Source organism: Neomonachus schauinslandi, chromosome 9 (assembly GCF_002201575.2).
Source record: "Neomonachus schauinslandi chromosome 9, ASM220157v2, whole genome shotgun sequence".
Classification (NCBI taxonomy): Eukaryota; Metazoa; Chordata; class Mammalia; order Carnivora; family Phocidae; genus Neomonachus; species Neomonachus schauinslandi.
In genome coordinates this window covers 102187709-102476066 of record NC_058411.1, presented here as the reverse complement: position 1 = coordinate 102476066, position 288358 = coordinate 102187709, and the positions used below count along the sequence as shown (strand labels likewise).

Here is a 288358-nt window from a genome sequence, read left to right as displayed (position 1 = left end):
GTAGAAAATGTTTTACAATCTGTAGAGCAATATGAACCAATTAGCTCTGTTAAAGAGGTTAGGATGTAGTATTTACATTTCTGTTAGAACAACCATCAAAATTGGAACCCCCGCCTAGAACTTCCTACAGCTGTTTTCTCATCTGTACAATATCAGGAAGATGTACATATGAAAAAGAAATAGCACCCAATGGGGCGCCTGAGTGGCTCAGTCGTTAAGCGTCTGCCTTGGGCTCAAGTCATGATTCCAGGGTCCTGGCATCGAGCCCCGCATTGCGCTCCCTGCTCCGCAGGAAGCCTGCTTCTCCCTCTCCCGCTCCCCTTGCTTGTGTTCTCTCTCTAGCTGTCTCTCTCTCTGTCAAATAAATAAATGAAATCTTAAAAAAAAAAAAATAGCACCCAACCAAAAGAGTTGAAAATGGGGCTTCCTCTGGGAAGTAAAAAACAGCAGTCCCTCCCACTCCTAACACACTTTGAAGAGCAATTGGACTCTTTTTAAAAATTATTTTTAATTGTTTTTTTTAGAATTTTAAAAATTTTTATTTATTTATTTGAGAGAGAGAGTGAGAATGAGAGAGAAAGCACTCAGGGAGAGGGAGAAGCAGACTCCCCGCTGACCAGGGAGCCCGATGTGGGGCTCGATCCCAGGACCCTGAGATCATGACCTGAGCCAAAGGCAGACACTAAACCGACTGAGCCACACGGGTGCCCCCAATTGGACTTTTTAAATGGTGCAGGTAAAGGGGTGCCTGGCTGGCTCAGTTGGTAGAGAGTGCAACTCTGGATCTTGGGGTTATGAGTTCGAGCCTCATGTTGGGTGTAGAGATTACTTAAAAAAATAAAATAAAATCTTAAAAAACTAATGACATAAAAAACCAAACTGTGCAGATATAGGTGTTTCACAAAAACAAGCATAACTTTGGTCTTATTGGAGGCCAAATTAGGAAAAGAAAAAATCTCAAATGTTTCTAATGCGTTACTTTGTTTATGCTTCTCTTTTACTATCTGATCTATGGCACTGACTTTCATTCCATGATAAAATGAACCCGGCCAATGAAACCGGGGTGTGGTTATCAGAAGGAGGTAGTGCACGAACATGGAGCATCCTGTGTTCTTCCTCTCTGCTTGCTAGGTACCCAGCGAGGGGAGTGCCCTGCCCCAAGACGCTCCGTACATGCCCATTGGTAAGTGAATCAACTGGCTTTCCTGTTTTTTAATCAGTCTCCCAAGAATCTGGAGCCAAGGTCCGGATTCTCCAGCCAAGGTCTAGTATCCTCATGTGAGCTTTGCAGGTGGGGTTCAACAAACTCTAAAACCAGGACCAAACTCAGGATCTGAGGGACTTGTGAAGGTGTTCTTTGAAGTTCTTCCTCCTTGGAGGTCTTAGCCCCTTTAATTCCAACACTTAGAGTAAAAATCCAAAGATAAATTCTGTGCATAAAGGGTAGTGTATACCAATAAACAAAAATTAACTTTGGCGGTAGGTTGGCACAATTTCTAAATAGCGCTTCAGGCACTAACTCAATCTGCCCATTAATGTTTTTTAACATCTTTATGGAGATGTAATCCACATGCCATACAATACACCCATTTAAAGCACACACCTTAATGTTTTTTGGTATAGTACATTATTAATCTTTTTAAATTGTAGTAAAAATATATAAAACAAAATTTATCACTTTAACCATACAATTCAGAGGCATTCATTACATTCACTATGTTGTGTCATTGAATATCTGCAAAGACACCTATAGATGGGAAACTGAGTCTGAGTAAGGCTAACAAATTTATCCATAGCTACTCAGTGAGGAAGTGGCCAAGTAGAGTTGCAAACCTAACTCTAATTCTGCCAACCTTGAAAGCTGAGCTCTTCCCAGCGTGTCGTGTCGCCTTCTACTGAGGCAGAGAGAGAGGTTCCGCGGAGGTCAGCGGTGCAGAGTGGCTGGAAGGTGGGCTCGCTGGCGCCCACAGGGGCCGGCAGGGGAACTACAGAGTAGTTCCGCCCCTTGTGGCTCCTTGGCGGCCCTTCCCACTCGACCTTGAACCAGTTACTTGCGCTCTCCTTTGTGCCTGTCACTGGTTCTCCTTTGAGGACATGAATAAGCCACCCTCCTGACCAAAGTTTGTGAAAGAAGGACCCACCACTGTCTCTGCTTCCTCATTCCTTGTTATTCCTCAACGGACCGAGATCCAGGCCCACGGCTCCCCTGACGCGCCCCCAGCGACCAAATGCAATGGCTGCCTCTCGGCGGCTGCGCGGGCTTTTCCCAGGGCTCCCACGGCCTCCTCCTCACCATCCTCCCAGCTCCAACCCTTCCTCTACCTCCTTCCCTCTGCCCTCCCCTTAGAGGCTGGGGTTCCTCAGAATTAGGTCCCAAGCGCTCTGCCCACTGTTCCTGTTGCCCTAGACAGCCTTGTGTGCGACCTACACCACCTGCCAGGCCAGACCTCCCATCTGAGCTCTGGCCTCAACTCCTGCGTGTCGCCCTTGCTGGTCATCCCCCAGGGGCCTCACATGAACCATGTCTAACATGGAACGCAGCATCCTCTCCAGCTCCAAGTCAGCTGCTCTGCCGTTGCCCCCAACTCAGTAACAAGCCCCGTCATTCACCCAGCACCAGGGCCAGAAACCTGGAGTCATTCATTCCCTCAAATGTGAACTCTTCCAGGACAGAGACCTTGTTCCCTTGACTTTTTTTTTTTTAACCCTGTATTTAAGCACCTGGAACTGTTTCTGGCTATAGGAGGTGCCTAATTATTTGCTGAATAAATGCTTGCCCTTTCCCTACATAGGCAAACCATCTCCAAGACCTGGCTATTCTTGCCTCCTAACACATCTTCCCATATACCTCTGCTCCTCCAGCGAGCAGCTCTCCTTCTACCCTAGTCTAATCTCTCCTCATCACTGGCCTGGACAAGCACAACTTCTTCACTGTTACTTGTGCTCTCTACTTCTGATCTCCCCATTTCAAGACCATTCTCCAGGTCACTAGCCAGTGGATTCTTACAAAAACCCAAATGTAAGCAAAACAAAACAAAACAAAACACAAAAACTAATTGTGATTTTGCCCTTACCTGTTAGAAATCCTTCAGCGTTCCTGTTGTGATCAGGATAAATTTCCTGGCTTTAAGGGGGTCAGGAATGGTTTTGAATAAGCCTGTTTCTGCTCTCTGTAGCAGACTGAGGGCCAGGGCCATTGGCCCACCTAGCTCAAAACTATTCCTGGGAGGTGGTGTTACAGAGCTTTCTAACATCAGAGGCCTCTGGCAGCTCCCTGCAAACATGCTGGCCTGTGTTAGGGCCATCTGGGACTCCTGTTCTACATCCTCTCCCCTGTTTCTCCCACCCACTCTGGAGTCCATTCAGGAAGCATGACTTGGAAGTTGTGCCCAGCAATTCTGCAGAGCTGGGGGAAAGAAGAGAGAGGGACAGAAGCAGAGCTGCCAGGGTGACTCATACTTCTCCTTGCCTAGGATCCTTCTTTCCTGCCATCCTGAGTCTGTATCCTGATCTGCCTGTGGCCACCCCTGAGGATCTCCTAGTGGGGACCCTAGACTGCCAGCAAAGGCCAGAGGCCTTTGTCAAGGTAACCAGCAGGGAGAGAGACCCAGCTTCCTCCCTTTACTGAAGAAAAAGACTCCTGGTTTCAGCTGCCCTAAAGGGCTTGGGTTTTGGTAACTTAGAGCCTGGCGTAATGGAGATCAGGGGTACAATGAACTCTGGAAATCAGGCCATGGAGTGGGGGGTTTCCTAGGCATAGGGCATAGAGAGATTCTGGCTGTAAGGAACTTTTTCTGGAATGCTTTAGACTCAGGCTGCAGGAACCCTTGAGAAATTCTTAGTACCCAGGCTCTGAGGACATCCTGGTGAAGGGACTGCACTGAGGCTGTGGGACCTTTTCGGGAAATGCACGCCATTCGGGCTGCAAAGGTCCTCAGGGAACTCACGGCTTCAGGCAGGGGGCTGCTTGGGAGATGTGCTGACTCTGTCAGGATGTCCAGGGGAGGCTACTGGGCTCAGGGCCCACAGGATGTTCTTGGGGACGACACTGAACTCAAGTTATGGGGGCTTCTTGGAGGAATCAATGAACTGAGTTTATGAACGCTTCTTGGGAAGCCTATTGAACTGCTGCTGCAAGCCTGGAGCTTGGCCTACAGATTCAAAGTCCAGGTGGCTTCCCTTTGCCACACAAACCCAGAGTTACCCGACCTAGAGACAGGCAGGACACAGATGACAGTCACCCACAGGGTCGTTCAGTCTCTCTTTCTCTCTGTCTCTGTCTCTCTCACACACACACACACCACTTTCCCGGGCCCCTCTCCTGCTGCTTCTATATTTTTCTGACCTCTAAACAGGGGTGCTCAGCCCTCAGTCCTCAGACCTTTGCTCATCTTGTTGGCACTCACTCCCCAGGTAATCCCACCCAATCTGAAGACATTAAGCACCATCTGTTCTCTGACGACTCTCCATTTTCCATCTCCAACCTAGACCTCTCCCAGCAATTCCAGACTCACTCATACCCAACTGCTTGCTTGATATGTCTACCTGCTTGGCTGACAGACATCTCAAACTCAACATGTCCAAAACCAGACAGACTTACTTCTTTTTTTTTTTTTTTTAAGATTTTTATTTATTTATTTATGAGAGAGAGAGAAAGAGCATGAGTGGGAGGAAGGAGCAGAAGCAGAGGGAGAAGCAGACTCCTGGCTGAACAGGGAGCCCGATGCGAGGCTCAATCCCAGGACCCCAAGATCATGATCTGAGCCGAAGGCAGACATTTAACCGACTGAGCCACCCAGGTGCCCCTGGATAGACAGACTTACTTCTGACCTTCCCTCCCATACTCCTTCCTCCCACAGTCTTCTCCATCTTAATAAATGGCAACTGCATTCTCTCAGTTTCCCACGTCTAGAAGCAGAGTTGTCTATGATCCCTTCTTGTGTATTCTATATCAGCAAATCCTGCTGACACTACCTGTAAAATATATCAGAACCCAATCTCATGTGGCCATCTCCACCATGTCCACCCTGGTTCAAGCCATCATCAGCTCTCTCTGGGTCAAGGCTCTAGCCTCCTGGGTTTCTATATAGGTCTCCTTGCCTCCATCCTTGCCTTCCTCTCATCTATTTGTAATGCTGCAGTCCTTCAAAAACGTAAGCCAGAGCACGTCCCTCAGTTGTTCACAACCCGCCAGTGGTCCCCACCTCATAGCAGAAGCCAGCATTCTTACTTGGACCTCCGTTGCTTCACGGGATTCTTCCTCCCCACTCCTCTCTCTCTTCCCTCATCCCTATCACCCTTTATCCTGTTCACTCCACTCCAGTCCTCCTAGGCACTCCCCACCCCTTTGCTCAGCTTTTTATTTTCTCTGTAGCTCTTATCACCACCTGATATACTATTGATTTATTTGCTTATTTTTTCATTGTCTCCCTTCACTAGAATATAGACTCCGCAAAGGCAAAGATTTGTCTTGTTCACTGCTGTATCCCCAGGTGCCTGGAAAATAATGGGTACTCAATAAATATTTGCTGAATGAATGAATGCTGGGAACCAGGTAAATATTTGTTGGAATGAATGAAACTAGATCCCACCCTTGCCCTTTTGGGTCTCACAGAGTTGTATCTTCCTTTTCAGAGATTTTAGGAAACAAAAAGGAATTTTCTAAAGCAGTTACCAAGGCTGTGATGTGTAAACCAATACTTAGACTAAGGGGGGGGGGGGGGGGCATAGGACTTGTAGAACAGTATGGGATGCGTGAAACATGACAGCTAACAGAGTAACAAAACAGATATTGGTAATGTCTCTTCTGGAAACAAAAACCACTTTGAGTATTTACTTTAAAACAGAGACATTCATAAAGAGAACTGGCTATAAAGTGATAGAAGAACCAGAAACCTCCGGGGAACATAGTGCAACTCAGAAGTTAGCAGCAGCAAGAAGCCACTTTGACCCCTAGGTTGGAAGGTCCCTGGGAGGAGGTTACTAGGGCACAGGAGCCGGGGACACCAACAGAATTAGAACCACAGAACAAAAGCAGAGATGCAGTCAGAGGCGTGTGATGGGGAGAAATAGCCTGGCCTTTCCCCAGTCCCCCGCTCCAGGACGTCCCATTGGCCAAAGCTGATCCAGGAGCCTGGGAAATGCAGCCTGCAGGGGGCGCCTCCTGTAACACAGACCAGAGCAGGGGAAAATGGAGGAAGGGCATGGAGGGCAAATGGCAGAGTCCCTGGAGAGACCCAGAGGTGCTTCAACAGGTAGAAGAGGAGAGAGAGAGACATGGGGGAGAGGCGGAGGCCGCAGCAGAGCCCATGAGTGTGAGCAGGAAGGAAACATCAGGCCTCAAGTAGACTTTCATTTGGACTCAGTCGGTAGGAGGTGCTGTCCCGCGCCACCAGATATAATTTTGATCACTGGCTTCTAGTCCCTCATTTCTGGCAGCTGCTTTAAAGAGAAGAATCCGGGGCTCCTGGCTGGGCTTCCAAACCTGCTTCTGCCCTTCTCTATCAAGGTTGAACCTTGTCTGACACCAGTCCAGAGCACTGCCTTTGAGAGCCCTTTACTATGTGGCAGGCACCAGACTGGTATTGTCCATGGGCACAAGGGACGCTGATGGCCCCCAGAGTATCCACTGTTACTGTGGCAGGGGAGGATAGCAGAACAAACCCCAGGTGCAACTGGTGCCTTTGATTTAGCAGAAGCACCCTTCAAATTCTTCACTGCTCTGGAAGGCCTCACCTCCAGAAGGAGGAGACAATTTGTTCGGCCTCAGTAGAGCCAGGACCGGTGGGCACATTTCTGAGGAGGAAGGCTTCAGTTAAGGAATAAGTTTTAACAAGTGGAGCGGTTAGCAATGGAACTGGCTGTCTTGTGAAGGACTGAGGTTCCTGTTCCAGGAGGTATTCTAGCAAGGGTCTGTCTAAAACGTGTAGGGGAAGCCTGCTGTGGTAAACTGGATGGAATGCATTCTCCGTTGCCTCTAACGCTGCCCAACTCTGAATTCCCTGGGTGCCCAGCCCTCTCCTTTCATTCTGACCCTGTTCCTGACACATCCTTCTTCAGACCAAGGCCAAGTTCAAATTCCATGAACCCTGGCGAGGGAACATCTGAGGGGAGGGGCAGGTGTGTGCTGCTCACTCAATGGGCCTTTCTCTTCCTGCCTGGCTTTGGGTTGTGGAAACTGGCCCTCGGTGGGTGTGGTAGAGAGAATAATGGTGCCTTAAAGATGTTCACGTTGGGGTGCCTGAGTGGCTCAGTCGTTAAGCGCCTGCCTTCGGCTCAGGTCATGATCCCAGGGTCCTGGGATCGAGCCCCGCATCGGGCTCCCTGCTCGGCGGGGAGCCTGCTTCTCCCTCTCCCACTCCCTCTGCTTGTGTTCCCTCTTTCGCTGTGTCTCTCTCTGTCAAATAAATAAAATCTTAAAAAAAAAAAAAAAGATGTTCACGTCCTAATCCCTGAGCCGTGACGTTACCTCACGTGGCAAAAGATGTGCTTAAGTTAAGGATCTGGAAATGGGAAAATATGCCTGGATCATTTAGGTGGGCCCAAAGTAACCAAGGGTCAGAAAAAGATGTGACGAAAAAGGCAGTGCTTGGAGTGGTGTGCTTTGAAGATGGAAGAAGGGACCATGAGCCAAAGAATTCAGGTGCCTCTGGAAGCTGGAAAAGCAAGGAAATGGACTCTCCCCAGAGCCCCTAGGAAGAATGCAGCACAGCTGACTCCCTTGATTTCCGCTCCATAAGACCCACTTTAGGCTTCTGACCTCCGACACTGTAAGATAATAAATTCTCGTTTTAAGTCACTGAATTTGTGGTAATTTATCAAAATAGAAAATGAACACAGAGGGCTTGTGACCAAGGCCCAAGACAACCAGCACATGGCCTCATAGTCAGTAGGAAACTCATCTCTCATCCAAAGGGAGTAACAGGGCAATTAAGAGCATGGGCCTTAGAGGCAGAGAGACGGGGTTCGAATCCCAGCTCTGCTACATTGCACAGTCTCTCAGAGCCCCAGCTCCTCGTCCATAAAATGGGAGTATTAATACCCACCTTGCCCAGGGAGGTCACGAAGATGAAATATAATCATGCAGGTAAAGTGCTCAGCACAGTGCCTGGGACATAGGAAGGCCTGGATACCTAATAGCAGAAGTTACTCTCATTCCTACCACCATCCCCGCCGCCAACCACCACTGTGGTTACTACCACCACTCCCGTGACTACTACTGTCCCTTCTACTCCTACCACTGGCAGCAACGGCAAGCGACGGGTCTGTGGCTGAGGGGCAGAGCACGTGCCACAAGAAGGAAGAATAGACATAGCAGCAGGGAGGAGGGAGGCTGGGAGTCAGGAGGGTCAGAGGGTGGAAGTCGCCACTTCAAACTGCTGTTTGAGATTGACTTTGGCCGGAGAGCTCTTGAGGCTAGATGTCTATTTCTGGGGGTGCAGCCTTCTGGCTCTGAGACCTTGACTCAGAATCACGGGCCAAGACCTTCCGTCTGTGTTTCTGTCTGGCCCAGTACCCTCGGTCCAGGCCTGGGGCTAGGGGAACACCAGAGAAATGCAGAAACGTGAAAGAGCCCAGAATTCCAGGCCTGGCCCTCTCCTCTGGAAGACAAGCCAGGATCCTGAACCCAAGTACACATTCATCTCTTCATGGTATTTTCCAATTGAGAAAACAGGTCAGCTAGCAAGAGAATGTGCAGGCAAGTACAAACACCTCCTCATTATCTCTGTAATTCTTTCCCAATGCCCTGTTTAGGGGCCCTCCCTGCTTCTTTTCTCTGAATGTATAGAAAAGCACCAGGTGGCTTTTCCCTAAGACACTGGGTTTGATGAACAACACACCGAGACAGTATGTTGTAGCTATTTTTAGCATGCCCTACCACCCAATGTGGTGGTTAAGCGTCTTCCTTTGGAATGAGATAAACCTAGCCTCACACTCTGGCTTTGTCACTTTTGCCTCAATTTCCTTGCCTTAAAAACCACTGTAATAGTAGATACCTTCTAGAGCTCTTGTAAGGAGAAAGGAGATGATCTGTGTATGGTACTCAGCACACTGCCTGGACTTCAGCAATTACTGAGGAGATAGTGATGATTGTTGTTGTTAGTATCGTTGGCATGTTATTGTCATTTTCAGAAAAAGCTTTAACTCCAGACCAGAGGCAACCACAAATCTAGGTACCAACTTGGCTTTACTTCTCCTTGTTGTCACAGTAGCCTGAGACCACATGCTTGGTAAGGACTGGGAGGTCAGGCAGCCTGAGGATCTCCCTGGTGTGTTCAGCTAGGCACAGCTGTAAGAGACAAGGAAGAGATGTTGACGGGTTCCAGATACGCTCCACAGCTGTTGTAGTGGGGATTGGTGCTGTCTCTCCCATGAATCCATAAACTCAAACCACCCCCCCGCAAAAGAAACAAAACCAAAAGCTTCATCTCTCCTATGAAACCATAAAAAAAAAAAAAAAGACATTGCTGGGAAACTGGTTTCTAACTTTATGTGTCTTTAAAAATTGTTGAATTAGTGAACAGGCTAATTCAGTCATGACTGATGAAAACACACCTGAGAAATCATGATGCCTCAGGTTTATCTCAAACGTGGTGACTGGGAGCAAATTTTTCCAGGGTACATACAGGACATAGAAAATGAGTCAAATGACATTTGGCAAATGGCTTTGAACTCAGGGCTCTGGAACGACAATAGTGAGACAAGCAATCTCCTTCATCACTGGTGCCAGTGAAATCACTATAACCTTTGAGAAGGTCATTTGGCTCTTGGCGTCAAAGGGCTTTTTTCCCCCTTGGGCTTGGTAGATCTATTTCTGAGAATCTATTCTAAACAAATAATCCACAAACTTAGGAAGGGCTGTGTATGTGGGGTTGTGCATTGCCTCTTTGTGTACAAGAGTCAAAAGATGGAAACATCCTAAATATCAACCTGATGGTCTAACAGTAGAGGGTTGGTTAAATGAACCACAGCGTATTTATTCGGTGGAACACTATACGGCCATTGCTAATGAGAATTGCAAAGACCATACAGCAGCACAGGAAAAGGCTTCTGGTCTATATCAAATGAAATAGACACAAAATGGTATAAGCATAACTGTGTGAAAGACTAGAAAGGAAAATAGATTGGGGAGAGTTACAGAAATATTATTGGTGATGATGTTAGGATGATGGAGGAATTTTAGGCGAATTTTTTGGTACCTGCTCCAAGTTTTAAATTCTATAGTTATATAACTTATCACGGTAGGCAGAATGACCACCCCTCAAAGGCTCCCCAGAGCCTCCAGAAGGAACACAGTGCTGCCAACACCTGGCTTTTAGCCCAGTGAGACCTATTTTGGACTTCTGGCCCCCAGAATTATGAGATAAGAAGTGTGTTGTTTTAGGCCACTACATTTGTGGTGATAGGAAATAAATATAAAATATATAATAAAATTGAAATGACTAATGCATATAACAAAAATTAATTTCCTAAACTGCCAGTTATTAAACAGTGTGTCATCAAATAGAGTGGAATTGTTATATATTTTCTTCACACTGATGACATTCTTTTGTATGAGGAAGAGGATTAATTAGTGGCATTGGCTTTGGAGCACGCAGACCGGAATTTGCATCTCAGCTCCTCAGCTGTGTGACCTTGAGTCATAAGTTCCTAGAAGACTTCTCTGATCTTTTAACCTACCTACTTGTGGACCCGGAGATATAATCATTTTCAACTGCAATGGGCCCTGAGCGGAGAGACTGCTTTTTTTTTTTCTTAAATCATTTTTTTGAAATTATAAAAATAATATAATATTACAAACAGAATTGAAAATATAGAGGAAAACTCCCATAATTCCTTTACCTTAACACAATAATTCTTCTGTGTCTTTTCTTCTGATCTTTTTTCATGTTCACATTATGTTAGTCAAGACTCAGTTTCAAGTAACCAAAACCCAACTCAAAGTAGCTCCAGTTAAAAAAGGAAATGTGTTGGTTCAATAACTGGAAAGTGCACTGGCTTTTGGAACAGCGAGATTCATGGGCTCAGATGATGTGAAAGTCCTGTGTCTCTCCAGGGTCTCTCCAGGTGCTGGCTCTGCTTTCTTCTGTGTGGCTTCAGTAACCAGGGGGCTCTCTTTTTGTGGGGGGTGAAGAATGGTTAATAGCATGAGGAGGCTTCTGTGGTCCTTACAGCTCTTCACAGAGGAAAAGAAAGTAACCACATACCAAATACCGTGCCGAGATTTTGATTAGCCTGCCATCAGTCTTATGCACTTGGACACTTGGACAAACCAGTGTGGGTAGGGGAAAGGGGTGTTCTGATTTTCTGGGCCTGCCTCACATGCCCACTCCTGTAGGCAGGGATTAGAAGGAACAGGGTGATTGCCATATAACCCCGGGGGAAGGGCAGTTAATGGACAGGACGTGTCGGGGCATGCAAAGACAGGAGCGGTCCTCTATCCATATTTCATAACATGAGTAATTTGTATTTCATTCCAAAGTTTTTTTTTTTAAGATTTTATTTTTAAGTAATCTACACCCAACGTGGGGTTCAAACTCACAACCCTGAGATCAACAGCTGCTCCACCGACTGAGCCAGCCAGACACCCCTATTCCAAAGTCTTTATAACCTATCATTTTAATAGATTTTGGTTTGCAGTGTACCATATTTTGCCTAACCCTCGTTAAATAGTGTTGGCTACTTGGATTGTTATAAAAATTCTCTCATTATAAATAATGCTGTGATGAACATTTTTGTGCAAATGTTTAACTCTCAAGTTTAGATTATTTCTGTAAAACAGATTCCCAAAAGAGGGTTTGCCGGGTTCAAGGTGGCAAATGGATTTCCAGGAGGGCTGCCCAAATGTACAGGAAATGGTGCAGGTGCTGTAACTTAGAGGTAGAGCAGGGCTCCCTCCCAGGCCTTGCAAACCGAGGGGGTTGGAAGGATACCACAGACTGCTGTGCCCTGAGGCCGTGACCAAAGCAACAAACAGGAAGTACACTTGCCCTGCTTAAAACTGAGAAAAAAATGCAAACTCACTTGTAGTTAGGGAAATGCATATTAGAGCCATCTTTCATCCATCAGGTTGGTAAAACTTGAAAACACTGGTAACATACAGTGCTTGTGAGATTGGGGGAAGGGGCACCGTCACCATCAGCTGATAGAGATGGCGGTTAGGACAGCCTTTTGGAAAGTAATCTGGCCACATGGATAAAACTGATCTGAGGGCGCCTGGGTGGCCCAGTTGGTTAAGCGACTGCCTTCAGCTCAGGTCATGATCCCGGAGTCTGAGGATCGAGTCCCACATCAGGCTCCCTGCTCAGTGGGGAGTCTGCTCCTCCCTCTGACCCTCTCTCCTCTCATGCTCTCTCTCTCTCAAATAGATAAATAAATAAAATCTTTAAAAAAAAAAAACTGATCTGAGAACACCTCCATTGCATCACATAATTACCATTTATTTCGTGGTGAGAACATTTAAGATCTACTCTCATAGCAACTTTCAAGAATATAGTACAGTATTATTAGGGGCGTCTGGGTGGCTCAGTTAGTTAAGCATCGGACTCTTGATTTCGCCTCAGGTTATGATCTCATGGGTCCTGAGATTGGTGAGCCCCGCATCCGACTCTGGCTAAACGGGGAATCTGCTTGAGATTCTCCCTGCCTCTCCCTCTGCCCCTCCCCCTTACTGCTCTCTCCCTCCCTCCCTCTCTCTCTCTCAAAATAAATAAGTAAATCTTTAAAAAAAAAAAGAGTAGAGTACAGTATAATTAACTACCTTCACTATGCTGTCCATTAGGTTTCTGGAATTTACTCATCTTGTAACTGGAAGTTTGTACTCTTTGACCAACATCTCTCCATATTCCCTGGTAACCACTTTCACTTTCTGTTTCTAAGAGGCTTTTTTAGAATCCACATATAAGTGGTATCATATTTGTCTTTCTTCCTTCCTTCCTTTTTCTTTTTTTTTAAGTAAGCTCTACCCCCAACATGGGGCTTGAACTCACCATCCCAAGATCAAGAGTCACATGCTCTACTGACTGAGCCAGCCAGGCACCTCCCAGTATTTGTCCTTCTATGACCAATTTATTTCATTTAGCACAATGCCCTCAAGGTCCATCTATATCGTCACAAGTGGCAGCATTTCCTTCTTTCTCATGAGTGAATAATATTGTAATATTTAAGAATACCAAATCAATACATTGTACACCTTAAGCTTACACAACATTATATGTCAATTTTATTTCAATAAAACTACAAAAAATTGATCTGAGAGTCTCATGTTTGTGAATCTATTCAACAAAAGCAAGGTACTGGGTCTGTTTCCTGGTTGTGTCAGTTTCTTTCTTCACAGGTTATAGCTCCCGGCATGAGCTAGATCTATCGGGCGTCTTTGGCCTTTGGGGGTGCCATACCCATCTTTGTCTTAAACAGCTAAGCATTTGATGTGGACTGTGGCAGAGGCAGCTAGTTCCAGTGGCTATCTCCCCTTCTTGCTTTTAGTAATAGATCCCACAGAGCCTATAACCACCCAGTGAGAGACCACATAACCCCGCCTCCCTTACAGCTAGGTGTGGCCATATGAATAAGTTTTGGCCAAGACGAGATGTGTGGAAGGGAAGTCTGCAAACACCAAAGGTGGAACACTCGGATTTGTTCTTCTGGAAACTTAGGCCTCTGAGAGATACCAATGAATATCTGCTGGTCTCTTGAACTGAGAAGAAAGAATTGGGAGCCACAGGACGGCTGCTTCCTGCCATGAGAACAGAGAAACAAGGAGAGGTGGTTTGCAAAGAAAGAACGGAGTAAACGCAAACCAAGAGGCAGGATGGGGATACTGTGAGGTCTGGGGGGATTCAGAGAAGCTGTCCCAGTCTGGGCTCTCATTCCTCATGAGTGAGGCCACACCACTCCTGTGCTTGGGTCCTTTTAATAGATTCCCCATTTTCCTTCAGGTAATTTGAATAATTTTCCCGTTGTTTGCAAAAAAGCGGGACTTCATAAAGATAGAGCCCTCCAGAATAACCCTTTCTTTGGCATAGGATTGCCAATAAGGTGTGGCAGGAAAATTTACTGAGATAATGTATTTTGCTTTTGCAGTCGTGGAAGAATCAGAAAGAATAACAGCCGTTTGTTTATTTATTCTTGGGATTTTCCCTCCGTGTTCTGAAAAGATAGACAGGCTTCGGGTTTCCTGCCTCAGAGGAACTTTGAGCTACAGGGCTGTGAGAAGTTACCTAAGACAGTCTGCTGTTCTAGGTTTGGTTTCCCAAAAGTTCGAGTTCCCCGGGAAGATTATTCAGGAGGAAGGGAGAGAGGTTCTAGGTGGGGTAGGTATGTAGAAGCAGAGACAGTGAAGGGAGAGTCCTTGAGACAGGAGAGGGATACAAGTCTGTAGATTCTGTGACTTTTGAGAACTTGTAACCTAATTGGGCTAGTCTCAGGAAGATTCCAGAATGCCAGAGGGGACCAGAAGCCTGGTGCATCCAGAGAGTTTGGATCCTGGTTTTCTGTGCCTGACTGTCATTTCCTGACCATAAAACTTTATTTATAAAAAGAGGAGAAGTTCGGACAGATTTAGCCCATATAACAAGGGTTTGCTAACCCTTGAATCAGAGTATCTTCACTTAACAGCCCTCACTGCATTAATAGATATGGGCCTTACAAATCAGTGGATTTTAACATCATAAAATGTGAGACAACCAGGCATTGTGTGTCTCCTATGGTCTTGCCAAACACTCCTTATAGTCTTGCCAAAGGACCCAACCTGAGTCTAATTCAGTCTCCGGATGCAGCTACATACTTGCAGGAAATATAGGGCACAGAGAAACATGTTGAAAATCAGCAAAATCCGGACTGTGGGAAGCTGTACGAGTCAAAAGGATTCTTCAACAGATGGGTAAAGCAAAAGGATAGAGGGAGGAGATATAAGTTGAAAGAGATTTAGGGTTGTATTGTTTTGGAGAAAAATGGGCCGGATTAAACTCCAGTTTAGGGATGTACGTATTATTGGGTGAGTATTATAAAAATCGAGGTCTGGAGAGGGTTGCAACTGGGAAGGGCTCCCATGGATGGCAAGATTCTATTTCCGGATCTGGTGGTGGTGACAAGAATGTTCACCTTAAATTGAACTACGCTTTTGTTTTGTGTTTGGTTTGTTGTGTCTATGTTTTATTTTGCATTAAAAAAAAAAGGAGTTCTAAGGACAACAGAAGCCTGGAGCTGCCATGACTCCCGTGTGCAGAGCTGCTTTGGGAATGAAGTCATGCCCAGAGGAAACAGGGCATAGGGACAGAATGTGAGACATTAAGTTGCTAAAAAAAACCCCAAATTCTCTGAATAAATTTGAAGATCTAATTGGCTTTATTAAGATATTCATGAACTGGGCAACATCCCATCTAGTAAGTAGAGAGATGCTCCATGAATTTGTATAAAATGGGAGGTGTTCATAGGCAGGGGGTAGGGCAAGAAGTTATTAGCAAAAGAAAGGATTGTTTCAGGTCCAAACATTTGGGAGGGGTGGCAGGGTTTTTTGTTTGTTTGTTTGCTTTTGTTTTTGTTTTTTTATCATGCAGGTCACCTTACCAGTGCTGATCTGGAAATTTCAGACTGACCTTTAAAAGATCACATTCCTGGGGCACCTGGGTGGCTCAAGTCAGTTAAGCGTCTGCCATCGGCTCGGGTCATGATCCCAGGGTCTTGAGACTGAGTCCCACATCAGGGTCCCTGCTCAGGGAGCCTGCTTCTCCCTCTGCCTCTGCCTTTCCCTCTGTCTCTCTTGAATAAATAAATAAAATCTTTTATTTTTTTTAAAGATTTTATTTATTTGACAGAGAGAGATAGCGAGAGCAGGAACACAAGCAAGGGGGAGTGGGAGAGGGAGAAGCAGGCTTCCTGCCGAGCAGGGAGCCCGATGTGGGACTCGATCCCGGAACCCCGGGATCATGACCTGAACCGAAGGCAGACGCTTAACGACTGAGCCACCCAGGCGCCCAATAAATAAAATCTTTTTAAAAATCACATTCCTGGGACAGTAATTAAATCTTTTTTTGCTGTCATGGTGGGAGCAAATGACTCCATTTGGGACTTTTTTTTTAAACAAAGTCCATAAGAATCTTGTTTGATTACCTCCATTCAGGCATTTCTGAAGCTTGATATATCCATGGAATTTTCATTTATATGAACCAAGAAAGTCCCTTTTTATTTATACTCCTTTGGTTTGTAACCAAGAGTTCATCTGAATATCTGTAGGTCTTCGAAAAGCTGGTAAATGTTTCTCAAGAAACTGCTGGTTTTGTTGGATTTTTGGTGATTGCTTCAACTATCTGCGGTAACTCGCATTCACTGCTACATGCAGGCAAATCTGTTCTTCATTCTCCAGATGGTCTTGAAAGATTTATTCCATATTTTATAATGGTGGAGTCCATTGTCATTCACTAAGGCATGGTTCATGGTTCATTCTGACCTTGTTTGAAAGTTGGCAGAGCTCACTGAAGGAGGGGATGGGAAGGAGTGTTCTATCAAAAGGGAATAAAAATCCCACCACTTGAACAGTTGGCACATTTGTTGGGGGTAATCTGAGCCCAGGGGAAGTAGTAGGCAGTCCTGTGTTTCAGGGATCATTCATTCATCTATTCATAGTATATTTATTGATTTTCAGGCACTGAACATGACAGTCCCAGGCTCAGCGCTCGGGAAACTCATAGCTAGGGTTGGCGAGGTGTGGTGAAGAGCTAAGTGGTAAAACCTGGGGAGCTCTTGGAGGCTTATTTATCTTTGATTTGATTCATTCCCCATTCCAGCTTCTGAAATTTCCATCCTATGAGTTATTCTTAATATTATTGCAATACTCCCAGGAAATCCCATTTAGAATGCAAAAATGTATTTAAAATGTGTTAACCAGGGGCTCCTGGGTGGCTCGGTTGGTTAAGTGTCTGCCTTTGGCTCAGGTCATGATCCCAGGGTCCTGTTCAGTGGGGAGCCAGCTTCTTCCTCTCCCTCTCCCTCTGCCCTCCCCTAACCTCCCGTTCCTGCTCTCTCTGTCAAATAAATAAATAAAATCTTTAAAAATAATAATAATAAAACGTGTTCACTAGAGGGATGAGCCCACTTTAGGACACAATATCACTATGGTGAAGAGTAGGAGAGGACAGGTACTTTCTTTTTTTTCAAAGTAAGCTCTACACCCAATGTGGGGCTTGAACTCACCATCCCAAGATCAAGAGTCAGATGCTCTACGGACTGAGCTAGCCAGGTGCCCCAGGACAGATGCATTTTGATAAGAAGACCTTCTTTGGAAAGAATCTGCAGCCCTGGGCAGCCAGGAGCTGTTGTCTATGGTAAGGGAAGGGGATGACCACACGAAAAAGGGTAGGTAAAAGAGGAGTTGAGAAATTCCTATTTCACCGGTATTCTCAGGTTCTGGTAGTACCCATGCCTTGAATATCTGTCCCTGGGACTTATTTTGTATTCTAGTCTTTGAAGTCAGACAGATCTGTGTTTGAATCCCAGCCTTGCTACTTACTAGAAAGTACCAAATTACTTCTAAACTCAGCCTCAGTGTCCTTATCTGTATAACACAGAGAAAGTATTCACAGATGGTGGAGGGGAAGTAAAAGATACTAATGTATTTAAAGAGCTCAGCCCAGAGCCCAAGCACATTGGTTTTTCTCAGTGAATGTTAGTTCCTGTCCTTGGTTGAATAATCCCAGTTGTTTGACAGCTATTTAGGTCAAAAAGACAAGAAATTTCAAATGGTTCTTTAGATCAGCTTTACAGATGGACTTTTTTTTGTGGGGGGGGGAGGGAGAAAGAGATAGAGAAAGAAAGACTGACCTAGCCCAATCTCCTTCAGTTGACATTCCATAGTCACATTTCTCAATATCCAATATTTATTTTGTAGTATTACTCATCCTGCCCTATTTTAGCCCCTAAGTCAGACCCCAACTAACCCCCTCTCTATCAGAGACAAGGGGTCATAGAATTCCTCCCTTCCATTGTCTTTGTTTTCTCAAAGTATCAGCTTTGGGTGCCTGAGACAATCAGGAAATAAGAGGAATTTCCTTTTCTGGGCAACAAATAATTAAAAATAATGATATATTGAATGCTGGCTATGCACCAGGCAAATGGGCTCTGCGTCTTACATGGTCTTTAATGTTTACAACAACCAGGTGAAAAAAAAAAAAAAAACAAGTGGGGATTATTATCTCAGGTTTATAGAGCCCCATAGGGTTGTTTTGAAGTTTAAATGAAATAATGTTTGAAAAGTGCGGGGCACCTGGGTGGCTCAGTCGTTAAGCGTCTGCCTTCGGCTCAGGTCATGATCCCAGGGTCCTGGGATCGAGCCCTGCATGGGGCTCCTGGAAGCCTGCTTCTCCCTCTCCCACTCCCCCTGCTTGTGTTCCCTCTCCTGCTGTGTATCCCTCTCTGTCAAATAAATAAAATCTTAAAAAAAAATAAAGTGCTTAGAACATCTAGATTCAACAGAAGTTAGCTGTCACGATTACTATTACTCTTCAGTGAGGAAATTGAGGTTCCCATTAGTTAAGATACCCACCTAAAATCAACAAGCTAGAAGGCCGAAGAAGGATCTCACTGTCGTTAAAGTCAGTGTGAGAGATCCACTATGTTTCACAACATCTGGACCGAAATGACAAAACATTAATCAATTTGGACAATAACAAAATTTTCAACCCCATTTTAACCTCATAGTCCAGCAAATGTTCATCATAATTTTGAGCCAACACAGCCCCACCACTCCCCCACAACCCCCTGGTTAAAAAGTTCCCTTTATAGATGCCAAATTCACTTCTTACCAACTCCCAGAGCACAGTCTTACAATTCCAGCTTTCCAGACCCATCTCCCACTTTTTCTCAGTTGGTTAGTGAGTACTATGGTGTACATCTACCGTGCGCCCTGCCCTTTCTCTTGGCCCCTGGGATTGTTGTAGGGTTGAATACTGATCCAATCCTGGCCAATCAACACTTTTTTCCCCCAGGAATTTCTCAAACTTGAATTAAGAATGTTAGTCCCTTTCTAGCAGTAGAAATAGTCAGATGCAAAACTTAGGAGTGCCGTATTTCCAGATATATGAAGAAAGCCAGTCTTGGGGCACATGGCTGGCTCAGTTGGAAAAGCATGAGCCTCTTGACCTCAGGGTTGTGAGTTCAAGTCCCATAATGGGTGTAGAGGTTATTAAAATAAATACATAAAATAAACTTAAAAAAAAAAGCTAGTTTTGTTAGAAACTGGAGACAATGCAGCAGGGGAAGCAAGGAAGGAGCAAGAGAATTCTGGTGAGGCTGAAGTTCCTGCTTCCAAAATTTCCTAAAGCCTCAGTTCATCGCTCCCCCCGACCTCCCACCTTTTAGTTTCACTGTTCAGCGCTTTTTTTGGATTCCTTCAGCTAATTCTTCTCCTTCACTTTCGCCCAAGCAAGTTCAGGTTGGGTTTCTGTCCATTGCAACCAACAAATCTGGATAACATACATATCCATAGCCACAACGAGACTGGACTGCCTGCTGATCTTGAGCACACTTTTGCTTATGCTGTTCTTTGTGCCTAGAATGTTCTTGGTTCCCACATGTCCCAAACTAACCACTCAGTCTTCAAGGCCTCATTTCTCATGCACTATCTCTGATCCAACCTGCAGGAATTAACCTATCTCTTCTCCAAGCTCCCCGATCCTTTAAAAGGAGAGAAAATTTACCTTATTGTACTCAGAACTTTCTAACTTGTATTATTGTTACTTATACATACACCCTCTCTACTATTTTCTTTCCAGAACCAAGATTTGCCTTGTTCATCTTGTTCTCACTGTGCTACCACAATGTCTGGCATGGATAGTATATAAATGTTAGTTCTCTTCTCTTTCTCCTTCTCCTCATTGTAGTCACGCTTTCTTCCTGTAGCTTCACTTGCTTTCCCCAGCACCAATATTCCATTTCCTGCTGCCGAGTGAGAAAATGTTCATCTGTGTCTGCCCCAGGCAGTTGTGTTTTGATGAAGTAACACCAACAAACTGTTGTAAAAAGAATTTAATTCGCCTAAAAATGGTTATTGCTTTGTCAGCTTAAGGAACTAGTGAGGGAAGTTGTTAGTGCTGCTTAGTTGGTGCTTTGTCCTGGTATATGTGATATTTCATTTAGAATATGGATTTTAGGGGCGCCTGGGTGGCTCAGTTGGTTGAGCGACTGCCTTCGGCTCGGGTCATGATCCTGGAGTCCCGGGATCGAGTCCCGCATCGGGCTCCCTGCTCAGCAGGGAGTCTGCTTCTCCCTCTGACCCTCCCCCCTCTCATGTGCTCTCTCTCTCTCATTCTTTCTCTCAAATAAATAAAAAAAAAAGGGGGGCGCCTGGGTGGCTCAGTTGGTTAAGCGACTGCCTTCGGCTCAGGTCATGATCCTGGAGTCCCAGGATCGAGTCCCGCATTGGGCTCTCTGCTCGGTAGGGAGTCTGCTTCTCCCTCTGACCCTCCCCCTCTCGTGCTCTCTCTCTCTCTCTCTCTCATTCTCTCTCTCAAATAAATAAATAAAATCTAAAAAAAAAAAAAAAGAATATGGATTTTAAGTGGGAACCCTGGGAACCCTGTAAGGCTTGCATTCAGCAAGAAGGGACTCCCATTTCCAAAAGAACCATCTTGTGGTCCTATTTTTAGTATCCCAGCTTCCCTTCAAACCTCTTTGGTAGATCAATTATTCATTAGCGTTAGGGAGAAAAGAGGTAATGAGTGTGTTCTCAAATGTAGATACATTTAAAAATTCTAGGCAACTTCTGTGGCTTGGAGGTTGGTGTTTTGAGAATACGTTATTATCAGAATATGTAACTTTTCATATTTAGCTGTCAGCTTCCCTCTCAAATTCCACCACCTGGATGAAGTTCTCTCTGTCCCGAAATCTATAGTCTCTTTTCTGAGTTCTGAGAATATCTTTTTGCACTCTCTTTCAGTTTGCATCATACTGCTTTTTACTGATGGCTGTTCTTTGGTACAGGTCTTTGTCTTCCAGAATAAATTTAATTGGTTTTTGGGTTTGGCCAATTTTATTTTATTTATTTATTTTTTTTTTAATTTTTTATTTATTTATTTGACAGAGAGATAGCTAGAGCAGGAACACAAGCAGGGGGGAGAGGGAGAGGGAGAAGCAGGCCTCCCGCTGAGCGAGGAGCCCGACGCGGGGCTCGATCCCAGGACCCTGGGATCATGACCTGAGCCAAAGGCAGACGCCCAACGACTGAGCCACCCAGGCGCCCTGGGTTTGGCCAATTTTAAATCTTACCTGTACCCAGAGAAAACTATAATGGTTACACTCTGTTTAAAGGATGATGTATTCCAGAGGACCTACTAAAATACCTATCATGCATCTATAAATATCAAGTTATAATAAACATCTTGCCCTTCCTTTGCATCCGACTTCTTTGGAGGAACTATAGGGTAACCAAATCTCAGAAGCTAGGCACCCAACTTTACAATTTTGCTCATTCAACCAATGAAACATATAGAGGAATAGAATCCACGTTGTTGGTTATTTAGCTACCTTTATGTAGATATTTATCTCCATCTTTCATTTTCAGAACCCCAGAGGGCATGGACCTACTTTGTACAGCCTGTAGTTTAGCATGGTGTCTCATACACAGTAGGCTCTGATAAATGTGAGAAGTGAGTGAATGATCTATATACTCTTTTAGAGTTTCTTTGCAGGGTAACATGATTGAGAATAAAGTACTAATAGTCACCTTAAAGTCTTTTTGTAAAGAAGTGGATAATAATAAAGATATTATTACCACAGTTTGGAAACGCCTCTTGGCCTCCGATCTGCAATATTACCCAGATCAGAAAGACTGTCTGAAAGGAACAACTGGGGACCAAGTATGTAAGGTATGTTTCCAATTAAGATACCACTGATTTTTCCCTCCATTAATTCCATTTTTCTTCCAAACTAATGGGTGTATATAATGACTCCACATCAAAGACTCTTTTCTAATGGTTTAAGAGATGTGAGTTTTATTAGAACAAAGCAGAATTCACAAGCCACAACAGAGCAACTTGTCGAAGTTGTTTTAGAGTTGATTTACACACCATTCTTCATAAACTGTGCTGGTTCCTCATTGTATGTGCTGTCTTTCCAAAACTCCTTCTCCAAGAATGTTTCAGCTCTTTCCCCGTCCTCCTGCTCAATCCTTCCCCTCATACTCTTGTCACTTACACTCTCCTCACATGGTATTATAATGATCCATTTTCTTCCTATCACCTCCTATTAGACCAGAAGCTCCTTGGGGGCAGGTATTAAATCTCCTTCAACTTAGTATTATTTGGTGCCTTGCAAAAGGGCCTGATCTGTTAAAGGAATGAATGATAACAATGTCTCATTTATATGGCACCTTAGACTTATAAAGCACTTTCCTATGTTAACTCAACTCCCATGATATTCTGAGGCAGGCAGGAAACCCATTATCATCCTTATTTACAGATCTGAGAAGAGGTTCAGAAAGGCTGTGTAACCTAAGGGCAAATAGACTGCCATTTCGGGAGACCAGGACTCATGACTGTGGATTCCTGCTCTAGGAATCTGAACATCGGAGCTGTTTGTTTTCTGAGCCATGTGGCAAAGGCAAAACAAACTTATTCCTTGAATCCTTTTAACTTTCTGCCTCCACACTTTACTCCTCTCTTGGGTCTTTTCACTTCTGACTTAGCCCTGCTGAGATAGGGGAACTGAAGGACTCCATAAAAATCTGCTTTTTGCTCCTTTTCCTTCTTCTACTCATATATACATATATATATACATATATATGTATATATATATACACACACATTTTTTAATTTAAAAAATTTTTTTTATTTTTAAGTAGGCTCCACACCTGACCTGGTGCTTGAACTCACAACCCCAAGATCAAAATTCTCATGCTCCACTGATTGAGCCACTTGGGTGCCCCTCCTGCTTCTATTCTTGCTAGGACCTGCACCCCCACTTTACACAACCTCATAATGCAAATAGTGCATGTCCTCCTTGTAAGGGACAAGAAGTTAATGATTTCTTTAGAATAGATTACATCTAAGGAAGGGCCAGGTGAGAATGACCAGAGGAAGCTATCATCTGTGTATTCCAGACCACTGGTGCTAGACATCTCAACGCCAAGACCCCCTGGCTCCAAGGAGTAACACATGGGCCCTTGCCTTTGTTCTAATGGGTTCTTGGATGCCTGAGAGGACATGTACACCAGACTACAATCCTCTATAAAAACCCCAGATCCTGAACAGATATCTGGAGAGACTCTCTCTCCTTTCCTTTCTGAGTCTCCCAGACACTCTATCTGTACCTGCCCTCTATACCTTCAATAAACATTACTTTCACCTCCTGCTGATTCACATTTGATTTCTATCCTGCACACACAGGCAGGGACTCTCTTGGCTGGTCCTGTGGGACACCCTGTGGGTCCTTGATCCATCACTACTTTTTATTTAGGAGGCACATATTTCCTATATGCAGTTGAAAGGAAAAATAAATGCTCTTCTGTTGATTCTCCAGTTCCTCTCTGCCTGGGACCTCCTGGCTGAGGTGTGGGATTGTGGAATATGTGGGATGAGGTGGGGATGATGTGCATGTGTGGGGAAAGATGTAGCTGACTGGCATGACCACAGTGCACTGCTCAGAGGACTTTCAGGGCAAGGGCCAGCAATTGGGGACTCAGTCATGGCCTTGAGTTCCCTCTGTCACCCCCTCCCAACTCCAACATTTTTCTCTAGGGAAAGTCTGGATAAAATGAACTAGTAGAGTTGGGAGAATGATACCGACAAGATTCTAGCAGATGTTGATTTAAATACGAAAGAGTGTTGGGGTGCCTGGGTGGCTCAGTTGGTTAAACCTCCCACTCTAGGTTTCGGCTCAGGTTGTGATCTCCAGTCATGATCTCAGGGTTGTAAGATGGAACCCCTTGTCCAGCTCCACACTCAGCATGGAGTCTGCTTGACATTCTCTACCTCTCCCTCTGTCTCTCTTTGGGCTTGCACACATGTACTCTCTTTCTCTCTCTCTAAAATAAGTAAATAAATAAAATCTTAAAATTTTTTTTTTTTTATTCATGAGAGACAGAGCGAGAGAAAAAGGCAGAGGGAGAAACAGGCTCCCAAGGAGCAGGGAGCCCGATGCGGGACTCGATCCCTGAGATCATGACCTGAGCCGAAGGCAGATGCTTAACCATCTGAGCCACTCAGGCGCCCCAAATCTTAAAAAATTATTAAAGAGTGTTTAGAAAATGGGTGGAATGGTCAAGGTGAGGGTGGAAAGTCAGGGCTTATTTGCTGACATTATACTGCATTTGATAATTGTGGGCAATTGAACTCAATCATCCACTTGTTCAATTCTCCTTTGCACACGGCTCTGAGGAAGTTAAGGAAAGGGAAAGGAGGAACTTTCTAAAATGGCCTTTAAAATAAGTAAAGTCTTTTTTCTTGAAAAAGAATGGGTAAAAGCTGTAGTTTTACAAATCCAAGATAAATGGAATGTCATGGGATGCTTGAGTGGCACAGATGCCCACATCATCAGCAAGTTAAAATGAGAAGGACAAGGGAACTTGTTGGCTTTGTCTCAGCCTCACATGCAATACCCAGATCATAAAGCACAAGCACCAGTGACATAACTCCACATATACCCACTCCCTCACATCTAGTTACCAGAAATATATAACACATTTCATATGTAGAAACTTAAAAGACACATAATGAGGCCTACCACTTAATGAGTAATTAGTATGTGCCAGGAGCTTTATGGATGTTTTACTCCTCACGGGAACCCTGTGATTAATAAGAACTAACTTTGTAAGTTGACAGATAAGAACAGAGGTTTAGGGAGGTCAAGCAACTTGCCCAAGGCCATACACCAGGTAAGTGGAACTCCAGAATTCTCACGTATGTCTGATAGTGATCTTAGGCTAAACTGCCTCATATATATCCAATTTAACCACTGGCAAGCACTTCCTCTTCTGCCTGTATCATAATTTTTTACGTGAATGACACATACATGGCTTGTACATTGTGCACTCCTCTTATGTCCCCAATTAGATTGTGACTTGTGGAGGGCAGAGACTGGCTCTAGATCCTCACTCAGTTACCCAGTAACTCAGTAGAATATATTGTAACGATGGACATCAGGAAGATGGCTAGAAATGTGGGAGTCTAGAACTAAGAAAAGATACAGAAGGGAGAAGACAGGAATATTCTTTCAATCATTTAATGAGCACCTGGACTAGTGTTAGTGCTGGGTGTACAGTGATGATGACCAAGCCTGTTAGCGTTCCCACCCTTCATGGGACTTCTTCGCAAAGGTCCGGGTCATGATCAAGGATGTAAGTCACCTAAAGGACAATTTACTTTGGTGTTCCTCAGAGGGGTGGCAGGCCCCAGCATCTGCGGGGTTCTAGCAGTCCTGCAGCGCAAAGACATGAATAAGATAGAAGTGTGTCAAGTGAAACGCTTTTATATGATTGTACTTCACCGGCCAGGGGTCTAGCGCCGGGTGTGAAAGGAGATAAAGAGCGCAGAGCCGCCGGCGAGAGTCCGATATAAAGGGGTGTGGCCGCCCCGCCTCTGCTGCCAGCTTTTCCACGCGTCGCTTCCTTTGGCAGCATCAGGACTGCGGGCGGTGGGGTCTTCCTCGCCCACTACGGGGAAAACGGGGAGCCCTGGATGGCCCCTAACTCCTCGCCGGCCTTTGTGAAACGTCTCCAATTGTGCCTCATAAGCGGAGTCCGGCCCCTGTGGACGGACGGGGCTGTCTGGACTCCGCAAAGGCTGAAAGGAGAGGACAGCGCGGTGGCGGGTCGTCCCCAGAACCTGTCAACACTACCCCCCCCCCTGCGCCCACCGCCCCTGCCATTAAATCTCCTTCCCTTTTCCCCTCCTCCCGCAACCCGGCTCTGGCGCTCCTCCCCCCAGCCCGTCTGGCCTCCCGCGCAGGGCCTGGGGGGGCGGGACGAGCGGTCAAGACTGCGCGAGAGTTCCGCCAAAATCCCGCGAGACTTGCCTGCCGCCGCTGCCACCGCCTCTTACGTCTTCCCCTTTGACAAGTCGCCGCTGCTGCAGCAAAAATAAAGGACGCGGCCGCCGCAGCCGCTGCCGAGCCGGGCTCGGGTCGACGGAGCCGCGCCCCACCCTCGCCAGCTCCGGGGCCGCGTACGGTAACGCCTCTTCTCTGCCTTCCTGGCCGCCTGTGCGTGCGCCCCGCGAGCTGGGCAAGGCCGGCCGGGACTGTTCTCGGGCCGCGGCCGAGCCGGGGGCCGCCGGGGTCCCGGGTGGGCGGCAGGCAGAGGCCTGAGGGAAGCTTCCCGGCGCGGTGCAGGGTCCCGGCCTCAGAGGCCTCTCGCAGCCCGAGCACTTACAGAGCTAGCCCGAAGGGGTAGAGGGACCCGCCCCTCCGGCGGCTTGCTGTACTTGCTCCTCGGGAGTCGGGTCTTGACCTTCTCCCCCACCCCTTTATCCGCTAACTAGGGCCCCTCCCCCCGGCCGGGGCTAGGATCGGGGGACAGCGGCCCGACTCTCTTTCGGGAGAGCCGCGACCCCAGTGCCTCCCCCCGCCTCCCGTCGCCGGCCGCCTTTTGAGGGGTGGAGGTTGGGACGACGTGTCTTTCTCCTTTCCTTTGCTTTTGGATGGGGGCAGCTCATCATCATCAGGCAAACCTTTCTCCAAATCTCCCGCCTCGGTAATATAACAATTTATAAAGCCTGTGCTACCAGGAGGGGAGATGGGATGCATTGTTCAATCTGTGGGTGAGATGAGGATGATGATGACAAGAGCTGTCCCAGGGAACATGGTGAAACCTTTTCTGTGATGGGTGGTAGGTTCTTGGGAGACCCGAGCACCGGAACTGCTACCACCTTTCCCAGGAGGTTATATAAAAGACACGCTGTCCAACCCAGAGAGCTGTGAGCAGGGACACAATTTGCCTTAATTTTAAAATAATGTCTATAGTTCTGTAGAAAATATGGATAATCAGAATTATAGGAATACCAAATCTGAACTAACTCGTTCTTGTAATTCCATTTTCAGAGATAGCATTTCATGGTTACCATTTTGGTGTGTTTCCTAACAGACACTTAGTTTTTTCAGATTGTCCTTGGCTCATCATTGATTGGGACTTCCCCTATTCTATATATATTTCAAAATGATTTGTTTTGAGTCATTTTGGCCCACTTGATTAAAACTGGTTACTTGTTCATTATCACTGGCTGTACTCTGTCATCTCTAGCTCTTCCATTGGACTCTCCTCCAAAATGATTGTTAGATAAATGGTTTTAAAAATCAAAAGTTAAAAAATTATTATCTGCTTGGATGTAGTACATGAGTGTTTTTACAGTTTTTCCTGTGGTGGGCGCTGAAAAGGAGCAGTGTTTGTGGAAGGCAAACTATGATTACTCACAGTGGGAAGAAACCTGTTTACCTCAAGGTTTTATAACATTGATTTCTATTGGTTATTTTTAGACCAAAATCGTTATGTGACACTGTTTGTTATAGTGCCTTTGTGATTGGGATGGGATGGATACATGCCTTTGATTATGTAGGTTTCTATGGTGTGAGTTTTTACAAGCAAAATTGAGTGGCCTAGGTGTCTGTATGTACACACACATATAATGCACCTATACATGGGTTTTATCTTGGAAGTGAGTTAAAATGTATTATTTGAGAAAAGAAAGCATTAGGTAGGGCAAAGAATAGTCTTGTAATATTTCTCCCAAATTATATGACAGGATTATATGGCAGAATGAAACATCTAGGGAGGTTGGAAATCTGGCAGCTTTAAAAAATTAGGATAGTGTCATTTGTCTGGGGTTGTCATTGGAATGGATTAAATGACCTATTAAGGCCTTTTGTAATTCTGAACTTTTATGAATTTTGCTTTTCCTAAGATTCTGTTATCACTTTGCTTCTTAAATTTCTAGTCATGCTGTTTACATGTGACATTTACCCATTCATTTGCTGGTCATGTATTCCACTCCCAGTGCAGGAATCCTGGTGGTGCATGAGAAGAAAGCAAATGTAAATGGGTCACTTAGTCTATTAATATAAACATTTTCTGCAAATCCTATTTGATTAAAGGAATTTCAAAGACTGTGTTCTTGATTGGGCTGGATTGGTTATTAGAGGATGTAAATAATAAATAGCAATCGAATTCTGATGTCTTGAGCATTTCTTTTTTTTAAAATTTATTTATTTGACAGAGACACAGCAAGAGAGGGAACACAAGCAGGGGGAGTGGGAGAGGGAGAAGCAGGCTTCTCATGGAGCAGGGAGCTGGATGTGGGGCTCGATCCCAGGACTCTGGGATCATGACCTGAGCTGGAGGCAGACGCTTAACTGACTGAGCCACCCAGGCGCCCTCAAGCATTTTTTTCCCAAAAAAGACAAAATTCCTCCTTCTTAGTATTAAAAAAAAAAAGAGAGAGACTTGATACATTGAACAGTTGATCTTTTAAAATTCATATTTTCAGTAAAATAACAATAATGAAGACCTTGTGGTTTGGTGTGTGGAGAGAAGTTCATGTTAGGATAAAAGCAAAGTGACTTGTGAAAACAAATTTTGAATTTTATAGTTGGACAACTATGTAATGATAAGTAAACAACTTACTCTAACCTGTTAAAGATAATTTTTTTAATTGTAAATAAAACTTTGGCTTAACAGACAAATGAAATGTGTTGTTATGGGCACATACTGCAGATTATCATGATGTTGAAAACAACAAATTGGTCACATCACTTAAAAAAGAAGTTTGCAAAGCCAGTAAAATCACAACAGCTAGCAAATTTTTTTTTTTTTTTTTTTTATTTGACAGAGAGAGACAGCGAGAAAGGGAACACAAGCAGGGGGAGTGGGAGAGGGAGAAGCAGGCTTCCCACTGAGCAGGGAGCCCGATGCGGGGCTCGATCCCAGGACCCTGGGATCATGACCTGAGCTGAAGGCAGCCGCTTAACCGACTGAGCCACCCAGGCGCCCCGCAAATTTTTTTGACTAAAAAAAAGTATAAGGGAACATAAAGTAGCTAATTTACTTTTTAGATGCCAAATATGATTTTTATGATTTTAGTTTTTTCTGCTGTCACTTACTGGGTCCTCTAAATTAATCAGAATATTAAATTACAGATGAGATCCCTGAGCAAGGAAATATGACAGTTGGGTAAGATGATCAATTGATGGATTTTATTTACTTTTAACTGTTTATTTTGAAATAATGTTAGACTTAGAGAAATGTTGCAAAGATAGTACAGAGAGTTCCTATATAATATTCTTCCTACACCATCTCCTGATGTTGACAATTTACATAACCATAGTACAATGATCAAAAACAGGAACTTAGCTTTGGTATAATGCTATTAACTAAACTACAGACTTTATTGCAGTTTCACTAGTTTTACCCCTAATGTCCTTTTTTCTGTTCCACAACCTAATTCATTGCATTTAGTTGTGGTATTTTCCTCGTCTCTGCCAATCTCCGATAGTTCCTCAGTTTTTCCTTGTCTTTCATGATCTTGACATTTTTTTTTTTTTTAAAGATTTTATTTATTTATTCATGACAGAGAGAGAGAGAGAGAGGCATAGGGAGAAGCAGGCTCCCAAGGAGCAGGGAGCCCGATGCGGGACTTGATCCCGGGACCCTGGGATCATGACCTGAGCCGAAGGCAGACGCTTAACCATCTGAGCCACCCAGGCGCCCCATGATCTTGACATTTTTGATGAGTACTGTCAATTTGTAGAATTTTTCTCATTTTGGGTTTGTCTGATGTTTTTCTCATGATTAGATTTAAGTTATGTATGTTTGCAGGAAAACCACAAATGATGTGTCCTTTGTGCATCATTTTAGAGGGTACGTGGTGTTTATATGTCTTATTGCTAGTGGTGTTTTAACCTTGATTACTTTGTTAAGGTGGCCTCTGCTTTGTTTTCTACTGTAAAGTTACTATTCTTCCTTTTGATACATATCTTGGGGGAGATAACTTTGAGACTATGTAGATATACTGTTTCTCCTCAAACTTTCTCCTGCTGATTTTAGCATGTGTTGATAGATCTTGCCTGCAACAGTTATTGAGGTGTTTACCTAATGGTGATTTTATATTTTCCTCTTTTTTTTTTTTTTTCCCCCAACATATTATTGGAATTTTTCTGTTAGGAAGAGATATCTCTTTCTCATTTGTTTATTCAGTTATTTATGTAATTATAATCTCATGGGTATTTGTTTTATTCTACATCTTTTAACCCAATAGTATTTTTTTATTGCTCAAATTGTTCCAGCTTTGGCCATTAAGAGCCTTTTCAAGTTGGCCTTCAGTCTTTTTTGAGCACTTATATTCTGGTATCATAGGCTATTTCTCACTCATGTTGTATCTTTTTTTTTTTTTTTTAAAGATTTTATTTATTTATTTGAGAGCGAGAGAGAGAACATGAGAGGGGAGGGTCAGAGGGAGAAGCAGACTCCCTGCCAAGCAGGGAGCCCGATGCGGGACTCAGTCCCGGGACTCCAGGATCATGACCTGAGCCGAAGGCAGTCGCTTAACCAACTGAGCCACTCAGGCGCCCCACTCATGTTGTATCTTTCCTTGTACCAGTCCTGGAATCAAGAGCTTGTCTAAGGAACTCTGATTCTTTTTATTGGAGAATAGAATATAAATCAAGATCTGGATGTTAGGTGCACTCATTGGAGTGTCATTGCCTCTAAGCCCTCAGAGGACAGTGCTAGGAAATATAGGTATATATACTAACTCTCCCACACATATAAGTGAGTGTGCGTGTGCACACACACACACACACACACACAATTTATTTCTATATTTATCTTTCTATATATATTAAAAACCATGAGTTCATATTGATAGCTTCTAGTCTAGTCCTCAACACCACAAGGTTCATTCTAACCTTTACTCATTTCTTATTTGTAACTTTTTTCTAATAGTGAAAACCTGGCTCTCATTATCTGTAAATAGATCATAGAGATAATAGATCATATCCCACTTGTTCACTTTTATAATGCCCATCAAGTAATTACTGATTGCTAACCCTTTATCCTTATGAGAAACGTATTTGGTAATTAGTGTACAGTCTTTTTTTTTTTTTTGTCTTTAACCTCACGGTATCTAGTCAAAATATTATTTTCCAAAGTTATTTAGGTTAGTTCTTTTTTCCCCCCACACTTTTAGTGTTAGGTTATTCATCTGTAATGCAGTTTGGTTCTTTTCTTACTCTTTGTATTCCATTTTGGGTTATCCCTCAATCCTGGTTGATTTAGATTATTTATTTGGGTATATGAAACATTACTATTACTAAACATTACTACATAAAAAGATACAGTCAGAAATGTCACTCCTTATTCCTCCTACCTGATTCCCACCTCTGTCCCTTTTTCCCCATCTGTTTTCCTTGCCTTTTAGGTAACTAGTCTCTTTAGTTTTTTGGTTTAACCTTCTGTTACTTCTTTTGCACAAATGAACAGATTGTGTGTGTTTTGTTATATTCCTTTCTTTTTTTCCTCATGCAATTTTAATTGAGATACAATTAACATACCACAAAACTTACCCTTTTAAAGTGTACAATTCATTGGTTTTTTTGTGTATTCACAAGGTTGTGCAGCGTTGGTGGTATAGTGGTGAGCATAGCTGCCTTCCACAAGGTTGTGCAGCCCTTACCACTAATTCATTCAAGAATATTTTCACCACTCCAGAAAGAAACCCTGTATCCATTAGCAGTCATTTCCCATTCCACCTTCCTTAGCCCCAGTTAACCACTAATCTACTTTGTTTGTTTTTTTTTTTTTAAAGATTTTATTTATTTATTTGACAGAGAGAATGAGAGAGAGAGCACATGAGAGAGGGGAGGGGTCAGAGGGAGAAGCAGACTCCCCCCCCGAGCAGGGAGCCCGATCTACTTTCTGTTTGTATGAATTTGTCTATTCTGAGTATTTCATATAAATGAAATTATATAATCTGTTGACTTTTGTGCCTGGCTTCTTTCACTTAGCATAATTTTTTCAGTGTTCATCCATGTAGCATCTGTCCGTACTCCATTCCTTTTTATGGCTGAGTGATACTCCAGTATATGCATATATCACATTTTATTCATGCATGCGTCATTTGGTGGACATTTGGTTTTCCATTTTTTGGCTATAGTGAATAATACTGCTATGAACATTCATGAACAAGTTTTCATGTGGACATATATTTTCAGTTCCTTGGGTATATAACCTAGGCATGGAATTGCTGGGTCGTATGATAACTCTGTTTAACTTTCTGAGGAACTGCTCAACTGTTTGCTTTTTCCTTTCTTTCTTATATGAAGAGTAGCATCTTATAGATACTCTTTTGCACTTTATTTTTTTTACTTCTGGAAATCACTGGATATCTTGGAAATCACTCCAAATTAGTTCATTCTTCTTCTTTTTTTTTTTTTAAAGATTTATTTATTTATTTGAGAGAGCAAGAATGAGAGAGAGTACATGAGAGGGGGGAGGGTCAGAGGGAGAAGCAGACTCCCCGCTGAGCAGGGAGCCCGACGCGGGACTCGATCCCGGGACTCCAGGATCATGACCTGAGCTGAAGGCAGTTGCTTTAACCAACTGAGCCACCCAGGCGCCCTAGTTCATTCTTCTTAATAGATATTCTTCATTCTTTTTTACAGCTGTACAGCATTCCACTCTGGGGATTTATCCTAATTTATTCAACCATTCTTCTATGTATGTACATTTAGGTAATTTCCTATATTTTGCAATTATAAACAGTATTGTGGTAACGGACCTGTGCATATGTATTTTTGTATTGTTAGAGGTGTATCTTCAAGGTAGATTTCTATAAGTGGGATTGCTGGGTCAAAAGTTGAGCATGCAGGAGTCCCCTCTATGTCTGCAGTTTCTCTTTCTGTGGTTTCACTTACTGGTGGTCAGCAGTGGTCCAGAAGCAGATGATCCTTCTCCTGAAATATAGTCAGAAAGAAGGTCAGTACTAGCCTAATGCTATATCACAGTGCCTAAGTCATTCACCTCACTTGATCTCATCATGTGAGAGGCATTTTATCATCTCACATCATCATAAGATTGAGTAAAGTACAATAAAATATTTTGAGAGACCATATTCACATAACTTTTTTTTTTAAAAGTAGGCTCCACATCCAAAGTGGGGCTTGAACTCACGACCTTGAGATCAGGAGTTTCATGCTTTATCGACTGAGCCAGCCAGGCACCCCTCAGATAACTTTTATTACAGTATGTAGTTGACCTTTGAACAACATGGGTTTGAACTGCCTAGGTCCACTAGGCAGTACTGTAAATGTATTTTCTCTTCCTTATGATTTTCTTTTCTCTAGCTTACTTTATTGTAAGAATACAATATATAGGGGCGCCTGGGTGGCTCAGTCATTAAGCATCTGCCTTCGGCTCACTCCCCCTGCTTGTGTTCCCTCTCTCACTGTGTCTCTCTCTGTCAAATAAATAAATAAAATCTTAAAAAAAAAGATTACAATATATAATGCATATAATGTCCAAAATATATGTTAATTGGCTGCTTATGTTATCAGTGAGGCTTCTGGTCAACAGTAGGCTTTTAGTAGTTAAGTTTTTGGAGAGTCAAAAGTTATATGCAGATTTTCAACTGCATGGGGTATTGGTGCCCCCAACCACTGCATTGTTCAAGGGTCAGTTATAGTGTTATAATTATCCTATTTTGTTATTATTGTTGTTAATCTCTTACTCTGCTTAATTTATAAACTAAACCTTATTATGGGTGGGCATGTGTAGGAAACAACATACTATAATATATGATTTGGTACTATTTGCGATTTCAGACATCCACTGGGGGTCTGGGAACATAATCCCTTTGGATAAGGGGGGACTACTGTATGTAGTTGTGTTAGATATTACAGAAGTGTACTCATTTGCATTCCCACTGGTAATGTATGAGAACATCTGTTTTCCCTATAACCTCACCAACAGAGAATGTGTTGTGTTATATATATATATATATATATTTTTTTTTTTGCAAGAGGGGACTGATTTTTAAAAATGCTCTGTAGTCATTTCAGTACCCCGAACCTGTTGTATAGGGGCACTTAATGCCTGTTGGTAGGTTCTTATAGCTTGAAAATGAAATAAATAGTCCATTAATATTACACTGATAGTTGTAGGTAATTATGTGCGGTGAAAATCAATTGGAATGCATTTCTGATCTAGCCAGGATTGCTCATTGAAACATTTAATAGGAGTTGCTGCATTGATTCATAATACCCATGCTCTGAAATACTTCTGGAGTTTAACAAAGGGTAACTGAAATTGTAAGGAGAATATTCTTTTCTCCAGAGTATGTATGATCAAGTTTTGGTTCACAGTATATGCCAGTTATTTTGAATAGGACACACAGTACATACTGAAATCATGGTATGGTAGTTATTTGACCAGTAATGGCTGTATCTGGAACCTTTTATATTTCCATAAGAAAGAAGGTTAATCTGAAGGAAGATGAAATGAGAGTTTACAGTTCTGGATTAGGATAATCTTAACCAGATTTTAGTGGGACCAAGATACTAAGGCAACATGAAAAACATCCCCATCTTACAAGGTAACAAGTTCTGCCCAGCTGAGATTGAGGTTTTTTCCCCAGAAAGAATATTCTTCCAAGTGCTGGGGACACATTAATGAAAACACAAAGATTCTTTTTTTTTTTTTAAATTAAGTATAGTTGGCACACGATGTTACATTAGTTTCAGGTGTAGAACATAGTGATTTGACAGGTCTATACAAAAAAAACAAAAAAATCTTGCACCAGAGGAGCTTACATTCTAGTAGTTTTCTGATGAACTGGTGTTCTTAAGAAAAGATGCTGAGTGCTGATTGTGAATGGAACCAGCAGAGGTCTGTGTAGTCTTAAAATAAAATTACTTTTGTTGCTATAAAAACCCCAAATGACACTTGATTTTACTGGTTACAAAGAGAAGGCCATGAAAAGTCATAGAGTGGTAACTTAACATTGTTCACCGGTGAATCTCTTTCTCATTTTAAAGGATTCCTAGTAGTAGTAGTAGTAGTACTATTCCCAGTAGTAGTAGTAGTAGAGAATAATAGTAGAGTTTTTTTTCTCAGCTGGGGTTCCATGAGAGAACTAAATGCTCTAGGACATTTGGACAGTCACTGTATGTAAAGAATTAAGTTCTCTCCAGCGCATCTAGAATGGCATTAGGTATGTACCATCCTTGGGAGAATTGAGAAGATACTCCAATATTCAAGTTCTCTGGTTTATTTATTTTTATTTTTTAAAAATATTTTATTTATTTATTTGACAGAGAGAGGCAGAGCGAGAGAGGGAACACAGGCAGGGGGAGTGGGAGAGGGAGAAGCAGGCTTCCCACTGAGCAGGGAGCCCGATGAGAGGCTCGATCCCAGGACCCTGGGATCATGACCTGAGCCGAAGGCAGACACTTAACGACTGAGCCACCCAGGCGCCCCAAAGTTCTCTGGTTTAGATGATGAACTTCAGTTGAGAAAGGTCATTGTCATCGTCATTGTAGTCAGATCTGGTTTTTTTTTTTTTTTTTCTAATTCGGCCACTTGCTAGCAGAGTGATGTTGGACAAGTCTTAGTCTCTTACCTTTCTGATCTGTAAAGGTAAGAATAATAATAGTTGCTGCATCATGGGGCTGATGTGAGGATTAAACAAATCTTTCCAGTCTACGTTTATCTATTTTTGTGACTTTAAAAACTCGCTATGCTGATTGACTTCCACATTTATGTCTTCAGCCCAGACACCTTCCCTGAGGTCAGTGTTAAGAGTTCATCTGCTTATTTCATATTTCATTGACCTTCTGATGGGCATCTCAAACTAAATTTGTACAATAAAGATGGTGTGATTTCTGTCCTCATCATTTCCTCTGAATCAGCTCTTAGTAAATGGCTGGACCATTCAACTAGTCACTCGGGCCAAAAGCCTAGGTGTCCGTTGTGATTTTTCTCTTTTCTTCATACCCTATAACAAGCCCAATAGCAAAACCTCTTGACTTTATCTTTTGAATATCTTTCTAATCTGATCATATATCATCTCCTCCTTGTAACTTTGGTCTAAACTACCATCATCTCCTGCTTAGATAATTACAGTAGTCTCTTAACTGGTTTCCCTGCTTTCTCACTTGATCTCTTAACAGTCTGTTCTCCACTTGTAGATAGAATGATCTTTTTAACTGTCAGTCAGATAGGCCACTCCTCTATTTAATACTTTACAGTGACTTCCTTCTACAATTAAAATAACAACCAAATTCCTGGTATTGGCTTAAAGGCACTACATGATGTAGTTAATCCCTGCCTACCTCTCTCTGTTCATTCCACTTGTGCTACACTGAACTCCTTATATTCTTTGATCATGACAGGTACAGTCTCAGGGCTTAGTATTTGTTCTTGCTTGGCTTGGAGTTCTCTTCCCTCAGGTCTTTGCACTGTTTCCTCCCTCACATCATTCAAGTGTTTGCTTAAAGAAGAGTTCTCAGAGTTTACCTCTTTAGAGAAATCATCAGTCATCACATTATAAAAAATAATGATCATCTCCCTTCCACTCTCCTTGTCTCTTTTGCCTTTTTTTTTTTTTGCACTTGTGCTTCCTGAAATTTAATGATTGACTTGTCTACTTGTTTATTATTTGTCTTCCTCACTAGAATGTAAACTCCATGAGAGCATGAACCTATATGTCTTATTCATTCCAGTGCTTCTAAAAGTCCATGGTACATAGTAATCCAGGAATGCAGCTCTAGAAACTTGACCGTGGAGTAAAATTGTCTCTAAATTAGATTAAATAATTCTACCTTTTTAACGTTTCGTGCTGATGGAGAACTATTTTTTTTCTTTTAAGATTGATTTATTTATTTTAGAGAGAGAGGATCCCAAGCAGGTTCCATGCCCAGCACAGAGCTGGATGTGGGGCTTGATCTCACGACCCTGAGATCATGACCTGAGCTGAAATCAAGAGTCTGATATGCTCAATCGACTGAGCCACCCAGGCACCCCTGAAAGAGAACTATTAAATCAGTTAAACAGTGTGATTTTTTTTTGCGTTGGGTTCTCACATGTGAAATGTTAAGATTTAGTATTTATAACATTATCAAGAGCATATAATTGTGCATAGGATGTGCTAAGTAATATGTAAAAAATTAACTTGGAGTTCAGGTCTTGTGGTTGTTCTCTAATTATAATGGTAGTGATGTTAATAGAATAGTAATATTTCTTCTTAACTCTGGCAAGCTATTTGTCCTCACTTTAAGCTCTTGATTTAAAGTCTGTTGATTTTGATTTTGCGGGGGGGGTATACATTGTTGTCCAAGTGTTTTGGTTTCTTTTAAGCTTAATATAGCCACGTTTATAGAATCTCTTTTAAATTTTGCCATGTTTTTTTTTTTTTTAAAGATTTTATTTATTTATTTGACAGAGACAGAGACAGCGAGAGCAGGAACACAAGCAGGGGGGAGTGGGAGAGGGAGAAGCAGGCCTCCCGCTGAGCCGGGAGCCCGATGTGGGACTCGATCCCAGGACCCTGGGATCATGACCTGAGCCGAAGGCAGTCGCTTAACCAACTGAGCCACCCAGGCGCCCAAGTTTTGCCATGTTTTAAGACCTTTCCTGGTGTTAGTCACTCTACTGTAAAACTGTTGGGTCATGGGCAATGGGCAGTTTTATGTGATACAATTCAAGTAAGCAGCTTTGCTAACTGATAGTATTAGAAATATAGGATAACCTAATACAGAACTAGAAAGATTATATTGTCTATGTGTTAATATAATTGAAAAGCAAAAGTGTCTTTTATAGAAGGTATCATTGAACTTTCTTATATAAACAAGTATCCAGTCATATATAATGAAATTTTGTCAGTAATATGGTCATAGTTTCTGTTTTCTCAAAATTGTTCATTCTTTTAAAAAGAGGGAATGATGGAGAATGATGGAGAGATTTATGGAATTTGTGAAGGTGGTGTGATGGAGTAGACAGATGCACATATAAGGAATAATACTGGGTAACACTTATTGAATGTTTACTGTGCACCTGGTATTATTCTAAGTACTTTTATTATTTATTTTTATCTTTTTTATTTAAATTAAATAAATTAACATGTGTTATTGGTTTCAGACGTAGAGGTCAGTGATTCATCAGTCTTATATAACACCCAGTGCTCATTACATCATGTGGCCTCCTTAATGTCCATCACCCTGTTACCCCACCCCCTTCCCTCCAGCAACCCTGTTTGTTTTCTATGACTAAGAGCTTCTTATGGTTTGTATCCCTCTCTGATTTCGTCTTATTTTATTTTTTCCTCTCTTCCCCTATGATCCTCTGTTTTGTTTCTTAAATTCCACATATGAGTGAGATCATATGATAATTGTCTTTCTCTGAAAGTACTTTTATCTGTTATTTAAACCATGGTTAAATCTGGTTGAATTGTTAATTATTTAAACCACATTTAACCTGTTTATGCTGCGGAGAAGGAAATGGAAGTACAGAGAGGTTAAGTAACTTGCCCAAGATCACACAGCTAGTAGGTGGTGGGAGTGTGGATTAGAATTCTGTAACAAAGGGAGGTGTTGGCAAAAACTGTTGGGGGCAGAGTATGGAAGTGGCGAGCCTCAATGTGATGGTTTTGGTTGATCTAAAATCCTATCCCACTGGGGCGCTTGGGTGGCTCAGTCCATTGAGCATCAGACTCCTTGATTTCGTATCAGGTCATGATCTCAGGGTCATGAGATGGAACCCCACATCGGGGCTCTGCACTCAGCAGGAAGTCTGCTTAAGATCCCCCCCCCCCATGTGCACACATGCACACGCTTGCTCTCTCTTTCTCTCTCAAATAAATAAATCTTTAAGAAAAATAAAATAAAATCCTACCCAACTAATATTTGGGCAAGACCATTCTACATAGGTGTTGAGGAACTCATTGTGACAGACAGAATTTAGGTGCCACATGTTGCTTTGAATTCTTAAAGAATGTTTCTAGTTCTGTTCTGCCAAAGAGGGCGAATAGATGTTAGACAAAAACAGTAATTGGTATAAGGATTGAACATTGCTATAGAAAGGTGAATATTAGTGAATCTTTATGCCCTGGAATATGAAGTTTTTCTTGGTAGACCTTGAAACCTAATGATATTAAGGAGCAAGTTTAGTCTGCAGACTGTCTAGAGTGCAATCAGGTAGTGAAATAGTAATGACTTATATTTGTGTGGGTGCGCACCTATGTATATACACACATACATATTTGTGTAGTGTACATGGCTTCTAGTTTGCAAAGTACTTTGGTAACCATTTTCTCAGTTGATCTTCATAATACCTCTGTGAGATAGACAGGGAAGGTATTCTGACATTTGACAAGCTTCCACAGAGGAGAGAGGTAGCTTTGAGGAATGAGCCCTTGAATAACCTCTAATTGCTAGACCTTCTTTTATTAGGTTCTCTATTCATAAAGGGGGTTGCTATTTCTTTGCTCAACTGCCAGAGTGTGAGTGGTGGACTTCTGCATTGTTGTTGTTGTTGTTTTTAATGTTTTATTTATTTGAAAGAGAGCACAAGTGAGCAGAGCTGAGCAGGGAGCCCTATGTGGGATTGTGACCCGAGCTGAAGGAAGACGCTTAACCGACTGAGCCATCCAGGCGCCCCTGGACTTTTGCATTGTATGGTGTTAATGGGCTTGATCTCTTAAATAGATGGTTATAAATTGCTTAACCTGGAAGCAGAAGATAACTTGGCATGATGATTGGGCAAAGGTGGCCTGTTGTAATTGGCATGTTCTTAATGTTATACTGAAAGCCTAGCTGTTTTTAAGAAATATAAGTTAGATTAAAACTGTAATTCTAATTGCAACACTATTGTAATGTTTTTAAACTAATATTTTAATGAAAACCTTCTACCAGTTAGGATGCAGTAATGTTGATGCTTTTTTTGATTGTATTGTAGATTAGGATAGAGGTAGAGTGCTTTACCTTTTTGAAGTAAAAAAAACCCAGTTTTGTAGCTTCTGAAAAGGCTAATGTGAATGTACAGCAGTAGTGAAATGCTGATAAAAGTTCAGTATGTCCCCTCTTTTTCTTGTTTATTTTGGAAATATTTTGAGTTGCTTTGGTTAACTTAAATTGGTCTTAGATATTAAGAGGGACTTTTCAAAACTCTTTATTAAAGTCAGATGCAAATTCACAGAATCACTTCACTTTAAAGTAGTTGATGATTGACAAAATGTGACTTTGTTTTGCAAAAATCTAAGGAATTGCTGAATATTTTGTATTCTTAAATTCTTATATCTTTCAGCTCTCAGTGTTACTTTCTTTTTCTCTGGTGCTCTCTTATAACTGCCTCCTTATCACCACCCCCTCCCTCTTGGTCTGCCATCTGTTGGTTTGGCTCTTTATTTCAGAGTAGGAAGGCAGGGAAGAGTTTTCGTACACAAGATAAAACTTGTTCTTTTGGAGCTCAGTGAACTGGTGCACTTATGCAATTAAGTCTGCTGATGATAAATTCTAGAAGTACCATAGGCCACTAGGACTAGAAAGATAGTGATGACTCTGCAATATTGTCTGCAAGTTTTTTGACTGTTGCTTTATTTAATAAATAAAAACTAAAAAAGTATACTGAAACACTATATTTTTTTCGTAAAAAGCTATAAATTGGTTAGATAGAAACAGGCTTGCAAATAACAGTAATTATATAAGAGAGTTTAGCATGTTGAATATTAATGAAATTCATGTCAAATGATTTTTTTTTTTAAAGATTTTATTTATTTATTTGAGAGAGAGAATGAGAGAGAGCACATGAGAGAGGGGAGGGTTGGGAGGGTCAGAGGGAGAAGCAGACTCCCTGCCAAGCAGGAAGCCCAATGCGGGACTCGATCCAGGGACTCCAGGATCATGACCTGAGCCGAAGGCAGTCACTCAACCAACTGAGCCACCCAGGCGCCCAAATGATTTCTTATAGTACTTTATAAATATAATTTGATCATGGACAGTTTATATTCACTTATGCCCGACTGTGCATTAATCTATTGTGGGAATATGTAGAGACTATTTGCAGTCCTAGGCAGGTAATTCAATTCCCAGATAGCATTAAAAAAAACCCATTTTATTACAAAGTATTTTGAACATGTTAATATAAAACAGAAAGAATAGTATAAAGAGCTCCCATGTACTCATAATTGAGCTTCAGGAGTTATTGGGTAAATTGGGAGTTATAGGCAGTCTTGTTTCCTCTGTATTTCTGTTCACTACCACCCCACCCCCAATCCCTGGACTCTTTTGAACCAAATCCTAAGCATAGACATTTTTAATTTGTAAATTTCAGATATTTCAGTTTGGATTTCTTTCTTTCTTTTTTTTTAAAGATTTTATTTATTTGAGAGAGAGAGTGAGAGAGAGCATGAGAGGAGAGAGGGTCAGAGGAGAAGCAGACTCCACGCTGAGCAGAGAGCCTGATGTGGGACTCGATCCTGGGACTCCAGGATCGTGACTTGAGCCAAAGGCAGTCGCTTAACCAACTGAGCCACCCAGGCGCCCTTCAGTTTGGATTTCTAAGAGTCTCTCTCTTTTCATAAAATAAGCAAAATACCATTATCATACCAAAACAAATTTATAGCAAGTTCTTTATATCACCAAATATGTAATCAGTTTCATATTTTTCTGATTATTTTACATACATACTTGTATGTGTGTGTATATATATGTATGTGTATATATCTTTCTTTTTCTTCCTTATAGTTTTTTGTTAAAAGAGACTCTGTTGTTTGCTCTGAGAAGTTTCCCATAGTCTCATTTTGCTGATTGCATTTCTGTAATGTCATTTAATATGTTATTCTGTCCACTGATTTCCTGTAAATTGATAGATTTGTCAGAGTTTTGTTCTTATTGTAGGAGTACTTCATTAGAATGGTTTGTGTACATAAGGAGGTACATAAGGTCTTATTATCTCTTTGGATGGTAGCAGCTATTGATGATCATTGTTTAAATTTATCAATTCATCGGGGATTGCAAAATAGTGAAATTCTTTTTTCTTTTTCATGTATTAAGTGGTGTTCTTTTGGATAGTTTTTCAGCAATGTAGATTGTATATTTATAGGGCATTGTATTTATGCCTAAGCTGGTTCTGGGATGATTGACAAGGTTCTGTGGTGGGATTCCTTTAAGGGAAGAGTACAAGTCTTTATTATTGAAAATTCAGAGACTACTTAGGAATATTGAATAGTTAGACTTCGTTTAAAGGATGTTTGGCCAATAAATAAGTTAACATGCCATCATGAGATAATATCTTGTGACTTAGCGTGTGTAGCTAGCTGGCCATTGGTGTCTGTTCTTTTTAGAAGTCAGTGTTCATATTCAGAAATTTCAAAAGTGATTAGTGCAGGGCAGCAATTACTGGTTTCTTGAGCCAGATTTCTCAGCAGGAGTTTGAGAACAGGCCTTGTGTTTGAATTAGGTTTTAAACATGTTGAGTTTATATAACATAAAATATTTTGTATTAAAGGTTGTAAAGATCTGGAGCAGCAATGTGGCCCCTTGACAAAAGGGTTTTGGGGTCAAATAAACTTGGTGAACATTGTGCATTTTATGCTCTCTTGGAATGTAATAGTGCATATTAATATGTAAAAGAAACCTGTTTAACATTAACACAGCCTTTTCCCAATTTACTTGATCACTGAACCTTTTTTTCCCCACCTCATAACATTTTGAAGAACTAGTGAAACAAATTTTCTGAAGGAAACAAATTTTGGGAAATGTTGGCTTAGAGGATTTGAACAAAGAATAATGAAAAATGGCTGATGATGACTTCACTACAGTTAGTGGAGACATTTTGATAGGTAAATAAATTTTTCAGTGAGAAAAAAGCGAGAGACATATGTTGGTTGCTTGTTTTAGCTTAGCCTATAAGCATTATACTTTTAGAGAAGTAGTATTAGAAAAGGACTAAAGTCATATAGAACATTTACTGTATGTCACGCACTGTTTTTACAACTGTTTTACAACTTTATGCACTGATGTACTGTTGTTACCTCAGTTTTACAGATGAGCAAATTGAGGCACAGAGGGATTAAATAAATTGTTCAAGGTTACATTGCAGAGTTGGTGACACAGCAGAGCCTGGTTCTGAACCTAGGCAGTCTGGCTCCAGGGTCCATGTGCCTAGCCACTACTCTACATTGTAGCATATGGCAGATCATAAAATATAAATCAGATTTTAACATCTTTTGGAAGGAACAGACATATTTTCTTTCACTTTCAGGCAATCAGAGCCATAAGAGAAGAATGTGGAGAGCTGGCTCTGTCCTAGTGAAGATAGGAAACATGGAGACCCGGGAACAATTATCCATAAAAAAGGTATACCTCCCAAAGAGATAGATGAGATGTAGGTGGAAGGCTGAGCTGAGAGGACACTGTTAATACCAGAAGGGAATTGGAACTCACGTAATAAGACCCCCTTACTTTATATATGAAATACGAGTTTACATAGTTTGTTCATGTGCTTGTAGTAATAATAGTTCACATTAGTGTGTTGCATTAAAGTACTTTCACATGGATTCTTGTTTGCTCCTCTAAACAACTCTGAAAGGGAGGTAGGTACTACATTTTTCCACAGCAAGACTGGCTCTTGAAGTTAGATTTTCTGCATTTTAAAAGCTAAAGTGTTCCACACTATATATGTGTGTGCGTGTGCATATATATGTGCATATATATACACATAAATGTATGTACATATATGTATATACATATATATATCACATTGCCTCAGTTCTTGATGAATAAAATATATTTATGAGTAGAGTGTGCTTTTGAAATGAGGATTTGGATCAGAAAGAAAGCTACATTTTAACGAGTGGGAATAATTCTCTCCTAGATGTGAAAGGTAATATATGCAATTGTAAAAAAAAAAACTATTTTTAGACAGCATAGGGAAATACAAAGCAAAAGGTAAAAACTGTTCAACTGTGCAGATTAACCACTGTTAAATTCTTTTTTTTTTTTTTTAAAGATTTTATTTATTTATTTGACAGAGAGAGACACAGCCAGAGAGCGAACACAAGCAGGGGGAGTGGGAGAGGGAGAAGCAGGCTTCCCGCGGAGCGGGGAGCCCAATGCGGGGCTCGATCCCAGGACCCTGGGACCATGACCTGAGCGAGCCGAAGGCAGACGCTTAACAACTGAGCCACCCAGGCGCCCCAATTAACCACTGTTAAATTCTAATGTGTAGTTCTCCAGATTTTTTTTCTAGCTCTTTTTATACGTATAGGGAGTTTTTTTCAAAATTCTATACATACTGTTTTATAACTTGAAATACCGTATTTTTTTTTTTTTAAGATTTTATTTATTTATTTGACAGAGAGAGCACAAGCAGGCAGAGCGGCAGGCAGAGGGAGAGGGAGAAGGAGGCTCTCCGCCGAGCAGGGAGCCCAACGTGGGGCTCGATCCCAGGACCCTGGGATCTTGACCCAAGCCAAAGGCAGCCGCTTAACCTACTGAGCCACCCAGGCGCCCCAAAATACTGTATTCTTAAAAGAGACTACTTGGTACTTGGTCTTGGTCTTTTGCCTCTACCATAGTAAAAGGGTGTGTGCAGGACGACTGGCATAAAATGGTAATATCTTGGGCAGATTGGGATGTATAGTTATACCACACACATACTTTAATAGCTGACCTGTTAGTAAAGGCTAGGCGAATCCTGTTTGGGATTAGGTTAGCTGAAGGAGGCAATGAATATTATAAAGCTTCATTTTATGGTAGAATTTGGGGGAAAAATACTTATTTTTACATTATACTGGATCAAAAGATAAGTAACTCAGACCTTAATGTTCAGGTAAGCATTAAGAAGAATAAAGCACGGCTCTTCTGGAGCATTGTATTATATGTGCTCTTTTAGTGTGTTTGAGTGGGTGTGTATATAACCATCTCTGATTATCTGTACTTTTGGAGTGGTAGGGAGAGGAAAGGAGTCTGTTGTGTTGTGGAATAGATTTTTGTACCTGAAGTCAATTCTTCAGCAAATCTTGCTTTCTGTATTATTGACAGCACCTAGTAATTTGCTTTGTTAATCACTCTCTTTGCCCAAGCAAATATTGGGGTTGGTCTTATTTTAAAAATACTTTTCTTTTTGAGGATTGGGTTATATTTTATTTACATGTCTCAGTATTTTCTTGTTGGTTCTAAGTTGATGGTAAGGCTTACAGTTTAGCTATGCTAGAAACTTTTCCTTTCTATATAAATTTTAAAATAAGCTTGTCTAGGGGTGGCTGGCTGGTTCAGTCCATAGAGCATGCAACTCTTCATCTCGGATCTTGAGTTTGAGCCCCAAGTTGGGGGTAGAGATTACATAAAAACAATTTAAAAATAAAATCTTAAAAAAAATAAGCTTGTCTGTAGATCAATTTGGAGGAGAACTGATATTTGTATATTTAGTCTTCCAATCTAGGAACAAGGTATGTCTCTCCATTTATTTAGATCTCCTTTGGTTTCTTTCATCTGTGTGTCTTGTAATTTCAGCATTTAGGTCCTTTACATGTTTTGTTAGACTTGAGCCTAGGTATTTCATTAAAATTTTTTTTTTTATTTTTTAACAGTGGGGGTGCCTGGGTGGCTCAGTTGGTTAAGCTACTGCCTTCGGCTCAGGTCATGATCCTGGAGTCCCGGGATCGAGTCCCGCATCGGGCTCCCTGCTCAGCAGGGAGTCTCCTCCCTCTGACCCTCCTCCCTCTCATGCTCTCTGTGTTTCATTCTCTCTCTCTCAAATAAATAAAATCTTTAAAAAAAATCAATAAATTTTTTAACAGTGTTTTATTAGAGAGCATCAGTTGGGGGAAGGGCAGAGAGAAGGAGAAGCAGACTCCCCGCTGAGCAGGGAACCTGATGTGAGGCTTGATCCCAGGACCTTGGGATCATGACCTGAGCTGAAGGCCACCCAGGCGCCCCTCATTAAAAAATTTTTTTCCATTAAGAAATGTTTTAAAAACTTTTTATCAAAATATATAAATTCATAGAAGTGTATGTATAATAAGCTTACAGCTGGATTAGTTCCACAGGGATGGACTTATTTTCAAATTCTGCTATTTTCTGTCAACCTGAGAGATTTTTAGGAGGGAGGGAGGATTGAAGATGAGGTAACAAGACAAAGCTTCCTTTCCATTTCCTTCTGAGTCAGGTCTTCATAGTGTGACTTCCTTGTTTTGTTGATAAGTGAATTCTCAAGACAGAACACATATTCTGATAGCTAAGCTTATTTCTAAATCAGTTTTCTAGTTTACTTCCAGTCATGTTGTAATAGAGATTTGCGTAGGTGTTTTCTGATATAGGAATTCATACTGTTTTAAAACAATGAAGATGTGGGTTGAAGATTTAAGAGATGGAAAGTTATGCCTTCTCTTTTTTTTTTTGAGCCCAAGCTATCCCCTGCCTTTTAGCTTCCTTCTGTGCAGTTTGTATAAAGCACACACCAAGGTAAACTTGTCATCTTGCTGTCTGGCTTTTATTTTCCTTCTAGGAAGAATAGACTACTTAGTGTTGATATTTATGGGAGTTTTTTGTCTGCTTCTTTTTGAGTAAGACTACAAATCTAACTCCTGAATTTTTAGAGATGATATCACTGTAATTGCTTAAAGGAAAATGATTTATGTAGCAAGGAAATTAAAAATGAGATTTGCTTACTACAGATACTCCTGGGAATACATGAGTTTATTACATATGCTCCATCAGGAAGGACATAGTTAATTACGGAAAAATCATAATTTAACTCTTATGTTAAATTTTCTTTCTTTACATCACTGGGGCTCAGTTTCTTTACATCACTGGGGCTCAGTCGTTCCTGATCAGTTCTTCCTCAAACTTTTATTTTGAAAATTTCTTAAATCTATTGAAAAGTTGAATAGTACAAATAAACACCCAATATATTTTTCACCTTGTTTCAAAAATTGTAACATTTTGCTGCAATTGCTTTTTTCTTTTCTCTAAACACACACACACACACACTTTATTTTAAGTGAGAGTAAGTTATAGTCACCAAGATACTTCCCCTGCATACTTCAAGTGTATGTCTCCTAAAAATAAGGACATTCTTCAACACAGCTTCATACCTTTGTCACGCCTAAGGAAAATAGTAAGAATTCATTATTACCTGATACGAAGTTTTCTGTTTGTTTCCCGTCTATCTTTTATAACTTTTTTTTTTTCCTGATCTCAGATGCAATCACATTGATAGATTGCTTTTGGGTTTTATTTCTCTTTAGTCTCTTTTAATCTAGAACAATCCTGTCTTTTTTTTTTTGACATTAACTTTATTGAAGAATGTAGGCCATTTGTCTTACATAATGTCCTACAATATGAATTTGCTGATTGTTTCTTTAAGACTGTATATTCAGGTTAAACACTAATTGCATGAGACTGTATAGATGCTGCATACTTCTAACATCACCTCAGGAGGCACTTAATGCCTTTTTTTTTTTTTTTTAACATTTTAGGTGATGCTAACTTTGATCACTTAAGGTGGTGACTACTACTAGATCAGTTCATTGTAAACGCACATTTTTTTCCCCTTTGTAACTAGTATGTAATCTAGGGGTGGTATTTTGAGATTGTGTGAAAATCATTTCTCCCACAGCCTTTTCCAGTGGTCTTGGCATCCATGGGAAGATTATCCTTATATGGTAATTCTTTTTTTTTAATAAAAAATTATTAAACAATATGTGTACATAGTAAGAAGTTCACATGGTACAAAGGAGGTCACAGCAAAATGCATGTGTCCCATTCATGTTCTATTTCCCTTTCCAATTTTTTCCAGAATTAACTGTTGCCAGTTTCTTTTTGAATCTTTTCAGAAGTTCTAAACCCTTCCAGTCATGCATTCATATATATTCTCTCATTTTTATTTCTTTTTACACAAATTGTAGATACTACAGAGTATTCTAAATCTTTTTTTTATTATAGTAAAATAACATTTATAATTTTAACCATTTGTGAAGTGTACAATTCACTGGCATTAAATGTGTTTACAGTGTTGTATAACCATCACTGCTGTCTATATCCAAAACTTTTTCATCATCCCCAAGAAAAACTCTGTACCCATTAAATAATAATTCCTTCTTCCTCTCCCCCAAAGCCCCTGTAACCTCTTTGGTACTTTATCTATGAATTTCCCTATCCTTGGTGCCTCATAAAGGGGGAATCATAAATTTGTTCTTCTGTGTCTGGCTTATTTCACTAAATACAATACTTTCAAGGTCCGTCCATGTAACATATATCAAAATTTCATTTCTTTTCATGGCTGGGTAAAATTCCATTGTGTGTGTGTGTGTGTGTGTGTAACATGTTTTGTTTATCCATTCATCTGTTGATGGACACTTGGGTTGTTTCTGCCTTTGGGCTACTGTGAATAATGCTGCTGTGGACATGGGAATATAAATATCTGTTTGAGTCCCTGCTTTTAGTTTCTTTGGGTACATACCTAGGAGTGGAATTGCTTGGTCTACATCTTAATGTATTTTTAACTTTATATCATTGTTATCATTCCAATTTAATACGTTCCAGATAATTGTAGATCTTCCTCATTCATTTTGATGATTACCTTGATTCCCAGTGTATGTATATAATTCATTTAACCAGTTTTTATTGGTCGATTTTAGGTTGTTTCCCCTTTTTGTTTTTTACCTTTTTTTTTTCTTTTTGCTATTCTCAACAAGGGTGCAGTGAATAGGATATTCTTAGTTTAAGCAATGCCTTGTTTTTTAATTAAAATTGTAATGTGAAAATGTTGATTGAGCCTAGTCTCATTAAGTATATCTTTTCAGTATCCTTAAAATTTATCTTCTCACAAACCAGATACCTTATTGCTCTTCTATTTTAGGCTCTCATGTCTCAACTCAACTTTTAGGGTGTCTGTTGTGTCCTGGCTACTCCGTCCTTCCCTTCATTCCCTTAGTATTATCCATAGCTCCTGCTGGGTAACTTTGTTATGCAGCGTTGTCATGTTGTATTGTAATTCTTTACATACCCTTATCCTCTTCTGGGTCCTGAGTCCTTTAGGAGCCCTGCGCTTTGTATGTAGCAGACCTTCCTACTATGGAGAAATTTGCACATTCTTGTCAAGTTCCTAGTAGTAATAAACTGAAATGGCTTTGTTAAAATTAACATATAGTTACAGAGATTTTTTAAAAATATGCAAACAGGACTGACCTTAGTTCATTAGTGAAGGTTGTAGGAGTACATCCCTTTCTTTGTTTTCTTTTTGGATGAAGAGATAAAAAAGTTACTTTGAAGCTAGTTAACATTTGGTACTATTAAGCCCTCCCCTCCATATCTTTTGATACCATTAGAGCTTTCATACAGTCTTTTAAGTTTTTTTTCTCCTCAAAATCATATTCACATATTCTGAGATTGTGTGAGGAGCTAGCCATAGTACCCTTTTCTTGCATTTTAGTTATGTCTCCATTTTTTATTTTAGGGAGCCTCATAAGAATGAGTTCTTGAAGTGTAAATTGGATATGTCATTGGGAATTCAGTGAGGATAAATTTACCAAAAGATGTTATGATTAACATGACTTAGGCTTTAGATGCCAGCAAATTGATGGTTCTGAAGAAGGGGGAGATTTTTTTCTACAAACAGTATATGATGAAGACCACTGGCCTTTTCATGCCTCTTGAAAATCTTTTATTGTTGAAGTGTATTGTCTGGTTCATGGCCTCTAGTCAGCTACAACTTAAAGGTATCCTGCATGTGCTGATTTCTCTTTGTATTTCTGGACTAAATAGACTAATCTATTTGCATAACAACTTGTTGAACTTGGCAAGTGCATAACTTGCTTTACTCTTTCGTTCCCAAAGATTCTTTCATTAAAAAGTGCGTTGATCTTCCAAAAACTGCCTAGGGGTGCCTGGGTGGCTCAGTAGTTAAGCGTCTGCCTTTGGCTCAGGTCATGGGATTGAGCCCCGCATCGGGCTCCCTGCTTCACGGGAGGCCTGCTTCTCCCTTTCCCACTGCCCCCTGCTTGTGTTCCCTCTCTCTCTGTGTCTCTGTCAAATAAATAAAATCTTAAAAAATAAAAAAAAATAAAAACTGCCTAAGGTCGCTAGCAGACATAGTTTGAAATCATTACATTGAAAGCAGAATCATTAAATACATGGTTAATTTGCTTATAGCTAGTTACCACAAACTTTTTATAGTAGAACATTGTGGTGATGTATTTTTGTTTATTGCATTTTGCCAACCAGAGTTACTGTATTTCTAATGTTATACTAACTTCCATGATGGTATACGAAAGAAGGAACTTAAAATAGTTCAAATTATTTCCCTTTGGGGGATGTGTGGTGAACAATTAGAGTCTATATAATGTAATACTAGCATTTATTTTTACAGTTTTCACAGTACTTCTATGTAAGAGACATGGAAATTCCAACATGGAAAAGATAATTTGGATTAAGTTTATTAGAACAGGTTTAAGTGTGTGTGTGTGGGGGGGTGGGTAGGATCTGAATTAGTAGCTGAAGGAAGTATAGGATTTGTTAGGTAGAGAGGAAGGGTGAGCTTTCGAGGGGCCAGCAACATACATGACTAAGGGTGCAGAGGTAGGGATGAATACATTCCAACTTAGTGATCGTAAGGATTGGGAGGGATGCCTGCCTAACTAGAGCAGAGGGCTGCTGAGGGGCATGGGATGGTTAAGATTTGATAGGTTGGAGGAACAGTGGATTATAAGCCTTGGGAAGCAGAGTGAGGAATTTTAAGCCTAGGGAGCTATATATATCACTCAGGGCCCTGGCAGGAAATAGAGTAGTTATAGAGTTTTGGGTAGGATTAAAGAAAGCAACAAGGTATTGTGAAGTTCCCAAGGTCCAGCAATATCTGGAAGCCATTGATACTTTTAAGACAATGGGGCCAAGAAGAGGAAGACTGATGAGAGCTGAAACAATGAAGGCCAAGCCAGTGGATAGCACCTGTGGCCATAGAGGAAAGTCAGAACCCACCAAGAGGTGGGGAGGGAGCCAGGGAAATAAGGACCACTCTTTCCTTTTCTTCTCATTCTCTGATTTCCTTCTACTGCCTCTCATTGGCCTAACCCACCTGGAAACCAGGGGATTTTGGACAGTGCAATCCTAGAGGTCAACCTCAAAAGGTACAAAGCAGAAGGAAGATAGAAGGAAGGGTAGAGATTAAGTTTGTGTGGGGAGACTGGGGTCAAACAGAGAATGCCTAGCCCAGAACCCATTTTAAATTACTGTACATGCGTAAGCAGAGGAATGTTATACTGAAAATGCTCTTGTAGGAAGATTTGGTTTAGTGGATTTTGAGGGTCTTCTTAAAAAAAACCTCTCTCCAGGCAGAGTTTCAACTTATAACAAAAAAGGCAGAAAGTAATCTCTTATTTGATTTATCCTTATAGCCCCCCCCCACGGGCTATATACTTAAAAAAATTTCTTTGTAGACTCATTAGATCAGAATTCATCTACTACAGAGGGTTCCTGAGTCTCTGCAACAAGAAGGGTAGGATGACAGTGGCTTAAAGGGACAAAAGAGGGACAATACAGAGTACCAGTTTTGAAAAACTAAAGTCTGGTGAGTGGGTTAGTGGTAATGAAGACAAGTGCACAAATAATAAATCAGGCAGAGGGTACAGGTGTTATAATATGTGTAAGCAAAGTGTTATGGGAGTTATGAGTGTTATGAGGAAGAAGTGATGAATTCTGTATTGGTGAATAAGGTGATTAAAACACAAAAGTCTTCATGGAGGAAGTGATCTTTGAGATAGGCCTTTGAAGAAGTATGGATTGTGTCAGGTAAAGATTAGATAGGTGAGGACAGTTACAAGGAATAACATGAACAAAAGCACAGAGGTGGGAAGTGTTCGGCTTTTTCAAGAGTGGGATATATTTAGGGGAGTTGTGGAAGGTGAAATTGCAAGGCAAACTTTGCTCCCCCTGGATGGACTTAAGCCCACAACAATGGCTTGTATTCACTTTTTTTTTTTTTAAAGATTTTATTTATTTATTTGACAGAGAGAGACACAGCCAGAGAGGGAACACTAGCAGGGGGAGTGGGAGAGGGAGAAGCAGGCTTCCCGTGGAGCGGGGAGCCCGATGCGGGGCTCGATCCCAGGACCCTGGGATCATGACCTGAGCCGAAGGCAGATGCTTAACAACTGAGCCACCCAGGCGCCCCTTGTATTCACTTTCATAGGAGATGGTAGAGCCATTGACTTCTTTATGGGCAATGATGAATTGGTTAGAACTGAGCTTTAAGATTAATCTAGCAGGAGGTAGATGCGATGGAATGGGAGACTCCTTGAGAGCGCATTACAGTTTCCCAGGGCAGGTTATAAAGGCAAGGTGGGGCCAGTGGGAATATTAAAAGAGGCTGGAGAGTAAAGGAAAGGCCTGAGTCAAAGTTTAAAGGACAGTTTTGACTCTGGGTGCTTGAGTGATATATCAGAAGGAACTGGTTTTATAAGGTTTTATAGGAAAGGGGGAGGGGAGCATGAGGAGATAGAGAAGCTGGAAGAGATGGTGAAGTTAATTTTGGATATAGTGAATTGAGGGTGGGAAGCATTGACATTGTAAAGAGCATCAGACATTTGAAAACATAGACTGCAGAGGTGCTGGCCAGAGGCATGGATTTGGGAGTATCTCTGTATAGTGATGATGAGTAAAGCTTTAGCAATGAACAGAAATGGTTGATGTTAAAAAACAAACAAACAAACAAAAAAACAAATATTGCAAAGAAAACGAGGTTTCAGAACTTTAGGGCATTAAGTGGACAAGAGAAGGCAAGAATATGTAAATTACTATTATTTGTCTATTCATTGGTTGATGGATATTTGAATTTCTAATTTTTGGCTTTTATGAATAAAGCTGCTTTGGACTTTGAGGTATAAGTTTTTATATGGTCATGTGTTTTCATTTTTCTGGGAAAATCCCTAAGGAGTGGAATTGCTGCATATATATAGTAAGTACGGTATGTTTAGTTTTATAATAAACTGCCAAAAAGTTTTCCATTTTACATTACCACCAGCACTTTATGGGAGTTCTAGTTGCTCCACATCCTCATCCATACTTGGTATTGTCTGTTTCTTTAAATTTAGCCACTTCAGTGCATTTGTAATAGTATCACTATAGTTTTATTTTCCATTTCTCTAATGACGAATGTTGAGCATACTTTTTTATGCTTATTTAGCCACTTAAATATCTTTGGTGAAATGTCTGTTCAAATTTTTTGTCTATTTAAAAAATTATGTTTTATTGAGTTGTAAGGGTTCTTTTTATGTATTCACAAGTCCTTTATTAGATACATGTTTTGCAAATAGTTTCTTTCAGTTTGGAGTTTGCCTTTTCATTTTTCTTAACAGTGCTCTTTGAAGAGCAAAACTTTTTAATTTTGAGAGAGTCTAATGTATTGATTTTTTTGAGTCCTGTTTAAGAAATATTTGCCTAATCCGGGGTTACTAAGATTTTTTCCTGCATTTTCTTCTCAAGAGTCCCCCCCACTCTCTCTGCCCCCCTCCCCACCCAGAGAGAGACTGCACACTTGTGCGTGAGAGTGGGGGTGGGGTGGGGGGCAGAGAGAGAGGGAGAGAGAGAATCTTAAGCAGGCTCCACACCCAGCATGGAGCCTGATGCAGGGCTCAATCTCAGGACCCTGGGATCATGACCTGAGCTGAAATCAAGAGTCGGTCGCTTAACCCACTGAGCCACCCAGGAGCCCCTCTTCTAGAGATTTTTATGGTTTCAGCTCTTACATTTAGGTCTGTGTTGATTTTTTTTTTTTAAGATTTTATTTATTTATTTATTTGACAGAGAGACACAACGAGAGAGGGAACACAAGCAGGGGGAGCGGGAGAGGGAGAAGCAGGCTTCCCGCTGAGCAGGGAGCCCAATGCGGGGCTCGATCCCGGGACCCTGGGATCATGACCTGAGTCGAAGGCAGACGCTTAACAACTGAGCCACCCAGGCACGCCATGGGTCTGTGTTGATTTTTGTATGTGGTGTGAAATTAGGGTTGAGGTTCATTTTTTCCCCGTATGTATATCCAGTTGTTCCAGCACCTTTTGTGGAAGGTTATCCTTTCCCCATTAAACTGCCTTGGCACTTTAGTTAAAAATTCATGGGCCATATATGTGTGGGTCTGTTTCTGGACTTTCAGTTCTGTTCTGTTGATCTGTCTTGATGCCAGTACACATGTCTTGATTACTGTAGCCTTAAAATAAGTCTTAAAGTCACATAATGGAAATTCCTCAATTTTGTTCTCTATCAAAATTGTTCTATTCTCAGTCCTTTGCATTTCTATCCTGCAAATTTCTGATAAGGACTGTGAAAGTTATTTTGTTGTTGTTACCCAGTTGGGATTTAATGACTTAGTGATCTTGAGAGAGTGGCTGGGAGGAATGGATTTTATCATAGCAACAGGACTGAGAATGAACTGAATTGGCAGTTGATTGATTCAAATCTTCTGAGGTTTTTAATTTTCTAAAATTTAGAGTGATCTAGAACATGCGAAACCACCATGTCAGTGATAAGAAGCAGCATGATTTAGTGGTTAAGTAAGGTTGGGTATCCGACTGCTCTGGTTTGAATCCTTACTCTATCAATTACTGGCAGGGTGACCTTGGGCAAACTATATTTAGCCTCTCTCTGCCTCCATTTCCTTTCCTGGAAAATCAGAATAATAAGAATACTTATTTCAGAGTTGTTCTGAGATTAAATAAGATAATAACATGTAAAGGTTTTAGCACAGTGTTCAGTGCGCTCAATGAATGTTAGCTACTGTTATTGCTCTGTTCACCTAGAGAGTGTTAGAAAGCTTCACAATTTGATAAATTCACTTGTAGGTTCTATTAGTCTACCCCTGTCTCAGATCCTTCAGCCGGCTTCATTTATTTCAGTTTTAGAAAGATAGTGCTATTTGGTTTCTTTTCTAGTCCTTTGGTCGTTTTTCCAGCCCCACTTTTCACTGGTGAATTTGGTAATTTATGTATGTAATTAAATTTGGATTTGCGCATTGGACCATGAATGGAAAAAAGAACAGTTGGCTTTTAGTGGTATAAATCATTGCTGTAAATGAAACAAAACAAAACAAGACAACAGCAGTTTTTTTTTTTCTTTGCCTGGCATTTAGCTGGTTCATCAGGATTGTGAATCGGTGGTTCTTGAATACAAGCGAAAATCCATCAGTTTGATTTGATTTTGTCTGTAGTTCTTTACTTGCTGAATAAGCAGGTCTGCTTCCTGGTTTATTTGACTAGTTCTCATTATTGATGTAGCAAAACAATTTGCCAGCAAACTCAGTAAGTCTCTTCTTTTTCTAAGTGTACTCACTTTGTAAATAGGGATAATAACAAAAAAAAGCTTTTTCCTTCTTATCAGCTGTTTAATTTTGTGCAGCTAAACATTGAAAATTTGTATGGTTTAATGAGAGCCAAAATCAGTCGGCCTAATGAAGCCCTCTAGAAGGGAAGCACTTGGGGTACGGGTGGGGAAAGCTGGATCACAGTGTGCACTTAGTTTTCAGTTGCAGAACTTTCCAGATGGGCTGTGTCCCTCCTGCACTTCCTTGATCAATGCTCTTGATAAATATCCTTACTGATGTCTTTCTTTTATGAAGGTCTAAATTCACAAATTTAGAGCTTCATAAATTTGTGGGTACTGATGTGGCAGAGGAGTGGTGCTGAATGACAAGTTCTGTTTCAGCATGTTGAATTTAAGATTCCTTTGGAACATCTTAGTGGGTATATCATGTGAGCAGTGGATATTCAGGTTTGGAGCTCAGGAGAGAGAATTTGGACTATACTCATTAGCATCTGAGAGGTAGATGAAAGCCTTGGAAATAGCTAGAATTACTCCAAAAATTATAGACAGTGATAAGAGTATACAGAAATGGACTGAAGATGGAATTCACGTGGTCTGTCTGTGGTACTTCCACACTTGGAATCAGTTCTTTTAAAGTGCTTCCATTATGTATCAGCTCAGCATAAGATAATATTACTGGGTTTAAGTTGGATTCTATGTAAATAATGAACTACATAGATGCAGATTGCTCAGCACAATTCAGCAAATATTTATTGAGGTCCCTCTATGTGCTTTACCTTTGCTAAGCACTGAGGATATAAGCATCTTTGCCCTCATGACTTTATAGACTAGTATGAGAGGATGCTAAACACATAAGTACACAAATAGTACATAATCGCGGGCGCCTGGGTGGCTCAGTTGGTTAAGCGACTGCCTTCGGCTCAGGTCGTGATCCTGGAGTCCCGGGATCGAGTCCCGCATCGGGCTCCCTGCTCGGCAGGGAGTCTGATTCTCCCTCTGACCCTCCTCCCTCTCATGCTCTCGGTCTCTCATTCTCTCTCTCTCAAATAAATAAATAAAATCTTTAAAAAAAAACAAAAAAACCCCAAAAACAAATAGTATATAATCGCAAACTGAAAAATGCTGAGAAGGTAAATACTGCGTACTGTGTGAGCATTTTAAAAGGGACCTGATCTCATATGGGTGCAGTCAGGGGTAGCTTCCCTGAGGAAGTGACATTTAATTCAACTAGCAATTATTGAGTACCCAGTATATCCCTGCACTGCTGTTTAAATTGAGGTCTTGTGACTAGACATTAACTGGGTGAAAGAGGGTGGGATGGAGAAGGCAGGCTCTAAGTAGAGGGAACTTTCTTGTGCAAAGGTCCTGCAATAGAAAGCGAGGAGCATGAGTCCTTCCAGGAATTAAACATCTCAGTTATAGCTTATAAAAGGGAGAGCAGGGGAGAGAGGTCAGTTCTTTTTTTTTTTTTTAAGATTTTATTTATTTATTTTGACAGCAAGAGAGACAGTGAGAGAGGGAACACAAGCAGGGGGAGTGGGAGAGGGAGAAGCAGGCTTCCTGTGGAGCAGGGAGCCTGATGCGGGACTCGATCCCAGGACGCTGGAATCATGACCCAAGCTGAAGGCAGACGCTTAACGACTGAGCCACCCAGGTGCCCCGAGAGGTCAGTTCTTGACCTTTTTTTTTCTTTTTTTAAAGTTTTTATTTATTTGACAGAGAGCACAAGTAGGCAGAGCAGCAGGCAGAGGGAGAGGGAGAGGGAGAAGCAGAAGCAGACTCCCTGCTGGGAGTCCGCCGCTGCCGTGCGGCTCAATCCCAGGACGCTGGGATCATGACCTGAGCCCAAGGCAGCCACCTAACAGGCTAAGCACCCAGGCGCCCTAGTTCTTGATCTTTTCAACCATGGAGAGATTTTGTTCTTTAGAGTAAAACTATTGAAAAGCTTACTGACTTTATTAACTTTTTGTTTTTTAAAAATTAAACATACACATTAGTGGAAAGAATATTTCCCGACATCCATTTTTTTCAGCGATGTTTTGTAGTTTTCATTGTACAAGTTTTTTACCTCGGTTAAGTTAATTCCGCAGTATATTATTCTTTTTGATGCTATTATAATTGGAATTGTTTTCATAATTTTGTTTTCAGATTGTTCGTTGTTATAGAAATGCAGCTGATTTGTGTGTGTGTTTGACTTTGTGTCCTGCTACTTTGCTAAATTCATTTATGAGTTCTAACAGGGTTGGTTTTTTGTGTGTGTGTGTGTACTTAATAGGGTTTTCTACATGTAAGTTCTCTGTGAACAGAGACAACTTTACTTCTTTTCTTCTACTTTAGATGCCTTTTGTTTATTTTTCATGCCTAATTACTCTGATTAGAAATTCCAGTACTGTGTTGAATGAAGTGGTGAAAGTAGACATCCTTGCCTTGTTTCCATTCTTAGAGGAAAAACTTTCACCATTGAGTATGATGTTTGCTGTGGGTTTTCATATATGGCTTTTATTATGTTGAGGTAGTTTCCTTCTGTTCCTAGTTTGTTGTTTTTCCCATGGAAAGGTGTTGAATTTCATCAGATGCTTTTTCTGAATCAATTGAGATGAACTTGTGGTTTGTTTTCCCTTCATTTGGTTTCACAGAATCTTGAGCGAGACTTAGGAACAGCTCCTGAAACTTGCCCTCAGAAATTCTCTGACCTCTTCTTGCTTCTCTGCATTTTTAGTCTTGTTTGCGGCTATCCTTGTGAATATAAGTACTTACTGTCATTTTGTAGTATTTTATTGTTTCATTACTTTCTATCTCCTGTCTTCTCTCAAATTCTATATTCTTTGCTTTCAAAGTCCCTAGTTTCTCCTAAGTCTGACCTCCACTGCTACCCATGGAGATTGTAATAACTTTCAAGGGCTTTCTGGATCATTGCCTCCTTTGGATACTTGTGGCAAGGAACAATATTATACTTATAATTCAGACACACTTAAGTTCTTCTACATTTTTTAGAAGTTCTTCTACACTTCTAGACTTTAGTTCTACACTTTATTCTTGAGGTTACGGGCTAGATATAGATATTATATGAATAGTAACTATATCTGTGGTTGGAGATAATAATGGTAATGATAATAGCCACCATTTCCCAAAGATTTATATATCAGAACTGAAGAAAAAGGTATGTAGAAGAGGTTGTTTCCTTTGAATTACAGTTTATAATTTAGTTGTACAACTCCTAAATTGAGTTTTAGTCAATCATTGACTGATTTGAAGTTAACTTGTCTGAAAGTTACTCTTTTGGTAGCTAATATTATTTAAATGTAGACATTAGGGGCGCCTGGGTGGCTCAGTCTTTAAGTGTCTGCCTTCGGCTCAGGTCATGATCCCAGGGTTCTGGGATCGAGCCCCACGTCGGGCTCCCTGCTCCGCGGGAAGCCTGCTTCTCCCTCTCCCACTCCCCCTGCTTACGTTCCCTCTCTCTCTGTGTCTCTCTCTGTCAAATAAATAAATAAAAATCTTAAAAAAAAATAAATGTAGACATTAGTTGTAATTAATTAGTTAATTTAACAAACACTGTAATATTTTAGGCTGCATGCTAGGGAATTAAAATTGAAGCATTATCTATTAGGGTTAGAGTAAAAAAACTCTGATTAATTATAGTTCAGAGTGAGAGGTATTCTGTTAGAGAATTAGAAAGTCTAGTTTTCAAGTTCCAAAAGGTCTTGCATAGGAGAGGGTGGAAGAAGATCAACTGGAAAGAACTTAAATTCCTGATTATAAGGAGGTGGTTGCTGGTGTAAGGCAGTTGGCCTTTACATGGTAAACCAGTAGCCTTTTGAGGATTGAAACAAGAGCATAACAGATTTGTAGAAAGATGGAGGATGAACAGGAGTTGGGGAGAATCTGGTATCAGGGAGTTGAATAAGGAAGTTACTGTAATGGGTCAGCTTAGAGAGAATTTCCAATTAGATGTACAATTCTAACTCCAATTCCACTTTTGATGTGTGGGTTTTATACAAAACCAGGCAATTCTTGGACACCATCTGATTGTCCTACAGTTCAACTCAATATGACACTGTTTACCTGGAGATAGGGTCAGGTCCCACAGGTTAAGGGTTCAGTCCTTAAAGACTGCCACCACTCCCTTATGTTATATTGTCACCTATACTTCTGACTAACTAGCTGTAGATTGAAGGTTCCAATAACCCGTCTTTGGGTTTGATTAATTTGCTAGAAGGGCTCACAGAACTCAGAGCAATATTTTACTTCTAGATTACCAGTTTATTATGAAAGGATATAACTCAGGAACAGCCAGATGGAAGAGATGCATGGGACAAGGTATGGGGAAAGGGAGTATAGAGCTTCCAAGCCCTTTTGGAGCATGACACGCTCCCTGAGTCTCCATGTGTTCACCAACCTGGAAGTTTTCCATACCCCGTTTTTTTTAAGATTCTCTCTCTCTCTCTCTTTTTAAAGATTTTATTTAGTTTGAGAGAGACAGAGATAGCATAAACAGGGAGGAGAGGGAGAAGCAGGCTCCCCGCTAAGCAGGGAGCCCGATGTGGAGCTCGATCCCAGGACCCTGGGATCATGACCTGAGCCGAAGGCAGACCCTCAACCAGCTGAGCCACCCAGGCTCCCCAAGATTCTCTTTTAAAGTAATTTCTGTGCCCAACCTGGGGCTTAAACTCACAACCTGGAGATCAAGAGTTGCACACTTCACTGACTGAGCCAGCTAGTCCCCCCCCCTTTTTTATGGAGGTTTCATAACAAAGACACGATTGATTAAATCATGGGCTATTGGTGGTTGAAGTCAATCTTCAGTTCCTCTCCCCTCCCCAGAGGTCAGAGGACCTTCCTACCCTCTAGTCACAATGGTTGGCTCCCCTGGCAGCTAGCCCCTATCCTCAGATATTTTCCAAAAGTCAATTAATATAACAAAAGACACTTTTATTACTCTCATCACAGCAAATTCCAAGGGTTTTTAGGAGCTTTTTGCTAGGAATGGGGACAGTGACCAAGTAAATATATATTTCTTATTATAAATCACTGTGTTACAGCTATCATCCTTAGGCACTGATTACAAAGGTGAAGATGGGGGCTGGCAATATCACACTTCTCCAAAAGAAATTCTTTGGTGGGGTAGGTTGGGGTTGGGGAGCTGGGCGTGTGTATTTGGACAAGCTCTCACCCTTCATTCTTACATCCACCCCGCATTTAGAATTAATTTTTCGGGGGAGTGATACTATGGAGCTGTGGAAATAGTGCTGGACTTCAGACTCTGGAGACTTGTGTTTAAATCCTGATTCTAACATTCACCTTTTATGTGATCTTGTCAAATGATGTAATCCTGCCCCCACCCCAGTCTTTCAAGATCTAATTGTGGATCTAGTATGTGGATAAGGGCACTGAAAGAGGACTAAATCCAGTAGTTTCTAATGTAAATTTTTTTAGTTTTAAAAATTAAACTAAAATGGAAAATTCAAAAGCCTTTACTGAGCACCTATTAGATTTGAGATACTTTAATTAGCATAAAAAACCATGGGACAGTAACAACATGAAACACATATTTAATTTTTTTTTTTAAAGATTTTATTTATTTGACACACACAGAGAGACAGCTAGAGAGGGAACACAAGCAGGGGGAGTGGGAGAGGGAGAAGCAGGCTTCCCGTGGAGCAGGGAGCCTGATGCGGGGCTCGATCCCGGGACGCTGGGATCATGACCTGAGCTGAAGGCAGACACTTAACGACTGAGCCACCCAGGCGCCCGAATTGTTTTTTATTCTTTTATTTGCCTGCAACATAATGTATTTAAAAAGGAAATAAATAGGATTTATCTAGTAACTCAAAAGTTTCATTGAAAATGTTTAGTCTGACGCAGTATTTTGTTGTTTGAACCTTTCTCCATTGATCAGAATTATTCATAAAACATCATCCCCTTATCTCTGGCAACCCTTGCTCTTATGATTCATCTTTCTCTTTTACAGAACACATCATCAGAATATGCCCAGAGGTTATGTTTGTGATATTTATGTGCAATATATCTCAGGTGTTTGAGGTAGCAGGCTGATGAATATATCAGCTCTAGGATATTTGTCCTGCAACTGCAGATTTCTCTGTGCCTGAGAAAGGATAAAATACTGTTAAGCCTGTGTTATTTGATTTTTGTTTTCTAAACTTGTGTTATAGTTAGAAACAAGAGAGACAAAATCAGTCCTTTAAAAAGAGACATTTGTAGGGTTTTTTTTTTGTTGTTGTTAAAATGCTTTTTGTAAAAACAAGCATATTATAAATTAAAACAATAATGGGATAGTTGATGACAGATTTTGACTATATTGTAATTGAAAACAATATGATCATACCAGCTTTTTTGTTTTAGCTTTTTTTGAGAAAAATTTAAGACTGAAGAGAAGTACAAGAATAAAAAAGGACTGTCCTATATCTACTGTCATTTAACAGTGTTAAAATTTTGTCAAGTTTATGTAATCATCTTAAAAATAAAAGAATGGAAACATACAAAGTTGATGTCCTGTTTGGCACCTGCCATCCCCCCCATGCAATCACTATCATGAGTTTGGGGGTCTATCCTTCTAATCTTTTTTAAAGATTTTATGTATTTATTTATTTGAAGGGGGGAGGGGCAGAGGGAAAGGGAAAGGATCTCCAGCTGACTCTGCACCGAGTGTGGAGCCTGACCCAGGGCTCAGTCCCACGACCCTGAGATCATGACCTGAGCTGAAATCAAGAGTCAGACGCTTCACCGACTTAGCCACCCAGGTGTCCCTGTCCTTCTAATCTTTTTTAAAAAAATACTTTTATATACATCTCCACATACATCTATAATCTATATGTATATAAATATATTTTTTAAGATTTTATTTTTAAGTAATCTCTACACCCATCGTGGAACTTGAACTTAGAACCCTGAGATTGAGAGTTGCATGCTCCACTGACTGAGCCAGCCAGGCACCCCTACAACCAATATTTGGTAGAGATAGCAATAAGGAACAAAATAATAATGATCATAATAGCAGTTTACATTTATTGAATGTGTACTATGTTCCAGGCAATGATTCTGAGAACTCTGTATGTGTTATCTCATTTAACCCTCATGATAACCATAGTGGGTTCTCTTTATTGTCCTCTAATTTATAGATAAGCACTTTGAGCCATGGAGAAATTGAAGAACTTGTAGACCGTGATACAGCCTAGATTCAAACCTAGCCAATCTGTCAGACTTTGGTGCTTTTACTTTTTTATTTTATTTATTTTATTTATCTTTAAGTAATCTCTACACCACTGTGAGGCTTGACCTTATAACCTCGAGATCAAGAGTTGTATACTCTACCTACTGAGCAGCCAGGCCCCCCTGGTGCTTTTACTTTTAACTTATGCAGTACAGCTCCTCTAGTATTGTTTTTTGGTGTTCCTTAAACACTAAATCTTATTTTGAAAATTAGAAAATTTTATTAGTTTTGTTGAATTGCATGTATTAACTTTTTTATGGTATAAAGTTTACAATTTGGCATCATCTGAATATACCACGTTTTAGTTATCTCTTCCCTATTGATGAATGTTTAGGTTTTTCCCTCTTATAATGAGAGCGTAATGAAAATCCTTAAACATGTGTCCTTGTACACAGTGGGATGTAGTGTATATGCATTCCTTAGGATTAACACCTTTATCATATGCTAACATTCATCATATACTAACTTTTTATGTGTACTTGGATCTTCTGGACGCTCAGTTCTTCTCTTAATATTTTCTGATGTAATATGTTCATGTGTCAGAACCACATTTGGTTATTCTAGCGTTATAATTTTTTTTTTTAAGATTTTATTTATTTATTTGACAGAGAGAGAGAGAGAGATCACAAGTAGGCAGGCAGACAGGCAGGCAGAGGGAGAGGGAGAAGCAGGCTCCCTGCTGAGCACAGAGCCCGATGTGGGGCTCCATCCCAGGACCCTGGGATCATGACCTGAGCCGAAGGCAGATGCTTAACCATCTGAGCCACCCAGGCATCCCTCTAGCGTTATAATTTTTAATATCTGGTAAGCTGGGACCTTTCTCAGTTTCCAGTTTTTTTTCAGAGGTCTTTTTTTCTGTCCCTCTTTCTTTTTTTTTTCTTAAAATTCCTATGTATTTACTTTTACAGATAATTTTAAACACTTGTATCAAGTTTTAGAAAACTCCAGGGTGATTTTGGTTGATACTGAATTAATTTTATACATCAACTGAAGGAGAATTGACCACCTAAAATGTGGAGTCTTCCTAATAAGAGCATTCTTAAGCTCTCCATTTATTAAAAGAATCTCTTGTTCTGCAGTAGAATTTTACGTATTTATTAATAAAATTTTTGCACTTTTCTTGTTCAGTTTATTACTAGGTATTTATATTGTTTATTACAACTCTGCAATTTTTTTCTTGTTACATATTATATAATCCCTGGTTATTGTAGTTATTTAAAGATACTTTTGACTTTTTTGGTCTTGTAACTGTTTTTAATAGAATGTAGTCACATTTATAGTGGTGTATGTTTATAAAAGATGTGTAAGACGGGCGCCTGGGTGGCTCAGATGGTTAAGCGTCTGCCTTCGGCTCAGGTCATGATCCCGGGGTCCTGGGATCGAGTCCCGCATCGGGCTCCCTGCTCCTTGGGAGCCTGCTTCTCCCTCTGCCTCTCTCTCTCTCTGTCTCTTATAAAAAAAAAAAAAAAATTTTTAAAAAAAAAAAAAAAAAAAAGATGTGTAAGACAATTGGTAATTTAGGCTTATCTTGGGTTTTCTTTTAAAATTAAGACTAGGGAACTAGTCATGAGTTAACAGAGAATATTTTCTGGATGGGGGTGCCTAGGTGGCTCAGTTTGTTAAGCATCTGACTCTTGATTTTGGCTCAGGTCATGATCTTGGGATTGTGGGGTTGAGCCCTACCTCAGGCTCTGTGCTGAGCCTGGAGCCTGCTTAAGATTCTCTCTCTCCTTTTGCCCCCCTCACTCCTCTTCGCACGTGCTCTCTCGCTCTCTCTCTCTCAAAAAAAAAAAACCAAAACATTTCTGGGTATGTTGACTGTAAGATCAGAAGATACACTGACATCAATTCCATAAATAGCAAATATGAATGCAGTTTATTTAAGCCTATTGGTTTATATTTTTAAAGAATACTCTTGTTTCTTTAAAGTTAAGTACTTTTTTTTTTTAAGATTTTTTATTATTTATTTGCGAGAGAGACAATGAGAGACAGAGAGCATGAGAGGGAGGAGGGTCAGAAGGAGAAGCAGACTCCCTGCTGAGCAGGGAGCCCGATGTGGGACTTGATCCCTGGACTCCAGGATCATGACCTGAGCCGAAGGCAGCCGCCCAACCAACTGAGCCACCCAGGCGCCCAGATCAAAGTCATTCTTGATGTACATTTGTTTTGGGTCAACTTTGGCTACATTTTGTTGATATATAATGATTTATATACTTTTCTAGAAATTGTGAAATCCTTTTCTCTTCCCCTTTTTGTTTAAAAAACTGTAGAAGAGCATTTCTAAAAATTTGGCTTTTTCTTTATTTTGGTTTTCTTTCTTTTTTTAAATTATTTTTGAAAGATTTTTATTTATTTGACAGAGATACAGTGAGAGAGGGAACACAAGCAGCGGGAGTGGGAGTGGGAGAGGGAGAAGCAGGCTTCCCACTGAGCAGGGAGCCGGATGCGGGGCTCGATCTCAGAACCCTGAGATCATGACCTGAGCCAAAGGCAGACACTTAATGACTGAGCCACCCAGGCTTCCCTGGTTTTCTTTATTTAAAAATGGATTTTTTTTTTATTTGCTTTGGTAACAAATGCACATATATGAAATTCAGAAGGTTATGCAGTGAAAAGTAAATATCTTTCCTACTCCTATCTTCCAGTAACCCAGGTCCCCTCCCCTCAAAGGCAACTAATATTTTTAGGTTTTTGTGTGTATTCCAGAGTTTTCTGCATTTACGAACATACATGCATATTTAAATCCTTTTTAATGTAAATATTAATATATATGAATTATACTACACATGAGTACGTATTTTTTTCACTTAATGTATCTTGGAGATAGTTCCATATTAGTTGTCCTGTAAATACTTTTTGGTTTTACTGCTTTACGGTTAGAAATATGGTCTAAGTTATATCTAAATTTTGGAATTATTTGTTGAAATACAGTCGGTTTTTAAAGATTTTCTACTGGTACTAATAAGATGTTTTAGAATATCCATAAAATTTTATCAGTTTGGAGTACATAGATGATTTTAGGACATCTGTGAAACCTTTGGAATTTTGCTCATATTTTTATGAGTATGTGCATAAGAATTTTATTCTTGGGGAGTCAGAATCCACAGCTTTCATTAGATTCTCATAGGGATCCATGGTCTGACAATAGATTCAGAACTGGTTTGGTTTTGTGGAGAATTTAGTTTTTCTGGGGCACCTGGTTGGCTCAGTTGGTTTAGCATCTGCCTTCGGCTCAGGTCATGATCCCAGGGTCCTGGGATGGAGCCCCGCATCAGGCTCCCTACTCAGCGGGAAGCCTGCTTCTCCCTCTCCCTCTGTCTGCTGCTCTCCCTGCTTGTGCTCTCTCTTGCTCTCTCTCGCTCTCTGTCAAAAAATAAATAAAATCTTAAAAAAAAATAATAATTCAATTTTTCCTTCTCACTGTTAGGGAAGAAATTTGGGGAGATAGTTATTCAGCTGCCATTGTCCTCAGCTGTCTTGGAAGTCCTGGATTACTTAATAAATGGTGATTGCATAAATAGCCATACACCTGGAAACATAAACTTGAAACCAGTTTTACATGTAGAACTTATTACAATTCCAAATGAATATAGAATTTATTTAAATTCCACGTGGATTAAAGACTCGTGTTAAAAAAAACAAAACAAAAATACCTCAAGAAAGTCCCAAGTGAATACCTGTATAATCTAGAATTCATATGTAATCTGGGTATGAGTATGTGGGGGTGCTCCTTTAACCAAGAATGGAAAGCAGAAGCTATCAAAGAGGTGTGTGTGTGTATGCAAAAGATAGATTTAGAAGAAATATTTGCCGTGTTGAGGACAATGACAAAATACAGAAAGCTTTTAAAAGTTGACAAGAAAGCTAACCCGATAGAAAAATACATGACTAGAAGGTTATGAACAAGCATTTCCCAGAAGAGTATATCCGAATGATCAATAAATATAAAATGTTCAGATTTATTAGTAATTGGGGAAGTTGAAATTAGAACAACGACATATGCCTTTACAGCTATCAAACTAGCAAAATTAAAAAGAACAAAATTACCTATGGGTTGCAGGGATGGAGGTAAATAAGGTACTTTAATATCCTCTGCATAATATGTTTTTTTTAATTTTCTTTTTTCTTTTTATTTATTTATTTTTAAGATTTTATTTATTTATTTGACAGAGAGAGACAGCGAGAGAGGGAACACAAGCAGGTGGAGTGGCAGAGGGAGAAGCAGGCTTCCCGCTAAGCAAGGAGCCCGATGTGGGGCTCGATCCCAGCACCCTGGGACCGTGACCTGAGCCGAAGGCAGACGCTTAACGACTGAGCCACCCAGGCGCCCCTTTATTTATTTTTTAAAAGATTTTATTTATTTATTTGACAGAGAGAGACACAGCGAGAGAGGGAACACAAGCAGGGGGAGTGGGAAAGGGAGAAGCAGGCTTCCCGCTGAGCAGGGAGCCCGATGCAGGGCTCCATCCCAGGACCTTGGGATCATGACCTGAGCCAAAGGCAGACGCTTAAGCACTGAGCCACCCAGGTGCCCTGTTTTTTCTTTTTTTTTAAACAGTGTGGGGCTTGAGCTCAGAACCCTGAGATTAAGACTTGAGCTGATATCAAGAGTTGGACACTTAACTGAGCCACCCAGGTGCCCCTCCTCTGCACAATGTTTAATAAATAATTACTAAATGAAGTGGGAGGAGGCTTATGTTTTATTTCCCCCTTTCCAAGTACATACTTTCTGAGTATCTAATGAAGATAATTAAGCATAATTAATAATCATAATCTTGAGAAGGGAAGTGTCATCAGATTTTACATGTAGAATTTAATAGGGCATACTGAGAAATAGGAAACTCCTTTTAATTAGTCTAGGATCGCTATCACTGGAGCTCTTTCTTGAAGATTACCTGTATTATGACAATAAAATGCCCTTCGGTATTTGAGGATGTTTTTCTAGTACCAAGTGTTATGACTTCCATTCTACGGACTTAGTCCCCACCTCCCCTGCAGTAATTTATGATGAACATTTCAAATATATGGCCAAATTGAAAGATTTTTAAGTGAACACCACTCTCACCACTGAGATTCTACCATTAATCTTTTAATATTTTTGTTTTATCACATATCTACTCACATATATATGGGTATGTATAAAGATATATAAAGATGTATTACACATCAGTACATCTTATTTTTTGATGCATTTCAAAATAAGTTATAGTTGGGGCGCCTGGGTGGCTCAGTCGGTTAAGTGTCTGCCTTCGGCTCAGGTCATGGTCCCAGGGTCCTGGGATTGATCCCCACATCAGGCTCCCTGCTCAGCGGGAAGCCTTCTTCTCCCTCTACCACTCCCCCTGTTTGTGTTCCTTTTGTCCCTGTCTGTCTCTGTCAAATAAATAAAATCTTTTAAATAATTAATTATCAGTATACTTCCCCCCCAATATACTTCAGTATGCATATCAACTAGAGTTCAGTATTTATTGAGGTAAAATTCACATTCAGTGAAATGTAAAAATCTTAAATGTGTGTTTATTGAGTCTTGATAAATGCGTATGCCTAGGTAATTCAATATTATCACCTCCTCAGGAAGTTCCTTCCTGCTCCTTCCCAGTTTATTTATGCTCTCACCTTCTAGGGGCAACCATATTTTTATTTAAGTCTTTTTATGGACCTGTGTTTTCTTTTGGGTAAACCCCTAGGAAAAAATTATTGGCTCATTGAGTAGAGATTAGTTTTAGTTTTATAAGAAAACTATCAGTTTAGTTTTATAAGAAACTATGAGTGCGGGGCGCCTGGGTGGCTCAGTTGTTAAGCGTCTGCCTTCGGCTCAGGTCATGGTCCCAGGGTCCTGGGATCGAGTCCCGCATCGGGCTCTCTGCTCAGAGGGAAGCCTGCTTCTCCCTCTCCCACTCCCCTTGCTTGTGTTCCCTCTCTTACTGTGTCTCTCTCTGTCAAATAAATAAAATCTTAAAAAAAAAAAAAAAAGAAACTATCAGTGCTTCTTCCCTTTTACACTCCTGCAAACAATTTGTGAGAGTTTTGGTTGCTATACATCCTTGCTAACATTTGGTATTGTCAGTCTTAAGCGAATTTTAGCCATGCTCCTGGATGGGTAATAGTATCTCTTTGTGTTTTTAATGTGCATTTTCTGATGAATAATGATGTTGAGCACTTTTCTTTTGCTTATTGGCCATTTATATATGGTGAAGTTTTGTTCAGTCTTTTGACCATTTTAAAACTTAAATTGTTACTGAGTTGTAGGAGCTCTTTTTACTTATTTATTTATTTAATTTTTATTTATTTGACAGAGAGAGCAAGAGCGAGAGTAGGAACACAAGCATGGGGAGTGGGAGAGGGAGAAGAAGCTTCCTGCCGAGCAGGGAGCCCGATGTGGGGCTTGATCCCAGAACCCTGGGACTATGACCTGAGCTGAAGGCAGACGCTTAACGACTGAGCCACCCAGGTGCCCCAGGAGTTCTTTTTTTTTTTTTAAATCTTTTATTTATTTATTTATTTATTTATTTATTTATTTATTTATTTATTTATTTATTTATTTATTTATTTGAGAGAGAGAGAGAAACAGCATGAGAGGGGATAGGGTCAGAGGGAGAAGCAGGCTGCTGAGCCGGGAGCCCGATGCTGGACTCGATCCCAGGACTCCGGGACCATAACCTGAGCCGAAGGCAGTCGCCCAACCAACTGAAGCCACCCAGGCGCCCACCCCAGGAGTTCTTTATGTACCTTGGATGCCAGTCCTTTGTGGGATATATGTTTTGTGAATATTTTATCCCATAGGACTTAGTTTTTAAGTACTTAAAAAAAAACAACAACAAATAGAGTACTTACTATGTGTTGGAATACAGCAGTTAACAAAATACACAAAAACATTTCTGCCCTTTTGGAGTCACTGGTTCCTCCGTACAGCAAGGAATACTGGTAGGAAGGTTCCTTCAGTGATCCAAGAGATGATGGCTTGGGGTGGGGTTTTAGCAATGAAGGGGGTGAGAACTGTTTGGGTTCTGGATATATTTGAAAGTAGTGCTGACTAATTTGGAGTGTGAGAGGGAGGAGTGACTCCCAAGCGTTTTGGCCAAAGGAGGTAGAAGGATAGAGTTGCCATTTATTGAGATGAGGAAGTCTACTGCAGGAACAGGTTTGGGTGGGCATGGTGGTAGTGGTGGATTAGGAATTCAGTTTTGAGTGTGTTGAGATGCCTATTAGATACCTATATGGCGAGATCAAGTGGGCAATTGTATATATGAATTTGGAGTTCAGGGAAGAGGTGTGGGTTGGAGATACGAATTTGGGGTGAGGATGATCAGCATGTAAAACCCACTGTTATTTATACTGACAGTGGGACCAGAAACTGAAGAGAAAAGGTACGGAAATCACTAATTTTTAAAATAAATTTTATGGGGCGCCTGGGTGGCTCAGTCATTAAGCATCTGCCTTCGGCTCAGGTCATGATCCCAGGGTCCTGGGATTGAGCCCTGCATCGGGCTCCCTGCTCCGCAGGAAGGCTGCTGCTTCCTCTTCTACTCCCCCTGCTTGTGTTCCCTCTCACTGTGTCTCTGTCAAATAAATAAATAAAATCCTTAAAAAATAAATAAAAATATTAGCATCTTTTAACTATAGTAGATTTATGAAAGCTAAAATACTAATATTGGCACATTCCTGTTAACTACAGTTCAGACTTTGTTTCACCAGTTTGAAATTGCTAATTGTAACTGTAAGATGGAAATTCAGAAACATTTTATGAATCATTTGTGTAAGTTTTTGACTGCTTTTTCATCTCCCTTCGTAGAACTAATGGCTGAAGAGTAAACCAACATGGCAACTATGGTTCCACCAGTGAAACTGAAATGGCTTGAACACCTCAACAGCTCCTGGATTACAGAGGATAGTGAATCTATTGCTACAAGAGAGGGAGTTGCTGTTCTGTATTCTAAACTGGTCAGCAATAAAGAAGTAGTACCTTTGCCCCAACAAGTTTTGTGCCTCAAAGGACCACAGTTGCCAGACTTTGAGCGTGAGTCTCTTTCAAGTGATGAGCAGGACCACTATTTGGATGCCCTTCTTAGCAGCCAGCTAGCACTAGCGAAGATGGTATGTTCAGATTCCCCATTTGCTGGGGCACTTCGGAAACGACTGCTTGTACTCCAGCGTGTCTTTTATGCACTTTCTAATAAATACCACGACAAAGGCAAAGTGAAACAGCAGCAGCATTCTCCGGAGAGCAGCTCTGGTTCAGCAGATGTCCATTCTGTTAGTGAACGTCCCCGGTCAAGCACTGATGCACTTATAGAAATGGGTGTTCGAACTGGTCTAAGTTTATTATTTGCACTTCTAAGACAAAGTTGGATGATGCCTGTGTCAGGACCTGGTCTTAGTCTTTGCAACGACGTTATTCATACTGCAATTGAAGTTGTCAGCTCTTTGCCACCATTATCTTTAGCAAATGAAAGCAAGATTCCTCCGATGGGTTTGGACTGCTTATCACAAGTGACAACATTTCTTAAGGGAGTAACTATTCCCAATTCTGGCGCAGACACTTTAGGTCGTAGATTAGCTTCTGAGTTGCTACTTGGTTTAGCAGCTCAGCGAGGCTCTTTGCGGTATCTTCTTGAATGGATAGAAATGGCTTTGGGGGCTTCAGCAGTTGTAAATTCCATGGAGAAAAGCAAACTACTATCAAGCCAGGAAGGAATGATCAGCTTTGACTGCTTTATGACTATATTAATGCAGATGAGGCGTTCTTTGGTATGTACTATAAATCTGTCTTTAATCTGTAATAAACACCTCATTCCTCTTTGGACTTCTTTTATATACTGCTCCCCAATACCAGGAGTTAGGGAGGAAAAGAGTTAACCTTTGTTGAGTGCCTGCTACCAACCATGTGCTTTATATGCACTGTCTGATTCAATTATCATGTTAATATGTGAGGTAGATATTATTTATCCTTATCTTAAGGATGAAGAAACTGGTAGTCATCCTAAATTTACACATGTATTTGGCAAAAGAATTGGAAGTAAAACATACACTAATTACATACTTATGGGGCAGATGCTGTGTTAACTAATTCTTACAACCCCTAGTCTGTCTGCAAAGCCCATGTTTTTTCTGACTACTGTATGTGGCTTTTACTGTATTTGTGTAAATTGATTTATTTTTTCCCATGAAGGCCTACCTTAAAGTAGATAAAATATAATAAAGTAGTAAAATGTAAGTTTATATTATTGTTGGATTTGTAGTTTTCTTTCCATTTGCCTCTTTCATTCTGGGACAAATATACCTAGTCAGGAGGGGTCTCCCTCCATAGCCTCCATGGTTATACCCTATAATATAGCTCTTTATTGTGATGAGGGTACCCCAGAAAACTAGATTGCTCTCCACAGAATTCTGGATCTATTCTGGGGAAGAATCTTGTATATTTGATTTAGTTTGGCTCTCCTAAAGTCACCACAGGCCTATATTAGATTAAATTTAATTAAATCTCAGATTGGCTTTAGGGGAAAGGAATGATTATTAATTGAAATTTACGTTTATTATTCCTTCTTGCACAGTAAGTGTTGAGTCTAATGCTCTTGGTCTCCAGAACCCACATTTCTTTCTTTCTTTTTTTTTTTTTAAAGATTTTATTTATTTATTTGACAGAGAAAGAGACAGTGAGAGAAGGGGAGTGGGAGAGGGAGAAGCAGGCTTCCCGCTGAGCAGGGAGCCGGATGCAGGACTCGATCCCAGGGCCCTGGGATCATGAACTGAGCCGAAGGCAGACGCTTAACAACTGACTGAGCCACCCAGGCGCCCCCAGAACCCACATTTCTTATACTTTACAGTGTTGTCTGAGAATTCAGAAAATAGGTATATCCTCTCCTGGTACTCTGGACTCCAACCTGACCTGATCTTCCCTGCCTTAAGTTTCTCTACCCCTAAACAATTGGGACAAAACTTACTCCCAAGCTAGAAGTTAAAGGGAGAGACATATAACCATCAACTGAGTACCTGATGTAAGGCCTAACAAAAATGAATTCAATCCTTTATTTTTATTTACTTGTGTGATTCTTAACTTTCACTAATGATACATATGTAGTAATTGTGTTTGAATGGGAGTCCACAAAATACTCGTTAACTTCTATTTAAATAAAGAGCAGGGAAATAATGTCAATGTATGTCTCTGAATTCTGAAAATAAACAGCAATAAAAACACCATTGGCCTTTGCCAGTAGGTGTTTATTTAACACTGTGTGCCAGATACTGTTAGGCACTGAGTTTAAAAGGTAAATGAGGGGCTCCTGGGTGGCTCAGTCGGTTAAGCGTCTGCGTTCAGCTCAGGTCATGATCCCAGGGTTCTGAGATTGAGCCCCACATCACATCAGGCTCTCTGCTCAGTGGGGAGTCTGCTTCTCCCTCTCCCTCTGCCTGCCGCTCCCCCTGCTTGTGCAGTCTTTCTCTCTGTGAAGTAAATAAATAAAATCTTAAAAAAAAAAGGTAAATGAGCTTTGTAGCATCTATGCCCTTAGCCAGCTCACAGTTTAAGGAAAGACAGATGCACAAACATTTCAAATAAATGATAATGGGCTGTAGTAGAGGTCTGCAGTGGGAGGAGATGGGACACAGGAGGAGAACTGGAGGGAAGGGGCAGAAAATGCCTTGTGGAGGAAGGATCCCTGAGCTAATTGAAAAGTAGGAAGAGTTTGCTACAAACATGAAGTCTGTGAGTGTGGGGAGCTGGAGAGGTTTTCAAATGAGAGGACCAGAGTTCACAAAGTGACCAAGGTGTAGGAGAGCAAGCCCCTGGATGGATGGGGTAGAATGGGATGAGGTGAAGCGGCCAAGTAGGCAGGGCCTTGTATCTTGTGCTATGGGGTGTTGAGACTTGTTCCCGTAGGCAGTGAGGAGTCATTGAAGCAATTTTAAGTAGAGTAAAACCAGATAGCAAGAATATATGGAAATGTACTCCATCCAGTCTTATGTCCTTGTCAGAATATCTTACAAAGACAAATGTGAAAAAAAAATAAAAGGTATAACATTATTTTTGATGGTAGGTGCTGAAGAGAGGGAGGTAATTAAATGAAGACCTATGAAACCATGAATTTATGTTATCTTAATTTCCACTTATCTTTAGACCATCGAAATTCCTATGTTAAATATATATATGTACTATAAAGTTTATAAAGCTTATAAACTTTATAAAGTTATATATTTAATGTACTATATTTTCCAAAATTTAGTTTCTTTAAAAATACCTACATGTAGTATTGTTTATTTACATTAAGAATTCTGTACAGAATGGGTTTTAGAGAGATTTTTAATCCTTACTGGCTGCGGCTGGAGTAGTCTTACCCTTAACTACATTATCCCCCCCTTTATCCTTGGGGACTATGTTCCAAGACCCCTAGTAGAAGCCTGAAACTGCAGTTAGTACCAAACCTTATATGTACTATGGTTTTTCCTATACGTACATACGGATGATAAAGTTTAATTTATAAATTAGGCACAGTAAGAGATTAAACACAACAATAATAAAATAGAGCAATTATAACAATATACTGCAATAAAAGTTATGTAAATGTGGTTTCTCTTTCAAAATATCTTATTGTACTGCACTCACCCCTCTTACGATGTGAGATGATAAAATGCCGATGAGATGAAGATAAAGTGAGGTGAATGAATAAACATTGTTAACCTAGCGTTAGCTACTATTGACCTTCTGACTATATGTCAGAAAGAGGAGCACCTGCTTCTGGATTGCTATTGACCTCAGGTAGCTAAACCACTCAAAGTGAAACTGTGGATTTGGGGGGGTGGGGAGTACTGTATTGACTGTATTGGGAAGAACAGAAATAAGTGACAGTGTTTGAAGGATGTTTTATTGGTTTGGTATTTTTAAATTTAGCGAGAATTTATTAAAGATTTCTTGTATTTTCTTTCTCTGTACACGTGATGCAAATTAATAATTACTGCTACCAGTTTTGAGTTCTTAACTGTACATTAGAAACTGTGCTAAGCATGTTTTACACATAACTTTAATCTTCCCAACAGCCCTAAGTAATATGGGCATTATTCCTGTCTAAGAATAAGGAGACCTAGCCTTCATTCACACATTCAGTGAGTGATGGAGCCTGGATTTAAACCCAAATCTGTCTGTCACTGAAAACTTCATGCAGTTTTCAACATTTTCCTCCATACTGTGGAAAAGCATGAGAAGAGGGATTCTGATGGCTCTGGTACCAGCTCCTAGGAAGGCATAGCAGGCTGTTGTTACACATCTACTTTTGATTTGGTGATCACTAGAGGTGGCCTTTAAATAATGGAGCCACAGATTACAATTGTGTTTTTCTCAGAAGTAGTGCACAGCTAATTATGGATTTGTAGAGTCTGTGCCCCTGAGTATTTGCTGGTATGGCAACACTTTGTATGTCTAGTACTAGTTAATTTTGAACACTCAGCTTCTGGTATGACTCCAGACCTTACAAGTGGCTCTCTATGGCCCTACTACTCAAAAAGTGAGCCTCAGATGGCAGCATTGACATATCCTGGGAGCTTGTTAGAAATGCAGAACCTTAGGCCCCATCTATATTTACTGAATTTGAATCTGTATTTTAATACAGTCTCTAGATAATTTATGTCCACATTAAAATTTGAGAAGCACCACCTTAAACAAATAAAAAGAAAAATTGATTTGGCAGCAGCAGGTTAGTACCTGATACACTAGCCATAAATTAAATAGCCAGCATATTCATTTGTTTCATTTCTTGGGAATCATGTTAATTAAAATAGTTTGAATTGATAAAATCATATAATCTTAAGAGTTAGATGGGATCTTACAGGCATCTAGGCCAACCTCCCTTCCATAGTAGAAGATACACTTTTCTATGATATATCTGCCAGTTTATCATTTAGAATATAAATATTTTTACAGTATAGTATGCATTGAAAAAGCCACTGATGAAAATTTCACAATTATAGGGTTGCTAAATCAGAGAAGGAACTTGACATTTGTGATCTAAAGATTTAAGGATTTGGGAATTTGAAGGAGCAGTGAGATCAAGTTCACTTTCTGGTTTGTCATTTGTCAATGACAGAATGATTTCTGGTCACAGCCATTGGGCCCTACTCTGGAGAGTCCCAGAGAGGTGCTATGATTCCTCAACTATGATGGGAAGAAGATGCTTTGTTGCTAGTGTAGTCAGGTAGCTACATGAACTGATTTGTGGGACTTCAGTTTTACTGAAACTAAGAAGGAAGGAACGGACTTTCTGCTGCTCTAGTCAAGGTCGTCACTCAAGCTGGCTATGTTCTACTTGCCTGTATCCTCAGGGACAGGTGGGCAAGGCAGCCCCAGGAGAGGAGAATATTTCCGAGGGCCTCCTTTACTGGATATTGGCCACCCAAATAATATGTAATTTGCAAAATTCTGCCTCCTTGTCTGTTTCCAGGTCAAGCCCAAGACTGTTGAATAAAGTCATTGAGGGATTGACACTTAATTTACTGTTTCACTCTATAGCTCCATCTTTTGTAACACTTCTGTGTAAAAGTTGGTTTCATAACCATGTTAGGATTTGATCTTAGTGCTCATACTCATATATACAGTTCCTCAGATATTTCCGTGGAATATTTAAGTGATTTTAATACATGTGTCTCTCTCCTGAAACTGTAGGGTTCATCTGCTGATCGGAGTCAGTGGAGGGAACCAACCAGAACATCTGATGGCTTATGCTCACTCTATGAGGCAGCTTTATGTCTCTTTGAAGAGGTATGTAATAATCATGGCTTTTACATTAAAAATTACTTTGTCATAAAATGCTATAGCATATATTTATCCCTTAAAAATAATTACTCAGTGTTTGGAAAGGATGCAGAAGAAAGTAGCATCAGGGTTTGCCCCTAAAAGTGGAGCTAGGGCGTCTGACATCAGGAATGGGAAAGAGACATACTTTTCAGTGTATACACTTTTATTTATTTTGAGCTTTGTATCATGTGCAGGTAACTTTAAAAATTTTTAAATAAAAACAGATACAGAAAGACATACAAACAAACGTCAGGCTTAACGAATTATTATAAAATAAATAGCCTTCTAATCTGTACCCAGGTAAAGAAATAAAACTACCAACTATTCTGAATGGCTCTTTCATGTCCTGGTCTTAACCCCTGTCCTTCTCCCCTAAGCAACCACTATCTTGACTTTTAATCACTTCCTTGCATTTCTTTATCATTGTGTCACCCAGGTGTGTATTCCTAGGCACTGTAGTGCAGTCTTGCCTCTTAAAAAAAAGGGCGGGGGGCGCCCAGGTGGCTCAGTCGTTAAGCATCTGCCTTCGACTCAGGTCATGATCCCAGGGTCCTGGAATTGCCCCGCATCTGGCTTCCCACTCAGCGGGAAGCCTGCTTCTCCCTCTCCTACTCCCCCTGCTTGTGTTCCCTCTCTCAATGTGTCTCTCTCTGTCAAATAAATAAAATCTTTAAAAAAAAAAAAAAAGGTGTCTTTTAAATCTGTTAATCTATAGGTTCCCCCCCATTTTTTTCTTTTCCTTCATTGTTTTTGTTCAGAACCTGGGCTTTTTGCTGATTGATTACTCATAATCAGTTCACTGTGTCCTACTTATTTCCTGCAAATTGGCAGGTGGATCCAGAGGCTTAACCTGAGGATTGATGGATCCTAGGTTTGATCCCTTTGGCAAGACTATACATGGTGTTGGTGATGACCATGTTCATCAGTTTCCTTCTGGTTGTCTCTCTTGTTGTGGTATTAGCAACTCTTGATGCTTAATGACTACATTTATTAATTCATTGGTTGCAAAATGGTGATATTTTAATTGTATCATTCCTCTTTTATTTATTCATTGGAATGTTTTTATAAAGATGATTCCCTTATCAACTATTTGGTTACTCTGCTTCAGTTCATATAAGAAAGACTGAATTAAATGCTTGATTATGTCTGTCTAATTTTTAAAAATTTTAACACTGATTTTATATACTAGTGTCCAGTTTAATGAATTGGTCTGTTATCTTCCAAAGTAAACCAGTTGATTTCATTTGAAAAATATCATTATGAACCCATAGACTTAAACCTGTTTGAATTTTAACCCATTAAATTATTATCTATAGTGGAGCTCATATTGTTTCATCTTTGGCCAGTAGTCTTTAGGGTAGTCTCTTTAGGGTGGTTCCTGAGTTCTTTTTTTTTTAAAGATGTATTTATTTGAGAAAGAGAGAGTGCAAGCGGGAAGAGGGGCATAGGGAGAGGAGAGAGAATCTCAAGCAGAATCCCTGCTGAGTGCGGAGCCCCACATGGGGCTTGATCCCACGACCCCGAGATCATGACTTGAGCCAAAACCAAGAGTCGGATGCTCAATCAGCTGGGTGCCACCCAGGCACCCCGTAAGTTTTTTTTTTTGAAGATTTTATTTATTTATTTGAGAGAGAGAGACACAGTGAGAGAGGGAACACAAGCAGGGGGAGTAGAAGAGGGAGAAGCAGGCCTGCCACAGAGCAGGGAGCCCGATGCGGGGCCCGATCCCAGGACATGACCTGAGCCGAAGGCAGATGCCCAACGACTGAGCCACCCAGGCGCCCCCACTAAGTTCTTTTGATATAGGCCTAATAAACTTTCATAGCTTTCTTGCTCTCTGACACATCAAATTATTCCAGACTGTCTGCATCTGCTTATATTTCAGAGTTATTGGAGGTACCTTTGTCACCTAGTTTTGTTGTGAATGTTAGGTGTGGATTTGAAGTTTGGCCTGGTAGTTGTTCTGTGTAGTGAATCAGGGTGTTTAGAAAATGACATTGATGCTACAGGATTTCTACCCTGTCCCTGCTCCAGTTTTTAAACATACATTTCTAGGCCCTATAAGTAATTTTTTTTTCTCTTGCTCTTTTTTGGGGCATGTGGGTTGGAGGAGGAGAGCTGTGATTTATCATATAAAACTTGTAATAGATCTTTAGATTAAAAAATTCTAACACTCTTGGCCCCATTACCCTCCTTTTGTCTCCAGCAAAATTTCAGATCTTTTATTAGGGACTGGCAGCCTTCACTTACACATATTTTGTATGTTCTCACAACTGTCCTCATGTTCATTGGAAAATGTTTAACACACGTCATCCTGTTGTATTGGTTACTATTTAATGATTCTGACTAAAATTATTCTATCCCCTTCCATTTAATGGGCTTTTGAAGATTGACTTTTGAAGGTTTTCCTTCTGTTTTGTTTGAGCAAAAAAACACTACAGCACAGACAAAAGAATTAACAGCTGTAGTCAAGAGTTAATTTTTTTTTTTTAACGTAATCTCTACACCCATCATGGGGCTCTAACTCACGACCCCAAGATCCAGAATCACATGCTCTACTGACTGAGCCAGCAAGGTGCCCCCAGAGTTAATATTTTTACTGTATAGAGTTCATATAAGCCAATTAAAAATCCATTAAGCCCTAATAAATAAATGGCCAGAAGTTAGTGGTAAACAAATAAATAGAAAAACTTTAGTTCTGTTATAATAACGAAATGTCAAGTTAAAATAAGGCATCCTCTTTTATCCCACTTAAGTTTGCAAAAAATTAAAAGCATAATACTTATTATTGGTATGGATGCAGTGAGACTGGTACTCTCATATAGACGTATTCCTTGGTTAGGGCAACTGGGATGGCCACCCTGGGTCCTGTCCTTTTGGCAGGGTTGTGGGGGACGGCAGGTGGAGAAGTGTGGTTTTTAAAAAGCATTATGAATAGCAACAGACTTTACCATTATATTCAACACAGATGGTAAATAAGTGATGATTTTTATTTTATGTATACATAAAATATACTGCTGGTGATATATAGTAGAACCATTGTGGAAAGCAGTTTGTTATAGTATGTTTCAAGAATCATAAGGTTGTTGTCCTTTTGGGATATAGTAGCCCCGTTTCTGAGCTTCTCTACTTAAGGAGTAATGAAAAATGTAGTCAAAACTATGTTCTTAAAAATGGCTTGTATAGGCTGGCTCAGTCATTAAGCATCTGCCTTCGGCTCAGGTCATGATCCCAGGGTCCTGGGATTGAGGCCTGCCTCAGGCTGTCTGCTAGGCAGGGAGCCTGCTTCTCCCTCTCCCACTCCCCCTGCTTGTGTTCCCTCTCTTGCTGTCTCTCTCTGTCAAATAAATAAATAAAATCTTTTTTAAAAAATTAAAAAATGGCTTATATAACAAAAAGAATAAATGTCCTATTTAAAAGAAAAGGGTTAGGCGGGTGGAAGGGATGGGGTGGCTGGGTGATGGACATTGGGGAGGGTGTGTGCTATGGGGAGCGCTGTGAATTGTGTAAGACTGATGAACCACAGACGGGTACCCCTGAAACAAATAATACATCATATGTTAATAAAAAGAAAAATAAATAAAAGGGTTAAGTAAACTGGGGTTTTTACATTAGGTGGAAAATTAACAGTTCATTCATGAAGATTAGGTGACTTTTATTTCATCACTTTTATATATCCACTGTGATAACTATGTTAAAGAATGTGTATATGCAAAATTCTGGAAGAACACAAGTAAAAAAGATAACATTCGTTGTATTAAGGTGATAGGATTATCAATTTTTTTTTTTTAAAGTAAACTTTAAAAAGTTCAAGCCCCACAACCCTGAGATCAAGAGTTGCATGCTTTACTGACTGAGCCAGCCAGGCGCCCCTTCTACTTTGTTAAGTTTTTTTTCTGTAATGCTGTGTGTGCAATAATTATTAGTTAAAAAAAAGTCTTGATTATGTGTCTCCTCCTCCTCATTTTTGCCACTTTTATTAGTATCTTTTGCAGGAGTAAGTAGTCTAGCCAACTGTATTTAAAATTAGATGTATTGTTTTTAGGTTATTTGAGCAGTTGAGAGTTTTAGAAGTAAGGAAAATAAACAGTAATTTCAGACAACATTTATAAAGCTGTCTCCATTAAGAATGTCTTGCCTATGTTTTGCATGTTTTTAATTTTAATAGGTTTGCAGAATGGCGTCTGATTACTCAAGGACGTGTGCTAGCCCAGACAGTATTCAGACTGGTGATGCCCCCATTGTCTCGGAAACCTGTGAGGTTTATGTCTGGGGGAGCAACAGCAGCCATCAGCTGGTGGAAGGCACACAGGAGAAAATACTGCAGCCCAAACTGGCTCCCAGTTTCTCCGATGCTCAGACTGTGAGTTCTCTGCATATCTTACGCATTGGTAAATGACACGGTTTACTGTAAGTAGTGTTAACAGGTGTTTGTTTGGTTTTTTAAGTGAGTGAAGATTCTTGTTTGTTATCTATATTGTTTCTTTTTTTTTTTAAAGATTTTATTTATTTATTTGACAGAGAGAGAGACACAGTGAGAGAGGGAACACAAGCAGGGGGAGTGGGAGAGGGAGAAGCAGGCTTCCCGCGGAGCAGGGAGCCCGATGCGGGGCTCGATCCCAGGACCTGAAATCATGACCTGAGCCGAAGGCAGACGCCCAACGACTGAGCCACCCAGGCGCCCCTATCTATATTGTTTCTATATACCATGCTGTATCACTTTTTTCATCTTAACAGAAAAAAAAATTTTTATTCCATTTCCCTAATAACATGGTTTCCAAGTTTCAAAAAATTAAATTAGGAGCTGGATTTTTTAAAAGAATTATGAATGACAACAGACTTAACCATTGTATTCAATGCAAATGGTAAATAAGACTAAGCAAAAGCCGGAATTTTCCTTTTGCCAGATTGGCATTTTATTTTCTTATTATGATTACTTTTTACATTTGTAGCTACCTTTTAGCCAAGCTACAACTTTCTATTTTATTACTAGTTTCATTTAAAGTTAGGTTTTTTCCAAATGAGTGTAAAATACATTTTGTATGGTCCTTGCCATAATGGACTCTAAGGAATTTATAAGATAATTTTATTCCTTGCCCTTCACCCACCAATTATAAGATGAGGCTAAAACATTTTACTTTGTTGTTTTATTGAATCATGACAGGGTAGATACCCTGAAGAGAGAAAATATGCATTAATTTGAGCTCAACAATAAAGTCACCATGAAAAGATATATTGTTTCTATATACCATGCTGTATCACTTTTTTCATCTTAACAGAAAAAAAAATTTTATATCTCTGGAGATTCATGCCATATTCTGCTTTTAAAGACTTCTTTGAACCTCTTTGATAAAACTAGCATTAAATATTTTACTTTGATTCTCACAGAAGCATTTTATTTTACTGTTCTGTTTTTTTGCTTATAGATTGAAGCTGGACAATACTGCACTTTTGTTATTTCTACGGATGGCTCTGTCAGAGCTTGCGGTAAAGGCAGCTATGGGAGACTGGGCCTTGGAGATTCTAATAATCAGTCCACTTTAAAAAAGTTAACATTTGAACCTCACAGGTCCATTAAAAAGGTTTCATCTTCTAAAGGATCTGATGGTCACACCTTAGCTTTTACAACAGAAGGAGAAGTCTTCAGTTGGGGAGATGGTGATTATGGGAAACTGGGACATGGAAATAGTTCAACACAGAAATATCCCAAGCTTATTCAGGGCCCTCTGCAGGGAAAGGTATGTGCTTTCTTTTTGTATTTAAAAGTAATTAGATGTGCTGTGGTATAAGTGATTATATGTTTCAGATTTTGATGTGTTCTTTCTGAAGTTTCCCCCCCACCCCCAGATCCTTTTTGTATTTTGTATATTTGCCTTATGGTTTACCAAACACTTTCACATACATTACTTAATTTTAATTCTTATAACAACTTTGTTAAGGTAGTTATTGTTCTCATTTCACATGAGGAAACTGAGAATCATCCATTTCACAAATACTTGTTCAGTATCTTCCAAGTGCCAGGCAGTGTTTTAGGCCTTAGACATACAGTAGTGAACAGAACAGACAAGAACCGTGGTCTCATGGAGCTTTTAATCTGTGGATATAGATAATAAGTAAGCACATAAAATAATTTCAAATAATAATAAAGAAAAAATTGAGTAATGTATAAGATACTAACTTGGGTGGGGTGTGATATTAGGTAATGAGATCATAAGGTTGGAGGAGGTGGCATCTTAATAGAAATGAGACATTTAGAGTGGTTAACTCACTTGCCTAAGATCACATACAAATAATTAGCACCATTAGAAACTGAACCTAGATCTCCTCTTCTAATTTCTATTTTACCTTTCTTTAAAAAAGTGAAGGTATTTCCCTGAACTTATGTGCAATTATACAGGTTCCTCTATTTTAAAATTACATTCTTGCTACAAAAGTTTTTTTATATAAGACCCTTTTAAAGTTTAAATTTTTATATTATACCAGAATTGCAAGTTGGGACACTTTTCCTTCATGGGAGGTTGTCTGACAAGATTGGCTATCAAATGAATTTTACTTTATTATAACTTATAGTATTTTAACTTAGACATCAGCCCCAAAGCAGTGAGCTTTGGAATATTCCACTTGATAGCATCATGGGATACTTGATAAGAGTATGAATGTGGGGCTCTAAGGAAATTTTCAGATAAATACTATTTGAAGTTGTATTTTTCTAGTCTTTCTAGCACCTTCTTTCTTCCTTAATTCCAATTCTTTAAACATTTTTTTACTTGTATTCCTTTTAATGTCCTATTTTTTAATTTTAATTTTATTTTATTATGTTATGTTCTATTTTTAATGGAAACATTGCCAATTAAATATAACTTAGTATGAATGTCATAAAGGAAAAGTATTCTAAAAAGTAAATTAATAACTTATAGATAAAAATTTCAGAAGTTTTTAGCATATTATCCAGAATGTATTAGGTGCCCAGTATTTGTTTGTTTTTAAATTTTATTTATTTTAGAGAGAGAGAGAAAGATTGTGCATGAGTTGAGGGGGAGGGGCAGAGGGAGAAGCAGACTGCCAGCTGAGCAGGGAGCCTGATGCAGGGCTCGATCCCAGGACCCTGAGATCATAACCTGAGCTGAAGGCAGACGCTTAACTGACTGAGCCACCCAGGCATTGCATGGTTCTCAGTATTTTTAATTGAATCTAAATTCTGAATTTTCTAAAGTGAGTTTTAATTTTTGGAGATTGAAAAGATACAGAGTAATTAGTATAGATATTTTTTTTCTGTTAAATCACTATTTTGATCAGTGGTAAAAGCTATGAGTCATCTCCCAATTATGTTGCTCTATACTCTTATTCCCCTGATTCTACTCATCAACTGTACAGCTAATTGAGGGTAAAGAGATACTGCTAAGAGTTTAATTAATATAAGCTTATATACTGCTTAGATCTTTCTGCATTGGTAACAGTCACTATGTTTTTGAGAATTATCCCTATTATGTAATGAGTTTTTCTTGATTAGCCAGGACTGTAGGTTTTATGTTAACATTATATTTTTTTATTGTTCCATGCGTGTTTAGCCCCTGCCAACTCTTTGAGTAAAGACTTGATTCGTGATACAGTATTCTTGCAAGTGATTAGATTGATGTGTTCAGGGCTCCTGCTAACCTTCACAGTGCCTTTGCGTGAATTAAGGAAAGTTATCATCTTCTTCGGGTGGAAGCCAGGTTTCATGGCTTGGCACACAGAGCAGAGGCTGTATTTCAGCACTTTCATGACCTCAGGCACCCTTGTCCTGGGCACAGCCTCTACAACTGTACATGGCAACTTCTGGATAAGTTGTGAATATCAGTATCTCTGAAGTCTCTGTGCATAAGATCAAATCTGAACTATATGTTTTAGCATATTCATGTTCTTCATCTTGGTGTGCTTTGTGTTCCATGCAGGTAGTTGTTTGTGTATCTGCTGGGTACAGACATAGTGCTGCTGTCACAGAGGATGGTGAATTATACACATGGGGTGAAGGAGACTTTGGAAGACTAGGTAAGCTTTTTTAAAATTGAAGTTACTCTCACAGAAAAATAGAAATGATGGTTACAGAGAAGCAGTGAGACTAGATTTAATAGGCCAAAAAACTGTTAATTATTTTGTTAGTTTTAGCCCAGAGGAAGACAGTTTTATACTGTGAATACCTGGATTCTAATGCTGAAATTTAAGCTGTAATTAAATCTAGCAAGTATTTACTGAGTACCTATTATGAGCAGACACTGAAGGATTTCAGGGACAAGAAAGATACCGTCATGATCCTGAAGTGTGTGTGAAAACAAGTTGATATGAGCATGATACTAGATAGCATTAGACAAGTGCTGAGAGAGGAGCATATATAGAATATTCTAATGATTCACTGAAGGGACTGTGTGTCTCATTTGAGAGCAGCCTAGAAGATTGGATGAGAAGATAGATACTGGAAATGATTCTGTCTTTCATATTTAATTGCACTTTAAAAATACCTCATTTCTATCATTAACTTAAAATGTTTATTCTGCCTGTGAAGTAGTGTCCTAAAGAAAGAGTTAACAACATTATTCTTTGTTGTGTGTGTTTTATCCAAGGTCACGGAGACAGTAATAGCCGTAACATTCCAACATTAGTAAAAGACATTAGCAATGTAGGAGAGGTTTCTTGTGGCAGTTCACATACTATTGCTTTGTCTAAAGATGGGAGAACTGTATGGTCTTTTGGAGGAGGAGACAATGGTATGTAAAAAATTATTTATTGATAGCTTTGGGCTTGTTTTCTTGAGATTTAAAAAAAAATGTACTTTTCTGTTGTACATGCCTATTGTAGGAAAACTCTAAAGATGAGTAGAAATTTTAGAAATTTAAATGAACTGTTTCAATGAATGTTGCTATAGCCATTGTTAAAACTTATATAGGTAGACCTCTAAGTATATATGTATTTATATAAACATGTACATGTATTTCCACATAGATGTCTTTTTTGAAAACCAAAGCAGACATGTATATATCTTAGATATTTTATAACCTGGTTTTTATCTGACAGTATTTTTTGAATATCTTTCTCTGGCTATACATTTTTCTAAGTAGCTCAATGTATTCCCTTATGTAATTGTAATACAACTTAAAAAAATCAGTTTATTATTGAGTACCTAGATGGTTTCCAAATATTTTTCTGTATCAAAAACTATACAACGAATGACTAAATCCTTGTCCATTTATTCACACCTACAGTGTGAATTTGCTTATTCAAATTCACAAAGCAGTGTGAGATTGCTTATTTTCCCATGTCTTTCAACAACAATTGGTATTAAAAAATAATTTCAGTAGTGAAATGGTATTTAATTAATATTTCCTTGATTCTTAGTGAGGTTGAATTTATATGTTGTTGGCCATTTGCTTTTCTTCTTTAGTGATTTGCCAAGTTTTCTATTTCAGGAACTATTGGCTCTGTTCAAAAATTAAAAATAATTAGATACATACGAACTGCTTGTTACAACCTATTTATTACATCAGCAGATTTGAAGTTAGAAATATGACCACTAAAAGTAGAGAAAGAAAAACAATTTTCCATATCTCTCTTAAAGTGGTTTTAATTGCTTGAAATTAAGATTCAGAAGCCTGTTGGTTGGTTGTTTCTTTCTTGTAACAAAAACATTCATTTGTTCACCTCCTCTGCTGTCAGAAACAGAGTTTTGCACATCTGTCAGGTTAGTGATAGAAAGATGAGTGATATTTATCAACATGAATACTTAGGTAAAAGAACAGAGTTTCTTTAAAACAAATAAATTGTTTAACTTGAATTTTTTTTTTTTTTTTTTTTTTTTTTGGTAGGCAAACTTGGCCATGGAGATACTAACAGAGTGTATAAACCTAAAGTTGTTGAAGCTTTACAAGGAATGTTCATTCGCAAAGTTTGTGCTGGAAGCCAGTCTTCACTTGCTTTAACATCAACAGGGCAGGTAGGAATAAGGAATGATCATAAAAGGATTAAATTATTTCAGAGGAGTAGGTGACTAAAAAGTAATAATCATAATTAAACTTTAAAGTTAAAAAAATACATTTTACTTTTTAAGATTTATTTATTTGAGAGAGAGAGTGTGGGTGGGGTAGAAAGAGAGACAGACAGTCTTAAGCAGACTCATGCTGAATGTGGGGTCCCACATGGGGCTCGATCTCAGGACCCTGAGATGAGGACCTGAGCTGAAACCAAGAGTCAGACGCGTAACCGACTGAACCACCCAGGCGCCCCTTAAAAAAATAACTTTTTTTTTCTTTTTAAATAAAAGATTTTATTTATTTATTTTACAGAGAGAGAGAGAGAGACAGTGAGAGAGGGAACACAGCGGGGGAGTGGGAGAGGGAGAAGCAGGCCTCCCGCCGAGCAGGGAGCCCAATGCGGGGCTCGATCCCAGGACCCTGGGATCATGACCTGAGCCGAAGGCAGACGCTTAACGGCTGAGCCACCCAGGTGCCCCCAAAAAATAACATTTTAAAGGCATCTATTGAAATGAAGTATTTTCTCCTGTTTGAAGAGGTAGAGTATTTGCAAAGGAACCAGATTTTCTCACCTGGCCTGTGTGACCCAGATAAACCCGTCCTCAGCCCCATTTTTTGTATTAACAGGTTTTATAAAACCTTTTTAACACTCAGCACCCTTTAAATTTTTTCCTAAAAATTACGGATAGTGGGAGAAAGTGTGAATAGATCTTGTTGAAACCAGTGATAGGAACTAAGAAGGCAAGAAGATGATCAAAAGAGGGTAAGGAGAAATTTCCATATGGAAGATGATCTGAGAGGGATAGGTGTTTCTAAGAAAGGGCTAGTCAGGCTTAGGGTAGTCAGAACTTTACGATCCCTTTATTAACTTTTGAACCTCTATGTGCATATTTTGACTTCTCTCTGTTTTTTGTTGGTGATGGAGAGGGTCTAGGTATGGTGATAGACTTAGTAATAATTTTCTTCTTATATCCATTAGTAACCACAGTGAGAAAGTGAGCTGACCACTCTTTTTCTCACATGTAGGAATCCATTACGTACCAGGTAGTGGTATAAAAATGTTTTCTGACTAATTCACAAGGCAGATGATGAACAGCAAAGCTGAAATTAGCGTATAGTGTAATTATTTCGGAGAGACTAGAATGCCTTGTGTCTTAAAAAATCAAACTCAAACTATTCATTACCCTTTATTTCATTACATTAGTCATTTGGTACAATGCTGGATGCTGCCTTAAAACCTGGAACTTCTCTTTTACATCTTCCTCACTATGGGTTTTGTGGTAAGAATCTATGAATTGAGGCCAGAAGATGCTCACTTGCTTAATGTATAGCCATAGGCAAATCACAGACTTCCCTTGATCATCATGTGGTTCTTTGGTATGAGAGGGGTAATGATATCTGCTTTGCTTACAAATGCTCATATAAGGTAATTACATGAATTGAAAATTTCTATAAATTACCAAGTTCAACTATTAGTTGCTAATAATGATAATATATTTATTACATTGAATTTCAAAGGAACTTGTGAGTTAGTTGCTATATAGAAGAGTTGTATCATGAGTATGCTAAGTTACGTGAAATCAAATATATATACTTAGGAAAAAATAAAGTGAGAGAGAAATACGTTTAAATGACAAGGGTAGTTCTGTTTACTATTATACTTGCTGAGCATGAGATGAGCAACATCTGTTTTTCCCTCAGTCCTCTCAGGCCACTTCACTGCTGACTTCCCATCATATTAAGTGTGATTCTTATGTTGAAAAATACAGTATGTATATTTTATACAGCAAGGTCCCTAAATACAAGCCAGATATTTCTTCATCTAGTGTTCAGCCAGAGGAACACGGCAAGAGCAGACTCTAGCTATATGGATCTTATTGAATGACAGAACTGTATTGTACTTGATGAGTGATTTAGGAAATTTTGAATGACTTTGACTATGTATTTTTTCACCTTACTTGTCTTTAGTTCTTAACCCCTTCTAACATACACCTTTAGTGTACTGGAATTTTGTTCTATTTTTGTCTTAAGTAGTTCTCTAGCAACTGGTACAAGTATTTGCTGCTCTTTTTTTTGCTTAAGAGGTTTAACCTCTCAGTAATCTTTACTGAAAGAATTTCAAGACAAAAAAATTCCCGAATCCAGTGGCATAAGGGTAAGAGTCTATATGATATTACCAGAACTCACCGAAGGAAAAAAAAGTCACTCAGTTTGCTAATTGTTTTGATTTTGGGCTGCCCATCTGATAGGCATTCACCCTTTTATCTTCCTCTTCAACTCACCTTTCCCCTAAGCTTCTTAAATCAGTCAGTGGTGGTTGTTGTTTTAATTAGTCAAAAATGAAGATGATTGGAGAGCTGTGTTGACTACTGCTTCACATGGCCCTCTTTGTAAGTGATCATTAAAATTATTGTAACAATGAGGTGATGTGATTTTTAACTGAATCATAAACATCAGTTTTGTGACTTATATAATTCATTTTATATGTTCACACCTTGGTCTAATTAACCAAGAAATATTTCTTGAGACCTGCAGACAGAGTAGGAAACATATGAAAGAGAGGTTGTAAGATAGCAACAGTATTTCTAAGCTGCTAAGATCCTTCTAAGATCCTTCCATTTTTTCTATGACCAGTTATTTTTCTTTTCAGCTCAGCTGCTTGTCTGCCTGTATAGTGAACATTTAAAAACAGCAAAATAAATAACTATAAAATCTTTAACAATCAAAACAGTAAATATTATTTTTAACAGCAGAAGGTTATTATTTATTTTTTTCAAGATTTTATTTGAGAGAGAGAGAGCAAGTGAGAACACAAGCAGGGGGAGGGAAAGAGGGAGAAGCAGATTCCCTGCTGAGCAGGGAGTCCAGTGCGGGGTTTGATCCCAGGACCCTGGGATCCTGACCTGAGCCAAAGGTGGACGTTTAACTGATGGAGCCACCCAGGCACCCCAAAAGTTATTTAGTATCAAGCCACACTCTTATTTTTTAATTTATTTTTTAAAAGATTTTATTTATTTATTGAGAGAGAGAGAGCGTGTGCACGTGCACGTGAGTTGGTCGGGGGTTGGGGGGCAGCGCAGAGGGAGAGGGAAAGAGAGAATGCCAAGCAGGCTCCAGACTCAGTGTGGAGCCAGATGCAGGGCTCCATCTCATGATCCTGAGATCATGACCTAAGCTGAAACCAAGAGTTGGACACTTAACCAGTTACCCTACCCAGGTTCCCCTAGATGATATTTATTTTTAAACAACGTAAGTCTTCAACCTAATACCTCAGGATATTATATGTAGTGCTTTTCTGTTTGTTTCAGGTCTATGCTTGGGGCTGTGGAGCTTGTCTAGGTTGTGGTTCTTCAGAAGCTACTGCTTTGAGACCCAAGCTTATTGAAGAACTGGCTGCCACAAGAATAGTTGATATTTCTATTGGAGACAGTCATTGTTTGGCTCTTTCTCATGGTAATGTCATTTGTTTTTAAAAGAAATAGTATTAACTATTATCTTCTATAAATGTATTACATTTAAATTTGGTTTTTCTTTATTTTATTTTTAGATAATGAAGTTTATGCCTGGGGCAATAACTCAATGGGGCAATGTGGCCAAGGAAATTCCACAGGTCCTATTACTAAGCCAAAAAAAGTGAGTGGCTTAGATGGCATAGCTATTCAGCAGATCTCTGCTGGAACATCACATAGTCTGGCATGGACTGCTCTTCCTAGGGATAGGTAAGCATGCCACGTTTAAAAATTCTTGTGTTCTAATAACAACAGAAACACCAGTGAAAACAAAAATAATTGTACTTTGTTCATAAAATGCCCTTCTGAACATTTCTAGTATTGATTTTTTTACTGTCACAAAAATGACATCTAGAGTTCTTGCGATTTGAGTGTTGAGGCTATATTATATAAGCAAGAAGTTATAAGTTATACCCTCTATTTAAGATAGTTTCTTGATTTAAGTGTCTTTTGAACATTTTGAATTCCTTCTCTGTCTCTAGATCTGATTTTAAAAATTAAATGTCTGCATATTAAGAGGAAGTTACGTTAAAATACAGTCAGAACTAGGTTTTATTTTTTATTTTTTTAAAGATTTTATTTATTTGAGAGAGAGAGAGCATGAGTGAGGAGGGAGGGAGAGGGAGAAGCAGACTTCCCTGCTGAGCAGGGAGCCTGATGCAGGTCATGATCCCAGCCCTGACCTTGGAATCATGACCTGAGCCGAAGGCAGATGCTTAACTGACTGAGCCACCTTGGTGCCCCAGAGCTAGGTTTTATTAAATAGTTGATTAGCCTCAGTGGCCTTTGTCTGGTTGGCTTTTTTAAAACAAGCAGTGGCTATACTTTTAAACAAAGGAAGTTGCTTTTGCAGAAATTTAGCTTTTTCCTAAAGAGATAACCATATCTTTTTGGAAAATCAGGTAGATGATTTTTACTAGGAGTGTGAATTTTAAGGAATTTTAGGGTTGTTTCAGATATTTTCAGATGCATGTGGGCTAATTTAAACTTGGCATAGATTATATTTGCATTCCAGACCCTTGATTCAGATGGATTTATTATGACATTCTTTTTTTTTTTTTGATTTATTATGACATTCTTACCAGTAAAAACATTTATAGATAATTACCCTCCAAAACAAAAGCTAAAAATATAATGAATTGATTATAAATAATTTGCTGTTCATATTAAATTTGCAACTTCCCAATTCATATGTAGATAGTTGGTTCCCAATATCTTGACAGTCTTCAGAAGAGTCTTTAGGAGTTGTTCTTTTTTTTTTGTTTTTTTTTTTAAGATTTATTTATTTGAGAGCAAGAGTGTGAGTGTATGTGAGTCGGGGAAGGGGCAGAGGAAGAGAATCCCAAGCAAACTTCCCACTGAGTGTGGAGCCTGATGGCGGGGCTTGATCTCATGGCCCGTGAGATCATGACTTGAGCCAAAACCAAGAGTCGGATGCTTAACCGACTGAGCCACCCAGGTGCCCCAGGAGTTGTTCTTTTAATAGCTTTCAGTTTATTGTTCTATAGAGTCAGGCTGTTTTTCTTAATATGAAATACACATTTTATAGACCCTTAGAACCAGAAGACTGTAGTAGATCCTGTGACTCAGGTCTTGCCTTTAAGTGAGTGAATATCCAACTTTTCAAAGCAGGTTGTGGTTATATGTTTTCTCTTTGAAGAACTTGAGGGATAGCAAATTCTTGGTTTTCCTTGGTTGCTAAAATGAAGGGTTTTCACTTTTATAATTAAGAAGGCCTTCTGTATATTTTGTTGAAGGCTTTCAGCTTTATTAATGGTTTAAATTTTGTTTTTGATCTTGTGTGAAAATTCCCCTGTTAAGGTTACTACATGATTTTTTTTTTTTAAAGATTTTATTTATTTATTTGAGAGAGAATGAGATAGAGTATGAGAGGGGGGAGGGTCAGAGGGAGAACCAGACTCCCCACTGAGCAGGGAGCCCGATGCGGGACTCGATCCCGGGACTCCAGGATCATGACCTGAGCCGAAGGCAGTTGCTTAACCAACTGAGCCACCCCGGCGCCCCACTACATGATTTTCTTATGCTTCCTTCTAGACAAGTTGTTGCATGGCACCGACCTTATTGTGTAGATCTTGAAGAGAGTACCTTCTCACACCTGCGTTCTTTTCTTGAGAGATACTGTGATAAAATAAACAGTGAGATTCCCCCACTCCCTTTCCCTTCATCAAGGTATGTTATATATATGTATATTGGTGTGTGTGTGTGTGTTATGTCTGTTAATTACTCATTTTGAGCTTGACTTTTCTTTTTTGTTCTGTTTTCCCCTCAATTATATTAAACTTCTTTAGAATCTAAAAAAGAGCTAAACTTAGGTACTTATTGATAATGACCTTTAGGAAAAGTTACCCATAATTTCATGAATCACGTTTTAAAAATCACTATTGGTCATAATTTGACAAAATTTTTAAAGAGAAAAAATGTTACCCAAACTGGATAGCACATGATCTTTTATGTTCCAGAAGTTCACAGCACTTTGTTTGGTTTCAGGGAACACCACAATTTCCTCAAGCTGTGCCTGAAGCTGCTTTCAAATCACCTTGCTCTTGCACTTGCGGGAGGGGTAGCTACCAGCATTCTTGGGAGACAGGCAGGTCCACTTCGAAATTTGCTTTTCAGACTGATGGATTCAACTGTCCCAGATGAAATTCAAGAGGTAAGCATATAGGACTTGGAATCTGTATCTCAAGCCACATCTTTCCCTAAAGTTGTAGCTCATAAATTCAACCATATATTGGAAAACTTCAACTGGATGCTGTTTCCCTTACTCCTTTTCTTGGTGGAAGTAAATGTTTTTGATTAACTCATCCTTTAAGACAAAGGTCAAATGTCATCTTTGGGAAGCCTTTCATTCTCTGCTCTCCTGCCAGGTTAGGTTTCTCTTGTATGTGTTCTCATTGCATCACATTGTATTGTAGTTGTCTGTTCACAAACATGTCTGTCTTTTCCACCAGAGGATAAATTTTGAGGACAGGGACCCAGTTTTATTTTTTATTATGGCAAAATACATATAACATAAAATTTACTGTCTTAACCTTTTTTTTTTGGGGTGGGGGGAGAGAGAGAATCTCAAGCAGGCTCCATTCCAAGCTTGGAGCCTAATGCGGAGTTCGATCTTATAATCCTGAGATCATGACCTGAGCCAAAATTAAGAGCTGGACGCTTAACTGATTTGAGCCACCCAGGTGCCCCTATCTCAGCCATTTTTAAATATAGCTTAGTGGTATTAAATATATTCATAATATTCAGCCATCATCACTACCCATCTTCATAATTCTTTTCATCTTATAAAATTGAAATTCCTTACCCACCCAACAGTAACTCCTGATTCTCCCCTTTCTCCAGCTTCTGGCAGCCACCATTCTACTTTCTGTCTCTTTGATTTTGACATTCTAAATATGTCATATAAGTAGAATCATAACCTGTTTGTCTTTTTGTGACTGGCTTATTTCACTTAGCATAATGTCCTCAGGGTTCATCCATGTTGTAGCATGTGTCAGAATTTCCTTCCTTTCTAAGGCTTAATAATAATCTGTTGTATGTATATATCACATTTTGCTTATCCACTCATACATCATCTTTATGACTTTGGATTAGGCAATAGTTTCTTAGATATGACACCAACAGCACAAGCAATCAAAAAAAAAGAGATAAATTGGACTTCATCAAAATGGAAAACATTTATGCCTCAAGGGGCATTATTAAGAAAATGAACATACAACTCATACATAGAATGGGAGGAATATTTGTAAATCATATGTCTGATAATATTCTAGTTTCCAGAGGCACCTGGGTGGCTCAGTTGGTTAAGTGTCTGCTTTCGGCTCAGGTCATAATCCCGGGGTCCTGGAATCAAGGCCCCCCCCCCACCCCTTTCCGGGGACTCCTGCTCAGCGGGGAGTCTGCTTCTTCCTCTGCCTCTGCCCCTCCCACCCTCACTCATGCTTGCTCTTTCAAATAAATAGATAAAATCTCAAAAAGAAATATTCTAGTTTCCAGAATATATAAAGGATCTTTGCAACTCAACAATAAAAGAGATAAATAACCCAACTTTATTTATTTTTAATAACCCAGCTTTAAAAATGAGCAAAGAATTTTGAATAGACATGTTTCCAGAGAAAATATGTGTATGGCCAAAAAGCACATGAAAAAATGCTCAACAGCCTTAGTCGTTAGGGAAATGCAAATCAAAATCATAATGAAACACTACTTCACACCCACTCAGTAGATATTATCAAAAAGACTGAGGATTGTGTTAGTGAGGATGTAGAGAAATTGGAACTCTTGTATATTGCTGGTGGTAATGTAAAATGGTACAGCTGCTTTGGAAAGCAGGTAGTTCCTTAAACATTGTTACCATATAATGTAGCATTTCCACATCTAGGTCTGTACCCAAGAGAATTTTCACTCAAAAACTCGTACAGGAATGTTCATAGCAATATTATTCATAATAACCAAAAAGCGGAATAAACAAATGTCTGTCAACTGATAAATGGATGAGCTAAATGTGGTATGTCTGTACCAGGATAATCTTATTCAGGAGTAAAAAGAAAGGAGATTTTGATAACATGCTACAACATGACTGAACCTTGTAAGCATTATGCTAAGTGAATGAAGCCAGTCACAAAAGGCCACATATTATATGATTGTATGTATATGAAATGTACAGAGTAGGCAAATCTATAGAGAAAGAAAGTAAATCAATTGGTTGTTAGGGGTTGGGGGAGGGAGAGAGGGGAGTGACTGCTAATAGACACAGAATTTCTTTTTGAGGTGATGAAAATGTCCTAAAATTAGAATAGGGGTGATGGTTTCACAACTCTGTGAATATACTAAACCACTGAATTTTATACTTAGAAAAGGTGAATTTTATGACATGTCAATTACATGTCAATTAAAAAAAAAAGCAAAAAGGATAACTCATTTTTCAACTGGAGAGACGTATCCCTGGCATGTGGGTAGAAGAAATATTAACCCGGTGGTGAATGGGAACTTTGATGTTTCAATATTTATCAGGAATTAAAGTGTAGTATTTTTAAAAGGTCAAAAAGTACTGGAATAAAATAAGGAAAGTAAATTTTAAAAATTATCTTTAGAAATTGTTTATTTATTCCTTGACTGTCCTTGGTAGTTACTCTATTAGGAGAGTCCTTGGGAGATGAATTCTCAGGATGTGTACAAAGCTGTTTCTGTTCCTTATCTCTGAAACTTCTAGTAACTAAATCTGTTTGTAGCACTCACTGTTGCTGCTCTTTTTTTGTTTCTTTTTAAATGCTTTATTTTGAGTCATTTGTAGACTTAAGGAAAAGTTGCATAAAAAATAGTTTTTTCACTCAGCTTTCCCAATGCTAATGTCATACATAACCATATTACAATTATCAAAACCAAGAAATTAACATTAGCTTCATACTATCATTACACTAAACAGCTTATTAGAAATTTGATCAGGGCGCCTGGGTGGCTCAGATGGTTAAGCGTCTGCCTTCGGCTCAGGTCATGATCCCAGTGTCCTGGGATCAAGTCCCGCATCGGGCTCCCTGCTCCTTGGGAGCCTGCTTCTCCCTCTGCCTCTCTCTCTCTCTCTGTCTCTCATGAATAAATAAATAAAATCTTTAAAAAAAAAAAAAGAAATTTGATCAGTTTTCCAGTAATGTCCTTGTTCTTTTGAGGAATCCTCTTCAGTATCCCACATTACAGTTAATTACTGTTTCTCCTTGGTCTCCTACACTGTCACAATTCCTCATTTTTTCCTTGTCTCTCATGACCTAGACAGTTTGTGAGTACTGGTCAGTTATTTTATTGAATATCTCTGTTGTTTTCTCATGATTGGACTGGGGTTATGCATTTTTGGCAAGAATGCCACAGAAATGATGATGTGTACTATATCCCATGATATACCACATCATGGGATTCATGGTACTGGTGTATTATTACTGGTGTGTCTTATTACTGGAGATTTTGACCGTGATCACTTGGTTAAGGTGGTGTCTGTTGGGTTTTTACCTCCATCAGTAGCTTCTGAGAGAGGGTAGTTAGGAAAAATATTCCTTGAAAATACACTCACAATGAAGTAGTTTGTGAATTGAATATCTTCATGAATAGTTGAGGGCATAGAATTCTAATCTAAATCATTTTCCTGTTAAGAATTCATGCTCCCGTAGAAGTCATTGTCTTCTAGCTTTCAGTGTTATTACTCAGAAAATCAATGCTCTTCAGGTTTTTATCCTTTGTATGGAAATCTGCTTTTCTCCCTGGATTCTTTTTTTTTTTTTTTTTTTTTACTTATTTTATTTTTATTCTTATGTTAATCCCCATACATTACATCATTAGTTTTAGATGTCTCCCTGGATTCTATAGCAAGTTCTATTTGTCCTTTGTGTTCTCACATTTCAAAATAATATGAACTGATGTAGGTCTGTTGTTAACCATTGTGGTTTGTACTTGGGTGGACCCTGTTAATTTCAAAACTCATAGTCTTCAGTTTTAAGAAGTTAGCTTGAAGTATATTGTATATTGATTTCTTCTTCATTGTTTTCTATGTTTTCTCTTTCTGGAACTCATTATTGGGATACTAGACCTCCTGGATGAGTCTTCATAATTTTTCTTGTGTTTTCTTTCCTGTTTTCCATTTTCCCCCATCTACTTTATGAGAAATTTAATTTTATATTCTAAACCTTCTATTGAGGTTTTTAAAATTTCTTCCATTGTATTTTATTTTTATTTTTATTTATTTATTTTTTTAAAGATTTTATTTATTCATTTGAGACACAGAGATACAGAGAGAGAGAGAGAGCATGAGCAGGGAGAGAGGCAGAGGGAGAGGGAGAAGTAGGCTCCCTGCCGAGCCAGGAGCCCGATGTGGGGCTCGATCCCAGGACCCTGGGATCACGACCTGAGCCGAAGGCAGACGCCCAATCATCTGAGCCACCCAGGCGCCCCTCTTCCATTGTATTTTAAATTTATAAGAGCTCTTAATAATCAAGTGTTTCTTTTTTCTAGTCCAACACCCTCATTTTACTGATAAAGAAGCTGTGACCCTGAGAAATTATGAGGCCTAAGATAATGCATCTGTTCTTAATAGCTACCTGGATATTTGTTGGTCCAAGTCCTTCTTGTTTTAAAATTCTTAACTTAGGGGCACATGGGTGTCTCAGTCGGTTAAGCGTCTGCTTTCAGCTTGGGTCATGATCCTGGGGTCCTGGGATTGAGCTCCACTTCGGGCTCCCCACTCACTGGGAGGCTGGCTTCTCCCTCTCTCCCCACTCGTGCTCATTCTCTCTAATGCCCTCTGTCTCTCTCTCAAATAATAAATAAAATTAAAAAAAAATTTATTTACTTATTTGAGAAAGACAGCAACAGGGCATGAGCGAGCACGAGCTAGGAGGTGAGGGAGAAGCAGACTCCCTGCTGAGCAGGGAGCCTGATGCGGGTCTCGATCCCAGGACCCTAAGATCATGACCCGAGCCGAAGGCAGATGCCCAACCTACTGAGCCACCCAGATGCCCCAATAAATAAAATCTTTAAATAAAATAAAATAAAATTCTTAACTAAATGCCCAGTTCTTAGGGAGACCTTCTGTGAGCCCATAGGCCATGTTAGTTACCTGTGTGTGTGTTCATTCAAGTTTGTACTTCATTTTACTTCCCTATATGTGACTCCTTTCACACTTAAAATTACTTGCTCAGGGTCTCTTTCCCACTAGACTATAGGCTTATGAAAGCAGGACTTTTGTCTGTTTTGTTCATTTCTGCATCTATAGCACTTTGCAAAGAGTCTTACCAGGCCCAATGTTATAGAGTTGGTATTAAATATTTGTTGGATGATGATTAGCTATAAGTGGCAAATTCAGAATATGTATTCTAGACGAACCATGAGAGACTATGGACTCTGAGAAACAAACTGAGGAGGGTTCTAGAGGGGAGGGGGGTGGGGGGATGGGTTAGCCTGGTGATGGGTATTAAAAAGGGCACGTACTGTATGGAGCACTGGGTGTTATACGCAAACAATGAATCATGGAACACTACATCACAAAATAATGATGTAATGTATGGTGATTAACATAACAATAAAATATGTATTCTAGTATACTTAAAGACATGTAAAGGATTGCTTGCTTTCTTTTGTCATGTCACTTTATTCAGACTTCTGTGATCTACCTTCTTCAGATTTCCATGATCCTAATAGTCAGTGCATTTATTTTTCATGTGTTTCTGTTAAAAAGATAAGGCATAGGCCCGTAAATACACTTTTCTTTTTTGATACTAGGTGGTAATTGAAACTCTGTCAGTGGGAGCAACCATGCTATTACCTCCATTACGAGAACGTATGGAATTGCTTCATTCTCTTTTACCCCAAGGACCTGATAGATGGGAAAGCTTATCTAAAGGACAGGTGAGCCTTTGCATGGTATCTAAGTAAACCAGTAATATCACAGACACTGAAATAGACTGAGAGGGAAATAAAGCTATTGATTACCATGTATTCAAGGAGTAATACTTTATGGGTTTAGTAAATCCTAATATTTAATGTTTCCTGCTGGAAGAGTGCCCAGAATTCTAATGAAGGTGAAGCAAATGATAATCTATTAAGTGATTTGGGGCTAATTATTAAAATTTAATAATTTGTTGCTTATACTATCAAACCAGAGACGTTTTGGTTTATAGTGTGCTAAGTTGAAATCAAGGTCATGTGCTACTGTTGGTTCCATGCCCAGAACGTTGTTTGAAATTGCTTATATAAAAAGTAAAAGAAGATGACTGTTACGAAAATGTATTTGAGGACACAAATGTGCTTATTCTTTCCGTTTTTAATATCTTATGTACATTAAAATAAGTATATTTTGCTCGACCAAGTAGAACTATCAATTGTAGAGTTAGAGATTTCAGGGGAAAAGTGGTACTCACTGGCAATATCATATCCACAGATGCCTCCAATGAGTAGTTTTCAGTAGTTTAGATTTCAGGTGATTTATTTTAAATATTAGAATAAATAGTTACATTGATAAGTCTATAGAAGAATATATAGTATAATTTATCTATTGACATTTCCTACTCTTACAAGTCCTAAAATCATAATGCAGAGAATACCATTTTGCTTAGTGTTTTGGGTATTATAGTAAAAGAAGGAATAGAATGCTGTAAGTTACGTTTTTCCAAATGGTGTCAGTGGAATAGCTTTTCTTTTAATTATATACTTCCTAAAATATCAGGATATTAAGTGGGATCCTTTTTTTTCTTTTAAAGTGCATTTTAAGCTAATTATTTATTTGTATGTATTTCATTGATGAAAATATTTCTCTTTAGAGAATGCAACTGGATATCATTCTGACAAGTTTGCAAGATCATACCCATGTAGCTTCCTTACTTGGCTATAGCTCACCTTCTGATGCTGCTGACCTCTCTTCTGTGTGTACTGGCTATGGAAATCTGTCAGATCAACCTTATGGCACTCAGAGCTGCCATCCAGACACTCATCTGGCTGAAATTTTGATGAAGACTCTCTTAAGAAATTTAGGATTTTATACAGTAAGTTGCTCTTTTTCTTTGTAGTAAAAAAAAAAGAAAAAGCTTGGATTTTTTGTTTTTTGTTTCTTTTTTGGAGGGGATAATGATGGCTTCAGGTTAAGGTAGTTTGACATTTAAATACATATGAAATAAATAAAACTCTAGACTCCACTCCCCCAGAGGCAGAAAACATGTGTCAGACTTCTGAAATACGTAGGAGCCAAACGACTTGTAATTGAGAATTCCAAAAAGATTTTTTTTAGAATTTTACCAAGTTTTTCTTATGTTAATGTTCAAGAACAAACAGATAAAAATAGTTGCCAACATTTGCAAGAGAAGAATAATGAGGAAGGGATTAACCTTACCAGATACAATCCTGTAATTACAGTATGGTTAGTACTTACTAAGAATAGGCTGGTCAGTAGGAGAGAAGACAGGATGCTCTTAATTCTTAAGTGTTTCTTAAATCCACCTCTCACTCCCCCCCACCCCCCATTTCTATGGGTTCTAACTCAACAGCGTCATGACCTAATGCCAATAGCAGTGTTGTAGTTATTGTCACTTTTTGCTGGTCTCTTCTCTGCATCTTTCTGCTGGAATAACCTCATTGTATTAAATTAAATACCCCTTCAGGCCCTTCATCATTTGGCTTACACACCACTCATCCGAGCTCGTGGACATGGCATTACCAGTTTCCAGCTTGCTCAACTAATCTGTGACTTCTTCAGGGAAGCCTTACCCAAATAACCCTATGTAACTGTGTAATTATAACTTGGTATAACTTCAGCAATTTTTAGCAACAAGGTGTACCGTGTGACTTAACTTTGAATGATTTGTGTATCCTTTCATATTGTTTCCTAGACCTTGTCAGGGTCAGGTCTGTATCTTCTTCTGTGCAAGTCTTAGTGTTCTATTCGGTCCACATTAATAGGTCGCTAAATCCGAATGACAGTTGGGCGTATATAATTATTTTCTTTCAGATTTAAGAATATAAATTTGATCTGATGTTTGGCTGCACATGGAATGGGAACAATGTCATAATGTCATTTGTTATTGACAGAACATTTTTTTCCAAAGTTGTGAGGAATATTTATGTGGCATGAAAGTAGTGCCTTACTCTTAAAGTAGACTGGCTGTCACTGTCAAGTGTGAAGCCCATGGGATTCTTAACACCACAAATACAGTTTGATGCACTTGTCCTTTGGAAGAAAACATCCTCCAAGTACTGTGATTTGATAGTTTTGCCTTCAGCACTAGAAGCTGCTGCCAGGTAATTAGTGGTACATCGTTAGGGCACCTCCTTGCATAGCTGCTACGTATACTTTAGGCAAGAATCTAGCCTCCTTGAGTCGGAGCTTTCTTAATGCTTTTATTTGTCCTTCTTACAAAGGAAGGTATAATCTTGCATTTATATAATTAAAAGTGGCATGTGCACAATGATGTGAACACATTTGACACTTTTGAGCTGCATATTCAAAAATGGTTAAGGTGATAAATTTGATATTGTATGTATTTTACTACAATTAAAGATAAAATTAGTGAAAAAAATAAAGTAGTGCCTTTCTAATGTCATTAGGGCTGGGTAGATATGTATGTTATATGGAAATGGAAATAAAATACTAACTGCTTTGGAGTGAAAATCATAAATTATTATTTCTTTCTGAAGTGATTTAAACCAAATTTGTCATGTTCTTTTTACTTTTTTTTTTTTTTAAGAGAGAGAGTGTGTGTGATGGGAGGGTTGGGGAGATGGGAAAGAGGGAGAGGGAGGGCGAGAATCTCAAGCAGGCTTCATGCCCAGTGCAGAAGCTGACGTGGGACTCTATCTCATGACCCTGAGATTATGACCTGAGCTGAAATCAAGAGTCAGACGCTTAACTGTGACTGAGCCACCCAGGAGCCCCTGTCATGTTCTAAGATTTTGAAATGATGGTGCTTGTCTTAGTCTGTTTGGGCTGCTATAAACAGAATACCATAGACTGGATGGCTTTTAAACAACACGGACTTATGTCTCACTGTTAGGTGGGAAATTCAAGATCAAGGTGCTGGCAGATTTGATGGTGCCAGCTTCTTGGTTCATAGATAGCCATCTTCTTGCTGTGTGTCCTCACGCGGGGAGCTCTCTGGAGTTTCTCTCATGAGGACACTAGTCCCTTCCCAAAGGCCCCATCTCCAAATGCCATCACATTGGGGATTAGGTTTCAACATACGAATTTTGAGGTGACACAAACATTCAATCTAGAGCAGTGCTTATTTGGCAGCTTATAATGGTGCTTATATGGCAAGGGCTTTAAAATGTGCTGAGACTCTGTCTTGCATATTGTAAACATAGACCATACTTTATGCATAAAGGTGTTCATCACATCTTTATAAGAAATACAAATTTTAAACAACTTAAATATCTAAAATGGCTAGGTAAATTATGGTATATACACTCAAGGGAATATTATGACCCTTAAAGTTTATATACCCATGGTTTGCGAAGACATATTATTTACGAATCTGTTGGAAAAGAGAAGATTAAAAACAGTATGCAGGGTGCCTGGGTGGCTCAGTCGTTAAGCGTCTGCCTTCGGCTCAGGTCATGGTCCCAGGGTCCTGGGATCGAGTCCCGCATCGGGCTCCCTGCTCGGCGGGAAGCCTGCTTCTCCCTCTCCCACTCCCCCTGCTTGTGTTCCTGCTCTCGCTAACTCTCTCTCTCTCTGTCAAATAAATAAATAAAATCTTAAAAAAAAAAATAAAATTTAAAAACAGTATGAAATATTATGAAAAAAATGTGAAAGTCACAAAAATCAGAAAGAAATACACTAAAAAGTATTAATAGTGATTTTCTTTGGGTGTTCACTAAATGGTGATTTTAATTTGTTTTTAAATACAGTTTTGTTATTTTCTAAACTTTTTACAAGAACAGTTTTTGTTTATTTGTTTTAATTTTATTATGTTAATCACTATACATTACATCATTAGTTTTTGATGTAGTGTTCCATGATTCATTGTTTGGAACCATGCAATACGTGCCCTCTTTAATACCCGTCACCAGGCTAACCCATCCCCCCACCCCCCTCTCCTCTAGAACCCTCAGTTTGTTTCTCAGAGTCCATAGTCTCTCATGGTTCATCTCCCCCTCTGATTTACCCCTCATCATTTTTCCCTTCCTACTATCTTCTTCTTTTTCTTTTTTTTTCAACATATAATGTATTATTTGTTTCAGAGGTACAGGTGTGTGATTTATCAGTCTTACACAATTCACCATGCTCACCATAGCACATACCCTCCCCAATGTCCATCACCCAGCCACCCATCCCTCCCACCCCCACCACTCCAGCAACCCTCAGTTTGTTTCCTGAGATTAAGAATTCCTCATATCAGTGAGATCATATGATACATGTCTTTCTCTGATTGACTTATTTCGCTTAGCATAGTACCCTCTAGTTGCATCCACGTCGTCGCAAATGGCAAGATTTCGTGGGTTTTTTTTGATGGCTGCATAATATTCCATTGTATATATATACCACATTTTTATCCATTCATCTGTTGATGGACATCTTGGTTCTTTCCATAGTTTGGCTATTGTGAACATTGCTGCTATAAACATTGGGGTGCACATACCCCTTCGGATCACTACGTTTGTATCTTTGGGGTAAATGCCCAATAGTGCAATTTGCTGGGTCGTATGGTAGCTCTATTTTCAACTTTTTGAGGAACCTCCATACTGTTTTCCAGAGTGGCTGCACCAGCTTGCATTCCCACCAACAGTGTAGGAGGGTTCCCCTTTCTCTGCATCCTCACCAACATCTGTCGTTTCCTGACTTGTTAATTTTAGCCATTCTGACTGGTGTGAGGTGGTATCTCATTGATGTTCCGATTTGGATTTCCCTGATGCCGAGTGATGTTGAGCACTTTTTCATGTGTCTGTGGCCATGTGGATGTCTTCTTTGGAAAAGTTACAAGAACAGCTCTTTAAAAAATATTTTTAACTTGAAATAATTTAAAACTTATACAAGAGTTTCAAGAAGCAGAGAACTCCCTTCTACCCTTCAGCCAAATTAGCTTTACCATCTCTGTCTATTATTCTAAATCATTTGAGAGTAGTTATAGATGCCATGTTGACTATTCCTAAATGCTTAAGCATGTATTTCTTAAGAAGGGCATTCTCTTACATAACAACAGAACAATTATTCAAAAAATTTAACATTGATACAATTTAATATACAATCCATATTCAGATTTCTGTAATTGTCTTAATGTGCTTTATAGCAACCCCTCCCTCAAATGCAGGATCACACACTGTATTTAGTTGTCATTCTCTTTAGTCCATTTCTTTTTCTTCTACCTGTTTTTTAATTTAAGTATAGTTGACATGACTTATTTCTTTGAAAATATGAAACTAATTTAATTTCTGAGAATTGGGTTCAAATGTTCAATTGTGTCCTTTCATAACCATGTGAAAACAAAACCTTGACACGAGATATGGAAAGCAGTTGCATTAAAATGTTGAAGTATGTTGTCTGTGGGTATTGTACTGTTTTCTCTATATTCAAAGTTTCTGTAGTGAAACATGTATTACTTTTTTTTTAAATGGTAAAACACATTGAAATTGCTTTACAAGTTTTGCTAGTAGCTAATAACAACAGTGCAAAGATTTAAAGATTAATAATGGGAAAAAGGAGACAGTGGCTTCTTAAGTCAATCATTTATGGTAGGACTTGACTTTCGTTTTCAAGCACTTCAAATATAATCTTAATTTTTATATCATCTTAGGATCAAGCCTTTGGAGAGCTAGAAAAGAATAGTGATAAATTTCTACTTGGAACATCATCTTCGGAAAACAGTCAGCCTGCTCATCTTCATGAACTCCTGTGTTCACTGCAGAAACAGCTGCTGGCATTTTGCCATATCAATAACATTAGTGAGGTATGTGATTCTTTGCCTTTTATGATGATCTCCCAGGGACCTTGAAACTCAGATATTTGGGTAAGCATGATATTTCTGTACCTTGAATCTTTCACAGTAGTAATTTAAGAACTTTCCCCCAGCAGAACTCAAGCAGCGTGGCGCTGCTTCATAAACATCTTCAGCTCTTGTTGCCTCATGCCACAGATATTTTTTCACGCTCTGCAAATTTGCTCAAAGAAAGTCCTTGGAATGGCAGCGTTGGAGAAAAATTAAGAGGTGTGTTTGGTACTGGATTTGGCATTTAATCAGTGGTTGTAAAGCAAGAATTCTTAGCCTTCGCAAAGCCTTAAGAGACCTGAAACCTCTGAGTGGAATAGGAATGATCTTGACTCTCCTTCCTATTGAAGATCCCTTTGATTTTGGTCTGGGAGTGATGGTAACAGTGATTGATAATGACTAATCTTCAGAGATGCTAATTGACATGAAAGAGCTCTAATTTAAAGATGTTTCAGTGATACTCAAAAAGATTAATTTTCCGGCTAACTGAACATAGTAAAAAAAATAAATAAAATAGAAGTTCTTTCTTAAGAAAAAAAAGATTAATTTTAAATGGCATAAAGTGAATTTTTATCTGCTGTTTCTTTACCTTTCTTTAGCATTTGCCAGTGTTCCGCTTTCCTTCTTGAAATGCTTTCTTCTCTCTGGGTTTCTGGGTAGTCACAATCCTGTTTTGCCTTATATCACTCTGATCACTTTCTTTCAGTTGTTTCTTATAAGCTCTTTTTCCTTGGACATGCCCTTTAATGTGTAAGATCCTCAGAATTTTGCCTTCAGCCCTTTTTCTCCCTGAATGATCTGATCTGGTCCCATTTCCTTTGACCACCATGTGTCTATTGATTTCCATATCTGCATCTGGCTGAGAACTCCTTTATCACACCAAAGCCTTTTCTGGTTACCTATTGGGTGTCTTTTCTTGGTTGTCTCAAAGGCAACTAAAATTCAGTATGTCTCTCTGAAACCACCTTATCTCTGAAGTTCCCCAACCGAAAAAAGAAAGAAAAACTGAGAAACTAAAACCATTGCTTACTAGACACCTCCATTTTGTTGTTCCACAGGTATTTAAAATTTAATCTCTTCAAATGGAGCTCATCTCTGATGGTCCTTCCCACCCCCAATACAATGAAATATGGAAATAAAATTAATTTAAAGCCAGTATAGATAAAAGATGCTTTGAAGTGATCTTAATTTTTTTTTAAAAAGTAAATTTGGTTTAAAAAATATAGTATGTAAAGATCATGAGGGTAGGAGTCTTTAGCTCTTTGCTCGTAGCTGTCTCCCTTTCACCTAGAACAGTGCCTGGTGTGTTGTATCCAATACATATTTCTTGAGTAAATCTAAAAATGAGGATAAATTTGTGAATGAGGAATTCATAATGCATTTTAAGGGAAGCAGCTGTAATCCTTTGAATTTGTTGGCACAGGGATCTATATGCTTTCCCACAAAGTGTCTGTTGGTGGTACTTTGTGAAAGTGAGTAAATACTAATACCACATCAGCTACCAGATACATGTTCAACAAAGAGTTATCAAATTAGTATACTCTAGTTCTAGGCTAAAATAGTATTTTTTAGGTTTTTTTCTTTTTTAAGTTTGAAACAATTGATCCATGTTGAATTTCTTACCCTTCATAGATGTGATATACGTCTCAGCTGCAGGCAGTATGCTTTGCCAGATTGTTAACTCTCTACTGTTACTCCCCGTGTCAGTGGCACGGCCTCTATTGAGTTACCTCCTCGACTTGTTGCCACCTCTTGATTGCCTTAATAGACTCCTGCCTGCTGCCGCTCTTTTAGAAGACCAAGAGTTACAGTGGCCTCTTCATGGTGAGTAAAGATAGTAAAACAACAAATAGGCTTTTGGGAAAAGTTGTTCCTCTTGTGTGCATCAGGTGGGTCATATCTGATACTTGGGTGTTTCACATAATCAAAAGGTAAGGTTGTTATGGTCTAAGAATTTGTAGCCTAAAGGGCAACTGAGATGAGAAAACTCAAAAAGTTGCTCATATGTAAGTAACAGTGTCATAAATAGGGTCTATATGGTTATTAGGTTTGAAGAGTATATTTCATTGACTCTGAGACACTTTTATTTTTTTCTTCAAATTTTGACATTGTTGAAATTAGGATACATCTTACATTGGATAATAGGAAAGCATTCTTTCAAAGTTCAGTCAGCAGCATAGTGACACATTTTACAGTCAATGGATTGATTTGATTAAAAAGTTCTGTTTCTTAAATGAAAAGATCTTTAGTTTTAAATCTCTATTTTACAGTAAAATATTCAGTATTTTGGTTGGATGTGTAGATAACTGAATGTGGAAGATGGAAATTGGGAGTCTGTGTATGGGTTTTTTTTGTTTGTTTGTTTGCTTTTTAAGGAACTTTATAGGAAATAGCATTCTGATTTTAGGTATGACACTTGAATTCAGTCTTAATTTATAAAATGTTGATGATTTTGATATTCAGTTGGATATAGTTTCGAGTACTATGTCTAGAAAGCATTGTGTTTTTCCATTGAAGCCTATCATAAGGCTATCGAAGGAGTTTGATTACTAAGTTTTAAAAACCTTTCAAGTGAGGCCACATGTTTTATTAGAAGGAATCCTGGACTAAGGCATAAAGCTAGTGACATGGCTGTATTATCTAGGATAGGTTGCTTATAATTTCTTAAGCCTTGGTTTCTTCTGGAAGGATTGGAATTGGACAAGATGACAATGAGGGCCTGTCTTTAACATTATATGGTTCTTTGACAGCTGGATTTAGATGAAGTCAGGTGTCAAGGTTACAACTGTAGCAGGATGTTAATTAGGTTTTATAGGGAGCCATTCCAGGTTTACTCTTCTTTTTCTAAAGCATGTCAGAACTTATTAAGATTTACTCTTCCTGTGTTAGGTTGGATTTTTGCATCTGTTGTCATTTTTACTACCACAGTTATCCTAATCTCATAGCATCATTTTGGAGTCTTCCCTTTTTTCCCTTTGCTCTGAAATGATTTGTGTAAGATAGAGGATATCTTTTTTTGAAGGTTTAGAAGACTTCATCTATAAAACCACCTGGCATTTAGATAGACTCTGGCTATTAATTTTCTTACCTTAGTGGTTATTTTTCTTTTCTAGCTTTTTGTTTCTTCTCAGATCCATTTTGGAAGTTGATATTTTTCCAGAAAATGTCATTTTGTTTTTCAAATTTATTTTTTTTATTTTTTAAAGATTTTATTTATTTTTTTGAGAGAGAGCATGAGCTGGGGGATAGGCCAATGGAGAGGGAGAGGCAGACTTCCCGCTGAGTGGGGAGCCTGATGCGGGGCTTGATCCCAGGACCCTGGGATCATGACTTGAGCCGAAGGCAGTTGCTTAACCGACTGAGCCACCCAGGTGCTCCTCAAATTTATTGGCATAAAATTGTTCATAGTACTCATTAACGGTTTTTTAAAAATCTCTAGTGTAACTGTGGTTACATCCTCTTTTTTATTCCTGGTATTTGAATTTATGCCATCTTTTATTAGAAGTTTGTATATTTTAGGGGTGCCTGGGTGGCTCAGTAGGTTAAGCAGCTGCCTTCGGCTTAGGTCATGGTCCTGGAGCCCTGGGATCGAGCCCCGCGTCTGGCTCCCTGCTCGGCAAAGAGCCTGCTTCTCCCTTTCCCTCTACCTGCCACTCTGCCTACTTGTGCTCGCTCTCTATCTCTCTGTCAAATAAATAAATAAAATCTTAAAAAAAACAAAACAAAGTTTGTCCATTTTATCAATCTTTTTAAATACTAGTTTTTGGATTTGTTGATCTTTGTTTTTCTTAAATGATTTGATTGACATCTGTTCCTATCTTTATGGCTAAGTATAGTTTTTCTTTTTTAAGTGAAGAATGAATAATAAGAAATCATGGGTCTGGATTTTAGTACAAGACAGTTCTGAATTCAGGCCTTAAAAACATTAAACAATAATAAGTGTCATTTTACTAGATCAGTTCTTGTATTGATTTTGGAGGGATGAGCTGCCTCAAGTACTCACTGTTAACGGTGAAATTTGATCTGGATAATGAAAAGTAGGAATAGAATCCCTTGGGACATTTCTGTCATAGATACTGTTTTAATGTTTGTCTTAAAATTAGTAACTCCACAAGGGAAATTTATTTGATGGCAAACTCATTTGAACATATTTTAAGTTAGCCTAGTAAAGAGAATATATACGAATAGTGTTCTAATTTATGTTTTCAATGTAAAATTAGTTTGCTTCATTGTCTTATTGCAATGCAATAGGAATGAGAAAGATTGAGACTCTTGAATACCAGATAAGACACAATTACTAATGATTTTGTCTTTAGGAGGGCCAGAACTGATTGATCCTGCTGGCATGCCGTTACCTCAGCCAGCCCAGTCCTGGGTGTGGCTTGTGGATCTGGAAAGAACAATTGCTCTCCTTATTGGGCGGTGTCTTGGTGGTATGCTTCTGGGCTCCCCTGTGTCTCCAGAGGAACAGGACACTGCATATTGGATGAAAACACCACTTTTTAGTGATGGTGTAGAAATGGACACCCCTCAGTTAGGTAATGTGCTTCTCTACAGTGTTTAAAATACATGCTTGTGTTTGTATCTTCTTTGGAGATTTCTCTTATTCTGGGTTTGCTGAATAGAGAACTGATAGCAAACAAGTGAAACATTAGCTGGGTGGGGGATCTGAGGTTGTGACTTGGAGCCCTTAGAAGTTAAATCCTGCAGCACTGTGTAGTGAAAAGAGCCTCCAAACTAGGGCAGTGTAGGTCTGGTCCCACCCTGTCATTATTTATCACTCATTTTTGGCAAGTCATTTAACTTATAAAAGTGGGAATACGCTTGATTCCTTGTTTTCTGGGGCTTGGAAGTTATGAACGTGCTTCATAGAATGTAAAGCTCTGTAACGGTACCAGGACTTATCAGTGTTCAGTTTTCAAACACCTCCCAGATGTGAGTGGCAATCTCTTCTCCTCCCAGCCTATCCTACTTTCATGCTGGTGTTACCTTGTACGTTTCCACATTTTTTCCTCCCCATTTATGGTGCCTTTGGGGTTTCTCTTTCCTGCCTCATCTCCCATTTGTCTTCTTTGCTGGTAGGCTATCTCTCAGACTGTCTGAACATGAAGATTTCTCCAGTTCCTGAACAGGTGATCTGGTTGTTTTAGGACTGGCCCTTTAATCTCTCTGGGCCTATAATTTTGATCCATAAAATAAGGAGCTGATTAGATAGCTTGTGTGGTCTTATTGACTTAAAATTCATTGTTCCTCTGATGGGAGAAAGAGACTCAGAGAGAGAGTGCCTAAGAAGAAAGTCCAAGAGAAATCTTATTCTAAGAGAATCTCAATCGAGAGGGAGAAGAAAAATTGAAACCAAGACAAAAATCGCATATTCTGCTTTGGGTTTGGAGGGTTGGGGAGTGGGAGTGAGAAGAGCTACTGAAGATTTTCCTCCTTTTCCAAATAGAGAGTATATATTCATCATTTCATTTATGAATGAGACAGTGATTCTGGCCGTGATTGTTGAATGCTAGACTGGTACTTAAGATACAGTTGTATCAAGAAAAGTAAAATGGTTTTTCAGGGAATGTTTAACATTATAAACATGGTTCCAGTGCTGTCAGTGTTTAGTTCTGTGATAGTTGCAAATGTCCTCTTGAGGACAAAAGTATCTTTATCTCTACCTTCCTCATATTTCTATTATATTTACTTTAGTGAATTAATTGGTCTTTAGTATGAATAAATTTCAGTTTTAATGTTATCTTTCAGTTTTTAAAATTATAAAATCATGAAGCTATTAAAATATTACATTTCAGGTTTAAATACTTGCATGTATTAGGAAAAGGGTATTGTCCTTTGTAAAATTGTAAATACAGGATAATTCAGTTATATTATGGGTTAAATTGACTTTTGGTATTAACCCCCAAACCTATCATTGAGCTATTTTTTTTGTAATGGAAAATGAATTCTGAATGCCAAAATGTCCCATTAAAAAGTTAGGAATCACGTGAACAAATGTAAATATCAGTAGAGAAACTGTTCATGGTATCTTTGCTCTCTCTTGAGTCATACTTAACTGATTATTTTCCCTTAAGTCTAGAAAAAAGAAAAAGTTCTTGTCTGGTCTCTTTCCCAGTGGTCCCATGTTTCTCAGTGAGGACATCATTCCATTTTGAACAAAAGAGTTCTCCAGACCTGTGCTACACACATAGGACATGTAGCTTCCCTGGCGCCTGCCTACCAGCATGCCAGAACTCCTCCCTGGGGGTTACATTTGGTCACACATCCTTCTGGAGGAGATTTAGGGGGTGGCGATGCTACTTCTCATTGAGAAGTGTTAAAGGACTTTACCTTTGTACATCTACTTAAAATGGTTTGAAATGTATTATTAAATATGGATTAAATAAAAGTGATAAGATTTTATTTGTAGCACCAAAATTGTTCAGGCTTAAAATCGGCTCTTGAATAATTATTTTTAGATAAATGTATGAGTTGCCTGTTAGAAGTAGCTCTTTCAGGCAACGAAGAACAGAAGCCTTTTGATTACAAACTGCGGCCTGAAATTGCTGTGTATGTAGACTTGGCATTGGGTTGTTCAAAAGAGCCTGCGAGAAGCCTTTGGATCAGCATGCAGGATTATGCTGTTAGTAAAGGTAAGATGAAGAGGACAAAGTTGGTAAATATGGAGATAGCTTATAATATTGACTAATATATATGTAATATATGTAAATCAAAAGTAACAGGGATCACTCTATTACTTTTTTTATAGAAAAAAGTATTTTACAAATAACATTAAACAAATTTCTTTTTCCTCTTTGTGTAAAATACTCTTAAGTATATATCCCACTTTAAGCAAACCTACTGTGCGAGATTTATATAAAAGACAAATCCAGAGGCAAACATTTTACTGAAAGAGTCCCTGCAGTATAAATGAGTCTGGTTTAAGAGTCTGTTTAATGAATCTCTTCCCTTTGCAAGTCCTGGGGTAAGAACTAGAGGGATGTATATGTAGAAGTCTAAGCTCTAGGCCTGGTCATTTTCCTTCTCTGTAAAACACTTGCTTCCTACAGAGTGCTGGTGAAGCTATCAATTTGAAATAAGATGAACTATGAAGTACAGTAGTAAAGTGCTATGCAAGTATGTAGTGGTATTTCAGTTTCCGATATTAATTGATTAATAAAATAAACTTTACAAGTTTTCAAAAGATCACCTGATTTCTTTTTAGTTCCCATGTTTTTATTTTTAACAGTGACCTTGATTGTTCAGAATCCCGTATATGTAAGTTGTGTTTCTCCATGGTATTTTTTCTTGTCATATTTTTAGTTTCCACCTCTTTTTTTGAATTGTCTTCCTCCTGTGATAAAAATGGTAAAAGTAGATACATTTTTACCTTTTATTGTCTTTTATTTTGTGTAATAAAAATGAAATGAGGTGCATATTGTTCGGATCTTTAAAATAACATTGAGATGTGATACCTTTGAAAGTTTAATTTCATCCAGTTTACCATTCATATATCGTTCATGCGTTCTATATTGTGTTGACTTCAAGCAGAAGTAGAAAAGTATGGTAATGGAGGAGGAAAAAAATGTACTTTCTAAGTTGTATTCTCTGATATTCTCTCATACTTGCATTCATTTGCTTGGAATGTGCAGTTAGGTTTTCTTTTATATCATCTTGTTAATTACAGTTAGAACCTTAAAAAGCTAGATATAAACATAAAATGAATTAAAAACTCATTTTATGGCTCCATTTCCTGAATTGCTTATATACTGCAGCTTAGACTATACCTGAATAGTGGAAACATTCTGTAGTGCTAGATATGATATGACCATAACTTTAATGAAGGAAAGAACCCATTACTTTAAAAATTGTATAGGAGTATAATCTACTAATGTGGAAACACAGCAGAGGGCCTTACTTTACTTTACATTTTAAATTGAGTATTAGCTTCCTTGAAATGGGTCATGTTTGATGTTAGGTCATAGCAACTGTCAGAATAGCAAGCATTCCCTTGGAACAGATGATTGCTCATGAACCTAATGTGGAAAAATTTTTATGTAATATAGTCTGTCATTTTAAGATTCTCTGTGGCCTATAAATTTTCTTAAAATCAGGCATGTTTATATTGTCAGGGTTTTTGTTTTGTTTTGTTTTGCCTGTAAAATAGGTAGGTCTGAATTTAGTTTTTTTTCCCTAAGCATACAGAAATGACTGGAAAACCAAGATGTAAAATTTTATCTCTTGAGATAGGAGTTTTAAGAAGGTATTAAGAACAAATAAACTTAACTTGGGGCTTGATATTTCCATGAGTGTTTTTTGTTTGGTTGGTTTTATTTTAAGTAGCATGGTAAATCTGTCAAATTAACAAGAGTTTAGCAGACAATAAACCTCCCACCCCCATTTGGAATCTACCAAATGTACTACATTTTTAAAATACAGTACTAATATGCCAGCATGGAATTAAAGAAAACAGCTGCCTAGTGCTTATCATCTAATGCTGTGATTTTGGTTTTCTATTGCATGTACTCATGTGTGTCCAAATGTTTCCTTTCTTACCCCATGCATTTCATTTTATTAATGGTACTCACAATATCTAATTCATGGCTTCAAATACCAGATATGTCCTCTCTTGACTAGTTTACTCAATATCTCCACGAGGATGCTTAAAAGACAGTACTCAAAACCATACTTCTGATTTCAGCTCCTTGTTCCAAAAGTATTCTTCCTGTCTCAGTAAATGCCAACCACATTCTAAGTACATTTCTAGTCAACTTTGATTTCTCTCGTATTTGCACATCTGATCAGTCAACAAATCCTGTCAGCTCTACCTTTCAAACGCATTTGGAATCTGACTATTTCTCACTACCTCCGCTGTTACTGCTTTGGTCTGAGCCACCATCATTTCTCACCTGAATTACTGCAGTACTGCTGTTCCTGTCTAGTTCACCACTCAGCAGTCAGAGTCTGCCTTTTAAAACACGAGTCAGATCATATTGTATCTCTGTTCAAAGCCTTCTAATGGTGCTTCCCATTTCCCTCAGAGTAAAATCTAAAGGACTTGCAGTGGCCTGCAAGGCCCTGTATGATCTGGTCTCCAGCCAACTTTCTAATGTCTCCTGCCACTTGTGCATGCATGCTTTGTTCCAGCCACAGTGGCCTCCTTGAACCTGCCTCAGGGCCTCTACACTAGTTTTTTCTGAGGGGAAACTGTTTCTGTATGGCACCTTCCCTAACTTCGTCTACATCTCTGCTCACTTGTACCTTATCCAAGACCTTTGCAAACCAGTCTATATAAAACAGTAATCCCACACTGCTTTATTTTTCTCTATAGCACTTTTCTGTCGTCTTAATTTTTATATTTATTAGTGCCCCTCTCCCCCAGCTAGAAAATAAACTCTGTGAGATCAGGGACTTAGTTTTGTTAACTGCTGTATCCCTAGCACAAGGAACAATATCTGGTATCTAGTAGGTGCATTTGTTAAATAATGTTTAGGAAAATGATACTATTCAGATGTTGGATTACTAAAAAAAATTACTCTGAACTGTTTACTGAGCCCTTTTAAATGTCAATGCATCATTTTTGTTTTCAGATTGGGACAGTGCAACTTTAAGTAATGAGTCACTCTTGGACACTGTGTCTAGATTTGTTCTTGCAGCACTTCTGAAACACACAAATTTACTTAGCCAAGCATGTGGAGAAAGCCGGCAAGTAACTTAAAACTATCCTCAGACAAACATTTGCTCTCATGATGTTAGAAATTAGGTAACTTTTCTATTTTGGTTCTTTATTTAGATATCAACCTGGTAAAAGCTTATCAGAAGTATACCGTTGTGTGTACAAAGTTCGAAGTCGTTTACTTGCTTGCAAGAACCTTGAACTTATTCAGACCAGGTCATCATCACGAGACAGATGGGTAAAGTTGGAAATCAGTTAATTTCTGTTTTTCTGCAAGCTGTGAGAGAGAGCTCCATATTGGTTTATGTGAGGAAAAAAAATGTGCTTTGATTATTGCAGATGTTCAATAAATATTGAGTACATACTTCTTTATATAGTTAAACATTGGATGAGTAAAAGATTTGGGGTTTATTTAACCCACATTTATCAAGTGATATGGCTGCTAAGAAAGTTTGTATATTCATAGGCTGTATAAGTAATAATAAATTGCATTGCGCAAAGCATATGAAATATTATTCCTTTATTTTATGCTGATTAGACCATATATGAATTATCCAGTTTAATTTGGGACATTAACAAAAGCTGCCTTGGATTGCTGAAAGGTCTGAATGTCACATTATATAAGAACTGGAAGTGTCAAAAATGTTTAGCCTAGGGAAATGAAAAAGGGAGTCACTTGATAGCTGCCTTAAAAATGTAGCTTCCCTGTAGCAGAGGAAATAAGTGAGTTTCTTGTTCCAGAGGGCATAGGTAGCACCTAAGGGTCACAATTGAATGGAGAATCACTGTTAGCTGAATATAAGGAAGAGAACCTTCTCCTAATTAGAGTTGTCCACCACTGGTGGTTAAGATTGAAACTTTTTCTTAAGACTGCTCCAAAAGTGGGATGCCTGAGTGGTTCAGTCAGTTAAGTCCAATTCTTGGTATCAGCTCAGGTCTTGATCTCAGGGTCATGAGATTGAGCCCAGCATAGGGCTTCACACAGGGCATGGAGCCTGCTTGGGATTCTCTCTCTCTCTCGCCCCCCACCCCCCTCTGCCCCTCACCCTGCATGTGCTCTCGCGCATGCTCTCTCTCTCTCTAGAAAAAGAAAGAAAAAAAGGAATGCTCCAGAAGTTTTTCTTGCAACAGAAGTAGGTGATTTCTAAAGTGCTTGGTAATCCTGATAACATGATCCTGTAATTATAAGCCTGGATTATACATCACCTTCAGAAATGCTTACTTTAAAACTTTATACATTAGATGCTTTATACTCTGTTATTGAGATCTTAGATTTTAAAAACCAAAGTCTATCTCTGCATTAGTATTATAGTGTTCTTTTGGCATGCACTGATTTAATATTTGTGGATCTATTTGTTAGTGACCTTGAAAGTCCATGAAATGTATTAATTTGCCATTTTGTGTGGCCCAGATTTGAAACTTCATATTATGGGGATAAGTGACTTACACGTTGTATGAGTCTGACTGACTGCTCAGTATCCCCATCTGTATGAAATTCTTAAGTTATTTACTGGCTGTCAATCACAAAATAACTTTTTTTTTTTTTTAAGATTTTATTTATTTATTTGAGAGAGAATGAGAGAGAGCACATGAGAGGGGGGAGGGTCAGAGGGAGAGGCAGACTCCCCGCCGAGCAGGGAGCCCGATGCGAGACTTGATCCCGGGACTCCAGGATCATGACCTGAGCCGAAGGCAGTCGCTCAACCGACTGAGCCACCCAGGCGCCCTAACTTTTTTTTTTTTAAGATTTTATTTTTTTATTTGTCAGAGAGAGAGAGAGCACAGCAGAGAGACCGGCAGGCAGAGGGAGAAGCAGGCTCCCTGCTGAGCAAGGAGTCCGATGCGGGACTCAATCCCAGGACCCTGAGATTATGACCTGAGCTGAAGGCAGACGCTTAACCGACTGAGCCACCCAGGCGTCCCAATCACAAAATAACTTTTATTATGCATTAAATAAAATTTTTCACTTGTACTTTATACTAAAATTTGTGGGGGAGACGATATATACTATTATGGTATTCATGAGGCTCTTAATATCTGTTGCAAGGACTCTGTCCTTTAGATGACTGCTAGGTAGCTTAACCACTGTGGGAAATAATACTAATTTCTAATTTTTTATTTTTCAGGGGAAAACAAAGTAAAGAAAACATTTTTAAATTAAAAAAAATAACAATACTGTTTGTATAACTGAAATTTGCTGAGAGAGAGCTTAAATGTTCTCACCAAAAAAAAAAAAGTTAAATACTGTTTTAAATTAGAATTGTTAAACATTTATACAGAGTAACAATAACATATACAGCCTGAGGGAGACTGGATGGTATAAAAATTCATGTTCTTAAATTACCTTTTATGCTTGGTTTTACAGTCAACTCATTTTAAGTTGCAGCTCTGTAGGAGTTTATAGCTGAATAGCAATATAAATTTGAATCAACTTATAACATGACATTCTAATCAAATATTGAGGATAGGAGGGCATATAGGTGTCTCTGTACATATTTTGTGTACATACATTCTTTCTAACCTTTTCAGACTTATCCAGTGTATCTTTTGGGTTTTTGTAGTAAAATTCATATGTTATTGATATTAGCAGTATTTTCCATGATAAAGAAGTCAAGGTTTTAATAAAGTTTTCCGAGTTTTTGAAAAAAATATTCAGTGTAGCTTTTATTGTTTCTTTAAGGTCTCGGAAAACCAAGACTCTGCAGATGTTGATCCTCAGGAGCATTCATTTACCCGGACCATTGATGAAGAAGCTGAAATGGAAGAACAGGCTGAGCGAGACCGGGAGGAGGGGCATCCTGAGCCAGAGGATGAAGAAGAAGAACGGGAACATGAAGTGATGACAGCCGGCAGTGAGTACACCCTTCTTACTTCACAGATACACATTGTGGCATTCTTCGTGTCAGGGGAACTGACTGGAGAAGAGAAAAGCAAAAATTTCTCTATGGGTTTTCTAAAAGGATCTAATATTCTACTGGTGATCTCAATTTACATTAGCTAATGTTTCAGCTCTTAAAACTGTGCTAGTTCCATTTTGAAGCTATTGGATTGCATGTTTGGGGCTGAAAAGCTCTGAAAGCAGGCTTTTAGAAATAGTAACTGTTCCACTGAGTCTTATGCATGACATGATGCCCATGAGTGATTGGATATTGTCATTCAGAGTTTGTTTTCGAGGGTACCAGTTTGTCCATAGGCCTGGCCAACCTCTGTGTGGTGAGGAAGAGAGGCCCTTTCTACACTTACTAGGAGAGCCTAGTTATTTTTTATATGTTACACTTTCAAAATTATAAATTTCACCCACTGACTACAGCCGTGGTCAGTAGAGAGCAAGAATATACATGAGAATACTATTGGCTGGGTGAATAACACTTTTAATACTTGTATATTCCAAGGCAACAGATAATTTTTAAAGGTAATCATTTAGATGTTTACAAGGAAATATCAGTGCTTTTAAACACTTATTAGTATCTTTTGAGTGATTTGGCTATTTCAAGTTAAAATGTTTATTCACTTTGTAGACTAAAATATTATGGCTATCTGTGCATTTGGTATTAGGATTGTCTCTATATATCAATTTGATACTTATTTTATTATCAATTTATTTGTGTTCTGCATACTTCTAAAAATGATTTGGAGGTGGCCCCAAACCAAAAACCATTAAAAACAAAACAAAACAAAACAAAAAACCAGAGGAAAAAGGGGATTGGAGATGGGGAGGGAGAATAATTATATTTTAAAAACCTAGGCTGAAGGAACTTTTGCAGTTAAACTTAAAACTTAGTTTAGAAATTCTGGAAAGCAAAGTCCAAAGGGGAAAACACAGTAACAAAATATAACCCTCAGTTATAGTAAAAGAAAGCATAATAGTCATCCAGGGAGTAGTAATTTTTAAACCAGCTATGGTTTCTGAGCACCTGTATTACCTGCTGGGCACTGGGTGAAATGCTTCTCATAGATGAGCTGATAATCCTCACAACAGTCTAATGAGATGCACACTAGTCCTTACCCTTTCTTAAAGGTGGGCAAACTGAGGTGTAAGGAGGCAAAAATTATGTGCCTAGGGCCACCATTAGTAGCAGCTGGAATTAGAGTGAGATATGCCCAAAATTCCAGTGACCATTCTCTTAATTACTTTAACTGATTTCCAGCTTGTACTCTTGAGTTTGTTGCTGTGATTTTTGCAGAAAATAAGAGACTTTAAACAGCATATGAAAACATTGCTATAATAATTCTATAAAATATACATATAAAATCCATTTTTAAAGTTTGTACCTCGGTATTAAGAGATGAATCTGGTATTTTACCAACTTTTCTGCTTGGATTCCCAATAAGAATACTCTCTTCACTCAAAATTTGAGCAAAAAATTCATTTCCTATTGTGAAGTATCTACCACCGCATCAGAACCTTATTAAACTCAGTGATTTTACACTTGTGATTTGGGAAGGGCTGGTATCAGATAGACATTCTTGGTGATGCCACTTGACTCTGGAGGCAGTCTTGGCTGTGTATTATAACCATATTTAGTTTCAGCAAAGAACTTTAGTGGTTGTACTTTTTTAAATGTGTTTGAGATACAGCAAAGTGTAGATGTCAGGAATTATATAGACTTTAGAAGGGGAAAGGGGGCTTTTCATAACTAATGCAACTTAAATTTTGTGTTTCTTTTGTAACCTGACATTTGCCATACCAAGGTTACGAACATCTCAGAACTAATGAAGTTATTTTTATCTAACCCCGTAGTTTTGAGACTTTAGTGGACTTCAAAATCAGCTGGAAGATCTTTTAAAACACAGATTGCTGGCCCCATGCCTATAGTTTCTGATTCAGAAAGTCTGGGATGAGCCCAGTAGTTTGCATTTCTAACAAGTACCCAGATAACGTTGATGCTTCTGGTCTGGAGCCACACTTTGGAAAGCACTGATCTAACTCATTAATAAGAGTAGAAATAGAATAAATCAAATCTAAATTCTGTAAAGGCATAGGTATTTCTTTTTGTAAGTTTTGGTGAAGTTTAATATTTTACATGTATTTAATATAATTTTAACTTAGTAACTATCTGTATTTAATGTCTAAAAAATAATTTTCCCTCTTTCAATAAGTTTTGATCCAAACTTTATGACTATTTTTATTGTTATTTTCTTTGCTCTTCTCTCCCCATGTGTTAAGACCTTGTTTTTGTGTTGCATGTTACAGAAATCTTTCAGTGTTTCCTCTCAGCCCGTGAAGTAGCTCGTAGCCGAGATCGAGATAGAATGAACAGTGGGGCAGGGTCTGGGGCTCGAGCTGATGATCCACCTCCTCAGTCTCAGCAAGAGCGAAGGGTCAGCACAGACCTTCCTGAGGGTCAGGATGTATACACTGCTGCCTGCAACTCTGTGATCCATCGGTGTGCCCTGTTAATATTAGGAGTAAGTCCTGTGATTGATGAGCTTCAGAAGCGAAAGGAAGAAGGACAGTTGCAGCAGCCTTCAACAAGTGCCTCTGAAGGGGGTGGACTTATGACCAGGTGGGACTGACTAGAAACTTAAAATATTACTCTACCCCCTTTGTTACTTTATGCATTGAAATACTTTATTCTCGAAGATGTGGTGGTCTTCTGAAATTAAGACAGACATGGAGGAGGAAATACAAATTGAGTAGGGTGAAATAATGTATTAATGTATTAAATTAATGTAAAGAGTGATGCTGATTCAGCCTGGAACATACATTTCTGATTAAACGAGGCACAGTTTTTCATACATATAAGCAACAGCAGTTGACAAACATATGAAGTTATTTGCAGCATCTCTGTACTGTAGTGGCATGCAAATTATTTTGGTGTAATTATAAAGGGCTTTGTGCTTACGCAAGAGTCAGGATTTCCCATTGACAGATACAATTACTCCTCACTGTATGTGTGTATTATCTCTATGCTGCTAGTTCCATTCAATTTTATGTTCACTAACAATCCCAAATTGAAAAACTTTTCTTTGTGCATGTGAGACAGGAGTGAAAGTCTTACTGCAGAGAGCCGGCTAGTCCACGCAAGTCCAAATTATAGACTGATCAAATCAAGGAGTGAATCTGATTTGTCTCAGCCTGAATCAGATGAAGAGGGTTACACACTGGTAGGTATACCTAGATTCAGTAAAGAGGGATTTTTGTTTTCAGGGTATAGATACATAAGACTTTGGTGACAGTAAGTAATATATGTTTGTCTTAGACATATAAGAGCTTTTTAAAAAAGAACTTTTCAGGGGTGCCTGCGTGGCTCAGTCAAGTAAGCGTCTGCCTTCGGCTCAGGTCATGATTCTCCGGTCCTGGGATCGAGTCCCACATTGGGCTCCCTGCTTGGCGGGGAGCCTGCTTCTCCCTCTCCCTCTGCCTGCTGCCCTGTCTACTTGTGATCTCTCTCTCTCTCTGTGTCAAATAAATAAATAAAATCTTAAAAAATAAAATAAAGTAAAAAAGAACTTTTAAGAGAAATAAGGTAACTATATTGCATAGATATTTACCATCTATATGTTAATGACTCTCAGATTTCTATCTTTAGCTCTGACTTCTTCCTAAACCCCAAATTCATATATCTGACTCTTTGATGGACATTCCACCTGAACAAGTGAGGTTACTCCAATCTTAACGTATCCAAAAATAAATTGATCTTTCTCTTAAATCTTCTTGTCTTATATTCCCTTAGTAGGTGGTATTATTAACTACCCAGGATTCATCCTTTTCTTTTCCTTATTTTCTCATCTTTGCAAACTCCCATACTCCCTATACTTCAGTTAGTCAAGTCTTGAAAATTTTACCCTTAATATATTTCTAATATGTCCTTTCCATCCCTTTTGCCACTGTTCTGTTTCAAACTTTCCTTCTCTTCTGCTTGAACTAGTCCAGAAGCCTCCAAACCTCTTGTTTTGTGCCCATCGTATTATGCACATATTTCACACGTCTGTTTATATCTCCTCTACTTAAAATCTTTCAGTAGCTCTCAGTTACCTACCCAGAAATCCTCAGGACCTGGACTACAGGCAAGATGGTGATTTACCTAAGAAGTAGGAAGTAAAGTATGCTATAGTGTGACAGGTAAATTACAGTGTGAAAACTGTCTAAGAGATTCCTTCTATTTGAGTAGCTTTGGACTTGGAGTTCATAGCTAGATTTTTAGTTTGACTGTTCCTCTGTCTTGTATGTGAATAAACTATATGTGTTACTTGACTTCTCTGGGCCTTAGTGTTCCAGAGAATTGTGTGATAGGAGATTATTAGTGCCTGTTGTGTTGATGGCAATGTGTGAGACTTGGCTTCTGGCCTTGATTCTACTTCTGAAGAGCTGTGAGACTGGTCATGTCACACGACAGCTCGAACAGAAACTCTGGTTTTTTGGACTGAGTGGTCCATAAGCTCCATTTTTAGCTCTGAAATTTCTCTGTTGTGTGAATTGAGATGATGGATATGAAAATATTTTTGAAAGGTATAAAGTGCTACATGAACAGAAAGCTGTTGTTTAAAAGAAATTTCTAAGCATAAAAGATTCCTCCTCTAAGGAAAGCTCAACAGTGTCTTTAAGCAGGTTTCATTGTATCATGATGTTTTTGTTTGTTTTCTTCCTTTTATTCTTTATTACCGTTTGTATCTCTGTTCTCCCAGTTCATGTTCCCAATCTTACAGTCTCTGAGATGTCTCTGTTTATTTTTCCAGTCTGATCAGTCTCCTTACCTAGTCTCCCTACCCTGTCAAAAATAACACAGAGCATGTCACTTCTCTTCTCAGAACTTCCAGTGACTTCACTTTTTCTTAGCTTAGAAGCCTTACAAGGGCCTACAAGACTACATTTGCTGGCCCCACTATCACTCTGATCTCTCCTGTCCTTCATGATTGATGATTCTCCTTCTGCCACACTGGCCTCTTGGCTTTTTTGTGAACATACCACACAACTTCCCCTCAGGGCCTTTACCCAGCTGTTTCTTCCCACTAGAATACTGTTGTCTGCCTGGCTAATTCCCTCACGTCAACTTTTCATTCTGATGTTACTTTTTCAGTGAGGCCAATCCTGACCCCTCTATTTATAATTGCAGTTTGCCCTCCTGTCCACATATTCATTCCCTGTCCACCTTGCCTTGTGGGGTTTGTTTGTGTTTTTGTCTTCTCCCCCACAGGACCTAACGTAATTTACTTATTTATTATGTTGGTTTGTCAGTTTCTGTTAGCCTACACTAGAATATAAGCTCCTTGAGGACAGGAGTTTTGCTGTTTTATTTACTGCTGTGTTGCAAGCACCTGTAGTGCCTGGCACATACTAGGCAGTCACTAAATTGTTTTGTTTTGCTTTGTTTTTAATGGCTGAATTGCCATCTGATCTACTTTGATAAAATTTCCATGCCCGTTCTGTCTTTTCTACTCTTTAATTCAGGTCTTTGTTACCTTTGCCTGGACTGGTAGTTTTCAAACTGATCTCCCTACTTTTTTTTAGTTCCTCTCCTCAGACATTGTTCCCAGAGTTAGAGCTCTTGAAAATACACGCAGGAACAACACCTTTGCTGTCGTGCTACCTTCTACTCAGAAAACTCAGTGACTCTGCACTGCCTACCCAGAAATCAGAGATGCTGGAAAATGTTTCCTACTTGCCTCTGGAGCCAGTTACCCCTGTGGTAATCTGCATTTTTGGCGTGGTAGTCTACCTGCCAGACCCTAAACATACCTCTTGAGCTTCTGCTCAAGCACTGTTTGTCTTAAATGTTCTTCTCCTGGACTTTGTTGATGGGGTCCTATCTCTCTCTTAAGAACTGGCCAAAATGTCAACTCTTCCAGAAAGCTTTTCCAAGATAACGTTACTCACAGTGAGTCTCCAGTTATTTCCGTGGCAGTTTGTTAGTACCTCTAATGAACCACTAATGGGTTGTCTCACGTCGGACTTATTTATGTATTATTAATATTTCTTTCCAGTAGACCTCTTAGAAGATCTTGGTTTATTGTGTTGCCCCTATCTTTTATAATATGCCAAGCATACTGTAAGAGATTGATAATTCATTTCCATTGAAATGAAAAGATAAAAAATGAGGATAGATGTAGTTAGAGCAACATACTTTTAGAAAACAATGAAATCTGACTGAGTCACAATAGGCTTGTGATTTACTATTGATCTTTACCTGGGGCAAGACATTTAACTTTTCTGAGCCCTTGCTTCTTTATCTTTGAAATGAGGAATAAAACTACCTGTTATACTGACCTCAGCTGGGTTGCTGTGAAGCACAAATTTGGTAATACAGTTTAAAACATTTTGAAAATTATGTTTTCAAAACAGAAAGATCAGTGGAGGTGTTTTGAACTTAAGATTTAGTTGCTAAGATTGTTCATTTAGTTTCCGTACAATTTTTAAAAGATTAATAAACACATTTTTGAAAAGGTTTGCTCTTGATCATCTTTCATTATGGACTGTTTAGAAAAATAGTGTTGTAAGAGGTAGGAAAGTCTAGAACCAGAGCAGATTCTTTTGCAGATGAAAGGAAACCTGGCTAAGGCTTCAGTTTTCGAGAGCCTGGTATAGATGAAGAGGAGCAAGCAGTGGGGGCAGTTTGGGTTTTTCCAGTTAAAATATATTATCCTTCTGTCTGAGGTTATTTAGGATTATCTTCGTATTCTTGATATCTAGTAGTATTTCATTTATTCTGAATTGTGAATGAATGAAATGCTTTCTTAAAATAACTGAAGTTAACCAGCTTAATGCTAAGTCTTTATCCTTCTTTTATTTATTTTTTAAAAAGATTTATTTATTTTATTTTAGAAAGAGAGTGAGTGAGCATGAGTGGGTGGGGCAGAGGGAGAGGGAGAAAGAATCTCAAGCAGACTCTGCACTCAGTGTGGAAGCCGGTGCAGGGCTCAATCTCATGACCTGAGATCATGACCTGAGCGAAAACCAAGAGTCAGACTGGGCCACCCAGGCGCCCCATCTTTATCCTTCTTTTATAAAAAGTGTTACATGATACATAAATCTTCTTCTCTGGCTTAGTAAACAGAAAAACCTCAGCAAAGTTAATTAAACCTCAGTTTAACTGATTGACAGTTGTCATACTTACCAACATTTTGTACTACAGTCTCTTAATCTATTCCTTCTCCCCCTTATTTCACAGAGGATTTGTTTTAGTGTAGAAAAATAATTTATCAAGGTATAAATTAGATTAATGAATTAGGGCTGAAAGAAGCTGAGAGATAAAGCCCTGGGTAAGATTTGTATACCTCAGCATATATCTTGTGATGTCCTGCTGAAGGTGAGCCACCAAACAGGAAAAGCATGATTCACATGATTCAGTGTCTAAAAGATATATACAAACCAATTGTTCAAGGGAAACACAGATAATTCTGGTTCTGAGGCCTGAGATAAAACTCTTCCATGAGCCTTCATGACAGAGGTACTGTGTGATAAAAATGTTTATTGCATGATACAGTGATATCTTTAGGAAATATTGTGACATTTGGTATTTTGTCCAGCGCCAAATGGCCTGACACTATACTTATTTTTGGTGTGTATGTGTGTGTAAGACAGAATGTGTTTATCCACAATGTAGGTACATGTGTCTGTGTGTAACCAGGTAACAATTTTCTACAATGGCATTTCCTAAATGAGTCTATTTTGTTATTTCTGCAACCTTTCTTCTTTGCCGCCAATTTTTTTTATTGTGTGATAGAGTATGAATGAAATTCCTAAGACTATAATGTCAAGTCTGTGTGAAAATAAGCCACCTATGGTTTGTGTTTGGTTGGCTATATGAGCAGAGCAGATAGTTGTCTACACCCCCTCCCCAGCAGAAACAGAAGGCTTCCTGAAAGCCTTCACTGTTTTTATTGAGCTGTCTGCAGTTTCACCAGTTTGAGATTTTTATATTTAACAGGCTTTTAAAAACATTTTAAAATCTTTTTAAAATACTGCTAGAAGGTTTAGGACTATGTTATTTTTCTGTTAGTGTGGATTCATCAGATTCTCTTCCTCTTAACACTTAGCCAAGACTAGTGGGGCTTTTGAAAAGAACGTAAAGTGAGAATAGAACAAGTAATAATTTTTGAAAATGGGACTTTACCGCAGGGAGCTTTAGACATCTAGAGGGTATTAATAAGGTCATAATGTGTTTGGAAAATAAAAGACTACGATTCCAAAGAAGAAAAGGTGACAACAAAGAAGAACTTATGCTACTTTGCAGTGTTAGTGTATACCTTGACTTTGTGTTTTAGTATCTCAGAGTTATGTACCTGGGCTTTCTTAGAGCTGTTTTCAGTGGGTTTTTAGAGACTTCGTATTGTTAGTCTGACTTGACTTGTGAATAAGTAGCACATTGCTATAATTATATTTTTATTCTAATATTGTATTAAATCTTAATCTTAAAGCACTTTTCACAACTAAATTTTATTATTTATTTTTAACTTAATAGAGTGGAAGACGAAATGTTGATTTGGATTTGGCATCATCTCATAGAAAGAGAGGTAAGTGTTAAGAAATTAAAAATCTGGTTAAATGAAGTAGCTGTTTTCATTTCTGATGTATTTAGATATGATTGTCATTGAAGCATTATTGCAGAAGCAAATTTAGAAACATCTTATTGGAAGACTTAAAAGGAAGATCATTTTCTTTAAAATCTATACCCTTTTAAAATCTAGAAATGTCTAGGAGTTAATAATCTGTTTTGTTTCTCATTTGTCATGTGTTTTAACTTTGTAATAAGTCCTGTGGAACTCCAGAAGCAATGCTTTATATTATGGGGGGTTATGTACATGATTTGCCATATTTTAGTTCACTGGTATAGTTGCCATAGTTTAAAAGGTGTTTCAGGGAGAACTCTCCTCCATTCACTCTCCCACGTACCCATGCACACTTTCAGGAAGTTTCCACTTGTTTTTGCTCTCTTTGCCTCATAAGATAAAGCATGTAAGGCATGAACTTAGGATTTCTAGGGAGAAATTTTCCCATGAGAAACAATTTTAGAGTGTCATCAAGAGTTAAGCTTGTTTGTTAGAAGCTCTATCTCAGTGAATAATATAGTTAACTCTTGGTTATATATACAGATGTGTGGAAAGGACAGCAGTTTCAGAGAATCTGAATTCAAGGAAAACTAAAAACTCTCCAAGTATTGTTCTCTATTAACTGGTACTTTTATTGAACCCATTTATACTGTGGTTGTGAAAATGTGAGATGTTCAGAGTTGGCACTAGTGGCAATTTTTTAGCCTGTGGGAAAATTTTTTTTCCTGTGATACTAAGTCTTCTGTACTTCAAAAGGAAACCCTTCTCTTCATAGCTTCCTTGGCAGGATGTTAGGTTCCCCCCCCACAGGAAAAAAAACAAGAAATGAGGGAAAACTGAGGAATGAGGAGAAGAAATGCACACACAGTTTTTTTCATTTTTGTGCTTATAACTTAGAAGAAGAAATGTTGGTACTTCTATAGAATAAAATATGACAATATTTTGTCCTTTAATTATAATTAGAATGCAGAGAATGATTTTTCTGAAATATTAGGAGTAATGACTAGAACTGGTGCTTTCTTTATTGGAAAGTCTTCAGAGACTGTAACTTACCTGTTGGGTTATAACATAGTGCTGGGTTTCTAAAAAAATTACAAGGTATTTGTATATGAAAAAAATTAAGTGATGTTTAGTATAACGTGCAGCATGTACTTTATTATTTTCTAATTCTTTGAAAATTGGCAGTTCACGTGCCATAATTAGCCAGAGAGTTATTTTCCTTAACCACTTGACTTAGGAATTAAATTTTCGGTTAGCTCAGGTGAGCCCTGTTGCTAAAATTTCTGTTATGTTAATGAATGCGTATCATTTGGTGTTAGAGAGAAGATGGTTCCAAACTTACTGAGTAGCATAAGGGTTCCAGTCTATAGTGTAAGAGCCTCCTGCTATACTAATTATATTTATATGTGATAGTCCATTGGCTAAAATTATTCTTTTCTCTCAAATCCTTATCTTGTTTATGGAAATATAAATGTGAGATTTAGTCTGTATTAGCCATGACAGCATGTGGCAAACTAATGTTTGGAATAAAACAGAAAGTGGTATCTTTATCTTTGAATTAAGCATAACCTAGAATTTGAGTGTAAATTACTTAGGAGGAATTACTCTAATACTTTAGAATTACTGCCCTAGAGTAACTACCTGTTCAGTTTTTTAAACTATTATCCTGTAAGTAGATGTGGAATTTCTGTAGTTTTAGATCTAAGTAGATACAAATGAATTAAGCCATTAATCCAAATTTTATTTGTGGATAAACCACCTTCTCCAAAAAGCTCAAGGTAGTACCAAAAATCTAGTAACCTGTTGGAATTTAACTTATTTTGTGGAAAACAGAAAAGCAAATATAGGACCTCATGGGAAGAATTTTTTTTTAATTACCCACTTAGGAAATTATAATAGGGAGGCAAACTAGTTATGTAAGTTTTCATGATATCACTTAATATGGTACCAATTTATCTTAGTAATCATTACATTTTAATGGTCCCAGAGAAAAAAATCTGCTGATGCTTTGTTCCTAGGAATAGGTGACTAGAAAGTAGAAGTACTGTTTTAGGAAGGGCAGCAAAAATGAGTAGTTTTCAATCTCATGAATCCTAGCGCTTGTGGATTAAACAATGAAAATGTACACTTAATAGTTTTATTATGGATTTCCTTCTTTAAAAGAAACAAACATTGAAATACATTTAGGACAATATATTTTGAAAGGAATTTTTAAAGATCATGTATATTTAGTGACTACCTTCTGACCATGGTGGTTTTTTTGTTTTGTTTTGCTCTTAAATAATGGTAAAATAAGCTACCCTATTTTTTCCTTATTTATTGCCAATATGGACCAGATGCCGTAAGCCTCAGTATGCTTATCTTCAGTTGGGCAAATGAACCTACCAAGTCTGAGAACTGTTTGGGGCCATTTAGGTGTTCTGATTCTAACTTGAGCTATGAAGGACATGCAGATGTCCAGCTAAGTGACAATTCTTCTACATACTTGTTTACCCCTTTCCAATATTTTGAAGAGGAAATGTAAACTTTTTCCCTCACATAGCTTTTGTAATTATTAGTCTCAGTGGTCCTGAGTTATTAAAAACCTAATAAGAAAAATTAGAGAGAGATAAGTGTCTAATTTTGTCCCATTTACTGAAATTAAATGGCTGTATCAATTAACAATTAATGGTTGTCTACACATTTCAGCTGCCCTTATTGCGCTTCCAAAGACTTACTCCTCCTTGGGAGTGCCAAGTGCCTATAATTTCAGTATGTGGCATTGGAGATACTAGGATTCATGCTTTCATAGTTGGGCCAAGTAAGTGCATATAGGAAGGAGTAGAGCAAAGTGAGCAAATAAATTTAGCTCTGTCAACTTGCTCAGCTCTTTAGAGGCATGGAAGCTAAATTCTAAAACCAAAAAAAGTCATAAATTACTTTAAAAAGAGATAGGTGAAACATATTTCTGCTTAGCACTTCAGAGATAATATGACATTTGCATTCTTTAAACACCTTTAAACTGCTTATATATGCCAGTCATTGTTCTGATCATGTAAAACATAGTAACACATTTAATTCTTATAGCAGCTTGTCAAAATTTTTGACAAACCCTGTTAAATGTGTTGGTATTTTGGTACTTTGATAAATACTTAGAAGACTTGCTATAGTTGTGTAGAACTGAGGTCATCCTTCACTGAAAGATACCTTTTTGCAGATACTTAACTTTAGTTTTCATAGTTAAGCTGAAGCTGATGCAGTGAAAAATGGTGGGGATACCAAAGCAACAATTTAAGAAGCAACATCAGGAATCTTCTTAGTTAAAATATTATATGGTTTGGTTTTTTATTCCCTAAGTCTTTAAATAAAGTGTTAGGGTTTTACAGCCATAATAATACTGGAAACATTTATCAGCATGTGTGTTTCGTGGTATGACATGTATGGGTGAAATGCTGTTGTAACTATGCATTTCAAATTACATTATATAAAGAAGAGCAAATGTAAATGTTGTCTCCTGTATCAAATTTCTCCTTTTGTCTTCTGATTCTTGTGTGGTAGTGTATTTACTCCTTTTTGGCCAGTTGAGCCCCAGAAAAAAGAAGAGCTTCAAGCAAGTACATGATGGCATGTTTAATTTTTTTCCCCTTTTAGCTTGCCTACATATTTTATGATTTATAAAGTATGTATTGCAGCTCTGCCATGTTCATTTTGAAAATTCCATTTAAGAACCAAAGTTGTAAGGACAAGTAAACAATCTCAAAATTTTCCTGGACTTTATATTTTCTTTTTATAGTAGATGACTCTGAATTAATACTGAGAACTGGACTTAGTCACAATTACTCTATAGAAGCTTTTGTTGTACTTTTCAGACACAGTATTTCCTATATTCAGATTAAACAAAGTCGAACAAACCAAAGTTATCAGGTTGTTACAAGTTTTTTATTTTTTTATTTTTATTTATTTATTTTTTAAAAGATTTTATTTATTTATTTGTCAGAGAGAGAGAGAAAAAGCACAAGCAGGGGGAGCGGCAGGCAGAGGGAGAAGCAGGCTCCCCGCTGAGCAAGGAGCCCGATGTGGTACTCAATCCCAGGACCCTGGGATCATGACCTGAGCCGAAGGCAGACCCTTAACCGACTGAGCCACCCAGGCGTCCCTGTTACAAGTTTTTTAAAGACTAAGAGTTCTTTCATCTCTCATTTCCATAATGTTTTTGTTTTAAAGTATTTTTTATGTCAGCCTAAATATTTGGGTTACAGTTATTTTATTTATTTATCCTAATGCTTTCATATCGTGTTTTTCTTGTTCTTTCTTTTAGTCATACAAAGTTTTGTTTGGGTCTTATCCCTAATAAATTGCATCTTCTACATTGGGGTCAGCAAACTATGCCTAGTGAGCCAAGTTTGGTCTGCTACCTTTTTTTTGTAAATAAGGTTTTCTTGGAACACAGCCACACACTCATTTGTTTATATATTGTCTATGGCCGCTTTCCTGCTACAACAGCAAAGTTGAGTGGTTGTAGCACAGACCTTTATGACCCAGAAAAACCTAAAATATTTACTGTCTGACTCTATACAAAAACTTTAGCCCCTGCTTTAATTTACAGAGAGGATTTGAATGGGTTACCTACCCAATCCTAGAACATTTGGGGGTATATTAAAGCAATTCACTCTTTGTATATTCTTCACAGTTGGACCTTTGTGTAGGCAGGCAATTGACATTTCCATGGACTAGTGACTCGTGATGTTGACGAGTAACAGGAATATGTAAGATCACATCCCTCCCATAAAATTAAGGAATTAGTGTTATTAATTTAACAGATCAATTTTTTTTTTAAAGATTTTATTTATTTATTCATGAGAGACAGAGAGAGAGACAGAGAGAGAGAGAAGCAGGCTCCCAAGGAGCAGGGAGCCCGATGTGGGACTCGATCCCAGGACGCCGGGATCATGACCTGAGCCGAAGGCAGACGCTTAACCATCTGAGCCACCCAGGCGCCCTTAACAGATCAATTTTTTGAGTCTCTGTTTCCTCAATTGGAAATTGAGGACTACATAATCTTCAAGGTCCCTTTTACTTCTGTGGTTCTAACACTAGCTCATTGCACAGTAATTTGTAAGTATTGGAAAACAGAAGAACTTTTTATTATGAAATTTTATTATTGAACAAAGAAGTTCAATGCAAGAGCCAGAAACTATCATTTCTAAGTTAAGGCTATATCCAGATTCTGAATTTAGGGTGCTTAAGGAAATGGAAAATGATTATTTCTTTTTTTTAAAAATTAGCTTCTGCTTTATTCTTTAAATATCATTTTTAATTTAATACATTATCCATCCTTGACATTATTCTTTGGATTTTTTTTACTCTTTTCTATTTTATGTGAAAAAATACTCAGCTATACAATTTGGGGAATTTTTCAGATTGATTATTTTTTATGCTCAGTAAAACTGAAAATTCAGCATTTTTTAATCTTAAGAATTCTTGCTGAAACATGGAAGGCAGATAAACCATATATTTGTTGCCATTTTAAATTATTCTGGTAGAATGCTTATAAATTATTTCAGTTGCTTTATAATATTAGCTGAATTTCTACATCTAATTTTGAAGTCCTAGGGTTTTACTGACACCAGTGTAGTAATTCAGAAATAAGTTAAGCAGTAAATATTGTATTAATTTGTTTTCTCTGTGGGCATTAGTGTTTAAGTAGTTCTCTTCCCAAATCTTTTTCATCTTGTTATGCAACAAATATAATTTTTGGAATGCATATTTTGTTGGGTACCTTAAGATGCATTCCTAATAGAGAACTTTGGTATATTCACGTGATAGGACATTATATAGCATTCATACAAATGAACTATGGCGACATGCAATAATGTGAGTGAAAATTGGCAGTATTATATTGATGGAAGAGAGTATGCCCAAAAAATGTACATAAAATGATATTTTTTTATAAGGTCAAAACCTCCTAAAACTAAACATTCTTTGTCTTGGGAATGAATACATATAAGATAAAACAATATTTAGCATTAATAAAAGCAAAGGAATGATAAACCCAGGTTAGGGATAATGACAACTGTAGCTAGGAAGAGATAGGGAGAGATGGCTTGGAGGAGGAACAGATAGGTAGATATAAGTTCCTATCAATTTTCTAGTTCTTGTGTTCACATTTTTTATAAATAAATACAGAAGCAGGCCATGCATGGACCAATGATGAGAGTATATCATGAGCCAAGGATTATGATTAATCTAATTCATGTACCTGAGATCAATTAAATTAAAAAAGACAAGGCTTGTAAGAACTGGACATTTACATATTTATTTAAAGCTAATATTGGCATGTGACTTGGACAGTTGTTGAGTTCAAACATATTAACATATTTGTCGTCTAATGTTTTTGTCTATTTAGTCGAGAAAATGCCCACTGGCAAAAACTAATGGTATTATATCTAGCAACTATTGTGACATCACTTGGTAATTTTAAATAGATATCATTTACAGTAAATCTCATATATTCTTGTCTGTGAAACTTTGCTTCCTCTATATAGGAGTTTCACAACCTGCAATAAATATGCATATGACACAGTGAAAGTGTTCCTTATATTAATGAAACCCAAAGGGTGATGTTTATGTCTCCTTTTTGTGTAAGTTTACTTGCCCTTCTATATTCATTTTTTTTGGTAATGTTTCATTGTAAATATGTAGACTCTTTGCTCAGTCTTAACTTACTCTTTGCAAAAATAACGTTAAATCAGATGAAGTCCTATTACTATTAGGTCTTACCAGCAGTGTCCCAAATGTCAAGTTCTTTTTTGTTCATAAATGGTGGTCTGGTTTAATACTGCAGAGCATTTTAAGCTAAGCATTTTGAGAGCAGCTTCTGCCTTTCTTTTTCTTGTGGCAGCGTGTTGCTAAAGCGCTTACAGAGACACTGATACATCAAACAGGGCTTTCCCTTTATTTTCTTACATTGCTCTACTTTTTGTTTGTTTATTGTTTTTTACCAAAGCATTTTGCTCAGATTCACTTAATGCATGCATGTATTCAAACATGAGTGTCCATTTCTCACCAGTTGGTATGGTAGCAGCACCCAGCCCTCGTCTAGTTTCAGAATGTATGCTCTACTTGGTTGTCATTGATACCTGTTTGTTCTGTTTGTGTGTAGGTCCTTTGCACAGTCAGTTGGAATCCCTGAGTGACTCTTGGGCTCGCCTGAAACATAGCAGAGACTGGTTATGCAACTCCTCTTACTCCTTCGAGTCTGATTTTGATCTGACCAAGTCTTTGGGAGTTCACACTTTGATTGAAAATGTTGTGAGCTTTGTGAGTGGAGACGTGGGGAATGCCCCAGGTTTTAAGGAACCGGAGGAAAGTATGTCTACAAGTCCCCAGGCCTCCATCATCGCTATGGAGCAGCAGCAGTTAAGGGCAGAAGTAAGTCTTTGATATTTACTCCTCGTGAGGCACTATGGAAACCCAAATCACCGAATGCACAGTATAGGAAAAACTTTTCCTTTTCTTCTCCTTCCCTCTCTCTTTCTTCCACCTCCACTTTTTGATGTCACTCTTATAACTAAAACAGCATAATATTTTGTTTGAAGTGGACAAAAGTACATTTTTAATTGCCATCTCTTAGAACAAGATACTTTAATCATAAGTCTTTCCTTGTCTCTTAGAAACCAGAGTGCGACTGGCTGGTGAGCATACAGATCGGCTTCCTGGAGCCTCCAGTTTTGACCCATTTGTCTCCATTTAAAAGGGGCTAGATTGCAGAAACCTTCATAGAGACATGCTGAAATCCTTACTTTAAAATGATGTTTCAGATAATGTCATTAACAAAATTATGTGAAAAAAAGATCAAATAGTCGTATTCAGAGTTACCTCTTGGGTTATTAAAATAGTGTATGAACATAGCTAATCACTGCTTGCTGCTTTTCTACTTGATATTAATGTTTGGGAGACATAAAGTTACTTTTGTAGTTTGTTAGAGCTTTTCTCTATTTTAGCAATGTTTGATAAATAATCTAAATGTGTACTAGGAAATGATAAATATCTCCAATATATTAATATAAAGTTAAGCATCTTTTATTATTATACAGAAATATTTGTCATTAAATTATTTTGAAAAACATAAAAAAATAAAAAGGGCTAGATTAGAACACCACAGTAATAATGATAAATGCTAAAATTAGCAAAACTTCAAGGAGACATAAGATGTCTTCATAGCCTCAAAGTATCTCCCTCAAAATATTTATAATTCTTCTGGTTTTAACATATACACTGCTTTTTTTTAAAGATTTTATTTATTTATTTGAGAGAGAGCGCACGCACACAAGCATGGGGGAGGGGCAGAGGGAGAGGGAAAAGCAGACTCCCCGGAGCAGGGAGCCGGATGTGGGGCTCTGTCCCAGGGCCGAGCTGAAGGCAGACGTTAACCAGACTGAGCCACCCAGGCGCCCCTGTACACAAATCCTTTAATACTCTTCCTTCCAGGAGGTAGAGCTTAATTCCCCTTTTTTTCCAAGTAAGCTGGACTTAGTGGCTTGGGGCTTACAGAGTATAAAAAGGGGGGAAAAATGAGTAATTTTACATTGCAGAAACCTGGTGGACATTACCTTAGCCAAGTGATCAAGATTAACATCATCAATAATAAGTTATGGTGTTATCATACATGTCTGAAAATAATGTGATGAGAAGAGGACTTTATGGTATTTTCCCCCAAATCCATAACTCTAGTCCAATTATGAGAAAACATCAGGCAAACCAAACTGAGGGACATTCTATAAAATACATGAACTGCTCTTCCAAAAGAAAAATGGAAACTGTCACAGACTTAAAAAGGAGACTAAGGAATCCCTGTCTGGGATTGGATCTTGGAATAGAAAAGGGACATTATGGGAAAACTGGTGAAATCCAAATAAAATCTATGGCTTAGTTATAGTGTTGTACCAGTGTTCATTTCATAGTTTTGATAAATGTACCATAGTTACCTAAGATGATAACATTAGCAAAAGGTAGGGGGAAGGCATACAGGAACCATCTGTACCATCTTTCAGCTGTTCTGTACAAGTATTAGATGTATAATTATTTCAAAATAAAAAGTTTATTAAAAAAAAGGATAGACTGATTGGCCACAGTGGTGGGTGTTGTCTTCCTAGGGAAGATAGAGCCCCATGTTCAGGAGAATCACAGAGAAACCTTTCAGAAATACTTTTTCTAGTTCTTGAATTAAACAGTATTCGTTCTATATAACTTCATTATATCATAGTACCTTACGGTTTTGAAACCTTCACATATTTATTCTCATGAGCATCACAATGTGAGTAAGTTAAAGTACTACAGTATTGGCCTCTTTTGACACATGAAGAAACTGAGATTCAGGAAGTTAAATGAGTTTCCCAAGGCCACACAGTAGGTGGAAGAGTCTGGCCTTGAAATTAGGTCTCTTTTACTTAAATCTATTTTCCCCGTTGTCCTGTGTAGCCTCTTTTTTTTTTCTTTTTTTAAAGATTATTTATTTATTTGAGAGAGAGAATGAGACAGAGAGAGAGAGCATGAGAGGGGGGAGGGTCAGAGGGAGAAGCAGACTCCCTGCTGAGCAGGGAGCCCGATGTGGGACTCGATCCCAGGACTCCAGGATCATGACCCGAGCCGAAGGCAGTCGCTTAACCAACTGAGCCACCCAGGCGCCCCCCTGTGTAGCCTCTTTTATACTGAAGTATGCTTATAGAGTTTTTAGAAATATTTTGATTTTTAAAAAGTCATAATAATAAAATAAATGTTTAGTAGAATAGATGTCTAAGAAATGTCAGAGCTTTCTGTGTGCTAAGTGATATATTATCTGTGTTGGAATTCCGTTGTATCTCAGTTCAGTGAAAGAGTCCGGACTCTAAAATATATTTATTTTACTTTTCTCAAGCTTCGTTTAGAAGCACTTCACCAGATCCTCGTTCTCTTGTCTGGGATGGAGGAAAAAGGTAGCATCTCTGTGGCAGGAAGCAGGTCAAGCTCAGGCTTCCAGTCATCCACACTGCTCACATCTGTGAGGCTGCAGTTTCTAGCAGGGTGTTTTGGTTTAGGCACTGTGGGACATGTAGGAGCCAAAGGAGAGAGTGGCCGATTGCATCACTATCAGGTGGGTGATGGAGCTGTTGTGTGAGGATGACACCTTGCAGTACATTTAGATTATAAATAAATAAGCATATTTATACACGTGTGTATGTGCGTGAGTGTGTGTGTGTATATATTTTACAAAATCGGTTTAATAATGCTAAATGTTCTGGTGTTTAAGATTGAGGTTTAAAAGTATAAAGACTTTTAAATGACTCTTAAAGATATCTCATTGGTTTAGTTTCCTGAGTAATAGTAGTATAGTTGGGATCAGGTGAGCCATTTTTACTGTTATTCTTTTAGATTCTTTGCTGGCTCAGTTTTCTTAATCCTTAGCCAAATTGGATAGAGATAGATTTTTTTTTTTTTTTAAGATTTTATTTATTTATTTGAAAGAGAGAGACACAGCGAGAGAGGGAACACAAGCAGGGGGAGTGGGAGAGGGAGAAGCAGGCTCCCTGCAGAGCAGGGAGCCCGACGCGGGACTCGATCCCAGGACCCTGGGATCATGACCTGAGCCGAAGGCAGTCGCTTAACCAACTGAGCCACCCAGGCGCCCCTGGATAGAGATAGATCTAATTTGGGATAGGGATTGGTGTTTGCGAGGATGGATTTCAAGAATTTACATTTGCACTTGATCACTTTACCTAGTTTCTCTGATGGCTTGAAAAAAATTTTTTTGGGTGTTGTCTTTATGTCTTCCATATTTAGAGAAGAAAAATTGCTTTGTGGGAAAGGAGAAAGATTATATAGAATCAAGAATTGTCAAGCATTTAAGTATAAACTTATTATAAAACTTTTATATACTGAAATATACTGAATAATTAAAAATCACCATAAGGCTTTATCATAGAGTGGGATAAAATGTTATTACTTTTATTTGGGTAGGAGGTGTTATTGTTACTAATAGAAAAAGTAAATCTTTATATATAATTCAGGATGGGATCAGAGCGGCTAAAAGAAATATTCAGATTGAAATCCAGGTGGCTGTGCATAAGATTTATCAACAATTGTCTGCTACCCTAGAGAGAGCTCTGCAAGCAAACAAGCATCACATTGGTGAGTAACTGCCCCTGCAAATACAAGATGCAAGTTACATTTTATGCTAGATACTTTAGGTGTTCTGTATCTTGTTTTAACATTAGTAGGTCAATTTACAGGTGGAGAATAAATATTTGAAAATGTAATAGTGTTCCACATTACTATTTATATTTTGGAATATGATTTATTTTAGTAAATGCTTTGTTGACTTCAAAGAAAATTCTCAGTTGTCTCTCTTTTTTCTTTCTTTTCTAGAAGCCCAGCAACGTCTCCTCTTGGTTACAGTTTTTGCCCTGAGTGTTCACTATCAACCAGTGGATGTTTCTTTGGCAATTTCCACTGGTCTGCTAAACGTATTGTCGCAGTTATGTGGCACAGACACCATGCTGGGACAGCCTCTGCAGTTGTTGCCAAAGACAGGGGTTTCCCAGCTTAGCACAGCTTTAAAAGTGGCTAGTACAAGATTGCTGCAGATTCTAGCCATCACTACAGGGTGAGCATTATAGATGTCTTGGTAGAACTATGTGGGACCTAGGCTTTTCACATTTTAGTAATTTCCATTTCCCTCTAATCTCCTTTATGTGTTTGAGCACAAACAGTTGCCCAGCTGTGTTATTACCATTGTTCTTTTCCTGTTACTTCATGTAGGACTTATGCTGATAAACTGAGCCCCAAAGTAGTTCAGTCCTTGTTGGACCTACTCTGTAGTCAGTTGAAGAATTTGTTATCCCAAGCTGGTGTCCTACTTATGGCCTCTTTTGGAGAAGGGGAAGGAGAAGAGGGTGAAGAAGAAGAAAAAAAAGTTGACTCCAGTGGAGAAACTGAGAAGAAAGACTTCAGAGGTAGCATAAACCCTTTTCTTTGTCATTATTCACAAGCATTTATTGAGTCCTCATTGTGTAAATATCATTAGAATCTAGACTTCTTTCTGTTGTGAGGAGTGAAGGAATTTTTTGAAAGAATTTTTATTCATTTATAAACCCCTTTTCTCTCCAAATATGTATGATTTAGATGAGCTTCTGACCGAACCTCCTCTCCTTAGAGTCAGTTAACCTTGATGCAGTGACCATACTGCTTCCTCTCTAGATTCAGCTTCTCATTGGCTGTCCCGGGTCTAGAATCTAGAGGTTCTAGGTGACTGATTCTCCCAGGTTATGTCTTAGCATTTGAGCATTTGATCTTGACAGCCCATCTTTAATCATAATCTTGGCTTAAGTGTTCCTCCAGGACCAAGGGTTTTCATATTTGGGAACTAGGTTAGAATTAGAATAGCTGAACTTCTTGCTAGGCTGTTATGTTTCCTGGTCACTAAAAAACTTAATTGTATTTGTCATATATTTCATTGCTATATAATATGAGCGTCTGATCATAGCTTTAAAAACCTATAGTGAACATTGTATTTCGGTAGAATTTAAACCCTGAACAGCAGAAGTGCTACCTTTGTCTGCTACATAATTAAGGAATAAAAGTTTAAAATTGGTCATTTATTTAAAAAGTTTTGGCAGAACTACCATGTCTTATTACCATAATAAACTCTGGGAGCCCTTAAAATCCTCTCTGTTAAAATCCTTTAATAATGTTAAAATTAGATAAAGTAATATTTAAATAATATTGTGTAGGTAGGTGAGTGGATAGAGGAAATACCCTGTGGATACAAAAATGATAAAACATTGTCTCTGTCCTCAGGAATCTTCAGGGTAATGAGAAAGGCAGACATGCCAACAAATAATTACAGTGTAATACAAGAAGCTCAGAAGAAAGAGCTAAATTTCTTAAGTCAGAATCTAGAGGATGGATGAGTCTGATTAAGGACCAGTTTTTGATTTCAGAGGCTGAACCTGTGGCACATTCCTTCTCCCTGTTCATATGGAGAGTATGGTACTTAGACAAAGAGCATGGGCAGACTCAGAGGGGGTAAAATAAACACAAGCTTTTAATGCCACCTCCTGTTTTCCTGAGATCCAGTGAGGAATACAAGGTGGTTAAGGTAATAGTTTCTCACCATTCTGTGCTGAATACTGCACATATGGACAGCAAGGAAGACGTAATAGAGTTACTTCTCAACCTGTAGGTTCCCAGGAAAACTGGGCCCTTCCATATCCAGTAAAGAAAGAAACAGTTCTCCATGAGTGAACTCGGTAGGTGTAACAGCAGACTGAATCCACATAGGTCATCCTAGAGAGAATGTTGTACTCTCTCTATTCATGGGGATGGCTGGGAGTGAGACTGATTCTGGTCACATGCAGTGGCCAGCTTTTAATAACCCCACAAACTCTCTAAAATACTTAACTAAAAGTAAGGTGTACCTTTCATTTCAAACATAGTATTGTTACTGAAACAAACTGAATCACCAAGGTGTATCAACCAGCTTTATATTTAAGGTCTCCAGACTTCAGTTAATTTAATTCATTTAGTGTCTTGTTACAGAGATACTTGCTGGGAGTGAGGATGGGGGGTAGAATGGAGGCCTCATGAGAAAAGAGATTTTCCCAAGGATCTCTACCCAGAGAGAAGGCCACATAGAAGAGGTAGCTTTTGAACTGGATTTTGAAGGAATGGTTGGAGTGATATGTGGGTACCCAGGGTAGGTTAATAATTTTATATTCTTTAAACTGATATTATAAAAATATTTGCTTATTAGCATTTAAGCAAAGAAGAGTTAGAGTACCATGTGGAGGAAGTGTAGCAAAGGAGTACAATGGTCTCTAATTATTGCCAGCGTTCTAGTTCTGTCATAGACATGCACACCCATTTCAGCAGAACAGAAGTCCTCCAGTTATGATGAGATGTCTGTGAAGGTAGATTCCTGGCCATCTAAGTGTGGCCCTTGGTACGGGGGTCTCCCTCTAAAGTGACTTGTCTGTGTATTCCTTAATTTGACATGCCAGGATCTCCCTGAAAGGAGTGCTGTGTATACCTGCCTTCAGATTGTTAGGATTTTGTATGTTTTTGTGCCTCTTAGAGATTGACATTCTGGGCAACTGCCTCACTGGCATCCTTCCTCCCCTTGACTCTTGAGTGGGACTTTGCCAGGCTGAGAGGGTATAAAAGGTGTTGGATGATGATAGAACATGGTGTATTACATGAAGAGCAGATAGTTCTCTGGTCTCAAAATGCACAGTGGGGGAGGGAATCTATGAGGGGGCCGAGAGTCTGGTACTGATGCTGGTGGAAAAACTGGGAAGATTGGTTAGGGCACGTTTGTATGAAAGATCTTTATACATGGAGTTAGTGCTCAGGCAAATCAGATTCAGGCCTGGAAGTTTGTTTCCTTATAGAATCTGAAAGCACCAAGGGGTTTTTAGAGATGTGACTCTTAATTTGATTGGGCTGGGGGATCATGGACTTTTTGAAAATGTGATCCACGTTGTGAACTCTTTTACTATTCAAATACACAATTTTCATACTATTTTAAGGGGGTTCACAGACCATTTCCTTCAGATTCTACCTGGTAAAACTCTAGACTTGGATAGAGAACTGTTGTTTTTCAGAATAGCAGTAAAAAAGAAAATGCACAAAACCAAATACACATACTTTATCCTAGCAACCTCACTATTGTACACAAATGTAAAAAATGTTTTCAGCTTGGCATTATTTTCTGACCTTTCCCCATTCTGTTAAGTTTTAAAAATTTAGCAGCTAATTGACAACTTAAATTTTGAATTAAGTTTGGGCATCCTGCATCTAAATGCAAGTTACTTGATAAGACATTTTCCTGTTGATTTTTGGTTGTAATGTGAACTTGTCTTTTCCCTCTTCAGCTGCTCTTAGGAAACAACATGCAGCCGAACTGCATCTGGGGGATTTTTTAGTTTTTCTTCGCAGAGTTGTATCTTCAAAAGCAATTCAATCAAAAATGGCTTCCCCAAAATGGACAGAAGTGCTTCTAAATATAGCATCTCAGAAGTGTTCTTCAGGTATATGACCTTTGCCTTGTGTTAGAGTATTTTTATACATCACACGTATTTTATTCAGATAGTGCTGGACTTGAACAACATTGGATATTTGACCTTGATTTCAAGACTTTTATTTTATTTTATTTATTTATTTATTTTATTTTTATTTTTTTAAAGATTTTATTTATTTATTTGAGACAGAGAGAATGAGAGACAGAGAGCATGAGAGGGAGGAGGGTCAGAGGGAGAAGCAGACTCCCTGCCGAGCAGGGAGCCCGATGCGGGACTCGATCCCGGGACTCCAGGATCATGACCTGAGCCGAAGGCAGTCGCTTAACCAACTAAGCCACCCAGGCGCCCTCAAGACTTTTATTTTCTAAATACTTACTTGATCAAAAGAAAAATCTACTTTCAGAAGTAAAAATTGATAGGAAATAATAGAAAGTAGCACCAGACTAGATGATAGATTTAATCTAAAGAACTTGACGCTATTTGTTTGGATTACCATAATAAAAATAAGCAGAGAACATACTGTTTAAAATGATAATTTGGCACAGATTTTGACATCACTTCTTGATTATCAAAGTGCAGATCTCATTTGTCCATTTTCTCTTATCATAATATGATTTCTGTTGTCTTGATTATAACTTCTGATTGTGTGCTATCTATGAAAGTTGTATGTAATAAGCTCACCTCCCAGTTCTTAGCCTAGAAGTTTGGTCTGCTTGCATGGATTACTGTCAGTCCTTTCCTAGTCTTTTTTTTCAATTGTGGTAAAATACACATAAAATTTACAGTGATATAAAATAAAATATAAAATAAAATCTACAGTTTTAACTATTTAAGCATTACAATTCAGTGACATTCAGTACATTCGTAGTGTTATTCAACCATCCCTACTCTCCGTTTCCAGAACTTTTTCATCAATCCCCAGTCTTTCTTAAATATGCTAAAACATCATTTAATTTTCTTTCTTTCTTTTTTTTTTTTTTTTAATTTTATTTATTTATTTGAGAGAGACAGACTGAGAGAGAGAGAGCATGAGAGAGGGGAGGGTCGGGAGGGTCAGAGGGAGAAGCAGACTCCCTGCCGAGCAGGGAGCCCGATGTGGGACTCGATCCAGGGACTCCAGGATCATGACCTGAGCTGAAGGCAGTCGCTTAACCAACTGAGCCACCCAGGCGCCCATCATTTAATTTTCTATGGTACCATGTTATTTTATATGTATGCATTCTCAATATACTTTGCTAGTTTTTCTTAACTAGTATAACTTAAAACAGCTTTTTTTCTCTCATTTAATAAGGTGAGGCTTATATTGATTAATGTCTTAGAGCATAAAGAAAAAAATCAGATATTCATTTATTTTTAATTGGTTTTGTTGTGGTAGAAGGTATAAAAAAGAGCATCATTATTCTGCCTCTACCTTTGCTTACTTTAGAAAAGTACAAACTGTTTACTTGCCATTAATCCTAACAATCTCTGGGAGGCAGTCAGGGCCTGCCAGGATGGAGAAGAAGCCATGAAAGGCTATGATAAGCCTGAGCTTTAGAGATTAACAGATCTATTTAAAATTCTACCTCTGCTGAACTATGGTCACCTTACTTCACTTCTCTCAGCCTCGGTTTCCTCATCAGTAAAACGGGTAGGATTTGTGAAGATCAGTAGAGTTAATGTGTATGAAATGCATAACATAGTAGTACTTGGCACAGTAGTTATTATAGTGCTATTCCCTTTATATATACATAAAAATCCTCCCCCCAAGCCCCCCTGCGCACATGGGCGCTCTCTCTCTTTGGTCTCTCTCTTTTTCTCTTTCTCTAAAATAAATCAATGAATCTTAAAAAAAAGGGGGGGGGTGCTTGAGTGGCATAGTCAGTTAAGCATCCCACTCTTGGTTTCGGCTCAGGTCATGATCTCAGGGTTGTGAGATTAAGCCCCCCCCGTTGGGCTCCGCACTCAGTGAGGAGTCTGCTTAAGATTGTTTCTCCGCCTCTCTCTTTGCCCCTCCCCTCATGTGCGTGCCCTCTCTCTCTCCCTCTCTCTCTAACAAATAAATCTTATATATACATAAAAACTGAGATATAAACATGAATATTCATGTACATTGGGTATGGGATGAGTCCAGAATTCTTGTGATAATAGGTTAAAGTGTAGTCCATTCCAACCATAAACGGCTAATGAGCCTCAGATATTTTTATTCAAGAAGTTCATTTACACTTTGAATGTAAGTCACACTGATAATAAGAAAATGTGTTTTCCCCCCCTCCCAGGTATTCCTCTAGTTGGTAACCTAAGAACGAGGCTCCTTGCACTTCACGTCCTTGAGGCTGTGCTACCAGCTTGTGAATCTGGTGTAGAAGATGATCAAATGGCTCAGGTTTCTATTCTTTAAAGCTATTAGAAGATATTTTTCACATTGTAATATAATTCACCCCAAATCCAAATTATAGTCTCTTCAGTGGTAAATGTGTCATTAATTCAGTAGCAAAACTTCTGCTTCTGAGATTGCTTTATTATTTCATTTCCAAGCAAGGAGAAAGAAATTAAGCTTATGGGTGTGAGGAGTAGGGGAATAGTGAATACTTGGAAGGTCAGAAGGAAAGGAAAATCTGTGGAATTTCTTACTAGGTTTGGGCCTCTAGAGAGAGAAATATGTGTGGTTGTGTGGCCTTATCAGAGGTCCATATAGTGAGGAAACATGGAGGGCCATGGAACCCACTAGAAAGTGGGTTAATGATCCTTCTAAAAAAAGATGTTTAACTTACAGACACCCAAAGTAGCTTGTACATTGTTATAATCAAATTTCACATTTGACTTAATATTACAGTTACATGACTTATTTTTTCTAAAATTACTTAAAATTATCTTTTACAAATTTCATCATTCTTTTTCTTTCAATAAATAGGTTGTTGAACGCCTCTTTTCCCTTCTGTCAGACTGTATGTGGGAGACACCCATTGCTCAGGCCAAACATGCTATTCAGATAAAGGAAAAAGAACAAGAAATAAAGTCACAGGTAAGTGATTCTTCCAAAAAGGTATTTTTAGACAGCACAAATGACTATCCTGTCTCCTGTCTCTGGACTCCTTCTCCTCTGAGGGACTTTGTTCTATCAGTTATTCCATATTCTTTCTGCACTTTCTCCTTCTCCACTGGTTCCTTTTTCTCAACTTATAAACATCTCTCATTCCTACCCTCCCCAAAATCCTTTTTTTTACCCAAGAAGCCACCCATGTCCTCTCACTTGTCCTTCACTGCTAAGCTTCTCAGAAGAGTAATTTTATACATACTTATAAGCCACTCCTTAGTTCTCATGTTCTCTTCAATTCAGTTGTTGCTCTTCCATCAAAACACTGAAATTAAATGACAAAAGTAAGTGCTAATTGCTAAACGTAGGATGCACTTTTTTGTCTACATTTTACTTGATCTCAGGAAACTCTAGCTTCTGTTGTTTTCAAAATACTGCCTTCTCCTACATCTCCATTCCTCTGCCAATCCTTGGTTCCCTCTAGAGGCATTTCTTCTTTGGTGCCACGTTCTCCTTCCCTCCATCCCAAACTCTGTTATCCCTCAGAGTTCCAGTCTTACCTTTTCCAGCCGTCTGGAATATATCTGGAACCATTTTCACCTATATGCAGTGTCTTCCAAACTTAAATGCCAGCCCAGGTGTCTCCCCATCAAACTTTTTTACTTTTTTCCCTGTCCATTTTTTAATTGGTGGCACCACCATTCACATAGCTTCCAAACCTGTGTTCTTGGGAATTCTGATTCTCCTAATGTCACCCCATCCATGTAGTCACTAGGCCCCATTGATTTTACTTCCTAAATTGTTCTGAAATCCATTTATGTAGCTACCTTAATCTTTCTCTTGGTTTTCATGGGCCCACACTTTCTCTGGTTTTCCTTCTATCTCAGTACAATGGCTTCTTCTCATTCTCTTTTATTAGTTCTTCCTCTTCTGTTTAAGTGTTGGAGTATCCCAAGGCTTGGTCCCAAGACCCCTTCTTTTTTCAACCATCATCCCCGCTTCTTCATCACTTCTTCAGAGTTCCCTTTCCTGGTCCTAAATCTAGAGTTACTTGTCACATACTCTGTTACGTTATTTGCTTTAATTTTGACATAGCACATACCTGATATTTTTTTGTTTGTGTATCTTCTGTTTCTACCTTCTAAAGTGTAAGTTCTAAATAGTTTTAAATATATTATTTAATTACATATATAATATAAATATATTAGAAATACATATTTAAAACTATGTGTTTTTATTTTATATATATTATGAATATATAAAATATATTTTTTTACATTTTATATATATAAACATTTTATTATTTATACATATAAAAGTTATGTGAGAGCAGAGACCTTATCTATCTAATATACTGCTGAACATATAGGACCTGGTATAATGTCTTACACATAGTAGATGCTTAATAAATACTCATTGAGTGAATTACTGAATTGAAGTCCTCACTGTTTTTTACCTGAACTCTTGCAGTAATCTTCCGATTGATCTCTCTGCCTTCATCCTGTATACCCCTGGTAAAACAATGTTTATAAAGCATTGATCTGATTAGAGATCCTCTATATAAATTTGTGTAAGCACTCCCTATTGTCTGTAAAGTTCAAACTTTAAATGGCATTCAGGGCCTTCCATGATTTTGTTCTTCTTCTCTTTCTAGCCTCCTTTTCTGCCATTCTCATCCTCCAGACATTCCACACTGCTTGCAATTACTATAAATCACTGAACTCTGTTGTACCTCCATGCCTTGGCACAATGCTCTACTTACTGCCCTAAATGCCTTTCTCTTCTTTGATCAGCTGCCGAATGCCTTCTTATTATTTAGGACTCAGCTCAGAAGATACCCTCTTTTGAATACTTTCCTTATCCTTCCCAAGCATGTTTAGACACTTACACCTTTATGTTTCTGCTGTACTGGTCATGTAACTTCTGTTATTCTCTCACAATACTGGTGTTATTTATTTCTCTGGCCCCTAATTGGACTGTAAGCTTTATGCAGAGGCCATGCTGTATTTATCATTGTGTTCCCATTGCCTGCACAGTACCTGGTACATAGTAGATATTTAATAAATATTTGTGGACTCAAACTAAGGAGTCTTAGAATATATATTAACTGAGATTTGGATTATCCCAAAGTACTGACCCAGCTTCCTTTTTGGTAGAAGCAGGGAGAGTTGGAGGAAGAAGATGAGAATCTTCCTATACAAGAAGTATCATTTGACCCAGAGAAAGCTCAGTGTTGCCTAGTTGAGAATGGACAGATTTTAACTCATGGCAGTGGAGGAAAAGGATATGGATTGGCATCAACTGGAGTAACTTCTGGGTGCTATCAGTGGAAGGTACGTAGAATTCTAAGTAGTTTTTAGCATTTTGTCTTTTAGTCCTTTTCTCCCCAGGTTCTTACAAAAAAATGTATGAAAGACTTTTAAAAAATCATATATAGGGGCACTTTGTTGTCTCAGTTGGTAGAGCATGTGCTTCTTGATCTCAGGGTTCTGAGTTCAAGCCCCATGTTGTGTGTGGAGCCTACTTAAAAAAAAAATCATCATGTAAATGTTTTATCTTTATGTAAGATGTTAACAAAAATGGCACTGAATGAAGGTATACAAGAAATCTATTATTTTTGTAACTCTGTTATAAATTCTTTTCAGGTTATCTCAAAAATTTTTTAAATGAGCAGTTAAAAAATGTTGATAATCCCTCTTATGAGGGGTCACAGAGATCATACCCAGCCATGAAAATACAGTAATCTGTGTGATGTTTCTGCCTAGGAAAGCCCATGAGAGACTAAGTGCCCAAGATTTTTTTGGGTGCTGGTCACATACCCTCTGCCTTGATATACACTAAAATTTTAGTCCCAGAGGGAAAGGAGGTGTTAATGCTAAATGATACTGTTGTACAAAACAGCCCAGGCACAATGAGCCACCCTCATCAGTTAGGGAAAGTTTTTATCGGTGAAGGAAACTGTTTACCAGTCTAGTTCCAAATTTCAGACAGGGTCCAACACTGCAAGCAGGACTTTCTAAGGATGGCAGTCTCTGCTATATTAATTCCTTTTTGGCATAGTCCACCCCCTTGGCCCTTGGCCACCGTCTCTTTACAGTAAAATTATCAGTAGGACCCTAGGCAGCAGGGTGAGACCAACTTGTACTATTGAGGGGGTCCTAGACTTAGCTAGTTAAAACAAATCCCATTAACCGTAAAGGCCTGTCATAAAAAGCCATGTGGATTTGCCCTTAAGTTTTTGTATTAACTGGCTTAGGCATCATTTCAGCACGGCACAACTCTGGCCAGTCCAGGGCTTAGGTAGTGTCATGTTAGGGTGCACACACAAGAACTACAGTTCTAGAAGGCATACGTGCTGTCCTTGGAAACGAAGAGTTTATGATTGTTAGGATACCCCTGATCATGATGTACAGTATTAAGCAGAACAAGTTAACAGGGCCCCAACGTGACCTTCCACCAGGGGTACCTCCCACCCTCTGCTCCCAGTCAGTTTGAATAATTTAGAGTCAGTGGGACTCAGGGACTGCCTAAAGGCAGTCAGTTAAATGGTTTTACTTATCTGTGATACCAATTTATTTGCCTCAAGAGCATGATGACATCTAGAGGTGTGCTGTGGAATATGCAGGAGCTAGGGCCACTCCCTGTTTTTCATAGTCTGTCAGTTATGATGGGAGGCTCAGCAGTCAGGTTGAATTTGAAGTACTCACAGCAGCCTTCAAGACAACATGGCTTTTTTTTTCCCCCTAAGAAAAACAGTTCTGAAAAACAAAGATCATTAGGGGCGCCTGGGTGGCTCAGATGGTTAAGCGTCTGCCTTTGGCTCAGGTCATGATCCCAGGGTCCTGGGATCGAGTCCCGCATCGGGCTCCCTGGCTAGGCGGGGAGCCTGCTTCTCTCCCTCTGCCTCTGCCTCTCTCTCTCTGACTTTCATGAATAAATAAATTAAAACATTAAAAAAAAAAAAAAGATCATTAATGCCGTCCCCACTCCTCCACACTTTCCAAGGGTCTGGGTTTTGTTTTGTTTTTGTTTTTTTCTCCCTTATTCTGAAATCATAGGTCCCATTTAGTAATTATAACTTCGGATTTTTTCAGTCATATTTTTATCTTCATTTAGATCTTTTGTACAGAAGGGTTGGGTGCAAGGACAAAAGAATTTTCACACAAAACCATTTTCATACAACTTAACCAGAACAGTTAGTCAGGAAGTTGATCAGGACAAAAATCCCAGTTAAAAATTTTTTTTCAAAAGGTTTAAAAACCTCTTAACTCTTTTATCCTAATCATTTATCTAGTGAGCAGCCTAGAAAAGATCAATCTCTTTCTGGAAGAAATTCTTTTAATAAAAGGCCTTACTTAGATGTGTTTATCAGAAGAAAGATGAGACATGGAGAGTCAAGCTATCAGTCTGTTGTTGCAACCTGCAAGTAATCCAAAAACCTGAACATAATATAAGCCAACAGTAGTGGGATGTCCCCAAGAAGAGGTTGAAGGTCCAGTCGATTAAGAGTGGATGGCAAGGTCATACTCCCTGTGGTATGCCTTCCTCCAACTACATCATTAGAGGAGTGAAATCAGTTTCTGTGTCAAAAGTATGGAGCCAGTTAGCTCAAATTTAGATGGTTCCATCAAAGAACAAGCCCTTTCCTAGGGGCATCTGCAAGTGACCCAGACAGTTCAGCCAGAATCTATGAGGTTTTCAGAGTTTGTGGCCCCACAGAGGAGTCCTAAATCTGCAACACTCCCAAAATTTGAGTTTTGTTCTTTGGGCCAGTTCCTGCTTTTGAATTGAGCACAGCTCATGTTGGGTTGAAATAGCCCATGGCAGACAGTATCGCGTTTTAGCTTGGAGTCAGGTCCAAGCAATTAGAATCTATAAATTCAGGATTCTCAAAAGCTGACAACTTTTTTGGCATCAATGAAGCCTAGAGGTTGTCAGACCAAACTGCTGTGTTTCAAATCCAAGTGACAAGCAAGGCTTTTCTAGGCTCTTTTTGCCTTGTCAGTCTCCGAGTCCAAATTTAGCCAGTCAAAAATATGCACTTTAGGCTAGAAAATCATTAGCCTCTAAAAGTCAGACATCAGATTTTACTGATGAACTGAATGGCAAGTGAAAACTACTTTTTAAAACTCTGAAAATATATCTGTGTATCTCTGTCTGGAGATTATCACTCTTTATATATTGTCTCCCTTTTTTCAGAGGCTCCAGTAAGCAAAAATCATAGCAAAAAATCATCAGTTATGGAAGCTTATTTTGTTTCTGATACACAAAAGAGATAAAATTTACCCTCTGGTGGCAAAAAACAAGGAAGTTGTGTCTCCCTAACAATTTTTCCTTTGTAGCTTTCACTGATCAGGATGATCCCTTAGCATTTATGAAGTACAAGCCTGTAATATTTTACATCAGTTTTATTACACATCTAGATGAAATAGCCACAAAACAAAGCTTTTTTTTTTTTTTAATTTAAAATTTGGGGCACCTGGATGGCTCAGTCATTAGGCATCTGCCTTCGGCTCAGGTCATGATCCCAGGGTCCTGGGATTGAGCCTCGCATCGGGCTCCCTGCTCAGCAGGGAGTCTGCTTCTCCCTCTACTCCCCCTACTTGTGTTCTCTCTCTCGCCGTCTCTCTGTCAAAAAAATAAATAAAAATCTTTAAAAATTTAAAACTATTCCCCTTCAGATTTCAAGTTTACTCAAGGTCTTAGAGTGAATTTAGGGTAATTAGTTGGGTCAGGGGCACTGCTACAGCAGTGGAAGCATCTAGGCTAAAGAAAATAACTGGAGAGGTCTTTTCTTTTCTTTCTTTCTCTTTTCTCCTTTTCCTTTCTTTTCAGCTTTGTTCCAGCTCTGGGAACTGATTTAACTTTTTTCCCTCTTACTTGGAGGAAAGAGGAACACACACTTCTAATATTTTTGGTCTACCCAGAACTCACCTTTGGGGAAATTTGAACTTTTTGCCCTCCCACCCAGAGGAGAGACAACTGCAAATTAATTTGTATTCTTTGACCCATCCAAAGCCCATTTGTAGGGATGTTTGGGGCCCATTGTTTTCCCTCCCACAAGAGAGAACATCACAAATTTTACCCTGACTGCTCTCTTTTTTCTCACTTTAACCAGGCCAAAAGCAGTCATGGGAGCCAGTGAGCTAACTCTTCTATGGTTGGATCTATTATTTTTGAGTTCCATAGGTAACTTTACCTCTCCCAACAGATAGCAATTCACTTGCTGTTTCATAACACGTGTTAACTCCATAGCCACCAGACACCAGCATTTTGTCTTTTCCCACTTCTCTCTCTCTCTCTCCTCCAAATAGCACTGTAATTATATTTTAATGAGTCAGTTCTAATGAATCTTCTTGTTGCCACCACTGTGTCAAGGGTCCCCAAGATGACCCCTATATTCAAAGATTTGGTAGAAGAATTCATAGGACTCAGCATACAGTTTTACTTATGACTAAGGTTTATTGTAACCATCCAGTAAGGACTTAAAGCTGGGTAAAAGAGGAAAAGACCAAGGTGGAATCTGGAGGAATCAATGTGCGTGCTTTTTTGTGTTCTCTCCTTCCCATGAGGGCTCACATGGAATATGCTCTTTTCCCAGCAACGAAGTGCAGCAGCATGTATGCAGTGTGTTAGGGAAGCCCATTAGAGACTTAGCACCCACAGTTTTTTACCAGGGGCTCATTATGAAGGTGTACTCTGCCTCACATGTACCAAAATTCCAGACTCCCAGGAGGAAAGCAGGTATTCAGCATACACCGTACTGTTCAAACACTGAATGCCTGGTGAGCTACTCTTATCACTTAGGGAAAGTTTGGTATCAGTGTAGGAAACTGTTTACCAGTTGAATTCCCAGAGACTAGCCAGGGGCCAATGATTCGGCTCAGGTCATGATCTCAGGGTTGAGATCAAGCCCCATGTTGGGTTCCGTACTGGGCGTGGAGCCTGCTTGAGATTCTTTCTCTAACTTTCTCTACCTTTCCCTCTGCCCGTCCCGACCCTTCTCTCCTCTCCAAGAAAAAAAAAAAGAAAACCAGTTTCAGGCCTGCTATATTAACTCTTCTCTGCACAGAAATATACATAAAAGAGTAGTTAGAAAATTTGAATGTAAAGAACTGAAGCTTTCCATTAATGATTTTTCTGGACTGCACATCTTCAGCTTCATAATTGAATTATAAGCTAAAATTGTTTAAATAAGTACTCAAAGGTTACTCTAAATGTTCTATAGGTAAAAATTAAGTTTGTTTTTAAATTGTTATAAAATGATGAAATTGTTTCATTTGTATCTTATTTTCACTTAGGATGGAAATAAACTTACATATTCCCATAAATTCATCAATGTTGTTTATGAGCATATTCCCCAGTATTGGTTTATGCAATTAGTAGTATATAAACAGGTTTTTTGGATATTAGTGAACATCACCACTTTCATTTTATTTTAGTTTTACATTGTGAAGGAAAACAGAGGAAATGAAGGCACGTGTGTTGGAGTTTCTCGCTGGCCAGTACATGACTTTAACCACCGTACTACCTCGGATATGTGGCTCTACCGGGCCTATAGTGGTAACCTCTATCACAATGGAGAACAGACTCTGACGTTGTCCAGCTTTACTCAAGGAGATTTCATTACCTGTGTGCTAGACATGGAAGCCAGGACCATTTCCTTTGGGAAAAATGGAGAGGTACTGAAACTCATTCACAAGCATTACATATTTTCTTGTTTTTATTTATACTCAACTCAATTATTTAAGTGCTGGTTACTCAGTTTGTAGATTACCCCCTCTTCTCTGCTTTTACTTTATTACCTTTTGGTTCTTTCACCAAACAAACAACAGAAAGTTGGTAAAATCCCAGTAAGATTTTTGAAGCAGATGAACAAATCAGGATCATTTGTTATATGTGGGATTTTCTTGGTTAGCAATGTTATTTGAGATTTGTTCTTGTAAATTGTGTTCTGTCTCATAAAAGCTTTGAATCTTAATGTGATTGGATATTATACATTAAAAAAAATTTCTTATTTCTTTTTATCACCTCTGCCACACTGTAGGAACCCAAATTAGCTTTTGAAGATGTGGATGCAGCAGAGTTGTACCCATGTGTCATGTTCTATAGTAGCAACCCAGGGGAAAAGGTAATGAAACCTCAAACCTTTATACTTAAGTGTAAAGAATATTTGTCTTTTTTTATTAATATTTGTTAGGCTCTGATAGAGTTTATAAATAGAATAAGCTATTTCTACCGTTAAAGTACCTGCTCAGGTAATTTGCTCTCCAAGAAAGTTAGATTACTTTTAGAAGGTACCTTTACTCTTCATTAAAGCACTATTTGATATTCTGGCAATTTGAATGTAATAATTCCTTTCAGTTATAGGAATTATAGGAAACAATTTAGGAATAATCTGGTTCATTGGCAGTTGTGCATATAGGAGATCTAGAAATAATCTTTTTTTTTTTTTAAAGATTTTATTTATTTATTTATTTGAGAGAGAGAGAGAAACAGCATGAGAGGGGAGAGGGTCAGAGGGAGAAGCAGGCTCCCCGCTGAGCCGGGAGCCCGATGTGGGACTTGATCCCAGGACTCCGGGACCATGACCTGAGCCGAAGGCAGTCGCTTAACCAACTGAGCCACCCAAGCGCCTGATCTAGAAATAATCTTAAACGTAATCAGATACCATTAGCTGAATAATGGAAGTTGTAGTTGTGATGGGGAACCTGACGTTCATTCAGCTGAGGGGGGGTCCTTATACCTTATAGATGGTGTAAATTTGAACCCTAAACACTTCAGGAGGACAGTATTAAAGAGATACCCTCTCACTAAAAACTTTTTTTTCTCTTCATCTAACACCCCGGCAGAGACAAATTTCTTTGTGGTCTCCCTGTGCTGATGGGTGGATTTGTTTTCCTCAAATGAAAGGATGTAGTATAGCCTAGCTCTGGTCTCCAGAATTTCTAGTTATTTTGTAGTAGAAAATTTTCACACTGTCATATTTCTATAATGGGAGTGCTGGACTTGATCAGTCCTAAGCATGAAAGTTAACTTTTATTCTGTGCTTTTAAATATGTTTTAAAAATTGCCAAGGTGGTATAATTTTAAGCTAGCAATTCATGAGAGAGGGAAACTGCCTCTTGAATAAGTAATCAACAAAACTGGAGATGAAGTAAAGAGACAACCCAGTACCTGCAGTAGTCCTTTCCCCCAGTGATATTCTCACAGCCCAAACTAGGCTCTGCTATGTTCTACTCAAAATGATGGCCTAGTGCTCCCCAACATCTGTGAACCTTGAAGGAATTAATTCAACCTTGGACTATGTATCAACCAATTTATTCTGCCCAGAAGCCTTTTCTGATAAATTTCACAGTCTCTGATAAAAACAATATTAATGGTAATTAACATCTTTTTGAACAATTTACTGTGTATCTGGCACTGTAGTAATAGGCACTTTATGTACATAGTCTCATTTAATCTTTAAAATAACCATAAGACACAGATATTAATTATTTGTGCAGTTTTTTTCAGATGAAAAAGCTGAGGTTTAGTGAGATTAAATAATTTCCCAAGACTATTCAGAGTTAAGATTTGAACCCAAGTCTTGCTCTTCTTTTAACCTCAGGGTCTTATTTGAAATGTGTGGATTGGAAATATCCCAATTATCTAGACTTATAATTTTTATCTTTGTGCCCATTGAACAGTATAAGATGGCCTCAGGACTTGTCTTAAGGATGAGAGTGAATAGATTCTCAAGGCTTTTTTTTTTTTTTTGGAGTAAGTGGAATCAGTCACATACACCTTGGTTTAAACCCATCTTTTGGGTGGCCACAATAACTCTGATACTCACAGACTGTAGGAGGAAGTTTAAATGACAGGGCAGCTTGTTTCAGAGGACCATATTGCTACTAACAATAAATTTGTAATATTTGTTCACTCCTTATCAGCAGCCAATGGTATAATATACCTATATTAGGAGACCAAACACAAGTTCAACATGGGATTACATGTGCTAGACTTTATAGTGACTAGTAGTTTAGGAGAACTATTACTATCACACATTTCCTGGCTTTTTTCCTTCTAGGTGAAAATTTGTGATATGCAAATGCGTGGCACACCGCGAGACTTACTTCCAGGAGACCCTATTTGTAGTCCAGTAGCAGCAGTGCTGGCGGAGGCCACTATTCAGCTTATCCGTATCCTTCACCGAACAGACCGTTGGACTTACTGCATTAACAGAAAAATGATGGAAAGGCTGCATAAAATTAAGATATGTATTAAAGAGTCAGGTCAGAAGCTAAAGAAAAGCCGCTCGGTTCAAAGCCGAGAGGAAAATGAAATGAGAGAGGAGAAGGAGAGCAAAGAGGAAGAGAAAGGTAAACATAATAGACATGGCCTTGCTGACCTCTCAGAGCCGCAGCTGAGGACCCTTTGCATAGAGGTGTGGCCTGTGCTGGCAGTGATAGGAGGAGTTGATGCTGGTCTTAGAGTTGGAGGTCGGTGTGTTCACAAGCAAACTGGGCGCCATGCCACGCTGCTGGGAGTGGTCAAAGAGGGCAGCACGTCTGCCAAGGTCCAATGGGATGAAGCAGAAATTACCATCAGGTATGATCTGTTGAGTTACACTTTTAGCAAACGAGTATTTAATGGTGAAATGGGCCTATGGACAGTGAGTAACTGTATTTTAGATGAGCTGCCAGTTTTTAAAATATTTTTTTTTCATATAGCTGGGTATGAGTACTGTGATTTCATAAAGGAATATATCCCAAAGCCATGTTACCTGGAATATTAGTGGTTTATAAGATACATGGGTTTTGTTTTGTTTTGTGAAGAAATGGTAAGCTCACTAATTTAGGTTTAACTGGGATCTGTCTTTCTGTTTTTCATTTGGCTGCTTGCTTTTTGATCATTTCCATTACACATCGGGGTAGAAAAAAGCCAGCCAGCACATTTGTCAATTACATTTTCGTAGGTGGGCTTTGAATGTAGGCAGGAACATTTGAGTGACTAAAATTCCTATCCCTTCGGGGTACAATATTTTGGGTAGGTACGGAAATTACATTTATTTGACACAAACTGTATACTTAAAAGCATTTAGATGTCTTTGCAATCACATAGGATTTGTGTGAAATAGAAACTTCATGTTTTAGAGGAAATATGTCAAGAATCTTCATTGATAAGGGGACTCATTTATCTAATGATTCTACATAGTTGCATCATTTGAAAATGTGATTTATTAGTGATATATAACTATTCATTTTATTGCCTGAAGTGATTGTTCTATGGTGGTTTTTTTTTTTAAGATTTTATTTATTTATTTGACAGAGAGATAGAGAGCACAAGTAGGCAGAGTGGCAGGCAGAAGGAGAGGGAAAAGCAGGCTCTCCATGGAATGGGGAGCCCGACGTGGGGCTCGATCCCAGGACCCTGGGATCATGACCTGAGCTGAAGGCAACCGATTAACCCACTGAGCCACCCAGGCGCCCCTGTTCTATAGTGTTTTTGTTTTGTTTTGTTTTTTGTTTCGTTTTTTAAAGATTTTATTTATTTATTTGACAGAGAGAGACACAGTGAGAGAGGGAACACAAGCAGGGGGAGTGGGAGAGGGAGAAGCAGGCTTCCCGTAGAGCAGGGAGCCCGATGCAGGGCTCCATCCCGGGACCCTGGGATTATGACCTGAGCCGAAGGCAGACGCTTAATGACTGAGCCACCCAGGCGCCCCTGTTCTTTAGTGTTAATATGACATGGTACAATATCCAAAAAAGTGGTACTTAAGTATTCTTTGGAGGCAGTACTGTTTTAGGATCTTAACAATAGCTGTAGATTCTCTCAGCTGAAAACTTAACACATACATAAAATTTATACACAATTTCACCCTATACTTACATTCCCCCACTCTACCAAGCTAAGAAACTAGTGAAAAATTTACAGTGTTACATGAAAGTATCTACCTTTTCTTTTATTCTTTGCCTTGTTTCAGAAAGGATTTATGATGCCTTAATTAAGATGTAAATAAAATAAAGCAAAATAAATCAAATTAAAGCAAATAAGAAAATGAGGAAAAGGGAAAATAAGAAGATTAATCTAGAACCAAGATTTAGGTTAATATGACAAATTTATGCCACCAAACTTTTGGTATTTGCGAAAGCTGTTACATTTTGTGTATTTATAACATTTTTAAACTTCAGTAAATTCTTACCAAATACCAGGAAATGTGTGATCATATTTTTGCTTAAGCTACAAATTAGAAGCATTAATTGAGGACTACAAGATAATTTTTTAAATGAAAACAAAGTCTTGGAACCTCTTGAATAGGTTATAGTCATTACCCATATAATAAGCGAAATCTGTTCTACAGACTTTTCAAATAGCTTACATCGGGATAGGCAAACTGCATCTGGCCCACCTCTTGTGTTTGTAATAATGTTACACACAGCCACACCCATTCATTTAGGTATTCAATGGCTGCTTTCACACTATGATGGCAGGGTTGAAAGGTTGCCGTGGAGACTGTGTGGCCTGCAAGGTCTAAAATATTTACTATTTGACTCTTTTTAGAAATTTTGCTAATTTCTACATTAGAGTATAGTAAATACTCTGATTTGAAAATACGTGCACATCTCATTGCTTTTGCATTTATCATCACATCTCCCTATTTTCTCATAAAATACTCATTTTTCTCTCTGTAATGATTTCTCTAGTTCATGTAAATTATTCTTTGTACTGTGTACATGATGCATCTTACTTTGTTTTCATTATTTTCTGTACCTTCCTCCTGTCTATCCCTCACTTGCTTCTTCCTGTGTCATTCTGATCTTATTAAAGCTTCCCAACTTTTTGGTCGCCTAGTGATACTCCATTGTATAATCTGGAACCCTGTGAACCACTGCCTTTTGATGTGGCGCGATTCCGAGGCCTGACGGCTTCTGTGTTGCTGGACCTCACATATCTGACTGGTATTCACGAAGACATGGGCAAACAGAGCACCAAGCGACATGAAAAGAAACACCGACATGAGTCTGAGGAGAAAGGGGATGTTGAGCAGAAAACCGAGAGTGAATCTGCTGTAGATACGCGAGCAGCCTTAACATCTGATGATGTCAAAAGTCAGGGTACCACAGCCTCCAAATCAGACAACGAAATAGCTTCATTTTCTTTAGATCCAACACTGCCAAGTGTGGAATCCCAACATCAGATAACAGAAGGAAAAAGAAAAAATCACGAACACATATCCAAAAACCATGACATAGCCCAGTCGGAAATCCGAGCAGTCCAGCTGTCCTATCTCTACCTCGGTGCTATGAAATCACTTAGTGCTCTTCTTGGCTGTAGTAAATATGCTGAGCTGTTGCTGATACCAAAGGTTCTGGCTGAAAATGGCCATAACTCAGACTGTGCAAGCTCTCCAGTCGTTCATGAAGATGTGGAGATGCGTGCAGCCTTGCAGTTCTTGATGCGACACATGGTGAAGCGAGCAGTCATGCGGTCACCCATAAAGAGAGCATTGGGATTAGCTGATCTGGAACGAGCTCAAGCCATGATCTATAAATTAGTGGTCCATGGGCTCTTGGAAGACCAGTTTGGGGGCAAAATTAAGCAAGGTATGTTACCTGCTTTTTTTTTTCTTTTGTGTTGAAATTATTTACAGTGTCAGATATGATATATTCCATAAGTGATTTATAAAAAAATTTTTTTTAATAAAAGTTTTCACATTGTTTTTCCTTTGCAAAGCAAACAGTTTTTTGTTTCTTTTATATTAATAATTATCTGTCTACTTATAATTTTCTATCTTAAACCTACACAAGCATAGAACTTAATAATCATTATTATATTTTGTAAAACTTAACTCATGCCGCAAAAGGTACTCAAATATTTATTAATCTGAATCGAGATGTATATTATTCTGATAACTTCTCAGAGATGTTTTATTTTATTTATTTATTTATTTTAAATTTTATTTTGTTAGTCACCATACATTACATCATTAGTTTTTGATGTAGTGTTCTATAATTCATTGTTTAGGTATAACACCCAGTGATCCATTCAATACGTGCCCTCCTTAATACCCATCACCGGGCTAACCCATCCCCCCACCCCCTCCCCTCTAAAACCCTCAGTTTGTTTCTCAGAGTCCATAGTCTCTCATGGTTCGTCTCCCCCTCCAATGTCCCCCCCCCTTCATTTTTCCCTTCCTACTATCTTCTTTTTTTTTTTTTTAACATATAATGTATTATTTGTTTCAGAGATACAGGTCTGTGATTCATCAGTCTTACACAGTTCACAGCACTCACCATAGCACATATCCTCCCCAATGTCCATCACCCAGCCACGCCATCCCTCCCACCCCCCACCACTCCAGCAACCCTCAGTTTGTTTCCTGAGATTAAGAATTCCTTGTATCAGTGAAATCATATGATACTTGTCTTTCTCTGATTGACTTATTTCGCTTAGCATAATACCCTCTAGTTCCATCCACGTCGTTGCAAAGGCAAGATTTCTTTTTTTTTTTTTGATGGCTGCATAATATTCCATTGTATATATATATACCACATCTTCTTTATCCATTCATCTGTTGATGGACATTTTGGCTCTTTCCATAGTTTGGCTATTGTAGACATTGCTGCTATAAACATTGGGGTGCACGTGCCCCTTTGGATCAGTACATTTGTATCTTTGGGGTAAATAGTGCAATTGCTGGGTCGTAGGGTAGTGCAATTGCTGGGTCGTAGGGTAGCTCTATTTTCAACTTTTTGAGGAAACTCCAGACTGTTTTCCAGAGTGGCTGCACCAGCTTGCATTCCCACCAACAGTGTAGGAGGGTTCCCCTTTCTCCACATCCTTGCCAACATCTATCGTTTCCTGACTTGTTAATTTTAGCCATTCTGACTGGTGTGAGGTGATATCTCATTGGGGTTTTGATTTGGATTTCCCTGATGCCGAGCGATATTGAGCATTTTTTCATGTGTCTGTTAGCCATTTGGATGTCTTCTTTGCAAAAATGTCTGTTCATGTCTTCTGCCCATTTCTTGATTGGGTTAGTTGTTCTTTGGGTGTTGAGTTTGATAAGTTCTTTATAGATTTTGGATACTAGCCCTTTATCTGATACGTCATTGCAAATATCTTCTCCCATTCTGTCGGTTGTCTTTTGGTTTTGTTGACTGTTTTCTTTGCTGTGCAAAAGCTTTTTATCTTGATGAAGTCCCAATAGTTCATTTTTGCCCTTGCTTCCCTTGCCTTTGGTGATGTTTCTAGGAAGAAGTTGGCTGTGGCTGAGGTCGAAGAGGTTGCTGCCTGTGTTCTCTTCTAGGATTTTGATGGATTCCTGTCTCACATTTAGGTCTTTCATCCATTTTGAATCTATTTTTGTGTGTGGTGTAAGGGAACAGTCCAGTTTCATTCTTCTGCATGTGGCTGTCCAATTTTCCCAACACCATTTGTTGAAGAGACTGTCTTTTTTCCATTGGACATTCTCAGAAACATTTTAAAGTACTACTTTTATAGATTCTGCATTGTAGATTCTGTATTATTTTATTTTTTATCTTCACCTTTGGGGATAATAGGAATTCTGAGATAAAAATGAGATATATTCAGTAAATGTTTATTGAGTGTTTGATATGTGCCAGGTACTCTTCTTGGTTCTGGGGAGCCAGCACCAAACAAAACAAAGTCCCTTGCCTTCATGGAGCTTCAGTTCTTTTTTTCTTTCTTCCCTTCCTCTTCCTCCTTCCTTCCTTTTTCCCTTACTCCCTTTCTTCCTGTCATAGATTAGACAGTAAATAGGCAGAGAGAAGTGCATGTTGTATATGAACAGGAGTATTAAGATCATGATTATGAAGGTATGTGGCCATTTGGCAACCCTAATAGAATTAGCTATATTTGTGGCAACTGCTATCTTTTTTTTTTTTTTCTTAAGGTTTTATTTTAGAGAGAGAGAGAACAAGTGGAGGGGGGGCCGGAAGGCAGAGGGAGAGGGGAAGCAGACTCCCTGCTGAGCACAGAGCGAGAGGCAGGGCTTGATCTCACAACCCCAAGATCATGACCCTGAGCCAAAATCAAGTGGACACTTAACTGACTAAGCCACCCAGGCGCCCCACTGCTATCTTGATATTATGTTTATTTGTAAGCTCTTAGATGTTTTAATTAATTTTTTTTAAACTCTTGGGAGTAGTTTATTTTGTGAGGCATTGCTCTGTTTAGAGCATGGGGTTTCTGTCTAGATTTGTATTGTATTTACATGTATTACATGTATTTACATGTCTTCATCTTTGCATGTTTGAAGACTAAAGATAGGCATCAAAATCAAAGTGCTAAGGAAACACAGTTTTAGTGATTGGATATCATTGGAGAAGTTCTAGTCAAATCTTACAAGCAAAAGTGAGACTATTTTTTGTTTTTAAGAGAACCTTCTCTAAAAAATGAGTAATTGCAAAAGCTTGTTACCTTATTATCTGTAGAGTTTATAACAGTGGGTACAGTAGTGAATACAAGGATGTATACATGCAAGAACATTAAAAAATATTTCCTAGAAATTGGTACCTATGAAATAGATTTAGAAACTTCTCAAATTAAATGTTAAAAGTTTTCCATTCCCTTGTCACTTGTGAAGAAACAAATCCTTAATACTTTTTTAATATTTACCATGGTTTACAGAAATTGATCAACAAGCTGAAGAAAGTGACCAAGCCCAGCAGGCACAGACGCCGGTTACCACTAGCCCATCAGCCTCGAGCACAACTTCCTTTATGAGCAGCTCACTGGAGGACACCACGACTGCCACCACTCCAGTCACTGACACAGAAACAGTACCTGCATCTGAATCCCCAGGAGTGATGCCACTTAGTCTTCTCAGGTAGGGAAGTTGACTTTAACATCTGCCATATTGATGCCTGTGATTTTGATCTCACGATCATTCTCTTATAAACAATGTGCCTAACTAAAAGCATTCTAGAGCTAGAAGGAACCTAAGAGATCATAGAGTCAAAGCCAATTTGCTGAAGTTGGGAATGTTCTTCAGAAGTTTAATAACTTGCCCAAAGTCTCACAGCCAGTTTAGAAGTGGCTGATCTATCTCCCGTGCCACTGGCAGATACTCTAGCCGTCTATCTCCTTATAATAATCTTTTTTTTGGGCTAGGTTTTTGAATATTTTTTTCCTCAAAAAGTAAATGCTTGTATTGAATATTAGAGCTTCAAGATAGAACGCCACTTCCATGGAAATAATTTTCTCAGGTTATTTCCCTTTTAAGCATTATTTCTTAATTATACTTTTATTCTTGTAAGATCAAACAAGTCTACTCAAATGAAAGAGCATGTCTTATGATACTTCTTCAGCCAACCCTATTTTAGTAGGTTTGTAAATTCCAAATAATGTTTAAGTTTCTTTTTGCTTCAGTTTGCCAGGTATATTCACAAAATGAAAAATTTTGAGAGAAAATCGTTAGGAAGGGACTATTTTGTGAGCTCCCTTAACTAGGGCTTAAGTGAAATAAAGGGCAGTAGAATGGTTAGTCTCCTTTTTTCTTCTTTCTTTACTCCCTTCCCTTAATTGACAGGTTATTATTATTCCTAGGGTATAGACTGACGTCTTAGGGAGTAGAAGAGAGAGGGGCTATTATCGTAATGCTTCTTAATTTTTGGTGTCCACAAGAACCACCTGGGAGGCTTTTTAAAGCTCTGGCTCTATCCCCCTGTAGTCTCATTCAGTAGGGCTGGTGGGGCACACAGTTTGCATTTGAATTGAGGGTCCCCAGTGATTCTGATGCAGTGGTCTTCAGCTCACACACTGAGAGTTACTGCTCTGCTCTTGGGCCGGAACACTCATCCTGGCAGTTACCAGTGCCCAGTCCACACACATCTTAGCTCTCTCACTTGAGTAACAGTTCCAGGAGATACTTCTGCTCAAGAAAGAAGGAAGAGAGGAATAATAGATATTCTAATACGGTTTTTAATCCTTGTTGCCTTCCAAGCTGTGCTGTGCAGGCATGGGATTCCCTGGTAAAATAACATTCCCTTGCTTTCACAGGCATTCACAGACCTTGTGACTCCTCCTTTGTCCTCAGTCTTTGTTTGCCTGCTGTTAGAGCTGCAGTTGTGTTTGCCTGGCTAAACATCATTTAACACTAGAAGAATCCGGGAACAACTGCCCCCTCTGTGAATATCATTGTATCAGTTATTCGACTGGGTAGACAATGCTTTATTGATGCTCAAAAAGTTATTAGTTTTGTTGGATAAATCTTAAGAGTAGACAGTTGGTGAGGATCTTCCTGAACCTTATTCTTTAGCCAATGTCTGCCTTCTCAGCCTGAGAGGGGCTGCCTTTCTTCTGCCTTTCCCCTCTAGACAGCTGGCATACCATTCATATGCTGTTTTCAGTTGTGCTGGGGGCTGGGCAGTTACCTTTTCTTTCCATAACTTACCTATTGACTATTACTTTATTCATGTGAATAATTTCATGGCTAGCTAGTAAATTTATATTTGAAGTAACTGTAAGTTAGCTATCTTTAAAAGTCTTTATTCTCTAACTACTGTATCCCTACCAAAATACCACTGTCCTCTTGGTATTATAGTAGAAGGAAAGCTCCGTGAAGGCAGGGATTTTTTAAAATCTATTTTGTTAATTGCTGTATTCCCCCCACCTGCTATGTTGCTGGCATTTTGCTGAACAAATAATATGGTATTTCTACTTTTATGGTAAAAAGTATCCTATTAGATAGTAATTATTAAAATTGTTGGGAGTCTTTCTCCCCTCCCCATTAAACTATAGCTAACTTCATGTAGTTTTCCAGGTTGAATATTCTTCTATAAGAGGACTGTGATATATATATTATTTTCTAATTGGATTTTTATGCTAACTATTGTTGTTTTCTTAAAGGCAAATGTTCTCTAGTTACCCAACTACCACTGTACTTCCCACACGTCGCGCACAGACTCCTCCAATATCATCGTTACCAACCTCTCCTTCTGATGAAGTAGGAAGGAGGCAAAGCTTAACTTCTCCTGATTCCCAGTCAGCAAGGCCGGCTAACCGCACAGGTGTGTGTGCTGTCATGCACTGTGACACCCAAACCTCTTGGCATTCCTGATAGGTGGGACTTGATAACTTGGGCATTGTGTTTTGTCTCATTGAAGGTAAAACAGTGATTTTAATAAAGGGGGGGGGATCTGTCCTATCAAACAGAACCGTCTTTTTTATTTTGAAGCTGTACATTGAATTATGGCTACTTGGGAGAGACATAGTGTACTCTACATCAGTTGTATCAGACCCTTCTTATTTTCTAATATAGACACTTTTAGTGCTATGAATTTCCCTTAAGCATTGCTTTTGCTTCAACCCACACATTTTGAGATGCTGTGTTTTCATTTTCATTCAGTTTAAAGTACTTTCTAATTTACCATGGATATCTCCTTTGACAGTTTGGATCATTTGGAAGTATGTTATTTTGTTTCCAGATATTTAGGAATTTTCCAGATGTCTCTCTCTTACTGATTTCTAATTTAATTTCATTGTTATCAGAGAACATACCTTGTATAATTTGAATTCTGTTAAATTTGTTGAGACTTATTTTATGGCCCAGAATATGGTCTGTTTTGATAAATATTCCATGTGTACTTGGAAAAAATGTGTATTATGCTGTTATTGAGTAGAGTGTCATGTAAATTGTTGGTTAGGTCAGGGTGGTTGATTGTTATGTTCAAGTCTTCTTTATCTTTACTGATTTTTGGTCTACTTATTCTATCATTTATTGATAGTGTTTAAATCTCTGACTGTAATTGTGGATTTGTTTATTTCCTCTTTCATTTATTAGTTTTTGTTTCATGTATTTTAAAATTCTCTTTAGGTCCATAAATATTTAAGGTTCTTAAGTCTTCTTAATGAATTGACCTCTTTATCATTATGAAATGACTGTCTTTACCCCTGGTAATATTCTTTGCCCTTAAATCTGCTTTATCTGGTATAAATATAGCCACTTATTTTTTTTTAAATTACTTTTAGTATCGTATGTCTTCTCCCATCATTTTACCTTTAACTTTTTTGTGTCTTTATATTTAAAATGGGTTTCTTAAAGGCAGCCTATTGTTGGGTCTTGCTTTTGGCCGGGGGGGGGGGGGGGTTCCTTGCTTTTTTAATCCAACCTGATATTCTCTGCCTTTTAATTGGTGTGTTTAGACCATTTACATTGAATGTGATAATTGTATGGTTGTGTTTAAATTTGTCATCTTTCTGTTCATGTCATCTGTTCTTTGTTCTTTTCTTCCTCTGTTTCTACCTTCTTTGGATTAAATTAATATTTCATTTTATCTCCTTTGTTGGCTTATTAGCTATACTTTATATTGTATTTTTAGAGATTACTTTCAGGTGTATATTATATATCTTTAATTATCACAGGCTGTCTTCAAGTAGTGTTATCATGTATATTTAAAAAAATCTAACAGTGGTATGCTTTTATTTCCTCTTTCTCAGTCTTTGAACTTTTATTATACATTTATATATAATATGTTATAAAGCCCCATAATACATTGTTATCATTTATTTAAAGATCTGTTTATTTATTTTGGTGGGGAGAGGAAGATGGAGCAGGAGAGAGAGACTTTCAAGCAGATTCCTCACTGAGCACGGAGTCTGATGTAGGGGTCGATCTCATGACCCTGAAATCATGACCTGAGCTGAAATCTAGAGTTGGACACTTAACCAACTGAGACACCTAGGCATCCTTACATTGTTAACTATTTTTGCTGTGAACAAAAGAGATTTGAAAACTAAAGTGTGTATTTTATATTTACCCACATAATTCCCAGTTCTGAGATACTTTATTCCTTTATGTGGATCCAGATTTCCAGGTGGTATCATTTCCTTCTGCTATCCCTTTAACATTTCTTGTAATGGTCTGCTAGTGATGAATTCTTTTGGCTCTTATATATCTGAAAGAGTTTATTTCACTGTCATTTTTGAAAAATATTTTCATTGGATATAGAATTCTAGATTGATAGTTTTTTTCTTTCAGTACTTTTAGATCCTCTACCATCTTCTGGCTTGCATTGTTTCCAATGATAAATTTTCTATCATTCTAATCTTGGTGTAATATGCCTTTTTCTATGGGTGCTTTTAAGATTTTTCTGTTTTATCACTAGGCTTAAGCAGTTTGATTTGACCTGCCCTGACATAGCTTTCTTCAATTTTCTTGTGCTTGGGGTTTGTTGAGCTTCTTGGATTTGTAGATTTAGAGTTGTCATTAAATTTGGAAATTTTTAATCCATTATTTTTTCAGATTTTTTTTTCTGTCACATTCCTCCATTTCAGTATCTGTGGTTATGGGTATACAACACCACTTGAAGTTGTCCCACAGATCACTAATGCTTTGATTTTTTTAATGTCTTTTTTCTATGTTTCCATTTTTGATAGTTTTTGTTGTTGTGTCATCTGGTCATTAATCTTTTCTTTGTAGTGTTTAATTGTTCATAATCCCATCCAGTGTATTTTTCCATTCAGACATTGTCATTTTCATAACTAGAAGTTGAGTGTAGATTTTTTTTTTAATTTTTTATGTTTTTAACATGCTTAATCTTTTCTCTGCCTTATCAAGTACATGGAATAACAGTTTTCATTGTTAGAATAGTTATGTTCTGTAAAGTTTGTGAACACTGAATTAGTGAAAACTGAACTATTGCTCCTCAGGGAAATACAGGGCTAGGTTTCTGTGAGCTTCTGATCACATTTTGTCAGCTGATCAATATATAGCCTTATTTTATGTGTGTTTATATTTAAAGACATTCTTTCTATTTAATATATATTGTTGATTCATTACATCGAACTCATGACCCAAAAACACCATAACTCGTGCCTGAATGAAATTTATCTGACATATATTTTTTTCATAAGGCATATTACAGCCTTTTTGGACTGAGAAACATTAGACAGTATTTCATCACTATGCTTGGAGGCCATTTTAAACAGTGAAATCACCAAGAAAAGGTACAAAAATGCAAAACACATGACTAAATAGACCATGAAGAGGAGACTTGTTTATAGTCTCAGAGCTAAAACAAGAATGTAGAGCATCACCTATTCTGTCTCAGCTGGGAACAAATGTGTCAGGAGACTGAAATGTTTTTGTCACTGTGTGCATGTAAATGACTGTAAAAAGTGCCGTGAGTATTGATTTTGGAGTTACAAATTAACTTTAATGAGTAGATGAATTTTCAAATATGGAGTCCACAGAAAAGAGCATCAACTTTATACCTGTTTTAATATCCTTCTTTACTTATCGTTTATCTAATTTCTAGGTCTGTTTCTATTGACTGATTTTTCAACTCATTTTGCATTGTATTTTCTTGGGTTTTTTTCATGTTTGGTGATTTTTTATTGAATATTAGATATTGTGAATTTTACCTTGTTGGGTGCTGAATAGTTTGTATTTATTTAAATTAGCCTTGTCATAGGATGTAGTTAAATTATTTGGGAATAATTTGATTCTCTCAAGGCTTCCTTTTAATCTTTGTTAGGAGGGACCAGGACAGCAGCCTTTAGCTTGGCTGAATTTTTCCCCATCACTGAACCAATACCTTTCTTTGTATTCTATCCAGTGCCTAGTGTATCAAGAATTTTTTCTCTCTGGCTTGTGGTAACACAAATTCTTCCCAACCCTATGTAAGCCCCAAGGATTGTTCTGCCTGCTGTTTCTTGGTGATTCTTTCCCCAGCTCTGGATAGCTGCTGCATTAGCATCAGCTGAAGACATGAGGGAAAGAGAAAGACCCTCTGCACATTTTTGGAGTTCGCTTTCAGTGCAGCTCTCTTCTTTCCGTACAGCTCTCTCTTTTCTGGTATTACCCTGTGAACACTAGCAACCTGAATTCTCTACTCTTGTCTGCTCAATTCAGAGAGACCACTGAGCTTAGCTTGAATTTGCCCTACCTGAACTGCAGCTTGGAAATTCTCTCCAGGAAGTAGGCTGAGGCAGTTGTACACCTTGCCTAGTTTGATTTCCTTCTCTCAGGGATCACTGTCCTACACAGCCTGTTTGTCCAGTGTCCACAGACCATCATTTGATACATTCTATTTCTTCTTTTAGTTGTTGAAGGTAAATCCAGTCTCTCTTACTCCATGATGGCTAGAAGTAGAAGTCCATCAGATGTATCAGGCCTATTACCACTCTGGCAGTAGTGACATTTTTTAAGCAAAAATGGAAGTTGTCATTCTCCCTCCTTCCTTCTTCTTTACTTCCTAATTCAATTCAAAAACATTAAGTGGGGCCAACCTAGGTAGGCTTTCATGCCAGCAGATTTGAGAGGTAGGTGGCATAGTGGTCCAGATTGGGGGTATCAGCCAGATTGGAATGAAGGAAACTTCTTGTCTGTGGGAGTGGCCTAGCATAGGGTATTGGAGTCCCAGGTCATGGAGGAAATGTCCACATAGCTCGGCACTAGGGATCAAGGCCATGCATGGTGCAGAGGGCTTCTATCAGCACTGTCCACTGAGAGGGCCTAGGAGCAGTGATGCTTTAGTAGCAATAAGCACACCTATTGCCAAGATCCTGTCTTCTAAATACCATTCTTTACTAAAAGGGAACTCTGATCTTCTGGCAGAAATGGCTGATTTCAGGGTTAAGTATGAGATGAGCCTGGAATAGCTTGTGCAAGAAAGTGATAAAGTACTCAAAGAATGATGGGCACATGCCTCAAGGATATAGAAACCCAATTGAAGGGGCTTCCACTAGCCAAATCTGGGATGTTTGGGGCATCAAAATAAAAATCATAATTACAGTAACATATAATAACCCATGAATACAATGAGAATCTATAACCCTATACTGATGGAGAAAGTAGACTGATAAATCTGAAAGCAATGATAGAATTGGGAAATCCTCATTTGTCAACCATCATCATCATAATAATTAATTCAGCCAGTAAACATTAATGGGTGCTAGTGAATCTAACTTTGACGAGGAATGGGATATTTACATATTCTCAAAGTTCCTCCCAACAAATATTTATTACAAAGGGGAAAAAATAAGAGTACTTTTATAGTGGGGAAACCTGGCAGATACCAGCTTAACTCAAGTGATCAAAGTTAGTATCACCAGTAATGGGACAAGTTGAAATAATGTACCATTTAATAGAATTCAGTGAGTAGAAGGCAGCATCAGTTTTGTGGTACTCCTGCCAAATCATGAAGAGACAGCAGACAAACCCAAATTGAGTGACTTTCTATCATATAACTGGTCTGTAATCTTCAAAGTATCAAAGTAATTGAAGGAGATGGAAGAGATAGGAAAACTAAATGCAAGGATGATCCTGGATTGGATCCTTTACTGTCCAGAACGTTATCAGGACTTCTAGTGAAACTAGAATGGGATCTGGATTAGATGTTGACATTGTTAATTTCCTTACTTCAGTGGTGTGTTATGCAGAACAGTGTCCTTATTTGTAGGAGTTGATATGTTAGAGTATTCAGGGGAGTTGGAGCATCATGTCTGCTACTTACTCTCCAGTGGGCCAGGGGTAAAAGAATTCTTTTGTACTATGCTTGCAAATTTCCATTAAGTTTGAACATTTTTGTAAGTAAGAAACTATTTCAAAATAAAACATTTAAAATTTTTTCAGCAGCTTTATTTTGTGTTAGCTTTATGAAAAACCTTAAAAAGCTGTAAGTTAATCATATTAGCTATAACTTAATCACAGGTTAATCATGACCTGAACAGAAATCAAGAATTGGACACTTAACAGACTGAGCCACCCAGGCACCCCACGAATTCTTTTTTTTTTTTTTAAAGATTTTTTTATTTATTTATTTGAGACAGAGAGAATGAGAGAGACAGAGAGCACATGAGAGGGGGAGGGTCAGAGGGAGAAGCAGGCTCCCCGCCGAGCAGGGAGCCCGATGCGGGACTCGATCCCGGGACTCCAGGATCATGACCTGAGCCGAAGGCAGTCGCTTAACCAACTGAGCCACCCAGGCGCCCCACGAATTCTTAATAGAAAAAAATTTCATTAAAGTTGTACAGTATTAATAAATTGGGGACTTACGGTGTAGGGACACTTTTTATTCATGGTATGTAGTGATATAGGCTCTTATTCTCTTTCTTTTGTCTCAGCCTTGTCAGACCCCAGCAGTAGACTTTCAACTTCTCCTCCTCCTCCAGCAATTGCAGTACCCTTGCTGGAAATGGGGTTCTCTCTCCGGCAGATTGCCAAAGCCATGGAAGCCACAGGTAGGACACATTTTTACATATCCGTATATGTGGATATGAGAAGCCTGGTATTATTGAGGGTGATATATTTTTTAAGAGACCATAAAACCGATTTAGTTACAGTGGCATTGTAGCAGACACTGTTAAACTGATACCCTGAATAACTAATTATGTCACCCCAAATCAGTATCATACTTTTCTTTTTCCCTCTTCAGGTGCTCGAGGAGAGGCTGATGCCCAAAACATCACTGTCCTTGCCATGTGGATGATAGAGCACCCTGGGCATGAGGATGAGGAGGAGCCCCAGTCAGGCAGCACAGCAGACTCAAGGCACGGAGCAGCAGTCCTAGGCAGTGGTGGGAAGTCAAATGACCCCTGTTATTTGCAGTCACCAGGAGACATCCCATCAGCTGATGCTGCTGAAATGGAAGAAGGCTTTAGTGAAAGGTGAGATTCCAATTTCTGTATTTCTGTTTTATGTGGTATAAATGATAGTTCCAAGTGCCCCATTTATTTCCCCTCATAGATGCTTCTAATGGTGTGTAAAGTTGATAACTAGAGATATAAGGTGGATATTTCAGTTACAAGTTTATGTTTCTGTGAAGGGTAAAAAGGACATCACAAGTTTTGACTTGAATAGATGTTTTCATGGAAAAGGAAATAATTTTTATATAAAATTAAGCTGAAAAGAGGAAACTGAAAATTAAAACAAGTTTTTTCTGAAACAAAATAAACATTCTGATAAAATAATTTTCTCTCTTATAAGTGATATAGAATGTTCATTTTTTTTTTAAAGGTTTTATTTATTTATTTGACAGAGAGAGAGATAGCGAGAGAGGGAACACAAGCAGGGGGAGTAGGAGAGGGAGAAGCAGGATTCCCGCTGAGCAGGGAGCCCGATGCGGGTCTCGATCCCAGGACCCTGGGATCATGACCTGAGCCGAAGGCAGATGCTTAGCGACTGAGCCACTCAGGCGCCCCTAGAATGTTCATTTTAATATTGGAAATTGACTTAATGTGTATAGAAGTAGACTTTTAAATCTTTTCTTAATATAGATTTATATCTTCATTTTTTCTTTAGTTTTTAATGTCTAGTACAATACACCATTAAAAAAAATTTTTTTTAAAGATTTTATTTATTTATTTGACAGAGAGAGACACAGTGAGAGAGAGACACAGTGAGAGAGGGAACACAAGCAGGGGTAGTGGGAGAGGGAGAAGCAGGCTTCCCGCAGAGCAGGGAGCCCCACGCGAGACTTGATTCCAGGACCCTGAGATCATGACCTGAGCTGAAGGCAGAGCTTAATGACTGAGCCACCCAGGCGCCCCTACACCATTTTTTTTAATTGTAAAAAGAATTCTGTGATAATGCATAGCCTGAGATGAGATGTAATAAAATACTCCACAGTTTTTCCCCAAATCCCCCCGCTTTAGTACTTTAAATCTTCATTTTTCTTTGTAGCCCATCAAGTCATTTGGTTAACAAGGCTTGTGTCTTCTGTAATATGCAGATGTTTTCTGACAAGCTCAGTGGATATTTTCATAACTTACTTTGAAATATGTTTCTCATAGGCAGGGATTCTCAATCATTTCAAATTTAAGTATTTAATCATTTAGAATTTAATTAAAACCATTGATCTCGTTTGGATTTGAACATGCATTAAGCATCATTTCCTTGTTGGCATAATTCATAATTAGATAGGGGCACCTGGCCGGGCTTAGTCAGTGGAGCATGCAGTTCTTGATGTTAGGGTCATGAGTTCAAGTTTTATGTTGGGCATAGAGCCTACTTAAAAAATAAATAAAAGTAAAAAAAAAAATAGATAAAATTACTGCTCAGGGCAATATGACATATTTATAATTTAGGAGCTTTTCCAAGGACAAAGATATGTTTCAGTTTTATTGTAAATATATTTTATTCTTGGTACTGTTTGGAGGAAAACGCAATACCAAAAGCGAGCTTGTGCCTATGCTTTCCATTTATGGTGGTTCTTAAAAATTTGTGTTGCTTTCTAATTTGCACTTGTAGTCCTGATAATCTGGACCATACAGAGAATGCAGCTTCTGGAAGTGGACCACCAGCTAGGGGTCGCTCAGCAGTAACAAGAAGGCACAAGTTTGATTTAGCTGCTCGCACATTGCTAGCAAGAGCAGGTAATTGATATGTTTCACATCCTTCTGATGGTAAAAGTCATATAGTTTATTTATATTTGAAAGTCAGTGTGAAAGCAACATTAAAGAAGATGTAAACTAATGATACTAAGTACTCAGTTCCTCCACATTAACAGAGTAGCTATTTGCATTTTACTCTCTATTTACATAATTTTGCATTGAAATCACAGCATACATTCATAGATTTATTTTTAAGCTTCCTCTGGGTACAAAAGTCTATACTGGTTACTTGTAGATCCTGAGATTTTTCCTAAATATGCTTTCTGCTGTCAAGCAATTTATACTTTAAGAAGTGAAGATGCATGTTTAAAGTTTAACATTAATAGTGAGAAGGAGCTGAAAAGAGCACTGTGCCAAAATAGGCACTGGCTATTCTGATGTCCTCTGGGCCTTAGGGCTAAACTAGTAGGTAAGGCCCTAGATAAGCAAAAATAAATTCCATTGCTACTTTAGTAAAATACTTGCAGTATTATGCTCTAGACATGTGAAGTGTAATTTATAGGGGAACATATTTTCCAAACTAAAAACTAGGATATGTGATTTATTAAAATAGCATTTGATCTTTGAACTATTAAAACATAATTTTCTAGTGATTTATGGTAACAGAGAAGTTGAGATTGAGCTAGAAAATATAGGATGTGTAGTTAATATATAGTGAAAGGGACTGATTAAAAAAAAAATAACCCTAAAAGAATACTAACAGCCCATATTTATTGAGTGTTTTTCTGTATTACATTATGAAGTATTTTACATGGATTATTTACTATTAACAGCCCTGTAGTTAGGAGTGCTCTTCCCCATTTTACAGAGAGGAAACACACGTGATAGGTAAAATTTTATGTTTATGGTCTGGAATCCCAGTAAATCAGCTGAGCTAGGCTCTTTCCTGCATGTATGGCAGTTAAGAACTGGCGAAATATTTAGAATTACTTATTCATGCAAATAAAATGCCTTTCTTGTTTTGTTCTGAGCGGGGTTATACCGCTCTGTGCAGGCCCACAGGAATCAAAGTCGGAGAGAAGGAATATCTTTGCAGCAAGACCCAGGGGCGCTGTATGACTTTAATTTAGATGAGGAATTGGAAATTGATCTTGATGATGAAGCGATGGAAGCTATGTTTGGACAAGACCTGACCAGTGACAATGATATTCTGGGAATGTGGATCCCAGAGGTACTGGATTGGCCTACCTGGGTGTGTGTGATTGCAGCGGGGGCTGCTCTGACTTATTTTCCTGCCCTCCTGTTCATACAACTTACTAACAACAGCCTTGCCTAGAGTTGTTACACTCTGAAAAGTCTTACATCTCATCCTAAAGTTTGGGGCTCTAACGCTTGATGTTACTTTGATACCTACAAACTAGTAAGAAAAAGTCTCTCTTGCTTTCTCTGTGCGATTTTATTGCTTCTCTCCCCAGACTAGATGAATAGAGCCATATAATGGTAATATTTGATTATAATATCAAAGATAGATTCCAAAACAGGCATCAGGTCCTAGTCAGCTGTGCTGGGTGTAGAACATGGCTGCTGTGCTCACCTTGCTGTCTGAATGCATGCTCTTCTCCTTCGTAGGTTCCACTTAATCACTGTAATGCCTCATTCTAACAACCAGTGCCACCTAGGTCTTGTAACTGCTTCCATCCAGGGCCAGGGTACATGATGGGTTTGTATGTTTTCGTTGTTTAGCATTATGCTTTTGTAGCAGGGAGACTGAAAACTTCACAGGTCTAAGTCCTACAGAAAAGAGCATCTACTATATTACGTTAATAAGATAAATGAATCCAAATGACTTCTTAGAAATTCAGATAAGAGATATGCATGTTATGGCCAGATGAAAAGTAGCTTTATTAGGATTTTTTTAAAAATCATTTGAGATAGGGCTAATTGTCATTTTTATTAACTCCTCTCAGTAGGATAGTGAGTTACCTTTATTATAACTTACCAGATTGAGAAAGGGCAAAGAACACCTTCAGATCGTGAGATCTAAATTCTGATTTGAAAGAAATTTGTTACGTAACATTAATGAACATCCTGCAAATACTCCAGCATGTGTAAACGAAGTCATTAATATATAAATATCTATTTTCCTCTTCTTAATTTTATGTTAAATTGACTAATAATTTGATATGAAATTTTGTGCAGCATGTTTGTGAGTCTGAAGACAGGGAAGAAGTGGTGGTGTGTGAACTGTGTGAATGCAGCGTCGTCAGTTTCAATCAGCACATGAAGAGAAATCACCCTGGCTGTGGGCGCAGTGCAAACCGCCAGGGCTACCGCAGCAATGGCTCCTATGTGGATGGCTGGTTTGGTGGTGAATGTGGGAGTGGAAATCCATACTACCTGCTGTGTGGCAGCTGCAGGGAGAAGTACTTAGCCCTGAAGACCAAATCCAAGACAACAACTTCTGAAAGGTACCTTGAAATTGTATAGATCTCCAAACCCTCTGAATGAAGAGTATAAAGTATCTCTCATCAAGACATGGGAATTACAGCTTTTTTCATGTGAGAAGTTACACTTAACCTTTCCTTAAGTCCCATGATTGCTGAATTGGGGTCAGGAAGGATGGAGGAGGTTGAGGAATTCATGTTTTGCCAGAGCTGGGAGCCTGTAGCCTAGGAACAGATTCTTCACTGGAGTTTGATTTCGTTAACCTTCGACTTGTTGGCAGGTTCTGGGCAGGACCCTTGCCTTAACCTTTAGGAAGCTTATGGTCAGTTTTTCTCACTGGTGTTTTTTACCCTGTTTTTGACCTCTTAATTAAGATCTTTTTATTGATTAAAAAAATAGAGTTTAGATTAAATGAGCTTCCATGAAAACATTACTTCTTTATATCCTTGAATAGCAATTCATCTGTAGTGAATAGGATTTTTGCCCTTATTGACAACTATTAAAATCTTTACGGGTTCTGGAATAGCTTTTGATTAAGAGTTGTTGTAGGTGACCCAGAAACCTCCCCAGTAATTTGGTAAAATAGTCACTGATTTTTGTAAACCTGTGTGAACCTACATACCAGTAGTTTTTATTAGTGCATAACATGAAACACTTTTATTTTGTGTTGCTTTATTAATGACCTTTAAAAATGTTCTAATGCCTTAATTTGCATTTTTGGGTACTAACTGTTCTGTATAAAAATACAATGTTCTTCATGTTTGGTGCAGGTACAAGGGACAAGCTCCAGATCTAATTGGCAAGCAGGACAGTGTGTATGAAGGTAGTTGTTTTGAGAGCTTCTTTATTTTACATGTGTTTTTAGATATACCTTCTGCTTAACATCTGTTACTAAAATTTACCTTTATGTGTATGTGTTTGTATTTAGGTACATGTTAACTTAAAACTTTCTGTAAAAAGCTCAAAGTAGTTTGAAAGCAACAGTCCTAGTTCTTAAAACCAAAGGAAAAGGACCTGGATTCAAATACTAGCTTGACCATAGAATGTTAATTTCTGTATGGCATATTTTTTTTCAAATTTTTTCTCTAATTGAGAAAAATAAATAAAAAATTGAAGACAGCATGAATTTATCTGGAGCATTCATTTCCTTGAAATCATCATCTCTAATGATTATGGACAGGGTTAAGAAGTCTTTGCTGACCCCATAACAATAGCTTGTATTAGTTGAAACCTCCATTACCAGCTGTAACGTTTGCTATTGTTTTAAGTGGGTTTGGCTGCTCTGGCTCCTTTTCCCTTAGACTCTCACTATGCCTCAGGAGTGCACTTTGGTTGGGTCACCAAGGAGACGGCGCCGTAATTCATCTTGTGGGCACTGGGCTTTCCTTCCATCTGCATTTTAGACATATCTCATAGTAACCATTGCCAGTAGAGTTGTGTCATGTTCATATTCACATACCATACATTTATTTATTTAAATTTCAGAAGACTGGGACATGTTGGATGTTGATGAAGATGAAAAGCTAACGGGTGAAGAAGAATTTGAATTACTTGCTGGACCACTTGGTTTAAACGACCGACGCATTGTACCAGAACCAGTTCAGTTCCCCGACAGTGATCCCTTGGGAGCATCGGTAGCAATGGTAACTGCTACCAACAGTATGGAAGAGACTCTGATGCAAATAGGTAAACTGAAATGCTAATTGGCGTGGATTTTATAGAGTCTATATTAATTTGTTTCTTAGGTTAGGTGGTAAATAATAACACATTGTTCCACCCCATCAAGGGTTGTTAGCCAGTTGTTTTAACATTTTGAAGGTATAATGTAGTATTTTTTATTTTTTGTTTTTATGAAATATTGAAGTGATAAAAAGAAAATTTATAAAATATGAGTATGATTATTTTTTGTATTTATTTTGATAAGGGAATCTTGGAACTGACTAAAAACAATTTGGCAGTCTTTTTTTTATTTGCATGAGAAGGTATGGGTAACTTTTGCTATTGGGAATACAAAATAAAAAATTAGTATTGATGACTCAGCCTTTTCTCTTGTACTCAAAGCATATTTAAAAAACTATATCTTTATTTGTTAGTATCAATAGAAATGATATATGAGCAAAATAAATGAAACCAAAATATTTTAAGAAACATATATAATAGATTATTGCCTTAGAAATATTTATTTCTCCCGAGGAATTTTCTGTGTAACTAAGTCCAGATGAACAAAACACATTGGTTTGCTGTGTTTCCTTGCAACCCAGAGCCGAGATAGAATGGGAAAATTTTTCATTAGTCCGGATATGTTTTTCAGGTTGCCATGGCTCTGTAGAAAAGAGTTCCTCTGGAAGAATAACACTAGGTGAGCAGGCAGCTGCTTTAGCAAACCCTCATGACCGGGTGGTGGCTTTAAGGAGAGTGACTGCGGCTGCTCAGGTTCTTCTGGCAAGAACCATGGTAATGAGAGCTCTGTCTCTTCTCTCAGTCAGGTGAGTATTATTTTGTGTCAAATGATGCTGTTAGACTCTAGTATATATTAGACAGGAGCCTGATATTTTTTGGGAGAATGAGATAGAGTTTTTAGAACCTTGAATATCTCCTGTCGAATGAAAGAAGTTAGACATAGTTATCATTTTTATTCATTCAGTCAGTAAATACGTAGCTCTTTTTGGTAGAAAATAGCACCACTATAATAGTTGAGTAAACTGCAAACATTTTTTATTATCTGAAATGGGATACTAAGGCTATTGGTCCATTTGGTGCAAGATAAAAATAAAAGTTTGAGTGAATTTTTCTGCAAAATTGACCAACTGTGTAGCTACTTCAACCTGCAGAGTCCATCATAGAGAGTGCTGCCATGTTCATATTGTGGAATGTTATATTTAAAAAGGAAGAAAGCCAAGAATACATAAAAGACATCCATTTAAGATCTGGTTAAGCAAAGGTATATAACTGTAAATCAGTGAAGACAGGAGGACCCTGAAATAAAAACTCAAAATAAAATTTAGAGGAGACTCCGGTATTGGTTCAAGAATAGGTAGTTTGGAGAGTGGAGGAGAGAGAGTTTAGAAACTAACCCACATATATAAATAAACACATGATTTATAGTTTGATTTATGATTGTGTTTATAACACAGAACAATGCGGAATTGATGTCTTTTCAGTAACTTGGGCTAGGTTAGGGGCGCCTGGGTGGCTCAGTCGTCAAGCGTCTGCCTTCGGCTCAGGTCATGATCCCAGGCCCTGGGATTGAGCCTCGCACCAGGCTCCTGCTCCGCGGGAAGCCTGCTTCTCCCTCTCCCACTCCCCCTGATTGTGTTCCCTCTCTCACTGTGTCTCTCTCTGTCAAATAAATAAAATTTTTAAAAAAATCTTTAAAAAAACATAATAACTTGGGCTAGGTCAGACGGTTTATTCACATAGGAAAAAGTGAGTCTTGGCTCCAACCTCACACTAAATAAAACAAGTATTTCCAAGTAGCTCTTAGACCTAAATGTGAAAGATAAAACAGTAATGTTTCTGTAAGGTAGGAAGAATTGATTCTTGATCTTGGGATAGGCAGGGATTTCTTAAGAGAGTCACAAAAAGCATTTATCATAAAGAAAAAGATTGATAAATTGGACTACATTAAAAAAGAACTTCTGTTTAGCAAAAGTCATTAAGAAAGTAAAAAGAAAGTAAAAAAACAAGCCACTGAATGGGAGAAGAATTAACATTGTATATAGCCAACAGAATATGTAAAGAATTCCTATTAATCCATAAGAAAAAGAGACAACCCAAAAGAAAAATGGGGAAAATGCAAAATAATATGAGAGGATCTCCAAATGGCCAGTGAACATGGAAAATGAGGTGGTCAACCTCAATAGTCTTCAGAGAAATGAAAATGAAAACCCAATGAGATACTAATCCACACCCACCAGAATGGCTAAAATTTAAAAGACTGGGGGGAAAATGTGAGCAGGAGGATTGGAGCCCCTAGAACTCTCATATACTGCTAGTGAGAAAGTAAGTTGGTCCAGCTACTTTGAAAAACTGAAAATAGTACCAACCAAAGGTGTATATTAACATACTCTATGACCTAGAAAGCTACTTCTGAGTATACATTCAACAGAAATGCTTATATACGTGCACCCAAAGACATAAGCAAGAACATTCGTGGCAGTGCTGTTCATAATAGCCCCGTGCTGGAAACCACCTAATTGTCATCAGTATGGATAGATGAATTGTGGTCGATTTTATTACTATGTCCGTGAAAATGGGTATCTGCTGCTATAAAGCAACAACATGGATGAGTCTTATAAATAAGCATAGTGTCGAACAAAAGAAGCCAGACACAAAAAAATACAGACTTCAGTATCTTATTTATATAAAGTTCAAAACAGGCAAAACTGATTTATGACTTTAAAAGTCAGTGATATTGGTTAACATTTGAGGGCCTAGTGACTGAGAAGGGCTTAAGCAGGCTTCTGAGGTATTGGTAATGTTCTGTTTCTTGATCTGGGAAATGATTACATGGGATTGTCCAGTTTGTTGAAAATTCATAATTTGTGAACCTTCCTGTATATAATACTTTGGTAATTCAGTTATGCTTCACGTATATTCAATTAAAATAAAATAGGAAGGTGTTAAAAGTTTCAATAACCGTTTCCAGCTTACATAATATTTTTTGACTTCTCTTAGGATATATATGACTAGTGATATTGTTGTTGGTACTTTGATATGATATGTGGGGCTCCAAATGGTCCCTTCAGAAAGCTGTTTTCTTTATCCATCTGAAGTGTGTTTCTTTCCTGGCAGTGGTTCCAGTTGTAGCCTGGCTGCTGGTCTTGAATCTCTGGGGCTTACAGATATCCGAACCCTGGTTCGATTAATGTGCTTGGCTGCAGCAGGGAGAGCTGGCCTCTCCACCAGCCCTTCTGCCATGGCCAGCCCCTCAGAACGCTCTCGAGGTGGGCACAGCAAGGCTAGTAAGCCCATCTCTTGCCTGGCTTATCTGAGCACAGCGGTGGGATGTCTGGCATCAAACACTCCTAGTGCTGCAAAACTCCTGGTGCAGTTGTGTACACAGGTGAGCTGGTTTTCAGTGCTTTTCTTGTTGCGTTGCTTATTTCTGACCAATTCTTAAAGAGCCTTTTGAGGTGAAATCTTTTTGTTCCCAAATTATATGTAAAAATTAAATCTCTTTGTTCCAATTGCCTCTTCAGAACTTGATTTCTGCTGCAACAGGTGTAAATCTAACCACAGTCGATGATCCAATTCAGCGAAAGTTTCTACCCAGCTTTCTCCGAGGAATTGCTGAAGAGAATAAGCTTGTAACCTCCCCAAACTTTGTTGTAACTCAGGCCCTTGTGGCATTACTAGCAGACAAGGGGGCCAAACTGAGACCTAACTATGATAAATCAGAAGTTGAAAAAAAAGGTAAGTTGCATACCATTTACCATTTAAATATATAGTCTTGTAACCAATTTGATTCATGCTTTTTAAAACATGTTTTAGAGTTGTTGTAAGTGATGAATTACATAGCATCATGTGTACTTCTTAAGTTCAGATCTTTTCATTGTGCATGGAAACAAATATTAGAAAATGTATCAAATTTGTCTTGGTTTGATTAGATTATTCTATTAGATAATGGTTTGAGTCACCAATAGATAATAATTCTGGTTAGGTTTCCTTAATAAAACCTAGATAAAGATAGTGCTATTTTTCTCTTTGTCGTAAGATGGTAACAGTTTGAAGGGATTCTTTAATCACTATTGTCTACCCTTCTCTTCATCAGGACCATTTGGCCAAGATAGATAGGCTTTTGGATATATCAGCACAGCCCCTTGACTGGCTGTTATGATCACTTTTGAGTAGCAGAAGCCAAACTTTTACTTTTTTAGGGCATCCTGCCTCTGCCCTGGCCTTAAAATCATTTCTGCTGCATTCTCAGTCTGTGTGGCCTTAGAGCAAAGACGATTGATTGATGTATATAAATGTATAATTATAATGAATCAGATTTACTATAGAATGTGACATGAGATAAATACTTTATACTTGTATGCATATCTTAGTGAAATGATTGCTTGCAAAAGTGCTAATTCTTAAAAGATATGGGTTAACCCATTTTTTTTTTTTGTTTACCACCACCAACTCTTACCTGGGCATCATTTCATTGTTTTGTTTAAGCAGGTTTAACTGCCCAATTGTATGCCCATCCTTCCTATGATCCTTCTGCTGTAGGCCCTCTGGAGCTGGCTAATGCCCTGGCAGCCTGCTGCCTGTCCTCCAGGCTGTCCTCACAGCATAGGCAATGGGCTGCTCAACAGCTTGTGCGCACTCTTGCTGCACATGACCGCGACAACCAAACTACTCCCCAAACACTCGCCGATATGGGAGGAGATCTCAGAAAATGCTCCTTTATCAAGTTGGAGGCTCATCAGAACAGAGTATGTATTTTGAGCCCTATGTGTGTTAATCACCTATGTAAGATAAAATAGTTTCTTTCCTTCTCAAAGAGCTCAAAGTTCAGATCTTAGCCTCTTTCTCACTCTCTCTCTCACACACACACACACACAATTATCAATATTTGTCTAGTAGTTACAAGCTCTCCTTTCTCTTTAAGTTGACATAATAGTATACAAATAGAAAAATCAGATGGGGGATGAGAAGAAAACCAAGGGAATTGCCTCACAAAAAATGAGGGCTTGTCCATGCAAAAGGAAAAGAAATTGTTCTCACTATTTTAATTTAACTCACTGGACTCCAGAGCATTGACAAGGGGGGTTTAGGAAATGAAGACTGATCTCCATAATTTACCAATTTAAAAGTCACTTCTTAGTCTGTACTGTTTATTTTGTAGAATGTATAAATATGTTGAAATATTTATACTTTATTGAATTAAATAAACATGTTTAGTAAAGATTCTAATACTATCTTCAATAACTCAAATGTTTGGGCATAGTACTTTAAAGCCATACAAATAGATGTATGTTTACAAGCCAGTTAGAAAAGAGTGAGACTACGTATACTATGTTATAACATGAATGTTTTTCTTTTACAATTTCCTTGTAGATTTTTAAAAAAATTTGATAGAGAATGACAATCATTTTAATCAAAACTTGCTTAAAATTGTTGGACTTTTTCAGAATGAAATCTTGCCATTTGCAACAACATGGGTGGAGCTCTAGCGAAATAAATTGGAGAAAAACAAATACCTTGATTTCACTCCTATGTGGAATTTAAGAAACAAAACAAATGAACAAAGGAATAAAAAAGAGACAGGCCAAAAAACAGACTCTTAACTATAGAGAAAAAACAGAGGGTTCCAGAGGGGAGGTGGATAGGGTATGAGTGAAATAGGTGATGGGGATTAAGAGTACACGTATTATTATGCTGAGCACTGAGTAATGTACAGAGTTGTTGCATCTCTCTGTTGTACATCAGAAACTAATATAACACACTATGTTAACTATACTGGAATTAAAATTAAAAACTTAATAAAAAAATTGTTGGACTTCTCCAACTTTTCTAGGTAATGACTTGTGTTTGGTGTAATAAAAAAGGACTCTTAGCTACAAGTGGCAATGATGGTACCATCCGGGTGTGGAATGTTACCAAGAAGCAATATTCCCTGCAACAAACCTGTGTGTTCAACAGATTGTGAGTGCTAATATCAGCTCTCATGTGTAACTTTTAAAATAAGAGAATCCTGACGTGCTTCGTTTTGGTTGTGTTAACATAATCAAATTGTCACTAAACTTTATTACAATTTTTCTTATACAGTAGTCTTACTATATCTCCAGTGTGTTTTTAAATTTCCAGGATAGTAATTAAGAAAATAAAAATTTTAGCTATCAATATCTGGATTTAACTCAGAATTAAATCAAGGTCTACTGTGTTAGCATTATAAATGTGTTAAATTCTATAAAAGAGTAGCCTAATTTTCTATCATTCTTTAAGGATTATTTAGGAATTAATGATATTTCCTCTGTAGCAGAATGTACAGCTTTTATAGTTTTGTAGCTAGCTATAGGTATTTCTTTTCTGAGAACTTCCCTAGAGATTAGGCAAACAAGAGTCAATGTGCTCTGAATATTAACCAGATATACAAACCATGCAGAATCAGAATGTCTTTGGGGCACCTGGGTGGCTCAGTCATTAAGCGTCTGCCTTCGGCTCAGGTCATGGTCCCAGGGTCCTGGGATCGAGCCCCGCATTGGGCTCCCTGCTCCGCGGGAAGCCTGCTTCTCCCTCTCCCACTCCCCCTGCTTGTGTTCCTTCTCTCACTGTGTCTTTGTCAAATAAATAAAATCGTAAAAAAAAAAAAAAAAGAATCAGAATGTCTTTGTTGACAAGGTAAGCACTACATTAAATGAGTAGTCTAAGGATCACTCTTTTGTAATTCTACATTTTTCACCTCGTGATAAACACTAGTGAATATGTGATTGTCAAGTTCTGCTAGCCAGGCTTTCAAAATTAAGAATCTGTATTATGTACTCCAGTCCATATGAAACCTTTATTTTAAGATTTGGGGGTTAGTATATTTTTGGATGATCAGGATTAGAATCCCATATGTGTCTCTTATATTCTAGAGAAGGAGATGCTGAGGAAAGCCTGGGGTCACCCAGTGATCCAAGTTTCTCACCTGTTTCCTGGAGTATCAGTGGCAAATACCTAGCTGGGGCCTTGGAAAAGATGGTGAATATTTGGCAAGTTAATGGTAAGAGTCATGCCAATACTAGCAAAATACTGAAGGTACTTTTTAAGCCTTTTTCTTAGCTTTCTGAGTCCAAATACTCTCGAAACTCACAGTCTATTCATCAGTTGTGTAGATCTATGCATTTTTTGGTTTAAATTAAAGAGGATGATGGGGGCGCCTGGGTGGCTTAGTCAGTTAAGTGTCTGCCTTCAGCTCGGGTCATGATTCCAGGGTCCTGGGATGGATCGTCACGTGAGCTCTTTGCTCAGCGGGGCGTCTACTTCTACTTCTCCCTCTCCCTCTGCCCCTCCCCCTGCCTCATGCTCTTTCTCAAATAAATAAAGTCTTTTTAAAAATTAATTAGGGAAGCCTGGGTGGCTCAGTCAGTTAAGTGTCTGCTTTCGGCTCAGGTTATGATCCCAGGGTCCTGGGATCAAGTCCCGCATCGGGCTCCCTGCTCCGTGGGCAGTCTGCTTCTCCCTCTGCCTCTGCAGCTCTCCCTACTTCCCCCCGCCTTCTCTGTCTCTCTGACAAATAAATAAATAAAATCGTTTAAAAAAATCAATTAGAGGATATGCTCATTTCCTGACTTTTTTCTAGGAGTTTCAACTAATCTGGTAGCTATAAACTAAAAATTCTTTTCATGTACTACTATAAGTGTTCAGAATAGGATTTGAGCTATGAATTTTTAGTGATAGATTCTTTTGAATCACTTGAAATATTTCTATTAAAATTGTTCATTTCACAAGTACAAACTCTTGTCAATTTCTAATAACATGTCTGAAAAGTAAAAATCATTATTGTAACTTGGGCTTATCCATATTTTTGTTTGTTTTTGCGTATTTAAAGAATGGCTATTCTGTTTCACATATTTGAAGGAACAGCTAGCCTTAACTGTGGGGAAATTTCTTATGTTTCATTATCAGTAATTATAGGAAAGGACTTAATTAAGCATTTGACATTTCTACACTGAATATTTTCCTTTACTCCCTCTTTAATAAAGCTATCATTTTTGTCCCATTAGTAGTTACAGAAAAGCCTATGAATTTGATAATCATGTGTAGTATATAAATAAAGGATCCTGCCTTGTAGTCATATTCATTCTTAGTCTATTAGGAAATTGGGGACTGCCTTGAGTGTACTATTAGAATTAAGTAGTAGTTATTTTTGTATTACAGTTTTTGAGAAATTAGTAACAACTATTAATATTTTCTCCCGCTTTAGGAGGAAAAGGATTAGTAGATATTCAGCCTCATTGGGTATCTGCCCTGGCTTGGCCAGAGGAAGGTCCAGCTACAGCCTGGTCAGGAGAGTCTCCAGAATTATTGTTGGTGGGACGGATGGATGGATCTCTAGGACTGATTGAAGTTGTTGATGTATCAACCATGCACCGTCGAGAATTGGAGCATTGCTATCGAAAGGATGGTAAATGACTGGACTTGTGTCTAACTGAGAATATATTCCCCCAATCAAGAAAACTTATTTTTGGCACTTTTAAAAATGTTGAATGAATACTACTTTTGGCTTTGTTCTCTAAATTTTCCGGTTGGTATTTCATTTTAATTAGTTACCAAGTTGAAAGATACTTCTCTTCCAACACCTGTAATACATCTCTGCCAGAATGAGATCTAATAGTATTATATTAGTCATTCATCCTTTGTGTAAGTATCTGAACACTTAGAGTAGGGCTCCAAGTCTCCCTTGAAAGTTTAGGAATGTCCAAGAGAAAAAAATTATAATCATTGGTAGAGGTGAAATTGAGGAAATGGGAGGAGGCAGAGGGAAGTTCCTGGTGTGACAAGAAATAGTAGGAAGTCTACCTTCATTTATTTTCTCTGTGTTCCCTTTGGATGCCTAGGCCTATCTTACTACATAGTTAGTTGTTTTGGGGGATTGGAACATTTCATAGATCACAGTCCCAGCTTACATGGTATTCTATTAGCAGAATAGAATGAGGTTTGTTTTGTTTTGTTTAATTAAATTAATTAATTTTTTTTTTTAAAGATTTTATTTATTTGACAGAGAGAGACACAGCAAGAGAGGGAACACAAGCAGGGGGAGTGGGAGAGGGAGAAGCAGGCTTCCTGCCGGGCAGGGAGCCTGATGCAGGGCTCGAGCTCAGGACCCCGAGATCATGACCTGAGCCGAAGGCAGACGCTTAACAACTGAGCCACCCAGGCACCCCTAATTTAATTTTTTTAAATCGGTAATGCCTTTATGGGGTTGAAAAATTTTTAAGTTTAAAAAGATAAACAGTGAAAAGTCATTTTCCTACCTACTCAGTTCCCATGTCCCCATTCTACTCCCACAGATAAACACTGGGGTTTTTTTTGTTTTTGTTTTTGTTTTTGTTTTTTACCTCTCTTATAGCCTTCCATTTAAAGAAGCAAATATGAATATAGATTGTTAGAAATGGGACATGTAAGGTAGAATATGGAAACACACTGAGTAGGGAATATTAAGCAAAAGAAGGGACAGGTAATTTTCTTTCTATGACTTGGGTTATTTCATTTCTCAGTTTCATGGTAGAATCTGGTCCAGAAGGAAAGAGGCCAGTACATTGACTTGGAATCAGCAAGGAAATTTAATTTTTCAATAATCACCTGAAAAAAATGAAAGATTAAAAATGAGGGTAGTCCTTATCACTTATAAATAACACTTTTAGGGGCACCTGGGTGGCTCAGTCGGTTAAGTGTTCATGATCTCCAGATCTTGGAATTGAGCCTGCATCAGGCTTCCTGGTCAGCGGGGAGTCTGCTTCTCCCTCTGCCTGCCACTCCCCCTGCTTGTGCATGTGCTCATGCTCTCTCTCTCTCTCTGTGCCATAAATAAATAAAATCTTTTTAAATAAGTAAATAAATAACACTTTTAAAGTGGGTTACCCAGAATCCCTGCTCTTAGCCTATCTTTTGTCTAATAAATGCATTAAAGATTTGGAAACACTTGCAGTGGTTGTGGTAGCATATATTTGTTGCAAAATCTGTCTTAAGTTAGACAATGACAAAGGAGTCACTTAACATCTTTTTTTCTTTTTAAAATTTTTGTTTTTACCATGTTAGTGTCTGTAACTTGCATTGCTTGGTTCAGTGAAGATAGACCATTTGCAGTGGGATATTTTGATGGAAAGTTGTTACTGGGAACAAAAGAACCACTTGAGAAAGGAGGCATTGTTCTAATTGATGCACATAAGGTAAAGCATCTTTACCAGATGGTTACTTTTTTTTGTTTTTTATTATATAGTATTGCTTGGTACTAGTTTTTTTTAAACTGTTTTACAGCAGGCACTTATGATTTGATATTTTACTGTTAAAGTCTTTGGACCGTGTATATGCATGGAAAAGTCTATGTAAGAAAACCATCAAGCCAAGAAAGAAGTAAAACCAAAACTGAAATAGAAACACCCTGTCAAATGCTAGAAACTCCATCTATGAAGAATGATTCCTTTACCTTAAAAAGAGGTTGCCGGTTCTGATGATTACAGAGGCATTAGTGCATGAAGGCAGGAGTTGGAAGGTTTGAAGGAGGGTAAAAATAAAAAAGTGTCAGAACACAATGATGACAACCATATAAACACACAATATGTCTTAGATTCTCATATTCACTATTTTGTTATGTGGGGTGCCCCTTTTTTAAGTTTCTTCTTTTTCATATTTTAATGATTACAAATGAATAAAACTATTAAAAATGCTAATGAAAGATGAATATTCCTTCTGAACCAGAATTTCATAATTCATTATCCAGCTAACATTTACTGAACTTTGGCTGCAGCAAATATATATAATGCAGACTATATTACAGGGTGAGTTGGTCTAGTGATTGGGAATGACAGTATCTTACTTGCATAAAATGTTGATTTCAAAATAATTGAGTGATGGAAGTATAGGTCATAAATTACTGAGTTTAAAGTGTGAAGGAAGCATTACCATGATTTTTTTCTCTTTCTACCATTTTAAGGATACTCTTGTTAGTATGAAGTGGGACCCAACAGGTCATATTCTTATGACATGTGCCAAAGAAGAAAATGTGAAACTCTGGGGGCCTATTTCAGGATGCTGGCGTTGTCTACATTCACTCTGCCATCCATCTATTGTAAACGGCATCGCTTGGTGCAGCCTCCCAGGGAAAGGATCCAAATTGCATTTACTGATGGCTACGTATGTTATAATTTTGTGTGTGTGTGTGTGTGTATCTTAATTTTTATATTAAGTATAGACTGTTACTTAGTAGCAGTAGTCTTAAATGGCTTATTGCCCGTTACTATTCTTATAATGTGTAATACCATAAGATGATCTTACACAAATAGAGAACAGTTTTCCAATGTGGAACTTGCTATGCGATCTCCTTAACTGGGTGTGATGTTGCAGAATATAGATTCTATTTATATTTCTTATAAAAGATTATAGCATACCTATTATAAATAATTTTAAAAATAATATTGTAGTAGTTTTTATCAGGTCTTAATTGCTATTTGAAAATATATTTACTTCTGCATATTGACATGTTTTGGTTTTATATGATCAATTTTTTTAAGTGGCTGTCAGAGTGGCTTAGTATGTGTTTGGCGTATTCCACAAGATATACAACAGACCAGTGTGACTAGTTCAGAAGGATGGTGGGACCAGGAGTCCAGTTGCCAGGTAAATGTTCTGGTGCTTTTGAAGATCTTATCTGAAACCATAGATGGTATATGTTATCAAAGTAATCCTCTGTGATTACTGAGATACTCAATACTTAGTATGCAAAAGAGCAGGATCCATTAGGGAAACATGAATAATTGTCATATTTTGTGTGTTTTCTGAATTAGCTTTATTTTTTATAAGTCAGGACAGCATGTTTGCTTATTAAAGCGAGATATTCAAGAAATATTGAGTGGTGATCATTTATGGGACTGGATATATTGGAAACTACGGATAGAGAAGTCGTAAGTTAAGTCTTCAGTACAGTGAGATAGCACCACAGGAGCACCCCCGTCCAACCAAAGAACCTCCTGCTGATACCAGAATTCTACCTATGAAGAATAATGCCTTTAACTTAAACAGAGGTTACAAATTCAGATAGATGCTTACAGGGCCATCTAGAAGCTAGGAGTTGGAGGTGTGGAGAGGGTAAAAACAAACAAAAAACCTAGAAGTATGCATGCTTCCTATAAAGGACACAGCTGCCACAGACTTGATTGTCACCCTCCAGAAATGAGACTATTGTTACCAGATTGTCTCATTTTTTTCTGATAGAAGTAAAAAATCCAGTGTTTTAAGTAAAATCTCCCAATACTAAACCTTGGCACCTGACTTAAAATTCTTTAAAACACCAGGTGGCCAGTCAAATGGCCTCCCTGAGCTAGCAGTTTGCATCCTCTGTTGCTCTCTCTTTTGCTCATGATACAAATACCCCTGGAAGAAATATGCCTTATGTCATCTTTGGGTAAATAAATACATCTGGTATTATACTCCATCAAAACTAGAAGGAAGAAGGAGAAAGGGGTGAAGAGGGAGAAGTAAATAGCTCACTAATGGAAGGAAAATGTCACAGAAGTGGAGGTGGTAAAGCACTAGAGATAAATCTGATTTGCTCTTTGTGCTAGACAGTAGACCTTTGGACACGCCTCACCTATCTCACTTCTAAAACCTGCACAGCAAACATGAAAATAGACACCATGTGGCAGTCAGAGCCATCGGCCAACAAAAAGAAGTACCTGGTCAATAGAGAACCAACATGTGCAATTCATGAATTTTAGGCGCTAAAAATGAAAATTACATAAAGCTAAATTTAAAAATTAAAACACTCATTAAAAAGCGTAAGTTAGAATTTTTCTATCTCTGAGGGATAATTAAAACTTAGAAATGTCAGGCTTTAGAAATGTAATTTCTGCCAGTTTGAAGAATAGGAGATTTACTTGGAAGTGTGTCAAGAAAAGATGAAACTCAGCTTCAAAGGAGCAAAGGAGAACCAGGTTGATATTTTATTATTTTCTCAAGCTAAACCTTAGGAGAGAGTTACCCTTTCCTCCTCCCCAATTTTATGCTAAATTATAAAATATAAAATTTTCAAGAATGAATTCTAAATCTTGAATCTATAAATTTGTTTTAATTACAATATATATTAAAAATAAAAATAAATTGCAGGATGGATATAGGAAATCGACCGGAGCCAAGTGTGTTTATCAGCTGCGGGGACACATCACCCCTGTCCGGACTGTTGCCTTTAGTTCTGATGGGTTGGCCCTCGTGTCTGGTGGACTAGGTGGGCTCATGAACATTTGGTCTTTAAGGGTAAGAATATAGATGTTATTTTTATAACTTATATATGATAAAATTTAACCCAACTAATTTTAGGAATATTTTGTGTACTAATATCTTGGACACTCAAGAAACTCTTCTCAAAATTCTCTACCCTTTAATTTTTCTTATTGATATAGTTTCAAAGTCATCTAGAAAAGACCCCAGAAAATTGGAGAGTAGCTATGTAATTGGACATTGCTAAATTTAGCTGGTGTAGATTTTAGAATATGTTTTTGTGAATGTGAAGTATAAATTTAAAATGTAAATAAGGACTGGGGCGCCTGGGTGGCTCAGTGGGTTAAGCATCTGACTTCATTTTGGCTCAGGTCATGATCTCGGGGTTGTGGGATTGAGTCCCGAGCTGGGCTCTGTGCTCAGCGGGGAGTCTGATTGGGATTCTCTCCCTCTCCTTCTCCCCTTGCTCATGCCTCTACCCCCCACCCCCACCACTCACTCTTGTGCGCATACTCTCTCTCTCAAAACAAATAAATAAATCTTTTTTTAAAAAAAATAAAGACTAAGGTTAAGTGATTTGTACTGATATAAATACATCTCATTTTAGGATGGCTCTGTCTTGCAAACTGTTGTGATAGGCTCTGGAGCTATTCAGACCACAGTATGGATTCCAGATGTTGGGGTAGCTGCTTGCTCAAATAGATCAAAGGTAATTTTGCAATTACATTAAATTCTAGGGTATAAGTCTATAAGGTACCTTAGAATTATAGTCTAAGCAGCCCACTTTACGTAAAAGAGGAGAAAACTGATAGCCAGAGAGCTTATTACTTGCCCAAGATAATATAACTATTTAGTGATAGGAGGAAAACTAGCCTAGGCCTCCTGATTTGTGATCTAGTACTCTTCCTACTATACCCTAGACTTTGGTGAAAATGTTTAATTATTGAACAACTTAATTTCCACTGGAAGTTATAAAGTGGATTTTTACTTTCTGCCATGATTTTTTGAGGTAGCACTAAACTGTCTCAAAAGAATTTTTTCTAAAAAGGAGGACCAGGCACCTGGGTGGCTCAGTCGTTAAGCATCTGCGTTCGGCTCAGGTCATGATCCCAGGGTCCTGGGATCGAGCCCCACATCGGGCTCCCTGCTCAGCGGGGAGCCTGCTTCTCCCTCTCCCACTCCCGCTGCTTGTGTTCCTGCTCTCGCTATCTCTGTCTCTGTCAAATAAATAAAATCTTAAAATAAATAAATAAATAAATAAATAAATAAATAAAAAGGAGGACCAAAGACATTTAACTCAAGTATACAAAATGTATCTTGGCTTTCAAATGTAATATTCTAGTTAAAAAAAAAAAATAGTAGCCCCCTGCTGTGAAGTAATTCTGATATGACATTATCTCCTGCAGTCTTCCTGTTTATACCCTTAATGAATAGAAGCCAAGGTGCTACTTTAATTTACATTTTATTAGTTAAAAGATTTTTAAATTGAACTGTAAACCTGCATGAACAGTCTTACTAGAAGTAAAATACAGGGGCGCCTGGGTGGCTCAGTTGGTTAAGCGACTGCCTTCGGCTCAGGTCATGATCCTGGAGTCCTGGGATCGAGTCCCGCATCGGGCTCCCTGCTCGGCAGGGAGTCTGCTTCTCCCTCTGACCCTCCTCCCTCTCATTCCCTCTGTCTCAAATAAATAAATAAAATCTTTAAAAAAAAAAACAAAAAAACAAACAAAAAAAAGAAGTAAAATACAGAATCAGAGCCAAGGCAATGGTGGCCTTTGTAGAATAAATCCTAGAGCCACAATTAGAACAGTGCTGCTTCTCTTGCAGTTATATCCCTCAGCAGGCAGAGGACTCCTTCCTCTGGTACCCTCGTGTCATGTCACGCTTTTGAAATATCCTAGATACCTTGTCCTCCAGTCCTGTGAAATAGTAACGAATTCACATGTCTCTTTTTAAGGAGAATCAGCAAATGCAAGGTAGCTCACGAATTTATGGTTATTCTTATTCACTTGTTTTTACTTAGACAACATTTAGGATATTTTGAAGTTCATAGGTATTAAAGGTACAGCATAAAATGTCCCAAATAGCGGGCGCCTGGGTGGCTCAGTTGGTTAAGCGACTGCCTTCAGCTCAGGTCATGATCCCAGGGTCCTGGGATCGAGTCCCGCATCGGGCTCCCTCCCTGCTCAGTGGGAAGCCTGCTTCTCCCTCTCCCACTCCCCCTGCTTGTGTTCCCTCTCTCGCTGTCTCTCTCTCTGTCAAATAATAAATAAAATCTTAAAAAAAAAAAAAATGTCCCAAATAGCAAAAGTGTTCAATGCAATAACTGGAAAGAATTTCAGATATGAACACTAATAAAATTCTCTCTTTTATTTTTTACTTAAACAAACATATCACACAGCATGGTTTGTTTTCCATCAGGATGTTTTGGTCGTGAATTGTACAGCAGAATGGGCTGCCGCCAATCACGTTTTAGCAACCTGTAGGACAGCACTGAAACAGCAGGGTGTTCTGGGATTAAACATGGCTCCCTGCATGAGAGCGTTTCTGGAGCGGCTACCCGTGATGCTTCAGGAGCAGTATGCCTATGAAAAGGTAACTGATGACACTCACTGCCGCAGACCTACAGATGATTGCTGCTCCGGAATTTAAATTGCAGCTTTGAGTTTATTCCTCAAGAGCATAAAGTCTGAGGAAAATGAGTGGGGCTATTTGGCAGAATCAGATACAGTTAAGTCATGTCTAAAATGGTTGTTCAGTAATCCTCAGCCTGCTTTTACTTTATTTTAATGGGAGTAAAATTTTAAAATAACCCTCAAATTTGTATAGTGTTTGTATAATTTTTTTTTTCAGATTACTTATTCACTCCAAAACTTCTTACAATACCTGTGCTGCAGAGTATCATCTTCCCTTTTCTGACCCATTAATTTATTTTTGTATGGTTTTGCCATCCTGAAGTTGGGAGGTGTGGGGTGGATATGGGTGTCAGGGTGAACATTGTTTATCGGGTGAATCCATGTGGAAAGTTTAGTGGAAGAGGTAAGGCTGAACTGAGTAGGGTCCTTCAATACTAGAATGAGGAATAAGGGAATTTGGACCTGTAGCCTAGGCTGTGATCCAGGTCTTCCAGCCCTCAGTAATCATACTGTGTTGCCCCTAGGCAGAGCTCTCTGGGGCTTTTTTCTTCTTTTTTGGCCAAGCTACATTAATGCAATCAGCTGTTACTGCATCCGGTTAACTTCACTGATGTATTTGCCCAAGTTTTCTTTTCTGAATCACTCAGCGTCTCACAGAGTTGCTCTGCCACAGTTAGGGAGGGCCACAGAAGAGGGATCTCCCTTGATGGCTACCAGGATTCTCTTGTAAAGAAGGAAATGTGAGAAGGGAGCAGGTCGTCGTGGTTTAGTTATCTGCTTATCATTATTATTACTATTCACGAAAAACTATAGTGAAAATATACTGCTAAATGCATGTGATGTCCTGGATTGGATCCTGGAACAGAAAAGGGGCATTAGTGGGAAAACCAAATAAAGTCCTGTGGTTTAGTTGGTATTGTAGCCAATATTAATTTCTTGGTTATATAAGATGTTATGAAGGATTTACAGGAATTCTCTGTACTATCTCTAACTCTCTGTTGTATCTAAAAATTATTTCAAAGTAAAAATCATAAAAAAAAATAAATTTTTTGTGTTTTTGGTTTTTTTAAGTTTTTATTTAAATCCCACTTAGTTAACATACAGCGTAATATTAATTTCAGGTGTAAAAAGAGTAAACTTAAAAAATACAATTATAGGTTTTTAGAATACGGTAGGTTAATTTATCATATTTGGTACAGGCTCTTCAGTTTGACTTTCCTGTATTTCCTCTTAGCCGCATGTGGTTTGTGGTGATCAGCTTGTTCATAGCCCCTACATGCAATGTCTGGCTTCCCTTGCTGTGGGACTGCATCTGGATCAGCTGTTATGTAACCCTCCAGTGCCACCACACCACCAGAGCTGCCTCCCCGACCCAGCATCCTGGAATCCAAATGAGTGGGCCTGGTTAGAATGTTTCTCAACCACCATAAAGGCTGCTGAAGCCCTGACCAATGGAGCACAGTTTCCAGAATCTTTTACTGTTCCTGATCTAGAGCCTGTTCCAGAGGATGAACTTCTATTGCTAATGGTAAGCGTAGTATGAGCTGCTACTGTTCACAGCTGAGATTGCATCACGGGTGTTTAGCAAGTAGCAGACCGTCAGTAAGTATTTCCTAGCTTGGATAGCTAGAAGCATGCCCTTAGATAAACTTAAAATATTTTGCTTTCAGGTAGTCACTTTCAGTCTTACGGCAGCCCTCTATGATGACAAAGATTGTTTATACAAGAACTGTGAAGCTCCTGTAAACTTGGTGGTTTTCGGTGACAGAGTCCCATATTTTCTCATTTTTTGTCCATAAGTTCCTTGTTTAGTATCTGATTTTATACATATTTTAATATCTTTTCCTGGGTCATCCTGGGGGATTTATTCCACCTAAAGATTCTAAATTATTTGCCACTTTAATCATGTTTTAATCACCATAAAATGAGAATACAGAAGAACAGCATTCCAGTTGTCATTTCTGTGATTGTATTTGGGAGCATCCAGATGTAGAAACTGTGATGTAGGTTGGATGCCTGTGTAGACAGAGCAGGCCAGTGCCTGACCTGACAACCTATTTACTTAGTTAAGATTTACATACGCAGACATTTGAATACAAAAATATAGATATAAAACAAATATGAATTGAGGGAAATTAAATATAGATAATTTCTTTATAGCTATAAAATATAATTTTTTAAAATTTTTTTAAGATTTTATTTGTTTATTTGAGAGAGAGAGACAGAGTTGGAGCAAGCATGAGCGGGGAGGAAAGGGAGAAGACAACTCCTTGCTGAGCAGGGAGCCCGACGCAGGGCTCGATCCCAGGACCCTAAGATCATGACCTGAGCCAAAGGCAGATGCTTAACCGACTGAGCCACGCAGGTGCCCCTAAAATACAGTTTTAATTAAGAAGTGTCCTTCTGGGGCGCCTGGGTGGGTCAGTCGGTTAAGCATTTTCCTTCACCTTGGGTCATGATCTTGGCGTCCTGGGATTGGAGCCCCATGTCGGGTTCCCTGCTCAGCAGGGAGTTTGCTTCTCCCTCTCCCTCTGCCCACCCCCCAACTTGCACTCTCTCATGTACTCTCTCTCTCAAATAAATAAAATCTTTTTTAAAAAAAAGTGTCCTTTTGAGCCTGTTTGCCCCAAATCTTTCATTTTCTAGATGAGGAAATTGAAGCCTAGAAAGATGAAGTGACCTGCCTGCTGCTGTACAGCAAGTTCACGGGGGTGGTAACTCCTGCACATGACCTTGAACCTGTTGGTGCTCAGAAAACCTAAATGGTTAACTTTGAATCGCCAGTGTGATAGTGATAGTGATAGTTGATTGTGAAGTGTTTATGATAAAGGGAAATATTAACAATGCATAGTCAAGTTTGTCATGATTATAAAACTGCTCGTAATTTCTTAAAGTATTAAAAAAATTTTCTTATTTACTAAGTTCTTTTATGGAAAGAAGACTTAGTTGTTAATTAATAACAGATAAATCTTGGGGTGCCTGGGTGGCTCATTCCGTTAAACATCCAACTCTTGATCTCAGCTCAGGTCTTGATCTCAGGGTCCTGAGTTCAGGCCCCATGTTGGAGGGTCTATTTTATTTATTTATTTTATTTTCTAAAAAAAACATAAATCTTGATTAGGATTTATTAAGATTCATCCTGATGTTTGCTGTGTCTTGCAGGATAACAGTAAATGGATTAATGGCATGGATGAACAAATTATGTCTTGGGCAACTTCCAGACCTGAGGTCAGTAAAGATAGCTATATGGTGGTTCTAATTAAATCTTCTGATACTAAATGCTTGTTTGTTTGTAACCTGGTGTCTCTTATAGAGGCCGGCCCATGTTTGTTAGAAGGAATGGTTGAGTCTAATTTTGAGATGAATGTGGTCTTCTAGGATTGGCACCTGGGAGGTAAATGTGATGTCTACCTGTGGGGTGCTGGCAGGCATGGACAGCTGGCAGAAGCGGGAAGAAATGTAATGGTCCCTGCAGCAGCTCCCTCATTCTCACAGGCCCAACAGGTAACTAACAGGGTAAAGAAGTGAGGAAGAAACTCTAACAATTCTAATTTCCTTGCTGTCAGATAAAGTTTATCTGTTGTGTAATCTATTGAGGAATAACTAAACAAAGTCATGATGTATACCTTCTAAATAAAAGCTTTCTAGGGTTTTTATCAGACTTAAATTTTGTTAATAAGTTCTAAATTTTTCTTGCTTTCAAGTGTAATGAATTAACATCATGATGCATTAGGCCTGCCTAGTACATATGTATAGAAGTTAACATACTCCTAATTATTGATTCTGTTTTGTGGTCATTAACTTACAGGGGTCTTTAGCTAGATTTCATTGATACCCCTCTCCTCCTCTAATAATCGTGGTAGTGTATTTCCAAACCCTCTCTCAGGCCACTGCTTTCTCTTCCATTCTTCTCCGCCTTAGTAAGTCCCAGGATGCACTCCTTTTTCTTGTGTATTTCCCCTCAGCTTTCCGCTTCTTGATCTCTAGCTAGTCTTTAATATTTCCCCTCACCTTTTCCTCTTTCTGTTTGTTTTGTTGTTAATGTTATTATTTAAACTCTGGGGATGCCTGGGTGGTTCAGTCAGTTAAGCGTCTTCCTTCAGCTCGGGTCATGATCCCAGGGTCCTGGGAACAAGTCTGCCGTCAGGCTCCTGGCTCAGTGGGGAGTCTGCTTCTCCCTTTGCCTGCCACTCCCCCTGCTTGTGCGCGCTCTTTCTGACAAATAAATAAATAAATAAATAAATCTTTAAAAATAAATAAATAAACCCTGCACAATTGGGGCACCTGGGTGGCTCAGTTGGTTAAGTGTCTGACTCTTGATTTTAGCTCTGGTCATAGTCTTGGGATTGTGACATTGAGCCCTGCGTCGGGCTCTGCGCTCAGTGCAGAGTTTGCTCCATGTTATCTCCTTCTCTCTGAAGAAGAGACTGAAGAGCCTGCCTCATTTGCACATGCTCTCTCTCTCTCAAATAAATAAAATCTTTAAAATAAATAAATAAACTCTGCACAATTGGCTGCAATCCCTGTAGATAAGATAGTTCTAAATGATTTTAAATAGTCCAGTGAGCCTCATACATCTCTTTGTTAAGTAAGCAGTTTTATAATAATCAAGAGCTTGTAGGAACCCCATACTCTTTAGTGAAAGGATAGAAGAATTAATAAAGGTATCCTAGGTATGCACAGAATCATTCTAAGTGGTAAAGCTATATAATAAAGGATAATATATTTGTGTGTTTTTATCCTAGGTCATATGTGGTCAGAATTGTACCTTTGTCATCCAGGCCAATGGCACAGTGTTGGCTTGTGGGGAAGGAAGTTATGGCAGATTGGGACAAGGAAATTCAGATGACCTTCATGTGCTGACAGTTATTTCAGCCCTACAAGGTAACATTATCCTCAGTTAAAAGGTGGTCAGAGACTATGGTCTAACTATAGGAATGTTAGCTTATGTTGGAACTTATCTCAAACCTTTGCTAGATAGAGTCATAGAGGGTTTTCACTTCTTTAGATTCTCATTTAGAATGTACAGCCTGATTTCCATATTTTAAGCTATGTTATTTTGCAAGCTCTTTATCATGGCAGTGCTTGAATTCAGTGTTATAAATAACTATTCTAAGACCTACTGAAGATTGTAAACAAATTCTTTAAAATTGCGAAACTGTAATTAGGCAACTATTAATAGCAGTAATAATCATGCATGTGTTTCCTAAAAAGTAAAAATAAATTTATATGGAAATGTGCAAATGTACTGAAGACTTTACAGGGCATCTCTGTCAGAGTTCTCTGACTTGGAAAAAGAATACGTCTGGAGAATCCACTGCAGGAGCTCCTGGCTTGTTTCTTAAGTCAACTTTTACTGACTCCAGAGCCTACAAAGAGAGCAAAGAAGGTTTTTTCAGTAAAAACATACAAGTAACAATGAGTTCAGAACCAATTCTGAAATAGTTCTGAGTTCTCTTCCTTGAGATCTCTTCCTCCCAGAGCACAGCAGTGGGGATGGGAGGGCAGGGTTCTATTCAGTATTATTGCATCCTGCCTCTAGGGCCTTGCATAAGCTAGACTAGACCTCTTTGTGACTCGGTTAGCCCATTTGTAAAAGTGGTGATGATAATATCTGCCTCATAGGTTCCATGTGAAAGTAGAAAAGGAGACATTCCAGGTAAAGCATTTCTAGGAGTGGCTAGAACATAGGCCTTGATGACTATAACTGACCTTGTCACCCTCCTTTTCTTCCTTGTCATCATCATTTTATGTGACTGCTCCCAATTTACTAGGTTATGGCTTCAAATTTGATTTAATATTAAAGACATTGCCTTTCTTTCTAAGACAGTTTTGGTATTTTTTCATGCTAAGAGTATTCTGTAGCAGCTGCATGTAAAGAGTTTTACCAGCCAGTGATTCTTGTTGGCTTTCTGCTCTGTTCCAGGATTTGTGGTGACCCAGCTGGTGACTTCTTGTGGTTCTGATGGGCACTCAATGGCCCTGACTGAAAGTGGAGAGGTCTTTAGCTGGGGAGATGGTGATTATGGCAAACTCGGCCACGGGAACAGCGACAGGCAGCGGCGCCCCAGGCAGATCGAGGCCTTACAAGGAGAAGAAGTGGTGCAGGTCAGGCAGGACGTGGATCAGTTTGCCTTTGAATATAAATATACTAGTTGTTGAATAGTATTCTCAAATTTAAGTAACAGGAAATAATAGTAAAAATATATTATGAGTCATTACAAGAGATCCACTGTTTTTGGTTGATCATCCTTGAGTTTATTAGGAATTTGAATGGCTTTGGTAATAGAACGGACTCCCTTTTCCTGAGCCAGTTCCGTGGCCCAGGATGGGATACTTCAGGTGCTTGGAAGAAACACAGTGGGGTTTAGCTCGTGCTGCATAGTTCTTGATACAGTGATAGGTTGAATGCAGAGCTTAACATTTATCATTATTGTTACAAGTGTTGAGTTCATATGCATGTTCTGGAAAATTGACTAGTGATCTAGGATGATATTTTTTTTATACAGATATATTTAGTGCTCACTTCAGCAATACATATACTCTACAGATATATTTATTTATAAATATTAGGAACACAGTTTATAAAAGAAGAAAACTCCTCTCTAGAGCTAGGATGATATTCTAAAATTGCATAGCACCAAAGAGTTCACAAGAATTTCCCCATTTACTATCGCATGTAACGTCTAGGTCATCTGTACACAGCTAAAGCCATAGCAGCAGTTCTTCTAAGGGAGGCTGGTTAGCTTGGTCTTGCTGAGGATGATGGGGAGATCAGGCTTGGGGAAACAGGAGGGCCACTTGGGCAGGTAGGACATACTGGTCTTGAAGATCCTGAGTTGTCAGTGAAGTTTATTACTATATTACCAAAAATGACGGATTTTGTTGTTTCTCAGTATACCCTCTTCTTAAATTTTTTTGTTCTCCTTGGTTCTGTCTGTAGATGTCTTGTGGCTTCAAGCACTCAGCAGTGGTAACTTCAGATGGCAAACTGTTCACTTTTGGCAATGGTGACTATGGTCGTCTGGGTCTTGGAAACACCTCTAACAAAAAACTTCCAGAGAGAGTGACTGCACTGGAGGGATATCAGATTGGACAGGCATGGAATAAGTCAATAATATGTTCCGTCTGGTCATAGTATCTTATTTCCTTTGTGTGCACTGAGACACTGCCCTTTAAAGAAGACAAGAATCATCAGTTGTACTTAACCTCATGTACATTTTGTTTGGCCTACTTGATCATTTTTCGTGATTTTTTTTCCCAGTGTGAGAATTCACATTTTAAGTCATATTTGACAAACGAAAGCATTAATTCAGGATGCACATGTTTTAAAATCCCCTCCATAATGCAACTTAATATAAAACCTTTAAGCCTTACAGATTTCTGTGACTGCTATCTGGTAGTTTGGAAGTAGGTGGCTGAATTGCAGCATCATTGGTACTACTGCTTTTAAGCAGTACTTGTCCTGTACACATTGAGATTACCTCTTAACAAGGAGATACTTTTATCATTTTCCCTATCATTCCTTAGGCTGTCTCTGATGTATTTTTGACTCATTACGTACCTTTCCTCTTTTATGTTCTCTGATTCTAAGGTAGCCACAGATATTTGAAGGATTTCGCCTCAAAGAAGAAAGTTATTTTTTCATTTGTGGACATTAGGAATTTTTCTTATTGACACATTTTGTTAACATATGCAGGAGGCTCTGAAATTAAAATAAAAATATATATAGCCAAATTTTTCACTGAAGTGGAAGAGAACCCCAGAAACAGATATATGGTTTAGGTGCTATGATTTTGCCTTACTGAATACCCTGTTCTTTCTTTAGGTAGCATGTGGCTTAAACCACACATTGGCAGTATCAGCTGATGGCTCCATGGTGTGGGCTTTTGGAGATGGGGACTATGGAAAGCTAGGCTTAGGAAATTCCACTGCAAAATCTTCCCCTCAGGTCAGTATTGCCTTTAGGGTTTCAGACAATGCAGTTTTCGTCTGTGTCAGTGCTTCTTTTTAGTTGGAAATAATTTACCTTTAACATTTTAGTAATTCATAATGAAGTTTAGAAGCGTCTATTGCTTACTCTTAAATGTCCAACATTCTAGATCTTGATTTTTTTTTTTTAAATATTTTATTTATTTATTTGACAGAGAGAGATACAGTGAGAGAGGGAACACAAGCAGGGGGAGTGGGAGAGGGAGAAGCAGGCCTCCCGCTGTGCAGGGAGCCCTATGCGGGGCTCGATCCCAGGACCCGAGCCAAAGGCAGACGCATAATGACTGAGCCACCCAGGCGCCCCTAGATCTTGATTTTAAATAAGCCATTAATGGCTAAACTGAATGTAAAAATGGTGCAAGGATAAGCCTTTGTCCCCATACACCGGCTGAACAATGCAGGACTGTCTCCCATGTAAAGAAGAAGTAGTTACAGATGTATCTCCAGGGTGTCTGAGGGAGGGAACCTTGAACAATCTTTTGTATCCTTCTGCTTGCAGCTGCCATTTTAGCGGATTATTACCCCTAATTTATACAAGTATGTGCCTCCTTTTAAAAAATAATAAAAAGGAAATATAGAAAACAATAAATTAGAAGCTAATATTCACATTACAGAAGGTTTCTTGGCTCTGCGGAAGACCTTCTGTGCAGTTCTTTCAGTGGGTTTTCCTGATACATTTAACAAGCAGCATGATCTACAAATATTTAATGTATATTCAACTCCTGATGCCCTATCATATATAATATGTAATATCTTGATAGCTAGATTGGTGAATATTCAGCTAAGGATGTGCCAGGAAGCCATCTCTCAAAGTAGAAAAAGTCTAACTGGGAGCAGCCCATGGCTTTACATGGTCTCATAGTATCGTTTAAAAGGCTACAGGATTCTCTTTGGTTCCTGTTGCGCAGAGGAGGGATTCCACTCACATGAGATCCCAGGGATTTTAGTCAAATGCCCCTCCTTAACACTCCTCCCCTCCCCCTCCCCCCCCCCGCCCCGACACACAAATTCAGATAAATTGTAGAGCAGTGTGAGAAAATAACATTTAGGAGTGTGGATTTGGGTGGAAACAGGTAGGTGAAGAGTATTTTTATTAGAAGATAGTCCTTGGGTTTATACATGCTAGTAGGCAACTTCAAAGGTGTTTTTATTTTCCTTTTTAAAGTTTGTGCTTTATACTTATATTTTGCAGAAAGTTGATGTCCTTTGTGGAATTGGAATAAAAAAGGTTGCTTGTGGAACTCAGTTTTCTGTTGCATTGACCAAAGATGGTCATGTGTATACCTTTGGTCAAGGTAAGGCATTTTCCAGGCATTAACATTGCTTGTTTTGTGTATACATGTATTATAGAAACATTTGCCTTCCACTTTTATAGAAAGTGCTCTAAATAGAGTTATTTTTTGTTATGGGTGATGAATGGCCACTATGACCTTCGTTCACTAGCTACTTTTCTCCTTTTTCATGAACTTTGTCATAAGGACAAACTCTCCTCCCCGCTGATGGCCTCTCATGCCAGAGCCTTCGCTCTTGCTAGAAGAGTCCCTGCCAAAGCCCTTCCCATCCTCCTTTCTGCTGCCTACACTGTGCTGCCATAAACACTTCTTGACCACCGGAGCTACTCTGGATCCTGTCCAATTCCCCAGCCCTTCCAGGGAATGGAAGTTCGGGTCTTAGGAATTCATAGGCATTCAGGGTTCAGATCTTGAATGGGTTCTTAATCCAAGCATCCACAGTGTGATTTCCTGGCAATATACTCACCTTCTTATGTAGAACTTCTTGGCAAGTTGTAGTGACTGAGAAGTGTGTAAGGCAGATAGGAGGGAGAAGAAATAAGTCATGAGGGAAATTTCTAGTCTTGGCAGAACAACGATGTCGCTGAGGACAGGGAGCTGGTTTTGGAGAACTAGATAAGGAACTTAGTTTTGGTCATATTGAATTGGGGCCATATACTCAAGGTATATGTATGGAGATGTCTAGCAAGTTATTGGGGATTTGGATCTGGAACTCCAAAGAGATTGGTTATAGAGATGTAGATTTGCATAATGATAGTATTTAAAACCACGTTAATAGGCTTTAAGAAACTCAGGGAGAGAGTGTAGAATAAAAAAGAAGTGCATAGAACTCCGGAGAATATGAGTAAAGGGCAGGTGAGCACAGAAGGAGGACTCGGGAGAGTTGGCTTTGAAAGGAATGGAGAGAGAGGTAGCCAGTGAGCCAGGATAGTGCAGAGTCTCTGCAGGTAGGAGGCGCTGAGGACAGGTCAGCAGAAGGTTATGTGGGCTCTGGGGGTAGAGCCTGAGAAGACGCTGCTGCCATAGGCAGTTAGGAGCTACCCATGGCTTTTGAGAACATAGCCTCCGTGCAGTGGTGAGAGTGAAGGGTAGGCTGCAGAAGGTGGCCGCGCCAAACAGTTCCAGAGGACATGTGGCAACAGGGGCTGGCCTGCACTTTCTAGAAGTTGGGCAGCAAAGGTAAAGGGAGAGGTTGGCTAGAAGTTTGAGGACAAGACAAGTTGAGTGATGTCTTTTCATAGAATGCAAGAACCATAGGGTCTTTCTTAACTATGTGCCAGTCCTCTCAAATAGGAGGATAATGGAGGTGCCTCTTGGTTTGAAATAAGCTGCTATTTTAGATTTATTTACTTTATGAATAAGGAGTCTGTGACATTTTGCAAAGGTGCTGTTTCAAACTTCATTCACTCAGGATCCAGTATACCTTATCAGAATGGCAGCTTTTGCCATCATGAGTTAAATATGTCATTGCTATTCCACCAGAAAAGTTAAATGACTCATTAGAAAACATAAGACTGTAGTGTCCCGTCCATAAATTTCCTCTTACTGTTTTTTCAGATCGCTTGATAGGCTTGCCAGAGGGGCGTGCTCGCAATCACAATAGACCACAGCAGGTCCCTGTCCTGGCTGGAGTGGTCATCGAAGATGTGGCAGTTGGAGCTGAGCACACACTTGCTTTGGCATCAACTGGAGATGTATATGCCTGGGGGAGCAATTCAGAAGGGCAGGTAAATATTTATCTTGCTTGTCCTCTCATATTCTAGAATTGTGACAGTGTTCCTCATTTGGGAGACGGATAGGCTCAGAAACTCACAAGATCTACCACAATGTCTCACACACATCACTTTGCCATGGGACGGATTTATTTGTAAGTCCAGTTGTTCATGTCTCTCTCTTGATTGTGGCCAAGTAAGTATTATACCATGGTTTAAAAAAAATCTGATGGTATCGCAAAGTGATTAAGGGAATTAACTGAGTATATGTGTGTGTCTACACTCATTAAGGCCACATAGTAAGCAGCAACTTTATAGGTATTAGCTACTATCATCATCATCGTTTTTATTGTGGTAATATGTGAGATTAGGTCCTGGGAGCATCAGTTGATCTGGAACATGGAAAGAATCAAACAGCACTTTTATATTTAATAATAGGACATAGTACTGTACATAGTATGGTATACATAGTATATTTGTGTTTGCGCAGGAAGTCTTGTCATCCCCATTCTACAGAGGAATAAACTGAGTCTCTGAGAGGTTGAGAGAAGATTCAAGAAGTTGCTGTGTTCAGCCTACCCTGTATATGAAGGAGGGGAAGATCTGGGTGGGAGATGTCTGGGGTGCCTGCTGCTACAGTGGCTTTCAGCCCTGCATGCAGAGCCATATCCCCTTCCTCCATAAATCCTCTCTGGGTCTGTCTGCCCACAGAGGCAGGGGCCCTCAAGTTCAAGGTCTCCATTGTTACTCATAGTAGCCTCAGTTTGACTCTGTGGTCACCTCATCACTATGTTAACAGGTGAGGAAGCTGCTCATCATTGTGGTTGCACATTTTCTTAATGAGAAGAGAGTTGCTGCTGAAGACACCTTAGGGAGGTCGCTGGCAGGGGCTTGACATGATCCTCCCTAATGATATTGAGCTGCTTAGCCACTGAAACACTGGGTATCCCACTCACACCCTAAGAACAGAGATCTAGAAATGAGAATCTGCTTCTGTGTATGTTTTTATAATTCTTTATTGTTACCCAGGCAGTCCATGTTAAAAGGAAATCAGTGTGTTTTAAATAAAAGCTCTATAGATCATTCTGTTACTTCTTTAACTTTCCAGGAGTTATTTCCTCTCTAGAAGTGGAATCCAAGGATGTGTTCGTCATTAAGACTCATCTGCTAGATTTGGAATGGCCTTGTTGCAGCTAAGTTTTTAGGAGACAGTCTGAGCTGTGAGGACTATTCTGATAGAGATAATTAGAATTAATTTCATTATTTTGATGCTGTCGCTTGGTATAGATATTTATTTATATCTGCTGCCACCTAAGGCAGATTGCATCATCTTGACTTCCTCTCTTCCTCTTTTTAATTGACTCTTTGTTTTTGTAATTTATTCCCAGCTTGGCTTAGGCCACACCAACCACGTTCGAGAACCCACCCTGGTAACAGTTTTGCAGGGGAAAAACGTTCGGCAGATCTCAGCTGGCCGCTGCCACAGTGCTGCCTGGACAGCGCCACCTGTCCCACCGAGGGCACCGGGTAAGAGATGAAATAGCCGTGCTCCTGCAGCCTCTCTTTTAGTGGTCCCCAGCCGCACTGTCTGCTTGCCGGTTTCAGACAACATCCAGGCATCAGGCATCATGCTGAAACCGCCAGGCCCCTCCACAAAACCATAGTACTCTTCGTGCTACCAGCACTGTAAATACTTGCCTAGCAGGTGATTCTGCAGACTTCATCACAAAAGCCCTTCCTCTCTACACCCCCCAAAAGAAGAAAACACATCACTTAGGCAAGCAAAAATGTAAAATTTTAGAGCAGTAACTAAGTATTTTTTCATATATAAAAGAAGTGATGAATCATAGCTTTCTAAGGCCTGCCATTAGTAGTAAAGATTCAAACGTCTGAGACCATTTGTCAGATTCTCGACCCCAATTAACCATTTGAAACATGTTGTCTGTGCATTGGCACAGCCAAAAAAAAAAAGAAAGAAAGAGAGAGAGAGAGAAAAAGAAAGAAAGAAAGAAAAAAACAATGTTGCCATATTACTCCAGCATGTAACAGGACTGATAGGCAGTTTCTACCTTTTTATTATACAATCCTTGTAGAGCTACAAAAAGATATAAAGGGGCGCCTGGGTGGCTCAGTTGGTTAAGCGTCTGCCTTCGGCTCAGGTCATGATCCCAGGGTTCCTGGATCAAGCCCCACATCTGGCTCCCTGCTCAGCAGGGAGTCTGCTTCTCCCTCTGCCTCTCCTCTGGTTTATGCCTCTCTCACTCACTCTCTCAAATAAATAAAATCTTTAAAAAAAAAAAAGGATATAAAGAAAATAAAATGTGTATTTATGTACTTTACATTCTACTGCATACTCTCCATATTGGATCTATCCAATATGTGCAACATTTATCATTCCTTATGCATTTCTTTACATTTGGGCTGTTTCTGTCCCAGGCCCTTAAGCCCTTTCTTTATACTGTTCTCTGGTGTGTCGGACTAGAGTTTCCTTGAAGCAACCTTGTGCCTGGGAACTCAGCATTCTCTTCCCTTTTTTTGACCTCTGCTTCTGAGTCCTTGGGGAAGACTCACCATAGAGATTTTTTTCTGTTAAATACCCTAAGGGAGCAAATTAGGACTACCAAGTAGATTCCAAACAAGCAGGACATGTTTTCTGATTAGCACAGTCCAGAATGAGCAGTGCTGCTCACGCACTGACAATTTCAGGTCCTCAGGGTCCTCTTCATCTTACAGAGAGATCTCACTCCCACTTCAGGAGAGAGGCTCTGCAGTGTGGTGGTTAAAGGTCCAGATTCTGGAGCCGTGTTGCCTGGGTCGAATGCTAGCTTCTCCTCTTAGAAGCTGAGTGATCTTAAGACTCTGTTTCCTTGTCTGTAAAATGGGATGATAATAGCCCCTGTTGTAAAGAGCTATAGGATTAAATGAAACAATTTGCATGAAGCTCTTAGAATAGTGCTCAGCACATAGAAATACTCAATAAATGTTAGCTTTTATTAATAGTATTAATAAAATTAATTGGGAATAAAAATAAACTGGGAATTGAGCTGTGCAAGTCTTTATTTACATGAAATTCAAATAAGGCAAATGAGGTAGGTTTACTCTGTAAGTTTTTAATAGGGGAACGATGAGTACAGTCTTTGCTTCTAGTCTTGGCTTCTACAGAGCTCTTACACTTGTAGTACAAAGCTTTCATGAATCATGCACCCATAGCTTTCATTCTATCATGGTCACTTTCTGTCAGATCCTAGTAAGTGTGGGAGGTGACTGCTGAGCTGCCCACTTCTATTTTCCAGAATTGCCTACCTAGTCCTGGCTCACATCTTATGTTTTATGAAGATGGCAGCTATTGAATACAAAAGGAAGAATTTGGGGTTTTTTGTTTTTGTTCTTTTTGTTTAAGATTTTATTTATTCATTTGAAAGAGAGAGAGCGAGAGAGACAACATGAGGGGGACGGGCCTAGAAGCCCCTGTTTTTCTTCTTTTGTGAAGGAGCTATTTAAGTCCCATAGTTAAATAGGAAACTAAATTAAAGGAGAAAAAAAGTTTCCATAATGATAAATAAAAAAAGATGTCTTAAAAACCAACACATATGGGGCACCTGGGTGGCTCAGTCAGTTAAGCGTCTGCCTTTGGCTCAGGTCATGATCCCAGGGTCCTGGGATCGAGTCCCACATCGGGCTCCCTGCTCCGCGGAAAGCCTGCTTCTCCCTCTCCCACTCCCCCTGCTTGTGTTCCCTCTCTCGCTGTCTGTCAAATAAATAAAAATAAAATCTTAAAAAAAAAAAAGAGGGCATCTGGGTGGCTCAGTCGGGTAAGCGTCTGCCTTCAGCTCAGGTCATGATCCCAGGGTCCTGGGATCGAGCCCCACATCAGGCTCCCTGCTCCGCGGGAAGCTTGCTTCCCCCTCTCCCACTCCCCATGCTTGTGTTCCCTCTCTTGCTGTGTCTCTCTCTGTCAAATAAATAAATAAATAAATAAATAAAAATCTTTAAAAAAAAACAACACATATGCATCAAAACATAAAGGTGAATTGATGGAGGGCGCCTGGGTGGCTCAGTTGGTTAAGTGACTGCCTTCGGCTCAGGTCATGATCCTGGAGTCCCGGGATCGAGTCCCGCATCGGGCTCCCTGCTCGGCAGGGAGTCTGCTTCTCCCTCTCCCACTCCCCATTTGTGTTCCCTCTCTCGCTGTGTCTTTCTCTGTCAAATAAATAAATAAAATCTTTAAAAAAAAAAAAAAAAGGTGAATTGATGGAGAGAGGAATTGATAAACGTGATGAAGCAAATAAAGGCAAATACTAATTCTAGAACTTAGGTGGTAGGAGTGGGTGTTCATTGTATACTTAGCTTCTCTGTGTGTTTGAAAATTTTCAAAATACTGAAAATGAAAGCGATGCATTCTCCTTTACAAGTGTCTGCTTGCTCTCTGGGCAGGTGTGTCCGTACCTCTGCAGCTGGGCCTGCCCGACGCCGTGCCGCCGCAGTATGGGGCGCTCAGGGAGGTCAGCATCCACACGGCGAGGGCCCGGCTCCGGCTGCTTTACCACTTCTCTGACCTCATGTACTCGTCCTGGAGGCTCCTGAACCTCAGCCCTAACAACCAGGTAACGCGTCGGCTTGGGAAGCACTACCTGTGACGTGCTCACCAGGTCCCAGGAATATTCTTCATGGCTAAAACTTTTTACTCTCAGCTCCCAAGAGGTGTAGAAAAGGCAACAGTTCCATTTCCATTTTACCGCTGGTTTAGGAACAGTCCAGGTCCTGGCAACCGTGCTGCTGGACACAGATTAGTCTTCCTTCTATGTTTTGGCCTGTCAAGAGCTCAAGGAAATATGAGTGGCTAAGCGTGCATTTTCTGTAAAGTCCAACATGTGATTTTAAAACTCGAGCACACACAAGCGTTAGCACCACTGTCCCAGTGGCTCCATAGATGAGCCTGACGCGTGCAGAGACGTCCTGATCGCCTCACAAATGAGCATTCTGGATCCTGTCGGGGAGAGAAAGTAAATTCAGCTGATTTGACTGTCTTTATAGAACAATCTAGTGATTTAGGAAGAAAGCAAGCTGGCTATGTTTGTTTGTTTGTGTAATGTGTCAGCATGCCTGCCAAAATGTGTATCAGTTTGTAAAACTGTTAGAAATCCTTGGGTAACCAGTCATGGGGTATATGAGAGATTTGACAGATCATTGTTAGAAATAGGTAATCAGCCAGCCAGCAGAATACTGTGCAGCACTGAACAGAGTGTTAGAAAACTGTTTGCAATTAGCGGGAGAAATGTTTATGATAAAAACTTAAGCGAGAAAAGCAGCAGAAAATCGCGTAAGCAGTGTGTTCTCAACAATGTGAGAAATGTTTGTCTGCACACATGGAAGGGAATGGAGGGAAACAGATGAGAGTGATCATGGAGGTTATGGAGGATTCAGTGTGTGCATGTGTGTGGGTCCTTTTCTGTATTTTCCAAGTTTTAAAAAATAATAATCGTATGTATTATCAGAAAAAAAATATTTTTTAATAGTTACTGCTATCCAGGTTTATGCTTTTAAACCAAAAAGAATTATGTTCTAAAAGTGAGAAGCTGTTTTTTCTAGGAAGCCTTGAATTGTACCATCTCTGATAAGCTCCCTCTCTTACAGAGCAGTACATCCCATTATAATGCCGGCACGTGGGGCATCGTACAGGGGCAGCTTCGGCCTTTATTAGCTCCAAGAGTCTACACCCTCCCGATGGTGCGCTCCATAGGAAAAACCATGGTTCAAGGCAAAAACTATGGACCTCAAATTACTGTAAAGAGGATATCAACCAGGTTAGCATATGTGTGTATGTTCCACTAGCTAGCAAGCACTTTTTTTTTTTTTTTTAAGATTTTATTTATTTGACAGAGAGAGACACAGTGAGAGAGGGAACACAAGCAGGGGGAGTGGGAGAGGGAGAAGTAGGCTTCCCGCTTGCGGGGAGCCCGATGCGGGGCTCGATCCCAGGGCCCTGGGATCATGACCTGAGCCGAAGGCAGACGCTTAACGACTGAGCCACCCAGGCGCCCCTAGCAAGCACTTTTTTAGATGAATGTGATTCCTAACTAATCTCTGTGAGCTTTTGCTTCCTGGGTTGCAAACTAGGAGAGTAACAGTGTTTACCTTAGTACCCAGTGTGGTCACAGTGGGCCTAGCACACTGCCTGGCTGTTGTTAAGCTGGATTGTTCGCTCACTGATGGGAAGATACCTTCAAGTGATGGTTTGGGGAAGTTAGGGAGAGTTGTATTTCATTCTGTTTTCCTTTTCTTTTGAAGAGGACGGAAGTGTAAGCCCATCTTTGTTCAAATAGCAAGACAAGTAGTTAAACTGAATGCTTCAGACCTCCGTCTGCCCTCGCGAGCGTGGAAGGTGAAGCTGGTTGGAGAAGGGGCTGATGACGCTGGGGGAGTGTTTGATGATACTATCACAGAGATGTGCCAGGTATATTCATACGGTGTCCCCCTGCTGAGTCATCTGTTCAGGTGGTGGCTGTTTTACCATTTCCAGTGACTACTCTGTCTGACATGTTCTTATGAATGTAGCAAGGATGCATTTGTGAGCCTTACATAAAAATCATGCTGTTAATGATGTAGAGGTGAATTATAGCAAGGGCTTGTGACATGACTTGCGAAGATACCTTACTGAGTAAATGTCAGTGCCTGACTCCACCAGTGACTTGCTGTCTGTCCTGCTCTAATAGTGGCAGAGGAAACAATGATGGCACATATTTACATTTATGTAACGGACAAATCCAGGACCATCCATGTGCTCTGATGAATTCTGGTGCTTTTAGAATGAAGTAGAACTGCCAGGCTCTAGCGGAATTAGAAAAACAAATGCTGAGTTTGGACCAGTTCTTATTTGATACCTAAAGTGGCAACTTTGCTTTCCAGGTCAACTCTGACACTTCCCGCTTTGCCGGTAGCAGGATTTTTCTAATAAATCCTGTGACTAAAATAACTTTTGGCTATTATTTGTTGGGTCTTTTTGAATATCACTATACCCTGCTCACAGATACCCCAACTCCTGCCCTGGATTGACTTTCTTATCTTAGTTCTGCATACTACAGGATGTTTTCTACAAGGGGGACGTTTGTAATTTCACTTTAAATTAAAGCCACAAAAATTATAGAGATGGCCAGTTGTCACATAACATCATAAATTCCTCAAAATAATCTCTTTTCAGTATGATCTTTAATGTAACTAGTTTGTTCTCTTGATGCATTTGATTGTCATTTCTCAAAAAACTGTTCTTTCTTTTACAGGAACTTGAAACTGGTATCGTTGACCTTCTTATACCCTCTCCCAATGCTACCGCAGAAGTGGGCTACAACCGGGATAGGTAAGGCAGTCATCACGTGCTTATCGATTATCTACAGTAATAATGATAGCTCACTTACTGAGCGCTTACTGTGTGCCATGCACTGCTCTAAGGGCTTTACACATATTATCCCATTTAATCCTCATTAGAACCCAAAGGACTGGGGACTCTTATTACTCCCTTTTCACAGATAAGGAAACCGAGGCACTTCCATCATGACTCTATTATGGGACCAACTCACTGATAATATTGAGGGGTAGGAGAAACCCAGACTTGATAATGAAACCTGATTTATTTATGTTTCTGAAGGCCCTCATGGCCTCCCTGCGAAGAATTTTCTGCATCAAAATTCATCAGTTCATCAAGTCACAGCACTTAGTATTAGCAGGTCTGTGTTATGCCTGTATTTGCCAAACCTTGAATTTTGGATCCTGCTTCATGGAGTTGTAAATGATAAAATGAAATGATTTTAGGAAATAGGGCATCCTGGAGCAGGTAGCTCAGGGACTAATGGACCATGCAGTTGCTCTTTTATGGTTCTTCTGAAAATAATTCAAAATATGGTCCCTGTGCTGTCCACTGGGCCTGTGTGCCTGTTGGGCACTCAGAATGTGGTTAGAGTCACTGAAGAACTCCATTAAATTTTATTTAATTAATTTGAGTAGCCACATCTGGCAAATGACTACCATATTGAACAGCACAGGTCTGGACGAATGCTGTACCTGTCTGATAACTTACTTCCAGTAGAAATGAGGACAGTTTTATTTGAAGTATTTCCTTTAATTTTGTAGGTTCCTTTTTAACCCCTCCGCCTGCCTTGATGAACACTTAATGCAGTTTAAGTTCTTGGGAATTTTAATGGGGGTTGCCATTCGCACAAAGAAGCCTCTGGACCTCCACCTGGCCCCTCTGGTGTGGAAGCAGCTGTGCTGTGTCCCACTCAGCCTGGAAGACCTGGAGGAGGTGGATCTGCTCTATGTGCAGACCCTCAACAGCATTCTTCACATTGAAGACAGTGGGATTACCGAGGAAAGTTTCCATGAGGTAAATCTTGGCCAGTCCATGTTCTGCTGGTATTGACTAGAATTTTTCTGTGGAAAACTCAGATCTGGTCTTCCCCTTGCTGTCTGATTACTGATGGCATGTCCCATTGCTGACTAGCAGCTCAGCCCCAGAGGTTTAAAAAGATGCTCATGGGTAGAATTGGCACCAGCACCCAGCTTCTTCTGCTCCTTCCTCTTCGGTCCACTCTCTGCCTGCTAGAATGGACAAGCAAGGGAGCCCAGTTGGAGAGGAGGCCTGGGGTGACCAGAGTTCAGCAAACCTGGTTTGAGAACAAAGAAATTGTTAACTACAGCCAGATGAGTCAGCACATTTCCTTCTGACCAAGTGGCGTGGTTAGCTACCTCGATTCCTCGTTTTTATCGTTAAGATTTGTTTATATGAGAGAGGGAGAGAGAGAGCAAGCACGAGTGGGAGGAGTGGAGGGAGAGAGAGAATCCCAAGCAGATTCTGTACTGAGTGCGGAGCCTAATGCTGGGCTCGATCCCTTAACCCTGAGATCAGGACCAGAGCTAAAACCAAGAGTCAGATGCTTAACCGGCTGCACCACCCTATCCCTAAAATTCTTAATGTTGTTACTGTTTTGCTATATTTGTGTGTAACATACTTTTTTTTAGTAAAAAAATTTTTCTTTTTTCTTCTTAGATGATTCCTCTTGATTCTTTTGTTGGCCAGAGCGCTGATGGCAAAATGGTTCCCATAATTCCAGGTGGAAATAGTATCCCACTGACATTTTCCAACAGGAAGGAGTATGTGGAGAGGGCCATTGAATATCGACTTCATGAGATGGACCGACAGGTGAGCTGAAATGTGACATGTATGCGAATGTTTGCAGTTGTCTTCAAACAAGAGCTAACTGGTTACTGCTGAATTTGGGTATACGAACTACCATGTCAGTTAGTTTGTATCTGTCTTTCAGCCCCTGTTCAGAGACTTTTCAGGCCTTACCTCTGGGTTTCCTGTCTCCTTACTCAAGGCCTTAGGACAGCTCTGAATTGGTCACTGGTTGGATTGAGGCCAAGCTCTCAACCAGGCCTTTAGACCCTGCCTTCTCACTCATCCTCCGTTTTGTTTGTCTTCATCTCTTAATGTCCCCAACTCAGGGTCCCCACTCGAGTTGGGTCAGTCAAGGCCCATGCGAATAAACCCCTAAACACTGGTCTTGCAATCCCACATGAGTGCTTCTTTCCCCCTCCTGCTGAAGTCCCTTCAGGACCCAGCTGAAAATACCTCTCCTCCACAGACCAGCTTTCCTCCAGGTTCGTAGCCTATAGAAATCTTTTTTGTTACTTAGAAATTTCTCAAGATACCACAGTACTTCTTTGTTGTGGTCTAAGAACTAGGTCACAGAGTTTGGATCTTGTTTCTTCAATTATTGCATTATATTATGTATATATGTGTGTGTTTATGTATCTCTTAAATATCCTTGTTCTGTGCTGACATGTAGTAGGCATTTAATAATAAATGATGAGAATGTGATGAGTGACCAAAGAAAACATCCCCCCCCAAGAAATGAGCATTTTGTCCAAAAATGGTTTTTTGGTTATACAGTCCTTAATAGCCACTTTAGTAATACTTTATATGCAGAATACGCTAGGGTCTTCTTGAGAGCTAGAGTGAGGCTCAAAGGCTATGTAGTAATTTGAAGTATAGATATTCTGGGCCTTTCGTCCTGGTTCCTTCTTTGACTCTGGCTTTGGCCCAAGTCCAGTCAGAAAACTGTTATCCCTTAGTGAGGGCAGGTCCTGTGGGCAATGAATGCTGTTTACACAGCCAGGGCTTAGGGTTTGTCTCCAGTTGTTCAGAATTTTAATCCTCAGGGTAAATAACTGACTAAAAATACATTGACTACCTCCTGCGTGCCAGGTGTGGGGCCAGGCTGCCTCCTGTGCAGTTTTTCCTTCAGTTACTCTGTGACGGAAGGATTGCCATCACCATCTCACAGGTGAAAGCACTGAGTCGGAGAAATGACGTGAAGTGGCCGAGGCAAAGCTAGGGTCCCAAACCAGGTTGAACTGTGGGGTCTAGGCTCTTCAGGTCAGATTGGCCCCCCGCTCTCTGCCAGCTCAGCTCTGCCGTGGCTTTGTTCCTTTCTCAGGAGTGAGGACTTCTTCCTCTTGGAACCCAGTGTTCTTCCCATAGCTGTCCCCATTTGTTCCCAGCCAGGCAGCCGGCCCCATACCTCAGCCTCATTTTTTTCCAGACAGCTTTTGGTTTGTATTCTGTCAGGCATGACAGCTTGTGCTGGGGTCTTCCCTTTAATGCCCATCCAGACTGCCCTCACGGCCAGTCCTGTTCCCTGGCCCCGGCAGGACACCCTGGTACCAGTCACAGCCCCAGGGTCTTCCCCATGGGTGTGGCTCCTGCTTGGGTCTTCGGGCTTTTTCCTTTTTTTTTAAAGATTTTATTTATTTATTTGAGAGAGAGATTGAGAGAGAGAGAGCACATGAGAGGGGGGAGGGTCAGAGGGAGAAACAGACTCCCTGCCGAGCAGGGAGCCCAATGCGGGACTCGATCCTGGGACGCCAGGATCATGACCTGAGCCGAAGGCAGTCGCTCAACCAACTGAGCCAGCCAGGCGCCCCGGGCTTTTTCCTTTTGCTTTTTATCATTGATGGTTCTGAGTTGGCCAAGAGCGAAGAAGTATTTATGAGCAAGTCCTGAACAGCAATGAGTCTGTGTGTAGGGTGTGCATTGCTGTGCAACCTTGGGGTGTTTCTGAAGCAGACTGTGGGTAGCCTCTGGCAGCTTCCCCTCAGCACCCCCAGCAGACCTGTTCTCAGCACCGGGCTAGAAGGACGCAGCACGTCACAGCTACTTACATGGAAAATTCTCATCGTAGTCGTGTAGGCAGCAGGTACTTGCCTCGTTTCTCAGATGAGAAAATTAAAGTAAAAGAAGAGGTGGAGCTGGGATTCAGACCCCAGGTCTCCCGATTAAATGCTCTGTCCTTCCTACTGCCTTCCGACAGGAGGCCTTGCTAGTTTTACTTTCTTCTTTGTACTTTTCTAACTTTTTTTTTACAATGAGCACAAATAAGTTTTGCCAAAAGGATATAACTCTTTTCAAAAGAAAAATATGAATGACAAAAACAGTAGAAGCTAGACACGTCCTCTAGGGGCTTCTTGCCCTGCCGACGAGCCCGAGTAGCCCACAGAGCCCAGTGTGAGAGTGCGCAGCCACACGTGCTTAGGGATATGAGTGAGTGCGGGTGACATCGGGGGGTGGGGGGTGGGCTGAGTTTTGTGGGGGCAGGGGTCAGGCTTCTCAATTGACTTGACCTGGGACCGGAAGGAGTGTACAAGTCCCACAGGCAGGGAGAAGCTCGGACAAAGGGTCAGCGGCCAGGGGAGTGGGCCATGTGCGCTTGGAGTTCTGGGGGACAAGTAGGGGCTTTGGGGACCGGATGAGCAGGTGGGAGGCGCCCAGTCTGCAGACACGCGTCTGATGCGCGACCTCTCCCGAGAGCAGGTAGCTGCCGTCCGAGAAGGGATGTCCTGGATCGTTCCTGTGCCACTGCTGTCGCTCCTGACGGCCAAGCAGCTGGAGCAGATGGTGTGTGGGATGCCCGAGATCTCCGTGGAAGTCCTGAAGAAAGTGGTGCGGTACCGGGAGGTCGATGAGCAGCACCAGCTGGTGCAGTGGTTCTGGCACACGCTGGAGGAGTTCTCCAATGAGGAGCGCGTGCTTTTCATGAGGTTTGTGTCTGGAAGATCTCGACTCCCGGCCAACACTGCTGACATTTCTCAGAGATTTCAAATCATGAAGGTTGATAGGGTAAGTAAGCGACTCGGCCTTCCTCGTCATGTCTGCCCCGCTGCTTCCTGGCCGCTTGCCTGTTGGGAAAGCCACACTGTGACCCTCGAGTAGGCCTGCCAGTTCAGGCTTAATGTTTGGGATTTCCAGACCTAAAAAAAAATCAAGCAGAAAAACTTGTTCAGAAACCTAACTTGAGTGAAAAAAAGCCCTAACTGGATGTAGAAAGCACACTGCAACCAGCAACCTTTGATAAATCCCCCAGTACCTTCCTGAGTGAAAGCTCAGCTTGGCAGAGGGCTCGTCATGCTGCCTCTGCCTCTTACTTCCTGTGCCTTTTCGTCGTGTGACTTGTGCACTGGGACGTGGTCTTGTGTGTTTTCACGAAGTTACTGACTGTCCCCTGGTGCGCGTGCCCCACGGCCGCTCGTGCCGTGTGTGTCGTGGTGCAGGCAGGCCGCTTCTCTGCGGCCTGGTAGGTGAAAAGGCCCAGCTGCAGAGCCCCAGCGCAGCTGCCGTGGTGCCGGACGGCCGAGGAAGAAAAGGTCTTAGAAGCTGCAGCGCACACTGCTGCCGGACACCTCTTTCTCATGCACCCATCTGACCACGTCACTCTCCTTTCAGACTGGGAGGGGCCCCCTGCGTTGATTCCAGAATGAGTGCTGACTGCTTCAGTGGCCTTAAATATCTCCAGTCTGGTCTCTGCCCCAGCTTTCCGATGGCCCCTCTTAACACATACTGTGTTCTGGCCAGAGCAGACCGCTTGCCTTTTTTTCCCGACATACCATGCTGTTTCTAAACTTCTGTGCCTTTGTGTAGGCTGGTCCCTCTGCTTTAGTAAGTTCTCCTTCACACCCCTTTTCATCTATGCCTGGCAAGTACTTACTCGTCCTTTGGGCCCAACACCAGTGTCATCTCCTCCAGGAAGCCCTCTTGGATGCTTTCCTGCTGCCCCTGACCATTCCCGAGGGCAGACTTAGATCTCCTTCTGTCCACCTCCAGGACACTTGGTACATTCCTTGAACCCAGCATTAAGTTAGAAGTGTTTGTGTTCTCTTTCTCTCTTTCCTTCCCCAACCGCCCAAGAGCTGGGAAGTCCTCCGAGCAGGGCCTGTGGTGTTTATTCTAGAAACGGTAAGGAAAGTAGGGCCTCTTCACACAAGGACTCTTCCTGCCAGTCTCAGCATCTGCCTTTCTGGTGTTTTTCCAGTAACTATTCCTGGAGGTTGCTGTAGCCAGAGCCATCCCTCCCCCACTGCCTCCTGAAGCTGCCCGCCTGGGCTCCACTCCTGGGCTAGGCTTGCTGGAGAGGCCACGCACAGGAAGGGCTATGAAAAGAGCCTTTCCATAAATTTTCTACATGACTTGCCAGAAACTATAAGTTGTAAATTTGTTTTGTTGCTTCAGAGAGAGGTGGGTGGAGGCAACAGTTTGATTCTATTCAGCTCTGGAAAAAACCCTTGCCTTCTGTCTGTCCCAGGCTACCCCTGCCATCCCAGGAGTTAATCCACCACTAATCCCTTGCCGGAGGCTTTTGAGCCTCAGAAAACTGACCACGGTGGGTCCCTCCTTTGTGACTTTTAGACCCTTGCTCCACCTTCCAAATCAGAGGCACCTGTTGACATGGCCCTTCAGTGTCTTTGCTAGTTGTGCTGTTCCGCATTTGAGTTTTCCGTGTCCTCACTGGCTCGAGCCCTGTTAAGCTTCTAGGCCCTCCAGGCCCTCCTGCTCCCACCTCTTTGAAATGGTACTCGCCAGGTGTAGGGCTCCGAGGAGGAGGGGGAGGGTTTCAGGGAGTTGAGCAAGAAAGAAAGGGCAAGTCCCTTTATTTTAAAATGTAAAAATGTACTATCGTTACTGTCATTACAGAGAGTGTGGAAGATGGCGCCGTTTGCAGGGAGGGCCAGGGAACATATGCCCCCCGCTGCCATAGCAGCCCCCCCCACCTCCCACCTCCGTGGCATGCCTGTGGTGTTTGTGTGCTGTGTTTGGCTCAGTCTGTCCTGAGCACTTTTCTGCTGCTAGCCATCATGATTATCATTTTAAGTGACTGTGTCACTGTCCATTTAATGGACGGACTAGGATTTAGTTCACTGCTCCTTCCTCATGTGAGCTGTGTGCGGGCAGCCACAGCAGCCGAGGCAGCAGAAGGTCCGCGGGGAGGGACGCGAGGAGGGACGGGGAAGGGTGGAGGCGTACGGGGGCCCCGTCCCAGGTGTTCTTTCCGTTTCGCCGGCTCTTGGGGGCTCCGTGCCCCAGCTCCGGGTCTGCACCCTCCTGGTGGAAGGGAGCGGGCTCTGTTGGCGGCCCCTCCGTGGCAGGCCGGGTGCAAAGCCTGTTCTCCCACGTAGTCCTGCCGGGCAGAACTTGCTCGCGCTTTGCACACCGGGCCAGGGGGCGGTGAGGAGAGCAAGGAAGCATGTTTGCCAGAAAACCCCAGAGCCCACGTTCCTTCCACCACAGCCCGGGGTCTCCTTCCCCTCGAGTCGGCCCTGCACTCCTGTCTGTGGAGCCCATCTGGAAGGCTGGGAGAAGTGCTTTCCTGATTTGGGGGGGGTGGTACCGGGTTCCCTGCCCCCCCCCCCGGGACATCCCGATGCTGCAGTCACAGCTCTGGGTCTCTCTCTCCACAGCCTTACGACAGTCTGCCTACCTCACAGACCTGCTTCTTCCAGCTGCGGCTGCCCCCGTACTCGAGCCAGCTGGTCATGGCCGAGCGCCTGCGCTACGCCATCAACAACTGTCGCTCCATCGACATGGACAACTACATGCTCTCGCGGAACGTGGACAACGCCGAGGGCTCGGACACCGACTACTGACCGTGCGCGGGGCCGCTGCCCCTTTTCTCAGTAATGCTCACTTCCAATTTCATGTGGACACACTTTGATGGTAACTACATAGATGTTTAGGAACATAAACCGACATTATAAACAGTGGCCACATTTAGTTACTCTAAATGTAACAAAGAAATTAGATGTTTTTATTTTTCTGTGATTGTACAAAAAAAAAGACGAAGTGCTCTCAGTCAGGTTTTTCCCTCCACATTTTTGGTCACTTTTGATAAGTTTGCATGGAACCATTTTGGTGCATTTTTAGTTGGGAATGGTACATTTTTGTAAATCCACCCAGTGAACATGAAATTGTACATTGTGTATAATTGTTCATTAGAAAGGACAGTTTTACATGAATATTCATATATTTATTTTGTTTTAATTTGAATTGCCTGTGCAGGGTTCCTTATGCAGAGAAATAAAGCCAATTCAGGAACCAGAGCGTGGGCTGCTTTTGTTACCTCCAGTGGAGCTTCTGACTGAGAAAGAACGAGCTTTCGGGCTAGTCTCACTCTGACGGCGTTTTGACGCATCAGAAATACTCCTTCACACTGAGAGTGAGCTTTGCGTGGAGATGACAGAGCAGCTCCAGAGAGCGGGAAGCCCCTCCTTTCATTTATTCTGTCATCCTGGGTGTCCTACACTTCTTTCCCTCACCCCAAGGCCCTTGCATCAGCCCCGTGGCCCATGCCCTCAGCAGCCCCCTTCCTCCTCCTCTGCAGCTGGGTTTTGAGTGTAACCTGCTAATAAGAGCCTGTCCTGAGTAGCCCTGGGAGACCTAGTGCGGGGTGCAGCTCCACCAGGCAAGGAGGAAGCTAACCAGAGGAGCAGGATTCCAGTGCTGCCTGTGGGGAACCAGCGGTGGGCGTAAAGAGCAGGGAGGTCGACGGTGGCGTGTCTCTGCGGGAAGGGCGTGGGGTGCAGCAGGGGTTGCTGGTAGGCACTCAGCGTGCACGAATGAGTGACCAGGAGAACGAGCGAGTGAGTGTGCGAAGTAATATGAGAACCAATGAGTGGCTTTCGTATCCTTGAATGGTGGATGGTGGAGAGTTGTTCAGGGGGCCGGGAGAGGGGTCCCACTCTTGGTCCTTGAACCCAGCCCTTGAGGGCCCTGGGCAATGTGCTCGTTTGTCCAGGCGTGTCAGAGTGAGTGTGTGGTTCTGGAAGAAAGGGCCATGGTGAAAGCAGCTGTGAAGGCTCTGGCTGCTGGGAGTGGGAACAGGAAGAGGGCAAGGCCTTTGGGCGGTGTGTCTTAGTCGACAGCCAGTTCTGGCCACAGCTGCTTCCCGTGTACTTCAGGGACTGGGTCAGGCTGACAGCCTGCTCAAATGAGGTGCCAGATGGGGAGCTTTGCGGGCAGTTGTTTTTCACAAGGAAGATAGAAAATACGTGTTTTCAAAGAGAAATTGGAAGACAGATACGGTTTGTGGTACATAGATCTTTCCCAGTGAGAATGCCTATTATTACTTGGAAAGAGGCTTAGTTTTATTGAAAAGAGGCTTCAATTGGAATTGGGTCTCAGAGTGAGAGACAACAGCTTCTGGGAAGCCACAGGGGTTCTGGGCAAAGAGGAACCTTCAATACTTGATGTGAGAGCTCAGTCAGTAGGAGCAGTGAGGGGCTCTGGGCTCGAGGCACTCACTCTGGGGTGGGAAGGCACACTGCCCAGGCCTCTGGGCCGGAAGGGACCTAAGAGGAGGGAGGCCTCTGTGTGCTGCTGAGATCCTGGACAATGCCAAGCGAGGGCTCTCTTAGAGCCTTCTGGGCTGGTTCTTGGTAACTAGTGGCTTTTCCTTCTTGCTGGGCTGGGTGGGCTGAGGGTGTGCTGAGCTAAAGGATACATCTGCAGTCTCAGAATTTAAGTTTTTATTTATTTATTTGAGAGAAAGAGAGAGAGAGCATAGTAGCCAGGGGGAGAGGGAGATGGAGAAGGAGGCTCCCCATGAGCAAGGAGCCAGATGTGGGGCTCGAGCCCAGGACCCTGGGATCATGACCTGAGCCGAGGGCAGACGTTTAACCGACTGAGCCACCCAGGCGCCCCTCAGAAATTACTTTAAATAAAAATAATGCCTCAACCTTTGAGAGCAGAGCTCTGGCCTCTGCTGCCATATTTGGCTCTGCACTGAGGGGCAAAGGTACCCCAGCAGGCTGATGCTCATGGTTCCAGGCCCCACCTGTCAGGCTTCTCAGGAGGTCTGACCCTGCAAGGAAAATCTGCGCAGACACCTTGATTTTATAACAGATGCCATTTCTTTACTGGAAACCTGTCCTTTTTCTTCATTCTCTTTTAGAATCCCTGGTCAGAGGGGCTGAAAGGGCCCGGCACAGGTGTTTATTTTCCCTAATTCATTTTCAGCCCCTCTGGGGAAACTTGGGCAGTTTTTTTGTTTGCTGGATCATTCAGCTAAATCCTTGCAGTTTTTGTGACCCTTAAAGAGCCCCCAGAGAACTTGGACCCCCCGCCTTTAAGATGTAGGATTTCCCAGGGGCAGCTTTGTTCTGGGCCTCCCCACTTCGTGGCCTTTGCCCAGCACAGCCAGTCAGATGAAACCTATATCTGGTGAACTTGGTTTCTAGCAAAAAGCAAGCCTTAGGCATGGACCCTAGAGCTGGAGGAATCCTAGAGCTAGGGTGTCAGGTGACCTCTCTTACAGACCACGAAGCTGAGGTCGGGAGAGGGAAGGTGCTGGATCGCAGGTGTGTACAGGCTAGAGCTGGGAGCCCTGGCTTCCTGTCAGCACACCTGCTGACGATGGTGGACCCGAGGGAGCTGAGTCCCCTCCAGATACTCAGCCTGTGCAGAAGCGGGCCAGCGTGTCCCTGTAAGACAAGCCTCACAGCCCCGCGTGCCCCCAACAGGCTCCGCCTCCCAAGGAGTGACCCAAGCCCCTGACCTGGGAGCATGTGGCTCCGGTCTCTGCTGGTACTGAGCTTCCTGCGCAGGCTCACCAGCACGATGGGTGACCGACGCCAGCCTCCCACCAGGGAGCACCGTCCTGCCCCGGGGCTGAGGTTCTGCACCCTCCCCCTAGCTTTTCCTCTCTGTGGCCATTGGCTGCCTTGGCCAAAACTGAGAGCGAACTGAGCATTCAGGAGCTAGGGAAAGTTTGTAGACTGTTCTAATAGAGGCCGTGAGGACATAGGTAATCTCCACGCCATTTTCAAGTGGCTTTGGAACACGGGCTCCCATCTCCCCCTGGCTTCCCTGGGCTTGCCTTGGGCTTTCCGACTCTGCCTTTGCCGAACTGTGCCTGCCGGAAGGAGCACCCCACCCACAGTTAGACCCTGTGGGAGCTGGGGTCAGTCCTCCGTCGAGTGTTCCTGGATCACCCCCTTACGGACCCAGCGTGCTTCTTCCCAGTACCCAGGCCTCGTGGGTTCTGCCAGGCACTTGGCTTTTCTAGGCTGCCACGAACGTGAGGACACCTTCCAGACACGGTACACTGAGGCATTATCTCATCGGGGTGTCACAGAGAAGGTACTGGCCCTATTTTAGAGCTAAACTAAGGCTCCAAGAGGTCATAACCTGTCAGAAGTGATGGATGGCAGCGCTGCAGAGCACTCGAGGCCCCCCGCAACCCCAGATGAATGAGTCTGTGGATGCCCCTTGTTCTCTGCGGATCTGAGAGAAGCCGTCGAGCGCGGTTTCTGGTGAAGCCGGGCACTGTGTTCTGTCCAGGGCTCTGCTCAGTGTCCAGTGATGTGAACAGCACCTGTTAGAAGGCGGAGTGGAGAGCCCTGGGTCTCATCAGGGCCTGCCTTCCCGTGTACCTCGGATGGCCCTTGGTTCAGGGACCCAAAGCGCCCCAGAGGGGGCGGGGCCCAATTCAAGCTCTAAAAACAGTGTTGGACGCGGCTGTCAGCGCGGCTTTAGGTCTTTGATCGCTAGAGCCTCGGTATGTGGAGGGTTACTGGGCACCAGAGGCTTCGCCAGGGAAGTTAGCCCTCGTTTATAAAAGAGCTTCGCATGGGCGGTGCGCCTGGGTGGCTCAGTCGTTAAGCGTCTGCCTTTGGCTCAGGTCATGATCTCAGGGTCATGGCATCGAGCCCCGCATCGGAGAGCCCGCGGGAAGCCTGCTTCTCCCTCTCCCACTCCCCCTGCTTGTGTTCCCTCTCTCGCTGTGTCTCTGTCAAATAAATAAATAAAATCTTTAAAAAAAAAAGAAAAAGCTTCCATGGGGAAAAGGAAAGGGGCCTCAGGTTACCCTATTTGAGCTGAACTTGCAGTGACTTCGGCTTTACGAACATGTGTTAATCCTTACTAGAACCCTGCAAGCAAGATTCTCCAGCAATCCCAATACACAGATTTAAAAGCTGAGGTTTGGAGAGGGGTGACTGGCTCTCAGTCAGAGGAGAGACAGAAACTAGGACTCTATTGTCCCCCACACTAAACCATCAGCTCAGGGCAAACAGGACCTGCTGGCAATTCAGGCTTATCAGAAATAATGAAAGCAAAGCCCTGGGGTTTTAAGTGGTGCTGGGTTTTTTTTTTAAGATTTTATTTATTTATTTGACAGAGAGAGACAGCGAGAGAGGGAACACAAGCAGGGGGAGTGGGAGAGGGAGAAGCAGGCTTGCCGAGGAGCAGGGAGCCCGATGCGGGGCTCGATCCCAGGACCCCGGGGTTCATGACCTGAGCCGAAGGCAGACGCTTAACGACTGAGCCACCCAGGCGTCCCTAAGTGGTGCTGTTTTAAAAAAACATTTTTCCCCCTGGAAGCCTAAGCGTTTTTTTCAACACCGTTTGCAGTAGTGGGAAAACAAAATCCCCGCAAGGCCTCTTTCCAGAGTCCAGAGCTATGGGGGGTAAACTGGAAAATCACCCAGAGGAAGTGGGGTCCTCCCATTCCCCTGCAGCTGACAGCCTGAGGGGGCTGGCTCTCCCCCGACACAGGGGTGAGGGATTGTGCCAGGCCGGGCCTCAGTGCCAACACCCACCTGCTTCTGGGCCCAGCGCTGGCCCAACAAGGGGCCGGGGACAGCAAGTGAGGCCTCCAGCAGGCCCTGGAGGGGTTGGGATGGGGTGGGTTGCTGCTTGCCCCACTCCAGGTTCTGCCTGGAGAAATTTCAGCCCCTCCGGCCCTCACCTGGCGATCATCTCTGGCTTGGGACCCTGGCTCCTGCTGGGGGTAGGTTGGCGTGGGGGCGCTGCAGCTCCCGTTTCATGCTCAGAGTAACCTGTGAGGCCTCTACGGCCACCCACATCCCTAGTTCTCTGATCTTTCCTGCTCCCCTTTCCCCCTTACTCACTCTGCTCCCGCCACACTGCTCTCCTGGCCCCCAGCTCACAGGCCAGGCCCCTGCTCTGCAGCCCTTGCACGAGCTATCATTCCCTGCGCGTGCACTATTTTCCTGCCAGATGCCGCTCGGCTCCCTGCCTCACTTCACGTGGCGAGGCTCACACTGGTCAACCCTTTTTAGGTCGCCTTCCCCCTCCCCAAGCCTTCCCCAGCAATTGCCAGTTATCCCCTTACCTGGTGCTCCCCATCCCCCGCCCCCACCGTAGCCTTATTAGCTTCTTAGATACCAAGTATTTACTGTCTCTTCTCCTACTAGAGAAAAAATTGTACTTTTTTTTCCTTGCCGGTTCCCCAATATTGGGCAACAGGTGAGTAGGGGTCCAGATCCGCTTTCTCAGACAAGAAACACCTGGCCTCAGGTGACTTAAGGGCCCAGGTCCCAGCTGGTGCTGGGCGGAGCTGGAGCGTGAGCATGGCCCACCAGCCCGCTGTGCTCCCTGCCTTCCCCTCTTACCAAGTTTTCACCGTGTACCTGGGACCAGGAGGCTGCTGCGGGGCCGGGAGCCTATACTTGGCGGCTAAAGGTGGGACATCAGTGACTAAAGCTCTGAAACTGAAGTCCAGGTGTGTGCCCGCGTTGAGCAAATCCAGCAGGTAAAAATTTAACTTTGTATGCGCCTCTATAGTGGTTTCATTATCAAAGGACTTAACCAGGGCTGCTGCTTTTGTTTTCAAGTCTTTACTTAGGGTTTTCCAGATGCTTTCTTCTGTCTTTGTGATACGAGAACGGTATAAAATTAGGATAACTATGTGGTTTCTGTTCAGAATCATATCGACCAGCGAATTTTCTAGAATCGTGTGTGTGGGCAGGCCCGAGCGCCGAGCGAAGGCGCGGACGGCAGGGGCCGCGGTGGCGGGCTGGGGGGGGCTCTCTCCGGCTGTGAGCCCCGGCTTTCCCCCTCCTCCCGCCCACTGGTGCAGCGGGCGGCTACGCTCGCGGGGAGCCTGGGCCACGCACGGCCGCGGGGTGAGCTTGCGGCGCTCGTTCGGACGCCCGGGTCGTCCCGCCCCGTCCCCACGGCGCCTGCGCCCGCGCTCTACCGGGTGGCCACGCCTGCCCATGGGGGTTATTTCGGCCCCCGACGGCGGTCGCAGTCCCAGGAGATGGTGTGGGCCTCTCCCCTGCTGCGGACAGCGAGTGGCGGAGGACCCGGGGCGGAAAGGCGTCGGGTTAGATGCTGGTGTTTAGTGAGGGCTAGCCGAGTGTTTTCCCAGCATCCGGCTAATCTCGCACTCCGGTGCGTAAAACCGTAATGTGAGGTAGGCATTAGTGTCCCCGTTTTGCAGAGAAGGACACTGAGGTTCGAGATGTGGCGACAGTCTGGGAGGTGGAGGGGCTGGGGTTGGAAGCCAGGTCGCTCTTTCCGCCCGGGGCCCTTGGCTGGGTGTCGTGCCCCGGCGTGGTCAGCCTAGCGCGGCAGCAGCTTGCGAGCGGCCGTGCCGGGCGCGCTCGGGAGCTGGTCCGGGATCATGTCTGCGCTGTGCTCGGCCCGCAGCGCCAGGCGCGGGCGCGCGGCGCGCAGGCGGCGCAGGCCGGCCGCGCTCACGTTGCGGCAGAAGTCCACGTGCAGCGTCTGCAGCGCGCGCCCGTGCGCCGCCACGGCAGCCAGCGTGCGGTTGGTGACGCGCGCGCAGTTCTCCAGGCGCAGCGCGCGCAGGCGCGGGCAGCAGCGCAGCAGGCACGCCAGGCAGTCGTCGGTGACGTGGCCGCAGCCTGAAAGCGTGACGGACGCCAGGTTGGGGCACCTGCGGAGAGATCGCGGTGGCCCCAGGTCGGGGCCCACGGCGGGTACGGTTGGCGCCCGCCCCGCGCCCCGCCCCTCCCTGGAGCAGCCCCCGGCCCGGTAGCTCCCTGACCGTCCTGGGACTCACGGCATGACTCCGTGTATTGTGGGCAAGGAAGTGAACCGGGCTCAGCCCGTTTAAGGAACTGGCCTGCGATGACGCGGCCTGGATCAGAACCAGGGTTTCTGTCCCCTTTCCCCTACTCTTTCTGCCTTTGCACTCCACCAGACCTTAATCTGCGTGGGCTTTTAGCTTCCTGAGCTGCCGCTGGTCCTGCTGTGGGCAGGGGGGGGATGCAGGGTCCAGGACGACGACTCTAGGTGTTTTTGGTTCTCTCCAGGCCTGTTGCTTTGGGGGGTGGGGGTGCGGGAAAAGATGCATGGTGACCACTCCAGTCTGGCTTCAAGCTGAGGCCCTGATGTTCCTAGCAGGACGGTCAGTCAGGTGGGAGCAAGGGTTTCCTATGGGGTGGCTTAGGGACAGGCACTGTTGAACCTTTGAGGCTGGGGTCGGGGCATAGCTCTGAGTATGCCTGGCTCTGGGTTCTAGACCCCTGGTTTGTGCTCAGGAAACTGGGACAGTTCTTGCATGCCCACTGGGATGCCAGCCTGGAAGAGGTCTAGAACTGGATCTGAGGTGTACAGTCAGGGCCACTCATACCAAAAGTTTGGAGGCTCCTCTGCCCCAACCTTACCAGCATTTGCTGGAGAAAAAGATCTTGAGCAAAGTTAGATTTGGCTTATTTCCGTGTGACCTTGGCTGAGTCACTCACTTGAGCTTCAGTTTCCCTCTGTGTGTATGGGTGCACAGCAGGGAGGGAATAATGCCTACCAGTCGGCTTGTAGTGAAGATCAAGATTTGGGGTGTAAATGGCCCTGCACAGGGCCTTCTACAGGCAATTGTAACTCAGTTTTCCTGGGAGCACACAGGATCAGACTGCTTGCAGTCAAGAAGGACCTGTCTTGGGCGCCTGGGTGGCTCATTTGGTTGGGCGACTGCCTTCGGCTCAGGTCATGATCCTGGAGTCCCGGGATCGAGTTCCGCATCGGGCTCCCTGCTCAGCAGGGAGCCTGCTTCTCCCTCTGACCCTCCCCCCTCTCATGTGCTCTCTCTCAAATAAATAAATAAAATCTTAAAAAAAAAAAAAAAAAAAAGAAGGACCTGTCTTGTGGGCAGGGGTCTTGGCTCCCAGTAGCCAGAGGAAGCTGGGGTCTTGACGGGGGCTTTCCCTTTCCCCATCAGCTTTCCCCTTAACCCCTTCACTGCACCTGCCTGGGCTAGCCCGGCTCCCTCGTGCCTGGGGAAGGGGCACATTTCACACACTGAGCCCATTCCATCTTCCCAAGTCCCAAGTTCATATGGCTTCTTCAGTCTTCATATCAAACCCTCTGCACCCTGTTTTGTGAATAAGGGAACTGGCCCAGAGGGCTCAGGTAATCTGCCTGTGACTTATTTGCTCTCTGACCCAGGACAAATGTCTGAACTGTGCTAGTCCTCATTTGACAAGTGGGAGAAATTGTTAGCTCTAGGGTGATGATGACGATTAGGTGTTTAAGCCCCAAAGGTGTTGAGTGGTCCCTTTTGTTCTAAGAACTTTTAGCATAATCCTGATGTAGGAACAAACCAGAGAAAGAGCCGACTCCTTGCCCGCCATCCTCAGCTGTCTCTCGCTGCCAAGAGCGGATCGCTGAAGAAGCAGATCTCATGGGTGTTCTCAGTACCTACTGTGTCATTTAATCCTCTTAGCCTGTGAGATGGGTGATTTATCCCATTTTCAGATAAAGAAATTAGGTTGGATTTAAATAACTGGTCTGGGATCCCATGGTTGGACAGTAGCAGACCTGGGAGACTCAGCACAGAACCCTTACCGCCAAGCCCTTTGTTCTTTTTGTGACACTGGGGCCCCTTGCTGCACCCAGATGGTGACATGAGAGGGCCACTCCACACTTGCTGATGTGGGAAATTAAATTCTCTTGCGGCAGGAATGGAACAACTTCAGAGCAGGCCTGCCTCTCCCACATACATCACTCCAGTCTGATTTCTGTGCCTTGTTAAACCCACCAAAATGGCCTCATCCCTGCAGGGCCCAACCAAGTCCATCTTGTTTTCTTCTGACTGCCTTAAAAAAAAAAAAAAAAGGGCAAGGCGGGGCCACCACTCTTTGCTTCCATGTGGGTCACAGGGCCGGCAAACAGCAGCTGTTAAACCTGGGTGGCAGCAAACTGGCTGAGCCTAGTTTGTTAGTAACCAAGAGGTGCTTTTCCTCAAAGGCAGGACGGGACCAGTCAGTTGAGGCTCAGCGAGAGGCTGGCAGCAGAAGTCTGCTTGCATGGGCTGCCCTAGGCAGGAGGCTGGGACCATGGGGGGGGCGCCTGTGGCTTAGCCTCTCTATGCGGGGTAGAGTTGACCGATCAAATACAGGATGTATTTGGGATGTACTTGCGCCAAAAAATTATTTTGTCTATTCAAAATTCCAATTTAACTGGATGTCTTGAATTTTTATTTTCTAAAATCTGGCAATCCTAGACTGTAGATCACATGACCTCTCAAAACTTTGATTTGCTCGTCTGAAAAATTCGGCTAAAACACCCTCCCTTAGGGGTACAGTGAGATAAGTAATATTCTAATGAGGAAACCATTCTGCAATATCACCACCCCTCCTCCTGTAGTCTGGCTTGGTTCAGCTAACCCAGAGCACCCTAGCTGTCCTTCCTTAGCTGCGTTCCACAGGCCCTGGAGTTTGTTTGCTTGGGGGAGAGCGGAGGGGTAAGCTGATGGCTGAATCTAGGAACCTTTCCCAGGGCCTGACCTTGAAAATCCAGGCCCAGCCAGGCCGCCTTGACGGCTGCTAGGGAGGACAGCTGCCCGAAGGACAGCGACAGCTGAAGCCCAGTCTTCCTGTTCGCAGCAGCAGTAGCTCCAGGGCCTGGGAGGCTAAGAGGAGGAAGATCCCCCCCACACACACCCCCACTTCCATGACTGTATGCCTTCTCTAGGGACTGTGCTGTGGACAGGCCTGGATGGTCTGCCTTGGGCCTAGTTTGAGGCTCCCCAAGATGGAGGCATCTTGGTCTTGTAATTTGCTCTTCCCCGACCCCCCTCCAAGCCTCCTAGGGCTGTGGGAGCCAGACACGCCCCCCACCCCCCCGCAAAGCCCGTGGCTCAGGAGGTGGCCTACCTGTCGCACACCTGGAGGAGGAAATCATTGACCAGGCTCTCGTGGCGGCTGCAGATGCTCTTCTGGAAGGCGCTCTTGAGCCAGTCCTCAATGCTGCACACCTGCACGCGGCTGGAGTACCAGCAGATGGAGAGGCTCCTGAGGGCCGGGCTCAGGAGGAAGTTGTCCTTCTTGAGCTCTAGGAGGGATCGAAAGTGCAGCAGGGGCCAGAGTGCGGGGTCCTCAAACACGTCCTGGAGCTGGGGGCAGGTCCTGGCCAGGTTCTTCCTGCTGTCCTTGTCCAGGAAGGAGAAGAGGTGCAGCAGGCACTCCCGGTTGAGCTGGGTGATGTGCATGGTGTGCACCCGGGGACCTGACCTTCCTCCTCCTCCTCCTCCCCGGCTCTGGGCTGGTGGACATATATGGTTGAGGAATGGTGTTTATTTTTGGCTAACAACTGGTGCTGAAGCTCTGAGAACAGGGCGGGGGGAGCCAGGATCCAGACATACGTGCGGCAGTCTGTGGTTCGGCTCAAGTTCAGAGAAATTGAAAATCCTGGCAGAAAAGCAGCCTATTGAAGTTAAATAGCTTCCTTAAAAGGGATTTCTTTCCCTTTTTAGCTGACAGTGGTGCTTAGCAGAGAGCTCTTTTGGCTTTTCCCAAGGCATTTTTATTGGAGGTGGCCGGCCAGACCACCTGTCTGGGCCTGCAGTCTGCTCACTGAGAGGGACCCTGATTATAAACTGGATGTTTCCATTCTCGAATATGTATGTGTGAGTCTTCTGCTCCACTCCTAATAGGAGTTGTTTATAAAGAGCGAAGGGTGACAGTTTTGTGTTCAAAGCTGTAAGCTGAAGCCGGGGTAAGGCCCCTTTCCCTGTGATCTTCACTCAGTGGTGATGGTTTGCGTGCTTGGCCCAACTACCTTCAGACCCTGCTGCCCTGTGCCAGGCAAAGGGATTTCCTCGGCCTCCCAGCTGGCTCTGTTTTTACCCAGTTGTTGCATAAAGATTTATCTTAAGTAGCTTAGCTCTCCAAGGTTCTTCTGTGTGTATGTGCGTAACATGTTAAGCTTAAGTTTACTTGCTTTACATCTTAACATTTTCCCAATTACGTGCCCTGTTGTATCTCGTTTGTATTTCCCAAAATGTCAGGATGGATGAGGGAGCTCTTAGTACAAAACTGCTTGAAACAGTTTTAGGTTAAAGTGTTTGAGTCTCAGCTTGCCCTTTAAGCCAGCCAGACACCACCGTCTTTGTGAAAGCCTTCGGTCTGCTCACTGGGGAGGGATCGTAGCCTAGGCAGGCTGCCTGGAGGTCTTATCTCTTTTAAGTTCTCCTTTCCTGAAGTAACAGATTTCTCACCTCCTGGATCGTTTTTCTAACCCTGCTTCCCTCCCAGGCCCACCCCAGATCCTACTGTGATTGTGCTGTGAATTGGCAGCTGTGTGTGCTGGTTCGGGGGCTGCTGACAGGAAGGGCTGCACTGTCTGCAGCAGTGACGCAGGGGACACCACCCAAGTGGTTACCTTTGTTCATTCTCCCATTTGTTGGGATTGGAAGGAAAGAAATACTTTGCGTGCAGTTGTGTGGAGTCAGGCGGATGAGGCAGCTGTGTTGGACCCTCTTCTGGAACTAAGGCTTGGTCGTTCCTGGTGCAGCTTTGCCTTCAAAAGCACAGCGCAGCTCAGGAAAGAGCAGCCATTCTAGCCAACTCCGAGACCCCAGGCTCCGCGTCCTGGTGCTTGGTTACCCCAGCAGTGCCAAGGGGAAGGGGTGTCTTGTCTTAACGTCCACCAAGAACCAGCTAAAGGATGCAGTTCTTAGGGAAAGGGTAACTCGCTACTCTAATACCGCGGACTAATTATGTCAGTGGTTCGCCGCGGCTGACAGCTGCCGCCCCTCTCTGGCTCTCGCTGCACTCACCCAAAGGGCGCACCGCACAAAGCCGCCTTATCTCCACTTTTCCTCGCAAATCCTATCCAAGCCAGGACTCTTCAGTGTGCTGACCTCTGGAAACGGACAGTTCTTTAAGCTTCGTAAAAGGCTGGCCACCGGGCCGTCCTCGTGGCCCGTCGAGCCTCCCCCACGGAGCCGTGCGTGCTGCCGGCGGGGGTGGGGAGCACCCCAGGATGCGGGGAGGGTCTGGGCCGCCAGGGTGGCGTGGACAGCACAGCTGCGGCACGACTCCCTGGCCCCGCCGCCGCCGCGCAGCCCCTCACCAGCTGCCAGGAGGCGGCTGCCGCGAGGAGCGGGCTGGATGGGACCTGGAGGCAAAACCATTTGCCTGTTTCCAGAGACTGAGAGGAGCAGGCAAATAACAGAAAAACGATGTGTGGGGGCAGAGGGCGGTTTTTCTCTGTTTGCAGGGGACGACGGGGGCAGAGAGGTCGTATATAGGAGCGTACTGAAAAGCAGAAACTTTATTTTTTAACAGTGGCACTTACTTGCATGTCTTACTTTAAAAGGTGACCAGCGTCCTTTGCTCAGGGCCCCAGAGCCGGTCCCTCAGGGCGGGGTCTAGCTCTGCAGGAGGCAAGCGGGCCTCGTTTTATAGGACGAGGCGGCAGAGGGGAGGCAGGACGCTCTCACTGGCCTCCGTGTGCCCGGGCCGCGGGTCCAGCACCTCTGCGCAGGCGCGAGCGCAGCCCCTCCTGCCCGCTCCCTGCCCGCTCCCTGCCGCCGCCGCCCGGCCCTCCGGCTGCCTCAGCCCTGCCGCCTACACACCGGCGGCCCCGCGGGGGCGGGCGCCGACCGACCGGGCCGTCCCCTGAGCAAGTACCCCGACTTTCACGCGGCTCCCCTGAAAGCAGTTCAGAAATAATAGTCAAGAGGAAGGAGACCAGAACTTTAATGATACTTTTATCCATAAAAGAGTTCAGGTTGGTGAAGCAGAAAAGGGTTGTGATTACAACGTAAATGAAATCAGTCACTTGCACCGTTAATCCTCTCGCATCATACAAACTAGGCTTTCGTGGCGAGTGAGTACATGAGACGCAGCACAGCAGGGGTGGGTGTTGGGGTCTGGAATCCATGGTGCTCAGAGCCGGGGGAGGCGTCACCCCAGCGAGGCCAGCCGGAGACCTTGCCCTACAGCACGCCCCCCCCCCGCCCCGCGGGCATGTTCCTGTGGCTGCACCCCAGTGTCCTGGGCCCCATGCCCCGGCCGCAGGAACAGACTGCTCCTGAGCCTTTTCAGGGCTCAAGTGACGAGGCCACGTCAGCAACAGGGTGTGTGAGGGTGTTGAGGGGACGCTGGGGCCTGAGGTGGAAGAAATAAATCTAAATAAACTTATGTACACTAAACCATTGAAAGAGAGGTTTGGCTTTTAAGAAATAAATATGTCCCCAACCCCAGAAACCAAGCTGCTGAGTAGGTTCACTTAACCAGGGCCTGTACACTTCACCGGTTTAATTCTATTACGTATGTCATCACTAGACACTGAGTAGAATACAGTGGATAAGCAAAGGTTTCTCCACCATGGAGAGAGATTTGTGTTGCCACAAACTGTTTCCATCACCCATCTGTGTGGGAGGACTTCTGAGGAAGTGTTCTTGTTCCAGGGAGCCATGGGACAGAGCGAGGCACCGCCTCGGCCACGGCCTCTGCGTGACACGCCACACGCGCAGAGCGCAGGGCGCGAGCGGAAAGCCCTGAAGAGCACGCGGAGATCAGCTTTTTAAAATAGGTGTGATAAGGCTACACAGTTAAATTTTTTAAATACAAACAGGCACATTTACATCACTGGCGTTCAAATGCGCAATTCAAATGGATCCAGTCACTTTTCCAAAGGAGCCTTAATAATGTCACTCAAACATTTCTGCTTCTGTAAAATCAAGCAATAGAACCACTCCAGAAATTCAAAGAGGAGATGTGTCCGTCTCTCAAGCCAACAGCGCTGCCTGTCTGAGGACCACTTTCCCCAACAAAGCGGTCTGGCTGTCACAAAGTTGCTTTTGGTATAAAAAGACCATTTTTCTCCACCAATATGCACACTGCCCAAGGCTATAATGCTGCAGGGCCCCCTCGGAGAGACAAAGGAAATGCAAATGTTAGAAGTCCCAGCTGTATGCCTTCTAAGTAAAAAAGGCTGGATTCACAGGAGATACCGAACACATCAAAGAAGAGGCACATTCCACGTTCAATTGTATGTGGTGTTAATGTATTAATATAGTAGATCAAATTATGTGCAACTTTCACTTTTGTAGATCAAAAGGTTAAATACCAAAATCTCTTATGGTTCAACCTCATGCAATTTAGCACTGTCAACTATTTTACATACATGTTTCCCTCTTAATTAGCTTCTGGACTCGGTGTCTAAATTGTAAGACCGAACCACGACAGCGAAGCTCTCTTCGGAGTGAAAACGCAGACCAGTGCCGTCCAAAAGCCCTACACACTGATGGAACGGCCCTAGGCCTAAACATTCTCTGCCACAAGCGGCTGCTGAGCCCTTGAAATGTAGCTAGTGGTACTGAAGAACTGGGTTTTAAACTTAATTTTCATTAAAACTTCAATAACCACATGTGACCAGTGACTGCCATACCAGATAATACAGGTTTAGCCATGACCGCAGTTTGTTCCAGGCCATGTTCAAGTGTTTAACAGCAGCTGATTTCTGCCCTGAGAAAAATACAGGATTTATCTAGCGAATATTAAAATGGAAATGGAGCCACATCTGCTCCTGCAATTTCAAATATCTGACCCAGGAGGACAGCCATCAGATTATTCATGCACTTAAAAACAAACTTGGCTTTTTTCTTTTAATAGGAGAAACAAGATTACCAAACATTTTGGCTGACTGGCTTAATATGAAAGACATTCTGCCCCTTCTAACAACTTGTAGAGAACAGAAAAGAAACTGACTGGAATAGGAGACGAGCTGACAGCAGTGCCACGGCCCTATGCTAGAGCCTACTGGGGAGTGTGTGTTCTCGCTCGCTCGCTCGCTCTCCCTCCCTCTCCAATCTGCAAGTACTGCCACCCCCACCCCATCAACAGACTGGCCTGGACTGCTTGCAGAATCACAGTTACCTTCCTTAGATGGAATTCTGGTTCCAGATTTCAATTGAGTTCAATCTTAATAGTGCTTGTACCTATTTTTCTTGAAAACAATTTTGAAACAAAGACTACTAAACTCAAGAACAGAAACTATTCAAAGTGAGATATTTTCAGTTTGCTCTGCTATCAGGATAGGCCAGTGAGAGTTGTTAAAAACCAAAGTAGCAAGACTCAGATTTCCTTCTATAGAAGCAGACCCCATAGTGTTACCTGAAGTGCAGGTGAAGGTCAGAATCCACTCTGGAGGTCAGCATCTCGACCTCAGATGGCTAAGCAAGAAATAAGACAGAAGTGGCCATGTAGTTATTCCCAGCATGATAGCCAGTGGGGGAACTAGATGCTGGTTTGAAAGGCAAACAGAAGCTATGGTTTCCTCTCCCTGGATAACCTCTACACCGTGTAGCGGAGTCTGAGATTTTTAAACACTCAATGTGTTTGGTCGTCTTTGGACTTTTCTGTACTCCTAGCTCCATGAGCACAAACACACAAGCAAAAAATATCCCCAGAACAAAACAGAAAAACTCAAAAGGAGTAACTCTTGAATTTGCAGTGCAGGTACAACTGAACCAACACATTTATTTAGTTAGTGCTGATAAACAGCAGCCTGGAGAGCCACCCAGAGCAGCAGTTACCTGGCCTGCTTAATGATGCCCTCCCACTTCTCTTTTACAATCAGAAGGAACGATTACTGAGCAGCGAAATCCTGTGGGCCACAAATGATGTGCACACATGATCCTGGGGGGTGGATTTCCAGTCAACCTGGTCTCCATGACAGCTGTGAAGGGCAGCAGACCGTTAGGCTGCTCTTCACAATCAGGAACACCTCTTGCTTGCAGCATGCGAGAGTAACAAAGCATTGATGTAAATGTGCCTCAAAGTGAGAACTGGAAACAGTAATATAAAAAAAGTCAAATAGAACTAAGTTCTTGAAACTACATATAAAAACTGAATTATTACAACTAAAGCAGCAAATCAAAATATCTGCTGAGGTTTTCTGGTAGAACTAAAAAAACAAATTAGTTGGTGCCCATGTTCAATACGTCACTACCACTGACAAAATAAAACTAAACCCAAAATAGGAAATTGAAAAGTGCATAATGAAATTAAATCTTAGATCAAGTATTTACGGAAAATTGGAAATGTTTGTCCGGTATAGTTGACAAATAATGATTTAAAGGAGGTATTAAAGTTTATCTGATCCAGCTTTGGCCTGGCGTTCCACATAGAAAAGGATGTAGGCCTTTGCTTTCACAACGGTGTCTTCATCAGTCAGTGTTACAGTACTGTCATTGAAATGGAACCAGCGACCTTCATGAGTTGCATAGGCTGTGTAATGTCCAGAACCGACCCTGTAAGGGAAAGTAAAAAAAAATGAACGAAAAGGGCTACAGAAATAACAAAAGGATATGCGCAATCATAGAATTTGTTAGATATATAATAAATTATAAGTACTGTAATAGAGAATACACCCTAGAGACTTGTGGTTTAAGATGGCTGATTGAGCTCAGGTGTTTGTGTTCCTCAAAATCCACTGAAATGACCAGGAATATACTGACATTGGAAATACAGGGAAGAGTGCCATCGAATGACCAGAAACTGAAGATTTTCTACAACACACAAAGCAGTGTTCACACGGCACTGGGTTAATAGAGAAACCCAAGAGCTAAGCACTCTTGCCCTAACCAGCGTAGGTCAAGGTCTAGGGAAACCTGGACCACTGAAGAACAGATTTCCATCACAGCCTTGGAAAAAACCTGAGCTTGAGAAAGTAATCTGCCTTCAGGGAAGTGCCCTCCCTGTACTGTGGCCTGCAAGCACTTTGCTTTGCTTTTTTAAAGATTTTATTTATTTGAGAGCAAGCGTGAGAAGGGGGAGGGTCAGAGGGAGAAGCAAACTCCCCACTGAGCAGGGAGCCCGACGCGGGACTCGATCCCGGGACTCCAGGATCATGACCTGAGCTGAAGGCAGTTGCTCAACCAACTGAGCCAGCCAGGCGCCCCCGCAAGCGCTTTTCTGTCAGCACGACCCAGCCACGCACCCATGGAGCCCTAGAGTCAGCCCTCCCAGCAGGAGAAAAGCCTTCGGTAGAACAGACACCCCACAAGTGCTAGGAAAACCCTTACCATTTACCAATAATGATCAATCTCATCATTTATTATGACTGAATAAACAGCCCAAAACCATCAAAACCCGGGGGGCAGGGGGTGTGGATAGTATGAAAGAGAAGTTCTGGGAAGAACAAGTAAAGCAATTAACCACTAACATTTAATGCAGAAAACCAAAGAGCTTTAAAATTCTAATACCGATGGTTTCAAAAAGATACTGCAGCCATAAAACAAGAATGTTCCTATTATGAAAGGAAGTTATCAGAAAAATTGGATTGCCACAGTATTAAACATTTCACAGAGGAGCTTATCTTCAATTTGGATACAGATGAAATCCAAATTGGTGATTTGGAAAAATAGGCCATGGCAGTCTTCAGAAACACAGATGGAAATCATTGAACAGTGGTTAAAATGTGTGAAAGAACCAGAAAATTAACTATATAGGAGGTCCCCCCTCATCCTTGGCTTTGCTTTCCAGTTTAGTTACCCACAGTCAGCTGTGGTCCAGAAGATGATCCTCCTTGTAACCTCTCATCAAAAGGTCAACAGAAGCTAACACTACCACAATTACAATTAATATTAAATTATAATTGTAAATTGAACTATCATAGGTACATATGTATAAGAAAAACTAGAGTGTATATATAGGATTTGGTACTATCTGCAGTTTCAGGCATCCACTGGGGGTCTTGGAATGTATTCGTACAGGTGGGAGGGGGGCTGCTGTATGTGTAATATCGGTTCCAAAAAGTAGAGAGGGGGTGGGGAACAAACACTATTTCCAGGAGCCGAAGACACTGATGAAGAGGATCCCTATCAACCACCAAGCCAGGAATACATTTACTGTAATTTCTTAAATCCAAAGACAGGATCCTGTAACCGTCCAATGAGGAAAAAATGTTGCCTCTAAAGGGATGAGACTCAGACTGGTAGTAGACTTGGCCCTTGTAACTATGAATGATGAAGTCCAGGGAGCAATGTCTACAGAGTTGTGAGGGAAAAGGGTTTTCAACATGGACAGTGTTTTGTCCACATTTGAAGGTAAAATAGCGAATCTCAAGAAATCAGAAGGTGTAGACTAATACAAATTTTCAGAAAAACAGAAATTCAATAAAAATGAATCTTTAAAATAGATGACACGAAGTTCCAAATAATTTCCCATTTTCCCCCAATTTAAATGTCATCTGACAAAGGAAACAGAAAAACTTTGGAGTAAAGACTACTCAGGATTTTGTGGACAAACAGCTTAGGTTCTGAATGCTGAGCTCCAATGAACCCTTCTCCATTTTGCTTTCATGTGCCTTCCTTCCTTCACAACATCCTTTCAAGAATATTCTTTCACACCCAGATGGAAAGAAAACTCTACTTCACTCACTTTAATGTATCCTTTTTTTAGGGAGTTGAGGGGAGAATTATCCCGAGTGGTGTGAAACTGCTGGTCTCCACCGTGCGTTTCCCAAGCACGAGAAGCCACTGACACACTTACCCGGAACCATGGTGCACCACCACAGCGGCAAGGTCGTACAGGCAGTGCTCGGGGCCTCTGTTCTCAGGCTACAGAAAAAGGGAGAAGACATCCCAGGACTGAGTTAGCAGCAGTGCTCAGTGACCTCCTATCTCCTACCTCAGTGTGAAGGCTTGATTTGACTGAAGAGCCATCTTTCACCATCTAACAAAGATAACTGATCTTACCTCTAGCAAGTAGCATTTCATGTCCAGGCCTCTCAGGGGAAATTCTACATAGGTATCAACTTTGTTTCTTAAATATGCAGTCCAATGAAATCGTTTCAAATGTAAGCATAGCACCTGGATGAGAGACAAATCAGACAAAGATTATAAACAATTTACATTTCAATAAAATTAACTACTTGGTACTAATGTCTCAATATTTTAGGTGGCCTATCAGTTTATCTTTGGAACCCTGATGGTACTTTCTTCCACACTGTGATGTTGTGATTTATAATATAACCCCTGAAACTAATATTACAGTGCATGTTAACGAACTGGAATTAAAATAAAAACTAAATATATATAATATATATAAATTATATAAATAAATAGGTCTTCACCCTCTGTCCTAACAGAGCTCCTAAACCCTTAGAATTTCCTAAATGGTAGCCTTAAAGGTGTCTTTGTTATGTTAATGAGGTGACTTTCGGACCACACCTAAGGATAGGGGCTGGCTGGGGGAGGAGGGGCGCCACACCCAACCCTGTGATTACAGAGTTGGAACTTTCAGTCTCCCCAGTCTCCCCGCCCCCCACCCCAACTCCAGGGAGGGGAGAGGGGCTGGGAGTTGAACAACTGTCAACAGCCAGTGAGTTACTCAGGCAAGCCTATGTAATGAAGCCGCCATAGAAATCCAAAGTGAGGGGTTTAGAGAGCTTCCAGATGGGGAACCAGAACAGTTCAAGGCCCGTGCCAGGCCCAAACTGCACAAGGGCAGAAGCTCCTCTGTTCAGGACTCTGCTCTACCTATCTCCTCATACATGTCTGTAGCCTGTTGGTCAGAAGCATAAAGTAACAAGTGACTGGCTTCTGAAGCGGAGGCAGTCTTGGGGGACTGAGACCTGACCCTGTGGAATCTGATCGCTGTCTCCGGGTAGACAGTGTCAGAGTTGCAGGGAATTGTAGGACACCCCGCTGTTGCTCAGTGGTGGTGTGGTGGGAAACCACCTTCCACACGCTGTAAACTGTGATCAGGACACATTAATTGTGCATTCTCAAAGGGTTTCTTTACCTTTCACTAGCAACTCGAGAGACCCATAGAGAACACAGGCTAAAGTTACAAAAAGATTTGTCTTCTCATCAATCAAACATTTTTCCTCTCAAAATTGCATTATAATTTGAAACTCAGTCCTTACCTTGGGGAGTTTTTGAATCCAAAACTTTTTAGTGGATTTTTGTTTCTTTTTGCATTTGTGGCACATATATAACTCTGTCTCATCAAGTTCTTCTAAGTCCGTGAAACTGCGAAGACAATCTAAAACCAAATTGATTTGGGCAGCATTAAAACAGGAGGCCTTCTACAGAGGCAATACGCTGTAGAAAACAGACTGTGAACTTTGAAGCTGGACAACTCTGGCTCCAATCTCAGCGTTATTAACTCAGTGACCTTGGAAAAAAGTCAGCCTTTCTCAGTTGCAAAATGGAGACCAAAAAACTAACAAAAACAAAACCTACTCTGAAGCACTGTTGTGAGGAAAAATACTGTGTGTCAAGTGCCTGGCATCATGTCTGACATCTGGTAACCATCACTTAATGACAGGTGGTACTGCTGGGTTTGGTGCTATTAATGAAGAATTAGTCTAGATACTTTTGCTAAAAATGGTTTCCTTAATTAAAAAAAATCAAGGTTTGAGCAGCAATCTTCTCTCAATATCTTACCTTATAGAGGACAAAGCCCCCAAGTTCATAAAAAAGTCAGGTTTAGAGCAAACATTTTCAGTCATAACTTATTAAAAAATAAACGCAGATGACAGAAGGCTACATTACCAACCTTCCTACGATACCTCCAGGGAATCCTTTGTTCCAGGCTCTACTCTCAGTCCCCTGGACAAACCACAGATAAATTTTTTTAAAGGCTTAATTGTGTAATCTGGGGTTTGGTAAACTGCGGCCCCAAGCCAAATAGCCACCTGGTTTTGTAAATAAGGTTTTCTTTTCTTTTCTTTTTTTTTTTTTTTTTTTAAAGATTTTATTTGACACAGAGACCGCAAGAGAGCGAACACAAGTAGGGGGATTGGGAGAGGGAGAAGCAGGCTTCCAGCTGAGCAGGGAGCCCGATGCGGGGCTCGATTCCAGGACCCTGGGATCATGACCTGAGCCGAAGGCAGACGCTTAACGACTGAGCCACCCAGGCGCCCCTGTAAATAAAGTTTTCTTGAACACAGACATGCCCACTGATTCATATATCCTCTGTGGCTGCTTATATACAAGAGCAGAGTCGAGGAGTTGGGACGCAGACCTTACTTGCAGTAATGCCTAAAGTATTTACTATCTGGCCCTTTATAAAGAGTTTGCCAACGCCTGTTGCAATCAGTAAGGTATGTATTGTTCTGTAGAGAAATAATATTATTCCTTTTAGAGAAGAGTATGAATGCCTGTGTACCCAGCACTCAAAGAAATGGATTCTCTCCAGTACTTGAGGAGCCAAACTTTATGTGAATGGCATCCCCTAGAGTTGTGCAGTGAGCAACCTGAGCAGCCAGGTGTGGGAGCCCTGTTAGGAGTTTCCTGTATTTTCCCAGTAACAGACCCCATCTTTCCCTCTAGAAATAGACATTATCCTGAATTTTGTGTTAATCATCTTTTTGCTTGCCTTTATAGACCACATACATACACGTATGCATCTTTAAACAGTATAATGTTTAGTTTGAAAAGTTGGGTAGCAAGCACTAAACCTAGCTATATGAGGAAAAGCAACACTGTCTGTACTCAAGAATTTTCAGGTTATAGTCCACCTTGGCTCCCAAGAGAAGAGAATAAGAAAGAGCCTGGTGACACAGGCCCATGTGGAAAAGGGGAACCATGCATTCTTTGTGGAGTTGTGGGTTTGGTTTGGTTTGGTTTTTTTGAGGTATAATTGGCACCTAACATATTAATTTCAGCTATACAATATACATTCAATATTTGTATCTGTTGGGACAATGATCACCACCATAAGTCTAATTAACATCCATTAAGATTTTTTTCCTGTGATGAGAACTTAATTATCTTAGCGACTTTTTATTTTTTAAAGATTTTATTTATTTATTTGACAGAGACACAGCGAGAGAGGGAACACAAGCAGGGGGAGTGGGAGAGGGAGAAGCAGGCTTCCCGCCGAGCAGGGAGGCTGACATGGGGCTCGATCCCAGGATCCTAGGACCATGACCTGAGCTGAAGGCAGATGCTTAACGACTGAGCCACCCAGGTGCACCCCTATCTTAGCAACTTTTAAGTATACAATACAGTATTAACTATAGTCACCATGCTATATTATTACATCCCCATGACTTATTTATAACTTCAAGTTTCTACTTTTTGACCCCTTTCAAGTATTTTGCCCACTTCCCATCCCGCACCTCTGGTAACTACCAATTTATTTTCTGTATCTATGAACTTGGTGTGGGGTTTTTTAGATTCCACATATAAATGAGATCATATGGTATTTGTCTTTCTCTGACTTTAACTTAGCATAATGCCCTCAAGTTCCATCCATTTTGTTCTAAATGGCAAGATTTCATTCTTTATGGCTGAATAATATGTCACTATATAAACATATTGTCTTTATCCATTCATCCAACAGTTGCTTCTTTGATTATTGTAAATAATGCTGCATGAACATAGGGATCATATCTTTTCAAGTTAGTATTTTCATTTTCTTTGGAAAAATACCCAGAAGTGGAACTGTTGGATCATATGGTAGTTCTACTTTAATTTTTTTTAACATTTTTTATTGAAGTTCAATTAACATATAATGTATTACTGGTTTCATAGGTAAAGGCCTGTGATTCATTAGTCTTGTATAATACCCAGTGCTCATTACATTAATGTCCATCACCCAGTTACCCCCATCCCTCCACCCCTCTTCCTTCCAGCAACCCTCAGTTTGTTTCCTGTGATTAAGAGTCTCTTATGGCTTGTCTCCCTCTCTGGTTTCATCTTGTTTTATTTTTTCCTCTCTTCCCCTATGATCCTCTGTTTTGTTTCTTAAATTCCACATCAGTGAGATCATATGGTAACTGTCTTTCTCTGATTGACTTATTTCGCTTAGCATAATACCCTCTAGTTCCATCCACGTCATTGCAAATGGCTAGCTTTCATTTTTTGATGGCTGCATAATATTCCATCACACACACACACCCCACATCTTCTTTATCCATTCATCTGTCGATGGACATCTGGGCTCTTTCCATAGTTTGGCTATTGTGGACACTGCTGCTATAAACATCGGGGTGCACATACCCCTTCGGATCCCTACATTTGTATCTTTGGGGTAAATATTAGTGCAACTGCTGGGTCATAGGGTAGCTCTATTTTCTTGAGGAATGCCCCCCCCCTTTTCCACAGTGGCTGCGCCAATTTACATTCCAACAGTGCATAAGGGTTCCATTTACTCTACATCCACCCTAACACTTGTTATTTCTTATGTTTTTGATAACAGCCATTGTAACAGCTGTGAAGTGATAGCTCATTGTGGTTTGATTTGCATTTCCCTGATGAGTGATGTAGAGCATCTTTTCATTTACCTGTTGGCTATCTGTATGTCATCTTTGGAAAGATGTCTATTAGGATTTTCTCCCTTTTTCTAAAATGGAACTGGTTGTTTTGTTTTTGCTACTGAGTTGTATGGGTTCTTTATACATTCTGGATATTAACCCCTTAACAAACACTATTTGCAAGTATTTTCTCCCATTCAGTAATTTGCCTTCTCATTTTATTCCCTTTGCTGTACAGAGGCTTTTTGGTTTGAAGTAATCCCTCGTATTTAATTTTGCTTTTGTTGCCTTTGCTTTTGGAGACAGATTCAAAAAGTCACTGCCAAGACCTATGTCAAGAAGTTTACTACCGGGGCGCCTGGGTGGCTCAGTTGGTTAAGCGACTGCCTTCGGCTCAGGTCGTGATCCTGGAGTCCCGGGATTGAGTCCCGCACCGGGCTCCCTGCTCGGCAGGGAGTCTGCTTCTCCCTCTGACCCTCCCCCCTCTTATGCTCTCTCTCTCTCTCTCTCATTCTCTCTCAAATAAATAAATAAAATCTTTAAAAAAAAAAAAAAGTTTACTACCTACGTTTTCTTCTGGGACCTTCATGGTTTCAGGTCCTAGGTTCCAGTCTTCAATCCATTTTGAGTTAACTTTTGTGTATGGTGTAAGAAAGTAGTCCACTTTCACTCCTTTGCATGTGGCTGTTCAGTTTTCCCAACATCATTTATTGACGAGATTATCCTTTCCCCTTGTATATTCTTGGCTCCTTTGTTGTAAATTGACCATGTATGTATGGTTTATTTCTGGGCTCTCTATTCTGTTCCATTGATATGTCTGTTTCTATGCCAAAACCATACTGTTGTGACTACTATGGCTTTGTAATTTAGTTTAAAATCAAGGCATGTGAAGCCTCTGGCTTTGTTCTTCCTTTTTTTTTTTTTTTTTTTAAGATTTTATTTATTTATTTGAAAAAAAGAGACCGCGAGAGAGGGAACGCAAGCAGGGGGAGAGGGAGAAGCAGGCTTCCCACGGAGCAGGGAGCCCAATGCAGGGCTCGATCCCAGGACCCTGGGATCATGACCTGAGCCGAAGGCAGATGCTTAACGCCTGAGCCACCCAGGCGCCCCATGGCTTTGTTCTTTCTCAAGATTTCTTTGCCTATTTGGGGTCTTTTGTGATTCCATACAAAACTTAGGATTGTTTGTTCTACTTCTATGAAAAATACCATTGGAATTTTGATAGGGATTACACTGACTCTGTAGATTGCTTAGGGTAGTGTGAATAACATTAATTCTTCCAATCCATGGGCATGGTATATCTTTCCATTTATTTGTGTCATCTTTCTTTCTTGTCTTACAGTTTTCAGTGTATAGGTCCTTTACCTCAGTTAAATTTATTCCTGGGTATTCTTTTTGATGCAATTGTAAAAGGGATTATTTTAATTTCTCTGATAGTTCATTATTAGTGTATAAAAATGCAATAGATTTTTGTATTTTGATTTTGATCCTGCAACTTTACTGAATACATTTTTTTTTTGTGGAATCTTAAGGGTTTCTATATATAATATCATGTCATCTGTAAATAGTGACAGTTTCATTTCTTCCTTTCCAATTTAGATGCCTTTTTTTTTTTCCTTGCCTAATTGCTCTGGTGAGAATTTTTAATACCTTACTGAATAAAAGTGTTGAAAGTGGGCATCCCTGTTTTATACCTTATCTCTGAGGAAAAGCTTTCAGCTTTTCACCGTTGAGTATGATCTTAACTATGGGCTTGTCATATATGGCCTTTACTATGTTGAGGAAGGTACCCTCTATACCCTCTCTGAGTTTTTATCATAAATGGGTATTGGGGCACCTGGGTGGCTCAGTCGGTTAAGCATCCAACTCTTAATTTCAGCTCAGGTCATGACCTCAGGGTCTTGAGATTGGGCCTCGTGTCATGCTCTGTGCTGGGTGTGGAGCCTGCTTGAGATTCTCTCTCCCTTTGCCCCTCCCCCCACCTATCCTCGTGCTCTCTAAAAATAATAATAAATGGGTATTGAATTTTGTCAAATGCTTTTTATGCATCTACTGAGATAATTATATTTTTATCCCTGATTTTGTTAATGTGGTGTATAACACTGATTTATAGATGTTGAACCATCCCTGCATCCCTGGAATAAATCCTGCTTGATTATGGTGTATGATCCCTTAACGTACAGTTGACCCTTGAACAACATAGGGGTTTCAGGGCACCAACGCCTATGCAGTTGAAAATTCATGTATACCTTTTGACTACCTCAAAATTTAATACTGATAGCCTACTGTTGACCAGAACTCTAATGATAACAGTCAATTAACACACATTTTGTATATTATATGTATTATATACTTTACTCCTCTAGTAAAGTAAGATAAAAGAAAAATGTTATTTAAAAAAATCACAAAGAAGGGCGCCTGGGTGGCTCAGTTGGTTAAGCGTCTGCCTTTGGCTCAGGTCATGATCCCAGGACCCTGGATCGGGCTCCCTGCTCAGCGGGAAGCCTGCTTCTCCCTCTCCCACTCCCCCTGCCTGTGTTCCCTCTCTTGCGGTGTCTCTCTCTGTCAAATAAATAAATAAAATCTTTAAAAAAAAAAATCACAAAGAAGAGGCACCTGGGTGGCTCAGTTAAATCCGACTCTTGGTTTCAGCTCCGGTCATGATCTCAGGGTCATGGGATTGAGCCCTGAATTGGGCTCTGTGCTCAGCGTGGAGTCTGCTCGAGATTCTCTCTCTCCTTCCCCCCACTTGCACACTTGTGCTCTCTAAAATAAATAGATAAAATCTTGAAAAAAAAAATCACAAGGAAGAGAAAATACACTTATAATACTGTACTGTATTAATCAAAACAAGTCACATGTAAGTGGACATGTGTAGTTCAAAACCATGTTGAAAGGTCAACAATATTGTTGAATTCAGTTTGCTAATATTTTATTGAGGATTTCTGCACCTGTGTTAATCAGGAATATCAGCCTGTAATTTGCTTTTGTTATGGTCCCCTTGTCTAGTTTAGTATCAGGGCAACTGCAGAATGGCCTTGTAAAATGAGTTTAAAAGTGTTCTTTCCTCTTCTATTTTTTGGAAGAGTCTGAGGATTGGTATGAATTCTTTGCATGTTTGGTAGATTTCATCACTGAAGTTGTATAGTCCCAGACATCTGTTTGTTGGAAGATTCTCGATTACTGATTCAATCTCCTTACTAGTAATCAGTCTGTTCATATTTTCTGTTTCTTCATAATTCAGTCTTGGTAGGTTGTATATTTCTAGGAATTTATCCATTTTTTCTAGGTCTCCAATTTCTCGGTGTGTAACTGTTCACAGTAGTCTCTTAAGATCCTTTGTATTTCTGTGGCATCAGTTGTAATGTCCCCACTTTCCTTTCTGATTTTGAGTCCTGTCTTTGTTTCAATTAGAATGGCTCAAGGTTTGCTGATTTTTATCTTTTCAAAGAACCAGCTATTTTGTTGATCTTTTCTATTGTCTTTTTAGTCTCATTTATTTCCACTCCAATCTTTATTTCCCTCCTTCTGACTTTGGGCTTTGTTCTTTTTCTCATTCCTTAAGGTGTAAAGTTAGGTTTATTCAAGATTTTCCTTGTTTCTCAAAGTAGGTATTTATTGCTGTGAACTTCCCTCCTAGAACTGCTTTTGCTGTATCCCTTAAGTTTTGGTACATTGTGTTTCCAGTTTCATTTTCACAAGGCATTTTAAAAATTTCTCTTTGATTTCTTCTTTGACCCGTTGGTTGTTCAGTAGCATGTCCTTTAATCTCCATGTACTTGTGGATTTTCCGGTTTTCTTCTCATAGCTGATGTCTAGTTTCATACCACTGTGGTCAGAAAAAATGTCTGATGTGATTTCAGTCCTCTTAAATGTATGAAGACTTCTTTTGTGGCCTAACAAATGGATCTACCCTGAAGAATGTTCCATGTGCACTTGAGAAGAATGTATTCTTTTGATTTTGGATGAGACACATTGTATTTATCTGTTAAGTCCATCTGGTCTAATGTGTTATTTAAGGCCACATTTCCTTATTAATTTTCTGTCTGGATCTATCCACTGATGCAAGTTGGGTATTAAAATCCCCCTGTAACTGCAATACAACATTATTACAATGTTATTGACTATATTCCCTATGCCATATTTTTCATCTCCATGACTTATAACAGGAAGTTTATGCCTTTTTTTTTTTTTTAAAGATTTTATTTATTTAGGGGCACCTGGGTGGCTCAGTTGGTTAAGCAACTGCCTTCGGCTCAGGTCATGATCCTGGAGTCCCTGGATCGAGTCCCGCATCGGGCTCCCTGCTCGGCAGGGAGCCTGCTTCTCCCTCTGACCCTCCCCTCTCTCATGTGCTCTCTCTCTCATTCTCTCTGTCTCAAATAAATAAATAAAATCTTTAAAAAAAAAAAAAGATTTTATTTATTTATTTGACAGAGACACAATAAGAGAGGGAACACAAGCAGGGGGAGTGGGAGAGGGAGAAGCAGGCTTCCCACTGAGCAGGGAGCATGATGCAGGGCTCGATCCCAGGACCCCAGGATCATGACCTGAGCCAAAGGCAGACACTTAACAACTGAGCCACCCAGGCGCCCCAGGAAGTTTATGCCTCTTAAACCCTTTTATCTATTTCACCTATCTCCCTATGCACCTCCCCTATGGTAACCACCAGTTTAATCTCTGTATTTAAGAATCTTGTTTTGTGGGCGCCTGGGTGGCTCAGTTGGTTAAGCGACTGCCTTTGGCTCAGGTCATGATCCTGGAGTCCCTGGATCGAGTCCCGCATCGGGCTCCCTGCTCGGCAGGGAGTCTGCTTCTCCCTCTCCCGCTCCCCCCTCTTGTGCTCTCTCTCACTCTCTCTCTCAAATAAATAAAAAAAATCTTTAAAAAAAAAAAAAGAATCTTTTGTTTTTTAGATTCTACTTATATGTAAAATTATATGGCATTTGTCTTCCTCTGACTTATTTCCCTTAGCATAACACTAAATCCATCCATGTTGTCCCAAATGGCAAGATCTCATTCCTCTTTATAGCTGAGTAATATACATTGTATATATCTATCCCATCTTCTTTATCCTTTCATATATCCATAGACACTTGGGTTGCTTCCATATCCTGGCTATGGTAAATAATACTGCAGTAAACACAGGGGTGCAGATATCTTTTGAATTAGTGTTTTCATTTTCTTTGGGTAAATACCCAGTAGTGGAATTACTGGATCATATGGTATTTCTATTTTTAAATTTTCTGAGGAATCTCCATACTGTTTACCCCAGTGGTTACACCAATTTTACATTCCCACCTACAGTGCACTAGGATTGCCTTTTTTTCCACATCCTTGCCAACACTTGATATTTCTTGTCTGATACTAGCCATCCTGACAGGTGTAAGGTGGTATTTCACTTGGTTTTGATTTGCATTGCCCTGATGACTAGTGATGTTGAGCATCTTTTCATATGTCTAGCCATCTGTATGCTATCTTTGAAAAAATGTCTATTCAAGTCTTCTGCCTATTTAATCAGATTTTTTTGTATCAAGTTGTATATGTTTTTTATATTCTTTGGATATTAACCCCTTATGGGATATATCATTTGCAAATACCTCCTCTCATTCAGTAGGTTGCCTTCTTGTTTTGTTGATGGTTTCCTTTGCTGTACAGATTTTTTTTTTATTGGTGTAGTCCTAAGAGTGTATTTTTGCTTTTGCTTCCCACCTGAGGAGACCTATCCATAAATACGTTGCAAAGGGTGAGGTCCAAGAGATTACTCTCTATATTTTCTCTCAGGAATTTTATGGTTTCAGGTCTCACATTTAGGTCTTTAATCCATTTTGAGTTTGTTTTTGTGTATGGTATAAGAAAGTGGTCCAATTTCATTCTTTTGCAAGTAGATGTCCAATTTTCCCAACACCATTTATTGAAAAGATTGTCTTCAGTGTATATTCTTGCCTCCTTTGTTGTTGTTTAATTGACCATATAGGGGTGGATTTATTTCTGGGCTCTCTATCCTGTTCCATTGACCTGTACGTCTATTTTTATTTTGATTAGTATAGCTTTGTATTATATCTTGAAATCTGGGATTGTGATACTTCTGCTTTGTTCTTTTCTCATGATTGCTTTAGCAGTCTTTTGTGCTTTCATAAATTTTAGGATTGTTCTACTTCTGTGAAAAATATCATTGATATTCTGACAGATGTTGAATTTGTAGATTGCTTTGGGTAGTATGGACATTTTAACAATCTTCCAACCCATGAGTATGGTATATCTTTCCATTTCTTTGTGTCATGTTCTATTTCTTTCATCAGAGTATATATAGATCTTTCACCTCCTTGGTTAAATTTATTCCTAGGTATTTTGTTCTTTTTGCTGCAACAGTAAATGGGATTGTTTTCTTTCTGCCACTTCGTTATTAGTTTTTTTTGGTGGAGTCTTTAGGGTTTTCTATATATGCTATCATCTACAAATAGTGACAGTTTTACTTCTTCCTTACCAATTTGGATGCCTTTTTTCTTGTCGGATTGCTGCAGTTAGGACTTCCAGTACTATGTTGAATAAAAATGGTGAGTGGACATCCTTGTTGTCTTCCTGATATTAGAGGAAAGGTGCTCAATTTTTCACTATTGAGTATGATGTTAGCTGTGGGTTTTTATCATGAATGGATGCTGCATTTTGTTAAAGCTTTTTCTGCATCTATTGAGATGATCATATGGTTTTTATCCTTTCTCTTGTTAATGTGATATATCACACTGATTGATTTGTAAACAGCAAACCACCTTTGCATCCCTGTAATAAATCCTACTTAATTGTGGTGATGTGTGTGTGTGTGTGTGTGTGTGTATGAATGATTTTTTAAAATGTATTTTTTTTAAAGATTTCATTTGAGCGCAAGCAGCCCCGGGGAGCAGTAGGCTCCCTGCTGAGCAAGGAGCCTGATGCGGGGCTCGATCCCAGGCCCCTAGGATCATGACCTGAGCCAAAGGCAGATGTTTAACCCACTGAGCTACCCAGGCATCCTAAAATGCATTGTTGGAATTCAGTTTGCTACTACTTTGTTCAGTATTTTTGCAGATATGTTCATCAGAGATACTGACCTGTCGTTGGTTTTTTTGGGGTTTTTTTGTAGTGTCTTTGTCGGGTTTTGTTGGTAATGCTGGCCTTGTAGGATGAATTTGGAAGTTTTCCTCCCTATTCTATTTTTTGGGATAGTTTGAGAAAAACAGGTATTAACTCCTCTTTAAATGTTTGATAGAATTCACCTGTGAAGTCATCTGGTCATGGACTTTTGTTTGTTTTTTGATTACTGATTCAATTTCATTACTAGTAATTGGTCTGTTCAAATTTTCTATTTCTTCCTCGTTCAGTTTTGGAAGATTATATGTTTCCAGGAATTTAGCCCTTTCTTCTAGGTTCTTCAGTTTGTTGCATATAATTTTTTATAATATTCTCTTATAATCCTTTGTATTTCTGTGGTGTCAGTTGTTACTTTCATCCTTCACTTCTGGTTTTTACTGGAGTCCTCTCTTTTTCTTGATGAGTCTGGCTAAAGGTTTATCAATTTTCTTTATCTTTTCAAAGAACCAGCTCTTAGTTTCATTGATCTTTTCTATTTTTTTTTTTTAAATGTCCTTCCTTCTACTAGTTTTGGGCTTCATTTGTTTTTTTTAAGCTCCTTTAGATATAAAGTTAGGTTGAGATTTCTCATTTCTTGAGGTATGCCTGTGTCACTATTAACTGCCCTCTTAGAGCTGATTTTGCTGAGTCCCAAAGATTTTGGATCTTTGTGTTTTAATTTGCACATGTTTCCATGTATTTCCTGATTTCTTTGATTTTTTTTCATTGACCAAGTGTTGTTTAGTGGCATGCTGTCTCACCTTCATCTGTGTTTTTTCCAGATTTTTTCTTGTAATGAATTTGTATATCTTGAATATCTTTGTATATCTTGAATATCATTGTGTGCAGAAAAGATACTGGATATGATTTTTTTAAAAAGAATTTATTTGAGACAGAGCACAAGCAGGGGGGGAGGGGCAGAGGGAGAAGCAGGCTCCCTGCTGAGCAGGAACCCCCCCCGACGTGGGGCTCGATCCCTGGAATTATGACCTAAGCTGAAGGCAGATGCTTAACGGACTGAGCCACCCAGGTGCTCCACATGATATGATTTTAATAGACTTGTTTTGTGGCCTTACCTGACCTATCCTGCAGAATGTTCCGTGTGCACTTGAAAAGAATGTGCATTCTGCTGTTTTTTAGGGGGAGATGTTCTGTATATATCTGTTATGTCCATCTGGTCCAATGTGTCATTCAAAGCCACTGTTTCTTTATTGATTTTCTGTCTGACTTATCCATTGATGTAAGTGGGGTGTCAAAGTCCCTTATTATATTACTGTCAATTTCTCCTTTTATGTCTTTTAATATTTGCTTTATGTATTTAGATGCTATTTGGGGGTGCACAGATATTTACAACTGTTTTATCCTCTTGTGGCATTGGATCCCTTTATGTAGTGCCCTTCTTTGTCTCTTGCTACAGTCTTTTAAAGCCTGTTTTGTCTGATGTAAGTATTGCTACCTGGGTTGTTTTTGGTTTTTGAGTTTTTTTTTTTTTTCCATTTGTATGGTACATGTTTTTGCATCCCATCACTTTCAGTCTGTCTTTAGGTTTGAAGTGACTCTCTTGCAGGCAGCACATAGTTGGATCTTTTTTTTTTCCTATCCATTCCATCACCCTATATTTTTTTGATCATTTAGTCCATTTACATTTAAAGTATCCATGTACTTATTGCCATTTTGTGAACTGTTTTCTGGTTGTTTTTGTAGTGCTCTGTTCCTTTCTTGTTCTCTTGCTCTTTTCCCTTGTAGCTTGATGGCTTTCTTTAGTGTTATGCTTGGATTCCTTTCTCTTTAATTTTTGATTTGTGGCTACCATTGGGTTCATATACAACATCTTATGTGTTTAGCAGTCTATATTAAGTTGATGGTCCTTAAGTTCAAACACATTCTGAAAGCACTACATTTTTACTCCCCCTCCATATTTTAAGTATATATCATATTTTGCATCTTTTTTTATCCCTTGACTGATTTTTGTGGATAAAAGCTATTTTGCTACTTTTGCATTTTAACCTCCATTAGTAACTAATCTACTACCTTTATATTTGCTTTTACCTGTAAATTTTTTTCATTCATAATTTTCTTCTAGTTATGGCCCTTTTTTCCCACTTAACTAATTCCCTTTAACCTATCTTATAAGGCTGCTTTCAAGGTGATGAACTCCTTTAACTTTTGTCTGGGAAACTCTTTATCTCTCCTTTTATTCTGAATGATTACCTTGCTGGGTAGAGTATTCTTGGCTTGTAGGGGTTTTTTTTTTTTTCCTTTCAGCACTTTGAATATATCTTGCCATTTTCTTCTGCCCTGCAGTTTCTGCTGAAACATCAGCTGATAGCCTTAAGAGGTTTCCCTTGCATATAACTATATTCTTTTCTGTTTCAACTTTTAAAATTCTCTATCGGTACTGCTTGCCATTTTAATTATGTGTCTTGGTGTGGACCAACTTGGGTTCATCTTGTTAGGAGCTCTCTGCTTCCTGGACCTGCTATCTGTTTCTCTCCCCAGATTAGGGAAGTTTTTAGCTGTTTCTTCAAATAAGTTTTATGCTTCCTTCTCTCTCTTCTCCCTCTGAGATCTCCATAATGTGATGTTAGTATGCTTGATGTCACTGAGGTTCCTTAACGTATTCTCAATATTTTCCTTTCTTTTTTCTTCCCTATTTAGATTGGTGGCTTTCCACTACCCTGTCTTCCAGATCACTGATCTGTTCTTCTGGATCCTCTAATCTGTTGATTCCCTCTGAGTGTACTTTTTTTTTAAGATTTTATTTCTTTCTGAGAGAGAGAGAGACAGCAAGCATGAGCGGGGGAGGGAGAAGCCGACTCCCCGCTTGGCAGGGAGCCGGATGCAGGCTCCATCCATCCCAGTACCCCAAGATCATGACCCAAGCCAAAGGCAGCCAACTGAGCCATGCAGGCGCCCTCTAGTGTATTTTTATTTCAGTTATTGAATTCTTCAGCTCTCTCTGGTTTTTATATTTTCTATCTTTAAGTTGTCACTGAGTTCATCCACTCTTTTCTCAAGTCCAGTGAGTATCTTTATGACCATTACTTTCAATTATTTATTAGGTATACTGCTTATTACCATTTTTTTAAAAAGATTTTATTTATTTATTTGAGAGAGAGGGAGAATGAGAGACAGAGAGCATGAGAGGGAGGAGGGTCGGAGGGAGAAGCAGACTCCCCGCCAAGCAGGGAGCCCGATGCGGGACTCGATCCCGGGACTCCAGGATCATGACCCAAGCCGAAGGCAGTCGCCTAACCAACTGAGCCACCCAGGCGCCCCCTGCTTATTACCATTTTATTTCACTCTTTTACTGTGATTTTGTCTTGTTCATTCATTTGGGACATCTCTCTCTCTACTTACATTTTGTAACTGTTTCTATCAGGTCAGCCACATCTGGTCTTGAAAGTGGTGGCCTTGTGTAGAAGAGGTCTGTGGTGCTCTGCAGCACAGCGTCCCTCTCAGGTCACCAGAACCAGGCACTCCAAGGGAGCCCTCTATGTGGGCTACATGTGACCTACTATCGTGGGTAAGCTGCAACAGTCTTCAGCCAAGGGAGCTGCAATGACCCACTTTGCTTGCTGTAGATGCGCTGCTCAGAGTTTGGTCCCTATGCCATTGAGATGCCTGTTTGAGGCCACCCTGGACTCACTGTAGGGTGAAACCCACATTCAGCCTAGCTGCTTGCAATTAGCCTCTCTGCCACAGCTGTGGGGGCATAGAATGGCAGATTTTGCTCCATGCCTTTTTGAGAGGCTTAAACTTAAAGGGTAACCACCAAGTGGTCCCAAACTGATTTATGCATAAGATAATGCAGTTCTCCCCTTTTCCTGTGAGGCCATGTGATAAACCAAAATACAAGAGAAGATACGAAAGGCTCACTAGACAATTCATAACCAAGCCATAGAAGCTGAACCTGGTTTTTCAAACATTCAATTTAAAAATGGTGGTCCCAACTGCCTCTAAGAGCCATCTTGTATTCTCACGCCTCTCTCTCTGTTGTTACAGCAGGCTCGGGAGCCCACATCTGCTGCTGTACCCTCAGACAGTGAGGCAGCCTCATTGTCACAGCCGCATCAGAGCCTCAGAAGACTGCTGTATCCATAGGCAGCCTCTAGAGAGTTTTAATAAAGAAACAACACTGTAAACCCTAGTTGGATTAGTAAAGAACTACCCACATAGTCATCTCCATATGGATTTTAAAAGCTTCTTTTTAGCTCTCCCTAAAACTAATGCCTATTTGTAATGACTTGTATGGGTTAAAACAATAATAACCCAGAATAATTCTAAATTTCCAACTGCTGTCTTTAAAAAAAAAAAAAAAAACAACTTTTAAATCAGTTTTTAAATAAAAATATCCTTGAGGCACCTGGATGGCTCAGTCAGTTAAGCATCCGACTCTTGATCTCAGCTCAGGTTTTGATCTCAGGGTCCTGAGTTCAAGCCCTGAGTTGGGCTCCACCCTGGGGGTGGAGCTTACTTAAATAAAAAAATAGTCCTTAACCATGGTATTGCCGGATAGTAGACTTAGGAGGGATGTTTATTTTCCTCTTTGTACTCTTCTGAATTTTCCCTAAATTCTACAATGAATATACAAACTTTCTTATGTCCTTCAATTTTTATTATTGAAACATACATGCACACAGTTACTTCTTAAAGAGGAAGACTGCCTAGGTACAGCCTTTCCTTGACATTCACAGATTTGACACCTGCCATTTTAACATCTGAAGTCTGAATGACCCTGAAATGTATTACAGTTTAATCTTTTGCAGCAGCATGAAACTACTAGCTACCCAGCATTCACATCTCGCAAAGCTTTGTTGTTCTCCACTTACCTTCACACCTCCCATGTGAGGAAGCTGCTTAAACTTTTTTCATTTGTACTTTATTGCATTTCATGAGAAAAAAAAAAATGTCATGATGGCTTTTGAAACTCCTAAGATTCTCAAGGGTTTCAGGGCATATATTTCACAAGTGTCAGTCTTCCACATTATATAAACTGTTAAATACATCCCTATGGAGAGCAGGGAATAAAACTGGTTTGTTGATGTTATTAGATCCCCTTTATGTACTATATAAATTTAACTTATAGCAAAGCAGTAATTGGGAAGTATGTATAAATTAATCATTTTGTTTTACTCCCCCAAAGCAAATATACAATTATAAAGGTGATACAATAGGTTAAAAAAATTCAAACAACATAGAAGAACAGGAAAAAGGAAGTCACAGTTCACTTTCTTCTGGAATCCTTATCCCTAAGAAATCACTGTGAAGAAATCACTGTGAACAGATGGAGTATGTTGCTCAAGACTTTAATGCACATATGAATGTTTTTTATTCTACACAAATGGAATCATTCTATAGACATAGTTCCATGGATAGTGTTTTACTCCACAGTATTTTGTAGCTATCTTTCTGTGGCCTGGCTATTGATCAACTTTATCTTTCTTAATTACTAAACAGTATTATTTATTAAACCAGTGCCCTACTAGTGAGCATGTAAATTGCTTCTGATCTCTGCAATAACAAAGAATGCTTCAATGAACATCTTTTACAGGTGTTATTGTCCACGTTCACAAGTAAAATTACAATGTCTAAGGAAATGCTCATTAAAAGTGGTAATCACTGGGGCGCCTGGGTGGCTCAGTTGGTTAAGCGACTGCCTTCGGCTCAGGTCATGATCCTGGAGTCCCTGGATCGAGTCCCGCGTCGGGCTCCCTGCTCGGCGGGGAGTCTGCTTCTCCCTCTGACCCTCCTCCCTCTCATGCTCTCTGTATCTCATTCTCTCTGTCTCAAATAAATAAATAAAATCTTTAAAAAAAAAAAAAAAGTGGTAATCACTGTCCTCCCAAACTACCAATTTATACTAACGCCAATATGTGAGAGTGCCCACTCCCCAAAACCTATACTAACAATGGATATTACCTTTGTCATGTTGACTAAATCTGCTCTACCTATACTTTCTTGAATGTATAGGTAAATGTTAAATCGACCATTTGCATTTCTCTTATTCATATACTTTACCAGGTACTCTTTTTCATATATCCTCTCCTTTTCTACTTTAACCTTAATTATGCAGTTAAATTTATGAAATTTTTTTCCTTTCTGAGTTCTGGTCTTGGTGAAAGATCTCCCCTACAAGTTCAAAATGATGTTTGCCTATAGTGTCCTATGGTTAAATTCATAGTAAATCTTGAAACCTCAAATTTCAGAAAAGATGGAAGTTAGAGATGAAATTAATGTTTTCCCAAATTTTCATTTTCACTATGATTGACTAATTTTTTTTCTCCACTGATTTGAAATTTTTTCTTTGCTATATAATAAATTCCCATATACACCTTTCTGTACCAGTATCTGCTAAATTAGTATGCATGGGACATTTCCTACCTTATCTCTATCCTGCTTCATTTTTTTTTTAAAGATTTTTATTTATTTATTTTAGAGAGAAAGAGAGTGTGAGAGGGGGGAGGGTGAGAGGGAGAACACAGATTCCCCGCCAAGCAGGGAGCCCCATGTGGGATTCAATCTGGGACCCCAGGATCATGACCTGAGCCAAAGGCAGTCGCTTAACCAACTGAGCCACCCAGGCACCCCTGCTTCCTCATTTTCATTTAAAAAACTTTTTAAGCTTAAGAATTTCTTTCTGCTGGGGCACCTAGATGGCTCAGTCGGGTCTGCCTTCAGCTCAGGTCATGATCACAGGGTCTGGGATCGAGTCTCCCTGCCCCCGCCCCCCCCCACCAACACATTGAGCTCCCTGCTCTCAGTGGGAAGTCTGCTTCTCCCTCTCCAACCACCCCTCCCCCTGTTCATGTGCACTCACTCTCAAATAAAATCTTTAAAACAAATTTCTTCTTAGGAATTTTTGAGCAAATTAGAATAAATTTAGGCAGTAATTTGGGGGAAAACGGACATCTCTATATTATTCGTCTCCCTCTCCAAGTATATGACATGGCTCTGTTTATTCAGGCTTTTTATCTGTTCTAATATAAAGTTTTATAATTTCTTCATCTAGGTCTTATATATTTCTCAATAAATTTATTGAGTGTTTTTAAGATTTTACTGCTACTGTGAATAGGATCTTTTGCTATGTGTAGTAAAGCAATTGGTTTTTTTGCCTATTTTTTATTTGGCTGCATAACTAAACTTTTTAGCTCCAAGTTTAGAATTTATCAAAATAATACCTGTATTTAATTTTTTTTTAAATCTAGAGCTTTCAGAAAAGCAGGTCTCCTGCCCAGTGCTGCTCTCCTTGTCTACTGCCTTGCTCTCAGCAGCAGGACTCCTGACTGCTTCCACACTGTAATGGAAAATCATTAGTGCTTCACTGTTAACCACGGTGATCACTGATAGCTTTTTTTTTTTTAATTTATTTGACAGAGAGAGACACAGAGAGAGAGGGAACACAAGCAGGGGGAGTGGGAGTGGGAGAAGCAGGCTTCCTGCTGAGTAGGGAGCCCGATGGGGCTGAAGGCCCAACGACTGAGCCACCCAGGTGCCCCAGATAGCTTTTGATAGATAATCTCCATCAAGTTAACTTTCTATTCCTAGCTTAATATGAGCTAATAAAAGGGCTTTTTTCCTTCTTCTTTTAATCAGTAATGGATTTGAAATTTTATCAAAACCATTTTTATCTTCTCCCATTAAATTATATTTTCTAGTATTACATCTGCAGGGGCCCAGGGCAGGCCGCCCCAAGATGGGCCACTTTGACATGAACATTATTTTGAGTTAAAGCAAACAAAACCCAGCAGGTTCAGGAAAAGCTCTTACCTGCTTATACCAGGAAGAGATTCCTCTTTACCTAAGAAACTTCTCTGCCTAAATAACAGGACAATGTTTGTTTTCCAAACATCTCTTCTCACCTTCCTGCTAATAGTCTTTCTCCCCTTTGTTTCCTCAGACCCGTACCCCTCTCCTTGGCTCATAGAAGCCTCATGTTGCCTGTCTTTGGAATCTCATGTCTGTGTGGATTCCCTATACATACAAAACTAAATCTGATTTTCTTTCTTGAATCAATTTGGTTCTTCGTCCAGCAAGAAAGACCTTGAAGGGCAGAGGAAATTCTTCCAACAGTTGACACAGTCAGCAGGATACTTTAACTTGCTGGACATGACTACAACTGAAGTCCTTGGGACATCTGACATACAGCCAGCAGAAGGTAAGATTTCTTACCCTGTCAACCTCCCAGAATCTCTATCTGCACAGTCCGAAAGAGCAGGAGTGGTGAGAGTCCTTTCTCTTTCTTGCTACATTTAAATTAGCAGGAGAAAATATTTGTGGAACCTACCTCCTTGGGGTTAGTTATTAAATTGATTAAATTGTCTCTGGTTAAATTTGGTAGAGTACTCTTTTTGGTTACGGATTCATTTCTTCCCAGGGATAGTCTTTGAGTTTGGTTGTTTTTCTGGGTTTTTCTTTGCTTGTGTTTTAAGTCATCTGTCGTATGAACTTTGTGCACATAAAAGGTAAAGACTGTTGCTAAAGGGCATCTTTGGATGCCCATCTTTGAAGCTAAAGCCCCCAAATTGGTGGACACAGATCAAGCACTTAAAAGCTACTAGAGCGCTCACCACCTCAAGAAGACTCTCATGAAAGCTAAGCTGGTCACGGAACAGGTCAGACTGACACTAGTTCACTTACTATCCTCAAGCAAACTTCCTTGCAACAAGGTACACTGCTAAACAACACACAGTCCCCAGTCCTGCAGCACATCTCTTGTGTTTTCATGGGAGACCAGAGACCCCATTTTCACCATCCTTCCCACCTATGCAATGAAGGCCTTTGCTTGCTTAAACTAATTTTGGGAGCAAACTTTTAGACCACGGGGGCCATGATCTATGTCCTCTTTGGGTGCCTCTTCCATCTCTGGTTCAGCCTTTAAAAGACTTATTGGTTGGAGCTGCTATTAACAATTATTCATCAATGGTCTTTAAATTGCTTATATTGAAAAACATTCTGTATAGAGAGCTCTCAATTGTCTTACTGGTATAACAGCATGCCTTAGGGACTCCCTTGACAAGATGAAGAGAAGACTAAAAAATAAATGTCTACCTCTAAAGTAAAATTCCCTTAAAATCTGGCCTCATCTGGTCTGCCTTCAGCTCAGGTTAGGTTCCCAGAGTCCTGGGATTGAGCCCCAGGTCTGACTCCCTGATCAGCAGGGAGCCTGCTTCTCCCAGCTCATGCATGCTCACGCTTTCTCTCTTTCTCAAATAAATAAATAAAATCTTAAAACAAGCAGATGAGGCCAGATTTTTTTTTTTTTTAACTCCCCTTTCCCTACAAGATTTATAAGGACCAAATCTCTATGTTCAAAGTATACAGACTGCTCACATAAAAGCTGAAAGCCAGGAAATGAATTTAACAAAAGCACCTGAGATTGGCAATAAGGCTCGCTTTGTTCCTACCTTCTAGAGCTCTGTAAGCAAGCTCTGCCAGCTTCGGACATTCCTATGCAATGTACATAGCAGATGGATCCTAGCCACCCCCACTGAATCTGTGAAAGGCCAACATTCAGGGGCTAATAGAAGCCAAGATCGAATTATGTATGCTGCAAGAAGGCTTTTGTTAAAATGCTTTATTTTGCTTACCATTTTAGTGTAAAAAAAAAATCTCCCTGATAAAAAAAAAAGTTGAGTTTAAAAAGGCAGATCAATCCCTTGATATTCTAAGCTTTTCCAGTTCTTTGGGAATTAGAAACAACTGCCTTGGGGCACATGGGTGGCTCAGTTGGTTAAGCGGCTGCCTTCGGCTCAGGTCATGATCCCAGGGTCCTGGGATCGAGCCCCGCATCGGGCTCCCTGCTCAGCAGAGAGCCTGCTTCTCCCTTTCCCTCTGCCTGCCGCTCTGCCTACTTATGCTATCTCTCTGTCAAATAAATAAATTTTAAAAAATCTTAAAAAAAAAAAAAAAAACTGCCTTACCAATCTGTACAAAACCAGAAATGCAACTCTAGAAACAAGTCAAAAGCCCACCCCTCTTTCCTGATCCCTAACTCTCACTTATTGCCCTTAAAATGTTTGTAGCTATTATAAAAGATCAGGATATTGGAACAAAATTGTCCTGTACTTAAAAGTGCAGCTGCCCCGAAACTAAAAAAAATTTTTTAGCATTCTTTCTCAGTTTCTTGATATGATAAATTTTACCATGTCTTTAAAATATAAACACAGCCCACAATCACCTGAGATTGAAGAAAAAATGGGGGAAAGAAGCCTTTCTAAAATGCCTCTTGTGCCCAGACTCCAGGACCTCTGGTAATAAGCAGATTTGCTCCAGATTTCCACCTTGGAAAACACTTGGGATTCTTTCTCTGTTCCTTTGTGATGTGTTTTCTATTCCCATCTTCTCTAGGACCTAAGAGCCATTCTTTGAAACACAAACTTTAGAGAAATTTTTCATCAAAAAAAAAAAGTATTTAGAAATTGGGCCTTTAATGTCCTCTCCACAAATATTAGTAAAAACAAAAGCTATAATATTTTGTTTGCATCTTGTCTGTGTGTCCACATGTTATAAATATATTTTCTTTACCTCCCGATGGTATCACTAAAATTAATTTGTAAAAGAGCTCTTTTTAGTTGGTTTGAGAAGTCAAGCACTTATAAGTATTGGGAATTCCAAAACTCAAAGATAGAAACTAACCCAAATTCAAATGATCTGGGAAAATATTCAGTATTAAAGCTAATTTTAGGTTGTTGGTTTAATTAAGAAAAAAGGTCTTTAGCGTTACCAGCATTAAATATATGACTGAGATTCTGTGTTTACTGAAAGCCAAATAAGTTCATCTCTGCAGAAAAAAAAACTTAGTGATTGATTTTTGTCTAATGCTTTATGAAGTTTTGTGGGTAATCTAAACATAAGAACAAGCAAATTAAACAGGTGTAAATGAGAGAAAAAGGTTTGTAGGCAGGGGTGCCTGAGTGGTTCAGTCGATTAAGCGTCCGACTCTAGATTTCAACTCAGGTCATGATCTCAGGTCGGACTCTTGTGCTGGGCATGGCACCTACTTAAGAGTCTCTCTCCCTCCCCCTCTGCCCCCCCCCCCCAAAAAAAAGTTGGTAGGTAAACTTTTACATAGCTTCTAAACTCCAAAATCCTTGGCAACCTGACACTTTTTTTACTAAGTCATTTCCAGATAAAGTAAAATAATAAAACATTAGGTACTGAACATATAGGTTCAGAAAATAGGTGTCAATAGGTTAATTTACTTGTGTATTATTACAGAGAAACTAAAGATAAATACGGATCTGTTAGTAAACCTGGTTTGTGCTTTACTGAAAAACTGTACTATGAAAAAAGCACATTCTTAGAAATTATGAAATGTATTCACAAATTTGCTATTCTAAAGAATACTGGTATAACAGTTCAAAATTGCCTACTAAGTTTTCACTAGAAATTAAGGTTTCTAAGAGTTAAGAATTCTAATAAATGTAATTAAGACTACTAGAAATAATAAGGGAAACAATTCCCTATGCAAGGAAAGAACGAAGTGTTTTTAGTAGAAAACAGAAATACATTTTTGTTAAGAAAATTGAAGAGGGGAGAACTCAGAACAAGAGCTGAATGTTAAAAATAAAGTTCCAGAAGGTTTATGGAAAAAGGAATCTTTGGAAAGGGATTTTATGTGTGATCAGTACTGGCTGAGATTAGGATACAATTAATAAGTTTTAATATCAAAATTGAAATTTTTTTGTTAAAAGGACAAATTACAGATCTGCTCTTAACTTTTAAAGGAAAAGAAAATTCTATTATCTGTTTAGAAATCAAGGATTCTGTGTTTTGCCAAAATAATTTATCGAGTCTTTGATTCTTTAAGAAAACTGAGTCTTAATATTAAAGCTAAATTTTGCTCAAAATTATGTAAGGTTCTATATTTTTGCCTTTTGAAATCTTTTGGTTAGGTAATTAAATATCGTTTCATAATGACCTGTGATCCTGTTAATCAAATGTTCAAACTGTTCAATGTTTTTTTTTTTTTTAAGATTTTATTTATCTGACAGAGAGACAGGAGAGAGGCAACACAAGAGGGAACTGAGCGGGGAGCCCGATGCAGGGCTCGATCCCAGGACCTTGGGATCATGACCTGAGCTGAAGGCAGCCGCTTAACCGACTGAGCCACCCAGGCACCCCTGTTCAATGTTTTTTAACATATTTCCTAAAATCAGATCCTAAAATGAAGTCTTTTGACCATAATCTAAGGTGTTCCAGATAGGTCTCTTAGATTATATTTATGTAGATATGTTAAGTGTTCTAAAACTGTATAAAACTCTGAGAAACTTGATGTCCTAGTACGTTGTTATGTGTTGGGAGTCAAAATTTCCTTGTCAACTGCATCATAATGAACTCTAATACAGTTACTATTTTGCTCTGATGGTATTGCAAATGTGCCTAAATTCATAAAACTGGTAAGAATTTCTGAACTAGTGGAAAAACTGGATTTAAGCAAAACAATAATATGGAACTGAAAAATTAAAATTATCCTTTTTAGTTCTTTATGACTTTTTAAAACATTGCTGCCTTTCTAAAATGCTTTGTTTTTCCAGATTTTAAATTCTCTTAAGCTAATTGACTTAGAGCAATTTAACAGAATATATCTTTATCCTTCTCCCTACCTGAACTCTCCGGAATTCAGAAACTCTAGGTATTCTTATTATTCTTATATTTATTTGCATAAGTTCAATACAATTCTGTTCTCCTTATAACAGGACACAATTGGAAACATTTGTTATGTAACCAAGGCTTTGACTGGAGTGTCCTATTTGAGAGAGAGATGCATAACCTCAGCTATGACCAGACAGCTTGAAGGAACCAGGTTAACTTTAAGAAGCCAGTAAAGCCCCCAGAAGTACCAGTTTGTTACCCTGCTTACAGAGTTCCCAGCTGCCTTACCAGGTGAGTAAAGGTTCGCACTCCCTGGCAAATACAGGAACCTCAGAATACTTTGGAGACCTCGAGCAGAGAGGAATTCACCCAAATCTATAGGTATTGCAGCAGAAGTTCTGACAGCAAGTATCTGGCTTGGCTTCTGGCCTCAAAAGGCTATTAAAACTTCAATCTTGAAAAAGGTCCAGCAGGTTTTAAAGAATCTACCTAATCAACTGCTATTCTTGCCACACTCATGTAAATGATCAGGCCAAGTTTTTTTGAAACGACTTATTTTGCAAACAAATTAGTATTCATTTGGCTATCTATAAAGGGTGATTATAGAGAAAATAGGTTTCAGTAACATCTGAGTAAATATTAAACTGTAATACTGTTCATTAGAAACTGGACTAGATCTTGATTTCTTCTAATTTCCTCCAGTGCTTGATTATAATTCTCCAAAGTAACGTTTTTAATTTTTCTTCCAAGCTTCTATGTTGGATTTATCCGAGAACTAAGAAGCCCTACAAACTTATGTAAACTTCGGAGAAATCACCACAACAGCAATCTTCATGCCTGTTGCTCTGTGGGCCACTCAAAACGATCACCAGAGACATTTGAACTACAAACCAGGAAAATCCGTCAGACTGCCACTGCGCACTAAAGATGGTTCAAGCTTAACATCTAAAAATCTTCTTGACTAACCTCAAAATTCAGAAATTGGTTTATAATTTGATCCAATCAGTAACCAGTGTTTTTGTTTCCATAGAAATGCCTCTTATTTAATACCTGATTGCTTGAACCTTAGGCCTAACTTGCATCACTGCCTCCCGAAATGAGTCTGAACTGACCTATTGCCAGGACTGGTTCAATAAGACCAAACAATCGGCTAGCTCAATTTTAATGTGTGAAATTTCAGGGAAGTTTCGGAGGAGGAAACTGCAGGAGCCCAGGGCAGGACACCCCAAATGGGCCACTTTGGCATGAATATTATTTTGAGTTAAAAGCAAACAAAACCCAGCAAATTCAGGCTTCCGCCTCAACGGCCTAAATTTACATTGGAAGGGAGAGCCTGTACCAAGAAGTGACTGTTAAGAGATTCCGCTTTACCAAAGAAACTTACCTGCCTAAGAGGACAAACTTTATTCTCCAAACATTTCCTCTCACCTTCCTGCTAATGGTCTTTCTCCCCTTTGTATCCTCAGACTCCTACCCCTTCTCCTTAACTCATAGAAGGCTCATGTTGCTGGTCTTCAGAATTTCATGTCTGTGTGGATTCCCCATACATACGAAATTAAATCTGATCCTCTCCTCCTCATCTGCCTCATGTCAACTTGGTTCTTAGTCCAGCTAGAAGGACTTCGACGGCCAGAGAAAATTCTTCTTTCCCGATATAGCAGTCCTATATGGTTGGAAGAAATCCTACTTGATCTGTTATTTTACTACAGTATTAGCTAATTTTATATGAGATTCTTTGGTCTAGAATAATATCCTTTTTTATGGTATCTTTGTCAGCTTTAGGATTATCTTAGCCTCTCCGAATATGCATGTTTTTAGGTAAATAATTTCAAATTCCAGGGATCTTTCTCACCATCATCACTCCTTTCTAAATGAAAACGAAGCTTGTCAATTAACATTCCAAAAAGCACACAAGTAATCCTTGCATTAAAGCATGTAAAAGCATGTAAAATGTAATCGATTACGACTCTATCTGTTTAATAAAGAAATGCATATATCAATTAAAATTCATCACACTCTGGATGTCCAAAAAAAGTAGTACCCTTAATTGATAATAGTGGTAAACAGAAAGAATGACTCTACCATCTAGTTTTTTAAGCCAACAGTAAGCTCTTTAACAACATAAAAATCAAGTCTGAAAATTCAAAGGAAAGCCCTCTGAGAATGCAGGAAACCTGTTTCCAGCCAAGCCTGAAACCCCTCAGGATGGTCTGGGCCCCCTGAAGCTAAATCCCAATCACATCAAATTTCAGTGAGTCTAATGCGACTTGGGAAGCAAGGCAAATGCCATTTGCCACTTGTTTGTGGTACCAACCAACCACTTAAGCTCTGTCATACAATCTCCTCCTGGACAGTCTCAAGAAAGTAAGGTCTCTCAATATTAAAGCATTCTGGGATAGGTAGTAAGTGAAATGCTACAGGGGACAATAAGAACCATGTTATATGACCAATGCAGAATGGGGGGGACACAGTGCAGAAGGAAGAAAGAAGCCTGAAGAAACCAATGGCTCTGGGTCTTCCAAAGATCATCTCCACTTAGTTTTATTTAGGAAATATTGTTCAAATACATATCCACACATTTATGTTAAGGAATGTTTGAAAAAATTATAAAATGAAGCCATATCCAGTTCAGATTATAGAGTTTGAGGCTAATTCCTTTATTTATTTTTTTTTTTAAGATTTTATTTATTTGACAGAGACAGCGAGAGCAGGAACACAAGCAGGGGGAGTGGGAGAGGGAGAAGCAGGCTTCCCGCTGAGCAGGGAGCCCGATGTGGGACTCGATCCCAGGACTCTGGGATCATGACCTGAGCCGAAGGCAGCCGCTTAACGACTGAGCCACCCAGGCGCCCGAGGCTAATTCCTTTAATAATCTCTCACTGCTTTCCTCTCTAAATGACCAAATGTTTGTTTTATGATTAGGTTAGCTTGTACTTTCATGCCATCAATATAAAGAGAAAATAATCTCATATTTGTAATCTCATATTTGATACCAAGTATACTGTGATATTTTCAAAACCTGTATTTCAAAACCATCTATTTTAGAGGGAAGAGGAATGGATGGGGCTTCCTTAAATTTCTCCTGTACTCCTGTTCAAAAGAGACCATCAACACTGCTGCAAAGGTGGGGAACAACTGAAAATATCTACAAAATGTTTTCATATACGGAGTTATTTTTCTGTCTTACAGTAGTCCAGTATATTTAAGAAACTATCTGAGGAATGGGGCTACAAGCAAGACCTCTGCTACTCCTCTTTTAACAAGCCCAATGCTGCCCAGTGCACCTGTGACACAGAATTCTGCCTGTCCCAACCCCAAGTTATATTTTTACTAGATTTTTTTTTTTTTCTGAGAACAAGTGAGCGGCAGTAGAATAATTTGATTCTAGAGCAGTACTGCCCAATAAAACTTTCTGCAATAATGGAAATGTTCTGCATCTGTGCTGTCCAATACAATAGCCACTAGTCACATGTGGTTACTGATCACCTAAAATATGGTTAGCGAAACTAAGCAACTGCATTTTTAATTTTAATTTACATGTTACCAACCATCTGTGACTTCACAGTGGACAGTGCAGTTTTGGACCAATTACAATCTCCTATAGGAAAAGACTGTGTGTGTGTATATATACATATACAAATCCTTACGACAAAATTCTCTAGAACAGTTGAAGAAAAAATTACTTTTAGTCAACAGACAAATCAGGGTAGAAATTATGTTATTTGCCTTCAGTGTAGAGTTACTTAATGATAGAACACACACTAGGCCCTCTCTTTCCTATCCTAGTTTCTTTTTATGACCAACAAGAACGATTAATCACTTTAGTGACTGGTCAAAGATCGGTCTTTTTGCCTTGACAAAGGCAGTTAACACTAATCCAGGAAAAAATCTGTTCCAAATCTCACAGTTTTCAATTAAAAGCAGAGCCTCAGGCTTAACCAACAGATGTATCATCAACAGATTTCTAAAATTATTAATCATAGCAAAGAATAACACCATAACTTATTAAACTTAGCTAAGTATTCTTTCCTCCCATGGATACTAGTGGACATCCACAGAATAAGTTCTATTAAGTCAGAAGCAGTTTGTTACAGACACTCGATTTTAAAATGAGTATTAAAGAAAAAGGTGAGAAATATCTTATGCTTGCCTTAATATCTCTGGCACCAATTTTTTTTTCTTTCTTTCTGAGAGGAAGAGACATTCAGGTTTGACCCTGTTAAATAGTAATGCAAATTCATTCAAACAGTTAACAACATAGCACAGATGGATGGAGTTTGAGTCTATTCAGCTATTTCGGAGGGAATAAGAATTCTACAACATTAAAGTATCTTTACCTCGTAATGAACAAACAGGTCCATTTTCTTGATTCTTAGAGCGCTTATTTCTGAACTGACTTGGAATATCTAATGAAAGGTCTTAAAAGGAAATAGGAAAATAGCTGTTAAAGGCATATGTGACACTTAGAAAAGAATTTCAAAAATTGATGTATTCTTACAATTATCTCATACTGTCTTTTCAAAGGAAACATTAAAATTTTAATACAATATCATATCACCACATGCCAAATATGTCTTACCTAGGAATGGATCAAACTTTCTAGATTCTGTCCCACATATGAGGCAGTTAACCTCATTTTGGAGAATACCTCCGAATATAGCTGTGACAACCGTAGATGCTCCATTTCTAAAGAAAATCACCACACAGGAAAATATATCAGTAAAAAACTAAAATAAATATGTATAAAAGCTGCTATACTTCTTTGGGGGGAATATGTATATCATTTATTTAATTTTATTTAAATTATGAAATAATACAAAAACTTTAAAGCTATACAGAGGTATACTAGATAAAAGGTTTAAGCCACTGGCCTCTCCACAGCCCCACTTTCAATCCCCCTAATTTCTCCAAGAGCCACTAACACTGACTGGACATTTGCCATTACTAACAAACAGATGACATACATGCCTATACTCAGGGCAAAGGGGACCCCTTTCCTCACAAAAGAGAAACCACCTTATAAATTTTTGCAAGGCCTCTCACAGGGAATGCTCTCAATTACTTTACTTTGAATAACCTCGCTCAGAGATAGTTTTAGACTTTTTAGATGGTCAGCTGTCAGATTGGGGAAAAAGAGGTAAAGAAATTTAATACATATTTAGTAATTACTGGTGGAGGCATGACTTCACAGTTGAAGTGCTAGATGTTACTATCAACAAGGCTTTTAAGCTCACTTAAAACAATATTGTAAATAATTTCCTTGTTGAGATCAGGAATATACCACTTTAAGAACGATACAAAACCAACTGCCCTAATGTGACTAGCTTCTCTGTGCCTCAGCTTCACCAGATGTTCAGCAGGAATAGTATCTAACCTACCGCAGAGGCCTGGTGTGAAGATGAAATGGGGTGTATCTGTACAGTGCTCAGACAGATGTTTCCCAAAAAGAAAGCCCTTAAATTGTTTCAAGGCTCTTTTATTAGCGTAATAATTAGGACCGCACCTGCCTTCTGCTTTTATTTTTTTTTAAAGTATATATCTTGAACATGGACCTCACCCTTTTTGACAGCAGATTGGCATGCCACAGTATGAACACAGATTGGACGCAAGAACCACCAAGAAAGTATACCATGAAAGCATGATTAGCAAACGCTTACAACAGCACTTACTCTGTGCCGAACTCCATTCAAAGTACTTTCCATGTATTAAATCAGTTAATCCTCAGAACAAAGCTATGAAGCAGATACCATTATCCCCATTTTACAGACCAGGAAGCTGAGTTCCAGCTTGGTCCAGAGTCACACAGCTCTTAACACTATGCTCCTTTTCTTAATTTAGCCATATAATAGGGGCACCTGGGTGGCTCAGTCGTTAAGCGTCTGCCTTCAGCTCAGGTCATGATCCCAGGGTCCTGGGATCGAGCCCCACATCGGGCTCCCTGCTCTGCAGGAAGCCTGCTTCTCACTCTCCCACTCCCCCTGCTTGTGTTCCCTCTCTCGCTGTCTCTCTCTCTCTAATAAAATCTTAAAAAAAAAAAAAAAATTTAGCCATATAATATTATGGTTTTCCAGGTTGTTTCAGTTGTTTGCTATCATTAATAGTACTACAGCAAACATATATTAACCTTTGTGCACTTATGTATGCAGTTACTTAAGTCAGTAAATGCTCTTTTTTTGCTTATAGCAATCTGAGGTGGTTTCTCTCACTTGCAAACAATCATACTCCTAATACACTGAACTGTACTTTTGAGTTTCTCCAAATTAAACCCACTGCCACGATGAGATCGACAAAAGCTACTCAAGCAATTATATTATTTTAAAAGTCTGCTTCCTTTTCCATGAAAGGGCTTCCATTCTTTACTGGCAAAAGAAATATACTGCAGCTTCATCTTTTTTTTAAAAAAGCTGTTCATAAGATACACAGCTTTAGTAAATTAAAAAGGGAAGATGAGGGCGCCTGGGTGGCTCAGTTGGTTAAGCGACTGCCTTCGGCTCAGGTCATGATCCTGGAGTCCTGGGATCGAGTCCCGCATCGGGCTTCCTGCTCAGCAGGGAGTCTGCTTCTCCCTCTGACCCTCCTCCCTCTCCTGCTGTCTGTCTCTCATTCCCTCTCTCAAATAAATAAATAAAATCTTTGAGAAAAAAATAAAAAAAATTAAAAAAATAAAAAAATAAAAAGGGAAGATGATTGGAACTATCTGATGTAACAGCTATTTCAGGGTTCAGGTTTAAGAACTATGTCATAAACAAAGGGCACACCAAATAAACTACTGGAATCAAGGGACTATGATCCTCTCATATTGATGTTCACATACAATACTGCCCTTAATTAAAATGGAAACTGCTTTAGTAAAAAGCAGTACATTTAGACTCAATGTAGTTCTTCCTTTATAATTTCTTCCTCTGAGAAAAGGATACTCATCTAGTCTTGGCTATCTGATGTGTATGGCATTAAGTTAGGTATACAATGACTGAAAACAAGATCCATAAATGATTTCAAAATTGATTTCCCCTTTATTATAACTGTATACCAAGAGTGTTTAACTATTACTTGGACAGACTCTTACACTGCTAGGGTCTTTTATATTAGCAGTAATGATTTTCTATGTACTAAAAAGAACAGCTCTGTCATTTATTTCTACCATCCCCACCTTCAGTAGCGCTGGATGTGTTTACACAAGTAAACACAGATATTGCACAGGAGACTTTTTTTGTAGTTTTAGCAAATATGATAATTTTTTTCTTTCTGTTCCTATCTCACTAATGGAACCTAAAATTACTACTCTTTAAACTATCATGAAAAGATATGGGTTAATACGGAAAACTCATTAGTTACTAGAGTTTTCCGTATCATCCTAGGACTATTACACAATGTGACTCCATGACGGTGCCTTGGGCATCAAATAAAATAATAAAGACATATACCCTCTTACTTCACACAGACTATCCTTGATAGAGCCCAGTTCAATATTCTTAGTGTATGAAAGGCCATCATAAAATACAAAGCAGAATTTTTCACTTAATATAATACTACTTTTAACTTGGTGCTAGCAGCAAGAATAATTCTACCAGGTCACAGATCCCTCCCCTTCTGTACTGGATTCTGACTGGAACCATAGTTATCAGGACCTAGAGAGCCAAACGTTTTGAAAAGTATAGCAATTCAAACGGTTGCCCTTCTCTGATATGGCCAGATGATCGATGAGGCTGCTCTGTCATTAAAAGGACCCTAACTTAACACTACATCAGATTTGTGAACTGCAAGGCAATACAATATGGTGATCCCTATACATTACTTACTCTTTTCTTTCTGTCTTTGGGGAGTTTGTCTTGTAAATCCCTTTCCTGCACAGGTCAAAACAAAACTTTTCAAAAAATTTTAACAAAAGGAGACTACAATTAAAATCAGACTGAAATAACAGTAAATCATCCCTACCTCAAGCAAAATAAGCTTTCTAATCTCAATGTATATTTTGGGGTATTAGTACCTAGGAAAGCAATCTAAAAGGTTTGATTTGTTCATATTGAGAGGCAAGAAAAATTCTGAGAACTTACAAATGCTTCAATTTAATTAAAGAACAAATATATTTTAGGAAAATTCACATTCAAAATATTTTTAAGACTGTTTCTAGTGAATAAATATAATTATTTTAGTATAGAAAATTAAGTCTCCCAAATATTATTTCATACATTTGGCAGGGAATTTTCAAGTGCTAAACTGTACAAAATATTTTCTGTTGTTCCTCAACTTTTAAAATAGTCTATACCAAAAACAATTAGGACTATACCAAGAGGCAAGTACAAGATGCCTCTGGTATGGAAGCAGGAGGCCTGTGCTAGTCCACTTGGGTATAAAATTTAAGTACACAAAAGTTTCAGCAAAAGTCCAGGAAAACTCTCCACCTTCCATTATAAATCTAATAAACAATAACACCAACAGAAATGTCTGAGGTCCTCCTAAAAAAAAGAGAAGGGAACTACATCTTACATGCAACATTTGTTACTTGCAGATAGAGTAGAATTCTCCTGTAGAATTGCTGAGCGGGAAACACCATTGAAACCGCCCTGGAGTTCCAAGTGCAGGTGGTCCAAAAGGTAGCGCATAAATTCATGGGCATCCTGTTGCTGATAACCCCTTAAAGCAAAAAGAAGCAGGTCGTCACTGGGGAGGCTCCACATGCCCAGCCAAACATGCAGGAAGGCAAAGTGCTACGAAGGGCTGCAGCCCTGCACTCAGCACAGTGAGGCTCCCTGACCATTCATCCCCACTTGTGCCAGGTTTTACTTCTCTTCAAGAAAAATTTCTCTTCAAAGAAAATTTCTCAAATTTCTCTACAAGGAAAAATTCTACTAAAACAAATCTGAAAACACAGAATATTAGAGCTAATCAGAGGTGTAGTGATCTCAACTGACCTCACTTTAGAGATGAAGAAAATTGAGGGGCAGGAGAAGGGGTGCGTGTCATGCCTAAGTCCTACAACAAGAGAGTAACAGAGGTGGGATGGACTCTGGTTTTCCCACTATCCCACATGGCCTCTCCAAAAGATGCTCAAATGTTAAAATGTCACATCTTGCCCTCAGCAGAAACCTTGGTCTTATAAACCACCCTTATAAGAGATAAGGAATTTAAAACCAATTTTTTAGACTGAAAGATACTAATTTAACACTGGCTGAAAGGAAGAAAAACTTTCTGAAGAGTCTATACTCGGATCTTAATCTCTGATTCAAAAGACATTTTTCATATAAATACTTTAAAAAATGCATTGACTTATATACAATTATGCTCTAGCCTAAAACTTGAATATAAGCAACAACATATTCTTAGGTTATTTCTTATACTACATTCAGACAGGAAAGGATATGGAATTTTTTTTTTTTTTTTGAGAGAGCAAGCACCAAAGAAGGAAGGGAGGAGGAGGATAGGGAGAGAGAGAGAGACTCTTAAACAGGCCCCATACCCAGTGAAGAGCCCGACTGGGGGCTCGATCTCAAGATCCTGAGACCATGACCTGAGCTGCAATCAAGAGTCAGACGCTCAACTGACTAAGCCACCCAGGCGCCCCTATATGGAATTCTTATAATAATACAGACCATGACAAGTGAAGGCTGACAGAAAATGAAATTGGCACACTTAAAGGTTATAGAGGTTTATGTAGATAAAATAAATCAAGCAATGATATACATGTAAAGTACTTGATAAAACTCTAGATAGAAAAGATTTCTGCCTACATTCTGCCAAAATGGAAGGTTCCCTTTATCTTTTAAATCACAAGTTTTTCTGGCTTGGTCTTGAGTCAAAACTACCACCACTCTTCCAGGCAATGGTTCCATGGATGTCTTTCAACCAGAGTTTCCCTCAATATACATTTCTCCCCTTTCCCTAAGATTTCTCGTGGAAATCATAAATTATGAAAACCATCCACCTAACCAATGGAACTTAAGTCAGAACCACCTAACCAATGGAACTTAAGTCAGAAGTCACTTTAGCATTTCACTGTAACTTTTTCTGAACTACTTAACAACTGAGTCTCAATATATGTTCAAGTAGTTCTTCTAAGACTCCTATAAAAAAAAAATGTTAAAATTCAGTCTAAAGTTTTCAAAATTGTTAGATCCTTTACATATCTACAGAGGTGCTTTAAACTTTTTCATCACAATATCCATTTTTTTTATGACTCAAAGGTAAGAGGTATCTTAGGTATCTTAGGTCACATTTGAAATTCTATCACATATAAAAATAGTTTTATTTTCTCACCAAAATAAACTAGTATCTAATCATTTTTCTAAAATGGATCATGAAACCAGTACTTTGTAGTTATGTTGATTTGCACTTTCAGCAAATACATATCCATCCCTTTTTAAAAAACAATGCCTAATGTACATTCATGAATGTTTCCAACCACACCATGACTCCTTTGATTCTCTTTTCTTATATCAAAACATATTATTTTCTATTGTTTCCTTTACCATTAGAAATACATATATATATTTTTTACCTACATGAAATCATGGAACACTCAGCTGTTTTATAAAGGTATGCTTCAATTTGTGGTCTTTACCAAAAAAAACACGAAGTCAGCTTCTTCTAAGACTAGGAAATTTTTCTGATTCTGACTAAACAGACATTCACAACTCTATTTTTAAACAAATAATAGCTTCACTGACTTACCTGAAAATCTTAAAAAAAAATACTATTTAGTAAGTTAAATTAAACAAACTTCAGTTATCTTTTCAATTATTTCCCAGTTATGCAATCTGGAGCCTCAAAATTTTGTTGGTAGTCAACTTAGGTCTCTCTTCCTTGGTAATCGTGTAAAAGGAACACTCCTCACATTTAGGTTCAATGTTTATGTTTTGTATACAAATTATCTCAGTGATACCACCCAAACAAGTGCTGGTAAAACAGTGAGGAAATGGATTTATAAAGAACCAACTGGTATCTCTGTGACAGACTGGAATTAAGACAGAAAAGAAGACAGGAAAATAACAGTGGCTCCAATTTTAATACTGTTTCTTAATTTGTTTGTAACCTTAGGTAAAGATTACCTCCTTCTTAATGCTTACAGAAACTCTGTGTCATAAAGATGCTGTGAGAAATAATGGTTGGAGAGCACATGGCAAATATAAAAGTCCAAAAGATCATGAAGAACCCCTTCTGAACGAGGGGCCAAGAAAGAGGGACGTTGCTGAAACACAACGTGTAGAAATACAGGGGCAACCGTTTCTTCACAACTTTTGGCACAAGGAGACAAGCTGTATTTACCCAAATCTTACAAAGAAATGTCCCAATGGAGAATGATGAAAAAATATGTTACTTTGTTAAGTGTGAAAAGCAGACAATCCAAATACTGAATCAGATACCCCAGAATGCAGGCACATACAAATACTTGTATGATGCCAACACACCTAACTGGGACATACACCTGTGCATTACTGACTATTCTCTGCGTTCTGGCAGTACCAGTACATAATGTATAAGATGGAAAGACCAATCAGGAACAGGATATGCCTATCAAATTTTATCATTCTAGAACAAACTTCTAAAATACCTAGGACACACTATAATTTTAGGCTCTGTTCTTATTTTTAAGGTATCTTTTAAGAAAAAAATCTTTAACATTCATAAAAGAATTCTATATTGTTGTTTTGTCCAAATTGTGTATAATACCAAAGTCAATTAAATTTAGCTATTCCTCTCCATTTTGTGGCATCAACCACAGCTGAGTTTCTCCAAGACAAAAACACCAGAAAATGAAAATGACAAAAATAACTGTTTTTGTTTACAAACACACAAAAAACATACGACTGCAAAATTCTTAGAAGAACTAATATTATAAATTTAATTATAAATTATTATAATTCCCAATTATACAATCCAGAGCTTCAAAATTTCACTTACTTATAAAATATCATCAGTATACCTAGAAAGATTATTAAGATATCACATGCAGAGACCCATTTGTTGTCCACAAAGATCTTTTATATTTTCTACAAAGCCAAGTAGAATAGCTAGTAGAAATAAGAAGGTTTTAGGAATTTATTCACCTATCATTTTTAAACATTAATTACAATAAGAACTGATAAAAACAAAACTAAACTCCTTGGGACGTTAAGGCAAATATATTAAATAAGTTTATGTGAAAGTAGAAATAGCGCATAAATGATATGAGAAGCAAGGGAATAAATACCGTGACCCAATTTGAATTATCAAGAGATTTTCCTAGAGAGTTAGCATTAAGCGGGACCTTAAAGTTAAAGACGGAGACAGAGGTCAAGACAAATCCCATAGGACAAACATGACAAAGATACAGAGACAAAAAGACAAAATCATGTTAAGGAAAGCAAAGAGTAAAAAAAAAGTCTAGCAGAAAAGACTATCAAAATTAAAAGCAAGTATCTTTTTTTTTTTTTAAAGTAATCTCTATGTCCAATGTGGGGCTCAAACTCATGACCCTGAAATCAAGAGTCTCATGCTCTACCAACTGATCCAACCAGGCACCCCCAAGCAAATATGTTTTGATCCAGCAAGTGCTCTCTGAGAGCCTTGCATATGCATGTATAAGACTATCCACTGCAGCACTGTCTGGAACAGCAAAAGGTAAGAAACAACCTAGATAACCACTGACAGGGGACTATACATAAATTATGATACAATCATAAAGTATAACATTATGCAGCCATAAAATGAAAGAAAGTTATTTAGATACTAGTACAAATTACCTCAAAGTAGGAAAAAAAGTATGTTACCATTTATGTTAAAATTATACACACACACACACAGAATATCAACAAAAGGATAAACAAAAATCTAGTAAATATGGCTGCTTTTAGAAAGCAAAATGAAGGGCTAGGAAATAAAGTAAAAGAAAAAACTTTCATTGTATATCCTTTCTTTACCTTTTGAAATTCTCAGCCATTTGTATTTTACCTACTTAAAAAACATAAAATTAGTGGCATCTGGGTGGCTTGGTCGGTTGAGCGTCCACTCTTGATTTCAGCTCAGGTCATGATCTCAGGGTCCTGCGATCAGGCCCCATATAGGGCTCCGAGTGCAGTGTGTAGTCTGCTTGAGATTCTCTCCCTCTCTCTCTGTCCATCCCACTCTGCCCCTCTGCTTGCTAGTACGTGCTCTCTCTCTGAAATAAGTAAAATCTTAAAAAAAAAAAAAAAACCATAAACTTTAAGTTACTTTTCTGAAAAGGAAAGGGACAGGAAAAGCAGGGCATACTAGGAAGCCATAAGAAGTGTGGTAAGTAGATATGCATGTTGGAAAGGCCAAACTTTGGCAAAAGTTTATACCACTGGGTAATTGGGTTTTGGTTTGAGTGGGGAAAAAAGAAAGAATAGTTTTGGTGGGTTTTTTTTTTTTTTTTTTAAGATTTATTTATTTATTTATTTATTTGACAGAGAGAGAGAGAGAGAGAGAGAGAGAGAGTGAGAGAGGGAACACAAGCAGGGGGAGTGGGAGAGGGAGAAGCAGGCCTCCTGCAGAGCAGGGAGCCCGATGTGGGGCTCGATCCCAGGACCCTGGGATCATGACCTGAGCCGAAGGGAGACGCTTAACGACTGAGCCACCCAGGCGCCCCAGTTTTGGTGGTTTCTATACGAAAGCTGTTAATTACATTTACTATATATATATATATATATATATATTTTTTTTTTTGCATTACTTAATGAATGAAAGTTGTTCCTACTTTCCACATGCATGTGTATTTCAGAGTCCCCATATTTCATTCCAAGGGATCAAATTCCCCAGACCTTGTCATAGGTTAATCAAGGAAAATGCGCTTCCTAACCTCTTTTAAAAATTTATTTTGTCGGGCTCCCTGCTCGGCAGGAAGCCTGCTTCTCCCTCTCCCACTCCCCACTGCTTGTGTTCCCTCTCTCACTGTCTCTCTCTCTGTCAAATAAATAAAATCTTTAAAATAAATAAATAAATAAAAATTTATTTTGTGATCATAAATATAACAGAAACATAGTTCAAGGCTCACGGCACTTCCACACAGGCAGGCCATGTTACAGGAACTTTACCCTGCATACCTAATAGGAGTAACAGCTATAGGAAGAAAGCCCTACATCTCCCTGCCTCACCCCTGGGTGTTGTGCAGTGACCTTACACTTAAGCTTTATCCCAATCTCAAGATCTAGATCTAATCAAAAGAAAATTATTCGTCGATTACAAGAAAATGGGGATCAAGCTCAATTACTGTGAAACTGAGAAAGCCTTGCTAAGAATACACGGGCATTCTACTCCCATCAGTCACTAAGGAATCTAAGAGTTCATGTGAATTAGGAATCACTCCAGAAACTCCTCAACTTCGTCACCTTCTCCAAGAGTTTTTTCCTTTCATTGCTAAGGATACAGAATGGGCAAAATTAAGCAGCTAAAAATTAAATCATGCTCACAGCTGAGCTATAGAAACTTTATATAAAGGGCAGAGATGTGGGCAGATTTTGAGGAAAGGTAGAATTCTATTGAATAAAAGTTTCATACAGTTTCTAAACTCTGCTTAAGAATAAAGGACCTGAGTCACCATGGGAACCAAGCAGAACAGTATAAAGTGAGTTGGTACGCTTCACTCAGGCATGTGGACAAATGACTGCTGACACATCTATTCTTTACCAATTCCACAAAGACCTGAGTTCTAACTCTGATCCTAACACCTACTAGATGTGTAAGATTGAACAAGTTTTTCCTCCTCTGTCTCAGTTTTGTCTTTTTTAAAACGGAGTTAACACTTCCTACCTTGACAGGAATTTTGTGGTTGTGTTTTTTAATGAAGATCAGATATAAAAGGCCTAAAGTGCTAGACACGTAGCATTCAATAAAAACTAATTTTATATAATAATAAAACACAAAGACTAAGTCCCTATCAAGAGTCTAACTAGGAGACTATATTAGAAATGTTATATTAAGTCCAAAACTGGTTAGTGGTAACTTAGCAGTCATTTCCACCTTTCCTACTTGGAGTCAAGAAACTTTAAAATCCTTGCAAAATTAGTCTCTTCTGAGAGGAAATTTAAATGTCACGATATATAAAAGAAGTTTCCGTCAAAACAAAGATCAGGGGTAACAACAGTCACTCACATCAGATCCTCAAGGCTAGACTTCTCGAGTAAGGCAACAAATGTCAGTTCTTTGAGGTTATTACCTTTTTTTTTTATTATGTTATGTTAATCACCATACATTACATCATTAGTTTTTGATGCAGTGTTCCATGATTCACTGTTTGCATATAACACCCAGTGCTATCTTTTAAACATTTTTCTATACTACTAATATATCTAAACCACTATGAGGCAATACAGCAAGATAAACTACTAAGTCTTACTACATACAGCATGCTGGGTGTTTTCGTTTTTTTTTTTTCAAAAGGAGAGGGATGTACATTAGGTGCCAAACTCCTGACTAGCAAGAGCACAGACCTGCTTCAGAAGGACAAAATCAGCAGAAGGTGGCAAAGGCTGTTGTCAAACACCTGCAGGGCCTCAAATCTGCCGTTACCTGCATCCCTACCGAGAGGACTAACCTAGGAGAAGAGGCAGATTCCTCTGACAGCAAGGCTGTTTCCCTCCTCAAGTGAAGCTAGAGAGAGAGCAAGGAAAACACAGTGACTCTACAGCCACATCAGGATGCGGCCCAGCTACCGTTTGCAAACTGAATCCCAACAGACCTGACTTCAGAACCCAGCCCAGAACAGTGAATTTCAGACCACACATTTCTACAGATTACATCTGGATTTTTTTTTTAGTTGAAATAACAAGATGGTGTATGATGGTGTATGATCATAAGATTTTGAAAGAATCAATGGAATTTTGTCCAGTATGTGTTCCTAAATTATTTACAAGGGCACATAAGTTACTTATAAGGGCTTTGTTTTTAGAACAAAATATCCTACCATTTGTTAAAGACATTTTTAATGTCTATGTATTATTTAAACACACACATTTGTCTAGTCAAACGATCCAACTGCTGTTCTTCTCCTTTTAAAAACAAAACAAAAGGGGCACCTGGGTGACTGAGTTGGTTAAGCATCCGACTCTTGATTTCAGCTGAGGTCATGATCTTAGGGTTGTGGGATCGAGCCCCACATCGGGCTGTGCGCCAGGCATGCAGCCTGTTTAAGATTCTCTCTCTGCCCCTCTCCCAAACCCTCCTCCCCCCTCCCCGCTCTAAAAGAATAAAAATAAAAAAATAAAATAAAACCAGTCTTTAATAAATACCTTCTTATTATTTAGAATAGCACCACTTCATAGGAAACTGTTCCAGGAACAGCATAAAGACTAATATTAATGTTTTAAATATTCTTCATTAAGTAATACTTACCTAAAATTTGGCATAATCTTCCAAACAACATAAAATAAGGACTCTGGGCTAAATGCAGTCTGGCTACCTTGCCATAAAGCACAGAGTGTCTTTCTAAACTCTTCCACCAAAGACCTGGAAAAGAAGAAGGGACAATACCCCTGGCATTAGTGAGAGGCTACTGTTTCAATGCATAATGTCCAATTGTCTACAATTCATAATAAAAAATGTAAACATAAAAAGGGTTTGGTTTCTTCTAAACTAACTCTGACAGTTAAGTAAGAGCATCTCAAAAACCCACATAAATTGCAGTAATTACAGACAAAACTAGTTTTTAACTATATGGTGAACTTTGTGCCAAAGTAATGTCATACTTGCAAAATAAAGCAATAGATAAGTTACAAACCAAATTATTTTAAAATGTACATTTTTTAAAAACTTAAAACAAGTAACAGATTCCCTTTCTCCATTTCCTGCAGTTTTCCTTCTTGCCCTCACAAGGAACACTTCCCAGACCTCAGTGTGTGACCATCTGCTCATCTCTGCCTCAGACAGTTCATCTGGCCACAAAGCTTCAATACTCAACTCTACACCAGGACTTCCAAATCCAAATCTGAAAGCCAGATTTTCTCACGACCACTTTTAGTCAGGTTTCTCCAGTTTCCAAGATGAATTTTCTCCTGGATGTCCTCTTGTCACTTCAAATTCAATGTGCACTAAAGCTGCTCTCTATACTCTCTCTACGATCCTCCAATACCCATTCTTCTCTTCTCTCAGAGGAATAGAACTTTCAATTTTTGCTTGGCAAAAGAACTCCTGGACTAAAAAACTTTGAGCGTGTTCAACTTCTGAGAAACTCCCTTGAAGAGAAAGAGCAGTCCTTCTCATTAACCCCTTCCTTCTTCCTTCTAGCTGGAAGGATGAAATGGTGGCACTCCAGCATCAGTCTGAGCTATGTGGACGACAGCCCTACACTAGGGTTGGTGGAACAGAAAGCTAGAAGGAGCCTGATGATTGTGGCAAACAGCCCTAGATGGATAATCTCCAGCTTTTACATGAGAATATAAACAATGGATGTTTAAGTCACTATTAATTTTGTTTTTCTATGTATGTAGCTAGAATGAAATACCTCCAATAACTAACTAAACTGAAACATCTCCAAACAACTTTAATATCTGTATCTGTCAATACAATACCATACTCACAAATACCTGATTGATATCTCAGCGAATCTCAATAACTTCTTGCTCAACCCCTGTCATCCAGTAGGTCCCTAAGATACAAATCATATTTTTTACTTCCTAGTACCTGAACCCTCTCCCTGTATTTGAGGAATTCCCCACCTTAAGAGTCTTGGTAAGAGACTGCCTCCCAGTATGGAAGTTGGAAAGGCCAGATACTTGCTTTCTCAAAACCCCCTTGCAGCCAGGGCTCAGGTACATGGCCTGGGTTCTGCCTATTTGAAGCAGAAGTTAGTGATGCAAAGCTGGGCAGTGCCAAATCCTTTTTGGTGACAAAGAGCATCATCTGGAGTACAGGGGCAGCAATAACAGCAGCATTCACCCAGCACCCACCTCTAACAGTGCTGGTAATAGGAACTTTGGTGTCACACACTGGGCAGTGTGTTGTCATGGGTCAGTGATGTTATGGAAGCAGTGATATCCTTATGGGACAGACTTCCATGGGGTAATTGCAGCAATGGTCCTGGATGTCTAGATTCCAGACCTGATTTTCCACCCCTCCAGTAATAGCTTACCAACAGACCTGCATTAAGTTCTTTTTCTGCCTAAAATGGCCAGAGGCAATTTCTGCAGTTTGTAACTAAACCTTAAATGACACTAATGCATCAAGTACTACTAATTCTCCTCTTAACTTTTGTGAAAATGTATTTTTTTCTTCCTTATTTCACTGCTATCTCATCCAACCCAACTACTATAAAGTGTGAAGTCTCCTTGAATGCAGGCATTTTCCAGTTCATCCTATATGCTGCTACTAAAGCAAACTCTTAAGATATCAATTGTCGTAGTATGATTCCACCCCTACTCCAATGCCTGGCTTTAAAGTTCCCTGGTATTTTGGCTCTAACCATACTGCACACTATTCTAGTATGTTCTATCCTAATCTCCCTCAGTCACTTAGGCAGAACAATGTCAGATTGTAAAATGGCTCTTCAGAATGTGTGGGGATGGGGTGTATGGGAGCAGGGGTGGGCTGGCAGAAAGAACATTACGTTAAAATATATACAAATTAGGGGCACCTGGGTGGCTCAGCTGGTTAAGCATCCGACTTGGTTTCGGCTCAGGTCATGATCTCAGGGTCATGAGACTGAGCCCCGTGTTGGGCTCTGTGCTGAGCCTGGAGCTACTTCGGATTCTCTCCTTCCCTCTGCCCTCCCTGCCCCAGCTTATGCATATGTGTGCTCTCGCTCTTTAAAAAAAAAATATATATATATATATATATGTGTGTGTGTGTGTATATATATGTACATATATATGTATATATATACACACATAAATATAAATACATACACAAATTATAAATCAGAGCCTTATTTCAGTAATGTTAAGATATGAAAAAAACTGCCCATTACAATCATAATACAGATCTTCTGAACATCAAATGGAGCACAGCTGCACTGAATTTGCATACATATTGGTTCTCAATAATCATTTGTCAATTTTTCCCTCTCCGTATCAACTAAAAATTGGCTGTATTGCCCCATAATTAATTTGATGACTACAAATTAATTTTATTATCCAAAACAGATTTATCTAACAATATAACACAAATCAATTCACAAAAACTAATGATATTCATGCTGGTCTACACCTAGAACTGTGTTTCATATACAGATGTCAATTTTAGAGCTCAAATCCACAAAGACTTAATATGTAGAGAGCTAAACTTATTCTCCTATTAGGTAAATAGAAATAGAAATAAAAAAATAGAAATAAACAAATTATTAAGATCATTAGCTAGACAGTTAAACCCAGGTTTTAGAAGAAGAGTGTTTTAAAATGCATGTGCCTATGAACTCACATAATGCAATGGAAATCACCAGTAAGAGTCCCTTGTTTTGTAGCTCAAAGCCAGAAAGGATATATTCTTAGAACTCACACATTGTTATCCCCTTGGCTCCTGGTGTGGTATGTTCGCCTTCCTGCTGTTTTCCCATTCCTTAACTCCACAGCGGGCAGTTCTTTGAAATAACAGCAAAACTGCTCAATGTTACTATTTTAAAAGGAAGGGAAGAAAATTATTTTAAAAAGAAGAAAGAAAGAAGAAAGAAAGAAAGAAAGAAAGAGAAAGAAAGAAAAAAGAAAGAAAGAAAGAGAAAGGAAGAAAGAAAGGAAGGAAGAGAGAGAAAGAAAGAAAAAAGAATTTACTAGGACTGTAAAGAAAGTTCTATAAAACCTACATGTGAATTTTTAAAATGTGATCTTTCAATTTCTCAAGAAATTGCTTTGAGTTTCCCCATTAAGTTTCCTCATTTACTCTAAGAAAACAGTATTAACAGATGACTTTGTAGAAATGAACAAAGAGCTTAAAGCAAAATCTGTTCCAAAAAATTCTGAATTCTGGGGCACCCAACTGACTCAGTTGGAAGAGCACACAACTTAATCTTGAGGTTGTGAGTTCAAGCCCCACATTGGTTGTAGAGACAAATAAATAAAACTTAAAAAAAAATTTTTTTAAATCCTCAATTCCCCTCCCCCAAAGGTTGTCACCTTTTTATGGTACCTGTTTCCAGGTATTCAATAATTTCCTCAAATAAAAACAAACCATGAAACCAACCTTATTGTTTAGATATACAGTCAAGAGTAATAAGGAGAATTCAGTAGTGACTTGAATTTCTTATCTGAACAAGACTAGATAAACCAAGAGATAGTACCTTCAAGGAGGGATCAAGTATGACTTCTGCTCCTTATGTGCAAGGTGGCCTTGGGAAGAGAATTAATTCTGGCCTTTGATGCCACATTAAAATCTACAAGTACATGACTTTCAAAATAATTTCTTCTACATAACTGAGGTCAGCCTTGTTGGGTATTTTATTTTTACTACTTATCTTACATTTTAAAGATCTTCTAAACATCCAATCTTATGACCATATTTAAGACTTAACTAATGATCGGATTAAATTCTCTGAACAAGGTTCTCTGTAGTCCAGGGGTCTGTTGGCCAAATCTGGTCCCAGGTCCCAGCCACTGAGCTCTTACATTTTTAGAGTTGTTTAAAAAGGGTGGAGGTGGAGGGACTGGGGGCCGGGGGGAAGATAGGAGACAGACTGTGTGTGGCATGCAGAGACTAAAATACTTACTGTCTGGCCTTTAAATGAAAAAGTTTGCGGACCTCTGCTCTAGTTTATTCAAGAAGCAATAGGAGATAAATAATAACAACTAACAATTACTTACTGCTGGGCACTGTTCTAAACCCTTTATATAAATTATTTAATCTTCCCAACCATCCTATGAGGCACAATTATTATCCCTGATTTTACTGATGAGGAAACTGAGGCACAGGGAACTGACCAGAGTTAGTGGCAGAGACAGAATGTGAACCCAGAGCCTTTCCTCCTAACCATTTCACTAGAAACTAACAGCAGCATCTTAAGCTCTGACGTTGACAGTACCTGAGCGACTGAAGGATGGCATTCATGAAACATGTGTTCCCCAGATTCCGGAGGCCTGTGGCACAGATGGCAGTGGTGCTTCCCTGCAAAATGGGACGGGCGGCCATCAGTAATACCAAGAGAAGGACATGTCAGACATCAAAGCAAAGACCTATATTTGAAACTCTAACATCAAGCCAATTTGGAATTGGTCCTTTTTTGTCCAATGAATATTTCAAACTCTCATTCTACTTTCTGTATAAGTGTCCAGATATTTTTAGAAGCCTGTTTCTGATCCTGGGATTGTCCTACATGGGAGTACCTCATGGAAGCTTATGAGGAAACCAGCATTAATGAAAACCATGGAGTACAAATTTGAAAACCAGGAAGATCCTTAAAAGAAATGAAGTTTAAGACAATGCTTTCATAAGATTTTATTAAAACTACTACAAATTGAAAAGATATAAATATTTACCTGAAATATTCACCCCCAAACCTTTAACTATGCCATGCATAAATGACCAATACATGTATTCCTAGCAATGGGATATCAATCTTTAAAAACTACCTGAATTTCCCTTAAAGACCAAGGCTTGATTTTCTGATTAGCTCTACAAATGCACCGTAACATCTGAATACTACACCTGAGAAGAGAATCTACCAATCCAACTCAGAGCATCTCTGCCCATAACTCAGATGGCCAGAGAGCACTTCAGCTCTTTGTTTAACAAAATCCTAACACTTGGGGTGCCTGGGTGGCTCAGTTGGTTAAGCGACTGCCTTCAGTTCAGGTCATGATCCTGGAGTCCCTGGATCGAGTCCCGCATCGGGCTCCCTGCTCAGCAAGGAGCCTACTTCTCCCTCTAACCCTTCCCCCTCTCATGTACTCTCTCTCTCTCTCATTCTCGCTCTCTCAAATAAATAAATAAATCTTAAAAAAAAAAATTAAAAAAAACAAAAAAAACAAAATCCTAACACTTTAACTAAGTAAGTGCATGTCTAAACATAACTAGCATGACAGCAGAAAGGCAGATGCAGGGCAAAATTACTAATGTATTTAAAAGTATTTAGTGATCTTTAAATTTTATTAATTTATTAATGGATCATACATCTGGTAACAGATGGTTACCAGAATGAGGAAACACATTCTTTCGTGGTGAAATTGTATTAATGAAGTCCTAAGAAATAAAACTTACCAAAACTTCAGACCCATACAATTTGCACTTAGAACCTTTAACAGAAAATAGCAAAGATCTTTGGGATCCTTAGAAAGAGAGTAGCAAGACACATGAATAGGCTTTAAGAGTGAACACTTGCTAAGGTAGAGGAGCACAGTAGTAAACCTGATGGCAGGAAGGCACTGACAGATGGACAAAAGTGGGTATTTAAGTCACATCAAGAATCATTAGTACAAGTGGCAAACATTTTGTAAAATATACCAAATCCAAGTTTGGTAAGGAGCAACATTAATGAAAAATTTATGAAAGTTTATAAGGAGCAACATTAATGTTAGAGTTGTAATAAAACAGTGACGAGATCTCAACCAATTCTTACATTTGTATATATTTTAATTACTTACATTTACTTTTAATAACTTGCTGTTTAGTGATGAGTTTTCCAAAAGTTTTCTTTTCCTATGCCTGTCAGCTGTGAAAGCCGAGCTATTAAAACACAAACAGATAGTCAAAAAGACATTAACACAAACATACTAGACAGCAGGTTAAAAAATAAACGTTGCTGTTCTAAGGGTCTGGGGTATAGAGCCCTGCCTGGCTGCTTAGCAAGGCCAGGAAGTGACCTGTTAGGCCCACTGTGGCCCACAAGTATTTGAAGTAAGTGACGAGTTCCACTTTCTTGGCAATCCCCACTACTCCTCTAGCAAGGTGGGCTGCAAGCATCTACCACCAGGCACCTCCCAGAAAAGCTGGCCAGGTAGATGTAGTCTGAGACAATCCCTCTTCACTACCACTATCTGCCTAATCGATTGCGAAGCTTCAAAAATGAGAAGACCCATTCCTCACAACAAAAGGAAAACCCTTGTCTGATATGATTATACTGAGATTTAACATTAATTCTCAAATACTATGCTACTTCTTTCTTAATTTTGACAAAGATTTCCTATTTTGCTCATTTTCATAACAGATTATGATATAACCTGAATTTCTGCAAAATAAATTATAGGCACATAGATATATACAAATTAATTCGATTCAGCTATGCTACAAAGGATATTCTGAAACAAATTCTAATTAGCATGGATATTCTGAATTAAAATTTTTCAAAATTTTTTTGATGAGAGATATTTTGCTTAAATTTTATCAGAAAATAATTCTTTCAAAGGGTTACTTTAAAATTATTATATATCAGGAGACCTAATCTAAAAGAAGCAAAAATTATCATTTTTTACTATTAAGACATAAAAAACTACCAAAAACTGTAGTTTCCACTGCAGACTAAAGCCCACATTTGAACAACACAGACTTTTTAAAGTCTGCCAATTCTTTTCCATCTTCTAAAAAGTATGAGGGTAGTCCAAAGTAAATGCATGATTATTTAATTTCCACATGAACTATAGTATCTTTGGAGCATCAGATCTAGTGACAGTTAGTTACCTCAAAACTAAAAATATTCTTAGGCAACATGTCCTCAGAACTCTATGTATATCCCTCTCAGAGTATCAGTGAAAATAAGGTAAGAAAAGACCAATTCCATATTACAGTGTCAAGTTATTCCTTCATAATTCTGTTAAGTAAAGAGGATGAATCACAAGCACTATACACATACACATACACACAACTTAGCAACAAGCCTAACAGTTAGCTTTCAGTTTTAACCTATATAAAGAAAGCATTCAGCTTTTTAAAATGTAAGTCATTAAATATTATCCTCAGCAATTCTCAAAATGGCAGAATTCACTAGATCCACACTGTCTAACACGGTAGCCACTTACTACATGTGGATATATAAAGTTAAATTAACTAAACTTACATAAAATTAAAAACTCAGTTCCTCGGCCATTGCTAGCCACTTTTCAACTGCTCTGCATAAGACTAGGGGCTACCATATAGGACAGTGCAGATTATACAACACTTTCTTCACTTCAGGAAGTTCTTTTACACAGTGCACTTCTAGAGGATATGCAGAAGAGTCTAAAGTTAAGTAAAACACAAATATAATCACAGTTTTGAAACTGTGGTTTCCACTACAGACTAAAGCCCAAATTTGAAGAACAGAAAAATGAACCCAAGTAATGTTTTTCAACACAGGAGGAGGACTGCAAGGCAGACTTTTCAGTGGGACCAAGCGGAAGTATAGACAAGGAACTCTGACATCTTTTACCTGATGAAGTGGTCAATGGAAATAAAAGATCTGATAACTGCATAAATGCATGTACATTCTTGAATACCCTCTTTTCCCTTTGACTTAGTTCTGATACATTTATTTGGGATTGAGATGTAGTCTTTTCTTAGAGAAAACTGTAAGTGGCAGAAAAAATATTCTGGTAGCTATCCACTTCTCTGACAAAAAAATCAAGTCAATTAAGATCTTCACTATGACATCACCACACTAAAGAGTGACATTACATAATTATTGTGGGAATCTCCTATTGTTAATTGTGACAATTTCAGACAAAAATATTTTGGGTCTGTGTATCTGTACCTCTGTCTCTAATCCTAGATAGGGCTCCTGCTGCTCTATTTCAGATTACAAGAAGGGAAGAAGCACTTTGAAAAAGAGAGGAGCCAAAAGATAACAAGCCAAAAAAGTACTTTAATTCAAAGTGTTTCAACGAGCGTAGATTTTCAAGAAATCCATCCTTCTTCCCTATCAGCTTTGTAATCTATTGTCAACAAGACATGCGTAAGACTTTGGTTAACGAAAACTATACAAGTGTTTTATTCAAAGCACTTAGGCTATTTCCTCTCAATATATGATTTAAAAATATTCTATTGCCTTTAGGTTTGCTAAGGGACTCCTCCTTTTGGTATGTTCTCACAATAGTTTTTAAGGTCAACTGTCAAAATAAATTAGATGGCACCTGACGATCAGGGGTGATTTATACAAATTTCACTAGAGTCAGCAGTCATTCCAGGGCCACGCTTCTATCCACTGCATCACTATTTGGATTTCTGTTTATTGCTTCAACTTTGGGTTCAGTGATTTTTATCTGAATAACCTATCTGGCTATAGCAAAAAAATTCTATTCACATCAGTTGTGAATAGAATTTCTTTATGATGACAAATTTCTTTATGATGACATAATTTCTTTCTGATGACATAATTACTTTCTGATGACAAAGCATTTCACAATCTATTGTAATTTCAAGTGACACATACAGCCCCTAACAAAAGAGGAAAAGACGAAACTAGGATCTTGTGCTATCCTACAGAAGCAGTGGACAGTAATATAATAAAACCTAATTTCCCTTAAAAATAATGCATAAATTTTAGTGCTTCTGAGACCTCATAAAACATGCCTGACAAGGATTTTCTAAAATCATAAGTAACTCTATAATGATTTTCTATCGTTTTATGCCCTTTCCTTACACCTCCAAAATTTCCCTTGCAAATCAATTGACTAGAGCTTATAAATTGGTGGGTAATAACTTAAAAAAAAAAAAGGCTCTTGGACTCTTGGCTATGATTTATGATAAATATTAAATGAAATAAATGCTAAGCTATGACCATTAACTATGGGCACAGTTTCAGATATCCAAAGTTTACTTTATTAACACATCAATCACACTAAAATCATGACGAAGTTATGGAACTCAATAACAAAACTCCCACTCAAAAATTTGCAAAGACCCCTCAACCCTATTCTATACCCTTCCTTTCCCAAGGCCTATTACTTACTTTTCCAAGTTCTGTAAGTGTTCTCTGACTTTCTGTACCAGTCCCAGCTTGGTGTCATTAACCACAAAATCATCACAGCGATAACTGCAAGAAAAATATTAATCAATGTGTGCAAAGAGCTTGAGGAAACCACATAATGAAATCACTAAAAGGCCTGGCTGCTGCCAAGATGATCACTTGGCTCTGCAGGCAGTTACTGTCGGTGGTAAGTTTAAAGAGGACTTGGAATCCACAATGGAATGTCTTTTAAGAGCCTTTTAAAAAAGCCACGTAGGCAATGAACACTAGCTTCTTTTCACATTTTTACTCAAAAGCTCTTCAATTCCGCCTTCAAAAACAAAATAAGCTGCTACATGGGTTACATTCTTTTTAGTGGTGCATAATACATGGAAAATAAAAAGCACCAAGTCAATTCACATAGCATTAAGCCCAAAGCTGTCAGGTAATGGGTCCCAACTCAAAATAATAAGGAATTTGGGGGGAGAAGAGATTTATTATTTTTTTATTAACATACAATGTATTATTTGTTTCAGGGGTACAGGTCTGTGATTCACCAGTCTTACATAATTCACAGCGCTCACCATAGCACATACCCTCCCCAATGTCCATCACCCAGCCACCCCATCCCTCCCCTCCCCCCCCCCCCACTCCAGCAACCCTCAGTTTGTTTCCTGAGATTAATATGGTTTGTCTCCCTCTCTGGTTTCATCTTGTTTCATTTTTCCCTCCCTTCCCCTATGATCCTCTGTCTTGTTTCTCAAATTCCTCGTATCAGTGAGATCATATAATTGTCTTTCCGGGAGAAGAAATTTAAATGAAGAGCAGGGAAAAGGTAATTAACCTACAGGGACAGTTAAATTTAAAGAAAAAAAACCTAAAAATAAAGCTATACATTTAAAACAATTAAAATAAATTGAATTCAGTTGGTTGAGAAGAACAATCATTCAGAGGTGCTAGAAAACTAAAGTATAAAACAGTGGCTACATCTTTTAGGAAACTGATAATTGCTTTGAAGAAAGATATTTTAAGGTGTTCTTTAAAACTGATATTGTGTGTGTGTGTGTGTGTATTTTAGCAAGTCAATAAGCAAATAAAGGAACTCACACGTAATAAACTTCACCTTCTACATTAACATTCAATTTTTTCCTGGAATAAGGCCAATTTTAACAAAAACAACTTACAAGCTAGTACCAATATATTCTTTTGAATAGCGGCTTTGTATAAAACCACTTATTATAACTACCAAAGAATAATGACAGTAATGCTGCCACTCAGCAAACAAAACTTTGAATGCAGAGCAATTAGTAAAAATTAGGTCATCTCTAGCAGAATCCAAAAAACATAAAAGAAAATGGGGGAAAGTAATGGGGGGGAAAAAAAGATTACAAAGAGAAGCATGTATCCTAAGGTCTTTTATTTACAGAAGTTAAAATTTCAAGTGAATGCTTTTGAAAACTTTAACTAAAACAGTAATATATATGTAATTAGTTAATGCCCCTCCCCCATTAGCTGAGTACCTATGCTATCAATCAAGAGTCTCTAAAGTATTCTCCAAGTTTCCTGACATTTTCACAAATAGCAAAAGCTACCTTTTACGTCCTGGACTGTTTCTCTATCATCAAAGTACCAGCAATGGCAGGAGAAAATTCTTTATCAGTTTTATGATAAATATGTAAAATATTAAATTAGTGAAAAGGTTTAATTCCTTGCTTCTTCTCAGCATAATGCTAAGAGAGTAAGGTCTACTCTGTAAATTTAGACTTAAGGCACCTGGTTCCTCTAAGAAGCTTAAAGCATTCACTGATTATGCTGCTACTCTAATTCCTCCTAACATTTTCATTTTATGTTTGCATATATTTATGCATGTATTACAGATAAAACAAGACTCAGTATTCAAAACAAAAACAAGGCTAAATGCTAGTGTTCATCTGGGGAATGAAGTCTAAGAGCAAATTTATCTCACCTTTCATCTATTTACAGTATGCCATAATCTCTAATTGAAAAGTGAACCCCTGAACCTCCATAAAAAAGTTGTTGCTTTGTTTAAACAAATTGTTTCCAGTTAAATTAAATAACTGTTTTTTTTCTTATTAAAGTAATTCTTTTTGGAGCACCTGGGTGGCTCAGTTGGTTAAGCGTCTGACTCCTGATTTCGGCTTAGGTCACGATCTGAGGGTTGTGAGATCGAGCCCCTCCTCGGGCTCTGAGCTGGGCGTGGAGCCTGCTTGAGATTCTCTCCCTCTCCCTCTGCCCCGCCCCGCTGCTCTCTCTAAAAAAAAAAATTTTAAATAAATAAATAAAGTAATTCTTTTTGGTGTGATATGGATTGAGCCTAGGATATAAAACATTTGTTAAAGTAACATTTTTCATATATTGAATATAGATTTATTTATGGTTTTGCTCCATTCTAAACTAATCTGGCTTGACTGGATCTAGTTGCTTCATCTCTCTGAACTTACATCATTAAAGTAAATAAGTTGCTCTAGATTCTAGAGCTGTGCTAATGTGGCTGATGCCACTTAAGAATTGAATTTTAATTTTTAAAAAAT

The 288358-nt window shown here is 39.8% G+C and overlaps 3 protein-coding genes across 5 annotated transcripts in view; 1 reads left to right on the top strand and 2 right to left on the bottom strand.

The window, feature by feature from the left end:
* The first annotated feature begins 70270 nt into the window (after positions 1-70270).
* On the top strand, positions 70271-217159 carry HERC1 (HECT and RLD domain containing E3 ubiquitin protein ligase family member 1). The gene is made up of 77 exons (XM_044918258.1): positions 70271-71254; positions 76155-76250; positions 80455-80649; positions 81713-82024; positions 84221-84317; positions 84887-85030; positions 86126-86253; positions 89599-89743; positions 89838-90009; positions 91855-91989; positions 92308-92473; positions 98083-98208; positions 99120-99341; positions 104082-104234; positions 104360-104492; positions 105906-106097; positions 108590-108811; positions 110735-110908; positions 113846-113960; positions 114049-114169; positions 116612-116783; positions 119126-119438; positions 119919-120039; positions 125334-125385; positions 132563-132831; positions 135317-135532; positions 136446-136566; positions 136804-137041; positions 137197-137390; positions 140310-140465; positions 142715-142821; positions 143350-143460; positions 145629-145805; positions 150915-151154; positions 151520-151603; positions 153542-154062; positions 156283-157058; positions 160108-160306; positions 162328-162488; positions 168547-168663; positions 168858-169089; positions 170672-170796; positions 171786-172006; positions 172954-173222; positions 173970-174022; positions 174685-174885; positions 175511-175685; positions 177994-178264; positions 178401-178614; positions 179419-179624; positions 180710-180837; positions 181770-181897; positions 183101-183301; positions 184936-185066; positions 185831-186030; positions 186408-186513; positions 187999-188145; positions 188717-188818; positions 190531-190704; positions 191980-192273; positions 193908-193973; positions 194124-194249; positions 195491-195629; positions 196672-196853; positions 197689-197844; positions 198574-198696; positions 199930-200032; positions 201587-201756; positions 203130-203268; positions 206176-206345; positions 207376-207545; positions 208030-208195; positions 209019-209095; positions 209866-210118; positions 210782-210934; positions 213608-213913; positions 216526-217159. Exons 1-77 carry the CDS (start codon positions 70325-70327, stop codon positions 216709-216711), a joined length of 14586 nt encoding a protein of 4861 aa, XP_044774193.1. The 5' UTR covers positions 70271-70324; the 3' UTR covers positions 216712-217159.
* Positions 217160-223405: 6246 nt separating this feature from the next.
* Positions 223406-227321, bottom strand: FBXL22 (F-box and leucine rich repeat protein 22). The gene is made up of 2 exons (XM_021694024.1): positions 226987-227321; positions 223406-223769 (listed from the first exon to the last, which is right to left on the bottom strand). Exons 1-2 carry the CDS (start codon positions 227319-227321, stop codon positions 223433-223435), a joined length of 672 nt encoding a protein of 223 aa, XP_021549699.1. The 3' UTR covers positions 223406-223432.
* A 2485-nt stretch (positions 227322-229806) lies between these two features.
* USP3 (ubiquitin specific peptidase 3) overlaps positions 229807-288358 on the bottom strand; it is a 110243-nt gene continuing 51691 nt past the window's right edge. For all 3 annotated transcript variants that reach the window (XM_021694047.2, XM_044918320.1, XM_021694046.2), the window contains 12 exons: positions 285810-285893; positions 282532-282613; positions 280974-281056; positions 279461-279574; positions 276365-276478; positions 268526-268672; positions 264618-264724; positions 264376-264456; positions 236996-237114; positions 235824-235937; positions 235618-235685; positions 229807-233375 (listed from right to left, as the gene is read on the bottom strand). In XM_021694047.2, coding sequence (XP_021549722.1) covers positions 233210-233375; positions 235618-235685; positions 235824-235937; positions 236996-237114; positions 264376-264456; positions 264618-264724; positions 268526-268672; positions 276365-276478; positions 279461-279574; positions 280974-281056; positions 282532-282613; positions 285810-285893 — 1279 coding nt within the window. In that variant the 3' untranslated portion in view covers positions 229807-233209. The remainder of the gene's footprint in view (positions 233376-235617; positions 235686-235823; positions 235938-236995; positions 237115-264375; positions 264457-264617; positions 264725-268525; positions 268673-276364; positions 276479-279460; positions 279575-280973; positions 281057-282531; positions 282614-285809; positions 285894-288358) is intronic.

Coding starts and splice junctions, on each gene's coding strand:
- FBXL22 (XM_021694024.1), bottom strand. CDS start 227,321: ATGCACATCACCCAGCTCAACCGGGAGTGCCTGCTGCACCTCTTCTCC. Junction 223,770..226,986: donor CTCCTCCAGGTGTGCGACAG/GTAGGCCACCTC, acceptor ATCTCTCCGCAG/GTGCCCCAACCTGGCGTCCG.
- HERC1 (XM_044918258.1), top strand. CDS start 70,325: ATGGCAACTATGGTTCCACCAGTGAAACTGAAATGGCTTGAACACCTC. Junction 151,155..151,519: donor CCTTTGGGAAAAATGGAGAG/GTACTGAAACTC, acceptor GCCACACTGTAG/GAACCCAAATTAGCTTTTGA. Junction 195,630..196,671: donor AGTTATTTCAGCCCTACAAG/GTAACATTATCC, acceptor GCTCTGTTCCAG/GATTTGTGGTGACCCAGCTG.